The sequence below is a fragment of the Salmo trutta genome, chromosome 6, assembly GCF_901001165.1.
Source record: "Salmo trutta chromosome 6, fSalTru1.1, whole genome shotgun sequence".
NCBI classification, from domain to species: Eukaryota; Metazoa; Chordata; class Actinopteri; order Salmoniformes; family Salmonidae; genus Salmo; species Salmo trutta.
The window spans coordinates 20,670,385-20,900,535 of NC_042962.1; the positions used below are offsets into that span (position 1 = coordinate 20,670,385).

Sequence of the window (230,151 nt, forward strand, 5' to 3'; positions counted from 1 at the left end):
CCTAACCCTAAACCTAACCCTAGCTCCTAACCCTAGCTCCTAACCCTAAACCTAACCCTAGCTCCTAACCCTAGTTCCTAACCCTAAACCTAACCCTAGCTCCTAACCCTAACCCTTAACGTAATTCTAACCATAACACTCATTCTAACCTTAACCTTAAACCCTTTACAAATAGCATTTGACCTCGTAGGGCCGAACAAAATGTCCCCATTTGGTCAAATTTTTGTTTGTTTATTATTCTTGTGGGGACAACTGGTCCTCACAAGAATAGTTAAACACACACACACACACACACACACGTCTTTGTTTCTCTATCTTTCTGTCTCCACATTCCAGTCCACTTGATGGACCATGACCCCCCCCCCCCCCCGTAAGTCACTCTGGATAAGAGCATCTGGTAAAATGTGCCGGTAATGTACATTAGCTGGATTGCCAACCACCACAGAACAACCAAAGAAGAATCCAGAAACAAAACTGTCCTGAATGAAGAAATCCAGAACAACAGCAACAGTTCTCCCTGGATCCCTCATTTGGTGTGGAAAAGAAACTTTCAGTACTGTTGAATAATATACGTGTTATAAATAGAAAGTCTGAAGAGGATAACAGAAGAGTGGATGGTAGGGGAAACTTTCTAAGTGCGGCTGTTGACTTCACTCTTCATTCTAAGTGAAGTAAATATATCTGGTCAAAGGCTATAAAATAGGAGACAAAATGGCTTCTAGATCTTCTCTCCCAGAGGAGGATCTCTCCTGTCCTGTGTGCCGTGACATCTTCACTGTAGTAGTGGAAAAGCATAGTTAGAGCTGATATCACCTCTGTCTGTAACAGTGGAACAGTAAACTGATACTGCAGTACAGTTGGAGCTAATATCACACCTATAATTTGTAGGATTATGATCATAAATTTGACCTATTGTAAATATATCAATTTCTCATCATAACAAGATCACATAGGTTACAATACAAAAGCACTAATTTTATACCATTTGCTGTTTTTCCCATCTTACTGAAGCTCAATAAACATTGATTTTGAAGAAGAAAAACATAATTGTACCTCCTCTGTCATTCCAGAGGTTTGTACCTACCTGAGAGAAGTAAAAAGTACTTTACAAATAAAGTGTATTATGGTCATAATCATTACTACCTTGGCAGGACTGCCCCTCTCTACAGTCTCGGCGTAGTCAGTGAAGTGGCTCTGGACCAGGGCGAAGGCCAGACGGTACTTGGAAAGGTAGCCCCACATCCTCTCACTGCCCTGGGTCACCACGCCAGACACCCAGGTGGGCTCTAGGAGGTCCACCTGGAGGTAGGGCTGAAGGTCGCCTGGCAGGGGGCTCCATCCAGGCTCCATGATCAGACTATGAGATGATGAGACCAACATAAGACGTGATAATGAGAATATTTGTCGATAACAAAATATTTGAAGAACAAGAAAGTATGTCATTATTGATACATTGTCGGTTTTGAGAGCTCACACGTTAGGCACAATGTTGAGGCGCCCGGCATCCGCGGGGTTGTTCTCGCGGTGGGTGGACGAAGTCAGCTGACCATAGCGAATCTTCCCGTCCTCCAATCCCAGTGCAGAGGAACAGATGCCTGCATACATTCCAATTCACATACTTCAGTACCTCAAGCCACAATCTATCATTTTCATTTCTACTCAAAAATGGATTCCTTTAAATAACAATGTAGCATAAGCTAAATTCAACAATAGCACTATTCTGAACAACTTCATGCATCCATGTCCAACTGACCTCTATACCCAGGGCCACCTGCCTGTGGGGTTTAGAAAAAACAAAAGGTTATTGTAACATGAAAAACAGAAGACACACAACCTCAGAAAACATGAATACACAGGAGTTATCAGGAGTGCCTTGACCTACTGTTGGTGTAGGGGTAGTCTTATGCAGAGTGACAGCGGCCATGCTAGGGGTCCTTAGAGGAGCTGGTGTGGGACTGTTAGGCCTCTCTGCCTGGGTGGTTTTATCGTGAGGGTAGCATCCTATCTCGTCCTCTCCATTGGGACAGTGTGGGATTCCGTCACAGCGCAGGGCTGCATCAATACAGCCCCCAGGTGGCGGACAGGAGTACTGACCTCTGGGACAGCCCCGTGGGCTTGTAGGTGTAGGAGAGGGCTGAGTACCTGGAAAAAAGTTAAATGCATGAAACCAGTGGATTTGGTTATGCTTCTCAGCATACTGTGCCTTTCTTCATGTACAATTTCTGTCTAACTATCTGATAACTATGATTAATGCATGTCACTACTATCACCATTTCACTACTATCCCATATCACTACTATCACCATATCACTACTATCACCATATCACTACTATCACCATGTCACTACTATCACCATATCACTACTATCACCATATCACTACTATCACCATTTCACTACTATCCCCATATCACTACTATCACCCTTTCACTACTATCACCCTTTCACTACTATCCCAATATCACTACTATCACCATATCACTACTATCACCATGTCACCACTATCACCATATCACTACTATCACCATTTCACTACTATCCCCATATCACTACTATCACCATATCACTACTATCACCATATCACTACTATCACTATGTCACTACTATCACCATATCACTATGTCACTACTATCACCATATCACTACTATCACCATATCACTACTATCACTATGTCACTACTATCACCATGTCACTACTATCACTATGTCACTACTATCACCATATCACTACTATCACCATATCACTACTATCACTATGTCACTACTATCACCATATCACTACTATCACCATGTCACTACTATCACTATGCCACTACTATCACCATATCACTACTATCACTATGTCACTACTATCACCATATCACTACTATCACCATATCACTACTATCACTATGTCACTACTATCACCATATCACTACTATCACTATGTCACTACTATCACCATATCACTACTATCACCATATCACTACTATCACTATGTCACTACTATCACCATATCACTACTATCACTATGTCACTACTATCACTATATCACTACTATCCCCATATCACTACATCACTACTATCACCATATCACTACTATCACCATATCACTACTATCACTATGTCACTACTATCACTATGTCACTACTATCACTATGTCACTACTATCACCATATCACTACTATCACTATGTCACTACTATCCCCATATCACTACTATCACCATATCACTACTATCACTATGTCACTACTATCACCATATCACTACTATCACCATATCACTATTATCACCATATCACTACTATCACTATGTCACTACTATCACCATATCACTACTATCACCATATCACTACTATCACCATATCACTACTATCACCATATCACTACTATCACCATATCACTACTATCGCCATATCACTACTATGAATCAATGAAAGAGATCATCTAGCCAAGTCATGCTGGGTAAATATGGGAACTGACCACAGCGCAGCTCGTCAGATCCGTCCCCACAGTCATTGACCCCATCACATACAACCCCCTTGGGCCCCGTGGGGACACAGCGCCCGTTACCACACTGGAACTCTCTATCTCTGCAGGGCCGGGCCGAGGTGACCGGGGAGAGAGGAGAGAGAGGAGAGGGGGTGGATAGCCTGCGGGAACCTAGGGAGAGGAGGAGGAGTGTAAAGGGGGACTGTTATTGTTTTTAAACCATTTGTACTTACATTGACTCTAAAGCATTTATTCTTATTGATTTTAATTTGTTTATCAAATATAGAAAATGTAGCAACTTTTCAAACCAATGCATACACACAACTGTAAATACTTTGTCCAACACACACCATTTTCACAGCCCATGAGTTCCAAGCGGAGGTAGATGCCGTTCTGGAAGTCGTGAGGCAACACACGCACAAACTGAGCCGACACCATCCTGTCCAGCCTGGTGTAGGACACACTCCGGTCGTCACGGTTACCCAAGAACACCTGGGGCATCAACATTGAAGTTGATTGGATTTTTTGTGTGCCTTTATTTAACCAGGAAAGTAATTGAAAAAACATTCTCTTTTACAATAACGACCTAAATTGGATGATGGGAAAGAAAATGGATTGCAGTGAAATTCAACAGCAAATTAGAGTTTTGCTCTGTTCCAATACGTACACTAGCATACTTCCAAAAATGAAGTGGGCATGCTAGAATAGATTTTGGAAAGTAGTTGGTGCTAGGGTTGATGGGTAGTGGGCACCTTGGCTCTGGGGTGGGCATCAGCAATCAGCTGCTGGTAGGTGTACCACTGTCTGCCATCGTTACTGAACTGCAGGTAGAAACTGGACACGTAGGTGTCAAACACACCTCCCCCTTGAGTCAGCACACCTGGTGGACACAGGGAGGGAGAGATAGAGAGGGAGAGATAGAGAGGGAGAGATAGAGAGGGAGAGATAGAGAGGGAGAGATAGATAGGGGGAGATAGATAGGGAGAGATATAGATAGAGAGATAGAGAGATAGAGAGGGAGAGATAGAGAGGGAGAGATAGAGAGGGAGAGATATAGAGGGAGAGATAGAGAGGGAGAGATAGAGAGGGGGAGATAGAGAGGGAGAGATAGAGAGGGAGAGATAGAGAAGGAGAGATAGAGAGGGAGAGACAGAGAAGGAGAGATATAGAGGGAGAGATAGAGAGGGAGAGATAGAGAGGGAGATAGAGAGGGAGAGATAGAGAGGGAGAGATAGAGAGGGGGAGATAGAGAGGGAGAGATAGAGAGGGAGAGATAGAGAGGGAGAGATAGAGAGGGAGAGATAGAGAGGGAGAGATAGAGAGGGAGAGATGGAGAGATAGAGAGGAAGTGATAGAGAGAAATAGTGAGGATGTAGAGAAAGAGAAAATAAGCAAAAAGAGTGAGATGTTAGAAGAGAAAACATTGATAGCGTTTTTATGTCATGAATTAACTAGCACCCATATAATATTAACTTGTGCATGTACACAGCCACGCATACTATCCCCCATATACTTTGGCTGCAAGCAATATGACCCCCTGATTTGATTTGTTTTGGTTTGATTTGGTTTAAGTGGTTCATTACCAGTGATGTTGTGGGGTCTTAGCAGGTCCAGCTGGAGATATGGGGCCTGCACAGCTCCACTGTGGCCCTCGGGGGCCCCTGTAGGAAGGTTCCTGTACTGCTCTGTGTCAGGGCTCCAGCCCTGCAGATCCTTATGGGGGTCCCGTGCGTACAGACGCCCTGCCCGTGGAGGGTGACCCCACTGGTGTGAGGAGGCACTGAAGCTGGAGTCAGGGAGAGATTGGACCCCCAGGGGTGACCAGCACTCCTCTATACAAGCACAAACACAGCATACTTACAAATATATTTGATCAAATACAAATACCACCGATCAACAGATTAAATATTGCGTTACATTTTGGTAGATCTCCAACAATATTCATCAGTGGTCTTTACATCAGATTATTCATAAATTATTCATAAAGCAGAAGCAATGACAAAAAGCGCAAGGTAAAATGTGGGACAATGCATCTGGTTATTGTTAAATCAATGAGTGTTTTCATTGTATCAGTCCCTATTCAAATAAATGGTTAAATAGATCAACGATACTGACCTCCAGGTGGAAGGGGGTACGTGGGGACCAGGGGTATACTGCCATCTGTTGGGGTGGAGGGTTGGACACTCACTGACACAGTAGCAGGTGTCGTTGCCACTGAAATGGTGCCATTGTCACCTGACAATAGGGAGAAATTCAGCACTGAAAAATCCCATTCCCACTGACATTCTGTCAACTGTGTTTGGTTAGCCAGATATAACCCCTACCTCAGGTTTCCATTTCAAATACAGATTTCAACAGCTATCATAACAGCTAACATTTTAGTCAAATATAGATTTTTTTTCCAGCTTGATATCGAGCGTTGGAATCATTGACAAAAGGGGAACATAGGTTTAGTAATGTACTAGATACTAGTTACCTTCACAATAACAACACTTGTCACCTTCCCCTGGAACCAGAGTCTGACCCTGCAAGACAAAAGACATTATTCGATTGTTGCTACGACACAGGGCCATGGACGGAAACTAGTGAGTCGTGTGTCAACAGAACTAGAGACTTTTTGTTGAGGCGGTTGAGGGAACACACATGCTAGAACATTTATTTTAGATAAGAGCCCTCTAGTCACACAGTGGTAGAAAAATACATTTTTAACATGATGTATTCTGGCACGGACGCACGCAAACACACACGCACACACACACACACACACACACACACACACACACACACACACACACACACACACACACACACACACACACACACACACACACACAGAGTAAGTGTAAACCTCAGTGTTTCTGACCTGGGGGCAGCCAGTGGCAGCATGTTGGCAGTAGGGGGCACACTGCACTGTGAGGTTGGGCAGACAGTGGCACAGCTGGCACTGGCCCGCCTTCCATCGGTCCCCAACTGCATGGGACTGGCCATGGAACTCACACTCCTCACAAGGCTCTGTCTGACAGCTGGGGACAGACACACACACGCACACACGCAAGCACACACATACACAAACACATACACAAGGCCATTTTACCATCCCTCTGCCAGACTCCAGAGTACAGGATGTTCCATACATTTATGGGTGTAAAGGAATTCCACTCTTTAACCATTTCTAAGTATCACTTTTACTTGCGGTGTTATTGAAGTGGCTGTAAGTTGACAGGAAAGGCAATGTGTTAAACAAACATTCATACGTAATGTAGTGTATTTAGATGTATTTATCATCATGTAAAAACATGATGAATGTGATTGAATGTGCACTGTGTCTTTTACCGGCGAGCTTTCCTGTAGATTCCTCTGCACTTTCTCCCATTGCCATGGTTACTGGGGTTGTTGGGACTGCGGAAGGACCACTGGACACTCTGGACCCCACACGGTCCCAAACACTCCCCCCAAGCTGACCACGTCGACCAACCACAGTGGACTGACACACAAACACACACACACACACACACACACACACACACACACACACACACACACACACACACACACACACACACACACACACACACAACGTTACATTGTAGTAATTTAGCAGACTCTCTTATCCAGAGCAATGAGGGTTTCGGCCCAACACAACCGCTAGGCTATCTGCCGCCCACACAGGCAGTCAGCGATGTAGCAGTGTAGTACAAACAACACATCTTGTCCAAGTACACTCTGTATTGCTCTCATAAGCCTTTACAGAATATTGAATGGACAGTAAAAAATGTTAACTTGAACTTGAACAGAGGTGAAGCCTGGGTCTTGTTTAAGAGACAAGAAATGAGAAAAGATGTAGGGACTAAAAGTGCTTTTAAAATAGGAAGTAGTACCATCTCTCCATGTAAGTACATTACTTTCCATAATAAAAAATGTGTATTCTCCCATTTCTTCCAACTGAACACAACCTAACAGGAGGGTGTACTGTGTAGTGTAGACTAACCTGTACATTCTGGGTTCGGCTGGCAGTGTTGAGGTCTGCCTCTCTCACACGTACAGATCTCACAGTCCTTCTTGACATGCTGTCCAGGCCAGTACCGCACCCCGGCCACCTCACACACACACTCCTCCGGCAACACACACTGCTGGGCATGGTTCATCACCCAACCCTCTGGACACCAGCAACCTGCAGGAGAGAGGGAGGGAGAGAGGCAGGAGGAGCAGAGAGAGGGGGAGAGGAGGAGGAGGGAGAGGGGGAGAGAGTAAAGTGAAGAATGGTGAAAGCTAGTGTGTGGCTAAACTCAGTGCTTTATACACACTGTAGGTCAGCAAACTATTCTCCATGCTGGTACGTGTTCTGTTCTCTTGGGATCTGCAGCCATTAAATGTGATATTTGATCAAGAAAATATGACTACAGAGCACATCCTCCTCTCCTGTACTCTGACCTGAGAAACATGGTGCAGTCGGGTCGCAGACAGAGCCACTGCTGATGTGGGCACAGGACACTGGGCAGGGGGCACAGCTGAGTCTCACCAGGCCACTAGGACATGTGACGTTGGCACAGCCATCTTGAGGGCAAGGCTCTGGAGGAAGGGGGGGGCAGAGAGAGAGTGAGAGAGAGAATGTAAGAGCGGATGAAAGCTTGACTTTGCAGCTCATTTCAGTTCATGGCACTTCATCAATTATTTGCCCTTCCATATCTTGTCTAATATATTTCAGTCTTAGTGGACTTACTGATTTCTGTGGCCAGGTTTGACTCTCCAGGGAGCTGGGTGCAATCTCTGCCCCCATTCTGGGGTGGGATGCACCCCCTCTGCCTTACCTCCACACCCCCACAATCCTTAGAGCAGTTAGACCACGTCACCCACGGCAACCAGTGCCCATCCACTATTGACAAGAGGCAAGTATGTCATGCAAAGAGGGTTCACATTGTAATAAATAACAAGTGATGATGATTATGATGTCGACAAAGATAAAAAATCTAATGATGAAGATTCAAATGACAATGATGATGATGAAGATGATGAAGATGTTACTCACTACTGTAAGTCGCTCTGGATAAGAGCGTCTGCAAAAAATGACTAAAATGTCAATGTAAAATGTAATGATGATTGCGATGATGATGATGTTGATGCTGATTGTGAAGACAAAAGTGATGATGATGAAGATACTACTGCCGCTGATTAATATCATGACGATAACAACAACCACCATATGGCTCATCTCTCCCATCTCTCACCAGGACATGACGTGCTGAAACACTGCTGTCTCTGGGTGTCGTCCCCTCTGCACTGACCCAGGGCATCCCCCAGGGGGCAGAGTCTCTGCCTGCTCATGGAGCCTGTCCCACAGGAGAGGCTACAGGGACTCCAGGGGCCCCAAGGGGCCCAGCTTCTACAGCCCTGCTCATCAGAGGGCCCCCCTAAGGGCCCTAGCAGGGAGTCAGCACAGTCTGCCATGCCATTACACACCTAGAACACACACAAAGAACCAAAACTAGAACAACACCTAGATCACTCCACTTAAAGGCCCAGTACAGTCAAAATGCTGTTTTTTCCTGTGTTTTATATCATATATCACATTTTATATCACAGAGCTGATGGTGACATCACCATGCGGTAAATTGGTTAATAAACCAATAAACAAAGAGAGTTCCAAACCACTCTGCCAATCACAGCTAGTTTTCAGTTTTCCCCTCCCCACTCAGACAGCCTCCAGACAGTTTTCGAAAATTTGTGTTTGAGAAATATTTTTTTGATAAAAGATTTCTAATAGATTTCTCATTTTAATGGAAATCTTTTAGAGTAAGGTGCTTAGCTGTTACCCAGAAATGATTTGATGTAAAAATGACTGAATTGGGCCTTTAACATTCAGGGCAGCACTTTATTTATAAAAAAATACAAGGGTTATATTCATCAGGCACCAAACAGAAGAAAAAGGACTGAAACTGAAATGTTTTCTGTTGTAAAATGTTTTTACTGTTGAATGTCTTAATGAACACGACCCAGGTATATACAAATGAATGACATGGTAAGATATTATACTGTGCTGCGTATTTTTGGCCTGAAGCATTTGTTTTGTTCAGAAAGCACTGAAGTGAAATGTTTGGTTAGGGGAATCTTACTGCTTTGAAGGAGACACACGATCCGTCCAGGCAGGTGAACTCAGGACAGATGTGACTGTTGTTCTTATCGCCAGGGAGAGCAGGGGATGGGCTGGTCTTATCTAGTTACAGGACAATACAACCACAGACTATGGACTCAATTCAATCAAAACGACATTGAAAAGTCATTGAAATTGACCATCTGAAACGAGGTTTGCAGAGCTCCATGTCTCTAAGTGATGGTTTGTGCATCGCGTTAGATTCTCTTCTCCTCTCACAACTCACCACACACCAGCTCATCCTCTCCGTGTGGACAGTCGGCCGCACCGTTGCACACTTGAGTCGTGTTCACACACGTGCGGTTGTCACATGGAAAGCTCCCAGGGCAAGGTGGGATCCTTGTAGAGCCTAAAAAAAAACAGATGGTGGTCTTTTTATAAACATCTGTTAAAATTCATTTATGGGATGCATGTACTCGTGTTGGTGTGTATATATTTGCTGTACATATATGTTGCATATATTAGTGTTAATATGCATGTATTATACAGTATGGTTCCTATCCAGTAGGTGTCAGCACAATATACAGTACCTTTCAAAAGTTTGGACACACCTACTCATTCATTTATGCTAAGAGTGTGCAAAGCTGTCATCAAGGCAAAGGGTGGCTACTTTGAAGAATCTCAAATTTAAAATATATTTTGATTTGTTTAACACTTTTTTGGTTACTACATGGCTCCATATGTGTTATTTCATAGTTTTGATGTCTTCACTATTATTCTACAATGTAGAAAATAGTAAAAAAATTAAGAAAAACCCTTGACTGGTTCTGTATGTTTCATGTATTTTCCATCAGGTGCATTACTAACCGCAGTTGTCCACGCTCTCGTCGGAGGTGTCCCTACAGTGAGGTATCCCATCACATAGCTGCTGGTAGTCCACACACTGGTCACCACTGCGACATGGCACCTGGCCGGGGCCACACGCCCGGGGACAGCCCTGCTCGTCACTCCCGTCCAAACAGTCCGTCTCCCCGTCACAGTGCCACGCCCGGGGCACACACTGCCCATTGGTACAGGCAAACTCATAAGGCTGGCAGGCTGGGGTAAGAGAGATGGGGGGGGGGTCAGTTTGGCCATTACCCACAAGGCACCTAGCTAGGGAGGTCTTATAGATCTGAGAGGTTAAGATGGTTGTATGAAGTATATTTGTATGAAGCAATATGGTTGTGTGAATCAATATGAAGTATATTTCACCCAGCAATCCAGATGAGAAATAAGTCCATACTGCAAAGACCTATCCAATACTTTCAGCAGTGCCTTGTGGTAGGAGTTATGGTGTTGGTTGGAGTTGGAGTTGTGTGGCAAACACTGTTGAGTAACTCTTGGGCAGAGTGCCAGCCTTCCCTCTTGACATTCTCAACAGTATTGTTTCTCTTACCAGAAGTGGGTGAAGTCGGGTTGATGAGTGTTGCTATGGTAACTGGGGCCATGGTGACTGGTTGACAGTTGTTCTGGTCCTCGTCCTCTCCGCCCTGGCAGTCTATCACCCCATCACATAGCTTGGTGGGTGTCACACAGGTGCCATCAGCACACAGGAACTGACCAGGGGCACAGGTCACTGTCACAGAAACAAAGGTTTAGCCACCACGCAGGGGCAGTTTGGACATGCAAAAAACACATGAAATAGGAAAAATATAAGCACCCACCAGTTATTGTGATTTTATTGCATACACACAGGTACATGCATGCACTCACACAGACCCGCACACCTGTCGATTGTGTTTCCAGAGGCCTCAGAGCTCTCAATGTTGTTTGAAAATGTGTAATATCTAGGAATGTGTCATTCGTAATGTATCAGTCAATATCAACCTGTTTTTAATCAATTACACATTGCAGTCAAATGCATCATGTCAATATGTCTATTGTTTTCAAGTGATAGTGAGGACTGATTGTAAAGATTCATGTACCTTCGGTTGAACAGACGGCTTCATCGGTGCCAGAGGGACAGTCTTTGTGGCCGTCACACACCCTGTCTGCGGGGACACACTGGTCCCCAGGGCACTGGAACTCTCCCGGGGCGCACACGCACCCCCTCTCATCACTCAGATCCCCACAGTCATCATGGCCATCGCAGCGGTGGAGGTAGAGCACACAGAGGCCCCCTGAACACAGGAACTCCCCCTGGCCGCACACCACCCCGCACTCTGACCACACACAAAAACACTTGAACTTGAACTTGAACTTGAGGGGGAAAGACAATAATAGACTCATGCATGTAAAGTACAAAATCAAAGGAACGTATACATCAACAGAAATGGTTATAGACACGAACATACAGTGCATTCGGAAAGTATTCAGACCCATTCCCTTTTTCCACATTTTGTTACGTTACAGCCCTATTCTAAAATCGCCCCAAAAATAATAACTCTTCTGCCTCCCGAGTGCGCAGGTCTACGCTACTGCATCGCAATGCTTGAGGCACCACTACAGACCCAGGTTTGATCCTAGGCTGTGTCACAGCCGGCCGCAACCGGGAGACCCATTAGACAGCGCACAATTGGCCCAGCATAGTCCGGATTAGGGGAGGGTTTGGCCGGCCGGGATGTCCTTGTCCCATCACGTTCTAGCGACTCCTTGTGGCGCATACACACAAACTTCGGTCGCCAGCTGTACGGTTTCCTCCGACACATTGGTGCGGCTGGCATCCGGGTTAAGTGAGCAGTATGCAAGAAGCAGCATGGCTTGGCAGGGTCGTGTTTCGGAGGACGCATGGCTCTCGACCTTCGCCTCTTTCAAGTCCGTACGGGAGTTGCAGCGATGAGACAAGACTGTAACCACCAATTGGATATCACGAAGTTGGGGAGAAAAAGGGGTAAAAAGCACAAAAAATACAATTACAATAATAATGTAATCTATCTACACACAATACCCCATAATACGGGATCTTGAGTGGCGCAGCGGTCTAAGACACTGCATCGCAGTGCTGGAGGCATCACTACAGACCAGAGTTCGATCCTGGGCTGTATCACAACCGGCCGTGATCGGGAGTCCCATAGGGTGGCGCACAATTGGCCCAGCATTGTCTGGGTTAGGGGAGGGTTTTGCCGGGGTAGGCCGTCAATGTAAATAAGAATTTGTTCTTAATTGACTTGCCTAGTTAAATAAAGGTTATATGAAAAAAATATATATATCATAATAACGACAAAGCGAAAACATTTTTCTTTAACCTGTCTGGGCTAGGGGGTAGTATTTTCACGTCCGGATAAAAAACGTACCTGATTTAAACTGGTTACTACTCTTGCCCAGAAATGAGAATATGCATATCATTTGTAGATTTGGATAGAAAACACTCTAAAGTTTCTAAAACTGTTTGAATGGTGTCTGTGAGTATAACAGAACTCATATGGCAGGCAAAAACCTGAGAAGATTCCATGCAGGAAGTGGCCTGTCTGACAATTTGTAGTCCTTCTGTTGCATCTCTATCAAAATTACAGCATCTGAGCTGTTACGTGGCACTTTCTAAGGCTTCCATTGGCTCTCTAAAGCCTTCAGAAAGCGGATTGACGCGTCTCCTGTCTCTGGGCAGATAACAGGAGCAGAGTTTGTCAGTGGTCTGCCTGGGGACAGAGAGACTGGAGATGCGCGGTCACGAGACCTCGCCATTTTTTTCTTTCCCTCTTTGAATGAATACAACGTTGTCCAGTTGGAATATTATCGCTATTTTACGCGAAAAATAGCATAAAAATTGATTTTAAACAGCGTTTGACATGCTTCTAAGTATGGTAAAGGAATATTTTGAATTGTTTTGTGACGAAATGCGCTCGCGCGTTACCCTTTGGATAGTGACCCGAACGCACAAACAAAACGGAGGTATTTGGATATAACTATGGATTATTTGGAACCAAAACAACATTTGTTCTTGAAGTAGAATTCCTGGGAGTGCATTCTGACAAAGAACAGCAAAGGTAATCCAATTTTTCTAATAGTAATTCTGAGTTTAGGTTGCCCCGACGTTGGCGGGTGTCTGAATAGCTAGCCTGTGATGGCTGAGCTATGTACTCAGAATATTGCAAAATGTGCTTTCGCCGAAAAGCTATTTTAAAATCTTACATAGCGGTTGCATAAAGGAGTTCTGTATCTATAATTCTTTAAATAATTGTTATGTATTTTGTCAACGTTTATGATGAGTAATTTAGTAAATTCACCGGATGTTTTCGGTGGGTATGCTAGTTCTGAACATCACATGCTAATGTAAAAGCTGTTTTTGATATAAATATGAACTTGATTGAACAAAACATGCATGTATTGTATAACATAATGTCCTAGGAGTGCCATCTGATGAAGATCATCAAAGGTTAGTGCTGCATTTTGCTGTGGTTTGGGTTTTTGTGACATATATGCTTGCTTTGAAAATGGCTGTGTGATTATTTTTGGCAGGGTACTCTCCTGACCTAATCTAATGTTTTGCTTTCGATGTAAAGCCTTTTTGAAATCGGAGAATGTGGTTAGATTAACGAGAGTCTCATCTTTCAAATGGTGGAAAATAGTCATATGTTTGAGAAATTGAAGTTATAGCATTTTTTAGGTATTTGTATTTCGCGCCACGCGATTCCACTGGCTGTTGAATAGAGTGGGACGCTAACTGTCACGTCCTGGCCAGTAGAAGGGTTAATTGTTATTGTAGTTTGGTCAGGACGTGGCAGAGGGTATTCGTTTTATGGTATTCGGGGTGGTGTGTTTGTTGTAGGGGATTTGATTTGTGTATTCCGGGGTTTTTGGGCACTGTTCCTTGTTATGTATTTCTATGATTGATCTAGCTGTTGTATGTCTATGTGTGGTCAATTGGGGTTGGGACTCTCAATTGAAGGCAGGTGTTGTCCATTTGCCTTTGATTGAGAGTCCCATATATTAAGGTGTGTTTGTATGTGTCTTTTGTGGGGAATTGTTTGTGTGCACTGCGTTTGTTTGAGCCTGCCACACTGTTGCCGTTGTGAGTATTGCTTATTGTATTTTTTTTCTTCAAGTGGATACCTTACATGTTTTTATCAGTAATAAACATGAGTGTCCACAATCCCGCTGCGCCTTGGTCCTTCTCTCCCATACGACATATTCGCCGAAGAGTATGACATTTTCTGTGACACTAACGTCCCACCTAGCCCATAGAAGTTAAATGTTTAGAATTTAGAAAAATAAAAAAAACTGAAATACCTCATTTACATAACTATTCAGACCCTTTGCCATGAGACTTAAAATGTAGGTCAGGTGCATCCTGTTTCCATTGATCATCTTTGAGATGTTTTTACAACTTAATTGGAGTCCACCTGTAGTACATTCAGTTGATTGGACATGATTTGTTAAGGCACACACATTTGAGGTTCACAGTTGACAGTGCATGTCAGAGCAAAAACCAAGCCATGGGGTCAAAGGAATTGTTCGTAGAGCTCCAAGACAGGATTGTGTTGAGGCACAGACCTGGGGAAGGGTGCCAAAACAATTCTGCAGCATTGAAGGTCCCCAAGAACACAGTGGCCTTCATCATTTTTAAATGGAAGAATTTTGTAACCACCAAGACTCTTCCTAGAGAAGGCCACTCGGCCAAAATGAGCAATTGGGGGAAAAGGGCCTTGGTCAGGGAGATGACCAATAACCCAATGGTCACTCTGACAGTGCTAAAGAGTTTGTATGTGGAGATGGGAGAACCTTCCAGAAGGACAAACATCTCTGTAGCACTACTCCAATCAGGCCTTTATTGGTAGAGTGGCCAGATGCAAGCCACTCCTTAGTAAAAGGCACATGACAGCCCGCTTGGAGTTTTTCAAAAAGCACCGAAAGAACTCTCAGACGATGAGAAACAAGGTTTCTCATCAATGAAACCTAGGTTGAACTCTTCAGCCTGAATGCCAAGCATTATATCTAAAGGAAACCTGGCACCATCCCTATGGTGAAGCATGGGGGTGGCAGCATCATGCTGTGGGAATGTTTTTCAGCGGCAGGAACTGGGAGACTAGTCAAGATCGAGGGAAAGATGAACGGAGCAAAGTGAAAACTTGCTCCAGAGCACTCAAGACCTCAGACTGGGGTGAAAGTTCACCTTCCAACGACCCTAAGCACACAGCCAAGATGCAGGAGTGTCTGAATGTCCTTGAGTGGCCTGAATATAGCTGTGCAGCGACGCTCCCCATCCAACCTGACAGGACATGAGGATCTGCAGAGAAGAATGGGAGAAACTCCCCCAAATACAAGTGTGCCAAGCTTGTAGCATCATACCTAAGAAGACTCGAGGCTGTGATCGCTACCGAAGGAGCTTCAACAAAATACTGAGTAAAGGGTCTGAATACTTATTTCCCCATAAAAAAATAAAGAAATGAAAACAGTTTTTTCTTTGTCATTATGATGTATTGTGTGAAGATTGATGACGAAAAAAAACAATTTTAATCCATTTTAGAATAAGGCTGTAACGTAACAAAATGCAGAAAAAGTCAAGGGGTCTCAATACTTTCTGAATGCACTGTACACACCTAGGCTTCTTAATACTAATATGAAATTAGACAATAATAGACACCTACACACATCGAGTACAAAAACACACTTATGGACACTAGACAGACATACACTTCCAATCCCTCCCACCTTGCTCATCAGACCCGTCAGCGAACCCACAGTCCAGGCGTCCGTCACACACTCGGCTGGCGGGCAGGCAGCGCCCGCTGGCACACTGGAACTCCCCCGGCGGGCACAGGGGCACAGGGGTGGCAGGCCCACAGAACTCCTCGTCTGATTGGTCGGCACAGTCCGGGTGCCCGTCACAGCGCAGCGCCAGGTCCACACAGGGCCCGCTGGCACAGCGGTACTGCCCCGGGGCACAGGTGGACGGGCACAGCTCGTCAGAGCCGTCACCGCAGTCGTCCTCGTTGTCACACACCCATAGGGAGGGGACGCAGCGCCCCCCTGTGCACAGGAACTCTGACTCCTGACAGGGGGAGGGAGGTGGGCACGGGGAGCCCTCACATTGCCATAAGCCCTCAGTGCATGAGCTGGAAGATATACAGAATACATCAAACCAATAAAAACACCTTCCATGTACACATAAACACACAGGGCAAATCCTAACAGGACTTACTATCGAAGTTAGTATCCTTTCTATTCATTCACCCAGCCACAGTTCCTACCACAAAACCTATTCACACAACTAATAGAATGTTCCTCTCAGGTGTGTAAAATGACAAAATCAGTCTCGCTGAACTGAGAGCCATGTGTTAGTAAGTATCAGTCTCAACACGCCAAATGAAAAGCCCACATGTCAAATTGGCCTCACACGACACGGGTGATGGTTTATGAGTTGAGCCGATAGGCGAGAGGACAGACTGACCAGTTCTGGCAGTGCTGGGTGATGCTGGCCCCGGGTGGGAAAACAGAGGCTGCCCACTCACACGGACAGAGCGAGGGCGCCACGCAGCCTTCACCTGTAGGGGGAGACAGAGTCAGGGCAAGGATATGATAAAACAGGGAGAGTTTCTGGGGCGTGCCGGGTTTTGTTCCAGCCCAGCACTAACACATCGCATCTAATCAACACCCCGAATGGAAGTCCATGATAAGTTGAACCAGGTGTCTTAATGTTGGGGTAGAATAAAAGCCTGCACATCCCCAGGCGCTCTCCAGGACCGGTGTGAATGATGACAGACGGGAAGAAACTCTAAACTGGATTGAGATGTAGCCCTTGTTGTCTTACTGTGGCGGAGAGTGCCCGCGGGGCAGAAGCAGCCTTCAACACAGGAGAAGGCTCCACACTGGGAGTCAGGGCTCTGGGCTTCACTGGGACAGGTGGGAGAACAAGCCGGCCCACAGGCCTCATAAACCAGACCATTCTCACACTGCAGGGCTACACAGAGGAGGAGGAGGGTGGAGAAAGGGCAGGAGAAATGGAAAGAGTTCATCTGCATTTTGTCATGCAGGGTGTAAACATGTGTAAAAAGGTCTATCCAAGGTCTATCCAATTCAAATGAATGTTGCTCAATCAGTGTCAATGTCCAATCCATGTGTGTGTGTGTGTGTGTGTGTGTGTGTGTGTGTGTGTGTGTGTGTGTGTGTATGTGTGTGTGTGTGTGTGTGTGTGCATGTGTGTGTGCATGTGTATGTGTATGTGTATGTGTATGTGTATGTATATGTGTGTGTGTGTGTGTGTGTGTGTGTGTGTGTGTGTGTGTGTGTGTGTGTGTGTGTGTGTGTGTGTGTGTGTGTGTGTGTGTGTGTGTGTGTGTCAAGAAGAGAAGCTGTACACACGGCAGAGTTCCTGGGACCGCCAGGGGATGTAGACACCACGCCGGTTACACTCCTCAGCGTAGGCAGCGATGGCTGTACACAGACACTCACAGTCCCCCCCAGAGTCACATCTAACACACACAGAGAACAGGGATTAACACATTGTGCTTCATAAAGAGTCATTAGTAGATTAAACACCTGTATTGGAATAGGATACTGGTGTTATAAACTTGACCAAAATATGTAATAACCTCTCTTACCTCTATTTAACCTGTTCTGCTATCAATTTTGTTTTAGGACTTCTGACCCATTTGGACTGATGCATTGTTAGATTTGTGGAAGCTATGCAATCCTTAATAGCACCTCCCCAGTCTGTGATTTAAAGGTTAGCCACTCACCCACAAGCATCAAAGACACACCAGTCATAGTACTGCTGGTAGGGCACCTCAGGGTGGCACAGAGAAAACAGGTCCTGGGTGATGACAGCACACCTCTTCCTCCCCCACGTCACCCTGTGAGGGTTGATCTAGAACAGGGGACAAAGGTTAAGGTGTGTGTGTGTGTGTGTGTGTGTGTGTGTGTGTGTGTGTGTGTGTGTGTGTGTGTGTGTGTGTGTGTGTGTGTGTGTGCGTGCGTGCGTGCGTGTGTGCCACTCACAGTGCATGGGTCTCGAAGGTCCTGGTCTTGAACATCCGGGCAGGAGGGGCTGACCTTCCAGGAGTTGCCAAACAGCTCGGCTGTAGACTCCACGCTACCCTGACGCGTGGTGAAATCATTCTCTGTGTCCCCGTCAAAGTTCCCACACAGACCCCCCACTCGCCCTCTCAGGTGAGCCGCGAGACGCACGTATACACGCATGCCTAGAAGAGTGGAGAAGAATGGTCAGGACTTCAGACTATGTTTACTTTGTCAATAATCACCGTCAATGGTCACAGTCAATGGTCAGAGTCAATGGTCACCATCAATGGTCACCATCAATGGTCACAGTCAATGGTCACAGTCAATGGTCACAGTCAATGGTCACCATCAATGGTCAGAGTCAATGGTCACAGTCAATGGTCACCATCAATGGTCACAGTCAATGGTCACCATCAATGGTCACAGTCAATGGTCACAGTCTATGGTCACCATCAATGGTCACAGTCAATGATCACCATCAATGGTCACCATCAATGGTCACAGTCTATGGTCACCATCAATGGTCACAGTCAATGGTCACAGTCAATGGTCACAGTCAATGGTCACCATCAATGGTCAGAGTCAATGGTCACAGTCAATGGTCACAGTCAATGGTCACAGTCAATGGTCACAGTCAATGGTCACCATCAATGGTCACAGTCAATGGTCACAGTCTATGGTCACCATCAATGGTCACAGTCAATGGTCACCATCAATGGTCACAGTCAATGGTCACCATCAATGGTCACCGTCAATGGTCACAGTCTATGGTCACAGTCAATGGTCACCATCAATGGTCACAGTCAATGGTCACAGTCAATGGTCACAGTTAATGGTCACAGTTAATGGTCACAGTTAATGGTCACAGTCAATGGTCACAGTCAATGGTCACAGTCAATGGTCACCGTCAATGGTCACCATCAATGGTCACAGTCAATGGTCACAGTCAATGGTCACAGTCAATGGTCACCATCAATGGTCACAGTTAATGGTCTCAGTCTATGGTCACCATCAATAGTCACAGTCAATGGTCACAGTCAATGGTCACAGTCAATGGTCAACCTCAATGGTCACCGTCAATGGTCACAGTCAATGGTCACAGTCAATCAAATCAAATGTTATTTGTCACATGAGCCGAATACAACAGGTGTAGACCTTACAGTGAAATGCTTACTTACAAGACCTAAACCAACAACGCAGTTTTAAGAAACATAAGATAAGATAGATAAGCAGACAAGTATATATGAGTAGATAAGTAAATAGATAAGTAAAATAACTGTAGCGAGGCTATACAGGGTCAATGTGCGGGGGCACTGGTTAGTCGAGGTAATTGAGATAATATGTACATATAGGTGGAGTTAAAATCACTATGCATAGATAATAAACAGAGAGTAGCGGGGGGGGGGGGGGGCAATGCAAATAGTCTGGGTAGCCATTTGATTAGCTCTTCAGGAGTCTTATGGCTTGGGGGTAGAAGCTGTTTAGAAACCTCTTGGACCTAGACTTGGCACTCCGGTACCGCTTGCCATGCGGTAGCAGAGAGAACAGTCTATGACTAGGGTGGCTGGAGTCTTTGACAATTTTTAGGGCCTTCCTCTGACACCGCCTGGTATAGAGGTCCTGGATGGCAGGAAGCTTGGCCCCAGCGATGTACTGGGCCATACGCACTACCCTCTGTTGTGCCTTGCGGTCGGATGCTGAGCAGTTGCCATACCAGGCAGTGATGCAACCAGTCAGGATGCTCTCAATGATGCAGCTGAATAACTTTTTGAGGATCCGAGGACCCATGACAAATCTTTTCAGTCTCCTGAGGGGGAATAGCCTTTATCATGCCCTCTTTCTTTTCACCTTTATTTAACCAGGTAGGCTAGTTGAGAACAAGTTCTCATTTACAACTGCAACCTGGCCAAGATAAAGATAAGCAGTGCGACAGAAACAGCAACACAGAGTTACACATGGAATAAACAAGCGTACAGTCAATAACACAATAGAAAAAAAAGAAAGCCTATATACAGTGTGCGCAAATGGCACGAGGAGGTAAGGCAATAAATAGGCCATAGTAGCAAAGTAATTACAATTTAGCAGATTAACACTGGAGTGATAGATGAGCAGATGATGATGAGCAGATGATGGTGTGTAAGTAGTGATACTGGTGTGCAAAAGAGCAGTAAAGTAAATAAAAACAATATGGGGATGAGGTAGGTAGACTGGGTGGGCTATTTACAGATGGACTATGTACAGCTGCAGCGATCGGTTAGCTGCTCAGATAGCCGATGTTTAAAGTTAGTGAGGGAAATGCAAGTCTCCAGCTTCAGATTTTTGCAATTTGTTCCAGTCACTGGCAGCAGAGAACTGGAAGGAAAGGCAGCCGAAGGAAAGGCGGCCAAAGGAGGTGTTGGCTTTAGGGATGACCAGTGAGATATACCTGCTGGAGCGCGTGCTACGGGTGGGTGTTGTTATCGTGACCAGTGAGCTGAGATAAGGCGGACCTTTACCTAGCATAGACTTATAGATGACCTGGAGCCAGTGGGTCTGGCGGCGAATATGTAGCGAGGGCCAGCCGACTAGAGCATACAGGTCACAGTGGTGGGTGGTATAAGGCGCTTTGGTAACAAAACGAATGGCACTGTGATAGACTACATCCAATTTGCTGAGTAGAGTATTGGAAGCTATTTTGTAGATGACATCGCCGAAGTCAAGGATCGGTAGGATAGTCAGTTTTACTAGGGTAAGTTTGGCGGCATGAGTGAAGGAGGCTTTGTTGCGAAAGCCGATTCTAGATTTGATTTTGGATTGAAGATGTTTGATATGAGTCTGGAAGGAGAGTTTCCAGTCTAGCCAGACACCTATGTATTTGTAGTTGTCCATGTATTCTAGGTCAGAACAGTCCAGAGTAGTGATGCTGGACAGGCGGGCAGGTGCAGGCAGCGATCGGTTGAAGAGCATGCATTTAGTTTTACTTGTATTTAGGAGCAGTTGGAGGCCACGGAAGGAGAGTTGTATGACATTGAAGCTCGTCTGGAGGGTTGTTAACACAGTGTCCAAAGAAGGGCCAGAAGTATACAGAATGGTGTCGTCTGCGTAGAGGTGGATCAGAGACTCACCAGCAGCAAGAGCGACATCATTGATATATACAGTGTCGTGTCTTTGGGGTACCATTAAACTGAAGACATGTTTATCAATTAACTCCCTGTAATTATTATCACGCGATTAAACTGATTAATCGTTTAATTGTAATTAACTAGGAGATCGGGGCACCAAGGAGAATATTCAGATTACAAAGTTATAATTTTCCTAATATAACTTTCCTATATTATAATATAGGCCGATTATCTTCTGGTTTAAATGGTGTATTTTACCTCGCGTTCAGTCTCATTCCAAACGTCGTAAATTGTTGTATCTGCACGAACCCAGTCTTTACTAAAATCATCCATACATCAATTGTCTTAAAATCATTTATTTACTACACTAAGTAATTAACAGAAAACATACAAACAGTAATATCGTCACAAAGGATTGGTATGGTGTAATGTGCCCTAATGGCTAACAGGCATGGCTGGTCTGTTAGACAATGGGTCATAAACGGTCAGCTGAGAAGGTACACAGAGTTCATCAATATTAACAATTGACAATTGAAGGCTCACTCATTCGGAACAATTGCAATCAATATATCTTTACGCTGTGTCGTCGGGATCCTTGTTCGAGCGTCGTTCTGATGGAGAGTTCTCTCTCTCTCTCTCTCGGTTAGAATGGATCTTTCAAAGCGACATTCATTAATGTCGTTATAGAATGGATGTTTCGTTGGTCTTCGCGTTCGATGATATAATTTACTTAGCTGCAGACTAATAATTAATATCAAAGACTTGTTCTTATTCTGTCGGTCTCGGTAGTCTAAAAGTTAACCACGTGGTGTAGTTCACTTTCAGTAGAGGAATTGTATGGTAAAACCCTAGAACAGGCTTGTCAAATGACGCCTGGTCCTGTCTGTGTCCCTGGGGGGGCGTGCCGATGGCTGAGTGAAGCTTGGTACAGAAATCCAATTCTATCACATTAACATCAGTACATAGCATCTCAATGTATTACAAATAGCTTTATCCTTATTAATACATTTTATACAACCATTATGATGCAAGTCTCATCGCTGAGGCTATTATATAAACAGTTTTATGGTAATATGGCTATATTGTCTCTTCTGAGTATCACAAAATTCTCCCACAAAAAAAATCATCTAATTGGACTGTATTCTATATACGTCCAATGTTCTGGCAAAATGATTATCATGGCATTGTCTCTAATGCCATATCTAGGGTTTTTCTTACTTGGTGTGTTGCTAGTCGGGCGGGCGGGTGCGGGCAGCGAACGGTTGAAAAGCATGCATTTGGTTTTACTAGCGTTTAAGAGCAGTAGGAGGCCACGGAAGGAGTGTTTTATGGCGTTGAAGCTCGTTTGGAGGTTAGTTAATAACCTGTTGGGGCTAGGGGGCAGTATTTGCACGGCCGGATAAAAAACATACCCGATTTAAGCTGGTTACTACTCTTGCCCAGAAACGAGAATATGCATATAATTAGTAGATTTGGATAGAAAACACTCTAAAGTTTCTAAAACCGTTTGAATGGTGTCTGTGAGTATAACAGAACTCATATGGCAGGCCAAAACCTGATAAGATTCCATTCAGGAAGTGCCCTGTCTGACAATTTGTTGTCCTTCTGTTGCATCTCTATCAAAAATACAGCATCTGTGCTGTGACGTGACACTTTCTAAGGCTCCCATTGGCTCTCTAAAGCCGCCAGAAAGTGGAATGGGGTGTCTGCTGTCTCTGGGCAAAGAACAGCAGCAGAGTTTGTGAGTGGTCAGCCTGGGGACAGTGAGACTGAGATGCGCGTTCATGAGAATTCAAAAAAAAAATATTTCAGCCTTTGAATGAATACAACGTTGCCCGGTTGGAATATTATCGCTATTTTACGAGAAAAATAGCATAAAAATTGATTTTAAACAACGTTTGACATGCTTCTAAGTACGGTAATGGAATATTTAGACATTTTTTGTCATGAAATGCGCTTGCGCGTCACCCTTCGGATAGTGACCTGAACGCACGAACAAAACGGAGCTATTTGAATATAACTATGGATTATTTGGAACCAAAACAACATTTGTTGTTGAAGTAGAAGTCCTGGGAGTGCATTCTGACGAAGAACAGTAAAGGTAATCCAATTTTTCTAATAGTAATTCTGAGTTTAGTGAGTCCCAAACTTGGTGGGTGTCAAAATAGCTAGCCGTGATGGCCGAGCTATGTGCTCAGAATATTGCAAAATGTGCTTTTGCCGAAAAGCTATTTTAAAATCTGACACCGCGATTGCATAAAGGAGTTCTGTATCTATAATTCTTAAATTAATTGTTATGTATTTTGTGAACGTTTATCATGAGTAATTTAGTAAATTCACCGGAGGTTTTCGGTGGGTATGCTAGTTCTGAACATCACATGCTAATGTAAAAAGCTGGTTTTTGATATAAATATGAACTTGATTGAACAAAACATGCATGTATTGTATAACATAATGTCCTAGGAGTGTCATCTGATGAAGATCATCAAAGGTTAGTGCTGCATTTAGTTGTGGTTTTGGTTTTTGTGACATATATGCTCGCTTTGAAAATGGCTGTGTGATTATTTTTGGCAGGGTACTCTCCTGACATAATCTAATATTTTGCTTTCGCTGTAAAGCCTTTTTGAAATCGGACAATGTGGTTAGATTAACGAGAGTCTTGTCTTTAAAATGGTGTAAAATAGTCATATGTTTGAGAAATTGAAGTCATAGCATTTTTGAGGTATTTGTATTTCGCGCCACGCGATTCCACTGGCTGTTGACTACGGTGGGACGCAAGCATCCCACCTCACCCAGGGAGGTTAACACCGTGTCCAAAGAAGGGCCAGATGTATACAGAATGGTGTCATCTGCGTAGAGGTGGATCAGGGAATCATCCGCAGCAAGTGCGACATCATTGATATATACAGAGAAAAGAGTCGGCCCGAGAATTTAACCCTGTGGCACCCCCATAGAGACTGCCAGAGGTCCGGACAACAGGCCCTCCGATTTGACACACTGAACTCTGTCTGCAAAGTAGTTGGTGAACCCGGCGAGGCAGTCATTTGAGAAACTATTGAGTCTGCCGATAAGAATACGGTGATTGACAGAGTCGAAAGCCTTGGCCAGGTCGATGAAGACGGCTGCACAGTACTGTCTTTTATCGATGGCGGTTATGGTATCATTTAGGACCTTGAGCGTGGCTGAGGTGCATCCATGACCAGCTCGGAAACCAGATTGCACAACGGAGAAGGTATGGTGGGATTCGAAATGGTCAGTGATCTGTTTATTAACTTGGCTTTCAAAGACTTTAGAAAGGCAGGGCAGGATGGATATAGGTCTATAACAGTTTGGGTCTAGAGTGTCAACCCCTTTGAAGAGGTGGATGACCGCGGCAGCATTCCAATCTTTAGGGATCTCGGACGATACAAAAGAGAGGTTGAACAGACTGGTAATAGGGGTTGCAACAAAAATCTGCTATCTGGATTTGGGTGAAGGAGAAGCTGGGGAGGCTCGGGCAAGTAGCTGCGGGGTGTGCGGAGCTGTTGGCCGGGGTTGGGGTAGCCAGGAGGAAAGCATGTCCAGCCGTAGAGAAATGCTTATTGAAATGTTCGATTATCATGGATTTATCGGTGGTGACCGTGTTACCTAGCCTCAGTGCAGTGGGCAGCTGGGAAGAGGTGCTCTTGTTCTCCATGGACTTTACAGCGTCCCAAAACTTTTTGTAGTTAGAGCTACAGGATGCAAATTTCTGTTTGACAAAGCTAGCCTTTGCTTTCCTGACTGACTGTGTGTATTGGTTCCTGACTTCCCTGAACAGTTGCATATCTTCACAACTGACTTGGTATGTTTGGACCATGATAGTTTGTTGGTGATGTGGACACCAAGGAACTTGAAGCTCTCAACCTGCTCCACTAATGATCACCGGTGTGTGTGTGTGTTTGTATGTGTCTGTGTGTGTGTGGTTGTGTGTGTCTTGTTATTCCCTACCTCCGTCCCAGAGCAGAGTGACCCCCAGGCGGGAGGAGAGGGACACAAACAGACCCACTCTCTCCAGAGTCAGACCGCTGCCAGAGTACGACTTGGGTAGAGTCACAGGCATGCTATTCACTGTCACGGCTTTACCTGTCACACACAGGGACATGATGGTTAACTTATTTAGTCTGTATTGTTTTCATCCTGATATGTTTATAGCTAACATCACGATGAGTGACTTTATAACATGCAACATTGTATTTATATCTCTCAAAGTTTCTTCTCTCACGTACCATCCATCCACCCTCCAACCTCTACCCCCTCCCTCTCGTCATAACTCCCTCCCTCTACCCTCCCCCTCTATCCCTCATCTCTCCCTCCCTCCCTCTCATCCCAACACCCTCCGTCTACCCCTCCCCCTTCCTTCCATCCTCCCTCCCTCCCTACCTCTACCCCACCTATCGTCCCTGCTCCCTCCCTCTACCCCTACCCCCTTCCATCCCCCTCCCTCCCTCTCTTCTCCCACTCCCATTCTGTCCTTCTCCCTCCCTCCCCCTCTCCCCCTCCCTCCCTCCCTCCCTTCCTCTCTTCCCATACCCCCCCTCCCTCCCTTACCTCTTAGCAGGTGGATGGCGGTGTTGCCCACACTGAGGCTGACTGACTTGGTGCAGGTGACCCCCGTGCTGCCACAGGGCACGTTCTCCGCCGTCACACTGAACAGACCGCCCACTTCCTGCGCCAGCACATACTCACAGTCGCCCAGAAAGGAGAAGCAGCGTCCGTCGAACGTCACATAGTGAGGGTCACCCGTTGCCACGCAGGTCCCCGCACATAGGGACTGGCCGCAGTGCCAGCGGCGCTCCTTGCATATGCTGTAGGGAAAGCCCAAATCCCAGGCAATGAGGAGTTAAAGACACTGATTTGCATTTTGTTTTAAAGCGTTTGAAATATTGGTATCTAATTCCATAGTGCCAACGTATTCTAATCATTTTGGATCGAGGCCTGCAGATTTCTCTTAGTGCATAAAGTTTAAGAGCTTCATCAGAACAGACATCATGGAAATGGACTTCAAACCACTTTTGCACAGTATATAGCTCACTGAAAAATGTAGAATTTGCGTTGAACTATCCCTTTAAGATCCACTGTATTGCCATTCAGAGTTCTAGTGTTCTTTATGGTCATAAAGTGAACCGTTTATTGCTTCCATGTGATAAAAACGTGTTAACCTAGATGCTTACCACGTGTTGCAGTCTTTGGTGATTGTGTCATTGTTGTAGTACAGTCGACCATTATGGTGACACGGACACTGCTCTGGGAGGACACAGTGACTGCCCTGGGGTGGCAGGAAAATATATAAGGGAACGGAAATAATGCAGACAATTACATTGATAGAAGCCACAATCTATCTGCAATATTAAAGCTGATTGTCTATGGCTGAGGGGTGACAAGTTTTAATGCTTAGTTTGTGTCTGGAGTTATTCAATGTAATCTTTAATTGCTGAGACATTTCTACTTCATTCTCTATGTGCTGAGATGGGAGGAACGAACATCCAGGTAGGAGGAGGGAGGGACCCACCAGCAGGACGGTCCCCTGGGGGCAAACACAGCCTGCCCGGGGCTCTTGGCAGGGGGAGGTTGGGGGTCCAGGAGATGACTGTCCCGGTACATCCAGACTGGAGCAGGTGAGTAGACAGGAGCGTGGAGAGTAGACCAAAGAGCCTGGACACTGGGCTACCTCTGGACACACCTCCTTTGTGCAGTTCCACACCCCACGCTCACACACACTACAGAGAGGGGAGGAAAGTAAATGGGACAGCGATAAAGACAGAGAAATAAGTGTGTGTGTGTGTGTGTGTGTGTGTGTGTGTGTGTGTGTGTGTGTGTGTGTGTGTGTGTGTGTGTGTGTGTGTGTGTGGTACTAGCTTGTGCAACACCATACTCAAGGTACATGTGCACAGGTCAATATTTTAATTATCTAAGCCAATCCTAAAGCTGAATACGAACTCCACATTACCACACTAAATTCAAACGGGTAATTAAAATGTCAGCTAGGGTGGCAAGTAAATGACTGCTGTTCAGGGCTATATAACCAGCATGCACCAGCCTGTTGACTCTTGCTGTTATGTGGCAAAGAAATGCAATGAAATCAACCTATCCTGACGCAGCAGAGAGCAGACCATAGGGTGATTTCATCAGAGCTCTTACACCACTGAGATTGGATGAGGAACGAACAAACAGATAACACATTGGAAGTATACCCAGTTACATATCACAGTACCATATCATGCCACTGCTTGGAAAAAACCTTAACATATATGGAGACATATATCTAGGTGTATAAAAGATTTATTCACTATTTAGTAATGAACGCAAGTTTATAAATGGACCCCTATGGTAAAGTGTCACCAGGAAGTGAATAGTTTGCACAATGAACGCACTACTGCGTTAAACAATGGCCCTTCACCGCCATAACTAATTTGAGCTTGAACGACCACACAGTTGACACAATGTTTGTTTTCATCCGATTTTTAGCGACAAACCTATTCTACAATGTCTACGGCGTCTACAAATTCCAATGGTTCCATTGGTAGACAAAGTATTTCTGTATCTGCCTTAGGCCTATCTGCCCTGAGGTCAAAGATAACTTCTGCTGACTCATGCCTACCTTCCATTTATGAGAGTTGTTCACCAGCTTCAGACGATAAAGACCTTCACACGCTGTGCCGCCTTCACATGCCGTGTCGGTCACAAAGAGACACAGCATTTATGGCAGAGATTGTAAAAATCGACCGGGTAACTAAGTTAATTATTATGCCATTCTGTATCTAGTTTTCCTTCTTTCTTTCTCTCTCTTTTTCTTTCTTTCTCTCTCTTTCCATCTGTAAGGTTAGAACTATAGGGATATTGCTTGGGTCTGTATCTGGTGTGTGAAGAATGATCGGGTAGACACCAGGACAGCCAAGTCACCCAGTGTCTCAAAAGAAAGTGTTGCAATGCAACATCTTCAGTAGAGAGAAAAAGTAGACAATGAAACATACTAAAAAGCCCATTGTTGGGTTGAGTGGGGAAATGATAAACCAGGGCATTCAACAAGTCATTTGACTCTTGACCCCTAGGCACGAACCAGGTGTTGCAGTTGTTATGGACGGTACTACCAGGCTGGTACAGCTTGTTTCCCCGCATGCATGGGCACATAGAGACGGGCACACACTGGCCCTTGTCATCCTGTGCCAGACCTGGAGGGCACTGGCAGCCTGGCACGCAGCTCCGGTTGCTCTGCTCACAGCTCCAGCCCTGCCGGAGGTCAGTACAGGAACCACCGCATGGCCGACCACACTCCTGGTACACCTGTCCCCCTGAACACTGCACCGCTGGAGGGGAGTGGAAGAGTATTGGAAAACGTACATTTATGTTTTCATATTTGATCCGAGTGTTTAACTGATCATTTTCAGAACCTTTGACATTACACAGATTGTGCCCCCAAAATTCCTGACGATAGTCAAACCTCCCACTGACATTGGAACATTGTGTAGCGTATTAGGTATATAAACATTGGCTGTTACGGCAGAAGGTGTGGTTGCGCCAGCTGACAGGCACGCCCTCCTGGGCACAGTGGCGGGCGTAGGCGGTGAGTACGGTACACTGGCAGGGCCTCTGGGGGCCACAGCCACACACCTCAGTCAGACACAGACGCAGGTAGGGCTCCCTCTCCACCACGTCATGACAGGCCTCCAGAGACCAGAGAGAGAGAGATGGAGAAATACACTCATTGTTGGAACGATCTCTACATTGTCAAAATGGACAATTTTACTTGGGAGACAAGACAGTGCTTTTGTACTGAGCAGCACACGCACGCACGCACGCACGCACGCACGCACGCACGCACACACACACACACACACACACACACACACACACACACACACACACACACACACACACACACACACACACACACACACACACACACACACACCTGGAACACAGGGCTGTGTATGACAGAGCAGACAATCTCTGCGTACTGTCTCCTCTGGCTGTAGGAGCCACAGGGGTCCGGCGGGGCCGCCTGGGGGGGAAGACAGTCCCCTGTGGTGAACTTAGCAGCGAAGGAGGAGACAGTGTTCTCTACGTCCCCCTCGGGAGTGGTGAAGTCATCATGCTGATTCCAGGTCAATGTACCACACAACCCTCGGATCTGGAGGAAAACACACATCAAATTCAATACCACCACAGAGGATGCACTTACACAGGCAGCCCAATTCTGAACTTTTGACAATAATTGGTCTTTTGACCAATCAGATCTTTTGACAATAATTGAGCAACAGATCAGAACTGGGCTGCCTGTGTAAACACAACCAGAGAGTCAGGACCTTGGTTTGGTAAAGAATTAAGTTAGAGTGGGAGCGAGGTAGAGTTTTACCTTGTGAGCAAAGCCAGGCTGCAAGGTGATGAGGGCCAGGGGCCCGTCCAGATGCCACAGGAGTTGTGCCCCGAACGTCTGGACCACCAGGAAGGAGGATGAGGACCTCCGCACCACCAAGTCCCCCGTCACCACTGGCAGCGCCTCCCTTTGGCCATTCAGCGTCACTGCACCTGGAACAGGACAACAATGCACCACATATTTATTTTCCTGCACAGAGGGCTCTGCCCCAGCCAGTTCAAACTGATTGGTTGATTGAGTGATTGACTGATTAAAAACACATTACAGACAACACCAATGCAATGGCGATAAACAGAAGTTGTCAGCCCACCTGTGTCGGTGATGGTCACTGTGGTACGTAGAGCGGTGACAGACATCTCTCTCAGACAGCCCTGTCCGCCACCCACCACACACTCTCCACCTCGAATGCTCACTACCAGCTTCCTGTCCACAAAGTCCTGCATATACACAACACATGTTTTCCCTCTAATAAACCGACTTAGACACACTAACAAAGACACATAGATGTGACTTAGTGATGTACAAATTGCAGGAAGAAAACTTAAGATGTCTCCAATTAACAGCTAATCAAAAGCCTGACTTTTCACGAGAGCCATCGGGGTTTGATACTGACAGATTCTAAAGGAGCAATATGTAATAAGACAAAGGAAAAATGTCAGATGATGTCTTGAGTGACACTTTCTACGGGAAATGTGCCTTTAACTCCTTAAAAAAAATCCCTAAGGTCGATGCCCATGCCTCCACTGAAAACAAATTAGCATAATACACAAATCCCCATAGAAATCTGTCAGTTTAAGCTAGAGATACTTGTTTTTGCATTGGTTGTGCCTCAATCCATCGCATCCGCCTACGTAACACTTCCGCATCTGCGGTGAAAAGTGACAGAGCTAGAGCGATGTTTGTCAGACCCTGAGACATCCCGAAAATCGGCCTTCTTACAAAATTGTCTGTAGAGTCCGATGGTTTCATCTCTATGGAAAGATGAGACTGTCACGAACATGACGGTGTTCTCCGTTTTGCTCTACGACCCTCACAAGCGTCTTGGGTACAGCCGATCTTCCAACTTCTGTCTGTAGCTTCCGAACCGTTTGGGCTACATACCAATATGACTCCTCTGTGTAAAGGTTTCACTGTCACGAAAATGTACATGTCGGTTGTTTCTTTAAACAATTCCATATAGCTTACTAGCACCCCCTCCCCCACCCCTCCCCCGGCTTAGACTCCTATGGGTTAGCTTTCAGTTATATCCAGTTACAATGGAAACGGTTCCTGATGGCATCTTACCTCTATGGCAGTGAAGCCACAGTCCCCTCCCTGCAGAGAGTACCTCTTGTTGTCAAAGGTAGACACCTGCAGACCACCCATCAGGCTGCACTGGGCAGCACACCTCTCCCCTGAACACTGCCACGCACCTGCTCGACACACACTGAGACGGGGGACAGAGAGAGAGAGAATGAGTTTTAGAGGGAGCAAGTAAGAGTGGGGGGGTTGTCAGAGAGTGGTGAGAGAGAGACAATGAGAGAGAGAGAAGAAAGGTATGAAGGGGGGTGATAGGGAGGGATGGGTCGGATGAGAGGACATAAAAAAAAAAACATATTAACGAGGACCCCTTTAAGCTTTTAAGAATAACATTGGCTGCCCACATTTTCAGGACACCTCCAGTAATGGACATGTAATTCCAGCCACTCACCAGGTGTTACACCTCTGCTGGATGGTGTTTCCTGACTGGTAGGTGTGTCTGCGGTGGAAACAGGGGCAGTCGTCCCTCCTCAGGCAGAGCCCCTGGTGCAGGTAGAGCCCAAAGGGGCACTCACACCCCCCTACACACTCCTCCCTGCACTGGCCCGAGGTAGGGGGCTGAGGGGAAGAGCAGCTAGGGGGGCAGGAGGACACGCAGTCGGAAAACACCTGCCCCCGCGGACACACGCGCCCTGAGAGAGAGAGAGAGAGAGAGAGAGAGCGAGAGAGAGAGAGAGAGAGAGAAAGACAGTTAATCCCTAACAGAGAATGGGTACTTCCTGGTACTTTCCAATACTGGAGGTCTGGAGGGGGCTGTGGGGCCTTACCACACAGTCCTGAGCTCCTCCAGCTAATGATGATGTGTTGTTGGGCACACTCGCGGGCGTAGCTGGCCAGAGTATCACACGTGGCGTCCTCTCTTTCTCTGGTCCCCAGGCTGCAGTGCAGGTACAGACATGTGTCAATGTAGGCCGCTGGGTCCACCTGACCAGAAAGGCAAAGTCATGGGTTTCACAGCAGGATTACTGGTTACCATTGTTATGCCATTGCTGAAATATTATATTATATTGTTGGAAATCTGTTTGTGTAATATGGAAAGTGAGTTGTATGTGTTTGCGTGTGCGTGTGCATGTGTGTGTGTGCATGTTAACACAAAGCATGAGTTATGTTGGACTTCCTCACCCTGTGGTGACACTGTGTAAAGGGGCTCTCCAGTAACCGGTGACACACTGACTCTGCCTCCCTGCGCAGAGCAGAGTCCCCTGTGACATCACAGCTGTGGCCTAGCTCTGCTGCGTCGTTGCAACCCTGAGAAACATGGAGGGTGGGAGAACTAAATTACCCAGAATGCCTAAAACAGTCAAAGCTCAAGTCTTTCTGAAGGCTCTATTGAGCCTCTACTGTATATATTTAGCCTAGTTTTCAGATAATACTATGCCTCAGTCTGATGGTCAGGCACTCGCCACGAATTCCCAAAACTGGCAGCGTACTCCGATACACTCCCAGTCATTGTGGTGAAGTCATCTATGAGGACACAGGAAAGATAGTTGAAGGACCACAGAGAAAAAGTTTTCCAACATTGTCATAGCCTTACAATCAGTAAGGTGCAATCAGTACTCATGAAGGGAAGGAGATAAGGAAAGGAAAGGAAGCTAGGAAGCCCCTGTCTGGTCCCCTCACCGTCTGCATTGTTGTTATAGACTCCACACAACCCTCTGGTGGTGGCAAGGTGTTCTGTGGTGACCGTCAGGTAGACGGTGTAGCCCATGTCGAACTTCACCCGCACCCCCAGACCGCTCTCCACAAACACAAAGTCCCCCAGCCAATGCACACTCACTCCTGTACACAGACACAATGAGAGGAGGGAAGGAAGGCATGGTAAAAAAAAATATTGTCATGGTACAGGCTAGCTAACGAAACAGGGGGTATTGTGTGAAGGTGAATGTGAGCTTGCTTGGCAACAATTTCAGAACTGACAGACAGAAGGAAAGGAATGGAGTAGTGAAGCGTTTCAACTGTTCTGACTACAGGCTGTTGGAATTACCATTTTGAAAGAGCGGTTCTCCTTGAGGAACTAGCAATCCATTTAATGTTAGGTTCCTGAGGTGAACAGAGACCAGGTCTAATCCCAGCATCATCCTCAGCGCCTGGGAGAATGACAAATCAGAAATGATGCCTTTTTATTCAACACAAAGCACTCCACATTCTATAGCATCCACCAAGCTACTTTGTGGGAGATCACTCCACACATAGGCTAACACAGCGGAGAGACAAGGAGTGATAGTTCAGCTTATCGGAAGCTACTGTACCTTGCTGCAGTCTCCCCGACCGTTGCACACAGTGCTGATGTACACAGCCCATGTCCCATCTGTAGACGATGCTAGGACGTACGTACAGTCGCCCTGGAAATGGTAGTGCTTTCTGTCAAAGGTACGATAGTGAGCCCCTCCCCAGCTCAGACAGGTGGCCGAGCCCTGGGGGTTCCGGGCGCTCCCCAAATGACCCCCCCGCACGAGGGGAGACGACTGGGAGTCTAAGAGGAGAGAAATGGATAGAGTCGGGGAGAGAAAAGGAGAGAAATTAAGAGAAATGGAGAGAGGAAAAGTCAACGGAGAGTGTTGAATAGATTCATTACTCTTCATCTGCACATGTGAATCATTATGTTGACTCAAAGCAGCTCCACGTCAAGGCCACACAGGAATAACTGCCTGTCTTTAACTGGCAGACATATTTATAACCAATCTCCTCTGAAAAAAGTTCCCATGAACCTCAGCCTTTAACCCCACGAGACAAACATCTGACAGTCTAGACCTCCTTGTGATCTTTATCAAGTACATTAGACATTCAAAGCCATTAGAGGATATAGAGCAGTGTTTGGTTCTCAATTAGACAATTTCCTCTGTCAAATTCGACCACTAACAAATGTTGTCCTCAATCAGTGTAATACTGTGATTGGCAGAGAAGGTGGCGCTGTGGAGAGCGGTACAGCCTACAGCACTGACCAGCCAGCAGGGTGTAGGTACAGGACAGGCAGGTCTGGTCAGACGCGTTCCTCCAGCTCAGGCCCCACAGGCTGCCACAGCACTGCTCCATGGGCATCAGAGAGGAGTTGTGCACCCCTGGGAAGTCCTCGCAGCTCCATGTGGAGTAGCAGTGGCCCCGCACACCCACGCCTGGACCAGAAACGGGGGACAGTGTGAAAGAGAGAAACGGAGCAAGTCAGACAGAATGATGAGGAAATATGTTCAATTTTTCTCAATATGCAGTCCATTTTTTTGTCCCTCCTGCTGTCAGAAGTCTACTAATAGCCAATGTAATCAATAAGATGGACACACATAGCGTCAATTGAAAGTGAATAGTACTACTGTATACTAAGTTGTTATTACCCTGTGAACAGCGCGGTCCTCCCCAGCCTTCACAGCACCCCCTCACAGTCTTATTCACCCTCTGGGTCTCCATCTCAGTGGGTCTGCTCAAAACACATACAGACATGTATTACACACACTGCACAAGGCAACACACAATACACTCAATAACTGGCATATTCATTTGGTTCTTATACATTCAAGTCATTGCAGCTTTCATATCATTATTGAACATTTTGGTGTTAAAGTACATTTTTGGAGTCATAGTAATCATCTCCTCACTTGTATAAGAAGCAGACTGCCTTGTGACCCAGTTGTTTGTAGTACAGAGCAATGCCGTCATCCCCCCCGTGCTTGTGGCGCATCCTATCCACATCCAGCCTCCAGTCCTGCGTGTTGTATTGGTACACCTTGGAACAGTCCACCTCACGCTGAAGACGGGGGGAAATGATCCGGTCCACTCTTTCCTCCACTGTGTGTTCACACCAGTGCCTGGGGTGGTGATAAACAACATGAAATGAAGTGTATAATATAATATAATAATAGATGCCATTTAGCAGACACTTTTATCCAAAGTGACATAGAGTCATGCATGCATACATTTTTTTTTACATATGGGTGGTCCAAGGAATCTGACCCACTTTCCTGGCATTGCAAGCGCCATGCTTGTGTTTAGCTGGGCGGTGTGCTTAACTGGAAGGTCCAAGTAGGGAGTGTCTGCACCAGAGTCCAACAACGCCTCTATTTCCTACCTAGAAAATAACGCTCCCTTTCTAAAATGCGTTCAAAGAGATTATCCTGAGCTATGGCATCACAGTCTGGCTCGGGCAATTTATCAGTCCAACTAAAATCTCAAATTTCCTCCTGACACAAACTGCCATGAAGGCCGATGTGTGTGAGGCGGCGTCCCTCCCTGCAGACTATTTCTGAACAGACCGTTATCAGACACACGCAGAAACTTATTCCAGACCCCATCCCCTGTGCTTCACTCCGAGGAGGCTATCAGCTCCTCCCCTCAGGCAGACGCTACAGGGTCCCTACATGCTGAACAGGTATAAGCAGTCCTTCATTCCCTTGTCCATCAAATACCTGAACAGCAATAAGTAATGCTGGGCTGTGTTAGTAGGTCACTGACTAAATGTGCAATATGTTTTATGTATATGGCTATATGAGAAGTGGAGAATGTGTATATTGGGAAACAGGCAATGTATGTATTATGTTGAGTGTGTAATGTAGTGTTTGTATACAGCAGTACTGGGTGTCTAAGACAATTTTCTCCCTTGGGGACATTAAAGTTCATCCAATCTTATGCTCTATAATCTGAACTGCTCGTAGTCTATACTGTATATCCTATCGTTTACATATCAGTTTATTACTTTGGATACTGCCTTCTTCTATTTTTTATTTATTATTATTATTGATTATTGTACTGCAATGTTGAGGGAGCTATCGCACAAGCGTTTCACTGCACCTTTTGTACATGCTGTAAACTGTGTAGCCCTACGTGACAAATAACATTTGATTTTATTCAATTTTTTTTTTTACCAACTGAGCTACAGAGGAGTGAAAAATAATTTAAGTGAAAAAAAGGGAAACATGGAATCATGATGTAAAAACAAAGGGAAAAACGACTTGTAAATATGATTAACTTGTCGGGAAGAAGCACCCCTTCCAATAGATATAAAGGTTAGTAAATGTAGTGTAAAGCAATATAAATTGTGTTTCCTTTCTCTTAGACTCTACGGTGGTCAGTTCTTACCCCGTCACCATTACCACACGCAGCCCAAGCAGAGACATCAGTAGAGTCCACATACTGCTCACTCTCTCTGCTCTGTGATGCCTTGGAATAGACCTCTGAGGAAAAAAATAATCTCTCAATATTTATACACATACAGGAGTAAAATGTTAAACTGTGGCAGTGCAATCCTTTATTATATTGAGTGACTAAGGAAACAAATACATATTTACATAGGAAGAGATGACACAGGTTACTCAAGAACAATAAGATAAACTGGGGATAAAATACAGCCAACTGAAGGTAAGGAATAGAATAATAGAATTCTCACCTGGATATAACTGGTTTCAGATAGAGCCTGGATATAACTGGTTTCAGATAGAGCCTGGATATAACTGCCTGGATATAACTGGTTTCAGATAGAGCTTGGCACTTCAATAACCTGGGGGTATTCCTTTGACTGTTGATCCTAATACGGTATACCACTGATTTACTTCCCTTTCCTAGATCAAGGTATCTTCGTTTTCTTTCTCTCTGTCAGGTCCTGAAAGTATATTCTCAGTAAGGGGATCTGTTGCTTTATAAGGGGCGGGGGCCCCTTTCATGGGGTTTTAAACGGTGTCCGATTCCCGGAGGAGCACAGTGCCATCTGAGGAGCATGCCATTGGCTGAGAAGCCTGAGGGCCACAGCTGGGAGGGCTGCCATTGGCCACCAGACGGAAGGATGGTGACACTCGGACCTCCTGCCTGTCCAACGGTACAGGACCAAGCAGGATTGGGGCTGAGGGAGGAAGGAGGAGGAAGGAGGGGGTGACACTGGGTGACACAGAGGGGGTACAGGCAAAGAGAGAGAGACATCATCCATGATGGAGGGATATGTTTGTGCTGGTACTAATCCTATAAAGAGAGGCGTTTCGGGAAGGATGGCAGTGGCGTTTATTTAATAAAACATGTCAATGGACAGGAGCCGGGGGGCTTTCAACCCAGCCAATATCCCTGGCCTGACCCTTTGACCCCCAGAGAAAGGAGACACAAACACAGCTGCCACCAAAGCCCTGCCTGTCTGTAGCTCTCATCTGGAGCATGGCAGCCATTTGGGATCCATTCGCGGCCACAGCCCTTCAACACACTTCACTAGTTACCAGAGAGAGAAAGAAGTGAGTTAACTCTCAGACCGGGTTTCCATCGACTGTGATTAAATGCTTGATTCAGCTAGTTCCGGTACCAACTACTTTGTTTCCACAGAACAGAAGTAGATAAGACGTCAATCTCCTAGTGTTATGTCCCACTGGGCACACATTGGTTGAATCAAAATTGTTTCCACATCATTTCATTATTTCCACATCATCATGAAACATTTCAGCGAGCAAGCCTTTCTAATCGACCTGGCCCTGGTATCCTGGAAGGATATTGACCTCATCCCGTCAGTAGAGGATGCCTGGTTATTTTTTTTAAATGCCTTCCTCACCATCTTAAATAAGCATGCCCCATTCAAGAAATGTAGAAACAGGAACCGATATAGCCCTTGGTTCTCCCCAGACCTGACTGCCCTTAACCAACACAAAACCATCCTGTGGCGTTCTGCATTAGCATCGAACAGCCCCCGTGATATGCAACTTTTCAGGGAAGTTAGAAACCAATACACACAGGCAGTTAGAAAAGCCAAGGCTAGCTTTTTCAAGCAGAAATTTGCTTCCTGCAACACAAACTCAAAAAAGTTCTGGGACATTGTAAAGTCCATGGAGAATAAGAACACCTCCTCCCAACTGCCCACTGCACTGAGGATAGGAAACTCTGTCACCACCGATAAACCCACTATAATTGAAAATTTCAATAAGCATTTTTCTACGGCTGGCCATGCTTTCCACCTGGCTACCCCTACTGCAGTCAACAGCAATGCACCCCCCACAGCTACTCGCCCAAGCCTTCCCCATCTTTCCTTCACCCAAATCCATTCAGCTGATGTTCTGAAAGAGCTGCAAAATCTGGACCCCTACAAATCAGCCGGGCTAGACAATCTGGACCCTTTCTTTCTAAAATGATCTGCCGAAATTTTTGCAACCCCTATTACTAGCCTGTTCAACCTCTCTTTCGTGTCGTCTGAGATTCCCATAGATTGGAAAGCAGCTGCTGTCATCCCCCTCTTCAAAGGAGGGGACACTCTTGACCCAAATTGCTACAGACCTATATCTATCCTACCCTGCCTTTCTAAGGTCTTCGAAAGCCAAGTCAACAAACAGATTACCAACCATTTCGAATCCCACCGCACCTTCTCCGCTATGCAATCTGGTTTCAGAGCTGGTCATGGGTTCACCTCAGCCACGCTCAAGGTCTTAAACGATATCGTAACCGCCATCGATAAGAAACAATACTGTGCTGCCGTATTTATTGACCTGGACAAAGCATTCGACTCTGTCAATCACCACATCCTCATCGGCAGACTTAATAGCCTTGGTTTCTCAAATGATTGCATTGCCTGGTTCACCAACCACTTCTCTGATAGAGTTCAGTGTGTCAAATCGGAGGGCCTGTTGACCTCTGGCAGTCTCTATGGGGGTGCCACAGGGTTCAATTCTTGGGCCAACTCTTTTCTCTGTATATATCAATGATGTCGCTCTTGCTGCTGGTGAGTCTCTGATCCACCTCTACGCAGACGACACCATTCTGTATACTTCTGGCCCTTCTTTGGACACTGTGTTAACAACCCTCCAGACGAGCTTCAATGTCATACAACTCTCCTTCCGTGGCCTCCAACTGCTCCTAAATACAAGTAAAACTAAATGCATGCTCTTCAACCGATCGCTGCCTGCACCTGCCCGCCTGTCCAGCATCAATACTCTGGATGGTTCTGACTTAGAATATGTGGACAACTACAAATACATAGGTGTCTGGCTAGACTGTAAACTCTCCTTCCAGACTCACATCAAACATCTCCAATCCAAAGTTAAATCTAGAATTGGCTTCCTATTTCGCAACAAAGCATCCTTCACTCATGCTGCCAAACATACCCTCGTAAAACTGACCATCCTACCGATCCTCGACTTCGGCGATGTCATTTACAAAATAGCCTCCAATACCCTACTCAACAAACTGGATGCAGCCTATCACAGTGCCATCCGTTTTGTCACCAAAGCCCCATATACTACCCACCACTGCGACCTGTACGCTCTCGTTGGCTGGCCTTCGCTTCATAATCGTCGCCAAACCCACTGGCTCTAGGTCATCTACAAGACCCTGCTAGGTAAAGTCCCCCCTTACCTCCGCTCACTGGTCACCATAGCAGCACCCACCTGTAGCACGCACTCCAGCAGGTATATCTCTCTGGTCACCCCCAAAGCCAATTCCTCCTTTGGCCGTCTCTCCTTCCAGTTCTCTGCTGCCAATGACTGGAACGAACTCCAAAAATCTCTGAAACTAGAAACACTTATCTCCCTCACTAGCTTTAAGCACCAGCTGTCAGAGCAGCTCACAGATCACTGCAGCTGTACATAGCCCATCTATAATTTAGCCCAAACAACTACCTCTTCCCCTACTATATTTATTTATTTTATTTATTTTGCTCCTTTACACCCCATTATTTCTACTTTGCACTTTCTTCTACTACAAATCTACCATTCCAGTGTTTTTACTTGCTATATTGTATTTACTTTGCCACCATGGCCTTTTTTGCCTTTACCTCCCTTATCTCACCTCATTTGCTCACATTGTATATAGACTTATTTTTCTACTGTATTATTGACTGTATGTTTGTTTTATTCCATGTGTAACTCTGTGTTGTTGTATGTTGTCGAACTGCTTTGCTTTATCTTGGCCAGGTCGCAATTGTAAATCAGAACTTGTTCTCAACTTGCCTACCTGGTTAAATAAAGGTGAAATAAAATAAATAAAATAAAATAAATTAATTAATAAATATCATGGGATATGTTCTGGGTAGCCTCTGAGAATAACATTGACGTATATACGGACATGATGACTGAGTTCATCAGGAAGTGTATAGGGGATGTTGTCACCACAGTGACTATTAAAACCTACCTAGCAGCATTCGCACAAAACTGAAAGTGTGAACCACCGCGTTTAACCATGGCAAGGTGACTTGGCAAGGTGACACTAATCAAATCGTTTCAAAATCACTTGTTGCTCAATTTCTCTGCGTGCCCCCCTGTGGAATTAATCATCTATACAGTAGACCTGAGATTTCAACACTTTTACAACCTCTTGGTGACCAATCCTGTTCCGCCGCTGCAAAGTTGAAGGCAAAATAAAAGCAGCTGCTCATTGAGCCCTGTTTTCATATTACATCTCTTCCATCTGAACTGCAAAGGGAAGGATACAACTGCTTGGGCTGTTCTGGTTCTGGACAAAGCAACATTGTTTCACTCAGGGCTGGAAACAGGAGTACCCTTCAACGTTTGAAGTGCCTACTGTAGGTAGGTCAGTTTCTTTGTTACAAAGTCGTGCACTGCCTACAGTGCTCTGATTTGCATGCTTTTCGTGTTCTGCCTCATTGCAGCATATCACAATATTACATAAATAGGTTACATAAGCATGTTATAAAATCAAACTGATGGAAAGAAGCAATCTGTAACACATAAGTCCCAGATTCAAGTGAGGACCCATTGGTGTGCTGCTGAGAACAGAACAGACTTGACAGGGGTCGATACACATGCAACATTAACAGAGACAGGGCAGAGAGGGGAGGAAAGGAAACATTGTACGAAGATCCCCACTGCATGGAAGCTGATCCATACTGTTAGAAGACCAGAGGGAGAGGAAAAAAAGAGTGGTAAAGAAAGGGGGAGGAGGGGAAGGATGAGAAGGAGGAGGTTTGCTTTTCCAGCTGTGGAGAGAACGGGGGGTGGGGGGGAGAGAACGGGGGGTGGGGGGGAGAGAACGGGTGGGTGGGGGGAATGTGTCCCAGTCTGGATGCTAAATATGCTACAGTATGTATGTTTCTCTTTTCAGCACTGGAGGAAACGGAGGAAGCACGCTATAAGATCAGTGTAGGGTTTACTCAAGTGCTTTTATTAGATAAGCATTATACATAGCTCAATAACTCAAGTGCAAGGGTCATTTCAATAGGAAGGACAGGGTTGTCGGTGACTATAAGAGCACGTTCTCGAATAATTCCTGGCCGTCTTCTCTACTTGTTGTGTCTCCATAGACATGGCCAGGTGCTGCTGTCTGCTGGTGCTGCTGGTTGCTCTGGGCGTGTGTGAAGCCTCTCGTGGCCGGGAGTGGGCTCACCATGGAGCCTCCATGTTCGCCGACCTGACACCCCGTGAGATGCGTGACGTCCGGGATTACCTGCAAGGCAAGCCAGAGCTGGGTCTGACAGCGACCCGGGGCAAGGACCTGAAGAAGAACAGCATCCTGTTGATGGAGCTCCACCTGCCTCGGAAGCACGAGGCCCTGAGGACCCTGGACCGGGGCCAGGCCAAGCCCACACGCCAGGCCAGGGTGGTGGTGCAGTTCGGGAACCAGGCCCAGCCCAACATCACTGAGTTCATCGTGAGTCCGCTGCCCTTCCCTACTTCGTACACGGGGAAGACTTTCAAGGGAGACCGGCCCATTCGGTTTGAGTCGCGACCCATCACGGCGGCGGAGTACTCGCACATCATTGACATCTTGCAGAAGATTACTGCCAAGGTCCACAAGGTCCTGTTTGAGACCACGGGCGGATTTTCCTTCCACAACTGCACCAACCGCTGCCTGACTTTTTCGGACATCGCGCCCCGTGGTTTGGAGTCGGGTGAGAGGAGGACCTGGATCATGCTGCAGAAGTTCGTAGAGGGCTACTTCATCCACCCTGTGGGCTTTGAGGTCCTGGTGAACCATAAAGATCTGGACCCTGAGCGCTGGACGGTGGAGAAGGTCTGGTACAACGACCAGTACTTTGACAACGTGGAAGAACTGGCAGACCGATATGAGAAGGGAACGCTGGCGAAGGTCCAGCTTCCTGACCATGACGATGAAGACTTGTACTCCACTTACATTCCCCGTGGGCACAGCAACACGCGCACCGACATTCATGGGCCCAAGCTGGTAGAGCCCCAAGGCCCTCGCTACCACGTGGATGGGAACTTTGTGGAATACGCCGGCTGGTCCTTTGCCTTCCGAGTCCGCTCTTCCGCCGGCCTCCAAATCTTTGACCTGCGCTTCAATGGAGAGCGCATCGCCTACGAGGTCAGTCTCCAGGAGGCCATCGCCTTCTATTCAGGCGACACCCCCGCCGCCATGCAGACCAAATACATAGACGCTGGCTGGGCCATGGGAACTGTGGACTACGAGCTGGCGCCTGGCATTGACTGCCCCGAAATCGCAACCTTTTTAGACCTGCACCATTACTACGACACGGATAAGCCCATGCGCTACAAGAATGCCTTGTGTGTGTTTGAAATGACCACAGGGATGCCTCTGAGGAGGCACTACAACAGTAACTTCCAGGGGAGCTACAACTTCTTCGGGGGTCTGGAGAACCACGTGCTGGTGCTTCGTACCACCTCCACCGTCTATAACTACGACTACATCTGGGACTTTCTCTTCTACCAGAACGGAGTGATGGAGTCCAGGGTCAGTGCCACCGGCTACATCCACGCCACCTTCTTTACGCCTAATGGACTGCACTACGGCTCTAAGGTGTATAACTTCGTACTTGGTAACCTGCACACTCATCTCATCCACTACAAGGTTGACCTTGATATTGCCGGTGAGTTCTGTTTTAATAATCTGGTCGCGTGGCCACACTTCTAGGGAAGTAGATTCTAAAAGGTATTTTACAACTTTGGTCAAACATTGCATTATGAGTGACTCTCCTAGATAGTTTATGAGTGTTGCTCCCAGCCAAAAACAATAACATGAGATTGTCAACCATTTTGGTGTGTCATTGACAAGAAACACAAAATAAGCTCTCATTTCTGCACCATGGGCAATACAATTGATAAATCACACGTGAAATGGTATGCCTAGTCTGTGCAATATCTGCTTCAGAACATGACATTAGTGCTTAGGTCAACTGCATTTCAAATCAACAAATGGCAATAAAGGGAGGTTTTAATGAGTGAGGGCATAGGCCCGGCCACTTGGGAGTCAGGCCCACCCACTGGGGAGCCAGGCCCAGCTAATCAGAAGTTGTTTTACCCCACAAAAGGGCTTTAATATAGACAGAAAGAAATACTCCTCAGCACCACCCCTTTTCTTGACATGCCACACATGTCAAGTGGATGGATTATCTTGGCAAAGGAGAAATGCTCACTAACAGGGATGTAAACAAATTAGTGCACAACATTTTTGATAAATAAGCTCTTTGTGCATATGGACATTTTTAGGAATCTTTTATTTCAGTTCAATAAACATGGGATCAACACTTTACATGTTGTGTTTATATTTTTGTTCAGTATATGACTGCTTTTGTCAAACGGTCCAGGTCGGGAGAACAGCTTTGAGTCGATGGACCTCAAGTACGTGAACTTCACCAACCCGTGGAGCCATAAACATTCTGTCGTCCAATCCAAGCTCGTCAAGACGCAACACCAAACGGAACGCAGCGCAGCCTTCCGATTTGGCAAAAAGTTCCCCCGTTACGTGCACTTCTACAACCCCAATGAGAAGAACAAGTGGGGCCACCAGAAAGGGTACCGCATCCAGTACAACTCCCACGCCAACAGTGTGCTTCCCCGTGGCTGGAGAGAGGAGAACGGCATCAGCTGGTCCAGGTAACAGAAACACACAGCTAGTTTAAGGGATAGTTAACCCTAAAAGCTAATTTAATCAAATCTTACTTTTGATACATCAGAAGAGGTCTAAAGTCAACCTCAGTTCATTCCACTCCATCTGTTCAGTAGTTCCCTCCCGTAGACTACTACTGGTGGGGTAGTAGCATCCCTTTATACCCTAGCATAAAATAATGAATAAAACGTACAGGTACCATGAACTACAGACAGCAATTCCATGATAATTCAGAGAATATGGGAAATGGATACTGTGGTGTATGAGGGGTGCACAGATCATTATTATAAGAGATATATCAATGATCTATCATCTATCTATCTATCTATCTATCTATCTATCTATCTATCTATCTATCTATCTATCTATCTATCTATCTATCTATCTATCTATCTATCTATCTATCTATCTGGTTCTCTCTCTCTCTCTCTCTCTCTCTCGCTCTCTCTCTCTCTCTCTCTCTATCTCTCTCTAATCATCTACTGTCAGAAAGTTCTGATTCAGTTTATCTAAAGCTCAGTACATATGATCTGTATTAGTGAGAGTGACAATGGATTACTTTTCCTCTGTAGATACCCATTGGCTGTGACCAGGCACAAGGACAGTGAGCCCACCAGCAGTAGTATCTACACTCAGAACGACCCCTGGGAGCCTGTGGTCTCCTTTGAGGACTACATCCGCAACAATGAAAACATCACCAACCAGGTTAGACCTGCTGCTATCAATAACGCAACTCATTCTCAGATTTATACTGGCAGCTTCTCAACCCTGGATGACATTACTGTGTATAATTCCTTACTTACACAGGTTACGGAATTATAATTGTATAACTCAATAATCAATCCAATTAATTAATTCATCAATCAACTTGACAATATCTTTTGTGTAGGACCTGGTTGCCTGGGTGACAGTGGGCTTCCTGCACGTGCCCCACTCGGAGGACATCCCCAATACGGCAACGCCCGGCAACGCTGTGGGATTCTTCCTGCGTCCCTTCAACTTCTTTGATGAGGACCCCTCTCTCTCATCCCGCAGTACCGTCATTGTCCGGCCAGACAAAGAGGGGAAGCCGAAGGTCCAGAGATGGACCCCAGAGGTCGTAGGTCATTGTGTGACTGACAAGCCTTTCTTCTACAACGGCACTTACGCAGGAGTCTGAGGGACTGGTGTGAGTGACAGGAAAGACACAAAATGGTGGTTCCATCCTCGCGTCTGAGTGGTGCCAAATTAATGTGAGCTGACATTTAAATCTTGACTCCGACATTTAACTTAAAAATCATTTAAATGCAAAAGAATGCATTATGACACAGGCATTAACAAAATTTATATTATGTTGATATCTTACCTGAACTTGTTGAAATGTGAAAGAATAAGAATATTTGGTATTTTTTGTGGTATTCCATTTTTTTTTATGAGTACGCAAATTGATTGAAGCAATTTACCATTCTTATCCATAGGCACATTTCAATAGAAATCCTCTATAATCATAACTCCCAGACAAGTGTTGCCATGTATATACTTATGTATCCATCCCAGATCTAGCAGAATGATTGTTTTCCTTTTTACTGTGGTTGTCATGCTAACCTTATTGTGTGTGAGGCCTGGGGGTCAAAGCACTCAAAACCCTGTTGGGTGAGGGTCTCCATGGACGGGGTTTAGTTGCTCTGAGCATCCAGGATGCAGGATGCCGGGATCAGCCACCGTCCGCCAGGCTTCTGGATCCCAGCAGGCCTGCATGGCGAGAATGTTTTCACTGGGAAAAAGTTAGCTGAGCAAACAGGCCGATCCGGAACTGCCCCACAAACAGTCCAGGATTCACCTGCACCATTGTCCGGGGCAACCGGCTGCCCCCACGCAACATGCAGGGAGCGAACCGATAGAACATTCTACAATGTTTTAGAACTCAGCTTTCCCTCCATTTGTTTTATCTTTGGGACAGTTTTCCTTTAGGTACTCCTGGCTACTTTTAATTACATACAATAAAGAACTAACTGCATCAAATTAAATAGTATAACATTTGGGTTGTATCGCTTCTTTTCAATTGGGTGTTTTTGATCAGATTGATTGACTTGACCATGTATTCTCAAACTGTACTGGAATTTGGAAATGACATTAAAAGTTGGGAAAGGTTTAGTCTTCAAGCATTGACGACAGCAGTGACTTTTGTAGCTGTACAATCAGACAAAAGGCAACTATTCAACATCAGCAATGTGAAAAGCAGGCCTAGGGAATATAAGCCAACAATTGTTGTCTATGGCATTTTACAATCAGAACCTTATAAACGTGTGCGCCGACATTTTACGGTGTATGGTAAAAATGGGTACCATTAGAGTCATGCAAGCAGGAGGAAGAGACGACAGGAGAGGAGAGAAAAAAGCAGGGGAGGACAGATTATTTTAGATGATGGGTGAAAAAGGGAGGGGCTTTACGGTAAATGGCATTCCTATGGTTTGCCATGGTAATGATGGCTTCTGTGTCATAATGAACAAACCGTAGGGAAGAAAACAGTGTCAAGTCTCACAGTGGGAAACGGTCAATACTGGCCTGTGACTAATACAGGAAATCCCACAGTGGTTAGCTATAGGGGTTATTTCACCTGTTCTTCCCGGTTAGGCTTGGTCTGGAAGAGTCAACAAACGTCTCCTACTCTTGATTGTTTCCTTTCTCATAGGCTCTGCAAGAGAATACAAAAACAGATTGATGAAGGTTGTAAAAGGTACAAAAAAAACACTTGGTGAGTAAGAGGGCCAGTGCAAGCAAGGACAGTGCCGAGTGGTAAATTATGTTTGAGTATCACTGTGTCAAGTGCTTAGCCTAGTTAAAACCCCATCTCTGAAGCACAAAAAGTAACAACACCAAATGCCATCCAGCATAGATAAGCATAATCAACCTTAGGAGTGAGGTTCCCTGATGAAGGTTTCTCCTTTATTCCACAAACTACGCGCCTGAACTGGTAAATACTAAGGCAAATATAGATTGTGACATAGTTTTGACCAGTTTTATAGCCATAAGTCTAAGCCGTAAGGGATGAACGCAAACATGAGGTTTGTAAAGGACTGAAAACTCTTCCCTCAGATCAATGCCACAGTATTCTAAGTGACATAAACATGACCATTTGTTCAGCAATAGAGTAAAAACCAGGGGGAGGCTGCTGAGGGGAGGATGGCTCATAATAATGGCTGGAACAGAGCGAATGGCATCAAACACATGATTTCCATGTATTTAACACCATTCCAACTATTCCACTCCAGCCATTACCATGAGCCCTTTCTCCCCAATTAAGGTGCCAACAACCTCCTGTGGTAAAAAAACATAGTGTTTATCATCTGCTTATATGTTTGGAGGGCAAAACAATACTAAAGCACTCTGTTGATAAAAACAAATCTAAATATCAGTTTCACTGACTCGCAAAGTAGTCGGGAATGTGTATGTGTAGCTGTAGCCTCTGCTGAGTCCCCAACAACCAGATCGGTGTTCAGGGGAAATAGAAAAATACCCTGTGACGCGACTTCAGCTTTTGGATGTTAAAAGGCGACACTCCGTCCTAACTCCATCTCAAAATGTGCTGGATTGGTTGAACAGTGCAGAAGAGAACCTCCCCCGACAGTTTTTTTCCCTTCTCATCAAGATCAGTATGTAGGGATTCAGGCACTTATTTTACGCATACTACGCAATGTTAGTGGAGCTGTGAAAGGAAGATGTGAGTAGCTACTGCCATCTAGTGGTTAGATGACAAACTACTCTGATTTCTGCCTTAGGAAATACTGTATATGACAGCTAGAAGAGGTAAATGTAGGCCTGTATGGTCCTTACAACACTTAAAGCAAATACATCTCCCATATTACACTGTCATGGATACAGCATATTGAACACCTCACTGCAGCAACCAGAAATACAGAGCCCACCACATACACCAACTCAGCATATTTTCATACTTAGCCTATGCCTAACCAAGGTTGTTGCGGTCACATGATCAAAGCTCTTCCTGTACAACCTGCTAGATTTATGATATTTCAGTGTGGCTCGACTGTAGCTCTGTTGCTGACTCAGCTTGAGACTGAACAAAGCAAATTTCCTCCCACCTTATAATTCCTCCAGGTCAGAAATACAGTTGAAGTCGGAAGTTTACATACACCTTAGCCAAATACATTTAAACTCAGTTTTTCACAATTCCTGACATTTAATCGTAGTAAGAATTCCCTGTCTTAGGTCAGTTAGGATCACCACTTTATTTTAATAATGTGAAATGTCAGAATAATAGTAGAGATAATTATTTATTTAATCTTCTATTTCTTTCATCACATTCCCAGTGGGTCAGAAGTTTACATACACTCAATTAGTATTTGGTAGCATTGCCTTTAAATTGTTTAACTTGGGTCAAACGTTTCGGGTAGCCTTCCACAAGCTTCCCACAATAAGTTGGGTGAATTTTGGCCCATTCCTCCTGACAGAGCTGGTGTAACTTGAGTCAGGTTTGTAGGCCTCCTTGCTCACACACACTTTTTCAGTTCTGCCCACATTTTTTCTATGGGATTGAGGTCAGGGCTTTGTGATGGCCACTCCAATACCTTGACTTTGTTGTCCTTAAGCAATTTTTCCACAAATGTGGAGGTATGCTTGGGGTCATTGTCCATTTGGAACCAAGCTTTAACTTCCTGACTGATGTCTTGAAATGTTGCTTCAATACATCCACATAATTGTCCTACCTCATAATGCCATCTATTTTGTGAAGTGCACCAGTCCCTCCTGCAGCAAAGCACCCCCAAAACATGATGCTGCCACCCCCATGCTTCACGGTTGGGATGGTGTTCTTTGGCTTGCAAGCCTCCCCCTTTTTCCTCCAAACATAATGATGGTCATTATGGCCAAACAGTTCTATTTTTGTTTCATCAGACCAGGGGACATTTCTCCAAAAAGTACGGTCTTTGTCCCCATGTGCAGTTGCAAACCTTAGTCTGGCTTTTTTATGGCGGTTTTGGAGCAGTGGCTTCTTCCTTGCTAAGCGGCCTTTCAGGTTAAGTCGATATAGGACTCGTTTTACTGTGGATATCGATACTTTTGTACCTGTTTCCTCCTGCATCTTCACAAGGTCCTTTTCGGTTGTTCTGGGATTGATTTGCACTTTTCGCACCAAAGTACGTTCATCTCTAGGAGACCGAACGTGTCTCCTTCCTGAGCGGTATGACTGCTGCGTGGTCCCATGGTGTTTATACTTGCGTACTATTGTTTGTACAGATGAACGTGGTACCTTCAGGCGTTTGGAAATTGCTCCCAAGGACGAATCAGACTTGTGGAGGTCTATCATTTTTTTCTGAGGTCTTGGCTGATATCTTATGATTTTCCCATGATGTCAAGCAAAGAGGCACTGAGTTTGAAGGTAGGCCTTGAAATACATCCACAGGTACACCTCCAATTGACTCAAATGATGTCAATTAGCCTACCAGAAGCTTCTAAAGCCATGACATCATTTTCTGGAATTTTCCAAGCAGTTTAAAGGCACAGTCAACTTAGTGTATGTAAACTTCTGACCCACTGGAATTGTGATACAGTGAATTATAAGTGAAATAATCTGTCTGTAAACAATTGTTGGAAATATTACTTGTGCCATGCACAAAGTAGATGACCTAACCGACTTGCCAAAACTATAGTTTGTTAACAAGAAATGTGTGGAGTGGTTGAAAAACGAGTTTTAATGACTCCAACCTAAGTGTATGTAATCTTCCGACTTCAACTGTAGATGTACTTCCCTTCCCTGTCTCACACAGGAAGCCAGTCTGAGAAAATCCTGGTCCTAACTGTTTCAACCTTGCTCTCATAGAGTGTGAGTACACTCATTCTTTGAGAAAGTGGAATAACAATACAATCTATTCCAAAATACAATCTATTCCAATCCAATCCAAAATTAAATCTAGAATTGGCTTTCTATTCCTAAACAAAGCCTCCTTCACTCACGCCGCCAAACATACCCTAGTAAAACTGACTATCCTACCGATCCTCGACTTCGGCAATGTCATTTACAAAATAGCCTCCAACACTCTACTCAGCAAACTGGATGCAGTCTATCACAGTGCCATCCGTTTTGTCACCAAAGCCCCATATACTTCCCACCACTGCCACCTGTATGCTCTAATCGGCTGGCCCTCGCTTCATATACGTCGCCAGACCCACTGCCTCCAGGTCATCTATAAGTCTATGCTAGGTAAAGCTCCGCCTTATCTCAGCTCACTGGTCACGATAACAACACCCACCCGTAGCACGCGCTCCAGCAGGTATATCTCACTGGTCATCCCCAAAGCCAACACATACTTTGGCCGCCTTCCCTTCCAGTTCTCTGCTGCCAATGACTGGAACGAATTGCAAAAAAATCTGAAGCTGGAGACTTATATTTCACTCACTAACTTTAAACATCAGCTATCTGAGCAGCTAACCGATCGCTGCAGCTGTACATAGCCCATCTGTAAATTGCCCATCCAATCTACCTACCTCATCCCCATATTGTTTTTATTTACTTTTCTGCTCTTTTGCACACCAGTATTTTTTCTTGCACATCATCATCTGCACATCTATCAATCCAGTGTTAATCTGCTAAATTGTAATTACTTGCTACTATGGCCTATTTATTGCCTTACCTCCTCATGCCATTTGCACACACTGCATATAGACATTCTTTTTTTCTATTGTGTTATTGACTGTATGCTTGTTTATTCCATGTGTAACTCTGTGTTGTTGTTTGTGTCGCACTGCTTTGCTTTATCTTGGCCAGGTCACAGTTGTAAATGTTCTCAACTAGTCTACCTGGTTAAATAAAGGTGAAGTAAAAAAATATATATATATATTATAAATGAATAGATTTTAGACAGTGCTCCTCATGGTGCTTACAGGCAGCATGCACCTGCTTGATTTAAAGATACTGTAACGGCTGTCGTCGCAAGAAAACCAAGATGCAGCGGAGGTTGTGGATTCATTATGAATATTTAATAAAATGAACCACTATAAACAAAACATAAAACAGCAACAATAGCAAACAGTCCTGTCTGGTCAAAAACGAACGATACAGAAAACAATCACCCACAAAACCCAAAGGAAAAATAGGCTACTTATGTGTGACTTCCAATCAGCAACAACAAACTTCAGCTGTGCCTGATTGGGAGCCACACACACACACACACACACACACACACACACACGGCCCAAAACAAAGAAATACAAAAACATAGAAAAATGAACATAGAACGCCCACCCAATGTAACACCTTGGCCTAACCAAAATAAAGAACAAAAACCCCTCTCTATGGCCAGGGCGTTACAGATACATATCAAAGAAGAGAAATATGATAGGCCAATGAGTACTTCGAATAAAATGATTGACAATCATTACCCAACAATATTACTTCTTAAACTGCACTTTGTGTACTTTTAGAGCCAGTGATGTAGTGGTAAGAAAATGCATGGGTGAAATCTGATCTCCAGGCGGGGTGAAAAAAAGAAACGCTCCTTACACTTTCAATGCCTATTTTAGCAATAGGTTGGTGAACTGTTGGGCAAAAAAAAAGTGGGTACACTGCGTTTACTTGCGTTTAACCTCCACTGTGTTTAACCTCACACACACACACCACGGTTTAGCGCCACTGGGCCAAGTGGAAAACAGTCTCAGACAGCTTGTGTGAAGCATTCTCTTCACACACAAGAGTTGAGTCAAAGTCTAGAATTAGGTTCCTGTTTATTAGAGCAACACTTTATTTGTCACTATGACTCACGCATGGAAGTCCCACATATGTCTGAATGGTGAGTAACAGTAAAGTAATATATCCTCATGGAAATAATTCGACAACAATCAACACCACCGTAGGACATTAACCAGTGACACACGTTTTCCACAAGTGTAGGGTTATTATCAGAATTTAGACATTGGAGATTCCTTTGACTGTAGGTATGGGGGTGTTCACTTTGCTGTAAGTGAGAGAATGGGTTCTTTTCTTATGGACGTGAGATAATACCCTTTGAGACTATCAAATGACACCTTTTTGTGAACCACACAGGAAGGTAAACCTTGGGCCTGGCAAAATATTAAAACTGCACAGTCATTGAGGAACAAAGGTTTCATATTTAACATTGATTTGCAGAATCAAAAACGATTCACTTATACGTTTTGTCTAAACAGAAGAAGAAAAAAACTTGAAATAAAGTCTTCATCTTCAGCTTTATCTCACTGTGACAGCAAGTTGAGATATAGAATCAGCTAGAGGCACTTAGCAGAGTAATCGGCACAAGACTGGCTGGCAAGTGGCCAACAGTTCTTTATTTTCATCCCTACACTAATCTGAAGTAAGCTTGTCCTTCTTTAACAGTCACACTTATTTTGATAGCAGTGTCACACTTTGACAATCTATACTGAACAAAAATAGAAATACAACATATAAAGTGTTGGTCCCATGTTTCATGAGCTGAAATAAAAGATCCCTGAAATTTTCCATACGCAAAAAAATAGTATTTCTCTCAAATTTGGTGCACGAATTTGCTTACATTCCTGTTAGTGTGCATTTCTCCTTTGCCAGTATGATCCATCCACCTGACAGGTGTGGCATATCAAGAAGCTATTAAACAGCATGATCATTACACAGGTGCACCTTGTGCTGGGGATAATAAAAGGCCACTCTAAAATGTGCAGTTTTGTCACACAACACAATGCCACAGATGTCTCAAGTTTTTGAGGGAGCATGCAATTGGCATGCTGACTGCAGGAATGTCCACCAGAGCTGTTGCCAGAGAATTTTATGTTCTTTTTTTCTGCCATAGGCTGCCTCCCAACGTCATTTTAGAGAATTTGGCAGTATATCCAACCGGCCTCACCTGCAGGATCGTCTGAGACCAGCCACCCTGACAGCTGACGAACCTGAGGAGTATTTCTGTAATAAAGCCCTTTTGTCAGGAAAAACTCATTCTGATTGGCTGGGCCTGGTTCCCCCAGTGGGTGGGCCTGGATCCCAAGTGGTTGGTCCTATGCCCTCCCAGGCCCACCCATGGCTGTGCCCCTGCCCAGTCATGTGAAATCCATAGATTAGGGCCTAATGAATTTATTTCATTTGACTGATTTCCTTAGAAGAACTGTAACAATCTCTGAAATTGTTGCATGTTGCGTTTATATTTTAAAAGGCCTACTATATGGGACAATCAGGTCCCTATGTGCAAATATATTGTAAGTAGCTTCTATGTACAGTGTTTAAGCACGATTAACATATAAACGTGTGAGGGGAGAGAAAAGGTTGTGTGGGAACATGCTGTGCCCCAGCAGCCTATCGTTCCCTCCATGCAGTGGGGTTAGGTGGCCAGTCTGTCTCCTATGGTATGTCAACCATTCCATTCCTCTTTGTCCACTTCTCAAAATAACCCAGAGCAGCTTAGACAAAGCCTGAGATACAGAAAGCCAGCCAGGCAGATAGAATCCGGTCCAATCCACTCCGTGGGGCGGAAAACGGATTCAAAGACCACTAGGGTCTTTTAGCCAGTAAACAACTGTGATGTTAGTCAAATGGTTTTCATTGAAATGGGGATTCACAAGTGTCATGGCTGTGAATGGCCTAGTGAGTCAGGAATCATGCCACACACTGTAACAGAACATAACCAGTGCCTGTCATTCATTACCCCAGGGGAGATGACAGTGTGGGGGCATGCATGGCAGTCAATTTGGAAACACAGAGAAGGGTTGAGCCCGATTGCATAATTTCCATCACCCCCAACGGTTGTTTTTATCCATCTTCCAGGCCTCTCTTTTCATTGTGACCGGGGCCATCACCACCGTCACACAGCCCCCAGAGATGCATGGGGGCTGGGGGACAAAAGCCCACACTGACCCCACTGCTGCTGCTACTACTGCTGGTAACTCGGCTCCATCAGAGAGGAAACAATTGGAGGACCCTGATCAACCACGATTCATAACCTGATAATGGAGGTTCTGAGATGCCTGCTCATGTATTTACTGTACACAGCCAGGCAATACAGCCATTGGAGCCTACAAGCATACTCTCACACACACACACACACACACACACACACACACACACACACACACACACACACACACACACACACACACACACACACACACACACACACACACACACAAGTCCCCTCTGAATAGACAACACTCAAGGGATCCAGTTACAGACAGGATCCCATCTACAAGACTGCAAACCCTGGTCTAATATAGAACCAAATGGCACCGCCATACACCTCAACCTCCTTATTCTGCCCAGTACCCTCCCTTACCAAGCCTAAAACATTGCTGTTGGTGATCCTCGATGTGTCTGTGATCCCCAATCGGTTGTTATGACAGAAAAAGCACAATTGCAGAGCGGTGGGGAACCAGTGCTGAATAAAAGGTGCCATTCATGGTATATTGCTGACTCTGATTCACGCCTCACATTCTTGACTCACATTATACTTAAATGAAAGGGCAAACTTAAAGGTTAGAGGCCCTTTCTATACAGTACATGACATATATGATTGCGTCACAGTAGGTAAGTCCGATAGGATGTGGATCTTAGCAGACTCATATATAATCTATATAGGAGCACCCCCCATCCACATCGAAGGGACAGCAGTGGAGAAGGTGAAAAGTTTTACGTTCCTCGGCGTACACATCACAGTCAAACTGAAATGGTCCACCCACACACTCAGGAGGCTGAAGAAATTTTACTTGTCACCCAAAACCCTGACAAACTTTTACAGATTCACAATCGAGAGCATCCTGTCGGGCTGTATCACAGCCTGGTACGGCAACTGCACTGCCCTCAACCACAGGACTCTCCAGAGGGTGGTGGTTGAGGGCGCATCACCAGGGGCAAACTACATGCCCTACATGACACCTACAGCACCCGATGTCACAGGAAGGCCAAAAAGATCATCAAGGACAACAACCACCCAAGCCACTGCCTGTTCACATTACTATCGCCACTACGGCCTATTTATTGCCTTACCTCCCTAATCTTACCTCATTTGCACACACTGTATCTAGATTTTTTCTATTATATTATTGACTTTACGTTTGTTTATTCCATGTGTAACTCTGTTTTGTTGTTTGTGTTTGCTTTATCTTGGCCAGGTCGCAGTTGTAAATGAGAACTTGTTCTCAACTGGCCTACCTGGTCAAATAAAGGTGAAACAATTTTTTCTAATAAAAAATCACCCAGAAGGCGAGGTCAGTACAGGTGCATCAAAGCTGGGACAGAGAGACTGAAAAACAGTTTCTATCTCAAGGCCATCAAAGCAGATTTCTGCTAAACAGCAATCATTAACTCAGAGAGGCTGCTGCCTATATTGAGACCCAATCACTGGCCACTTTAATAAATGGATCACTAGTCACTTTAAACAATGCCACTTTAATTAATGCCACTTTAATCATGTTTACTTATCTTACATTACTCATATCATATGTATAATATACTGTATTTTATACCATCTATTACACCTTGCCTATGCCACTCGGCCATCGCTCATCCATATGTTTGTACGTACATATTCTCATTCACCTCTTTAGATTTGTGTGTATTAGGTAGTTGTTGGGGAATTGTTAGATTACTTGTTAGATATTACTGCACTGTCGGAACTAGAAGCACAAGAATTTCGCTACACTCGCATTAACATCTGCTAACTATGTGTATGTGACCAATAAAATGTGATTTGATTTGATTTGATATAGCAGATACTCTACTGTTTTAGAGAATAAGGATATAGTATTCGTGCTATGATTGGACTCCTCCTAAAACTAATGGAGATAAGTGTGATGCTTTAAGGGAGTGAAAGTTGTATAAAGACAAGCCTAAACTTTTGGTCATAACAACAGTGATATTGTATTTACGGTAAGGCGTAAATCTCCAACTGTCACGACTTCCACCGAAGTCGGCTCCTCTCCTTGTCGGTGTTCGGCGATCGACGTCACCGGCTTTCTAGCCATCGCCGCTCCATTTCTCATATGTCCATTTGTTTTGTCTTGTTCCATACACACCTGGTTTTCATTCCATAATCACAATGCATGTATTTAGTCCTCTGTTCTCCTCCATGTCTTTGTGTGTAATTGTTTCTTGTTATGTGGGTATAGTCAGGCGCTATACTTTTGTTAAGTTCTGTGTTTTTGGCACGCTTATGCTGTTATGTGGTGTCATTTTTTGACCGGAATTAAAGTGCGCCTATTTACTACATTCGGATCTCCTGCACCTGACTTCGCCTCCATACACACCCTTGACACCAACAATTGTAATAACCACTCACTGCTCTCACAGTGTAGCAAAACTAAAGTGCTGGGTTACGTCAGACAAATGTATCCTGCAACCACCTAACAATCCCCTATTAAGTTACAGGCAGGAGGGCCAATTTGTTTTATTTTCTTCTCTGACGAGAAGAGTCACTATGACAACAGCCATGGGAGAGCACTAGAGCGTCAAGAGAAAATTAGGAGGGCGCAAGCAGACAAAAGAGCCAGCCAGCAGCAACCATGCTAGTAGGACTCCTCACTGAGCAGTGCATGGTCAGTGTTATGAACAGTGACAGTGAAATATACACTCTTAGAAAAAGGGTTCCAAAATGGTTATTCTGCTGTCCCCATAGGATAAACCTGGTTCCATGTAGAGCCCTCTGTGGAAAGAGTTTTTATATGGAACCCAAAAGGGTTTTACGCGGAACCAAAAGGGCTTTACCTGCAACCAATAATGGTTCTTCAAAGGGTTCTCCTATGGTGAAAGCCAAGGAACCCTTTTAGGTTCTAGATAGCATCTTTTTTTCTGAGTGTATAGAAGACAGTATAATGTCTTAGGGTAGATTTTCTTACCAATACCTTTTCCATTCTTGTAATCCTAGATAGCTTCTGATCTCGCAGCTTCCATTTGGCCCTATAGCCTACTGACTCATCCTGAAGAAAAAAAGGCTTGAATGGCTGTTAATAACTGTATAATTTACCTAAATAATTGCGTGTTGAGCTGATGTAATTTGACCTTTAGAGATGCATTTCACACTTTGATTTGAGACATTTAGATCAGGGTGTGGCTGGCTGCAACCACTGGCACGTCTGTTCGTTGCCTGTTTACTCATCTCTATCACATAAAATATGGAACACTCTACAGCCTACAGTAATTGATAACAGCTACCACTTTAAGTCTAATTGAGTAAACTTAATCATAGGAGTGGTGGACGAAAAGCTACCAAAATGCCTTTATTGAGACTGAGGTCCACCCAGTACTACAGCAAATCTCTGAGGAAGTAACTCACAGAATAAACCCCGTCAAAATAAACTGTCTGGGTTGTGGTGGATTGACTCCCTCTGAATAGATCTAATAAGATCTATTTCAGACAATTAAGTTACAAGCCCAAGCAGTCTACTTCCAAGTGGTCCACTGGAAACCATCCAAAATAATATTTCAAAAGTATAGGCCTAGTCTTGAAAACGGTCTACAATAGCCATGTTGGCCTAAATGTATTTGACTCAAACGCCAAACCTCACTTCTCACCACACACCTATTGAGGGGATTCAATTAATGCCCCGGGCCTGTCCCGTGTGAATCGGTGTGGTGATACTGATGATTTATCGCCACAGATGGTTTGTTTAAATAGCAGCTTAGGATAACTAACGTAGCAGCTTAGGATAGCACAGGAAAAAAAATGTATGAAATTGTATGAAATGTATGCATTCACTACTGTAAGTCGCTCTGGATAAGAGCGTCTGCTAAATGACTAAAATGTACATCAGTTCACATAAGTTACTGGGTAAACAATATGCCAAGCAATATGCCAAGCTGTCAAATGCACTTGGTATTGACCCCACAACTGGTGTCTGGGGTTCTTGCTCATTAAAGGCGGGTTGACCAGACACAGATTAAGCCTCTAAAATTGACAGTGTAGAAATCCCCTACAATAACCCGTGTGTAGCCTGTACTTAATTTTATTCACACTTAATAGACGATCGACAAATATATGAATTTGTCTGGTGACAATATATATTACAGATAAGACAAATTGTAGGCTATAACATGGGACACAACATTATAGTAACATCTAGATACATACATTAGCTATATTGTCGCAAGTAGGATATTTCATTTATATATGTTAGAAATTTGGATCACATGTTGGCCTAGGTAATTTGTTTGTTGGGATGTAAGTATGTACATATAGTCTAATCCTTTTACTATTGTTTACCCAGTAACTTACAGTGCCTTCAGAAAGTATTCATACCCTTTGACTCATTCGACATTTTGTTGTGTTACAGCCTGAATTCAAAATTGATTAAATATATTTTTTCTCTCTCCCATCTACACACACTACCCCATAATCAAAGTGAAAACATGTTTATTTTATATTTTTATATTTTTAGCAAATGTATTGAAAATGAAATACAGAAATATCAGCTTTACATAATTATTCACACCCACGAGTCAATACATGTTAGTCATAGACTGTTCTCTCTGCTACCGCACGGCAAGCGGTACCGGACCACCAAGTCAAGGTCCAAGAGGCTTCTAAACAGCTTCTAACCCCAAGCCATAAGACTCCTGAACATATAGTCAAACGGCTACCCAGACTATTTGCCTTGCCCCCCCACCCCCTCTTTACACCACCGCTACACTCTGTTGTCATCTATGCATAGTCACTTTAATAACTTTACCTACATGTACATACTACCTCAAATAACCGGTGCCCCCGCACATTGACTCTGCATTGGCATTTCACTGTTGCTCTTTAATTACTTGTTACTTTTATCTCTTATTCTTATCTGTATTTTTTGAAAATGCATTGTTGGTTAGGGGCTCGTAAGTAAGCATTTCACTGTAAGGCCTACAGCTGTTGTATTCGGCGCATGTGACTAATAAAATGTGCTTCTCTCACTGAAACATGTACAGTACACAAACACCTATTGTGTAGTTGTTTCAGTGAGAGAAGCACATTTACAATCATTTGTCATCGCAGCTCAGACTCTCCAGTTCCCTGGGATTTTGGAATCTGTTTCCTCTATCTCCTTACTTCCACAAAACTGATCCATCCTCAGTTTTCTCCTATCACAGCCACTAAACTTGGTAACTGTTTTAAAGTCACCATTGGCCGCATGGTGAAATCCCTGAGTGGTTTCCTTCCTCTCCGGCAACTGAGTTAGGAAGGATGCCTGTATCTTTGTGGTGACTGGGTATTAGTGCACCATGCTCAAAGGGATATTCAATGTTTGTTATTTTCTCTCGTTTTTAACCATCTACCAATAGGTGGTATTTGTTTGCGATGCATTGAAAAACCTCCCTGGTCTTTGTGGTTGAACCTGTCTTAGAAATGCAATCCTCGACTGAGGGACCTGTCAGGAACCATTCTAAATAGCAGGAGGGGTGAAGTCAGGCGCAGGAGACCGAGGTACGTGAAACACACGTTTAATGAATAAGTCCACAATAGCCAAATCAAGGCAGGGTAACAAAACTCCAAACAACAGGAAAAATGTATCCTAGCAAGAGTCGGGACGCAGCCCAGCAACCCTAATGCCCAAAATGACAGCGGCAGGGAAAAACAAATCCCCAACCTACTAAAAGGACGACACTAAAATAATCCCGCACAAACCAAAACTAAAACAGACAGATTAAATACCCCACTTATGCCCTAACACAAAACAGGTGCTAACCTAAACAGACATCACCAAATGACACAGAAACAGAGATCGGTGGCAGCTAGTAGGCCGGCGACAATGACCGCCGAGGGCTGCCCGACCGGGGAGAGGCGCCACCTTCTGTGGACGTTGTGACAGGACCTGACAGATAATTGTATGTGTGGTGTACAGAGATGAGGTAGTCATACAAATATAATGTTAAACACTATTATAGCACACAGAATGAATCCATGCAACTTATTATGTAACTTATTAAGCACATTTTTTCTCCTGAACTTATTTACACTTGCATTAACAAAGGAGCGGAGTACTTATTGACTCAAGACATTTCAGCATTTTATTTTTAATTGATATGTCAAAATTTCTAAAAACATCATCCACTTTGACATTATGGAGTATTCTTAATAGGCGAGTGACACCAAGTCTCAATTTAATTCATTTTAAATTCAGGCTATAACACAACAAAATGTGGAAAGAGTAAATTATTTTTATTTATTGATTTATTTAACTAGGCAAGTCAGTTAAGAACAAATTCTTATTAACAATGACGACCTACCCCGGCCAAACCCGGACAACGCTGGGCCAATTCTGCACCGCCCTATGGGACTCCCAATCACGGCCGGATGTGATACAGCCTGGACGCAAACCAGGGACTGTAGTGACGCTCTTGCACTGAAATGCAGTGCCTTAGACCGCTGCGTCACCCGGTAGCCAACTTTATGTTGTCAAGGGGTATGAATGCTTTCTGAAGGCGCTGTATGTGAACTGATGAATAATAGTCTAATCATTTTCTGTACAGTGAGTGTTTTGTCATTCATGTGATTGAATTGGCCCAGCGTCGTCCGGGTTTGGCCAGGGTAGGCCGCCACTGTAAATAAGAATTTGTTCTTAACTGACTTGCCTAGTTAAATTACTTGCCTAGACAGCTGATGTTCTGAAAGAGCTGCAAAATCTGGATCCCTACAAATCAGCTGGGCTAGACAATCTGGGCCCTCTCTTCCTAAAATGATCCACCGCCATTGTTGCAACCCCTATTACTAGTCTGTTCAACTTCTCTTTCATATTGTCTGAGATTCCTAAAGATTGGAAAGCGGCCGCGGTCATCCTCCTCTTCAAAGGGGGAGACACTCTAGACCCAAACTGTTACAGACCTATATCCATCCTGCCCTGCCTTTCTAAAGTCTTCGAAATCCAAGTGAACAAACAGATCACCGACCATTTCGAATCCCACCGTACCTTCTCTGATATGCAATCTGGTTTCAGAGCTGGTCAAGGGTGCACCTCAGCCACGCTCAAGGTCCTAAACGATATCATAACCGCCATCGATAAAATACAGTACTGTGCAGCCGTCTTCATCGACCTGGCCAAGGCTTTCGACTCTGTCAATCACTGTATTCTTATCGGCAGACTCAACAGCCTTGGTTTCTCTAATGAATGCCTCGCCTGGTTCACTAACTACTTCTCAGATAGAGTTCAGTGTGTCAAATCGGAGGGCCTGTTGTCTGGACCTCTGACAGTCTCTTCTCTTCCATTTGCGATTATTCGCAAATGGAAGAACGACAAAAGAACTGTCAATATCCCTCGGCCTGGGGCTCCATGCAAGATCTCACCTCGTGGAGTTGCAATGGTCATGAGAACGGTGAGGAATCAGCCCAGAACTACACGGGAGGATCTTGTCAATGATCTCAAGGCAGCTGGGACCATAGTCACCAAGAAAACAATTGGTAACAGACTACGCCGTGAAGGACTGAAATCCTGCCGCGTCCGCAAGGTCCCCCTGCTCAAGAAAGCACATATACATGCCCGTCTGAAGTTTGCCAATGAACATCTGAATGATTCAGAGGACAACTGGGTGAAAGTGTTGTGGTCTGATGAGACCAAAATGGAGCTCTTTGGCATCAACTCAAATCGCCGTGTTTGGAGGAGGAGGAATGCTGCCTATGACCCCAAGAACACCATCCCCACCGTCAAACATGGAGGTGGAAACATTGTGCCTTGGGGGTGTTTTTCTGCTAAGGGGACAGCACAACTTCACCGCATCAAAGGGACGATGGACGGGGCCATGTACCGTCAAATCTTGGGTGAGAGCCTCCTTCCCTCAGCCAGGGCATTGAAAATGGGTCGTGGATGGGTATTCCAGCATGACAATGACCCAAAAACACACGGCCAAGGCAACAAGGGAGTGGCTCAAGAAGAAGCACATGAAGGTCCTGGAGTGACCTAGCCAGTCTCTAGACCTTAATCCCATAGAAAATCTGTGGAGGGAGCTGAAGGTTCGAGTTGCCAAACGTCAGCCTCGAAACCTTAACGACTTGGAGAAGATCTGCAAAGAGGAGTGGGACAAAATCCCTCCTGAGATGTGTGCAAACCTGGTGGCCAACTACAGGAAACGTCTGACCTCTGTGATTGCCAACAAGGGTTTTGCCACCAAGTACTAAGTCATGTCTTGTAGAGGGGTCAAATACTTATTTCCCTCATTAAAATGCAAATCATTTTATAACATTTTTGACATGCGTTTTTCTGGATTTTGTTGTTGTTATTCTGTCTCTCACTGTTCAAATAAACCTACCATTAAAATTATAGACTGATCATTTCTTTGTCAGTGGGCAAACGCACAAAATCAGCAGGGGATCAAATACATTTTTCCTTCACTGTAGGTGTCTGGCTAGACTGTAAACTCTCCTTCCAGACTCACATTAAGCATCTCCAATCCAAAATTAAATCTAGAATCGGCTTCCTATTCCACAACAAAGCATCCTTCACTCATGCTGCCAAACATACCCTCGTTAAATTGACCATCCTACCGATCCTAGTCTTCGGCGATGTCCTCTACAAAATAGCATCCAACACTCTACTCAGCAAATTGGATGTAGTCTATCACAGTGAGATCCGTTTTGTCATCAAAGCCCCACATACCACCCACCCCTGCGACCTGTATGCTCTCGTTGGCTGGCCCTCGCTACATATTCGTCGCCAAACCCACTGGCTCCAGGTCATCTATAAGTCTAGGTAAAGATCCTTCTTATCTCAGCTCACTGGTCACCATAGCAACACCCACCCGTAGCACGTGCTCCAGCAGGTATATTTCACTGGTCATCGCCAAAGCCAACACCTCCTTTGGCCGCCTTTCCTTCCATTTCTCTGTTGCCAATGACTGGAACGAATTGCAAAAATCACTGAAGTTGAAGACTAATATCTCCCTCACTAACTTTAAGCGTCAGCTGTCAGAACAGCTAACCGATCACTGCAGCTGTACACAGCCCATCTGTAAATAGCCCATCCAACCAACTACCTACCTCATCCTCATATTATTTGTTTTCGTGCTCTTTTGCACACCAGTATTTCTACTTGCACATCCTCATCTGCACATAGATCACTCCAGTGTAAATTGCTAAAGTGACATTACTTCGCCACTTTTGGCCTATTTATTGCCTTACCTCCTTACTTCATTTGCACACACCGTGTACAGATTTTCATTTGCACACACTGTACGTTTGTTTATCTCATGTGTAACTCTGTGTGGTTGTGTTTGTTGCACGTCTTTGCTTTATCTTGGCCAGGTGGCAGTTGTAAATGAGAACTTGTTCTCAACTGGCCTACCTGGTTAAATAAAGGTGAAATAAAAAAAATAAAAAAATAAAGGTTACATTTAAAAAACATTTTTTTTAAATCAAACTATGTTCTTTACATGCTTACTGACAAAAGCAACATAAAGGGTGAGAATGAAAGACTGCAGACTGTAGTGATGTTGACATGCAATCAATTACCACACAGTAAGAATCTTTGTGGACTCCATTTAATCACATATGTTATGATTATACGTTGCACAATCACACATAATGATGAGGAAGGTACAAAGGCATGACATTGTGGCGAACAACAGAGCATATCCCACGTGCTGCAAACACACCTGTGTTCTTATTCTAGTAGCCTGTGCACGCACTACCAGGTCATATTTTGAGAAAACCATCACAAAAATACAAAAAAAGTCCGTGAGTGTTAGAAAGAGATTGTGCTGGTATCATTATGATATTCAGGACACTTATTTCATAAATAACCCTGTTCTGAAATATAATTTGGGCGGATTGACACCGGTACGCGAGGCCCCCAGCCAATGAAAGGACACTATGCGATGGACACGCCTTGAGTGTTTTAAACAGTGGGTCAACGCTCGTGTCCCATACATACTGTCATGTGTACCTGCTAGCCCGTTGCAGATTAGACTGCTGAGTTTGAATCACAGCACAAGTCGCTTCGAGCCCAGAGGTTTTTCCTCCATCGTAAGAAGTGTGATAAGGGAGGACGCAGGAGGGGATGAGCGACAGGTTTGTGGTTGTCCCTGTCGGTCAGGGCAACGAGCAGTGCTCTGAAAGCAAAGGCGCAGAAGGCTACTCCATAGAACCGCAAGACGCTGTTCCTGTCCTCGAGTACAGTAGGGAGCCCAACAGATACGGTAAAATGTTACCCGTCTCCTACTCAAGCCGTTATTATCCACTCGGGATTAGCTATGTATTTCACTACGGGTTGTTTATGCTTATCTAACCCTGTGGTTTGTATAGAACTTTATGTATGTTACTTCCCATTCATTAGGAACGAGCTGAAATGAGCGACAGCTGTATTATGTGCACGTACATGGGGCCTACATTTTAAACACATATTCATGTTTGCGATCTTTTGTGAGTGATCGTAATTAAATAATTCCCTAGCTAACGTTAATTAACCTACTTCTCCATGACATTCACAGCTGTTTTTCCTACATTCGTTATTCTGTTCTGCTGCTATTTTGCACAACTGTAATAATTGATGATGATAGTCATGTTTAATAATTTTGCAATTATGTATAAGCTTGTCTTTTTAAAGCTGTTTGTGTCCCTCCTACCACCAGTCGGGTGTTGCATGGCAACAGGTTGCAGTGAAAGTGCACTCCTCTAAAATTAGACTGAATTGTCAAGCAAGCATCACCAGGGATAACCAATTAAAGAATAGATCATTTACAACTTTACCCCATTTCAACCAATAGTTGTCCACCTGAATATAGAAAGGTGCGCTATCAGTGAGATTATGAATGACATACTTCATGAGGATGTTCTCGCAAATAAACAACATTGCTAGTTTAATTTTGGGAAGATATGCAAGGCCTTCCATGTTCATGAGTAGACTCTCCCCTATTTCTGAATATAGAATCGAAAGCAGTCGGCTCTGTATTTTAATTGGCTTTTCTTAGTGTGGTTGTGATCGCACAAGCCTGTATAGATTTATTGCATCATGAAAAACATTCTTATTGAGCTGTTATTATTAAAAGGGCAAATGCAAATTGTGATATGCAATGTCAAGAGAGAGTTAGCTCCAAAACAAGTACATATGAGAGGGAGAGAGAGAGCGAGAGAACGAGCGAGCATGTGCACGCAGTGCATTATTGTGTTTGTGTATGTGTTTCAGTGAGAGAAGCACATTTACTATTTACAATAGTTATCTCAGCTCAGATTCTCCAATTCTCCTGGGTTTGGAATCTGTTTCCTCTATCTCCTTACTTCCACAAACCTCATATTTTAATAAATTCTATACGTTGTCTAGTGTATGTATGTGTATATATAAATCATTGGTAATTTCCATGTAAAAAGAGCCATTAGCTCCAACGTAAAGTTTAGAGGAGCATATCACATTTGGTGTCAAATGAAAGCTAAGAATCTATATTTTTCGCAAATGAACGCATAGATATGTTTTTCAACTATTTTCCATCCTAAAATTAGGAATAAGCCAAAGCTTTGATTTCTTGTCACAAAGGTGGAAAAAGGGATCTTAAAAAACATCTACTAGAAAAGGTCTTAAGGTATTAGAAATCCAAAACATTATGTTGAGCTTAAGGCCCCTGCCAATATCAACATTTATATTTAGTTTTGCAGAAATTGTTTGCCTTCTGTAAGACACATTGCCTAGTGTCTTGTCATTCTGTTACCAAAACCCCACATATCTTTAAGATATTTTCTAATTTCTCTCCCTCATGAGGAGGGAGGATTGTGAAAGTTCACAGAAGTAACAAGTAAAGGTAGACCTACCAATTGGTTAGTGTTTTTACTCATAATAATTGTGTTTATGGGTATCTACTAGCATGCTAGTTAGCATTGGCATACAAAACGACCTCTAACTTCCTTCATCCTGGATGCAGAGACATACAAATTATATCCTAAATTTCATCTGACTCTGGTGAAGTACTTAAAGGGCATAATTGCCAAAATCCTGAAGTATCCCTTTAAGTGATTAAAACGCATCACTCTGTTACCAAATCGGCAGACGCGATCATAGTAGTTACAAACCACAGTTGCAGTAGAGTACAGTAGAGCTCAGAGTATAGTAAAGAGTCAAGTTGAGTTCATACAGTAAAGTAGAGCACACTTGAGTAGAATACAGTATTATGAAATGTACTGTACTGAACTATACTCTACTGTGCTGTACTGTACTCTACTCTACTGTAATGTCCAAACTTGTGAAACATGGATGTCTATGATTGGTACAGATTTGGTCCGGTCTTGACCAACCAAATTTGATCTTGTTTGTTTTAATTTATTTAACCAGGGAAGTCAATTAAGAACAAATTATTATTTACAATGACGGCTTAGCAAAAAGGCCTTCTGTGGGGACGGGGGCTGGCATTAAAAATATATTTTGTAGGACAAAACATCACGACAAGAGACACCACAACACTACATAGAGACCTAAAACAACAAATGGCAACATCTCAACAGAACTCAACCTGACAACACAACATGGCAGCAACTCAGCTTGACAACACAACATGGTATCAACACATGACAACTCAACATGGCAGCAACTCAAACATTGTTAGGCACAGACAACAAGAAGGACAAAATGGTAGAGACAAAAACGCATCACGCGAAACATTTGGATCACTACTGGCTGTAAGCGAACGAGTGATGCGCGTTTGTGGCTACACAGGCTTTTTTCCAAGGCTCAGCCTATCATTCGAATTACAACAGAATGCAGCACGTGGCTGAAGAGAGAAGAGACAACCAATTTGCTAGTTACAGAATCAGTGCGCGCTATGGAAAGACAGCAGTAGGGTGCAAAGGCAGTTTGCCAGTTACAGCAGCACGTCCCTGAATGATAACAAAGAGATGGGTGAGAAGCCTGACCACGGAGACGGGGTGAGAAGGTGATGAAGCGTACTTCATGAGCTGTAACTGAAAAACAACTGGCATTTGGAAAGTTTGAGTTGAGGGAGAAATTGTGATGGAACAAGTATTGTTAGCATTGTTAAAACCTGTTGAGGACAGACGTTCCGCTGTTGAGGACAGTACATAGACAAACAATAACCACACAGCCATTTTCCAAGCAAGGAGATGTCACCGAAACCCAAAATACAGCTAAAATGAAGCACTAACCTTTGACGATCTTCATCAGATGACACTCCTAGGACATCATGTTGCACAATACATGTATGTTTTGTTCGATCAAGTTCATATTTATATCCAAAAACAGCATTTTACATTGGCGCGTGATGTTCAGAAAATGTATTCCCACCAAAACGTCCGGTGAATGAGCACATCAATTTACAAAAATACTCATCATAAACGCTGACAAAATATATAACAATTATTTAAAGAATTATAGATACACTACTCCTTGGTGCAACCGCTGTGTCAGATTTCAAAATAACTTTACGGAGAAAGCACATTGTTCAATATTCTGAGTACATAGCTCAACCATCAATGCAAGCTATACAGCTACCCACCAAGTTCTGGCATCAACAAAACTCTGAATTAGTGTTATAAATCATTCCTTACCTTTGCTGATCTTCGGCGGAATGCACTCCAAGGACTCCTACTTTCACAAGAAATGTTGTTTTTGTTCGAAATACTCCATATTTATGTCCAAATACCTCCGTTTTGTTCGTGCGTTCAGATCACTATCCAAAGGCAAAATGCGCGAGCGTAATTCGAGACACGAAAAGTCAAAATGTTCCATTACCGTTCGTAGAAACATGTCAAACGTTGTTTACAATCAATCTTTAGGGTATTTTTAACATACAAATGCGATAATATTCCAACCGGACAATAGCGTGTTCATTCCAGGAGAAAAAGAAGGAACGGCGCGCTCGCAGGCTCGCGCATAACCAAGCCCTTTGTCCATAGGCAGTCCACTCATTGACTGAGCTACTATTCTCTGCCCAATAACAGGAGAAGGATGAAAAAACTTTAAAGGCTGTTGACAGCCAATGGAAGCCTTAGGAAGTGCAACGTGACCCCACAGACACTGTAGTTTTGATAGGGATTCAAAAGAACTACAATTCTCAGATTTCCCACTTCCTGGTTGGATTTTTCTCAGGTTTCTGCCTGCCATATGAGTTCTGTTATACTCACAGACATCATTCAAACAGTTTTAGAAACTTCAGTGTTTTCTATCCAAATCTACCAATAATATGCATATTCTAGTTTCTGGGCCCGAGTAGTAGGCAGTTTAATTTAGGTACGTTTTTCATCCGGCTGTGAAAATACTGCCCCCTATACCTTAACAGGATTTATTAAACAAATGGATTCAGGGATCAAGTGTAGCTGGAGCTGGGCCTGGCTTAAACTGGATGCCACAATAGAGTTGAAAGAAACGCCACACAATTTCTCGCTTTCAATACAGTGGGTAAAAAGGGGTATGCCAGGTGTACTCTGCCTGAAAGAGATCAATTATGCCAACAAAGGGTATCATGCTCTGCTGGCACAATGTAGAACAGATGTCCACAGGCAGAAAGTGTACAATGTAATAACGTGCAGTGTAGCCCAAAGATATTGCTTTTGTTGTGTTGAACTTGACAGTTAATCCCCCTCACTGACACAAAGTTTATTACATTTTTTTACTCAGTGAACATTATTTTTGCACAAATGGAGCCTTGATTGATGTCTACTATAATGGCCACTATATTAGAACACAAATAGAATACCTGTTTGTTTCATTCTATTTCTACATTAAGATATTTTTTCCCCCAAGTGCAGTATGAAGATGTGTTTGTGTGGTCACAAGCGTTCTATTATAAAGGCTGTCATGGCTAACTGCAATATTAGTGTATTGTTTTTTTCTCAAGACTTGACTGTCATTTGCAGTAAAGTCTAGGCAACAAATAACATTGGATTGCTTTCTTTACATTTTTTAGCTGTGAGTTCGGTTCACATGAACCACTTTTTATTTTACACACAGAGACTGATCATGTAGATCATATTCTTTGTTGTTTAATTAGTTAAAACATGCATTTCCCCCTAGCAGGGATTTTTTTGCATGTCTCAGTGCAACAACAGAAAAAAGTAGCACCTTTTTGGGCCCTCGCCAGTTTGCATCCCTGGTCAGTAAGAGTGTCCATGATTAAGTATTTTAATGTATAGATTGAGATAAAACTGTCCAGTTTGTTTTTTGCAGCTCGTTCCAGTCGCTAGCTGCAGCGAACTGAAAAGAGGAGCGACCCAGGGATGTGTGTGCTTTGGGGACATAACATAATGTGACTGGCAGAACGGGTGTTGTATGTGGAGGATGAGGGCTGCAGTAGGTATCTCAGATAGGGGGGCGTGAGGCCTGAGAGGGTTTTATAAATAAGCATCAACCAGTGGGTCTTGCACCGGGTATACAGAGATGACCAGTTTACAGAGGAGAATAGAGTGCAGTGATGTGTCCTATAAGGAGCATTGGTGGCAAATCTGATGGCCGAATGGTAAAGAACATCAAGCCGCTAGAGAGCACCCTGACCTGCCGATCTATAAATTACGTCGCTGTAATCTAGCATGGGTAGAATGGTCATCTGAATCAGGGTTAGTTTGGCAGCTGGGTCGAAAGAGGAAACCAAGTCTAGATTTAACTCTTGCCTAAAGCTTTGATTTGTGCTTAGAGAAGGACAGTGTGTGTACCATCTAGCCATACTCCCAAGTACTTGTATGAGTTGACTACCCCAAGCTCTAAACCCTCCGAGGTAGTTTGGGAGACGAGCTCATTAGAATAATAGCCAGTGTGTAGAATAATAGGAGAATATTACATTTTTCTACCTTTTGTGTATCTATTCAGGATATATCACCACGAAGATATACAGTATGTTCATAATTATGCATTAATGTTTAGTACAGATCAATGACTCATGTCATTCTGTTACTGTCATTCCATAGTTCAATAACTGAAATAGATTTTTTCAAACTCAAGGTGTCACATAAAAGACTGAGGGAGATTTTACTGTCATTCTGGTACCAAATGTTGTATCTGCACTGTTCCTGAAGTAAATGTGTTTCAGTAACATTTTCAGTGGCAATTGTTAAAAGTAGACTTCTGCATATAGCTGTATGGTTTGTTCAACTTTGCAATCAATGTTTTTTTCCTGGCATGCATTTTAAAGTGAAAAGGTCTCAGTGTTACTGTGCAATTGCCCAGTACTTTTTCAGCTTTTTTTCCTGAGCACTCAAGAAACCCTGCCACCATACTTAAAAAAAACTTTCCAGGGCTGTTTCTTAGTCCTTAGACATTGGAGTTTGGAAATAGAGAAAATAGGTGACTACAAAATGTCAAAGATAATGTCTTAACATCTCTCTTGAGCCCTATCTAATGTGGTGTTAAATGTGCTTTGACCAGCAGTTATGGCAGATTTCTAGCAGTTATCCATAGACTTCATTCATAGAGCTTCTTTAATAAGGATTTCAATTAATATCTGGAATAGATGGATTTTAAATGGAATTAACCATTAATCTCAACCATGCTGCTCTCCCATTGAACACTGCACATTTGGGATTGAGAGAGACTATAAATAGGGTACATCCTCCAGATGTCAGGGACACCAGAGATTACAAAGGGATTGATGAGGACTCAGTCGTCTGGATGGAGTGCTCAGCTCTTACTGATGGCTCAACACAGTCACTGTCATTAGACACATACTGTGTTGAGTCACTTGTTTCACAGAGCCTCCTGTAATTTAGCCTATACATACAGTTGGCCCTGCCCATGGAGAGAGAGACCGGTCTTGAGTGTTTTGAAATGGAATAAACCTGTTTTTCCACAGCCTGCGATCTGTAATCTTCGCAAGGGGAAATCAATGTGAGGCCACACATCTGTCAGCTGATTGTTTGGTTATTGCTATTTGGAATCCTTGGGACGACTCTTCCCTAAACCTTAACCCCTAACCAAAACTCTTACCTAAGTCTAACGGTTTTTAATGTCAACTTCAATGGGGCGACGTCAGATTTGGGACATTTCTAGGTGACCCAGACCTTCCAGTAATCTGTAGACTGTAATAGAGGAAGCCTAACTAACATTTACTGGGTTGATTGGTCTGGTGTCTTATTTCGTGTCAATTTAATTGTCTGGACTTGAGCCCTTTTCAGCTTTGGGCTGATTTTATGAGTCTTGTTCTCAACATGTAAAAATGTCATGCAAATGTTGCCAACAAACAGAACCAAAGAGCTTTTTTATTTATCCATTAAACCTGTGGAAAATTTGACTTGGGATAAAACTCATATGCCAGCATAGATTTGTTTTTCAAATGAAATATGAATGCTTCTGAATTATGGCTGGTCCGCCTGGCAGTTATGCCTACTGCCGTTTTTCTTCTGTCATTTTTTCCGGGGAATTGTATTGAGTTTTATAGCTGCGTAATATACACCATAGCAAATGTTTGTTTCCATTGAATTATTGCAGGGTTCCATTTCATTTATTAGCTTTCCTCATTTTCCACCACGATGTGAATAGAGCGGATATACATATGAAAGCATTCCTATTGGCTAGCTTGTGAAGGAAGGTACAGTACCTTGGCCTCCAGTGCCATACACTGGTGGTGGGATTCTTCTCGTGGCCAGAGAGGGGCAGCAGTGTGCCACCATTCATCTCAAATCCTGCTCTGGTCCTGTTTACTCTTGAGGAAAGGGGGTGGCTAAAACCTCCAGCACAACGTTACATGGAAGATTTGTTTTGAAATGGAGAACCACCTCTGTCTGTACAATATGAGTCAGCTTTGTTATGTTATGTTCTTATGGAGCTGCTGTCAGACACACTGTAGCAGATTACAGCCGAGGGCTTATTTGCTGTCACAACAACTCCCTTGTACTGTCTGTTTGGGTTTCAGATCTCAGCGCAGGGACCTCTTCCCCAATATCAAAAGGGTAACTGACTTGGCCTGTAATCGTCTCAATGGGCAGGAAGGAAGTGTAAATAAACATTGAGAAAACGGAGTCTGTAGACATGGCCCATTGTCCTTGGGCTGTACTTTGACGTGGAACCATTAGAAACCATTAGAAACCCTATCTCTCTGTATTTCTGATGTTTCCCCATCGCTCTATATTCCATATTCCGGCCAGGGCAAGCAATATGATACAATCTGCTCTGCTAGGAATGGGCGATAGTATTTTTAGATCTTACTCTGAAAGGTAGTAACCTTCTCTTGAAGTCCCATCCACTACATCCTTCCCCTCCATTCAATGCATTGCCTTCCAGCTTCAATTTATATTTGGTATGCTGTTTATATAGCCTATATACCACCTACTTAATCATCACTTTGACCACAGGAGGTTGGTGACACCTTAATTGGGGAGAGCGGGCTCATGGTAATGGCTGGAGCGGAATTGGTGGAATGGTGTTAAATATATGAAACACATGGTTTCCAGGTGTTTGGTGACATTCCATTCGCTCCCTTCCAGCCATTCTCCCCTCAGCAGCCTCCTGGGAATTTGACATCAATAGAATCTATGGAAATGTTACCAGAGCGCAGGAGTTCAACTCAAATGCATGTCAGAGTAATGCAAAATAAGATGGCTGATAGCTTCTCATGCTGCCCTGCCTATTTTAAGGAGACACAGGTGCTGTATAGGTTATTGGTAATACACAAGGAATAATAATACCTTAAGGAACAGACCTTGGAGTTACTTGTTGACCTACATTGGACGGTATGCTGTGACCTCAACGCATTGATCTGTGACACTGTTTAACCCTTTGGTGACCTTTGACCCCGTTGGCCACATAGCCCTGTTCGGTTGTTTCCAACAATGTCGTAGATTGTTTGTTTAGAACGAGAAGGCCCGCACACTGTTAAAGCTCCCAATTCACCGCTTTATTTACAACGTTTCGATTCGAAACGGATCTTCGTCAGGTCAAAGACACTGAGTGTTCACGTCCCAAAATATATGCATTTCACCTCACATGACCATTGTGGACATGATGCATGGTGGGTGCAAAAAAACATTTGTATACCTCTAATAATGAAATAACTGTCACGCCCTGATCTGTTTCACCTGTCCTTGTGATTGTCTCCACCCCCTCCAGGTGTTGCTTATTTTCCCCAGTGTATTTATCCCTGTGTTTCCTGTCTCTCTGGGCCAGTTTGTCTTGAATGTTTCTAAGTCAACCAGCGATTTTCCCGTTCTCCTGCTTTTTGCAGTCTCCTTTTTCAAGTCCTCCTGGTTTTGACCCTTGCCTGTTTCTGGACTTTGTACCCGCCTGCCTGACCATTCTGCCTGCCTTGACCACGAGCCTGTCTGCCACTCTGTACCTCCTGGACTCTGACCTGGTTTTGACCTTTTTGCCTGTCCACAACCATTCTCTTGCCTACCCCTTTGGATTAATAAACATTGTAAGACTCCAACCATCTGCTTCATGTGTCTGCATTTGGGTCTCCCCTTGATATAACAATGAGATGGGTGGATGTAATGGTTCCAGAAAATAATATATATTTACAAAATGACCAAGTGGGTAACATGGAAGTCAAGACAAATCAAAGTAAATTAACATTCAGGTTAGAAATGGTCTGATATCAAACTCTTGGTTCAGACCTCTAGGATACATGGTACACAAACAGTGAATCCAATACAAATTCTCTTCTCAATAATAGATTATCAATATCTCCACCTCTCCTAGGAGTCTTAACATGTTCCATGCCAATGTATCTCATGCCAATGTATCTCAAAGAGCTAATGTTGTGACGAGCCTCCATGAAATGCGCAGCCACAGGGTTTCTCTGGTCAAGGGTCCTGATATTACTCCTGTGTTCTGCTATCCTTGTTTTCAGAGCAATTTTAGTTTTTCCTACATAGCATAGACCACAAATACACTTGATCAGGTATATCACATTTTGTGGTTCACGTAATGATGCCCTTAATCTTCATGGCCTTGCCCGTAATAGAGTGATTGAACATTGCATTCGTTCGTGAAGTTACTCTGGGTACATCCGCCACATCTATAGTTACCGTAGATTTGTTTGTTTCCCAGGTATTTTCCAATATCCCCCCTGATATCCTTACCCTCCAACCACACTGGAATGACTTCAGAATGCGAAGAGGGATTCTCTCCGTACACAAGTCAAATCCTTCATGATTAGACATTCCTCTAGTCTCTCTCTAAGATGGATCATCTATGATCTCCCTCTCTGCCCCTCAGGCTGTGGCACACTGGCAGAGTGTGGAACTCTGGATCTCTGGAGAGTTTTACATTAAGGCAGCATTCGGTAGTCTGCATGCTACAGTCAATTCTCGAGTCCTCAATAGCACGGGATTCCTTGAAAAATAGGATTTGCTTTCTCAGCATTATCAGACCAACTGATATGGATGAACATGTCTATGCATGTGACCTATCTGTACTGGTGTAAAACACTTGTGAGATGTGGACAAAAGAAACCGAGCAAAGCGTTGGTTAGCTTCTGTACGTCTCCATCCTCTAGGCGATCTAAAGCACTGCTGAGGCCTATTCTCTTTTACTGCGTGAGTGACTGAAGAATCTTCCCGGAAGAGGAGGAATATTATCCTGTCCTGGCCACCCCTGTCGGCGCCTGCCTCACTGCCTGCTTAATGCAATTTGCAGTCACTGATTCCCAGAACATGTATCGGAAAGGACAGACAAGTGCAACTGTTTGTGCACGTCAACTCACAAGTGTGAAGAGTACATAAGCTGAACAGATCAATGTTCAGTCGACAGGACATTTTCAGGCTATTCTACATGCTGGGACTAAAGACAGAAAAACGGCATTACCTGCACATACTCAGTTTTATAACAAGCAGTTGGAAGTAGCACCATGGACAGATTCACTTTCATGCCACTGTTGGCTAGTCAAATGCAACAGAGCACCATTTGAACTGAAGAAACACACTGACCCTGAGCAGTCAATGTGTACGTGACTACAGTAGCCTTTGTTTTCTGAAACGGACATGGGCTGCTGCTTCATATGCAAGTGAGAGTGCTGCTCTCGTAACATCTATTCTCTGGACTTCCAGAGGAGGCACCCCTCCTCTCTGACTTCCAGGATTCAGAGCCAGTTTGATCCTCCTGAACATTGGTGATATTCTGAGGAAGGATTCCAGTTGTGTTTGACTCGGCTGTGAGAGAACAGACCAGATGTGTCCATGTTGCCAGAACTCTCTATCAGCCTCCTTTGGGACTGAAATTGGCCTAGGGCTGTTATTTTACCTGCCGAGGGAAGGGCTGTTAAAATACTAGAATGATTTAACAGTAACACAATACTTTTCTGTGGTAATTTATGTGAAGTGAGAGTTCCCATGGCTTTACACACAGGAATGCTGTAGACAGTGGAGTCACATGGTCACACTATCTAAACCTCTCCAAGCCAGGCGCCATGGGGGAAGAGTGTGTCCCTCCATCGCTGCCTGAAGGGGCTGTCTGGGAGGCATTGCTAACCCTTCCGAATCACACTGGAGAGATAAGCAGGACGATCACAGTTTCACCAGCGGCTACCCCTCTCACTGGGGCTGATAACCCCACATGGGCTCTTATTCCAAACCCCCCTCCTCCTTTGTGTGTCCGTGACACAGCCCAGCTCTCTCTGTGAGGGTGTGTGGTTTAGATGACCAAGGAGAGGAAGTAATGTCACCCCACCCCCGTCAGTGTAACTCCATTATCAATGCTGTCTGCTTCCCTTTTCTGTGCTCTCACACAGACAGTACTGTGTTGTGGAGTGAGTGAAATACAGCTGACCCCAGGGAGATTGAGACGTTACGCTGTTTGTCGAGCCGAGCCTTCCTCTACAGGCGTTTCCGTATTTGGAGAGGGAGGGCTGGTCACATTGGGCACCCGGTATCGAAGCGATAGGGGCAAAAAACGGAGAACTTCGAACCAACGGCAGAGCACGAGCCCAGAGGGACAGAGAGGGAGGGAGATACCTAGAATAAAAACAAAGCAAACAACTGAACAGAAGGCGAGAAGCAGAACCAACAAGGAGAGAGAGATAAGAGAAGGACAGGCAAAACGCTGAGAGGCACATGGTGTGAAAATGCCTACAAACTTCACAGTGGTTCCTGTGAAGGATGGCAGGAAGTCCCGTGAGGACGATGATGAGGACGACAACAATGTTTTCAGAGAGGAAGACGAGGATGCCCCCTTCCCAGGTGAGAGAAGGATTTTGGGGGCTTTTGCTCTCCACACAACTCACCCCCTCCACCCTGCAAGGGAGATGAGCACATTTACTTCAATGGGCTAGAGTATCTGTTGCTAAGTTGCGGCTGAGCATGACTCTGTAGTTGTGTTTTGTCGTATCAGGTGTATACAGTATATTGGATGAACATGGTTGTGTTATCGGATCACGTATATTGGAAAGTGATGGTTGATAAGGGAAAGGTTGAAGCGCGTCCCTTTCTTGACCCTAATAAAGAAGTGGCCAGGTCATTTTAGGGATAGAATGGCTATACATTTGGGCTGAGCTGGGTTTTTGTTAGGTGTCACGACTCCCACTTATCCTCTTTCTCTCTCGTTCTCGTTGTCTTTCTCTCTCGCTCTGATCCACTTTTACAGTGCTACGCTACCACACTTCTTCGTCTCGTTGTTCCCTTCCCTCAGTCTCTCCACAGTCACGTTTGGCAGAAATAATTAGCCGTAGCATCCAGAGGCATAATAAGACGCAAGTGTCTTTTTGTTCTATTAGCATACTGCTAGGAACTACAATGTGTTGCTACTCTACAGCTTACCACAGGGATGTCACTTGGTCTTCTGTAGCTCAGTTGGTAGAGCATGTAAAATGTATGCATGCATGACTAAGTCGCTTTGGATAAAAGCATCTGCTAAATGACTTTATTATTATTATTATTATGCTGTTCCACTGCATCATCTTTCCCGTGTTCAACACCAGAACCAACTCTTAATTACAAGCCTTAACGAGGGAAGGTCATTAAGTTTAACTTCCCACAAGTCTGTGCTAACGAACTGCACAGAGCCCCCATTGTTGTGCCAAACAGTTGTTACTGTTTTACTTTTCCTACTGTTTCACAAGGCGAAGGCCAATCAGGGCCCTCCTCCTAATTTCCATCGCGACGCACAATTACGGCCGCCCACTGTGTGAGATTCTACAGACTGGGAAGAAGTGGTGTCCGTTATGGTGGGTTATATAAGCCGTCTGACTGTTGGGAAGGGGTTTGGGAACGGGTTTGAAACCCGTGCATTGATGTTGACTCTCAGACTGCGAGAAAGCGAGAGTCAGATAGCAGCCAGTGTTATTGATTGGTCTAGTTGTTGGCTAATGGGTCTGGTTTCTGCTTTGTAGTGCATATAACAGTCACTCCCCTTAATAACAATACTAAACGTTGGTTAGATCAAGATGAAAAACATTCTCTCAAATTTCCCCATAATAACCTCTTCTTCGGGTGTTTTGTGAGTCTATTGTCTTTCCCCAATATTTTGTGCTCACATCCCCAGCAGATATTTCGGGAAGGCAAGCAACACCTCTGTCTGCCTGTCTGTCTCTTTCCGCCTCTCCCTCATTCTTTAGGAGTATTTAAACTGGAACTGAACACAAAGCTGACATCTGTGTCAAATTATTCCTGAGCTCAACAAAAAAAGGAGAAAAAAAACATTGAATAACAGGGTACAAGTAAACCATTTCAGATGTAGCATGCACTTATGCATTGCATTCAAAGGTTTACGAAGCTAAAGCCATCGTGCTTTTAGCATATTGCACTAGCCAGCCAAACTAAACAGCTGGGCTAGTTCCATTGGCCTTGGCTTGGAAAAGACAGCCCTTTCTATAAACGGGCATCTTTTGTGGTTTGGTTAAAACAGAATTTTGAGCTGAGCTAAATTGAGTTCTCCCCAAATGAGAAGCAGTGCCTTTTCATGTTTGTCCAATTTAGAATTGACATTGACCAAAATAATCCGTGCTGGCATGTTTGCTCAGTGGACGTGAAAAACAATGCAGTTGGATGATTGTAACGTTAAGTTGCAGCTAGCTGATTTACCATGCTTGTGTATGGCCTTCCTTGACATGGATTGGCTATAACCTACCAGTATGGACACAGTCACTGTACAGAGCAGGTGAAACATTCTGTAATGCAAAAACAGTTGGCACAGTGTTCAATCTGCTGTGTATCTCTGCAGGCATGTGCTTCCTGTTTTTTTCACAGGTCTGGTATAGTTTAAATCCAGGCTACCTCGCCAGACTGTCTGTTGCAGAGGTGGTGTTGTTAACTCTAGCAGTACTCATGCTGTGTAGTTGTGCAGTAACCGTTACCGATTGATAAGCATGCAGCCAGAGTCACACTGTCTGTCTAAAGTCCTGTGTAGTACAGTATCCCCGATGTGTATTTTCACCCTGAAAATCTTACAGTAGTTATCTTATGTACAGGTAACTGCCAAAATATAGGAAACACCAACATACAGTGTCTTAATAGGGAGTTGGGCCACCACGAGCCAGAACAGCTTCATTGCACCTTGACATAGATTGTACAAGTGTCTGGAACTCTATTCTTCCACGAGAAATTCTACTATTTGGTGTTTTGTTGATGGTGGAAAACGCTGTTTCAGGCGCTGCTCCAGAATCTCCAATAAGTGTTCAACTGGGTTGAGATCTGGTGACTGAGACGGCCATGGTATATGGTTTACATCGTTTTCATGCTCATCAAACCATTCGGTGACCACTCGTGCCCTTTGAAATAGGGGCATTGTCATCCTATGGGGGCACAGCCATGGTAGCCAAAATAATGGCCTGCCCGGCATTTTATACATGACCCTAAGCATAATGGGTTGTTAATTGATTAATTAACTCAGGAACCACACCTCTGTGTCAAAGCACCTGCCTTCAATATAGTTTGTATCCTATAATGGCCGTTGCTATATCAACGGTGTGATGACCTAATGCGTTGAAATTTGGATGATCATTACAGCCCAAATGACGTTCTTTTCATCCCAGCTATGTTAAACAAATCTGATTTCTGCGATAATTTTGCTGTTTAGGTAATATGATAACATTACTTCAAACAACTTTTGGTGCCTTGTTGACCTTTCAACAACATGAAATCAATGTCTTATACATTGGAGGGAGAGGGGAGAGAGAGTTAAAGAATGAGGAGAGAGAAGAGGCAGAATCAAGAGACGGGTGCGGCAGCTAGTTCTTCCTGTCACATGTCCTTGACAGGCAGCCAGTCTCAGTCAGGGGTGGTGGGATGGAAAAGCAAACAAAAAGGATACTTAATGTTCAATAGCATGGGCCTGGTTTAGTTGGAAGCCTTCTCACCAAGTCAAGGTACAGAATTTTTTTTTTAAATGTATTTTTTACCCAGTCCTTTAACCCCCTAATTATGGCCTTTAATCTTTAGTGTTTGACCTGATGGGGCATGGATAGGTGTAGCAATATGGTGGTGACTCAACCCTGCAGTGTAATGTGCTCTGGGCCGTATTACATACACAAATCTAGAACCTCCAGATATGCAAACACTAACTAGAAACCAATGTCCAATTCCATACCAACCCTGGCCTAAAGTTTGATTTGGAATTGGGCACAAAAGATGAATGGCTAGGGAGAAGGGGTTAAGGACCAGTAAGGAACTGGGCAGCTGAACAGTCAATTGAAAATATTTAGTATGCAAATGTATACATTTACAGCCAATTCGAGCAAGTTTCAAAATTTTACCAGCAAACTAATGGAAAAATATACAAATATTTACATGCTTGTAAACATTACTTGCAATACAAGACAGATACATGTGTTATATACAGTTGAAATTGGAAGTTTACATACACTTAGGTTGGTGTCATTAAAACAACTTGTTTTTCAACCACTCCACAAATTTCTTGTTAACAAACTATAGTTTTGGCAAGTCAGTTAAGACATATACTTTGCATGACACAAGTCATTTTTCCAACAATTGTTTACAGACAGATTATTTCACTTAATTCACTAAATTGACTGTCTTTAAACAGCTTGGAAAATTCCAGAAAATTATGTCATGGCTTTAGAAGCTTCTGATAGGCTAATTGACATAATTTGAGTCAATTGGAGGTGTACCTGTGGATGTATTTCAAGTCCTACCTTCAAACCCAGTGCCTCTTTGCTTGACATCATGGGAAAATCAAAAGAAATCAGACAATACCTTAGAAAAAAATGATAGACCTCCACAAGTCTGGTTCATCGTTGGAAGCAATTTCCAAATGCCTGAAGGTACCACGTTCATCTGTACAAACAATAGTACGCAAGTATTAACACCATGGGACCATGCAGCCGTCATACCGCTCAGGAAGGAGACGTGTTCTGTCTCCTAGAGATGAACCAACTTTGGTGCGAAAAGTGCAAATCGATCCCAGAACAACAGCAAAGGACCTTGTGAAGATGCTTGAGGAAACAGGTACAAAGTATCTATATCCATAGTTAAACGAGTCCTATTTCGACATAACCTGAAAGGCCACTCAGCAAGGAAGAAGCGACTGCTCCAAAACTGCCATAAAGCCAGACTACGGTTTGCAACTGCAAATGGGGACAAAGATCATACTATTTGGCGAAATGTCCTCTGGTCTGATGAAACAAAAATAGAACTGTTTGGCCATAATGACCATTGTAATGTTAGGAGGAAAAAGGGGGAGGCTTGGAAGCCAAAGAACACCATCCCAACCGTGACGCACTTGGGTGGCAGCATCATGTTTTGGGGGTGCTTTGCTGCAGGAGGGACTGGACTGGTGCACTTCACAATATAGATGGCATCATGAGGGGGGAAAATTGTGTGGATATATTGAAGCAACATCTCAAGACATCAGTCAAGAAGTTAAAGCTTGGTCGCAAATGGGCCTTCCAAATGGACAATGACACCAAGCATACTTCCAAACTTCTGGCAAAATGGCTTAAGGACAACAAAGTCAAGGTATTGGAGTGGCCATCACAAAGCCCTGACCTCAATCCCATAGAGAATTTGTGGGCAGAACGAGCAAGGAGGCCTACAAAGCTGACTCAGTTACACTAGCTCTGTCAGGAGGAATGGACCAAAAGCGAATGTGGAAAACTTGTGGAAGGCTGCCCGAGTTTGACCCAAGTTGCGCAATTTAAAGTCAGTGCTACCAAATACTAATTGAGTGTATGTAAACTTCTGACCCACTGGGAATGTGATTTAAAAAAAGAAAAGCTGAAATAAATCCTCTCAACTATTATTCTGACATTTCACATTCTTAAAAAAAGTGGTGATCCTAACTGACCCAAGACCGGGAATGTTTACTAGGGTTAAATGTCAGGAATTGTGAAAAACTGAGTTTAAATGTATTTGGCTAAGGTGTATGTAAACTTCCGACTTCAACTGTACTTACCAACCAACTTACCAACTTCACAGCCAATGTCTGCACGAAAACACATCTTTATACAAATTAAAAACAATATTACAACATGATTAAGGTTATTTACAATAACATACAATGTAATGTAGTAAAATACCTACCGTCTTGAGGTGGGGAGCCGAACAAGCAGTGGGGAAAACATCAGACAAAACAGATGACGGACGATGGACAGACATTCACGCACGTTGACGACATGAGACAAACAAGACAGATGAAAATGGCATCTCCTGCACCGGGTCTCTTCCTTAACTTCTCTCACCTATGGACCCCATCTCACTTCCAGTCCCCATCCTGGACCCAGGATGGGGACTGGAATTGGGACTGGGAAATGGTGCCAGGCGCCCAGCCTGAAAACAGAAAGTATATTTCCTCATGGATTTCTGATGGTATCGTGCCATGGAGGGTTCCTGCAATAGCAAACAGCCCACAATATGTGTCCCCTTTCTGCTGCTGGACAGCCAGCCACTCCAGTCACAGAGGTCCCTGGAAAAGATAAGAGAGAGGTGAGTTGTGAGAGAAAGTCTGGGGTGGTGTCATGACCACTAGAGTCATACACCTTAACAGTACCTACCTGGCAGCAGAGGTTACTTACCGTGACCCAGTGGTTAGCCTTGAGATTGACTATCTGGGCAAACCCATGGGCCAGTGTTGGTACTGCCGACAGCATGGCGATGCCTCCCACCGGGAGGAAGCCTACTTCTGGATGCTGCTCCTGCAAAAGAGCTTGAGCATGATCAATTGTAAAATTGTCTAACCAGGAGTGTGATGGAAGAACAACCTCCCGAAGGTCCTCCATCCGACCACAGAGAGCAGCTGGCCTTACCTGCCGCTGTTGGATACTAGTGATGAGAACCTCACTAGTGTCTCCTAGTCCAGGGCCTGGACTTACCTGCCCCTGTTCCTCCAGTCCAACACAAGCCACATGTGAGGACATTTGATGGATTAGTGAAGTGTTATGAAGGGGAGATATGTACTTTTCAACTGTTTTTGAAAGTATAGCCTACCTTAAGCTCGTCCCCTTCTGACACAGAGAATCAGAATGATCCGAACTCACTGGATCTGGTGGATGGGATACCTCCTGGGTGGCTCGAACAGTCGATGGTAGAGTTGTTGAAATACTTAACTTTAAGTAAATTTGCGCTGCTGACTTTCATGTCTCTCTCTCTAAATCTTGCTGTCTTTCACTCTCTTCCCACCTCTCTCTCTCCCTGTTACTTTCTTTCTCACTTTCCTCTCTCTCTCTGTATGGGTCTCTCTCTGTCTAGCGAAGACACCTAGTTAAGGGCAGTTTGAGTTACCATAATTGCTTACACCTATCCATTTGATTGATCAGGGTTAACTTATAGCTAGATACCTCAATATGACAGACATATAACTGAATGTATAGCTAACATGTAGATGACCAACTAGCTAGATGAAAAATGGTTGTTAAATGGTTGTACTTAACTCCTTCCAGATATCTAATAGAAATGAACTGCTTAACGTTACCCTGGATTGTGATTTATTTTTTTTCCCTGCCCCCCTACGAATGTTGTGCCTCTTGTCGAGATCAGTGATGCCTTCATAGTAATTTGCCTGGTTGGAAAGATCAAATAAAATCACCTCGAGGGATGCCATTAAAGTGCAAGCTACATACAAACAGAAAGCTACAATAACAGTTAGCTAGCTATATAACGTTAGCTAAATCAAACTGTCTGGCCAGACAATCTAGCTGACTAGGCAGGCTGAGGTAAGTAGCTAGCAATGTCAATATAAAATCTATCTAAAAACAGCTTAAATAATTTCTTCCTATTTAACTATGTTTCTGAAGCAGCAGGTAGTCAGCAGGTTCTCATCGTCAAAAACACCATCCTTAGAAAGCAATTCTGAGGTAATAATTTTGTGCTGACTGAGCGAGCGTTTGTGGTGAACTAGAACTGCCTGGGTCCTCCTTCCTTCATGACCTCTACGAGGTCATATAGAGCCAAGCAACCAGCATAGCAACGAACGCTGTGGTTCATTACGCAATCCGGTCAAGAAATTTCTAGTTTCATCAACAGCTCTTGCAGCAGAAGCTAGAACACATCGAATCTCGTTGTGACGCAGGTGGGGGGGGGCACTTTTTGTCAGGGGGACTTTATTTGGCATGACAGACCCAGTGGTGTTAGAACAAGTGATTGGTGTGTTTTCTATGAACAAACACACCGATACGAGGTGTTCCTGTGAGTGCCTTCCCTCGCCTGAGGATTGCGTAATCTAATGTGTTCATTGGGATTGTTTGCAGTTGGAGGGAGGGAGGAGAAAGGGAGGGAGTCACATGTCACAAAAAGAGCATGGCCTCTTACACTTGTTTGCTGTAGGGGAAGCGTGTGTACTGCACAGGAAGCTGGTTGTCTATGCGGTTATGAATGAAGAGTCTCTCTTTGGCATCTCTGTTCTCTGAATAATGGGCGCCCACCCTCAAGCCTTTCCCCCTCTCTCCCCCATCACCCAGGCCTTGATGCGTAGCCCCCACCACATCCCTTCATGTCATCAGCACTGTGGGTTTTTCCAGACACACACATAAGCACACCCGCATGCCCACACACAAACACACAGCGACAGCTTACACAACCCCATCCATATTCACAGAGTAACATTGGTACAACGTGGCTGCCCATGCTTTCACACTCATTTGATTGACAGGCTCTGTATCACTGGTTTGTTGGTAAAAAAATGGATTTGTTGAGAGTCTGGGACGAGAGAGCTACGGTGGCCTCCTCCAATCACACGTTCTGTTTTTTTAAGCCCTATGAACCCGCCCCACAAAGCCCCTCTTCTGGGTGCTTGACCCTCAATGTGGCACCACTGATAAGCCTCCTGTATGTTTCTCCCCCTCACATTGGCAGACTATTACTTAACAAAAGTTGGTTTCAATGCTATATCCTCAGGAAATGGCTCAACACCAACCTGCCCTGAGTAGAAAATATTCAACAATAGCCTACATTTGATTGAATGAGCATATCTCTACATGCTTGAACCCTTTGTCATAAGGGCTTCATAGGCTAGCAGATGTTATAAACAGCTAATGACGGCAAACGTCAGCTAATGACGGCAAACCGTTTTGTAATGTCATTATTATGATGACAGAATTATAGGCCTTTATAAAAGAGGGTTAAATTACAAAACGGCCATGTAACCTACTTCAAAAACAATCAAATGCACTTCATCCTCCACTGGTGAAAGTGAAAATCACTCCGTTTTTGGACTCAATCTCTCTCACTCCACTAGTTTCAGACTGGCCTGAGGGTTAGGAGAGAAATTAGATGTGTGTTCTGTACTGTACTAGGCCAGTCTGAAACTGAAAACACTGGACTGTGTTTTTAGAGTCTTATCTGGGGTTGAAGGTGGGAGAGAGTGAGAGCCATGTCTGCCTGTTGGTGCATGGCTTTTCGTCATCTCATTATCTCTCTCTGGCTTTGTCTGTCTTTCACTTTTTCTTTCTCTCCCCTCTTTCTCCCTCTATTTGTCTTTCTCCCTCCCCTATTTCTCTTTCGCTCTCTCCCCTCTCCCCCTCTCACTCAGTCTCCCTCCTCTCTCTCTCTCCCTCCTCTCTGGAGGCCAGCCCAGCAGCAGAGCGCACGTGAGTTCCACATGCTTCTTCATCAGATTCCTGACTTGACACACACACCACCACTCTTCTGCTTTCTCTGTCCTCCCTCTGTGCTCTTCTGTTTAGGTCCCTAGGTGTGGCTATAGTCACTACTGGTGCTGGTTTATTTCTCCTCTGACATTGACTGCACTCAGCGCGTGTGGATGGCTTTAACTGCATTTTAATGTGGCCAGTACAGACCCCACACACTGCCATTCTTACCCTCCCACCCCTAAGTGGTCTTCGATCGACACTGTTGACATTCATCTGTTGTTCATTCTCACTAGATAGTTGGGAAGACAAGAGAACCGGAAGTGTTATGGGGCATTAGGTAGTAGGTTTTACATCCATTACGCCCACTAATGAGATCCACTGACTGTGGATAATGCAACCAAATGAAGTGGAAACTGTATTTCTCTTGTTTGTTGCCTTTCGTTTAACAAGTTCAAATCTATTAGAGAGGAACATCCACTAGTTCTCCTGAGTCCTGGTAAATTTGCTGATTCACTCCGTCCATTGCGTCAGTTATTAAAGTGGTCAGCCCGCAGCTTGTTTTCCTACGTTTATGGTTTGGCTGCTGTGACAACCATGGGTTCTGGAATTTAGAAGGGGAAACTGGAAAACACCTGGTTCCTACTTGAGCTGATCAAATCCCTGTTCATTGCTTTGCCAAATACCGTTAGGAAGTGTACATTGCATTGGTGCTTATTGAGAGGGCAATCTTGGCCAAAAAGTAGCCTATTGTTTTGGTGCAATCGTGCTTTTCATCACGATCACACAAAAGACGATATCTTGATAAGAAGTGTGTGTGTGTGTGTGTGTGTGTGTGTGTGTGCGCACCAGGGCCACGTTCAGTTGCAAAACCATTCTCGAACGTTGCAGATAGAAATGTCATGAACAGAGCCAACCTTATTCAACAGTCCATTTCTATCTGAATGTTCCAGAACGTTGCGTCCCGCTGAACGCGCCCCCCAGTACCTGAAGCATCTCTGACCTACCTAACAGTGACACCCTCTGGAGAAGCCTGGACTTTTCTCCATTAACCCTTGTGTTTTACAATCTATTGAGAATGAGTGGCATACTGTGACTTTTGTGTAAACTTCTTCCTTACCACTCTCAGGAGTTAATGACAAGATGTTCTGATAAGCTTTAAATAAAGTATTGAAAAAATATGATTTTTTTTTTTATCATGTGTTGAGTGTGACTTCACCAGTTTTAAGGAAGTAAACTTTTTCCCACAAACGCAATGGCAAATTTCACAACCATTTTATTTCAGCATCTCAATCATCAGTTGAGGTTACAGACATTCATTGCTGGCTTATTTTTCCAAACACAGCCGTGACTTTATTTAGGCCTGTTGTTTGTTGAAGAATTTATCGTTTAACAGTTTTTATTGATGCAATATTTTATTCCTGTGAATGTGTGTGAATGAAAGAACGTCTCTTGTGGTATGAATAAAACAATGACTTTTTCACTGAACAAATTAATATAAAATGTATCCAATTTCATGCAATTTATATTAGTAAATTAGATCACAGCTATTGTGGTAGAATTGTATTTCATAAGAGGCCACAAAGTTAATCAATGCCAAGCCAGTATGTGAACACTTCTCTTAGAGGAAACCATAGAAACATTGTGTTCCATCCGTGAGTTGAACAAAAGCATCACAGACGTTTTAATTTAGCCTGAACACTTTCAACAGACCCTACATCCTCTTCGGATCAACCCTCACTTTGGCAAAGGGGAGAGTGGTTATTGGTTTGTTTGGCCTTAGTAATGGTCCGTTCGTCTCTGCTCACATAACGCTGGCCTGACACATCTCTCTCTCTGACAGGGAGGAAAGAACACGGACTAACTAAACGGCCCTGAGACAACCTACTGCCCTGAAATACTTGTAGCAATTGCCTAGGATCCATTCAGTTGCATCTCTATGTAACATTACAAAGAGGAGCACTATGTAACATCACAAACAAGAGTTTGGGGATGATATACGCTCGTAGATATATTAGGCTATGTACCTGCTTGCGTTATGATGTATGTGTGAGTAATTGATGTCAGTTGGCTAAAGCGTCATTAAGCCTCCAGCTCATCGCCCTCAGCTGACCCACCCTCTCTCTGTCCTTCCGTCCTCTCTCACTCACTCAGTCACTCACTCACTGTTACGTAATGGACAACAGTGATTTACCTGATAGTCTTAAAAGCTTACAGCTTCACAGAGTACAACAGACCTGACAGAGCCTCAGTAAGCCAAGCTCCCTCCCTCTACTCACCAAAGCATCCCTATTTTTATTTTATTTTTCACTTTTGGTGACCGCACTGTATCTCTCTTTCACCTCATTATATATGCAGACTATGCAGCACAGCCTATACTTTAGGTTCACAATCAAACTCTCCTCAGTTTTGCTTCAATGACAAAGTGTAGGTAGTTCATCCAAGGCCATTTCAGAGGGGACATCAAGATGCAGTCAATCCAGTCCCAGTGACTGGATGGCAAAGCCAGGTTGTTCTAGTACTACTGTTTAGCCTCTGACCAGTGACCACCATAGGCCATTGCCTGTCCCTACCAGAGCAGAGTTCAGTGGTGTGTTTTATTAAAAGGACAGGATTTGGCTAATCTGGTTAAGTGATTTACTGTCTAGTTCACATGGTTTTAGAGAGGTGATTAATGGGCAGTGGACTTGGGCATTACAGTTCTCTCTCTCTCTCTCGTTCGTTCGTTCGTTCGTTGCAGGTACAACGCTTGGAAAACCAGTCCACCATGTCGGCATCCGTTTGAATTCTAAATCTCAATCCAGATTGGTTAAACTCTTCCTACGACTACTTAGGCTATGGGCTGTTCCGTCACTCTCATTGACAGCCATTTTTTTGCTTGAAAAGTCAGGTAATAAATGTCCTTAGAATATGCAACTGTTTCTCATGGAAAATTTGTAGGAAAACCCATTTACCAGACCATGTCCTCTTGCCTCAGGTAATACTATTGGGTTCTATTGTTTCGTAAAGACGTCTGTTGCGATATAGCGACTGATTTCGAGAGGGTGTCAAACGGTAAAGTAATGATTTATCGTATGGTTGTTTTGACCACAGTGATCTAAGGTTGGGATTAGGCTCACCTCACTAAGTCCCAGTAGTGAGGTTACAGCTCAACTGTCCACCTCCGACACCTACCGCACCATGTGACTAACGTACAGTCCAGGAGCAAAGTTGTCATATGTCAAACCCTAGTAGAACATGCATTGATCGGCTTTAGCAGGCACCATACACTAGGCGTCATCCTCTGCTATACTCTAAACATCCAACTTTACATCCAACTGTAAAGTAAACTGAAAGTCTGACAACAGTTAGACTCATAATGTTCTCAAACCCAATTTCTCCAGTCTGTTAACTCGCATTATTCTTGCGATAAGTGCCCTTGTTTTATCAACCTTGCTTGATGCAAAATATTCAGTCTTTGATTGCACTCTAGCTTTTGTTGTTTTGTAATGAATCTGACCTGTCATGGACCAGAGGCACTTGCTTCGCCATGCACGGGGCTTTCCTACGAAGGTCTCCGTTTTTGTTTCAAGGCAGGCAGATCATGGATAATGTCCCTTGTGGGCATTTAGGACAGAATGTGTGTTACCATTTAGACAATTGTGTTTGTGTTCTGAGGGTGCGAGTGTCTGTACTGTCTGCCTGCAGGATGTGTGTGGTAATGTAAACCCTTGTTTCTGCTCTGAAGTAGAGCCACAGTCACTCTGTTCAGAGGCTTGGAATATAATGGAGCGCTAGCTGTTCATGGGTAGAGGAGCAGCTGCACATCTCGCCCTCCTTCCCTCCTCCTACTTGTCTCGCTCTCACTCATCCTACTCTCACTTTCTCCCGCTTCCTGCCTTCCTCTGGCCCTCTTTTGCTGCTCCTCCCCTCTGAGTGTGTCTGTGTGAGAGAGAGAGAGAGAGAGAGAGAGAGAACGAGAGAGTGAGTGAGGCGGTGATGATCAGGAGCGGGGTGGGGGCTGGGGGCTGGGATGCGTGGCTGCTGCCATCTCCGTTGGCCAGTGTCTCTCTCACACACACACATACACATACACACACACACACACACACACACATTGAGCTGGTCCTCACTCACAGAGCGCTCAGCAGCGTAGCGTCTCTACCATAGCCACACAGCTCCCGTCCTCTCCTCCATCACCTGGGACCCCCGTAACAGCAGCAGCACTACAGGGACGTCTCCCCCCTTCAGCCCCTCTGCACTCCAGCATGGAGCAAGGGGAAGGCTCGCAGTCGCGACGGAGGGGTAAGTGCCTCGGCGACTCTCACCTGGAGGATTTTTTTTAACTACCTAGAGTCAGACTTCTATCTCGCTACGCTGTAACTTTCTTACCCCCCTAGATGCAGACTGCTACCTAGTTATCATGGGCTGCAAAGGCTGCTGTGCCAACCTACTGATTGGCTATTGACAGAGCGTTCGATGGTGTTTTATAGGTTTTCTGTAGTTGTCGGCTTTATGTTTTGTTTTGTGTGCATTTCTCTCTTGTAGAAGGATTTACATTTTAGTCATTTAGCAGACACTCTTATCCAGAGTGACTTACAGTAGTGAGTGCATGCATTTTCCCAAACTTGGTATTTTAAGTGGATTTATTTACCTGGGATGACATTTGGTGTCTGTACTGGGCTTGAGTTGGAGTAAGGCGAGGTAAAGGGATTGAAGGGAATACTTTCTGACTCCCGCTCTCTCTCTCTCTCTCTCTCTCTCTCTCTCTCGTACCGTGAACCATAGGCAAACTAACATTGGGAGTGCTAGGAAGCTTACTGTACAGCGCTTCCACTGAGGGGAGCTTAGCGGTTATAAATAGTGTGTGTGTGGCCATTTATTACCATAGAGACTGAGACGCTTGGCCTCCCTATTAGTTCACTGCTACCTGAAGCTCAGTCACACAGCACAGGTGCACGGTTTCCCTCCTTTCTTGTCTTCCTACCCTCTTTGTTTGAAGGAAGCAGAAATATCAACTCGTTTTGCAGAGGGATGTTCACCAATATTCCTGGTTTCTGACTTGGAAGTTTTCTTTTGCTGTGGGTCGGTTGCTGTTCCAATTTTGATACTAGCTAAACATAGGACTTAGAATGAGGTAATGCACAGTGTTGGGCATGTATTGCATTCTAAGTGGCATGCAATTGTGGATATTGGAACGTAGACTTTATACCATGGGTATTCAAATCTTGCCTTACGAGGTCCGGAGTAATGCTGTTTTTTTGTGCACCCACCTGGTGTCTCAGGTCTAAATCGTTCCCTGATTAGAGCAGGGATTCTCAAACTTTTTCACTCGTGCCGCCCTTCCAGCACTCGTGCCGCCCTTCCAGCACTCGTGCCGCCCTTCGGGTGTCTATTTCTATGGGAACAAGTACTGTTCATGATGCACTGTTCACACTCCTCATGTAGGCGGAGAGAAAATGTAACAGGTTTTAAGCTTTTTTTCCTGCAATTCTACACATTTTGTAGAATATTTTGCAGTTTTAAAAGTAAAGTAAATTTTCTTGCAATTCTATACATTTTGCCATGCCTAATGTGTATTCATGTGATATTTGACTGACTCAAACATGACAACAAAATCTAGGGTCTAAAAAAGCCTAGCTAAAAAACGTTAGCTGACGTGGGCTAGTTGATCTGGACATTTCTGACAAATTATAAATAGCTCTCTAAGGTCTGCAATGACTGACATGACAAGAGGAACTGATGATGTAATACCCAATTTCCAAATTTCACCTTGTGCATTCTACTATTACAACTGTCAAGAGTAAGTTGAAAGCCGGACTGAGTAAGACTGTCTGCAACCATTTACCTTGGCAATGAACGATGAAATATTAAACATTTTAGGCCAAGATGGTGCTTTAGAAGAGTTTCTATGGAGTCTCACTTCCTTGTTGGCAACTCATTGGCTACTCACAACCTTTTTCAACTCAACCAAATTTTTGTGGGACATTGCTTTGTAAAATGCAAATTTTCCTTGACATAAGTTGACTAAATTAGTCTTGATTCTGGTCTCTTTCTCAGTTCATTAGTGCTGTTTACAGTAGACTTTGTTGCCATTGTATGCTTCTTTGAAGCACATTGGTTAGGTTTTACACAACTTTCACCAATGGCACAACAGCAAGACTAGTGAGCAACATGTAAGAATGAGTCAACCCAAGAAATATCGACGATTATTTGCAGAACCTGCCCCTTCGTTGTCTGACCCTCAGGTCATTGTTTTGAAAAAGATGAATGTGTCCTGAATAACAAACCTGGTTAAATAAAGGCAATAATATTGTTAACCTCGTATCAGAAATCTGTTGTGCAGCCTTTCGCTCTGATCAAAACTTTTGGGAATAGGAAAGTTGTCAGAACTGGAGTGAAAGGGAATGTCGGCTACTGCTGTATTCCTGGATAACAATAATTGAGGCTAAATTCATGCAGTGCAAGTTATGCAACTTCTCTGATTGGATGGACTGGGATTGCATGGGTAGTTCTGGCATGTCTGCCTGTGTTGATATCTTGTAAATAGAATTTGGACAGCTAATCCTGTCTCACGATTGCAATTGAACTGTATAAATTCACCTTTGACTTCATTATTCCCGTACCATTATTACAGAGAATCAGACAAATGATGCTACCCTCTGCCTATTGGCTATTTAGCTTATTCAAGTCTGTCTCAAAATACAAAAAAAAGCTGTTCACCTGACTCGCTTTTCAAAGGTGTCTAGAAATACACGTTTTGTCCTCTCGTAGGAAGCAATCACTCCCCTATTGCTGACCACAAATGATCTATAACTGGGCTAATAACTCACTAACTAGCAAAGGATAAGAACAAAATGTGCAAATGTGGTCGCTAGTTCTCGCTTTGATCTCAAAACAAGCGCATCTACTCACGACCGCTGATGCTGTAAACACAGTCCGGTTCAAAATGAATGGCAGATCCATACAATGGTCTATTTCCATAGAAACCTACCACAGCTCTGAGTCGTGCCTGTCAATGCAATAGAATCCTACTCTGATGCGCTCTGCCTGCAACAAAATCTCTTGTATAGTTAATTTTGTATACTAAGTTTTGCATAGTTCATTTTGTTTTGGTATGTTGCAATGAAAGTGGATAATATTGCATTGATTCGATCACAATTCCCACAGTAAAGGGAAACGTTGATAGTGTTAACTAACGGGGAAAACTCTGAACGTCACTCAACTTTCTAATCTTGTGCTTCTCTGCGCGGGCTGATATTTCTTCTTGGCGACAGTTCCAGGGGAGCTTCGATGGAACATTTTGTTGTAGGCCTTCATCCACAGCCTCAGTAAGATGTCTGCTGCAATAACAAGAGTTTTTACTGGGATAGGCCTAACTGTTGGGTCTTTCTCAGTCCCTATATACACACAGTGCCGCAAAGGGTAGGCCCAATGTAAGACTCTTACATTACGATGCAGAAGAGACTCAACCACTTAACTGACCACTGCTTGGTTAGCTTGTTTAATGCATGGCCAGGCAAAGCTCTGTGGTAGTTTGACCTTTTATACTATGACGTAGATGCATCAATCCATACTATGCCGTCTTCCGACCAAGAGAACACAGTGAAAATGGCACCGCATGGGTCCCATATCTTCTATGTGAGCTGAACTGGGTCTGGACGTGGCGTGCGAGCATTTGTTGTGCACAGATTTAGAGAAGAATGACGAGAATTCAGGTATTCTTCTAGAGCAGCCACCCGAAGTTGCGCAACATGGGGAGACACGCAACATCGCTGCGGAGAAAAACAACCGCCAGCCCCATCAATGGACATGGTATACTCTTTCCCCAACCGCACCCTTTCAGACCTCTGTGTGTGTGTGTCTCTCTCGCTCTCTATATCTCCCTCTTGTGTTCTCCGTGGCCTTCTCACCCACTCTGCTGTTCTTTCTCTCTCCTTCTCTCTATTGCTCTCTCCAGCTAGTTCTCTGATTTGAAGAGGTAGACCAGTCCATTGTCTGGGCCGGAGTAGCTGCCTATCTTGAGAAGGGATGAATTGGCATGTTGGACGCCAGCGATGATGTGCCCACATGTCCGTAAACTAGGTCACCAGCTTGGCCTTAGTAGGCTAGCCTATATGAAACTGGACCGTGTCTCCTGGGACTTTTCCAACTGCTCCCTCGACGTCCCTCCCCACTCCCTCCAACACTCACCCACCTACACACTCACGCATGCTGCACACTCAGACTCATTCACTCCCCCCCTCCTCCTCACACACACTTTTAGATTCCTACATATTGGTCTTGACGGGAAGAAGAAAAAAAAAGTGTTGGGAGGTTGTCTTCTGCTGTCCTACCAGTCCAGTCTATTTAAAGGAGGAGTTAGAACGGAGTGTCACCTTGTTACTGTCCGAAAGCGGAAGTTTCATCACAGGCTCTCTTTCCATTTCCCATGAAAACTGGAACAGCCGGTTGTTAGGGACTGGGCACAGGCTAGTTGGCACATAGACCTATCCTGTGAGTGTCAGAGATCAGTGTCAATTCCTTTGGCATGGTGAGGATGTTTTGATGCTCACTGTGGGACTTTGTATCTCATCACCTGCTGGGATGTCTGCTGGGATGTCTCATGATTTGAACATGATACAGGTTTTCTGCAGTGTCTTTGGAATTGATCGCTTAAGCAATAAAGCTTGAGGGGATGTGGTATATGGCCAATATACCACGGCTAAGGACTGTTCTTGCGCACAATGCAACCTGTAGTGTCTGGATACAGCCATTAGCCGGGGAATATTGGCCATATACCACAAACCCCAGAGGTGCCTTATTGCTATTATAAACTGGTTATCAACGTAATTAGAGCAGTAAAAATAAATGTTTTGTCATACACGTGGCGTACGGTCTGCTATACCACGGCTGTCAGCCAATCAGCATTCAGGGCTCGAACAAGCCAGTTTAAAATCTACATTTATAGCTCTGGGAAACTGAGGATTGGTACAATGCATTAGGTGTTTTAAGTTGATTAGATTTATGAACTTCACCTGAACCTTTTGAAGTTGTTCTTTTAATATGGATTGGCTTATGACATCAGAACATGAATAACAAATGTTGAATTGTCTCTAAGCAAATGATCCTGTGTCGCTCAGTTGGTAAAGATTGGCGCTTGTAACACCAGGGTTGAGGGTTGAATTCCCACTGGGGAACAAGTATGAACTAGTTCGAAATGCACTCACTACTGTAAATCAAACTGGATAAGATCGGCTGCTAAATTACTAAAATGTTAATTTACGCTATTTTTACTTTCACTTTCCATAGGTCATAGGACCACCTGCTATTGGAGCCATAAATATTTGCTATAATCTCCCATTGAAAAGCAATCCTGACTTCCAGGATTCTTGCTGGATCACTCCTCCATTGACATCCTTACACTGTGGTTCTCTTACACACGTGGCATGCTGCAAGTAGAAAAGTACCACACTAATATTAGACACAGCACACAGGAATTAACCCTCGGTTCAAAGGGGATTTGATGACATTGGGATTTAGCGTCATTAAAGTCTGTAGAGTGTACCGTCTGTCAGTGCAAGAGTGTGACATGGAATCGCTTCCTCTTGCCTCGGACGCCGCCACACATTTACTCACATTCCCTATATTTATGTTATCCTTCCCCACACACGATCAATTTATTTGCCGTAATATCTCCGCCCTCTACTCCGCTTTAAAGGCCCCTATCACACAATGACATTCTGACTTTCTTTACAATTACCACAGGGCTTCGGCTGCAAGCTTCTTATTCCCAGCAGCTGGATCAAGCAGCAAAAGTTACACAGATGAAAGCACACAGCAGTCACAGGTCACACTTCACCAGGTCTGAATGAATGAATTTGGTTGACTCACATACTCACTTAAATGGGTGTGGAAAGGAGACACTGGCTATTGGGTGTGTTGAAACGTGAGACGCTTGCAAATGGTGTCTTAGTAGCGCTGTACGTAGCCCTACGGTATCTTAACCCCCATTTAGAGGCGGTCTGCTACTCCGCTTACTCTAAACATTTGCTTAGCGCGATGCTCTGCAGAATGCTGGGTAAAGGGCCGGCTCGGCTCACAGTTTGGTGCCAGAATGTTCTCCCCACACGCTGTTAGGCCTCAGGTGGGCGGAATGGCAGCGTAAGCTGTGGCCAGACACATGAAAGCAGCCAACTCTGACATTCCAGTCTGCTGTGTGTTGATATACAATTCCTCACAAGAGGAAATGTCATACTATTAGCCTCTGAAAACTAACATTAGCTAAAGTAGCATTAGATAAAATATATGGGATGAATTATGCCTGCATATTTAAGATGACTATTTTATTGTTGCAAGGTGAACAATGTAGAGCCTTATATTGCCAAATAAATTGTGTAGTGATTGCTTAATGCGATTTAGTAGGCCCTAAAACATCTTATCAACCCTTTTTGAGGGAACTTTATTTAGCAAAACAGAATCATAAGATTGTGTAATTTGCTACAATTATCTCTCATTTTCTTTTGATTGTTGTATCAAGTCGGCTGTTACCCCTGCTTTTGTAACACTGACCAAAATAACTCATTCCCATTGTTTGTTTAGTCTTCACGCTCTGTCTGGGTCTGTAGTTTTTCCTCTGTTGATGGTATCGGCTAGCCAGACTGACGCTAATGCTAAAACAGAACCCATTGGAAATGAGTGGCTAAATAAGAATAATCTCCACTTGTCACTGCCCTCTGTAGCAGTCATCATTTTAGAATTTTATTGACGTTCTCTGTTCTTCTGGTTTTCAAGCATTAGCCAAACTCTATTTTTAGAGTTCGACCCAATGTAATCAATGAATATTTGTTGCTTCTAGCGAACTATAATGACATACTCGTACTACGTTTTTGAACCATCTCAACCATGAGGAGGATATATGTGTGTGTGATTGTGGTTCATCCAGAACTCCCATTACAAGCTGTAATAGCTGGATCAATGAACCATTACCACCAGACATCGATCACCATCATGGCCCCCAGTGTCCCAGCAAAGAAAATCTATGGGGCTGAGCTGAAACTCAGTGAAGTGAAAGTTGGAGTTGTCATGATGTTGCCCTCTGAGTACAGCGAGCACAGTTGACCCCCTCCCCCTCTACCATCCCCCTACCTACCTCCCCCTACCCAGGCTGCTGTGGTCAGAAGGCGGTTGTAAATTCCAAAGGGAATGTCCTGCCTCATGGCCCCAGTTTTGAGACAGAATGGTTTCATAGAGAGACAAAGGAATTCTTCCACCTCACAGGACGGGGGAACCGACCGACATTTATGTTCTGGAGAAGGTATAAAAGATCGGTGAAGAATCCTGCTACGAACTGGTCCGTTTGGTACAATGTTGTGAAATTCATAAGACAATACAGCCATATTACCATAATAATGTTTATATGATAGCCTCAGCTATGAGACTTACATCTAAATGGTTGTATACAATTAATGAATAAGGATAAACCTATTTGGAATATGTTGGGATGCTTGTAAGATGTTAATGTGAGAGAATTGTATTTTCAACTTAAAGTTTTACCAAGTCACCGGCACACCCCCAGGGACACAGACAGGCGTCATGTGACAGCCTTTTCTACGTTCAGTATATGAACCCCCACCCAGGGTTTCTTTCTTTAGACCAGCTTACCTCGAGAAGAGAGGGCCAAGGTTTGATCATGCATTCCTCTACTGAACTTTAATCATACCACGTGGTTAAACTATCGATACAGAATAATAACAAGTCTTTGATATTAATGACTAGTCTGCAGCTAGGAATTCGGTATCATTGAACGCGACAACCGACGAAACATCCATTCTATAACGACATTAATGAATGTCGCTTTGAAAGATCATTCTAACCAAGAGAGAGAGGACGAAACTCTCCAACAGAACCAAACTCTCCAACAAGGATCCCGATGATACACTGAGCGTAAATATATATTGATTGCAATTGTTCCCGAATGAGTGAGCGTTCATGTGCAAAGGATTAGCATATCAATTGTTAATATTTATCAACTCTGTAGTGTCTTCTCAGCTGACCCCCACTATCAGCTTTTGTTTAACAAGCCGCCATGCCGGTTTAGCCCACTAGGGACCATTCCTCTACCATTTCTTTGTAACAATACCTACTGTTTTGTATGCTTTCTGTGAATTACTTAGTTTAGTAAATAAATGATTTGAAGACAATTGATGTATGGATGACTTAGTGAAGACTGGGTTCGTGCAGATAACAACAATTTATGACGTTTGGAATGAGACATTAAATCAGAAGATAATCGATCAGATATTATATCCGACAGTTATATTAGGAAAATTATAACTGTGTAATCTGAATATTTTCCTTGGTGCCCCGACCTCCTAGTTAATTACAGTTACACGATTAATCAGTTTATCGCGTAATAATAATCACAGAGTTATTTGATAAAAATAAGTCTTCGGTTTTAATGATGCCCAAAGACACGAGAGAGTCATTTTCTTGTCTTCCGAACAAACTCGGTCCGTTTCCCGATAACGATGGAACTTAGGCGTACGAGTGTTTTTAACAATGCGCTCTATCCTACAGCGGCCAAAGATTTAACATACGTTTCCCAAAACACCACGCAGAGAGAACATTCGCTAAGTGCGTCGTTTGAACATGTCGATACAGATAGGATCAAAAGAAAGAACGCTGCTTTCGAATCAGCATTCTCTATTCAAGTCTATCTTAACATTTAGATTTATTTCACAGTACTGATGACGGATCAGCTCCTAGAGCGAAGGTATCACCTGTGGCTGAAAATAGAACTCAACTGATTAAACATGAAATGTATTTCAATATTATTCAAATAGGCCTATAGCCTACTGTTTATATTTTAATGCAGTCTTCTCGGTTTTCATTTGTAGAATTTTTGAACTGTACGTCGCTTGTTTGTATCAATTGAAAACATATTGGCAACATATTGGCAACTGTATTTCTAAGTCAACTTTCTTCTGAAGTTATCTGTGATCACAGAGAAACGGATAAACCATATGATTCTATGTTTAGTGGAGATCTGTGTATAAAGTGACACGGGAGGGTAAAAAATGATCTAACGGCACACTTAGCTGTTCTACGAGTGGTTTGAGGCAGGGGTAGATTACGAGTGGTTTGAGGCAGGGGTAGATTACGAGTCGTTTGGGGCAGGGGTAGATTACGAGTGGTTTGGGGCAGGGGTAGATTACGAGTGGTCTGGGGCAGGGGTAGATTACGAGTGGTCTGGGGCAGGGGTAGATTACGAGTGGTCTGGGGCAGGGGTAGATTACGAGTCGTTTTCAAGTGCAACGTTAATAATGATGGTTTTGGGAAACAGCTTTGAGATTTACAAATGCTCCTATAAAGATTCTAGCGATTTAACCTTTGGGAAACCACGCCCTGATTGGTTTGAGCTTTTACCAAGTCTTCTGGTTGATCTCTGGTTAACAGCCAGTTAACCTACTTTGTCATCCATTTACACACCTCAGCCGAACAGTCATTTTAATGTTATCTTTTCCACTTCAATTACTTTAATGGAGGTTTGTTTTCTCAAAAACGGTCTCTTCTGCTTCCACAGGTGATGGCATGCCAAAGGAAAGCAGTCCGTTCATAAACAACACAGACAATGACAAAGGGAATCTATACGATGGGAAGAACATGGCCCTCTTTGAGGTAACTGTCAACATCCAACAGCCTTGATTTATATATAAAGTTATCTGTAGTATTTCATTTGACCTTTGACCTAAGCTTTGACTTAGGTCTGTTGGTCAGGGATTCAATGCTAAATGGAGTGGGACAAAAACTGTGCGGAAGGGGCTTTCTCTGTTATTTCTATCCACTGTCTAATGCCATTTGGCTGCTCTAACCTCTCTATGGTAGTGAGACATTATATTGAATCCTAAAAATAACATGAATTATGGACTGTGAAATATACTTCTCTACTATAATTCGATCCAGCAAAGCTTTTCTAATCTCCTTTGATTTCTCTACAGTTTCTAAATTCCTCTTGACCGTTTCTCCCATCATTGCAGTTCTCAAGTTATTTCCTTGACCCTTATGCAGAGAGCTTGAATGCCAAGAGGTGTTATGACACTTTTTGTGGTATTTTTTTGCTCACAGGAAGAGATGGACAGCAACCCCATGGTGTCCTCTCTGCTCAACAAGCTGGCTAACTACACCAACCTTACCCAGGGGGTCAAAGAGCACGAGGAAGCAGACGACGACGAGGGGCCAGCCAAGACTAAGAAACCAGTCAAGGTAAGCCTGTCGTCTCCACATTGTGTGGACAGTAACGTTTAAAAATTCAATTTCTAAATTGTAAGATCCACTTAGTGACACAAGCCACTTCCGTGCACATCCGACTCCTACCGCCTGATATTGGTGATAATGACAAAGCAAATGTAATCCTCTCAACGTGGGGACTTCGGGTGTTCTAAAGTGTGGAGAAAATAGCTTTGTTTGGACTATTGGTACTGTAGATGGAACAGGCTATGGTTTCAAGTCTATAAAATGTCTTCAATTGGTTATTGTATCCCATCATGTGTTTTCTGCTGATTTATTGTACCCTTTTAAAAACTGCTGAATTAATGATTACAAAACAGGGTCTTTGACCAGAGCAAACATTCATTGTGCAGCACGTGTGCAGCACGAAGGACATGCAAACATTCCCACTTTATTTGTCTACACTGTGATTGATCAGTGTTGCCTTTATACTTACAAACCCAACTTATTCTATCTATCCTAGACTATGGTGACATCATGTATCAAAACACAAATAAGACCTTACTTTTTGAATCAGATGTCATTTATAACAATCTTTGCAGATTAATTCTTGGATACCATTATAAGACATCATTGCACAAAATATGAATCACTGAATTGTCTGTCACTCCCAAGCAGAAGACAACTGCATTGGTACCAATTTATTTTTGAATGTATCAACTTAAATGTCCCTGTATATATTAACGAACACCTAACTTTACAAGAGTCACACTACTCCTTTCGACAACAGCAGCAATTACAAACTCCAAGGGTACATCCTGTTGTTAGAGTAACTGTCAATGTTATGTCATAATTATGTAAAATAATTATCTTTGTTAGGAAGAAATAGTCTTCACACAGTTCGCAACAATCCAGGCGACCCAAACTGGTACATATACCCTGACTCTGCTTACACTGAACGCAAGAGATGTGACACAGTTTCAGGCACCGAATTGATTAGATGCAACGCAGGACAAGCTAGTTAAACTAGTAATAACTACACATGGTTCATGATAACTAGTGATTATGTTAAGATTGATAGTTTTTTATTTTTACAAGATAAGTTTAATGCTAGCTAGCAACTTACCATGGCTCCTTGCTGCCTGCACTCGCGTAACTGGTGGTCAGCCTGCCACGCAGTCTCCTCGTGGATTGCAATATAATTGGCCATAATCGGCGTCCAAAAATGCCGATTACCGATTTGTTACGGAAACTTAAAATCGGCCCTAATTAATCGGCCATTCCGATTAATCGGTCGGCCTCTAGTATCTTTGTAGTGACTGAGTGTATTGATACACCATCCAAAGCCTAATAAATAATTTCACCATGCTCAAAGGTATATTGTACAACGCGTTGGTCTAAGCCTTACTAAAAAAACTGTTTACCCCGGGTGCAAAAATGGGAATGTTGTTTTCTGTTCCATCTGAGAAATCCCTGCTCATCCACTTTCCCCATCAGCCCAGCCAGCCAATTAATTAACTTGATCTCCACTGTAAAAAGCATCTAGACATTATTTCCCCTTGCTTCTAGCCTAACATTTGGTTTTCAAGAACGGGGGTTTGTACAAACGTTGCTGTCTGTCTCTCGACATTTGAAACTTTGTTTCAATATTGAAATTCTATCACCACTGTCCTATTAAGAAATAACGTGTCAGAACGAGACTGACATCTTTTCTCAGCCATTCGAAATCATGAATCAGCATAATTCTTTGGGATATATACAAAGAAATGTCAATAGAAAAACGGGTCAAACGAAATGCAGGTACTTTGCTGTTATCTAGCTGCACGGTTTGACGTGACTGTGTTGGCCATAATTGGATAGCTAGCAAGCAAGCAAGGGATAAGAGGCTGGCAATGGAACATTTAGAACGAATGACTGGGTTGCGTCAATAGATATAGAATACAAATAATTAATGACTGGGTTGCCTCTGGCAACCTAACTGCTAGAATGAACGGCCTGCCGGCTTGGCTCGCAACCATAGATGTGTGGAGGCAAGACCTATATTTTTGTTGAGGGATGAAATAGTAACCTATGAATACAATCATTAAAATTCAAGTTTTTTTATTTAATTGGTAACCCATTGTAGAAAACCAATTGTGCACTCGAGGTTCAGCAACGGCTGTGCTGATCTATGGTAGCATAGCAGTGCTAAAAAAGTTGTTTAACACACTCTCGTGTACAAGTGCTTTATTCAGAATCTGTTTTTTTTATTTATTATTTTTTTCGCCTATCACAGCCATTTAACTCTGTTTTAATGTCACCATTGGCCTACTGTTGAAATCCCTGAGCGGTTTCCTTCCTCTCCGGCAACCGAATTAGGAAGGACGCCTGCATCTTTGAAGTAACTGGGTGTATTGATACACCATCCAAAGTGTAATTAATAACTACACCATGCTCAAAGAGATATTCAATGTCTGTTTTTTTATTTTTACCCATTTTCCAATAAGTGCCCTTCTTTGCAAGTCATTGGAAAATCTCCATGGTCTTGGTGGTTGAATCTGTTACATGATTCCATATGTGTAATAGTTTTGATGTCTTCACTATTATTCTACAATGTAGAAAATAGTACAAATAAAGAAAAACCCTTGAATGAGTAGGTGTCCAAACCTTTGACTGGTACTGTACGTTTTATTATTTAATTGTTATTATTATTGGATAGTAGTTGACATTTTTATTGTTAGTGTGAGTGTGTGTGTGCACAGTTAAAGTCATAAGTTTACATACACCTTAGCCAAATACATTTAAACTCAGTTTTTAACAATTCCTGACATTTAATCCAAGTAAAAGTTCCCTGTTTTAGGTCAGTTAGGATCACCACTTTATTTTAAGAATGTGACATTTCAGAATAATAGTTGAGAGAATTATTTATTTCAGCTTTTATTTCTTTCATCACATTCCCAGTGGGTCAGAAGTTCACATACACTCAATTAGTATTTGGTAGCATTGCCTTTAAATTGTTTAACTTGGGTCAAACATTTCAGGATGCCTTCCACATGCTTCCCACAATAAGTTGGGTGAATTTTGACCCATTCCTCCTGACAGAGCTGGTGTAACTGAGCCAGGTTTGTAGGCCTCCTTGCTCGCACACGCTTTTTCAGTTCTGCCCACAAATTTTCTATGGGATTGAGGTCAGGGCTTTGTGATGGCCACTTCAATACCTTGACTTTGGAAGTATGCTTGGGATCATTGTCCATTTGGAAGACCCATTTGCGACCAAGCTTTAACTTCCTGACTGATGTCTTGAGATGTTGCTTCAATGTGTCCACATAATTTTCCTGCCTCATGAAGCCATCTATTTTGTGAAGTGCACCAGTCCCTCCTGCAGCAAAGCACCCCCACAACATGATGCTGCCACCCCCGTGCTTCACGGTTGGGATGGTGTTCTTTGACTTGCAAGCCTCCCCCTTTTTCCTCCAAACATAACGATGGTCATTATGGCCAAACAGTTCTATTTTTGTTTCATCAGACCAGAGGACGTTTCTCCAAAAAGTACGATCTTTGTCCCCATGTGCAGTTGCAAACCGTAGTCTGGCTTTTTTATGACGGTTTTGGAGCAGTGGCTTCTTCCTTGCCGAGTGGCCTATCAGGTTATGTCGATATAGGACTCGTTTTACTGTGGATATAGATACTTTTGTACCTGTTTCCTCCAGCATCTTCATAAGGTACTTTGCTGTTGTTCTGGGATTGATTTGCACTTTTTGCACCAAAGTACGTTCATCTCTAGGAGACAGAACGTGTCTCCTTCCTGAGCGGTATGACGGCTGCGTGGTCCCATGGTGTTTATACTTGCGTACTATTGTTTGTACAGATGAATGTGGTACCTTCAGGCGTTTGGAAATTGCTCCCAAGGATGAACCAGACTGTTGGATGTCTACAATTTATTTCTGAGGTCTTGGCTGATTTCTTTTGATTTTCCCATGATGTCAAGCAAAGAGGCACTGAGTTTGAAGGTAGGCCTTGAAATACATCCACAGGTACACCTCCAATTGACTCAAATGATGTCAATTAGCCAATCAGAAGCTTCTAAAGCCATGACATCATTTTCTGGAATTTTCCAAGCTGTTTAAAGGCAGTCAACTCAGTGTATGTAAACTTCTGACCCACTGGAATTGTGATTTAAGTGAAATTATCTGTCTGTAAACAATTGTTGGAAAAATTGCTTGTGTCATGCACAAAGTAGATGTCCTAACCGACTTGCCAAAACTATAGTTTGTTAACAAGAAATTTGTGGAGTGGTTGAAAAACGAGTTTTAATGACTCCAACCTAAGTGTATGTAAACTTCCGTGTGTGTGTGTGTGTGTGTGTGTGTGTGTGTGTGTATATATATATATATATATATATATATATATATATATATATATATATATATATATATATATATATATATATATATATATATATATATATATATATATATATATAAAACATTTTGACACTGTTGAAAATGCATCTCGTGAGATGTCATCCTGCAAAATGTTAAATAAATAAATACTTGTTATGCTCCAAGAAAGCCACCACCACACCCTCCCCATAAAGAAATCAAATGACTCTGGCCACCACAACGACATGAAAAACACATTCTTGTCATATTTCTCACAGAGTTGTTTTCTTCAGGAAATGTGGTCAAAACAGCAAGATTTGAATGCAGGTCAGAATCCGAAGTGGAGCCCTAGTTCTTTATATAGTGCACTAATTTTAACCAGAGCTCTGGTCACAAATAGTGCGCTATATAAGATAAGCTTTCATTTCGGACGCATCCTAGGTCTAGGCTTTGTTTTTGCTCTGACATGCACTGTCAACTGGGGGACCTTATATAGACAGGTGTGTGCTTTTCCAAATCATGTCCAATCAATTGAATTTACCACAGGTGGACTCCAGTTAAATTGTAGAAACATCTCAAGGATGATCAATGGAAACAGGATGCACCTGAGCGCAATTTTGACTCTCATAGCAAAGTGTCTGAATACTTATGTAAATACGTTTTTTTTTTTTATACATTTGCAAACATATCTAAAACCTGTTCACTCCGTCATTATGGGTATTGTTTGTAGATTGATGAGGACAACATTTATTTAATAAGTTTTAGAATAAGGCTAATGTAACAAAATATGGAAAAAGTCAAGGGGTCTGAATACTTTCCGAATGCACTGTATCATAAATTTACAAGTAAAAAAGATGTTTATGAACAAACCTCATTCTCTTCCACGGGTCTGACACAACCCAGCCCTTTATACTTCTTCTCTCACGGTTTCAGCCTGGAGGAACCTTTTTATTAAGTTGATCTTCCAAGCCAGTTTGTTTCTAAAGAGAATACCCACACTGTTTTCCAAGTGGTGCTGCAATTCCACAATAACCACAGCCTCTGTCCCATGCCAATTGCCCCATCACATTTTCTGCATAGAGACCAGATGCGTATAGGCATTTCTGATTGGTGCTAGAGTGCCAAGGATGGAGTGAGAATAACACCCCTGGCCTGTCCAGTCCTCCACTCTCAGAACAGGATAGTGGGACTTTCCTTTAGTTATAGATTGAGAGATGGTCGAAAAGGTAGCTACAACTTTGAAGAAATAGGGGACGGTTCTCTACATTCAGGTCCGTTTCCGTTTCTTTTAACAATCGCGGTACACACTCCTTTTTTGAGCTGATGCGAAACTTCTCTTTTTCTGGAATGGATCTGTGAAGGCGATACCTGTGATGAAAGTTCTGGAAAGTTTAATCACGGTGCAGGGTAGAACTGTTTGCTTCGCTGTACATTTTCCAGGAGGTGATAAGATCAAGCTATTGATTATACTCTGAGAATGCGACATTTTCCTCCAGCAACAATGCTTGTACTGTATCTCCATGACTCCTTGGTATATTTTTGACCTTGAATGCATGAATTTATAAAAAAAAACAATAATTGGTGGGGTGTTTGATTTCAATTGCGGGAAACAAGGATTTAATTCAATGTATCTTTCAAACGTGTTATTAAGCTCCAGGCCAAGGCAATGCATCATATAAGGGACCAGACCAGACAATAATATTGAATGGTTAAAGAAAAATGCATTTTCCGATGCTTTTCACTTGGGCATTTTGTCCTATTAGTGGGTCTGAATAATATTATAGTTGCGTGGTACACTATGATGGAGGATGGGATTACCCCCATATCAAATTGTCATGACAGATAATAAAAAGCAATATCTTAAATGTAATCCATTCTAAATACTACAGTAGTTGAATATGATTGATATAGCAAAACTGATCTCCTTTACCTATCGTCACCCTGCCCCCTCCCTTCTCAGAGTCCTGCGTTGGGCACATTAATCGGGGTGTACCTGCCCTGTCTGCAGAACATCCTGGGGGTCATCCTGTTCCTGCGCCTCACCTGGATCGTGGGCACCGCTGGCATCATGGAGTCCCTGGCCATTGTGGTTATGACCTGTTCCTGTGTAAGTAATATATTATTATTTATCCAAAGCGACCTAGTCATGCGTGCATACATTTTATGTATGGGGGGGAGGCACCAGGAATCGAACCCACTATCCTGGCATTGCAAGCTCCATTCTCTACCAACTGAGACACAGAGGACCGTTACCTAACCAGAGACTGAAGACTGTTAGGTTGAACGAAGACCCACACACTGCACAACACAGTCCTGCATGACCGGAGACTCTCATCCCTTTTTAACATTATAGACCAAATATTTTGACTGTGATACCAGAGAGGAACAGGTGAAGTGAGAGGGTTTACTCCACCCAAATTTACTCCACCCACTAAGATAAGACCATGAAGGTAGGAATTTTTGCATGGAGGTAAATGAGAGCGTGTCGAATTTGGTCAACAAAAAATGTCGTTTGTAGTTTGCTACGTGAGGTTTATTTGATCGAATTGAAGTTCCATAATGTTTAGGTTGTTGCGAATGCACAGATATAAGTGGACGCACGTGGCCTTTTCGTCAACTTTTATATCGGAATGCTCCCACCTGATCGTGCCTCCTCTCGCCTGCCTTCCATCTTTGAGGACATGTATTTCCGTTGTTCAAGTGGTAACTCAACTAGCTTGTCAATATAATAGATCATTTTTGGTGATACTAATAAAGGCATTTATTTATTTCAAAACCTCCCTTTGTACAACATCTTTGAAGGCTGCGATCATTGATGTGAATACTAACAGTATGTATATTATAAACTGTGCAGACAATGGCCATCAGAATCTGCAAAATGACCAACCCATTTTGAATTAGTGCGGTGGTGTTAGTGTGAGAATATGATTGAAAGGGAGGCAGTGTGAGAAGGAGAGCGGGAGAAAGATTTGAGAGGGAGGGAGTGAGTCATTTAGTCGGTCCTGGTCACTGATCCCCCTATATTTAGCCGTGAAGCTCGACTTAGCGGGACGTAGCGCTCCCGCTACTGATGACACCTGGCAGCTTGATATCTAATCCTCTCTGTCTTGTCTCGCCACAAGCCTCTCTGACACACAGGGGCCTGGCTATATTTATTAACCCAGCCCCCTCAGACAATGGTTTCTCAACGCTTTGGTGCGGCGGGAGAGAGAAAGGCTTAAGGCTAGGCTCAAGATTGAGCCCTTCCTGTCTTTGCGCTATCGGACGGAAGTACTCTCCTCCTCACCCATCGGCTTAAGAGCTATGAACAATAGAAGCCACGCGACTCCCAGTGTGTTACCTAATGACTGTAATGGATTGAGCAGCTTTGTGTGTGTGTGTGTGTGTGTGTGTGTGTCACACGAGTCTGTTGCTGTCACTATGTCATCCAAGAGCCACTGCTCGTCAAAATGTGTCGACATGATCACTAAAGTAATAGTAGGCTTTAATTGTGATTGGCATACAGTTTAGCAGTGGTGTGAACCAATATTGTCTTGGACACACAACTACGAATAAATGCATTCTGTCCTCTAGTAGTGATAATGAAGAAATGGTTTCTAACTTTCTACATAGCTAAATGCAAGGTATGCCAGTAAAGAATTGAAAAAATGGCCTACTTGTGCAGGAGAGGTGAGCCAGTGTACAAAGCTCACCTATTTGATGCAATCAGAAATGCATAAAGAACCTTAATTTACTGAGTGTAAGGTTGTTGTGGAAAGGGTTCTACCTGAAACCGAAAGGGTTCTACCTGGATCCAAAAAGGGTTCTTCAAAGGGTTCTCCTATGGGGACAGCCGAAGGCCCCTTTTTAGGTTCTAGGTGGCACCTTTTTTTCTGAGTGTCATTTGTGTCTTCATAGATACACACATTCATCCTGTTCACTTCCACCTAGCTAGACATACACTGGACAGCACTTTCCATTTCACTCATTCCACACAACAGACACCAATGTAGCCTTCTGTTGAATGCTGCTTCCATTCAAATGGATAAGCTGTCTTTAGGGGGTAAATTGCCAGCTAATTGGCTTTTCTCCAGTTCAGCACATGGCCTGAAAAAAAATCAGGAAGCAGGGGACAGGGATTTATTTTGGTCAATCATTGCCACCAGTGTCAGCTCAAGGGCAGGAGGAGTGTTATGTAACCACCAACCAGTCAGATACAAATATCCTTGAAACCCGTTAAACACTCCCGAAACAGACCAATTTCACGAAAACGGGGTTCATATCAATTACCCAGCCGCCCACGATTGTGTTCCCAAAGATTTATAAGCCATAGCTGAGTCGTTTAGCCACTAAATATAGGATAAGCTCCTCTTTTGATTCTTTTTCTGTAGATTCCACGAGGTTTACATTCAAAAATACTGCTCCTGCTGAACCTAATCTAATATTTTGAGACCTTTTCCCCTCTTTGCAGACAATGCTGACCGCCATATCAATGAGTGCCATTGCTACGAATGGTGTGGTTCCAGGTAGGTTTCCAACATGGATAATGGTACATTTCTACTTTTTCAAAATACTATTGAGCTGCCCTATAATTCCCTTCACCTCAAGACATTACGTTGAATTTCAACTTCAAATGAAGATGAAATCGATTAGCGAGTTGGGTTCCAGCACCAGAGGGAACAATGTATACCACTACACTACAACCTAAAGTGAGTTCCCCAAAGGCTGTGGTTGTGACCGACTCTGTCCCCCGTTGTTGGTCTGTAGCTGGAGGCTCCTACTACATGATCTCCAGGTCCTTGGGGCCAGAGTTTGGCGGGGCCGTGGGGCTCTGCTTCTACCTGGGGACCACTTTCGCTGGCTCCATGTACATCCTCGGTACTATAGAGATTCTACTGGTGAGTATCCTTTGCAAAGATATCATCATTTTTGTGACCACCTGCTCTGAACCGATAACAACACTGCCAGATAAGGCTGGTTTTTGCAGAAACGCTGTACCTTTACTGAACCGAACTTCTCTGATGACACCCCGTCTCCCTTCTCTTCCCAGACCTACATTGTGCCTAGCGCGGCCATCTTCAAGGCAGAGAAGAAGGAGGATGAGGCGGAGGCACTGCTCAACAACATGCGGGTGTACGGCACCTGCTGCCTCACCCTCATGTCCCTGGTGGTGTTCGTGGGTGTCAAGTACGTCAACAAGCTGGCCTTGGTCTTCCTGGCCTGTGTCATTCTCTCCATTCTGGCCATCTACGCCGGAGTCATCAAGACCGCCTTCGAACCGCCAGACTTCCCGTGAGTCTAAACTCACAGCCTTGTATAAAAATACAACCAGAAACGTCTAGAAGAGATCCCACACATTACTCCTTACCTCGGATCATAAGTCTCCTCAGAACGTCAAAGGTCTCTGTTTGTCAAATGTGATATTTCAATGTTTCGTTCTATATCCTCCTCCCAGCATTTGCCTGTTGGGGAACCGCACACTGCAGAACCACAACTTCGACCAGTGCTTGAAGACGATGGAGGTGGACAACGTGACGGTCACCACCAAGCTGTGGTCCCTGTTCTGTGACTCTCCAGACCTCAACGCCACCTGCAACGAGTACTTCACATTAAACAACGTCACTGTGATCCAGGGCATCCCTGGCCTGACCAGTGGTGTCATCAGAGGTGAGAACCCCCCCCCCCCCCCAGGCTACCTTTACAAAGATTGCTTTAGATGGTGGCTATCTTTTCTATTCATGAATTGGTATTTTGTAACGGCAGATTTCTCCTAATGCATATAATGACATCTACAAAACTGATTTGGAATGATATTATCCAACAAACTTTGATTGTGCGGTAAACTATACCTTAAGGTAAAGCCTGTGCTTCCTCTGTCTCATGACCCCTATCCTAATGGAAACCCGGATTACGATCATTAGTTTATTTGTGTTCCTCTGACTACTTACTATATTGCCTTTGAAGCGCTTGTGAAAATTAGATTAGGAAGATGTACAGGAAACGTGATCCATTCCTGAGATCCAACAGAGTGGAAAAGAAAGACTTGTCGAAGTCTTCCCTGGCTTATTTACTGACAGGATCTTTTTTTATATGATAGATGGGACTGTCTTCAATTCAGTCAGCCCAGTATCATCTAGATCCATCATAGGTTTATGCTGAGCTGCAGGGCGACCACAGCTGCCAGAAGACTTTACACGGTCATAGTTTTGGGTTACCACAACGTCCAAGATGTTCACGACATTCCAAAACTCTGACATTGATGTCCACTCCCCCATCATCACTTCCAAAGTCCTCAAATTCCCGAAGTTATGGAATTGGGCGTGTGCTGGCAGGTGATTGATGAGTTCCATATGAACTCTGTGTTCTTCCTTCAGAGGATAGTGACTAGTGATCTTTCTCTTTTTCCTCTCTCTCTTTTTCCTCTCTCTCTTTTTCCTCTCCCTCTCCCTCTGCTCCATCCCACTCCCCATCTCCCTCATATAGATAACATCTGGGGGGACTACGGTCCTAACGGCATGCTGGTAGAGAATAAGCACCAGGTATCGGAGCCGGCTGCAGACACATCCCAGGACATCTACATGCCGTACGTGGCCAACGACATCACCACCTTCTTCACCCTGCTGGTGGGGATCTACTTCCCCTCCGTCACTGGTACGTTCACATGGACATCCACTTGTCAGGGAAGCGTTGCTAGGGTACACAATAGGGGATCTTAGTAGATAGGAGGTGCTCTTTGGGAAAGGGAGTAAGACCAAGGCACATTCACTTGTTTCAATTGGTTATTCGGTTAACACTTTAGAAGAACTTTCATTTAATAAGTAGTAAGTAAGCTATTTATAACTTTTCTAACTTTTCTTTTTACATGAACTGTTGTTGCTGTGTTGATTGGTTGACAGAAACCCGACCTAGACCCACCAAAGTACAAGCAGCAGCACAGCTCTTACTTGATGATGTTATACTACTTGCTTTCCCCTCTTCACAGGAATCATGGCTGGATCCAACAGGTCTGGTGATCTGAGGGACGCCCAGAAGTCCATCCCCATAGGAACCATCATGGCCATCGCCACCACCACCTTCATCTGTATCTTTAATGACAGCAACAACAGCCCGACCATACAAGTGTCTAATAGGACACATTTAAGCACCTACCAAATTATTATAAAACATGACAAGTCAATGTGTGTTTTATGTGTAAACTGTAAAGCTAGGTTGTATTCATTTGGGCACTCCATAGCAAAACGTAGCAAAACATTTTGCAATGGTAATCACAATTGAGAATTCCTTATTGGACAAGTCCAGGAAGTCTCTCCCTGCTATAGTCTAATCCATTTGGTGCTCAAATGAATGTGACTCTTGTTTATTTTTCACCTCTTGTCCTCTGGAGGCCAATTTCCTTAATTGCGTCACCCAGACATTTCCTCTGTCATACTGTTTGGCGCCTGCATCGAGGGAGTGGTGCTCAGAGACAAGTAAGTGCTGTTTCGCTTTTCACACTTGGTATGAAAGCAGCACAAATGTCTTGTTTATTTCTTGAAGCGTCATCTGGACATTCCATCTTTGATTTATCTTAAAAACTCCTGTTTTCTTATGTAGGAACAGACCATGGGTTAAGGTGTCTCCTCGTTAAGAAATAAGAAGAAATAAAACGTTTTTTGGACATTGAAAAATTGGTTTGAAAACGTCAGTTTCCCCTTAAAAAAGCTATTTGTCTGTGACACATAGTAGACCCTTGTTGCACATAGCACTGTCAGGTTAGAGAGTTCAAGGAAATTACACTGGGCACACAATGGTCAAAGGGTTTGTGTCTAGCTGGCAATTTTTCTACTTTCAGCAGCGTAGGTATGCATGTCTCCCTGTGTATGTGCATGCGTATTATCTGAGTACTTTTCTAATGAATACATCTGTCTCTGTGTGTGTGTGTGTGTGTCTGTCTGTCTGTCCTAGGTTTGGGGACTCGGTCAAAGGGAACCTGGTGATTGGCATCCTTGCTTGGCCTTCCCCCTGGGTGATTGTGATTGGCTCGTTCTTCTCCTGCTGTGGAGCGGGTCTGCAGAGTCTCACTGGAGCCCCCCGGCTGCTGCAGGCCATCGCACGAGACGGCATCGTGCCATTCCTACAGGTCAGAACAGACACACACACACTGTAGACACACACAGCAACACACACACTAACTCTCTGGCATTTCCCTGTGTCCCAGGTGTTTGGTCATGGCAAAGCTAATGGAGAGCCCACCTGGGCCCTGCTGTTGACTGGTGGGATCTGTGAGATCGGCATCCTCATTGCCTCTCTGGACGCTGTCGCCCCCATCCTCTCCATGTGAGTACCCCCATTTACTATCATCTCCATCTCCTCCCTCTTCTCTCCTGGTCTCACACCCCTCTCCACCTGTCTGTCTGACTTTCTCCGCCCCTTCCTCACAACCTTTTGTTCCCATCTACCTCTCTCCTTCTCTACCTTTCTCTCCTTCTTTCCCTTCTTCCTTCCATCCCTCCCTCTCACACTTGCTTTCCCATCTACTGTAACCTAAATGTAGTGTTGCAGAACTGGTCTCTGAGGTTTACTGACAAATGGTAGTCGTGTGTAATCTCACCACTCCCTCATTGTGTATCCCTCTCTCCCTCTCAGGTTCTTTTTGATGTGCTACTTATTTGTCAACCTGGCCTGTGCCCTCCAAACTCTGCTGCGCACCCCTAACTGGAGACCCCGCTTCAAGTTCTACCACTGGTAAAAGGGAGCCCCTCTCTCTCCCTCTATATGGTGTTGCTGGCTGTTCGAATGCCCTCTCAAATTAGCTTCACTGTTTTCTCCTGCTTTCACAAGTACTATAGCAGTCTCTGTTAGCCTAGCAACAAACCTCCTTACTCTACCTGAGAATGTTGTAATTGAGCTGAGTGGCAGATTCCCCCCCCCCCCCGAGAACACATTCTCTCTCTCTCTCTCTCTTGTTCACTCTCACTCACTCTCTCGCTATCTCTCTGAGATGCTGAAACATTGGACCCACACTTTATGTTGCATTTTATAATTTTGTTAACTTCTTTGCCATTCGCCTCATTTACGGGGCACCCACGTAAGCGGCAGCCGTGCTCCTGCCATACTGGTGGCCGCTCACGTGCCGTTTTCCTGTCTCCTGACCGGCGACACTAGCTGCCAGTCGGAAGCGAGCTGCTTTTTCGTAGCTATTAAGAAGTAGAATGCCTAATAAAAACATGTCCCAAAAACTCTGCTCATCACAACTCAAATTACAAAATCATCAGTACTGACTTACCACTCGTGTATGTAGTAAATAAGTAGTGAAACAGAATATTATTGAGTAGAACTTGTAAGAACTTGGCCAGGTCGCAGTTGTAAATGAGAACTTGTTCTCAACTAGCTTACCTGGTTAAATAAAGGTGGGAAAAAATAATATATATATATATATAAGTTGTGATATACTGGCACCTGGTGGCGACTAGAAGCAATTGCATAATATGAACAATTAAGAATTGATGATCCTTGAAAATCATTATTATTGCTTGTAAAAGTACTTGAAAGTCCTTGAATTTGACTTGCCACTTGCCACTGCCTCCATCCCTACTCGGCAGCATAAATCTCATTACCCTTAACTGGCCAAGTATTTATGGTCCACCCTACAGCTCGTGTAAGCTTGTATAGTGAATGCAGACACACACACCTGTATGGCGTGTCCAGCGATAAATGGATCTGTACTAAAACAGAGAGGGTATTTGCTGTCTGGGATTAAGGTTTCACAGTAACAGTGAATATATATATATATACCACAGTAAAGCCCAATTGTGAGCTGCTGAGCTATTCCATGGAACTAGCTCAGTTGTTTGCAGTGCTATGGTGCATTCTGATTTCTATTGGCAAATTAACCAATTAATCAATTTTACAATTAATAAAAATTAATTTTACAATTAACCAATTAATCAAAATTAACCAATTAATCAATTTTACATCAGCTGATGCCACAAAGTGCTGTACAGAAACCCAGCCTAAAATCCCAAACAGCAAGCAATGCAGATTTAGAAGCACGGTGGCTAGGAAAAACTCCATAGAAAGGGAAAGGCAGGAACCTAGGGGTGGCTCTGAGGGGTGGCCAGTCCTCTTCTGGCTGTGCCGGGTGGAGATTATAACTGAACATCTTGGCCATGTACTAACGTTCATAGATGACCAGCACGGTCAAATAATAATAATCACAGTGGTTGTAGAGGGTGCAACAGTTCAGCACCTCAGGAGTAAATGTCAGTTGGCTTTTCATAGCCGATCATTCAGAGTTTGAGACAGCAGGTGCGCTAGAGAGAGAGTGAGTCAAAAACAGCAGGTTCAGGACAAGGTAGCACATCCAGTGAACAGGTCAGGGTTCCATAGCCGCAGGCAGAACAGTTGAAACTGAAGCAGCAGCACGACCAGGTGGACTGGGGACAGCAAGGAGTCATCAGGCCAGGTAGTCCTGAGGCATGGTCCTAGGGCTCAGGTCCTCCGGGAGGGGAGGGAGAGGGAGAGGGAGAGAGAAGGAATTAGACGGAGCATACTTAAATTCACAAAGGACACCGGATAAGACCAGATAACTACACCAGATATAACAGACCCTAGCCCCCGACACAAACTATTGTAGCATAGATAATGGAGGCTGAGACAGGACGGGTTGGGAGACACTATGGCCCCGTCCAACGATACCCCCGGACAGGGCCAACCAGGCAGGATATAACCCCACCCACTTTACCAAAGCACAGCCCCCACACCACTAGAGGGATATCCGCAAACCACCAACTTACTACCCTGAGACAAGGCTGACTAAAGCCCACGAAAATCTCCCCCATGGCACGAACCCGAGGGGGCGCCAACCTGGACAGGAAGATCACGTTAGTGATTCAACCCACTCAAATGACTCACCCCGACTAGGGACGGCATGGATTGACATGTGCTATCTTGTTTTGAACCGAGTACCCTGCAGAGTATCTGAATTAATACGATAGGTTTGATTACTTAAGGTACTCCTATATGACTGACTGTGACCTCCGTGTTCTCGTCCGTCTCTCGTCCCCCACAGGGCTCTGTCTTTCCTGGGCGCCAGTCTGTGTCTCTCCCTGATGTTCATCTCCTCCTGGTACTATGCCCTGGTGGCCATGCTGATCGCTGGCTGCATCTACAAGTACATTGAATACAGAGGGTAAGAGTTACCGTATTCCACAGTAGCATGGTACATTGGTTCCCTTATCACAAACAGGACGCATGTTAGATTGTGTTTCTGAGTCCTCCTTTATCTTCTTCTCTCAATCTCCAGGGCGGAGAAGGAGTGGGGTGACGGTATAAATGGTCTGTCGCTTAACGCCGCCCGCTACGCCCTCATTCGCCTGGAGGAGGCGCCGCCCCACACCAAGAACTGGAGGTGTGTGTGTGTGCGCGCACGCATGGGATTAGGTTTATGTGCATATACGTTTGTTTGTGCCATCATTGACGCCGCATTTCTGAACAACCAGCAATAACCAACTTTGGGGCTTTCTCAACAGTATAATTTTATGCCAGAGAACGTAGTGAATTGGTACCATTTGTCATCTGAGTAATCCAGAGAAAGAGAGTTACTATTTGATGAATCGCTGAGCCTTCTATGTAATCTCACGGTTAAAAAAAGATACCGGTAAGCCTAAGCATAGCAGCCCCAGGACTGTGCCTGTCCAAAAAGTGGATAATTTACATCAGGAAAGAATGAGGTCAGTCTTTGGTCCTCTCCCTCCTGCACCTGGCATCGCCCACAGTCCCATTGCCAGGGAAAGCCCTAATCTACAGCGTCAAAATCAATATTTCTCCCTGTGCCATCTGGCCTGAAGAGAATGGCAGGCTACCAAGTACTTATGCCCATATATCGCCCACGCTCGCCTCGCGATGCGCCCCTAAGCCTCTTTACACAGTAACTGGCACTGTGCCATCAGCCTTCGACAGCAGGACCCATACTGGAGCCGTTAGGAATCCTCCATGTCTGACAAGTAGTATGGAGCTGCGGCTCAGAGGATTGTTTCTTCATTCTATGTAATGTATTATCAGGGAATTTGGTAATGTTTCTTTTCCCCTGTTCAGAGAAATGAGTAATTGAAGTTGTTAGGCGTATGTCCCATTCTGCATCCTGATATTACCAGGTTCTGACCACTAGATGATGCTGTTTCTGCTGATTTTATTCTGCTGGGTTGCTGGGTTGCTGTCCATAAACTTCTTACAGGGTAAGAAAACCAAGAGTTGGAACCGGTTCAGGGAACAACTTGAAAATAACTAAATTATTCGAGGAACAGAACCCGAACTAAAATCGAAATTGATCTATACTGTTCTGGAACAGAACCGTTATTTTAAAAGCATGGGCACCGGTTAATAACATTCTTTGATGTGGAGCATTTTTTTCCAGTCCCTCACCCTGTCACTCAGAAACATATTCCAGCGGGAAATCTTTGCCAGTGTGTGTGCGTATGTGTAGGCTACCTGCCCCTCCTCTCTGAAGCATAGGTTACCATAGCCTACTGATGACGTTACAAGTGTAATTCAGAAATTAGGCAGAGATGTTTAATAAGAGAAGAATGGATTTACTTTTTCAATGTTAGTTAAGGATACTATAGTTATCACGTTTTCACATTGGATGTTTTAACTACAAAAAGGTAAGACGTGTTTTTAATTCCAGTGCTGCTCTGCACACACAAGCTCGTTAGCTAGCTAACTAGCTAATGTTTTCTCTGGTCCAACATTAAACCAACTCGGAAGTTCAACGACATTCAAAGTTACTCCACAGAAGCCGCTCCTCCGTAGGTATAATTCCATGGGCCTAATTCAGATAATGCATGTCATAACAAGGTACCCAGCTCTTCAAGGCAATCTTCCTCCATCCTCTCTCGCTCTCTCCTCACCCTCAAATTTTCAGTTGCATCTTGCACCCTAAACTGTGATTGGCAGCACTGTGTGTGTGTGTTTGTCTTTCATTATGACTAAACCATGCTGTTACGGCAAAATACAATTTGCTCTTAATTACTTTCCTATACAGATGAAATTGCTTGCCCACTCCACAGCACTGATTGAAGGAATTTAATGTTGAGAATCACCTAACAGCACCATCTAGTGGTCAGAACCTGGTAATACCAGGATGTCGGATGGGACATAAACCTAACAACTTCGATGACTAATTACTCTGAACAGGGGAAAATAAAAATCATCCAATAACACTGAGAGAACATTACACAAGATGAAGAAACAATCCTCTGAGCCGCAGCTCCATTCTACTTGTCAGACATAGAAACATGATACTGTATACTCGTTGTCTGGGTGGGATTGGTGTGGGGGGGTCCGTGGGTGGCGTTTGACCATTTTGTTAGATTCCTCATATCTTACTCATCGTTAGAAAAAAGTTTGGTCCAAATCGGATGTTAGGTACTATATTTATTTACTATTATATGAATCCTAGAAATTAAAATGGCCAATTTGGGTGCATTCAATTAGGTCAAATTATATTTCGACAAAATAATGTTGCAGGAATGATAATCTTATCGGTTTCTAACTACAGAAATGATTTCAGAAAAATCTGAGATGCTGGGTGTCATGGCTTGCTGAGATGACATGGAACGACCCATTACTTAATCCAATCAGCTGCAGCCATCAGGAATCCCATCAATAGATGTGTTTAAAAGTTCACCTTTAGCCGTGCAGGCTTATGGCAATCTCATTTTGAACTCAGATGTCTGTACAAATGTCACTGCAATGTTCCCAGGTGTTAATACAGATAGCTAGACAGTAATCAGAAATTCAATGACTATGCCCTTTATCATCTCATCATCAAAGCAATGTGTTGGACCAGTATGTGTCTTGGTCAGCCTTGTATAATATAACACATTATGACTTGTCTGACGTCTTCCCGGGTCGTAGGCCCCAGATACTGCTGCTATTGAACCTGGATTCTGACCACACCGTGAAACACCCACGCCTGCTCTCCTTCTGCACCCAGCTCAAAGCAGGCAAAGGCCTGACTATCGTGGGCTCCGTGCTGGAGGGCACTTACATGACCAAGGAGGCCGAGGTCAAGAAGGCCGAACAGGTACTGTAGTCACAGGCTCAGATTATACACTGTGGACGCGTCTCAATAGTCGTAAGTGGCTTCCAATCCTTGGTCAGGTGAGAGAAATATGATGGGAAAGTCTTGAACGTACCAGTGATTATGGAGGAACGGGGGTCTGGAGAGAGACACCTTAGATTACTTGATGTGTCCTATGTGTCTGTGAGAGACCTGTTAAGTGAACCAATCACAGAGGCTTAGTGGCTGCTGACATTTCCAGTCTTATTCCACTGGCTGCCTTCTACTGGTAGACCAACATAGACATTCATTACCAGGTTGAGTCCATTCCGATTGTGTCAAGTCAGTCTGGCTGTGGTAACTAGTGGAAACCTTTTCTCACTCTTCGTGACTTTCTCCATCAGAACATCAAGTCGTCGATGACGACGGAGCGCACCAAGGGCTTCTGCCACGTGGTGGCGTCGTCCAACCTGCGCGATGGTTTCTCCCACCTCATCCAGACAGCAGGCCTTGGTGGCATGAAACACAACACGGTCCTCATGGCCTGGCCCGGCACCTGGAAACAGTCCAACGACCCCGTCTCCTGGAAGAACTTCATCGGTGAGTCAGTGAGACCCACTTGGATTTGAGACCACACCAAAACTGTCTTAACATTAGCTCAGGACGTTTACTCGTCATGTGAGCGTAACCCCTATCACATGGTACTAAACCCCATGCAATACCATTACTGAGATGGCGTGCGTGCATGCGCTAATTTAACAGCGTTTCTCCCTGTCCCCTCCACAGAGACTGTGCGTGAGACCACAGCGGCCCATCAAGCCTTGCTCGTGGCCAAGAATGTGGACAGCTTCCCCACCAACGCGGACCGTCTGGGCCAGGGCACCATAGACGTGTGGTGGGTTGTCCATGACGGAGGACTGCTCATGCTGCTGCCCTTCCTCCTTCGGCAGCACAAGGTATCTATAGTGGCGCCATTCACAGTCTGTTGGGGTGGAATATTAAAAACACGCATGCACCGCCAAACGCGCCAACATATGCACACACTTAGTTATTAACACACACAAATAGGCGCACATGTCATTATACACCCATACCCTAGGCTAGCGATGACTTGTGTTCACACTCCCCTCCTCTCTCTCTTTTTCTCTCTCTCTTTTTCTCTCTCTTTTTCTCTCTCTTTTTCTCTCTCTCTTTTTCTCTCTCTTTTTCTCTCTCTTTTTCTCTCTGTCTCTGTCTCTGTCTCTGTCACTCCACGCATCTCAGGTGTGGAGGAAGTGTAAGATGCGTATCTTCACGGTGGCTAATATGGATGACAACAGTATTCAGATGAAGAAGGACCTGCAGATGTTCCTCTACCACCTCCGTCTGGACGCAGAGGTAGAGGTGGTAGAGATGGTGAGCTTACCTGTAGACCTCTGGGGCACTGACAGCTCCCTATTGACCGATGGCTTGAGATGACGAAACCTGAGGTGTAGCTCCATCAAGTCAAGCACTCTTAAATGTCTCTCATATTTGTCAGTTTCTTTTGATATCCTTAGATATTAAAAGGAAGAAACTCTAGTGAAACAATGTTTCATTCAATAGAGCTTCATCAAGGGTCTCCCGAGGGGCGCAGCGGTCTAATGCACTGCATCGCAGTGCTTGAGGTGTCACTACAGACCCGGGTTAGATCCCAGGCTGTGTCACATGCGGCTGTTACTGGGAGACTCATGATGCGGCGCACAATTGGCCCAGCGTCGTCCGGGGTTAGGGGAGGGTTTGGCCGGCCAGGATTCCCTTGTCCCAATGCGCTCTAGCTGACTTCGGTCGCCAGCTGGATGTTGTTTCCTCCGACACGTTGGTGCGGCTGGCTTCCGGGTTAAGCGAGCTGTGTGTCAAAAAGCAGTGTCGGCTTGGCAGGCGTGTTTCAGAGGATGCATGGCTCTCGACCTTGGCCTCTCCCGAGTCCGTAGGGGAGTTGCAGTGATGGGGCAAGACTGTAACTACCAATTGGGGAGAAAAAGGGTTAAAAATAAAATAGAGCTTCATCAGGGTTTCGTTAAATATAAAAAATGTAAGATGTTTAGTTTACCCTTTGGATAATGTATGTGTGTGTGTGTGTGTGTGTGTGTGTGTGTGTGTGTGTGTGTGCGTGTGTGTGAGAACAGCACGACAGCGACATCTCAGCCTTCACCTATGAGAAGACCCTGGTGATGGAGCAGCGCTCTCAGATGCTGAAACAGATGCAGCTGTCGCGGACGGAGAGGGAGAGAGAGGTAACACCACCCCTGTCTGCAGGGCACACTCATTACAACAGTGCAACAATCGCCCTTCAACGTTGTGCCCCAAATGGCACCCTGTTTCCTTCATAGTGCACTACATTTGAACAGGGCCTATAGGCTCTGGCCAAAAGTTGTGCGCTAAATGCGGAATGGGGTGCCATTTGGGATGCACCCCAAGTCAATATGGGAATTAAGCGAGTATTGATATAATCTGTTATTGTTTTGCAACACCTTTATCAGAAAATGAATGGTATTTTCCTTTAGGACTTTATCTTGAAGGGTTTTAAATGCAATGCGGTTGATTCAGGTATCTTTCTTGAGTGCACTTATTTTAAGTTGGTCTGTAAAGAGAAAAGTGTCATGGGAATGTGATTTAGTTTGTCAGTGCTTTGGGTCACATTGAACAGCCATGGATGTACCCTGTCCTCACTTGGTTGCAAAGCTCTGATATTACCTGATATTACATTAGGGAAGCATACAGTAAATAGATAGGACATACAGTAAATAGTTAGGACATACAGTAAATAGTTAGGACATACAGTAAATAGATAGGACATACAGTAAATAGATTGGACATGCAGTAAATAGATTGGATTGGACATGCAGTAAATAGATTGGATTGGACATGCAGTAAATAGATTGGATTGGACATGCAGTAAATAGATTGGATTGGACATGCAGTAAATAGATTGGATTGGACATGCAGTAAATAGATTGGATTGGACATGCAGTAAATAGATTGGACATGCAGTAAATAGATTGGACATGCAGTAAATAGATTGGACATGCAGTAAATAGATAGGACATGCAGTAAATAGATTGGACATGCAGTAAATAGATAGGACATACAGTGCCTTCAGAACGTATTCACAACCTTTGACTTTTTCCACATTTTGTTACAGCCTGAATTTAATAAAAAAAAAATTTTTTTTTTTTTTTTTTTATTATCACTGGCCTGCACAAAATACCCCATAATGTCAAAGTGGAATTATGTTTTTTGAAATTATTTCAAATGAATTAAAATGAAAAGCTGCAATGTCTTAAGTAAATAAGTATTCAACCCCTTTGTTATGGCAAGCCAGAATAAGTTCAGGAGTAAAAATGTACATAACAAACCACATAATAAGTTGCATGGAATGTGTGCAATAATAGTGTTTAACATAATATTTAAAAGACTACCTCATCTCTGTACCCCACACATACAATTATCTGTAAGGTCCCTCAGTCGAGCAGTGATTTTCAAGCACAGATTCAACCAAAAAGAACAAGTAGGTTTTCCAATGCTTTGCGAAGAAGAGCACATATTGGTAGATGGGTAAAAAAAATGCAGACATTGAATATCCCTTTGCAAGGTGAAGTTATTGATTACACTTTGGATGGTGTATCAATACACCCAGTCACTACAAAGATACAGGCATCCTTCCTAACTCAGTTGCCGGAGAGGAAGGAAACCGCTCAGGGATTTCTACATGAGGCCAATGATGATTTAAAATAATTAGAGTTTAATGGCTGTGATAGGAGAAAACTGAGGATGGATCAACATTGTAGTTAGTCCACAATACTAATCTAAATGACAGAGTGAAAAGAAGGAAGCCTGTACATAATAAAAATATTCCAAAACGTGCATCCTGTTTTGCAACAAGGCACTAAAGTACAACTGCAAAAAATATGGCAAAGCAAGTCACGTTTTTTGCCTTACAAAGTGTTATGTTTGGGGCAAATCCAATACAACACATGACTGAGTACCACTATCCATATTTTCACGCATAGTGGTGGCTGCATAGGTATGCTTGTAATCGTTAAGGACCGGGGAGTTTTTCATTAAAAAAAAAGAACGGAATGGCGCTAAGCACAGGCAAAATCCTAGAGGAAAACCTGGTCTGCTTTCCACCAGACACTGGGAGATTAATTCACCTTTCACCAGAACAATAAACACAAGGCCACATCTACACTGGAGTTGCTTACCAAAAAGACTGTGTATGTTCCTGAGTGGCCAGGTTAGTTTGTAAATCTATTTGAAAATATATGGCAAGACCTGAAAATGGTTATCTAGCAATGATCAACAACCAATTTGACAGAGCTTGAAGAATTTTGAAAATAATAATGGGCAAATGTTGCACAATCCAGGTGTGGAAAGCTCTTAAAGACTTACCCAGAAAGACTCACAGCTGTAATCGCTGCCAAAGGTGCTTCTACAATGTATTGAATCAGGGGTATGAATACTTATTATGTAAATTAGATATTTCTGTATTTCATTTTCCAAAAAATTGCTACAAATTATAAAAACATGTTTTCACTATCATTATGGGGTATTGTATGTAGATGGATGAGAAAGCAAATCAATTTAATCCATTTTGAATTCAGGCTGTAACACAACAAACTGTGGAATAAGTCAAGGGGTATGAATACTTGCTGAAGGCACTGTATTGTTTTAAACATTTTAGTCATTTAGCAGTCACTCTTATCCAGAGCGACTTACATGAGCAATCAGGGTTAAATACCTTGCTCAAGGGCACATTTTTCAACTAGTCGGCTCAGGGATTTCGAACCAGCAACCTTTTGGATACTAGCCCAACGCTCTACCTGCCACCCCTGTATGTTATTGGTTGGTGTGTATCAGGGCTATCCTAGCCCACCTTGGCCTAGTATTCGCTGTATGACCTTTGGCCCCCTCTCCTGTCTGGCTGCGTATGCGGTACCAGATTCAGAGTATCACAGACTCGTCACGTAGCTCCATCAGGAGGAATAACCAAACCGGAGCCACGGGCTCAGGATCTGGCCCCAGTCGAGAGCTGGAGGACACACAGGAGGACGAGGTAGCCAACACCCACCATCTGTACCCCCAATGCCCCTGTGACTGCAGCCCCTCACCCCCACTGAGACCAACCCCCAGAGGCCACACTTACACAGCCACATCCACAGCTGCTAACAGTCAGGGACCTAAAGTAAGTTAAAGCCCAGTCAAAATGTCCAGTTAAAGTCCTCCCCGGATAGACCCTGTATGGTAGATGGTGGCTGTGTAACTGCAGGTTACTCACCGTAGTGGCATAATGGACGTCATGGACTCACCTCATTCCGCATGCGCCATTCGTCACGTGCACTGTGGTGTAATCCTCCTTTTTGTTCATCCCTCCTTCCTCCACTCATCCCTCTCCACCTGGTTCATTCTCGGTGGGCATCACCATTACTCCACCTCACTGTGTTGTAGCTCCAGACAGTACTTTGTGCCTCACACCTTATTACAGAGATATTGGCCTGTTTAGAGAACACTGGTGTTGTTTTGCACGTCATGGATTTTGATTTGATTAATCAGTCATAAATGTTTTTACTATGTGTGTTGATTGTCTTAGTGGTGTTGTTCTTGCTACCAGGCAAGGTTATTCTAGTAAACTAAAACTAATTAGGAAAAAACGATTTAGTAAACTGAAATACAATCATGAACAAACCTGTTTGAAAAAACTACAACTATACTGAAACTATTATCTTTGACTCCAAAACTAACTAAATAAAATTTAAAAAACATCATGAATTATGAATTATTTATTTTTCAACTTTAGGCAAACATCTAATGTAGTGTTCAATAGGGTTTTCATGCTTTTTGAGGGTTTTCAAGCTACTGAATCTGGATGGTAAATGTGGCCAGGAGGTGGCGATGTTTCTAATAGGCCTAGCTTGTGCCTCACTATCACTAGCTATCACCAGATATAACTTGATTATGTTTACATGTCCTACTAAAAAGCATTGGATTGGTGTAAACATGGGCGAGAGAGAGTTTTCTTCCACCAGTCTGTGCTATTATTTTAAAATCCAAGTCACATTGAGATTTACTTCATAATTTAAACCTAATGACCTGACCCATCACCTTAAGTATTACTGCCCCTCATTCGCAAGAAGTGACATCCTAAAAAACACACAAGTAACTATACAACACCAATGGCCCCTAGCGTCCCATGCATGCTTTCTATCTCTAAAACTAAATCATATAAAAAATAAATATCAATATTTTTACTTAAACTAAGTAAAAATGAGTAAATCTAAACAGAATTTTCCCAAAAATGTAAAAAAGAATAGAAATAAAAACAAATACAAAAACACAACTATAATAACCTACCTGGCAACTCTATGGTTTGTAGCCTGTAGTCTCTCTCTCTCTTTTGTTCTCTCTTGCTCTCTCCATCGCTCTCTCATCATCTCCCTCTCCTTCAGGCCCAGCTGATCCATGACAGAAACACGGCGTCTCACGCCGCGCTTAACGACAAGGCCGACGCTGGCCCTGACCGGGTCCACATGACCTGGACCAAGGACAAGTTCCTCACCGAGCGCAACCGCAACCGCGCCGAGGCCAACATGGGCGTGCGCGACATCTTCAACATGAAACCGTAAGTCAGGTGCTCCGTGTGATCCCTCTTATCCTTAAACCTTCCAGAGCCAAAATGGAGGAGCCAAGTGGACAGTTGCTCACACTGCAGCTGCCCCGGAGCCTGCCGGTTTGAAATGGTTACATGGCCTGCATGGTGTGTGTTCAGGCTGCGTTGGCATGTTCAATGTTGACCTGTGTGACTGTGTGTGTGGACACATCCAGTGCATGGCCCCACCACCCACCCACCACGCAGACCACATGCATTGTCTGAACTAATGATCATCATAGGGGCGGCAGGGTAACCTAGTGGTTAGAGCGTTGGACTAGTAACCGAAAGGTTGCAAGATCGAATCCCCGAGCTGACAAGGTACAAATCTGTCGTTCTGCCCCTATTCCTAGGCCGTCATTTGAAAATAAGAATTTGTTCTTAACTAACTTGCCTAGTTAAATAAAGGTAAAATAAAAAATGCCTTTGTGTCTCAGAACCCACCATCTCAAAAAGTCAGATATAACCACTAGTACATTACATAGCCCAAAATTGTAACAAGCCCAAATATATGATTTGGATACTATAAAGACTGTTTTTAAAGGGATAATTCACTTCCAAATCAAAGTTTGTCTGATGTTTTCGCACTTCTTGACTACTTTTGAGTAATGAAAACATCTGACTTTGACCATCCCTTTAAACTGAGGGAAGTGTTTAACTGTGGGGTGGTTGGCATGTGCAACAGTGGTTTCTATAAAACATCTAAGTCGGTTTCTGTTGTTTTGTCTCGTTTTCCTCCTTCTAGAGAGTGGGAGAGTCTGTAAGTCACATTTCTCTTTGCCATAGTGCCGTAGGCTGTGTGTGTGAATGTCTGTGTACAGTAGTCCTTTTCTGTCTCCTCCATATTGTTGACCTCCCAGCCACTGGGACTATGTGTGTGTGTGTGTTTTGTGTGTGTGTGTGTTTTGTGTGTGTGTGTGTTTTGTTTGTGTGTGCGTACCTGTGTGATGGGAGGGTACACGTCATGTTATGTAGCATGTGCAATCAAAATTGCGCTTTCCATACAGACCTTAGCCGTGTAAACAATATTGCTTTATTGCCCATGCATCTGTTCTGTATAGGAATAGAACCTAAGAATGTCAGTGGTCCAAAATCCATTTCAATTGGTCATTGCAATCAACATGATATTGTCCTTAAATCTCAACTGGGTGGAAAGCGTATGTTTTTTTTGGAAGTGCCTCATTGTATTTGTGATGTGGCGATTTCTGCTTCAGACCATTTGCATATCATGCTCTGCATTTTTGGTGTTGCTGTGCACTCTAACACAAGAAGGGCTTTCAATATTACACCCAATATCACATTGAACTGGTCAATTGAATATTGGAATACTGTGTATACAACGCAGTGCTAGGAAGCAGGTAGTTTGACCCGTGGATGCTAATTGGCTGAAAGCCGTGGTATATCAGACAATATACCACAGGTATGATGCAAAACTACTTGTTTACTGTTCTTTGTATGTTGGTAACTGGTTTATAATAGCAATAAGGCACCTCAGGGGTTTGTGGTACATGGCCAATATATCACTGCTAAAGGCTGTATCCAGGCACACCTCCTCAGGCCTTATTGCTTAGTTATACAATGGAATATTTCATACCCACAGGCTTGCCCATTGTATTTGTCAGTATACCAGGTCTACAATAGTTTATCCTCTCTACCACCCTACTGCCACTGCTGCTGTTTGAAGTGTGACGCTGCTTTGACTGCCCATCCTGAGCCTTAATTCAGAGTGACATAATAACTCCCAAGGCTTCACTATCATAACCACCAGCTGACCTGCTTCATGTTCTCGTCTGCGTGCTAAATGCTGCCAATCTGACAATAGCACTGTAATTGTTGATTTAAAAAAACATGATCAGGAAGTGTTTTGTCAATCATTAATGAATGTTTAGACTATTGAGTGTTACGCGAGAAGAGTGACAGATTAGTTAGATTTACTTCCCATGTCTCTAGTTAGGATTCAATGTAAAGCGCTTTGAGATTCTGAAAAAGGGTTATGTAAATCCAGTCCATGAATATTCTTGGAGAAGTCAGGGACAGAGGTTAGAGGTCAGGGTTGTGTTGGGTTCAGCCTGCTCTTCTTCACCGTCACCCTTGTGTGGTATAGGAACCAGTCCAACGTGCGCCGGATGCACACTGCGGTCAAGCTGAACGAGGTGGTGGTCAACAAGTCACAGGGAGCCCACCTGGTCCTGCTCAACATGCCGGGACCGCCCAAAAACAGAGGGGGCGACGAGAACTGTATCCTTTACAGCCAAATGTCTGTTTATTCAAATTTTACTATGCATGTCTTATGAATAGTGCATTGCTTAGTTGAATATGTTTACCCCAAGTTAACTTGAAAGGTATCGTCATCAGCGATCTGACAAGGTCGAGGATGATCTCTTTACAAAGGTTGTTTAGATAATAGTTGTTGATTGTACACTATATACTTTATATTTATATATATATATATGTGGACACCCCTTCAAATTTGTGGATTTGGCTATTTCAGCCACACCCGTTGCTGACAGCAGTGTTCTCTCAAACATTTTTCCTCACTGAGCAAATTTCAGGTCTGCTGAGTGCAAACTTGAATGTGTGAAAATTCTGTGCATCTACAAATGATTTATAACTGGGCTAATAACTTAGTAACTACTGCACCAAAGGATAAGAACAAAATGTGCACGTGGCTACATGCAGCTCTCACTTTGATCTCAAAACAACTGCATCTACTCACGATCTCTCATGCTGTAAACACAGTCCAGTTCAAAGTGAATGGCACAGATCCATTTTTGGCAATGGTCTATTTGCATATAGGCCTACAGCAGCTCTGATTGTTTATGCCACACAGGTCTGTGTAGAGTACGGGTTGAGTAGTGCCTGTCAATGCAATAGAATCCTACTTCGATGCGTTCTGCCTACAACAAAATCTCTTGCATAGTTCATTTTGTTTCGGTATGTTGCATTGAAAGTAGCTGATATTGCGTTGATTCGATCACAATTGCCACAGTAAAGGGAAACGTTAATAGTGTTAACAGGGAAATCTCTAGAACAGTGGTCACCAACCTTTTCTGAGTGAAGAAGATCAGTTGGAGTCAAAATGCAAGCTGAGATCTGTTCAGATTTATTTTTTAACATGACTTAAAAAACATAAGCCTATGCAACATTAACCAATTAAAAACAGTACTGTAGCAATGAGGTTTGTGCAGTAAGCTATAGGCCCAATACATTATCACCGCATACTGGCTTTGCTTGAATTGCCCTGCCAGTGCATTGTTGTTCAGGACATTTTTTTAAATTATATTTCAACATTTGAGGTAGGCTATATGACACCATATAAAAAAAATAGGAACACAAAGCTTTATTGTTGGTTTTTTTGCAGAAATGTTTGGCAATTGACTAGGAATGCCTTGGAGATCGAGTGGTTGGTGACCACTGCTCTCGAAAGTTGAGTGAAATTCAATCTTGTGCTTCTCTCTTCGAGGGAACATTGGCCGACAGACATTCAACGTGGCACCGTCTGCGGATGCCACCTTTCCAACAAGTCAGTTTCTGGCCTGCTAGAGCTGCCCCGGTCAACTGTAAGTACTGTTATGGTAGGCCACACAAGCTCACAGGACTGCCGGGTGCGCGTAGCACGTAAAAATCATCTGTCCTCGGTTGCAACACTCACTACCGAAGAAAGTCCCCGCAGCAATGTTCCAACATCTATTGGAAAGCCTTCCCAGAAGAGTGCAGGCTGTTATTGCAGCAAAGGGGGGACCAACTCCATATTAATGCCCATTATTTTGTAATGAGATGTTCAACGAGCAGGAGTCCACATACTTTTAGTCATGTAGTGTATCTTTAAAACGTACTATAACTAATAGCTTTAGAGGTAATGTACTCCCATTGTCACATGACCTGCATAAACCCCTGTCATGTGATGTGACTTGTTTCCTCTTTGACCCTTGGCGTCTCAGACATGGAGTTCCTGGAGGTTCTGCTGGAGGGTCTCAACCGGGTCCTCCTGGTCCGTGGGGGCGGACGCGAGGTCATCACTATCTACTCTTAAACGCTTGCGGCCACAAAACCTTGGGGTTACTGGGGGATTGTCAGAGGGGGGCCATGTTACTGGACAGCGGGCTTTTTAGCCTCGGAAGGGATGACCAATCAGGGCAGTGTGATGTCATAGCATCAGCCTGATTAGTGGAAAGAGCACATGTGTCCTGGGGCCTGTCAATCACGTCGACCGACTGGAGGACAGAGCATTCTGACACTAACATTTAATCTGACACGTGTTCATGTTTATTGTATGGATGTTCTTCTTTTTCCCCCCCCCTTCACTCCCTCTGTATGTTCAGTTTTCATGTCTGTTCATGGTAATTGTGTATCATAATCAGCAGAGGACCACAGGGTTAATATGGACATAGGCTGTGTCTGAAATGGCATCCTATTCCCTATATAGTGGGCTACTTTTGACCCTTTGGCCCTATATCATTTCGGACACAGCCATAGTCTCTCATTTTGGTTTTGGCTTTGTCCTCATCTTTCAAGTAAGATTCAGATTGAGGATGCACAACGTTAATGTGCTGCCTTTTAAGATCTCCCTTTGCTCAGAACCAAATCTACTTTGAATCCTGAAAGAGAGATACGGTTCCTGCTCTCACCTATTATCTAAAAACTCAAAAGGAACGTTGTTATCTAGAATAATATGCTTCTGTGACTCTTTCCAGTATCCGAGCCCACAGCGGAGCTCTGTTAGAACGGAAGGAGGCAGCAAGTCCAAAAAAAGCATACTTTTATTTGAAGTCTGTTCCACAGATCAGGATGTTGCTATGGCTTTCCTAAGCTCCATTGTCCCTTGGTTTTTAAAGGTGGGGTCATATTTGGAGGTGTTCTGTCCTACTGGTATCCTCAAATACCCCTGAGTTCTGTCAACCTCAATTCTAATTGAGGAAGTTAGGGGGTCTAACTCAGAAGTGAATCCACCTTGTTAATCCATACTAGGACTAGGGGGAACTAGGTTTATTCATGTAGTTAATTTGTGAAAGGGATTTAATGTTTATGTTGCTTGTTGCTAATTGTCGTCTTGTTGTTGAGTACAGCGCGACATCTGAAAGAGGTCTGTGTATGGGGTGGGGGGCTTTGGCAAGGATAGGCCAAGGATTTTAATGTGCAATAGATGCTGTTGATATGGTGAATTGCAGACAGGCCTGAGACACAGAAGGTGGTCCAACTTGCCTGGGGGGGGTCACCTTAATTGACCCTGTTTTATTGGCTCTGTAACATTGGTCCCCGACTTCAGCCATTGTTTTAAGAAATAGCCGTAGTATATATCCTAGTATTTAGCCCATGTTAACTGTGTTACACCCAATATACACAGCATAAAGCCTATTTATTTATGTTGTGATTATTGGAAATTGTATGCAAGGGTGCAGGGAATGAAAGTAGTTTTTTTGTAAAGAGCCTATTTTCAGGTACAGGAGTGCTGCTTTAAATTCACGTACTGTTCCACAGCTTCACAAATCTAGGACACCTGGGGTCAAGGTATTTCACCTACCAGAGCCCATTCGATATATACATCAACATATAGGAAAATCAGGAGGTAGTTAGACACTAACACTGAATCTGAAATAACGTGTCAACTTCTCTGTGACCCTCAAATCAGTGGTTGTGTTGCTTGACAGTTAAAACAGAAGGAAATGTGCTGGTTGGAGTCGTCCTCTGACGGCCTAGCCACTGTTAACTGTTCAGGTACTGTAGGCTCATTTTCAGCACTCAGCGTTTTGCACAGTCTCCGATGTACTGCACTGATACGGTAGATTGCATTGTTTGGCTCTGATTATAGAAGTATCTAGGCTGGGGATGTTGTGACACAGTGATGCCGCCACATTCAAATGGTTGTGATTTGTGAGTATCACGTCTCTCACAGGACACCAAACCAAGATTCTGTACTGGAATGGAATAGTCTCATTATGAAATAGCTATGTCCCATGTTGTCCTCCGAACCATCAATGTTTAATCTCTCTCTGATGAGCACCATGCAGAGTTGGTAGGTGAGTAGAGTTTCTGAAAACATGCTGTCTCATAGGTCAATCATACAGTTGTGGTCCGTAGGTATCAGTTGATCATACTGTTCAATGTCAGGATTTGTTCTTATGTTATTTGTGTTTTAATTGTACGTGCATATTCTCTAGGTTTCATGTTTTCAACTGACCATGATGAATCATTTTGACGTTGTATAGGAAGAAACGTGCCAAAAAGACTAAGACTGAAAGTATACGCTTGTCAATGTCAGCCACAGTACACGCGCCAACTGTCGACCGTGCTTGTAGGGCAGGGGAAAAAGCAAGATCACCTTCAAATTGTAAATACAATATACGCTATTATAACCAGTTAATGCTTTTGATTTGGAGACGCACAGAGGTCAACACATTTGAACTCAAATTCTTACCTAACAGACCATTTTGATGAGCAACACTGAGTTTGTGGTTACAAAATGAGTTCCTTTTAGGCTACATATCAACAGTGGCAGGAATGGCATCTGTGATTTCTAGGGCATGTGAAGCCCAGTTTTATAGGCAACTGGAAGTCGCCAGATTTAAGAAACTATTGGGGGAAAAGGAAGGAAGGAATCACTCATCAAACTCTTCTGTATTTACATCCACAGTTTACTTTGAAACCTTTTCGTAGCTGTGCAGTATTTTATAACCAGAACATTGTATTTTTCTACAGTATGTCATGAAAACAAGCCGTCTTTTGTTGTAGCGTCGACCATCAGACAATGTTTCCGGTGTGTTTTTGTTTAATTTTCCGACATACACCTGTGTAACTTGTAGTCTTGTTTGCACTTAACAGTTATGTTACACTTGATTTTCTGATACTTTTCAGGAGTGGAGTATTTCGATTTTATGGAGGTGTGGGATGGATGGGTGGGTGGGGGTGGTTGGAGAATGGGTTATGTTACTGATTTTAAGTTAATTGAAAATGTCTTTTTATTTTAGGTTTTTAGCCACCAAAGATACAATCTTTGAGTCTGTGATATGAAACGTCACATTGTTAATAGTGTAAGAAATAAAGATAAAGTTGAACTAAAAACAGCACAGCTTGCTTACTTGAGCTGAATAGCAGCAAAAGAGATGACTTCAAACCTTTTTAGAGGACACAAAACTAAGACTTCTGGGTGACGGTATGCAAGTAGTATATGTTCCATTTACCTGGTTAAAGTGACGAGAGAATGTAATCTACCTCAAGGTGGCCATGGAGGCTTCATCGAAGGAGAAGCAACCTGTCGAATCGCTTTCTCTTTTCTCTGTACATAGTTACAATCTTTTTATATGAAGCGATTATTAGCGACTGGGGAGTGAGCCTCCATTCTGAGGGAGAACCAGCGTGTGTGTGTGTGTGTGCGTGCGTGTGTGTGTGCACACCTCACATATTGTACTCTAGTAGGAGTTACTTTTGGGCGCATGCGTAGCGAAGGTAAATTATATCTGTGCCTCTGAGTAATGAATAAATAAAAGTGCTGAAATATGTCTGAACTGTACAAACTCCTGTCATTTGTTATGTTTTTCACTGTATTAAAGTATTTATTTTAACATTGTAATATCTCCTAATCCAAGTAGTGTGGTGAGATAAATATATTGTGTAGAATGGACATAGTGCATTCGGGAAGTATTCAGACCGCTTGACTTTTTCCACATTTTGTTAAGTTACAGCCTTATTCTACAATTGATTAAATATAGTTTTTTTTCTCAGCAATCTACACACAATACCTCATAATGACAAAGTGAAAAGTTTTTTTTTTAAATGTATACATTTACAAATGCAAAATAACTTATGTACATAAGTATTCAGACCCTTTGTTATGAGACTCGAAATTGAGCTCAGGTGCATCCTGTTTCCATTGATCATCCTTGATGTTTCTACAACTTGGATTGGGGTCCACCTGTGGTGAATTCAATTGATTGGACATGATTTGGAAAGGCACATACCTGTCTATATAAAGTCTCATATCTGACATGTCAGAGGAAAAACCAAGCCATGAGGTTGAAGGAATTGTCCGTAGAACTCCGAGACAGGATTGTGTCGAGGCACAGATCTGGGGAAGGGTACCAAAAAATGTCTACAGCATTGAAGGTCCCCAAGAACACAGTCGCCTCCATCATTCTTAAATGGAAGAAGTTTGAAACCACCAAGACTCTTCCTAGAGCTGGCCGCCCGGCCAAACGGAGCAATCAGGGGAGAAGGGCCTTGGTCACTCTGACAGAGCTCTAGAGTTCCTCTGTAGAGATGGGAGAACCTTCCAGAAGCCATCTCTCCAGAAGCGTACTCCACCAATCAGGCCTTTATGGTAGAGCGGCCAGACGGAAGCCACTCCTCAGTAAAAGGTACATGACAGCCTGCTTGGAGTTTGCCAAAAGGCACCTAAATCTCAGACCATGAGAAACAAGATTCTCTGGTCTGATGAAAATGGCCTGAATGCCAAGCGTCACTTCTGGAGGAAACCTGGCACCATCCCTACAGTGAAGCATGGTGGTGGTAGCATCATGCTGTGGGGATGTTTTTCAGGGACTGGGAGACTAGTCAGGATCAAGGCAAAAATGAACTGAGCAAAGTACAGAGAGATCCTTGATTAATACCTGCTCCAGAGCGCAGACTGGGGTGAAGGTTCACCTTCCAACAGGACAACAACCTTAAGCACAGAGCCAAGACAACGCAGGAGTGGCAAGGGGTCTGAATACTTTCCGAATGCACTGTATGCTACTCCGACATGTAGAGTAAGGAATCATGTCGGCTCTGTTGATGGCATTTCTAACCGTTGGACAACTTTCAGTACATTGCACCATCCTGTCCTGAACGCGACCCAGGATATTGCATCTGTCACATGGAGACAGAACACTGTAGAATCTCTCCACCAGGGGGCAGCCAACCCTTTATACATCTATGTGGTCTGAAAATCCACATCGATAAGCCACTTATTTTGCGAGAGAGCAAAAATGTGTCCCACTGCATGAATAAGAACAGAGTGAATGCTGTAGTCTAGTCGATCACATGACGTAACTTAACCTATGGAGATACTACATGTCTCAAATTATATAGGATTCTCAGGGAGTTTACACAAGTAACCTCATTTGTTATAGTTTAATAATGTACATGTAACATGCAAGTAGGTGTGGTGGGTCACAGAAGCTAGTTGCCACAGAGATTTTTAGCAGGGTCATCTGGAGTGACAGAGTTGATCAGATGTCTGAGTTTTGACAGAGTTTGGGTGTGTGTTGTTAGATCAAACCTTTTTCTGTATCCAAAAGGGGTCCTCAAGACTTCTATAGCCTCCAGAAATCACTTTTATCTGGTTTAAGATGTAGGGGTTAAGTAGTGCCGTCTGTGTAACCTTTTACGACCTTAGTCTCCTCTGATAGATACTGCTGAATTGCAGTTTCATTAGTCTTTCCATTAAATGCCCCTGTGACGAACCCCAAGTAGCTTAACAGAAGGGCAAAAAGGGAAGAGAATGGTTTGGATAGTTTCAGTGGACATGTCGTTTTTTTCCCTGTCATGATGCTGCTCCTATCACTTTTGCTCTCACTAACAGGTAAACACTTATCTTGCAATTTGCATTTGTGTATTTACAGTGTACTATGTGAATTCTAGATTAATATATTGTGGGTTAGTACATTGTCTGTAAAACATGTGATTGTATAGTCAGAGGAATTGTTCGTTATAGTCCAATCATGACAAGCCATTGGTGCTGACAAACTGCCTGCCATGTCCTGAATGAGACCGAGGTTACTGGATACCCGGGCGACACAGTAACCATCTCCTGTCATTTTGAAAAATTCTATCAGCATCGTATTACGGAATGGTACAGGGGAAAGAAAATCGTCATGTGTGAGCGGCTGGCTGACACCCAAGGTTTCAAGCGGAGATTCTCCGCGTCACTATGAGTAACCTCACGGCAGAGGACGAGGACTGGTATTGGTGTGTTGTATCCTGGTCCGTCTACAAGGACATTTACTATCCAGTTCATCTCTATCTCAAACCAGGTGAAGGATTTTTTTGGGCGCGCTGACACTCCTATATTCTCATGCTGATGGACAGAGAAAATGTTTTGAGTACATTCAGGCCTCCATACTCGTGCTCCTAACTCTGGACTTCTATAACCACAGGTCCTAACCAGAGCCAAGGTACATGGTACTGGTCACTCCTAGCCAGCCAGACCGACCAGACACCCCAGTCAAATGGCCCACAGCAGGATGTGACCGCCGTCTGTCTGCAGCAAATCAACGGCATGAGCATCTCATACAATTAGAGAGAGAGAGAGAGAGAGACACACACAAAGACAAAGTGTGTTGCAATGTTATTCAGTCTGTTTGTGATACTGTGTCATACCACACACACAGATGACTCACCATGACATGACCCTGCGGGGCTGGCCCTCTTGCTCAGACATCGAGAACGGCTAGTCATGATGAGTGTGAAGATGCACGTAGCCTACGTGGACTGCTTTGGTCTCTGTTACCGTAAGTGGGTTAAAACAAGCATGTGGTTGTAACTTGTAAATTATGCCCTTTACTAGTCTGTCTTCCTATACCTACCGGTTTCTATGGACGGTCACCAGATGGATTCTCTTTGCCATCCTGCCAGCCTGCACTGTGACTGCTTCAAGCCCTGCACCCCTCACTCCCCAGTTGAGTTGCCCTTACCGCTTGGCTAATGTCAGGTATTCTCCTGTCCCAATAAGATTAAGGTTTGGATTGGGGTTAGGGTAATCTGATCCTAGATCTGTGGCTAGAGGCAACTTTTCAAATTCTCACTACACTGGACCAGGATAGAATCAGAACCTTGAACTTTGGCCGTGATTGACCTTTGACCTCCTCTCTTACAGTATATGAATCATCAGCACAAGCTGGGCAAAGTACTGCCACTGTTTTCCACCTCAGTTTGCTCTGTTGTTTACAGAATCAACGGCACACTCTGCTAAAGACAAACTGATATAGACACTGGATTATGTCAGCAAGTCCACAGTGGTTACAAAATAAATGGAAGATGTGGTGCTGAACTAATCTGTATATAGACTTATTAGGCTTATGTGACATTCAGCTTTGTCCATTCAGACAGATCATTTATTTGATGTTGTTGACTTATGTCAATTCCACAGCTTGTCAGTTCAACATAGAGATAGTGATCACACTATGCAACATATGCCAAAGCAGACAGCTCTGTGCGCTCGCTCGGTAGGCCTAAGAAATACACCATATATACAAAAGTATGTGGACAGCACTTCAAATTAGTGGTCAGCACAAGAACTGTCCGTCTGGAGCTTCATGAAATGGGTTTCCATGGCCGAGGAGCCGCACACAAGCTCACCGCCATTGGACTCTGGAGCAGTGGAAAGGCATTCTCTGGAGTGATGAATCACGCTTCACCATCTGGCAGTCTGATGGACAAATCTGGGTTTGGCAGATGCCAGGAGAACGTCACCTGCCCAAATGCATAGTCCCAACTGTAAAGTTTGGTGGAGGAGGAAGAATGGTCTGGGGCTGTTTTTCATGGTTCAGGCTAGGCCCCTTAGTTCCAGTGAAGGGAAATCTTAATGCTACAGCATACAATGACTTTCTAGACAAATCTGTGCTTCCAACTTTCTGGCAACAGTTTGGGGAAGGCCCTTTCCTGTTTCAGCATGACAATGCCCCTGTGCACAAAGAAAGGTCCATACAGAAATAGTTTGAGATCGGTGTGGAAGAACTTGACTGGCCCGCACAGAGCCCTGACCTCAACCCATTTAACACCTTTGGGATGAATTGGAAGGCCGACTGCGAGCCAAGCTTAATCGCCCAACATCAGTACCCGACCTTACTAATGCTCTTGTGGCTGAATGGAAACAAGTCCCGGCAGCAATGTTCCAGCATCTAGTGGAAAGCCTTCCCAGAAGAGTGGAGGCTGTTTTAGCAGCAAAGGGGGGACCAACTCCATATTAATGCCCAATATTTTGGAATGAGATGTTCAACGAGCAGGTGTCCACATACTTTTGGTCATGTATATCTACCATTCCAGAGTTTTACTTGCTATATTGTATGTACTTCGCCACCATGGCCTTTTTTGCCTTTACCTCCCTTATCTCACCTCATTTGCTCACATTGTATATAGACTTATTTTTCTACTGTATTATTGACTATGTTTGTTTTACTCCATGTGTAACTCTGTGTTGTTGTATGTGTCATACTGCTTTGCTTTATCTTGGCCAGGTCGCAATTGTAAATGAGAACTTGTTCTCAACTTGCCTACCTGGTTAAATAAAGGTGAAATAAATAAATAAAATAAATGTAGAGTACCTCCATGTTATCATTTCCGAGTGAGTAGCAGCGAAATAAAGCGAACTGAATCCGGGAGATGATGCCCGCTGTGAAGTGTCCATCCCCAGGAGCAATGCAGCGTACCAGGGAACTCAAGCCTGATGAAATTAAAATCCTCGCTGGCACCCAGGGCATTGTGCTCTGTTGCAGAATTCAAAGTATCTCAAGTCCGTCATATGATAAGATATGCCAACTGCCAATGAGGTTCTAAGATTTAGCTTCTTTTTTTTTAGCTTAAGCCTGTAGTATTATCCAGCATAGCAGCGTCACATGGTTTATCAGTCTCTCTCTGACATCCAATAACTTCACAACACAGTTGACTACAAGTGCAAAGTTTCCAATGTTTTTGTAGTTGTTACAAACAAGCAACACAAAAATATGCTTTAAATGAAAACCGAGATGACTGCGTTAAAATATAAACAGTAGGCTATAGGCATATTTCAATCATATTGAAATATATTTTATGTTCAATCAATTGAGTTACATTTTGCTACTTATAGACTGTCTGTAATTTGTCTCAATATATTTCATTATGTGTAGCCTAACATGTGCGCAATGACATGCCACATCGGTGATTTAGTGCCTTTTTATTGGGTAAGCGCCTCAATATTTACAGCTCTCTAGGAGCTGATCCACTGTCAGTATTGGGAAACAACTATAATGTTAAGGAAATATTTGAATGGAGAAAGCTGATCCGAGAGCAGCATTCCCTTTCAAACACGTATGTGTGCATTTATTTTGCAACTCTTGCGCACACAACGCGGGCAGTCTGGTCAGCATTTTAGGCTTATGTGTGTTTTAACAATGCATATTTCCTACAACAGCCAAAGATGTAACATTCATTTCACAAAACACTACACAGAGAGAACAGTTGCTACGTGCGCGGTTGGAGCATGTGTCGATACTGCTAGGATCAAAAGAAAGGCAGTGCTGCTCTCGGATCAGCTTTTATAATTCAAATCTTACCATAGCATTATCATTATTTCGCAACACTGACGACGGATCAGCTTTTCTATTTAAAATCTTACCATAGCGTTATCATTATTTCCCAACACTGACGACGGATCAGCTTCTAGAGAAATACAGTACAGTGGCTTCAGAAAGGATTCACACCCCTTGACTTTAGTGCTTTGTTGCAAACAGGATGCATATTTTGGAATATTTGTATTCTGTACTGGCTTCTTTCTTTTCACTCTGTCAGTTATGTTAGTATTGTGGAGTAACTACAGTGTTGTTGATCCATCCTCTGTTTTCTCCTATCACAGCCATTAAACTCTCTAAATGTTTTAAAGTCACCATTGGCCACATGGTGAAATCTCTGAGTGGTTTCCTTCCTCTCCGGCATCTGAGTTAGGAAGGATGTCTGTATCTTTGTAGTGACTGGGTGTATGTAATTAACTTCACCATGCTCAAAGGCTTGTTAAGCTTATTTTTACTCCTGAACTTATTTTTGCTTGCCATAACGAAAGGGTTCACTACTTATTGACTCAAGACTTTTCAGCTTTTCATTTTTATTAATTTGTACAAATTTTGAAAAACATAATTCCACTTTCACATTATGGGTTATTGTGTGTAAGCCAGTGACAAAAAGTGGGTGTGAATACTTTCTGAAGGCACTGTATTACCACCTAAGGCTGCAAATATTGATATGGCTTGTTCTAATGCTTACCCAATAACAAAATCACAGATTTGGCACATCATTGCGGCTGCGTACATGTTAGCCTGAAATGAAATAGAGGCACATTACAGACAGCCTACAAAGTAGCAAAATAAAATTGATTAAACATTAAATATATTTCATGATTGAAATAGGCCTACTGTATGTGAATGCAGTCATCTCGCTTTTCATTTGAAGCATATTTTTATACGTCTCTTGTTTGGATCAATTGCAAAGACATTGGTAACGTTGTATTTGTTGTAGGCAACTTTGTTTTGAAGTTATTGGCGGTCACAGAGAGACGGATAAACCATGTGAGTTTAGCGGAGATCTTCGGTGTACAAATTGACGCGGTAGGACAACAAAAACATCGAACGACGCATTTAGCTGTTCTACGAGTGGTCTGAGCGTTAGATTCCGAGCATTTTCAAGTGCGACGTTAATAACGATGGTTTTGGTTAACAGCTCGGAGATTTAACGATGCTCCTACTAAGGTTCTAACGATGACCTTAAGCCTTAATAAGATGCTTTTTGGAAACCAGGCCCTGGTCTTTAATAAACTATACTCCATTATTGCACCTGCTGTAACTATGATGGGCGTCAAATTCCAACCGCTTCATGCCAGGAGCGAGAGGGTTAAAACTGGGAGGGGATCACTCTCCGGAGCCTGACGTATCCAGCACAGTCATTGCAGAACTGGGTTGCAACGTTAATAAAAACTGCATAATACCGCTGGATCATCGGCGTTGCATGCATTTAAATACAGGCATCCTCCCAGGCCTATTGAAGGCAACTGGAATGCTTTTTCCACACCTCTACAATGCTAACAGGAAATTCTGACATTTTCTTGGTTTCTATATCTGTACAGAGGGCGTTGCAGGAAAGACAGAAAGTGACATGCCTTTCATTCGTAGTCGGACGCGGTTAATTCAGAATGGTGCATTTTAATTTGTGTATCTAGAATACGCGGATTTTCGTATAATTGTTGTAATAACGGCGGACACGACAATATCTATTACAAATCGATCAAAACGGATGCTAAAATGCGAGGTGCCAGGTCGATTTGAGCGGGCGGATGGCCAATCTGATGTTAACAATTGCGTTTCTCCCCGCGTCTGCCGCGTTGCTATGCTGTGAAGCTGGTCGTGAAGACCGGGCACTCGAGCCATGCTTCCCGGGGTCGGCGTGTTTGGCACCAGCTTGACCGCGCGTGTGATTATCCCTCTTCTGAAGAACGAAGGATTCGCCGTCAAGGCTCTATGGGGACGGACTCAGGAGGAAGCAGAGGAGCTGGCCAAGGAAATGAACGTACCGTTTTACACCAATAGAATCGACGACGTTTTGCTGCATCAGGATGTGGATTTGGTGTGCATTAACCTGCCTCCACCTTTGACGCGGCAGATTGCTGTCAAAACATTAGGTGAGTCGGGGATGCTGTGACATGAGCTTCCTTGGTGTGGTAGCCTATATATGGCGTTTGACTTATTCCCCATTGATTTCACAAGGACAGTTATACAGCTTATTACAACATTGCCGTGTATTATTTTCAATGGACAGACGTAGAGTAAGGTAGACTATTTGCGGAGAAGTGTATCTGATGTTGCCGACAGCTGTGGCAGTCTCTCCCAATCAGCTGCAATCCAAATGAATGAAAATGAGCAGCCTATAGAAAAGTCACTTCTGTATAATCACTTTAAAATCCCTTACTAATAGGCCAGGGTTCGGGACACAATGTCCGTGCTATCTTAATTACATCTTCTTCAACATGAACCAGTTGACATTTGGCAAAGCAGGAACTTTTGCAATTGAGTCTACAGTTGTTACATAATTATGACAGCAATGACTGGCTGACTATTTGAGAAGGGTGCAACTGCAGCTGCAATTTGGGGTGTTCCTGCATGTGGGAATTCCTGTATCTGCAGGAACCCCTCTGTGTTCAAGTCCATTTTTATTCTGCACTACATGACCAAAAGTATGCGGACACCTGCTCGTTGAGCATCTCATTCCAAAATCATGGCCATTAATATGGAGTTGGTCCCCCCTTTGCTGCTAAAACAGCATCCACTCTTCTGGGAAGGCTTTCCACTAGATGTTGGAACATTGCTGCGGGACTTGCTTCCATTTAGCGATGAGGGTTAGGCGATTCGGCCTGGCTTGCAAGTCGGCCTTCCAATTCATCCCAAAGGTGTTCGAAGGGGTTGAGATCAGGGCTCTGTGCAGGCCAGTCGAGTTCTTCCACACCGATCTCAACAAACCATTTCTGTATGAACCTCGCTTTGTGCATGGGGGCATTGTCATGCTGAAACAGGAAAGGGCCTTCCCCAAACTGTTGCCACAAAGTTGGAAGCACAGAATTGTCTAGAATGTCGTATGCTGTAGCGTTAAGATTTTCCTTCGCTGGAACTAAGGGGCCTATCCCGAATCATGAAAAACAACCCCAGACCATTATTCCTCCTCCACCAAACTTTACAGTTGGCACTATACATTGGAGCAGGTAACGTTCTCCTGGCAGCTGCCAAATTTGCCTTTCGTGCACTGTTTTCCTGCAGTTCCGTTAACGACGGGAGCGGGAGCGAAGGACACTGCTAGCTTAACCAGCTAGTCCTAAGGAGGACTCGGGGAGGCGGGGGGGGGCAGCACCATGTGCTACTATAGCTAACTAGCTAGCTAGCTACCTAGCAAGCTAGCTAGCACACAATGTCGCTAGCACACAGTGTCGCCTCCCGCCTGCTCTGTACCCGAGTAGCTAGCGGTAAGTGGGGGCGGCACTGGTATACCGTGTCCTTCGTCCCAGCCTGTCGGGCACGGTTTTCTATGGTACACAGCAGGCGGGAGGCGGGGGCGAGAGCTAGCTAGTTAGCACACGGGTTCGCTCCAGACACCTACCTGCTTTACTAGCGGGAGGCGGGGGTAACCAGTAGACCGTGTCCTTTGCCACTGCCTGTCGGGCACTGTTTTCCTGCAGTTCTGTTAAAGACGGTGAGGGCAGGCGGCGGGGGGGGGGTTCATGCAGGAACCAATGGGATACTCGAGGTGGGGGTGTTCCTGTAGATGCCCACAGGCAGGAATGCCCCGAATTGCGGGCTGCAGTTGCACACTATTGGACAATTTGCCTCTAGTCTAGAACATGTGATAATGGATAAATCAAATGGACAGACTGACACATGCAGGTATCCAGTGACCATGATGAAATAGGAAATATCCACGGGACGGGACATGGGAGACCTAAAGATAACCCCATGCTGGCCGAGCCAGCAGAGGGCAAAACACATCACTAAGGCAACATCACAGAGAATGATGCCCTTAATAAATAAAACCCTCTTAATAAGCCTACTTTCTGCGGTCCTTGGAGCTGTGGCCTTGTTACACAAGTAGAGGCTGAATATAGTTACATGATGTATAGGATCTTAATTTGATATCACTTTTGTTGGTGAGAGTTTTCTTACATAGTAGGAAATGCAATCTTGTAGTGTTTTCAAGGTTTAAAAAGGCTTCTAAAGTTTGTAATTTCCCCTTTAACATTTCTTTTCCTTCATTTTTATTATTATAACTTGTTCTCCCAATTTTGTGGTATTCAATTAGTAGTTACATTCTTGTCTTATTGCTGCATCTCCCGTACGGACTCGGGAGAGGCGAAGTTGAGAGCTGTGCGTCCTCTGAAACACAACCCAACCAAGCCGCACTGCTTCTTGACACAATTCCCACTTAACCTGGAAGCCAGCGGCACCAATGTGTCAGAGGAAACACTGTACACCTGGCGACCGTGTCAGTGTGCACTGCGCCAGGCCCGCCACAGGAGTTTCTAGTGCGCGATGGGACAAGGACATCCCTGCCGGCCAAACCCTCCCCTAACACGGACGACGCTGGGCCAATTGTGCGCCGCCCCATGGGTGTCCCGGTCGCGGCCGGCTGTGACAGAGCCTGGACTCAAACCCAGGAATCTCTAGTAGCACAGCTAGCACTGCGATGCATTGCCTTATACCGCTGCGCAACTCAGGAGGCCACCATTTTAACATTTCAGACATGATTTGCCCTGAGAACATTTATAAATCATTTTAATCCACATAATAATTCACATTTCCTGTTGCTGCAGGATTATGTCCTTGCTGTAGCAAACTGGCTCAAATTAAGATCCTACATCTGTAGCTAGCATTTGGGTCAGACTCAGCAGATAGGAAATTATGGACTTTTACAGTGTAACAGTGGCGTTTGGTGCCATTTTAAGATGAGGGAAGACAATATTTTTTTTCATGAGCATGGCCTTATTTCTATTACAGCATATTGGATGACTCTCATTCATATTCAATTCACCCAGCTCAATGTATCATCAATAGGTTTAGGCTACTATACCCATTATGAGGTTGCTACAACTTAGCCTATGAATGAAAGTATACAATGTAGGTGCACAGGTCAAGACAATTTTTTTGTAAACAAGGTAACACACAGTGACACATTCAATACCGCCTTGCACACTCTTGCCTGATTCTAGCTGATCTTGGGTATAGTCACTAGTCCAATAGTTGCAAACAAGAGTTTCTATTGGACAAATTCAGATATGTTTATCCATGTTTTATTCCGTTTTAAGAAAAACATTTCAACAGAATTGGCGGAATGAATACACCCCTGATCACACGCAAACACAGTTCACTCATAGGAGCCACATGAAAACAGCATGATCACTCATTGTAGCTAACATAGCTACAATGATCACTCTCTGTTTGAGCCGGGTGTTTGAGTAGGCTAAACTAGCTAGCTACAACAGTTTAGTAAGTGAAAGTGAAAAAAATACTTTGAAATATAGCTAGCTCTCTTTCTTGCTTCTCCTTCATTTTTGAAGAAATGTATTTGTTCAAAACTGTTTAACTATTGTTTTTCTCTCTCTTTGAATCAAATACTTACCACATGTTGTGCATTGCACTGATATCTAGCTATAGCTAATGCCTTCAGTACTAGATTCATTCTCTGGTCCTTTGATTGGGTGGACAAAATGTCAGTTCATGCTGCAAGAGCTCTGATAGGTTGTAAGATGTCCTCCGGAAGTGAATTACTGTGTAAGTTTATGGAAGGGGGTGAGAACCATGAGCCTTCTAGGATTTGTATTGAAATCAATGTACCCAGAGGAGGACGGAAACTAGCTATCCTCCGGCTACACCATGGTGCTACACCACAGAGTGCTTTTGAGGCTACTGTAGACCTTCATTGCAAAACAGTTTGTTTTAGAGGGGTTGGGTTAAATGCGTAAGACACGTTTCAATTGAATGCATTCAGTTGTACAACTGACTAGGGAAAGGGAGATACCTAGTCAGTTGTACAACTGAATGCCTTCTACTGAAATGTGTCTTACGCATTAACCCAATCCCTTCTGAATCAGAGAGGTGCGAGGGGGTTGCCTTAATCAACATCCACGGCGCCTGGGGAACAGTGAGTTAACTGCCTTGCTCAGAATGACAGATTTTTACCTTGTCAGCTCAGAGATTCATCCAGCAACCTTTCGGTTACTGGCCCAACGCTCTAACCACTAGGCTACCTGCCACTAGGTATCCCTCTTTCCCTTTCCTTAATCAATTATTTGGTGACGTGAATATTTATTTTTATTTTACTAGGCAAGTCGGTTAAGAACAAATTCTTATTTTCAATGACGGCCTAGGAACAGTGGGTTAACTGCCTTGTCCAGGGGCAGAACGACAGATTTTTACCTTGTCAGCTCATGGAGTCGATCTTGCATCCTTTCGGTTACTAGTCCAACGCTCTAACCACTAGGCTACCCTGCCGCCCCTATTTAGTATAGTTTTATCTTAAAATGATAGCTTTTTTTAATGTTTCACTATTTCTATTTTTATAAAATCCACTGAGGAGGAGGGTCCTCCCCTTCCTCCTCTGTCCTCTGAGGAGCCTCCACTGCAGTATCAGATACTACACAGGTATAAGAGCAATGTGAAATGTTGCCCAGATGAGTACTGGCCAGTGTGTGTTCAACATATGCCCATGTAGCTGATGTGATGTCAACCCTTCCTAACCTGGAAGGCTTGTGCTCACTGTCCAGACCAATGTGTTTGGTTATCGTTGATGTGTGAAGATTACATTTTACTTGTCGTTTACCTTTCTTTGAACTGTTGCCAAAGCAGCAGCTGACAGGAGCACCAGATCACAGCTTCAAGGACACAGCAGTGGTAGAACTGGATGGTGGCGTCTCTTCGGTAGAAAATGCTTGGGGTCGTTAAGGTTCATTGACCGTAGTAACAAAGATGGAACAATTTGATACAGATGTTTCACCGGATGTATAAATCTGAAGCATCCGGTTGGCATTTCCACTCACCACCAAATATGGTGATGCGAGGAGGCCCATTGGCCGGCAGCGGGAGAAGATGGAGCGAGATGGATTTTGCCCGTCATTCTGCAATTTTTCGCATTGATGAAACATTTGATCTCAATACAGTTTTCTGTTCCCAAAACTTGAACCTGTTACGAACAAAGTGGACTCCGTTTTGTAGACTTTACCCTTTGCCAAAGTTTTAAAAAACTGTGTCATTTAGGAGTTCAAAGGCTAATTGAGTTATTGCACACTTAACAGAGTAGGCGTTCCCTACCCTTTTCGTGGTACCTTAAATTGTCATGCTGGCCACGTTAGACAAGTATAACCAGAGCCTGAAGATTTCAACAGTCACTACGCAGCTGAGTAATCAATGTGTCATCATTGTAACTTTTGGAGTGAATTCATTGTACTAATTTGTTAAAGGTGTGCCGATATGCATACAATGGTCTTTGTCATCATTTGAACTTTACTCTGGCGTGTGTAAATAAAGTTGCCACCAACCGTGACCACTCACGTGTAAACATGTCCTCTAGCTTCTGTTTTGACAGTCTTTCGTAGAGCCCCTTATTACATTTCCCACCCTAGTTTTGCTGGTTTAGGTAAATGTAGTGACAGTGTTAGCAGATGATTGATGAGAGCAAGGCAAGCCTCTGTTTACTCCATGACTGGGCTAATGTGAAATATTAGAAAGTGTGACCACATACCACCTAGGATTTTGTTCCATTTATTGCTGTGGTGACTGTCTTCGTGTTCCTGAACAGGTACAGACATTTTGAGTTACTTTACATTCTCATTTCTCACTATGATGTCAACCTGGAATGCTGTAGCCATGCCCCTCCTTGACCAGTTTCCTCCATGTCTCATTGTGTCAAACATTCTTTCTGGAACTCTATCTGTCTCTGCCTCTGTCATGACTAGGAGGAGGGTCAAGATACAGGTCCTGTGACAGCGGCCCATGATGGCTCAGGAAATTGCTTTGGCTACCAACCCACGCTGGCTTGGAATAGTGGCCGTTGAATGCAAAGCTACTTCCCCTTTTCAGGGTGTGTGACAAGGCAATGCTTATCTCTCTAACACCGGCTTATTTACCTCATGCATCGTGTCGATAAGCCCTAATCAGACGGTTGCAGAACTGGAATTTGCACTTAGAAGGCATTTGCCGACTGTCTAACCAAAATCATGGATGGGGCCGGCCTGACAATGGACATTGAACCAAACTAAGGAGACCAGGGTAAAACACTGGCATGAGGCAAGTGATGTTTCCCAAGCAACTGGTATTGTTATGTGGTTTAACCCCTCAGTGTAACAATCTTGGTCACATTACAGCAAACTGGTCTAACCAACAAGGCCACATCTCTTCTTCAAAAGGAATTTCTATTTAGTTTTTTTCCCTTCCTCCTTCCTACTATAGCATTACTAAGGCATCTGATGTTGGGAGTCTGAGACATTTCTCAGGGAATTGGTGCTCTGGCGAGCAAACGCGCTGGTTAGGATTAGTAGCTCATCTTCCAGTCTTCAGTTAAAGGACTTGCGTTAGCACCTAGAATGTATTGCTCGACAGTGTAACGTGCATCAGTGTTTAGGCTGTTAAGGGTTAGAAACTCCCTTACTCACTCAAGTTTTACCCAAATTCATTAGCATTTCTTCTGCACTCGAGCCCAAAGAATTTCCATTTGCTGCTGTGCATTCTAGCAAGGAGATGGAGGATAAAATCAGATTGTGTGATGTAGGACAGATGCTAGATGCAATCAGAGACTGGAAGCAAATGTATTTTGAGGAAGAGTTGCAGGTGTACTTTCCCTCCCTTTTGCAAATTTGTTTTGTAGGCGGGAAGACATTTAAACCTGTTTTGATGCACACTCACCATCTAGCACGTTCATCTGGTGTAGAGCGCGTGTGACACAGGTAGAGCCTTGAGCCTTCCTGTGCAATTCATGAATGAACACAAAGAATACAAAGCCAAGTAGTGAAACCACAGTGTTGACTTGGTACAATAATTAGCCTACAAATGGCATCTTATCAGTACATTGACCAAAGTATCACCTGTTAATCTTTTGGCCTATCTGTCTCTTCTCTCTATGGCATGTCAATCTGTCTGTCTATTTCTAAGTGTCCCTGGTTAGTTTAGACTGCTCACTCCCACTATGAAGTAGTTTCAAAGGAACAGAAACCCTACGGAGGTGTGATGGGCGAGGTGAACTAGTTGGGCCTGGGAGGGAGGAGGTTGACAGACTTATAGTCTTCTCCACATCCCATTTTTCTTTGACCTACATGTCGTTATCAATAAAACTTCACAATACGGTGCAGAGCATTCAATTTGACTCCTGGGGGGGCAAGGAGACCCACAGCTCCTCTAAAACCATTGACAACTACGTGCTGCTTTCAAGGGATTGTTAAATAAATGTTAGCACTATTTGGTTTTAATATCACTTCTCAAAGAGCATAGTCAGAACAACACATTTCCGATTGTTCCACATTTCGCTCTATCATCAGTTACACAGCAAGCATGCTTTTCATGATCAGTAAACATCAGTCGATCATGTCATTTCAGATACGTGAGGGTAGCCTATCCATTTGGCATGTAGCTAGCTAGCTAGTAAGCTAGCTCAACAAACAACATGTAATTTAGCTTCCTTCATCAGAGATTAGGCTTTTGGAAAGAGCTTGACATCGGCAAGTCCTCGTCCTGGTAAAGTCAGACTACTGTTGTCAACACTAACATGGCAAGCAAATCTAACAATATTTGGATATAGCCATCTAGTTTATCTCCTGAAAGTTAGTTTGTTAACGAGCCATATTGAAGTGATCTGTTATTAGCTAGCTAGCCAATTTGACGTGGTCCATCAATCCATGTAGTCTATCATGTCTGTCAGCAGCAATCGTGATGAAACAATCTTAAAAACAATGTTGAAATTGGGATGTTAGCTAATTTCGCTAGGTAGACCTACATTGGTTGGAGGAAAAAGTACATTAGGTCTACTTATCACTATGTTTAGCCAATTATACAAAGTTTCTACCGGTAGCTTGCAAGGTAAACATTATCAGCTAACAGTAAATCGGCAACACAGGAGGCTGCTGAGGGGAGGAAGGCTCATAATAATGTCCGTAACAAAGCAAATGGAATAGCATCAACCACATGGAAACCATTTGTTTGTTTGTATTTGATACCCTTCCACTAATTCCGATCCAGCCATTACCACAAGCCCATCCTCCCCAATTAAGGTGCCACCAACCTCCTGTGATCGGCAAATGTGCCCTTCTGCTGCTTGGCAGGCAGAGCCAACAAAGGATGGGAAATGAATCCTAAACCACAAACCACATACTTGTCAGTTACAGTTAACTTTTTATTTTTATACCACTCAAATATCCAATTGTAATGAACAAAAATGTATACGAAACATGCAACAATTTCATTGATTTTACTGAGTTACAGTTTATATAAGGAAATCTGTCCATTTAAATACATTCAGTAGGCCCTGATCTATGGATTTCACATGACTGGGAATACAGATATGCATCTGTTAGTCACAGATACTGTACCTTAAAAAAATGGGTCACACAATTGGCCTTAGGATCTTGTCACGGTATTTTTGTTCATTCAAATTGCCATCGATAAAATGCAATTCTGTTCGTTGTCCGTAGCTTATGCCTGCCCATACCATAACCCAAACGCCATAATGTTCACAACGTTGAAATCAGCAAACCGCTCACCCACACGACACCGTGCACTTGGTCTGTGGTTGTGAGGCCGATTGGATGTACTGCCAAATTCTCTAAAACGATGTTGGATGCTTATGGTAGAGAAATGAGCATTCAATTCTCTGGCAACAGCTCTGGTGGACATTCCTGCAGTCAGAATGACAATTGCACGGTCCCTCAACTTGAGATGTGACATTGTGTTGTGTGACAAAATTGAACATTTGTTTAGTCGCTTCTTGATATGCCACACCTGTCAGGTGGATGGATTATCTTGGTAAAGGGGAAATGCTCACTGACAGCACTGACTGAAAAAATTCAAGGATCTTTTATTTCAGCTCATAAAACATGGGACCAACACTTTACGTGTTATGTTTATATATTTGTTCAGTGTAATTGTGTCCAATATTGAGAGATATCGTGAGGCTACCCTCACGCATCTGAAATTACATGATCAATTGATGTTTACTGATCAAGAAAAGCATGCATTTACTTGCTGTGTAACTCTGATGACAGAACTAAATGTGCGCAATTGTTTTGCATGGAATAATCAGATATTTGAAGTTCTGATCTGTTGCTTCAAGGGGTCATGATATTGGAACCAAATAGTCAACATTTATTTAACAATCGCTTGACAACGGCACAAAGTTGTCAGTGGTTTTAGCGGAGCTGAGGTCTCCTTGCCCGCCAGCAGGAAAATCGAACGCTCGGCACCTTATTGTGACATTTTAATGATAACGACCTATTCAGACTTTTATCGGTGCATGCAAAGGAGAAGAGACGAGGAAAGGAGGCCAGTCTAATCTATTGAGATGCAGCCTCTGCTCTCTGGCTCAGTGTTGGGGTCTATGATGTAACTGACCTTTGCAGCACCGTGTGAGCCTGCCTGCACTCCTAAGCCTGACCCTGGCTTCAGCGGCCGGGGCTATCGGGTAACAGGTGAGCGTCCTCTGAGACGCACAGACAGACACTTCCTCATCAATAGAAGAAGCCCAAGCGGAGCTACCTGCTAGTGGTGTGCAGCTCTAGTGATTATAAACTGGGTGGTTCGAGCCCTGAATGCTGATTGATTGAAAGCTATGGTATATCAGACTGTATACCACGGGTATAACAAAAGATTTATTTTTACTGCCCTAATTACATTGGTAACCAGTTTCTAATAGCAGTAAGGCACCTCGGGGGTATGTGGTATATGGCCAACTGCGTTGCGTCGTGCCTAAAAACAGCCCTTAGCCGTGGTATATTGGCCATATACCACACCCCCTCGGGCTTTATTGCTTAATTATATCCTGTGGAAAGTAGGCCTCTTCTAGCCTAAACACTGACACTGCCCAGATACTACACTTCCCATACATCTGGTACCTACCAACTCTGCCTGGATTGGATATCATCATGTCCCCTGCAGTTACCTCACATGCGTGTAGGTTATGCTAGCTGAAACCGTCTGACCTCTGTGACACTTTCAGTACATTCACATAACCAAGCTCCCTAGAAAGACCTCCTTCAGACTTCTCCACAGCATGATAGGTGGCTGTAGTATATCCAGCAGAGTAGGATGAAGGAGTTGGAGCTTGGTTGTGAATGTACTAGAGCAGCCCTCCACATGATATCATCCTCTGAGAGAATGATGATGTCCAAAATGTAATGTGACCAGCCTTCAGGGCACCCAGAACATTGTGGTCTAAATTAACTATTGGTCTTCCACTTCCTTCCATGCCCTCTGTTCTAGGTCTCTATTGTGAAGACTCAAGAGTAGCTTTTTTGGCTCTGTGTTAGCCAGACGTATAGGAGACCGAAAGACAGTGCCATTCCCATGCTTTTCCTCAATGTCGCCACTTGTTTTTTGGGAGTTTCCCGGCCCTTCATGTTCGATCCTGTTGGACGTCCATTTACATGCTAATAGAAGCTGCAGAGAGAGAGAGTGGGAGAAAGAGAGAAAGGGCCCTGGTCTTAAGGTCCTGTGAAATTGCCTTTGTATGCTAACTGAATCGCAGAACAGGAGCTCTTTCAGGATACCTTCTCCCGGTGCTGAAAAGTGAGCGTTCCTCAATTGGGGAAGAGTTTACTCTCCAAAGCCTGTCTGTCTCTATGAAATGAGGGTCTGTTCTTTCGCTGCTTTGTGCCTCCACTTGTTGTTCATGTTTTTGAAAGTGCCTCAATGGCTACATTTGGCCATGCATCCCACAAACGCAGTGATGCCTGGATGCATAATTACTTTTTTTGCTGCTGCCATTCCTTAGTTCTATTCATGTTGTGACATGCTGCACTAATCGCCAGAAATTGTGCCCGTCATCCAAATATCCATCCAAACATGTTCTGCAGGATTGCCTTGTTGTTGCCAAATAATGTATCTGCTGACTGTTGTGGGGGCATCTTGATTGATGTTCCTTTGACCAGAAGCGATAGGCATTTGCCATAAACCAAACCTTCTAGGTGAGGTTAAACAGGGCTAATCTTGTCTACACAAAGTACAGACTTGCAGCTACTGTACCAGTCAGTAACAAATCAGGGATGATGTCATTTTTCTGCACTGCATACACTCATAGACACAGAACCTATTGTTTCAAGATTTTGAAAAGTGATTTATTGTTGATAGGATCTCTTTATTTATTTATTTTTTTATTTTTTTTATTTGCTGATATTATTATCATTACCAAGGTGGAATCCTCACGTAACGGCGATTCCATGCCAGCACACCAAAAATATTTTCGTACTATCTCCGATTTGTTCTGGCAATTCTTACATAGAAACTTCATTGGGATGTTTGACATGCTTTTTCCATTTGTATCACTAACCATTTTTGAGAGAATCATGATGAAAGTGGCCAATTTAGGCCCTTGTTGACCATATGATCTGTGAACTGTACATACAGACATCTTGGTGTCATTATACTCCTTATAGTGTGCGCTATAATATTGAGTATGTCTTGATTCTGAAATTAAAAATGTTCACATAAATGTATTCAACATAAATATTAATATCTCAAAAGTACTCTTTTAGTTTTTGTCATTTTAAGATATTGTTTGGAACAATATACTGTACAAGTACATCACATTTCCAGAATGGGCTCTCTGCTAAATCTAATACATTTTATGAGCACCACCAACACTGTGAATGGGAAAATGGATTCAAATGGAACTTGCTGAATGTGCAATCCTAAAGGGCTGTGATTTGGCTAATGACCTATAAAGTCATTTTATCTTCATAAACTGGGTAGTTCGAGCCCACAATGCTGATTGGCTGAAAGCCGTGGTATATCACACCGTATACCATGGGTATGACCCCAAAATATTTTTACTGTTCTAATTACGTTAGTAACCAGTTTATAATAGCAATAAGGCACCTCGGGGGTTTGTGGTATATGGTCACTATACCACGGCTAATGGCTGTATCCAGGCACTCCGCGTTGCGTCGTGCATAAGAACAGCCATGTACCACACCTCCCCGGGCCTTATTGCGTAAGTATGGGTCATATAATTAAAATGTACCAGAAAGCCCACTCTGGAAATCTTAACTTGTTTGAAGCATAAATTGTTACAATGTCTAAAAATAAACAACAAAAAGGGTACTTTTGAAATATTATTATATTTTGATGTTGAACAAATGTTTACAAATGTAAAAAAAGCATGTCAAACAATGAAGTTAATATGTGCGAATTGCCAGAACAATCTGAGATACCAAAAATATTTTCGGGCTACGCTGGTGTGGAATCACCCACAAATGTCTTTAAATATCCTTTATGTGCATTTGCACGGGAGCAGCCGCACTTGTGTTTGATAATTGGACAATGGGGAATAGAGACAAGTGGCAGGCCCATATGAGGCAGTCCCATGAAGGGAGAGCAGACTACTCTGGAAGGCCCCCAACATTCACCTGCGTTCCTAACCAGCCTTAACATAAGATTTGGTCTGACAATGCGGTACCCCAGTCAGATGAACAATTATAGGATGGTATCAGTAATGCGTCTACAACTGTGTTTTAATGCTTATAGATGGGGTTTGTAACACCACTGAAAGAAGAGACTTCTTTTAAGACCTACTGTAAGAACAGGAAGGCCATGTTTGTATCAGATCTAGCCGCAGTACATATCTCACTTCCTGTATGAGTGTGTTTTTGTGTGGTCATGCTCTGGTATTTGAGAGAAGTGTGAATTCAAGTGCACCTTTGCAGGGTGTCTTGGTAGCAGCAATGAACAACAGGAAAAAGGAAGTTCCCTGCTATGACAATGCTAATAATGGCCACAACCTACATACACCATGGGCGGCTGTCGATGAGAGCCTATTCAGGGTGCGACATCAGAAGAACAATGCCTCAGTGCCGTACTCAAAAACATCCCTCTTGAGTGTTTCGTATTTGCATACCCTGATCTTGCTACTTGGGCCTAGCTGTCTAATTTCTCCACCAAGACGTTTTCTTCCAATCTACCAGCAACACAATTCTTCAGAACATCTACTTATATTCCATTTCTGGTCCTTGTCACCCTCAACCCATTCATTTCCATCCTACATAGACCAGTAATTGTGGTAAGTTTCTCTCATTGAGGTCAAGCATCCTGGCAGTCCTGCATTGTAGCAGTACCGTGATTTCAGGTCTCCATTGTCTTTATGCCGCCTCAGAATGCAGATGACCAGTCTCAGGGGTCCTTCTGTCTGCTCCATCTCTACAGCACAGGCTGACCCAAGCAACCTGCAGTCATCCCCAAAGCTGAGAGTGAAGCTTCTGCGCTCACGTCACACACGTGCCCCCTTCTCCCGTGAAAGACAGACGTGTTTTCCCCCTCAAAGAGATTGTCTTCACGGGGGGGAAGAGTCCAACATTGTGTATATGCAGATTTATTTTCATTCCCTGCAAATTGTGGGATGCAAAATAATCATTTTCTATGAATGGTATTCAGTGACTATGTAGGCGCTTACTCTTGAAATTTCCCACATTCATCATTGCCATTGATGCAGAGTCACTTCACTTTTTCCTCTGTCTCGTTCATGTAGTGTTATTTTAATGTCAGGCCTTTTTTAAGGGTGCCCATCTCCAATCCTCGGTACTACCATTACATGCCAGGCACAATGGCCCTTTTCCACGAAGGGCTTAGTAATGAAGCAGTCCTAAGCTCTGTTCTCTGATACACCGACCTGCTGTGCATTGATATCAAATCAAATGTTATTTGTCACATGCGCCGAATACCGCAAAATGCTTACTTACAAGCCCTTAACCAACAATGCAGTTCAAGAAATAGAGTTAATGAAATATTTACTAAATAAACTAAAGTAATTTTTTTTAATAAAAAGTAACACAATACAAATGACATAATAATAACGAGGCTATATACAGGGGGTACTGGTACCGAGTCAATGTGGGGATACATGTTAGTCAATGTAATTTGTACATGTACGTAGGGGTAAAGTGACTATGCATAGATAATAAATAGCGAGTAGCAGCAGTGTAAAAACAAAGGGGGGGGGGGGGGTCAATGTGAATAGTCCAGGTGGCCATTTGATTTTTGTTCAACAGTCTTATAGCTTTGGGGTAGAAGCTGTTAAGGAGCCTTTTGGAGCTAGACTTGGCACTCTAGCACCGCTTGCCGTGCGTTAGCAGAAAGATGGAGTCTTTGACAATTTTTTGGGCCTTCCACTGACACCGCCTAGTATGTAGGTCCTGGAGGGCAGGAAGCTTGGCCCCAGTGATGTATTGGGCCGTACACACTACCCTCTTTAGCGCCTTACGGATGCCGAGCAGTTGCCATACCAGGCGGTGATGCAACCGGTCAGGATGCTCTCGATAGTGCAGCTGTATAACTTTTTGAGGATCTGGGGACCAATTCCAAATCTTTTCGGTCCCCTGAGGGGGAAAAGGTGTCGTGCCCTCTTCACAACTGTCTTGGTGTGTTTGGACCATGATAGTTTGTTGGTGACGTGGACACCAAGGATCTTGAAACTCTTGACCCACTCCACTACAACCTCATCGGTGTTAATGGGGGCCTGTTCGGCCCTCCTTTTCCTGTAGTCCACGATCTCCTTTGTCTTTCTCACATTGAGGGAGAGGTGGTTGTCCTGGCAACACATTGCCAGGTCTCTGACCTCCTCCCTATAGTCTGTCTCATCGTTGTCGGTGATCAGGCCTACCACTGTCGTGAGCAAAGTTAATGATGGTGTTGGAGTTGTGCTAGGCCACTCAGTCGTGGGTGAACAGGGAGTACAGGAGGGGACTAAGCATGCACCCCTGAGGGGCCCCGGTGTTGAGGATCAGCGTGGCAGATGTGTTGTTGCCTACCCTTACCACCTGGGGACAGCCCGTCAGGAAGAGCATGATCCAGTTGCAGAGCGAGGTGTTTAGTCCCAAGGTCCTTTAGCTTAGTGATGAGCTTAGTGGGCACTATGGTGTTGAGGGCAGAGCTGTAGTCAATGAACAGCATTCTCACATAGGTGTTCCTTTTGTTCAGTTGGGAAAAGGCATTGTGGATTGAGATTGCGTCATCTGTGGATCTGTTGGGGCACTATGCGAATTGGAGTGGGTCTAGGGTTTCCGGAATGGTGGTGTTGATGTGAGCCATGACCAGCCTTTCAAAGCACTTCATAGCTACCAACGTGAGTGCTATGGGGTGGTAGTCATTTAGGAAGGTTACCTTCACATTCTTGGGCACAGAGACTATGGTGGTCTGCTTGAAACGTGGGGATTACAGACTCGGTCAGGGAGAGGTTGAAAATGTCAGTGAAGACACTTTCCAGTTGGTCTGCGCATGCTCTGAGTACACACCATGGTAAGCCGTCTGGCCCCGCGGCCTTGTGAATGTTGACCTGTTTAAGGTCTTGCTCAAATCGGCTACGGAGAGCGTGATCACACAGTTGTCCAGGAACTGCTTACCTCGAAGCAAGCATAAAGGGCATTTAGCTCGTCTGGTAGGCTCGCGTCACTGGGCAGCTCGCGGCTGGGTTTCCCTTTGTAGTCCGTAATAGTTTGCAAGCCCTGCCACATACAACACCGGCTCTGACGCTCGTTAGAAGATTCAATCTTAGTCCTGAATTGACGCTTTTCCTGTTTGATGGTTCGTCTGAGGGCATAGCTGGATTTCTTATAAGCGTCCGTATTAGTGGCCTTTAGCTCAGTGCGGATGTTGCCTGTAATTCATGGCTTCTGGTTGGGATATGTATGTATGGTCACTGTGGGGACGACGTCATTGATGCACTTATTGATGAAGCCAGTGACTGAGGTGGTATACTTTTCACTGCCATTGGATGAATCACAGAACATATTCCAGTCTGTGCTCTCAAAACAGTCCTGTAGCATCCGCGTCATCAGACCACTTCCGTATTGAACGAGTCACTGATACTTCCTGCTTTAATTTTAGCTTGTAAGCAGGAATCAGGAGGATATAATTATGGTCAGATTTGCCAAATGGAGGGAGAGCTTTGTATGCCTCTCTATGTGTGGAGTAAAGGTGGTCTAGAGTTTTTTTTTTTCTCCCTCTGGTTAAACATGTGACATGCTAGTAGAAATGAGGTAAAACAGATTTAAGTTTGCCTGCATTAAAGTCCCCTGCGACTGGGAGGGCCACTTCTGGATGATCATTTTCTTGTTTGCTTATGTCCTTATACAGCTCGTTGAGTGTGGTCTTGGTGCCAACATCGGTTTGTGGTGGTAAATAGAGGGCCATGAATAATATAAACTTAGCAAAAAAAGAAACGTCCTCTCACTGTCAACTGTGTTTATTTTCAGCAAACTTAACATGTGTAAATATTTGTATGAACATAAGAAGATTCAACAACTGAGACATAAACGGAACAAGTTCCACAGACATGTGCCTAATAGAAATGGAATAATGTGTCCCTGAACAAAGGGGGGGTTAAAAGTAACAGTCAGTATCTGGTGTGGCCACCAGCTGCATTAAGTACTGCAGTGCATCTCATCCTCATGGACTGCACCAGATTTGCCAGTTCTTACTGTGAGATGTTACCCCACTCTTCCACCAAGGCACCTGCAATTTCCCGGACATTTCTGGGGGGGAATGGCCCTAGACCGCACCCTCCGATCCAACAGGTCCCAGAAGTGCTCATTGAGATCCGGGAACTTCGCTGGCCATGGCAGAACACTGACATTCCTGTCTTGCAGGATATCACAAGACAGCTCCAAATCGATCCCACTCCAGAGTACAGGCCTCGGTGTAACGCTCATACCTTCGACGATCAACGCGAATCCGAGTATCACCCCTGGTGAGACAAAACCGCGACTCGTCAGTGAAGAGCACTGTTTGACAGTCCTGTCTGGTCCAGCGACGGTGGGTTTGTGCCCATAGGCGACGTTGTTGCCGTTGATGTCTGGCGAGGATGATCAGCTGTCCATCCTGTCTCCCTGTAGCGCTGTCTTAGGCGTCTCACAGTACGGACATTGCAATTTATTGCCCTGGCCACATCTGCAGTCCTCATGCCTCCTTGCAGCATGCCTAAGGCACGTTCACGCAGATGAGCAGGGACCCTGGGCATCTTTCTTATTGGTGTTTTTCAGAGTCAGTAGAAAGGCCTCTTTAGTGTCCTAAGTGTTCATAACTGTGACCTTAATTGCCTGCCGTCTGTAAGCTGTTAGTGTCTAAACGACTGTTCCACAGGTGCATGTTCATTAATTGTTTATGGTTCATTGAACAAGCATGGGAAACAGTGTTTAAACCCTTTACATTGAAGATCTGTAAAGTTATTTGGATTTTTACGAATTATCTTTGAAAGACAGGGGTCCTAAAAAAGGGACGTTTCTTTTTTTGCTGAGTTTAGATGAGAACTCACTTGGTAGGTAGTGTGGTCTACAGCTTATCATGAGGAATTTTACCTCAGGTAAGCGACACCTCGAGACTTCGTTAATATTAGACAACGCGCACCAGCAGTTATTGACAAATAGACACACACCCCTGCCCTTCGTCTTACCAGACCTAGCTACTCTGTCCTTCTGATGAACGGAAAACCCAGACAATTCTATATTATCCGTGTCGTCGTTCAGCCACAACTCTGTGAAACACAAGATATTACAGTTTTTAATGTCCATTGGTAGGATAGTCTCTATCGTAGATCATCGAGTTTGTTTTCCAGTGATTGCACGTTGGCCAATAGAACCGACGGTAATGGCGATTTACTCACTCGCATGTGAATCCTAACAAGGCACCCCGCCCTTCTCCCTCTGTATCATCGCCTTTTCTTCACGCCAATGACTGGGATTCGGGCCTGTTCTCCAGAAAGCAGTAAATCCTTTGCGTCGGACACATTAAAAGAAAAAAATCTTTGTCCAGTTCGAGGAGAGTAATCGTTTTTCTCATGTCCAGAAGCTGTTTTTGATAATAAGAGACGGTAGCAGCAACTTTATGTACAAAATAAGTTACAAACAATGCAAAAAAAACATTTTAAAAAAATGGCACAGTTGGTTAGGAGCCCGTAAAATGGCAGCCATCCCCTCCAGTGCCATTATAGGCAGACCCTGATTAACATTCTATAGAAGTAGTGCAGGCCTCTTATATAAACAAGGCAGGTTGCAGTCCAACACAGACACCCTATAGAAATGGTAGATTCTGTTAAGAATAGACTATCCATGCTGCAAGCTTGAAACACATTTCCTGTTTGTTTTTTTTCTGTTGTACCGTCATCTGATTTACTTACCGCCCTGACATGGACTTTTTATTTTAATGTGTGGTCTGTGGAATGACTGTCCTACAGTAACAACAGTTGAGTCAGGTTGACATCCTCTTAGCAGGATCGTTTTCGTCTGCATAGCTCTGTCAGAATGAATTGTCTTCCGTATATATTTTAGACATTCAAGAAGAGTGATTGGTGCTTTAGTATAAGTACATGAGCAGTATTGTTTTTCTCACAGCCTTCTGGGTTGGTCTGCATTGGAGTTGTAAGGCAGAATGTACACAGCAGAAAATAAATCAGGGCCGTATCCTAGAGAAACTACCTGAGAGGTGGGCAAGCCTGTAATTCGAGTGTGATTTGTTTTTATTTTCACTCTGCTCTGAGCACATAAAGGCCTCTCTGCTGTCACAATGGAGCCTCGAGGCTGTAGAGTGGAGAGATGCTACTGCAGACTGGAATGACACAAGCGATAATGCATGAACAGGAGCGAGGAGGGTTTTCTCATGTTGGCTATTTATCTTGCTCACGGATTATCTTGCCATTCAAATGCATGCAGGCCCAGAACCATATCGTTCAAAAGCACAGCGTTTCTTGAAGATATTGATGTTTGATTCATATGTTGAAGACGAGGCATCTTCCAGTGTTGAGCCCTGTGAATAACTGCTGCGTAACCCTCAAATAATTATTTGGTTTGTTTACTCTTCTAAATGATCCTCTCCCTGAGGTGCAGTGCATATGTCATCGTGTTTATCCGACATCTTGAGGCAGGAACCACACAAATTATTCATTGTGGCGTTCCTGTCAGCAATGCTTTTCTTTCACACAAAAACGGAGCTGTCTGCTGAGCTCTGTATCATAATGCTCTGCCAAGGCTTTTAAGGATGGATAATCCTGATCAAACTGTTGCTGTAAGTTACCAAATGGCCAAAGCAAGAAGAGCAATTAAACCCAACCTATAATATATAAATATCTTGCAACGTGTCGAGGAGGTTATCTGGGGTCATTTACATCAAAAATCAAAGCTTATCTTGAAGGGCCGGGAATTGCCGGGGAACTCGCGATACGATATTATCATGATACTTAGGTGGAGATAGAATGTCAAGTTTTTATGTTTTAAAATTCGATACTGTGATTTTATTGCGATTTCAATTCCCAAACATATTGCTCACCATATGTCTGCTGCAGAGAGATACGAGAGAGCCATGAGAACACATTTTGATCAGTCATGGAGATCAAAGTGCTGAAAACTAATTGGCTCCCTATTTAAAAAGAAGATGGAGAACAAGCTATGAAGGACAAATAATGGAGTTTTGGTGCAGGTACAGCCAACAAGCACAACAATAATATTGTGATATTGTCAAAACTATACAATATATCGTCAAAAAGAATATCCAAATATGTAACTAGATTTTTTTTTCCACCATCACTATCTTGTGACCTTGTCTTAACTTTAGCCTCTGAGAGAATAATGTCTCTATGTTCTCTATGTGGTAGTAATCAGTCATCCTAAATGGTGGTTGTTCTCAGCACTGATTGTCCATAGAGGCTGAAAGATTGCCAACTCTCTTTCCCGTAGAGATATGATATCTGTGTATTCTCCCTCTCTTGCTCTTTAACCCCCCTCTGTTTCTCTCTCTCTCCATTTTGACCCTGAGTGGGAGGATGACAGAGGGCATCACCATGTCGACGATGATTCACCCCCCCCCCCCACCTTCTCTTTCCCAGTTACCCAGCCGAGCGTTCATTGTGTTTCTCTCCTCCCTTGAGGAAGTTCATTTCTAGCCATCTTTGCAGAAAGGACTGGCAGTGAGGCGTACGAGGCAAGCAAAGCTGTATTCACCCACAGCTTTTATACTGCCGTTTTCCCTGCAGTCACTGTGAGTCAATGGAGATGTCTGGCTCCATTACTCAGACCTGGCTGTTTCATTCAGTTACCTGTAGGCTTTTGACATGGATGGTTATTAATGAATGTCTCTATACTAACATTAGATGGATTTATTGAGCTGTGTAAATATCACTCTGAGGGTGAGAAAGGCACTGTTGTTAGTGAACCGTCACTGTGGATCTGTCTTATAGGATGATCCAATTTCCCAGCAGCCTGAATATGTTCCTCCTTCTCGCTGGACTGGACTGTCCCCCTCTCTCCTCCTTTGCCCTTTCCTGTAGTCCGACTACTTTTCCACTGCTGCTTTTACCGTATTTTTAAACGAGTTTAGGATTGACGTGAATGAGAGTCACATGTGAAGGAGCAAACAAAGTCACATGACCAACCAGCCCTTGTCTAAGGATGAAGGATGAAGGTCACTTGTTTTTCTTTTAATCTCATTACCTCCAGCCATGTTTGGAGGACAACTTTATTGTTGGTTGTATTTTATTATGTTATAGTATAGTACTAGAAGTTTTTGTTACTGGAAAAAGTCACTCACTGGCTGTGAGAGACCAAAGCTGTTCCTGTAGTCCGTTGTTCATCTTTGCCTTAGCATTCAAGTCACCACTCTTTCACCTCAGACACCTTCATTTATTTCTGGAACAGTTTTGAAAGCCGTTCCACTACAAAGGCAATGTCAAAATGAGGGTTGAGTTAACTTCATGTGACAGCACGGCTTGTCCCAAAAGATGGGCCTTAACGTGCACATTGGACTGTATCCTTAATTGACCTAACATGCTCCTTGTCTAGCCAGTTCTCTGCTGGTGAGCAAGCTGCTCACCATCATCTCCTGTGAAAGGATAGGCACCATTTCCCAGTAGACAAAGGAACTGATCAATCACCTAAATTGTTCAAGACGACCGGCAACCACTCTACCACTATTATTTTCAACATGGGGGTTATGTGCTAGGCTGCCCCCCCCCCCCCCCAAATGTTGTGGCCAATAATTACTCACTCTCCGCTGGGCCATAACAAACAATTTACCCCCTCAAAGTAGCCAATAATTGTTTTGACATTTATGCTGGCAGATTAATTAAATTGAGAGTGCTTAAGGCCAATATAGATAGCTAATTTACATAGCTAGCGCCTGCCCGACATGCGCTCATTAGCATGAAAATGGACAGAGTGACTCACTGAATAGTAGATAAATTACGGCATCATTATTTTCCTTTGTGTGGTTCCATGTTTTCAGGGACACGTGTAATGCTGTTCCACAGGAGATGGCATGAAGGTAGGTCTAATGATTAGGTAGGCAGGAGGGTTAGCGGTTAGCGCACATGGCTAATTGGTCCCTCAGGAATAAATCAAATGTTATTGGTCGCATACACATATTTAGCAGATGTTATTTTGGGTGCTTGTGTTCCTAGCTCCAGCAGTGCAGTAATATCTAACAATTCACAACAATACACACAGATGTAAAATAATGAAATTAAGAAATGTATAAATATTAGGACGAGCAATGTCAGAGTCCGGGAGTATGAATAAATATATACACTACCGTTCAAAAGTTTGGGGTCACTTAGAAATGTCCTTGTTTTTGAAAGAAAAGCAATTTTTATGTCAATTTAAAATAACATCAAATTGATCAGAAATACAGTGTAGACATTGTTAATGTTGTAAATGACTATTGTAGCTGGAAACGGCAGATTTCTTTATGGAATATCTACACGGGCGTACAGAGGCCAATTATCAGCAACCAACACTCCTGTGTTCCAATGGCACGTTGTGTTAGCTAATCCAGTTTATAATTTTAAAAGGCTAATTGATCATTAGAAAACACTTTTGCAATTATGTAAGCACAGCTGAAAACTGTTGTTCTGATTAAATAAGCAATAAAACTGGCCTACAATTTCCCGCTACAATAGTCATTTACAACATTAACAATTTGTACACTGTATTTCTGATCAATTTGATGGACAAAAAATGGACAAAAAATTTAATGGACAAAAAATGTGCTTTTCTTTCAAAAACAAGGACAATTCTAAGTGACACCAAACTTTTGAACGTGTGTGTGTGTGTGTGTGTGTGTGTGTGTTAATTGAACAAGCATGGGAAACAGTGTTTAAACCCTTTACAATGAAGATCTGTGAAGTTATTTGGATTTTTACGAATTATCTTTGAAAGACATTCATTGTAAAGGGTTTAAACACTGTTTCCCATGCTTGTTCAATTAACCATAGACAATTAATGAACATGCACCTGTGGAACGGTCATTAAGACACTAACAGCTTACAGACGGTAGGCAATTAAGGTCACAGTTATGAACACTTAGGACACTAAAGAGGCCTTTCTACTGACTCTGGAAAAACACCAAATGAAAGATGCCCAGGGTCCCTGTTCATCTGCGTGAACGTGCCTTAGGCATGCTGCAAGGAGGCATGAGGAGTGCAGATGAGGCAAAATTGCAATGTCTGTACTGTGAGACGCCTAAGACAGCGCTACAGGATGGACAGCCATTCCCCTCAGAAATGTCTGGGAACTTGCAGGTGCCTTGGTGGAAGAGTGGGGTAACATCTCACAGCAAAAACTGGCAAATCTGGTGCAGTCCATGAGGAGGAGATGCACTGCAGTACTTAATGCAGCTGGTGGCCACACCAGAGACCCCCCCCCCCCCCTTTGTTCAGGGACACATTATTCAATTTCTGTTAGTCACATGTCTGTGGAACTTGTTCAGTTTATGTCTCAGTTGTTGAATCTTGTTATATTCATACAAATATTTACACATGTTAAGTTTGCTGAAAACAAACGCAGTTGACAATTAGAGGACGTTTCTTTTTTTGCTGAGTTTAGATCTATTGGTATCAATCAAATGTATTTATAAAGCCCTTTTTACATCATCAGATGTCAGAAAGGACTTATACAGAAACAGTCTATAACCCCAAAGAGCAAGCAATGCAAATGTAGAAGCACAGTGGCTAGGAAAAACTCTCTAGAAAGGCAGGAACCGACTGTAGGAAGAAACCTAGAGACGGACAAGGCTCTGAGGGGTGGCCAGTCCTCTTCTGGTTGTCCCCGGTGGAGATTATAAGAGTACATGGACATTAAGGCCCGATCATTCTTCAAGATGTTCAAGCGTTCATAGATGACCAGCAGGGTCAAAGCCTGCACCACTGTATGCTACTACTAAATGCAAAGGCAGATGTTGTGGTAGTACTTAATCTATTATCAAATTCACTGTCCTTTTAAATGGATCAGTATGTACCATCTATGCAATGTAATGGCTGCACTCTAAGCATGTGGGAAGGCTCTGTTAATGGCTCCGGGGCATTAGTGGGAGTAAGATCTGGCTAATTGCTAATGCTTATGCCCTCGATCATCATCCAGACATAGGACTGCCCTTGACCGCTAGCTGTTGGAGCTCCTAGCATCATCCATATGTAAATAAGTGTTACTTTTCAAAGCTCCCCTGTTTGAATATTCTGTTCTAGCACAAAATGTCCTAGACCTATTGAAATTGGATGCTATTTTATTTGACCCATTTCATTTGTAATACAGCAGTAAGGTCCTGTGTGACTTAGTTGGTAAAGCATGGCGCTTGCATCGGCAGGGCTCTGGGTTCGCGTCCCACAAGGGACCAGTATGTAAAAGTATGGGGTAGGTGTCTTGTTTTGTTTATTTGGTTAGTTGTGGTGGAAAAGGTCAGTTAGTGAGTGTATCCCAGCACTAATGGGCACAGATTTAAGAGGGTCAGAGCCTGGGAGGAAGGGAAGTGGTTTGTTGGGTAATGTTTCCCACTGCCATTGGAGCTACCTTTGCTGTGTTTTTGTTTCAGGGCCAGTTAAGCGAACATTGCTCTGTCCTTGGAGATAGGCCTATCCATCACTCCTTGGATGGACCATTTGAATGCTAATGTCTGACTGGACACTGGACTGGAGGAGGCAAACCCAATGGAACAATGAGAGCAAATTAGTCAGCAGAAAGCTCTTTGTTTGAGGATATAGCGAGAAGAACTTGTTATCCTTTGCTCAGTAATACCTCCTCCCTCTTGTAATTACTTCAAGACAAATTACATTTGGGCAAACAGCAGAAACATGAGCTTGTTGCTAGGTGTCTGGTTTTCGTCTTTCTGTCGTATCCTTCCCTCCTTTGACAGCTGATGTGTTTTCTAAACGTGTCCTATTTGTAAAATCCTCAGGATGATCGTGGCATGATGCCCAGTTACCCAGCATATCTGACACTTCCAGTGAAATACAGTGACTGGCCTGTGTGTCATTCCACCTTTTATGATAAACATAGTTACTGCATAGGTTTGTAGCTCAACTTGGTTGATTTCTTTTCATTTCTGATTTCAGGTAAATCCCTTAATCAGCATGGCCTCGCAAGCCGCCTGATCTCGAATGCTTACATGGTCGTTCGCTGCGCGGTGATCGGTCTGGTAATTACAAGGGTAGTATCAAATCAAATGTTATTAGTCACATGCGCTGAATACAACAGGTGTTCAGTGTTCAGTGAAATGCTTACTTACAGGCCCCTAACCAACATTGCAGTTAAAATAGTATATATATATATATATGAATATGAATAAGAAATAAAAGTAACAAGTAATTAAAGAGCAGCAGTAAAATAACAATAGTGAGACTATATATAGGGGGGTACCGATACAGAGTCAATGCTCGGGGGCACCAGTTAGTTGAGGTAATATGTACATGTAGGTAGAGTTATTAAAGTGACTATGCATAGATTATAACAACAGAGAGTAGCAGTGGTGTAAAAGACAGGGGGGGTCTGAGGACCAATGCCAAATCTTTTCAGTCTCCTGAGGGGGAATAGGTTTTGTCGTGCCCTCTTCACGACTGTCTTGGTTGTGCTTGGACCATGTTAGTTTGTTGGTGATCTGGACACCAAGGAACTTGAAGCTCTCAACCTGCTCCACTACAGCCCCGTCGATGAGAACGGGGGCGTGCTCGGTCCTCTTTTTCCTGTAGTCCACAATCATCTCCTTTGTCTTGATCACATTGAGGGAGAGGTTTGTTGTCAGCACTTCCTCAGCTAAATAGTTTTCTGTCCTACTGACCTAGAAGGTTGCACATTCTTAGCATAAGTTTGATTCAATTCAATGTCATCTACTGTTTGGCACTCCATTAGCTAGTCTATGTCTTTGTGTCTTTGCTTTGAGTTAAAGCCACTATCTTTTGCTCATTCATGCAATCATAATGGATTTTTTTTGCCCCGCTTTTGCAACTTTTTATCGTTATCAACGATATCAGCACATTCTCTCCCATCCACCAGTGTAAGTTGATAATGTGTCTTTAAGCTTCTGAAAAAGCCTTGGTTGATTAAACACTGATTGGGCAGAACATTGTGGCTTTGTGTTCAATGCCTGGGCTAATTAAACCCCTACAACTCATCCAGAACGCCGCAGCCCGTCTGGTGTTCAACCTTCCCAAGTTCTCTCACGTCACCCCGCTCCTCCGCTCTCTCCACTGGCTTCCAGTTGAAGCTCGCATCCGCTACAAGTCCATGGTGCTTGCCTACGGAGCTGTGAGGGGAACGGCACCTCCGTACCTTCAGGCTCTGATCAGGCCCTACACCCAAACAAGGGCACTGCGTTCATCCACCTCTGGCCTGCTGGCCCCCCTACCTCTGAGGAAGCACGGTTCCCGCTCAGCCCAGTCCAAACTGTTCGCTGCTCTGGCACCCAAATGGTGGAACAAGCTCCCTCACGACGCCAGGACAGCGGAGTCAATCACCACCTTCCGGAGACACCTGAAACCCCACCTCTTTAAGGAATACCTGGGATAGGATAAAGTAATCCTTCTAACCCCCCCCCTTAAAAGATTTAGATGCACTATTGTAAAGTGGTTGTTCCACTGGATATCATAAGGTGAATGCACCAATTTGTAAGTCGCTCTGGATAAGACCGTCTGCTAAATGACTTAAATGTAATGTAATGTAAATGTAATTACTTTTCCACCGGGTTGCTAGCAGACGACACACTTTGATCTTTGGAAGCCCACTCATTCCACTTAGTCTTGTACACTGCGCCACCACACACACGGACAGACACACACACACACACACATATACACACACACACACACAGACACACACACACACAGTCATATAGCACCCAGAAGTGAAAAAGACTACAAGGTAACAGCAGGTTAGCTCCTGTACAACAGCAGCATAATTCCACTGGCGGCAGGTAGCCTAGCGGTTAAGAGTGTTGGGCCAGTAAGCGAAAGGTTTCTGGTTTGAATCACTGAGCGGGAAAGGTGGAAAAATTGGCTGTTTTGCCCTTCAGCAAGGCAGTTAACCCCCAACAACAACAACAGCTCCCCGGGTGCCGATGATTTGGACGACAGCCACCCGCACCGCTCTGATTCAGAGGGGTTGGGTTAAATGTGGAAGACTCATTTCGGGTGAATGCAACTGATCTGGTATACACTTTCCCTGTTCCCCACTATAAAAGCTGGCATTTACCTATCTGAAGATCAATCTGTCTCGCAGACAGACACATTGTCTTGACTCTTTGCCTCAGAGAAGCGTGTACACCTGACAGTGTTCATGATTGACCGGTTTACCCCGTTTTTTTCAGCCGCTTATATTTTTGGCATCTTAAAGTAGAGGGGCCTTGTGTTCAGCTGTCACACAGAAGCAACCATTTTAATATTTTAATCCACCTGGATTTTCCACATTGGATCCTCGGTCAGTGCAGTTGTTGCCCAGTTGTGTTAGCCAGGCTTATCCTCCAGCACTACCCCTAGTTTAGCCTAATTTGGAGCTCTGGTTATTAACTGTGTGGAGGTGAAAACACAACTACCAGCTAAACTCCAACCGTAATTAACATTAGCCTTACGGCTCTCTGTCTTGTGTGCCTGGATGTGGACACTCCTCTCTGGGTGTGTTTGCTGCTGCAGCTGGGTGTGGATCGATGGTGCAGGGTGGTGCAGGGTGTGATAGCCTATGTTGCCTAGGGGGACCTGTAATTCAATACCACAGACAGACTGCCTCCAGCTTCTGCTCCCTGTAGCAAGCTTCCTCCACCACCACCTAACTCCCATTTCCCCTCCTCTACAGTCACCCTCCTCTGGCTTCCTTCCTCAGCCTTATTGTTAATGTGCACGAATGCTGGATAAGTGTGTTCGTGCGTAATTGGACTGCAATGCACTTCGGTGCACATATTGGTGTTTTGTCATTGTATGCAGCTTGTGCATGACACGTGCTTTTGCCTTATTGTGCTTTTGCATCATTAATTTGCACTACATATTTTGTCAATATACGCTACATGACCTGCTCGTCAAACATCTCATTCCAAAATCATGGGCATTAATATGGAGTTGGTCCCCCCTTTGCTGCTATAACAGCCTCCACTCTTCTGGGAAGTTTTTTGGAACATTGCTGCGGGGACTTGCTTCCATTCAGCCACAAGAGCAGTAGTGAGGTCGGGCACTGATCTTGGGTGATTAGGCCTGGCTCGCAGTCAGCCTTCCAATTCATCCCAAAGGTGTTCAATGGGGTTGAGGTCAGGGCTCTGTGCAGGCCAGTCAAGTTCTTCCACACCGATCTCAACAGACCATTTCTGTATGGACCTCGCTTTGTGCATGGGGGCATTGTCATGCTGAAACAGGAAAGGGCCTTCCCCAAACTGTTGCCACAAAGTTGGAAGCACAGAATCGTCTAGAATGCCATTGAATGCTGGAGCATTAAGATTTCCCTTCACTGGAACTAAGGGGCCTAGCCCAAACTATGAAAAACAGCCCCAGACAATTATTCCTCCACCAAAATTTACATTTGGCACTATGCATTCAGACAGGTAGCGTTTTCCTGGCATCCGCCAAACCCAGATTTGTCCGTCGGACTGCCAGATGGTGAAGCTTCATCACTCCAGAGAATGCGTTTCCACTGCTCCAGAGTCCAATGGCGCCGAGCTTTACACCACTCCAGCCGATGCTTGGCATCGCGCATGGTGATTTTAGGCTTGTGTGAGGCTGCTCGGCCATTGAATTCCATTTCATGAAGCTCCCAACAAACAGTTATTTTACTGACGTTGCTTCCAGAGGCAGTTTGGAACACGGTAGTGAGTGTTGCAGCTGAGGACAGACGATTTGTACACGCTACGTGCTTCAGCACTCGGCGGTCCCGTTCTGTGAGCTTGCGTGGCCTACCACTTTGAGGCTGAGCCGTTGTTGCTCCTAGACATTTCCGCTTCACAATAACAGCACTTACAGTTGACCGGGGCAGCACTAGCAGGGCTGAAATTTAAAACAGACTTGTTGGAAAGGTTGCATGCTATGACGGTGTCACATTGAAAGTCACTGAGCTCATTAGCTAGGCCATTCTACTGCCAATGTTTGTCTATGCAGATTGCATGGCTGTGTGCTCGATTTCATGCACCCATCAGCAACGGGTGTGGCTGAAATAGCCGAATCCACATACTTTTGTTTATATAGTGTCTACGCAATGTTTGTGTTTGTGCAGTTGTGTGCGTCTGTATGTCACTTTCGTGCCATCATTAAAACCAAACATACTATTCCCAGGGCTTATCTTTCTCCTGTCACGCCTGCCTTGGCTCCTTGATGTACATCTGGTGTGGTGGGGATGGGTTGGTCATTAGATTATTGGGATTTATCTGGCACAGTGGAGCGGTAAGCAGAACAGCTAGCGCCACGGGAAGCCCGCCCGGCCTTTTGTCATAATGATGCTGCTGCTGTATTTCACCCTTCTCCGAGCCCACAATTCATTTACATCAACCTCCATATTCTCCCATAATCCCCCTCTCTTTCAATCAGAGTGCAATCTGAGCAAGCCACTGTGATAGGCTAAGAGGCATCTATTGTGCATCACACGTCTTCGTTAGCCCCATAGAAGAGACAGAACCAGTTTTACCTTCCTCTGTTCCAGGGGGAAATGGAATGATGATACGCAGGTATGTATTTTAAGCCCTGAGGTAATGTGCTCAGCAGAGGGATTTAGGAGGCCTGGGGTGTCTCACTATGGAGCGGTGTGGCGCTACTATCCTAGTCCCTGGCCACGCTTGTGACAGTGACACATCTGGGACAAGTCTAGTGATTGGGGGAGGGGAAAACCCCCATGTCTACTTTCCAGTCACTCTTCCTGGTCTGATCACAACCCCTAGTTCCTCTTCCTAACCCATCAGTTGTTGCAGATCTGAATGAACTAAACTCAGCAAAAAATAGAAACGTCCTCTTAATGTCAACTGCGTTTATTTTCAGCAAACTTAACATGTGTAAATATTTGTATGAACATAACAAGATTCAACAACTGAGACATAAACTGAACAAGTTCCACAGACATGTGACTAACAGAAATGGAATAATGTGTCCCTGAACAAAGTGGGGGGGGGGGGTCAAAATCAAAAGTAAGTCAGTATCTGGTGTGGCCACCAGCTGCATTAAGTACTGCAGTGCATCTCCTCATGGACTGCACCAGATTTGCCAGTTTTTGCTGTGAGATGTTACCCCACTCTTCCACCAAGGCAGTCCATGGTGGCATTGTCATGCTGGAGGGTCATGTCAGTCCATGGTGGCATGTCAGGATGAGCCTGCAGGAAGGGTACCACATGAGGGAGGTGATTGTCTTCCCTGTAACGCACAGCGTTGAGATTGCCTGCAATGACAACAAGCTCAGTCCGTTGATGCTGTGACACACCGCCCCAGACCATGACGGACCCTCCACCTCCAAATCGATCCCGCTCCAGAGTACAGGCCTCGGTGTAACGCTCATTCCTTCGATGATAAACGCGAATCTGACCATCACCCATGGTGAGACAAAACCGTGACTCGTCAGTGAAGAGCACTTTTTGCCAGTCCTGTCTGGTCCAGCGACGGTGGGTTTGTGCCCATAGGTGACGTTGTTGCCGGTGATGTCTGGTGAGGATCTGACTTACAACAGGCCTACAAGCCCTCAGTCCAGCCTCTCTCAGCCTATTGTGGACAGTCTGAGCACTGATGGAGGGATTGTGTGTTCCTGGTGTAACTCGGGCAGTTGTTGTTGCCATCCTGTACCTGTCCCGCAGGTGTGATATCTGGATGTACCAATCCTGTGCAGGTGTTGTTACACGTGGTCTGCCACTGCGAGGATGATGAGCTGTCCGTCCTGTCTCCCTGTAGCGCTGTCTTAGGCGTCTCACAGTACGGACATTGCAATTTATTGCCCTGGGCATGCCTAAGGCACGTGTTTTTCAGAGTCAGTAGAAAGGCCTCTCTAGTGTCCTAAGTGTTCATAACTGTGACCTTAATTGCCTACCGTCTGTAAGCTGTTAGTGTCTTAATGACCGTTCCACAGGTGCATGTTCATTAATTGTCTATGGTTAATTGAACAAGCATGGGAAACAGTGTTTAAACCCTTTACAATGAAGATCTGTGAAGTTATTTGGATTTTTACAAATTACCTTTGAAAGACAGGGTCCTGAAAAGGGGACGTTTCTTTTTTTGCTGAGTTTAGATGGGTGTAAGTTCGGTGTAGCCATCAGTTTGCATGCTCTTCTCTCTCCATCTCTCTCTCTCTCTCTCTCTCTCTCTCTCTTTCCCCATCTCTTTCTGAAAAGGCAGTTGTTTTCCTTTCCCCAGCATTGATGACTGGAGGGATGTGTAATTACCTCTGTGGCGTTAAGTGGATTCCCCCCTCTTCTCTCCTCCTTTTTCACGTTTAATTCCTCCCAGTGACAGATGATGGGTAATTGGGAATGAAGATGCCATTTTTGGAGCCTAGTGACAATTAGGCTGCTCATTCATATTAGATTTGTTTGAATGTTTTTATTTTGAAGGAAACCATGACTGATGTTGAAACTGTGTGGTGTCCACATGCCAGTGGCTTACTGCTAATCAGTGGTCTTAGTGTTCCCTGCTCATTTTCCATGCTTGAATTTGTGGTTTGTTGGCCCAGATTTTATTGAGGTTGTCTCTGCTGCCTCTCCTATTAAATAGTCCTTTATCGTGCTACTGTATGATGTAAGAAGTTGTCATTGCTTAAGTGCTGTTAATATTGAATGTGTAGAGTATGTCCCATGGGAGATGTTCCAGTAGAGCTATAGAGTGGGTATCTCTAGGGATACATGAGAATCATTGAGATGACAGGATTGTCTCATGTACAGTAGGTGATTTTTTTTTTTTTTTAATTTTTTTTTTACATTTTAATTTTACCTTTATTTAACTAGGCAAGTCAGTTAAGAACAAATTCTTATTTTCAATGACGGCCTAGGAACAGTGGGTTAACTGCCTTGTTCAGGGGCAGAACAACAGATTTGTACCTTGTCAGCTCAGGGATTCGATCTTGCAACCTTTTGGTTACTAGTCCAATGCTCTAACGCTGCCGCCCCATTCTGACAGGCCTCTTAAAATCAAAAGAACCCAAGGATGTTTATGGCTGTTCATGACACTTGATCACTAAGACAGATTTTTATCTTCCGTCTTCGAAACATCAAAAACCCAGGTTAGGTTTAAGGAGAGGGGCGGTGTCAGCTCTGCCCTCTGAAATGCCAATCTGGTGTCAACCACACGCTTAGCTTTGGGTGGAATTCCCACGACCCACTGCCAGCTTCCTCACTGGCAGGTACAGCTAGTGGGTTCTTTGAACTACTGTATGCCTGGCGCTTAACATGCATTATTGATGGTAAGGGGCTGTTCTGCGATGCCAGAGGCTTTTTCTGCTCCATTACTGGACTCCCACTGGGACGTAGACACTACCTGTGAGATGCACACTTCACCCCAGCTAGCATTGGCTAACACGGTTAGTACTGACTCCCTTTATTTCTACTAGGGACACTTCATCCGAACTAGCATTGGCTAACACGGTTAGCACTGACACTCTCTATTTCTACTAGGGACACTTCATCCAAACTAGCGTTGGCTAACACGGTTAGCACTGACACCCTCTATTTCTACTAGGGAAACTTCACTTTAGTTAGCGTTGGCTAACACCGTTAGCAATGACCTCCTCTATTTCTATGTGCCCTGGCTGTATGAAGCCTCTGTCTGCCTGTTGCAGAGCTCTAGTCATTAGCGCTAAACTGGCTTCTCTAATCCGCCAGCAGCACCCTGGGAACAACTGCAGGAAGTGTGTACCGCAGGCCACATAATGGAATAAGCTCTCCTCCACCTCTCTCTCTCTTTCCGTCTCTTGGTTGATTTCCCTTTACCACTTTAGCTCTCTGTCTCACTCACGTGCAGCTCTCTAGTTCATTCTCTCCCCCTCTCCATATCCTTTGCATACTCTCTTCCTCACGCTCAATCCCGCTCCCTCTAGCTTTGCTCTCACAAACACACTCCCCTTTCCACTCAGGTGCTGTTGAGCTCGACTGATGACCTTCAGTGTGACCTCCAGAAACTAGCTAGCAACCTTTCAGACAGGAAGTGAGGGGAAGGCCACTCATGACTTGAAGAGCTGTCTGCACAGTAAAGGCCTCAGACGTAACGCATCAACACAATGGCTGTGGGTATAGAGCGTGAGCTGGTGTGAGAATGGATTTGTAAAAGGACCGCTTTTCATAGGCGTGAGAAATTGTGACAAGAACATTATAGGCTAGGCTAAGACCGGCTCAGTTTAGCTTTTCGCCTGCAGCCTGGCTGTCTGTCACTAGCTCTCACTCACTGCAGGCCTATGTGCCAAGTTGTTTAACTGAGAGCAGGCGGTCCTTAACTTTTCACAGGGGTGCAGACCTGGGGTCAGGCCTCCTCGATAAGGGTGCACTGTAGCCAGCCTCGGTGCCTTTGTCCAGGGGGAAGGTTTTTTCCGTCGCACTGGAGAACTGGGTCAAGGGGATTAATTTCCTGGCCTGGCTGGATCTAGTCGTTCGGCGCTAATGGGAGATTAGCTGGGAAGTTTCAGTTCCAAAACGTCTCTGGGTGCCGCCTGCCTGTTCTTCACATGGGTTGGGGGGATATTTAGGAAGTGATTGGTGCCTCTAAATAGGGGTGGTTGGGATGTGGAATGGGCAAAGGAGGGGGTTTGAAGGGGGTGGATGTTTTCCCACCCCTGCTGTTCATCAATGTGACTGGATTAATTACAGGGAGCATTGTGTTCATGGGGGGCAGGCTGGCCAGGAATCAGGTGGTGTAGGGGGGTATCATTGGCCTTCTATTACCAAAACTCTTTCATTACCATTGTGTGGTGGAGGGTCTTTTTTTAAAACTTTTCTGTATATACAGTCTTTTGATTGGCCACCCACAATTCCCCATTGCTTTTATTTTATTGGCTATCTGGTGTCCATTTTGTTTCTCAAAGTCACTGCAGACTCTGAGAGTTATGAATAGGGTAATTGCTCAGCTCGGAGTAATGTGCCCTTGAGCGTAATAGTGTAATGGGCTATTAGTGGCTCTATGTTAATTGTTTTAGCCTTTCTCGTGGCACAGTCAGGGCAGTGTGTGAATAGCCTCTCTCTCCCTCAGTCTGCTCTGCTGTTACATGGTTCATAGAAGCTATGTTTTGCCCAGCTTTCTTTTTGCAGCAGCTATATTCCTCATAGATATCTGTAATGAGGTTATGTGAGCACAGCACCACTGGGGGTTTGGTAAGTAGTGGAATTAAAACAGAGGGCCTAATGAGGTTTCTCTCTCCCTCTCCTCATCCCTTTGCTCTCTTCACTAAGTCAACCCTATCTGTACAGTAGGTACACTCATGACAGACAGACTGACTCTTTCCTCTCAGAAAAACAACAGTATTGACAAAGCTTCTACAATGTTTTCTCATGTTTCATTTTCAGAATCACTTGTTGAGCCGTGGGTTTAAAATAGTTTTGGAGAGGCTATGTTGGAATATTTGTGTCAGCTAGTCGGGGGGAGGGGTACTGTTTTTTTGCACTGATTAATGTCTCTTCAAGTGATGTTTTCATGGAGAGGAGGATATTATGTCTACGTGTGAGTAACATTGGCCTCTCTCTCTCCCACTACCTAGGTATCGGTAAGAATGTGATCTGTGACCGCACCGCCACCCCACTGGATGCCTTTCGCATGATGTCAGCCGCCCAGTACTACCCCAAGCTGCTGAGCATCATGGGAAACGTACTGCGCTTCCTTCCTGCCTTCGTGCGCATGAAGGAGCTAGTGGAGGAGGGCTATGTGGGGGAGCTGCTGGTCTGCGAGGCCCAGGTCCACAGCGGCAGCCTGCTGGGTAAGAAGTACAACTGGAGCTGTGACGACCTGATGGGCGGTGGGGGGCTGCACTCGGTAGGCAGCTACATCATTGACCTGCTCACTTTTCTCACGGGCCAGCGGGCGGCCAAGGTGCACGGCTTCCTCAAGACTTTCGTCAAGCAGACGGAGCACATCTGCGGCATCCGACAGATTACCAGCGACGACTTCTGTACCTTCCAGATGGTGCTGGAGGGCGGCGCCTGCTGCACCGTCACACTCAACTTCAACGTGCCTGGTGACTTCCGCCAGGAGGTGATCGTGGTGGGCACGGTGGGCCGGCTGACGGTCAGCGGCACCGACCTGTACGGCCAGAAGAACACCATGGAGGGAGGGCCGGAGCTACTTCTGAAAGACAGCACCCCTCTGGAGAAGGCCTCCCTACCGGAGAAGGCTTTCAGTGACATCCCCTCGCCCTACCTGACAGGAACCATCCGTATGGTGCAGGCGGTGCGTCAGGCCTTTGAGGACCAGGACGACCGGCGCACGTGGGACGAAAGGCCGCTGACTATGGCGGCCACATTTGAGGACTGCCTGTACGCACTTTGCGTGGTGGACACCATCAAGAAGTCCAACCAGTGCGGCGAGTGGCAGAACATTGAGGTGATGAAAGAGGAGCCCGAGGTAAGCCCGGCGTACCTTATCAGCGAGGCCATGCGGCGCAGCAGGATGTCGCTCTACTGTTAGCACTGGCACCGAATTGGCTGCCTGGTGCTAGAAACTGGGGGTGAGAGAGCTGTCACTGTGCCCTCATTGGTTCGCTCCCCTAAAAAAGATGTGAACAGTGGTGAACTCTCTCGAATCTCATTGTCCTCTCTTCTGCATGATCTATTCTGTATTACTACGCCGCGCATCGTGACTCTGAGAAAGGGGAGGAATAAAGAGCACCTCCAAAAAGAAAAAGGCGTTGCTATGGATGCTACACTCGGGACAACAGAGTGGTTTAACTGTACCTTTAGAGAGGTGAATGTTTAACCCCCAGGGGGCTTTGGACCCTGTCTCTGTGTATGTCTGCTGTGTGTGAAACCAGAGAAGAAAAACGCAGAAAAATCAATAGTTTGTCTGGTAGGGCTTTTAGTGAGGTCCCCTCCTCCGGTTAAGTATGCAATAAATCCAATCAGAGAATTATGACATCCTAAGCAAAAAAAGTGTGATGGGTCCGCACTCATTCGCACTCAGAATTATGTCATCCTGCCTGAATCAAGGGAATGCCTTTTTTGCCTGCTTCTCGTTTTTGTAGTAACGTCCATATGCAATAGACCAACACATAATCTGTGGATGGTGGTGCAATCCCATGCTATGCTGTGAGCAAAGCCTAGGCACATGTTTTCTATCCCCATGTTTTCAATCTCAAGGTCATGCCTGTTGCTAAGCTAATAGCCTTAGCTTATCCAGCTAGGTTAGCGGTGCATGCGCTAAAGCTTCGAACACAACAGCAACACTGTAGAGTAAAACAATCAGTAATAGTGTCCCTCTGGGTTAGTGCATGGATGGGACACTTCCACGCATGAAACATTCCGATCTGCTTGTAAAGGCTAGTGTTTTGTGACTCTTTATAGTTTGTGTGAATATGTAGCTTAGTACTACTAACAGAAGGGCAAGTAGAATATGGTCTATTTAAGAGAAGACCTCTGGTTTTCACCTCATCATTTACTCATCACTATCCACATCACCATCCACACAGGTTACAAGAGATAATAGTAGTACAGTAGCATAAATTCACGAAGCCAAAACATTTTTATATTTTATTCAAGCTCGATCTTATTGTTTCCCCAATGTTGATTGTGTTCTCAAATTATGCTACTGTATATCACCATCTGCATTTGACTACTTTTCCATAGTCTTGTATAATACAACAAAAGTTAATATGGTTTAAAATGTGTCGTGATATAAATGTACTGTATGTATTTTATTTGTTTTTAAACTATCTGCGAAAGACTGGAACTGGAACATGTTTTGATACACACACTGTTCAGTATAAAAGTATTTATTTTTCATTTTGGACTGATTCGTACTGTATCGGGAGAAGATGTCTAGTTCGTGGGTGACAGTTGAGGTAAGAGAGGCCTTTTAGTATTCAGTTTCGCTGTGTGTTGGTCCGTACTGTGGAATGTCTGAAGACAATGACTACTTTGGTTGGAGTATATAGACGTTTTTTAATCATGTGGTCCTAAATTGTAATAAATGTTGATAGGTGCAGCCATTTTAAGATTTGTAGCTATTTAACCGTAATGGTCTGTCCAGTCACCCATTTTTCCCTGTGTTCATGTTTCATCGATGTGGTATATTGTGTTTGACAGTGGGTTTTGGAATATTTTATATTTTTCTGACCATGCTCCAGTTAGTTTATTTGGCATTTGTGTCGTGCAAGTTATTTTTTTCAGTAGCTTTTCAACAAACAAGACAAGCTTCTTACATGCTGCTGACCTTTCCCAAGTTCTGTAAATACTATCTCACTCTGATTGGGTGACATGATGTGTTCTGCATAGAAACATGACAAGATGTCACCTGTTATACCATTGCAGATCATAATAGCTAATCAATACTGTAGACTTTCCCCTTTGTCCAATGAGGACCTTCATACCATAAACATGCCTTGATCTTTTCAATGAAACCTGGAAAACATTATACTGGAATAAACTCTCAAGTTGCACACTATGGTATAAGAACCCCCAGTTACTTGGTGGACTTTGCCATCTAAAGGAAGGAGACATAGGGCAATGTCTAAAGATGTGCTCTTTCCAACTCTCTCTGTTAGTCCCCTATATTCCTTAGCCGGGTCTATGGCCTTGTTTCAAACGATGCTCCTCTAAAGCTGCACCCATGGAACAGGAGAGGAAGTACCCTGTTGAGGCCTTATAGGGAGGATGTAGGAACCGTGGTTTAGTCCCCAGTCTTCCAGTCTGGATAAAACTATAGCTTTACATATATGACATGAAAGAAATAAGGACTAAATTAAATCAAACACTTGAAGTAAACCCTTGAACACTTCACGTTGTAACGTATGCTGAATCAAACATATTATCATGTAATATCAATGTAGGGGAGAAAAGATCAATGCAAAGTAGAGAGGAGTCCCTTTAGCGGTTTGATCCAGCACCCATGTGTATTTAGGCTTAATCCTACATCTTGCTGAGGTGCTGTAGAGCAGTGCTTCTCAAACCTCTCCTCTGGAACCCCTAAATATTTTCCTGATTCACCTTGTCATGGGGTGCGTTTCTCTGCCCAGACATTGATGACACATGCCAGATATTACAATGCCTGGATAGGTATTTTACGTATCAGCTAACCACATATGTTAGAGCAATCTGGTGCCCGACGGCATTGTTGATGAGGTGGCACGTGACCATTGGTTGATTCATGCAACTTCTGACCAGGGGAATGCAACCAAGGGCTTGACGATTAGTTGATAAGTTGAATCAGGTGGAATAGATCAAATACGTGGAATGGCTGGTGGTCCCCGAGGAGAGGTTTGAGGATCACTGCTCTAAAGGCACCTTACCATTTTCTTCTACACTGAACAAAAATATAATCGCAACATGCAACAATTGCAAAGATTTTACCGAGTTATAATTCATAGAAGGAAATCAGTCTAAATAAATTAATCAGGCCCTAATCTATGGATTTCACATCACTGGGAATACAGATATGCATCTGTTGGTCACAGGTATCTTTCAAAAAAAGGTTGGGGCGTGGATCAGAAAACCAGTCAGTATCTGGTGTGACCTCCATCATGCAGCGCGACTCCTTCGCATAGAGTTGATCAGACTTGATTGTGGCCTGTAGAATGTTATCCCACTCCTCTTCAATGGCTGTGCGAAGTTGTTGGATATTGTCGGGAACTGGAAAATGCTGTCGTACACATCGATCCAGAGCATCCCAAACATGGGTGACATGTCTGGTGAGTATGCAGGCCATGGATGAACTGGGACATTTTCAGCTTCCAGAAATTGTATACAGGTCTTTGCGACATGGGGCCGTGCATTATCATGCTGAAACATGAGGTGATGGCGGAGGATGAATGGCACGACAATGGCCCTCAGGATCTTGTCACGGTATCTCCTGTGCATTCAAATTGCCATTGATAAAATGCAATTGTGTTCGTTGTCCGTAGCTTATGCTTGTCCATACTATAACCTCATCGCCACCATGGGTCACTCTGTTCACAACGTTGACATCAGCAAACCCCTCGCCCACACAACGCCATACACGCAGTCTGCCATTTGCCCGATACAGTTGAAACCGGGATTCATCCGTGAAGAGCACACTTCTCCAGTGTGCCAGTGGCCTTCGAAGGTGAGCATTTGCCCACTGAAGTCGGTCACGACGCCAAACTGCAGTCAGGTCAAAACCCTGATGAGGACGACGAGCATGCAGATGAGCTTCCCTGAGACGGTTTCTGACAGTTTGTGCAGAAATTCTTCGGTTGTGCAAACCCACAGTTTCATCAGCTGTCAGGGTGTCTGGTCTCTACACGTGGTCTGCGGTTGTGAGGCCGGTTGGACGTACTGCCAAATTCTCTAAAACGACGTTGGAGGCGGCTTATGGTAGAGATATTAACATGACATTCTCTGGCAATAGCTCTAGTGGACAATCCTACTGTCAGCATGCCAATTGCACGCTCCCTCAAAACTTGAGACATCTGTGACAAAACTGCACATTTTAGAGTGGCCTTTTATTGTCCCCAGCACAAGGTGCACCTGTGTGATGATCATGCTGTTTAATCAGCTTATTGATATGCCACACCTGTCAGGTGGATGGATTAGCTTGTCAGAGGAGAAATGCTCACGAACAGCGACGTGAACAAATGTGTGCACAACATTTGAGAGAAATAAGCTTTTTGTGCATATGGAACATTTCTGGGATGTTTTATTTCAGCTCATGAAACATGGAACCAACACTTTACATTTTGCATTTTATATTTCTGTTCAGTGTAAATATCCAGGCCAGTTGATGTAAAATATTTAAGTTGTTGAATATTTAATGTCTGAAATTATAAGATTTCATGCATCTGATGTCTGCTGACTGATTTATACATTTGAATTTAATCCAGGGGTGTCAAACACACCAGGGGTGTCAAACTCATTCCACGGAGGGCCTAGTGTCTGCAGGTTTTGTTTTTTCCTTTCAATTAAGCCCTAGACAACCAGGTGTGGGGAGATCCTCAGTATTTACTTAATTCATCAGTCAAGTTCAAGGGAGGAGCGAAACCCGCAGACACTCGGCCCTCCTTGGAATGAGTTTGACACCCGTGATTTAATTTCTTTATGCCAATTATTATCATTTTTTTATAAAGTGTATGTTTCAGATCACAGCTAATATTGGTTACGTTTTATGATTAAAATTGATATGGATTTGAATGGACAACTGCGGTCAATACAACTGGAAAACGTGTATCACTGTACCTGAAGGTATTACCCTTAGAGCACTGTAGGGGTGCCATTCTCTGAGACACTGTAGTCACTGTCTGTCTAGTATGAAGAAGAAAAAAAGACCAGTCACATGACTTATCGTCATTGCTCACTTCGCTTGTGGATTCTTACGATGCATCCAGCTCTTGGCTTCAAAAAATAACAAAACTTGAAACACGTGGGAGATGTTACAGTTCAAAATGTTAAGTGTGTGTGTGCTTTTTCTGCGTTGGTCGCTGAAATGTATATATTTTAGATCTCCTTGCTGTGCCAGCATTTACAAACACTTGAGGAGATTGGGGCTTCCTGCTTCGATATAGCTAGTAATCTAGCTATGTGTGATAGATTTGGGAAACAAAGACTCAAATGTGGTTTGGCCACCTGACTCTGCAATTCCCCTCCCCCTCTCCCTGCCCTCGGTGCCCTAAGGGGGTCACTCTGTTCATGAGAGAAGCAACCTCAAAGAGGTGCTTCTTGTGCACCCTCAGTTCGTCACCTAGCAACCACTGTGGCAGCCACTGTGCCAAAACTCAGCCCATCTTGGATTTTTCCCCCCACTCATTCTCTCTCCCTTTCCTGTCTGTTTCTCTGTCTGTGTTTTGTGTTTCACTGACACACTTTCTTCCTCTCTCAACATTTCTCTTCTTCACTCTCTTTTATTCTGTCTGTCTGTCTGTCTCTCTCTCGAGCCAGGTCACAGCCTGGATGACATACTCACTTGGTGCTTCTGCAGACCACTGCTACCTTAGCATTTAGTTCACCATTCTGTTTAAAGAGCCTCTTCTATTTAAGCTGTAAGAGGAAACATGAAAATGATAGATTTCCCCCACATTACACCTACCATACAAAGTGTCCTTTGTCATTCATTATGTCACAGACAAAGCAACCACTGGGCAAGGAAGCTTACATTAAGCCTGCTTATTTTGATGAAAAAAAGAATTGTTGTTGTAATTGTGTTATGACGATGATGGTCATTTGATATGTAATGTCTTATCTGAATATAGACATGATGGCAATAGTCAGTAAAGCAAATGACTACTGCTGTTAGTTGGGTGACTGTTTCCCTTCATACTAAGGAAACCCTAAACTCTACTCCTACTTGCCCTAGTGTCCATTTTCCTGACTCCAGGCTGGAGTAGCCAATCAGGCAGTAGCCAATCTGGTAGTCCCAGGCCCCTTTTGTTTACTGGGCTCATTAGGTCAGAAGTGGTGACTATGGTGACTGCTGAAAAGGGTGACACACACACACACACAGTAACCCTCCCCAACAGGTTAGTAAATGCTGGTAATCACAGTTGCTGTACCGTTCAATTGCTTAGTTTATGTTGAAGGAAATGTCCATCTTGATGATGTAATGACGCTTGTTGACTATTTATTATACTATATGTATATCGTGGACGCATTGACCTTTGTAAATATTTTGAACCAATAGGCTCATTAATCAGTCTTAAACTAGAGAATGTACTGTAGGAATAGATTTATATCTATATTTTCTATATATCAGAAAATGACAGTTGTGAGTTGGGTTGAGAAGAGGTGGTGGGTGTCACATTAATAACGGTCCTCATTTCTCTCTTTGTGGAATATGGAAAGGCATGATCATGTGCATCTGTTAATGGAGTCTTCATTTATTCCTTGGGCTGGCTCTGTGAACCCTTTGTCAGTGTTCTACTGTTTGATCTCCCCGCTCCTGTGCTCTGCATCGCTATTGTGTATGTGTGCGTGTTAATAATAAGCGAAAGTGTGTGAGTGTGTTGCTAGGGGGGGGAATGTGTCTTGTTCTGAACACATCACCCTGGTGTTCATGAAAGCCTGCAACATGGTTTACCGCTTTAAAACTTGTCCGACGCTGCAGTTTCTAGGGATAAAAAAACAAGATACCTACACCTTGTCATGGTTTCCTTTCTTCACTGCATCACAGCCTTATCACTGCACATAGTCTGGAATTACTCAGACATATCAGTAGTTACACATTTTACCACACACACATTTACACATCATGCATCGGACAACTTGACCAGGGTCAGGGAGGCAGGTAAGTGTGACTTGGTAGAACGTGTTTGCGGAATATGTGTGTGACGGTGTGTATCGTTGTGTATCGTATGTAGGCCATCTATGTGTCTTGGTAATTTGCTACGCTCTGGCCCTGTAGCGTGTGACCTGTAGTGATTTTGAAGGACTGCTCAGGCCCTTCATCACGCTCCTCTCCCTCCAGCTCTTCACACACATTAGCCTTTTCCAGAACGATAAGATTAGCTTGAATACTGACATACACATTGATGTTTTGAACCTCCTGATATCAGTAAAGACCATCTCTAAGGAGGCGCTGACAGAGGCCTTCTGCTGCCACCTAGTGACTGGAATAGAAACTCCCTGTTCTCTCCACAACCACTATCAACATAATGCAGAACTATTTAATGATGCTATTTTAGGGCTTGTGGTTTTCCTTCCTTCTAATCTGGGACTAAATCAGATGTGGGACATGTGTAAGCAATGGACTATATAAACTGAAAGATTTCTGCCTCCTTATTTGCAGCTCTTGTAAAAGTTGTCTCCCTCATGTTTCACCCCAGATAACCTCCTATTCAACTCGATAGAAAATGTGAAGGGGAAACAACCAAAAGGAATGAATTAAGACCCACAGTTCCGCCAAACAACATCAAACGGACAGTTTCCCTGCGGAATGGCGTCAAACGTGGTTTCCATATGTTGGATGTGTTTAACACCGTTCCATATATTCCATTCCAGCCATTACAATGAGGCTGTCCTCCTAAAGCTCCTCCCACCAGCCTCCTCTGGTGTGCAATGCATACGAAGCCGGTTAAAACCCGCTGTAAATTCATATCAATGAAATGTGTGGCCGTGGTACTTTACAAGGAGTTCAAGGGGTGCTAGAGCAATCTGCGGGTAATGCAAGGTACATTTAAATGCCAGTGATCTGGAGAGAGAGAGATTGTTTGATGCCCCTACAGAGAACTGTGGCAGAGTTTTATACCCCCCCAGCTTTATCAGAATGCTTTAATAGCCACATCAATTTGGGTTAATCTCATCCTGTCATAGTGTCAGAGGATTAAGACGACTTTAATATGGAGAGAATGATGCCCCGTGGGGAGAGAGATTGGGAGCAAGAGAAAGAGAAGCGAGAGAGACTGTGCTGCACATCAAATGTATAAATCAAACGCACAACAAAAAAAATCTGCTGTGACTGATTTACGTATTTGATGTGCAGTACAGTCTCTCTCGCTTCTCTTTCTATTGCTTCCAAATCTCTCTCTGTCTCTCACTCTCCATATTAAAGTCGTCTCAATCCTCTAACACTATGACAGGATGAGATTAACCCAGATTGATGCGGCTATTAAAACGTTCTGATAGAGTGGGATATAAAACCCTGCCACGGTTCTCTGTTGGAGCATCAAACCATCTCTTTCTCCTCTTTCTCTCTCTCGCTTTCTCTATTTCCACATCACTGGCATTTAAATGTACTTTGCATTACCCGTACATTCATTTTTCTACCTTTTAATTCCACTCAACCACACACACACAGTTACTACACTCCTTTGAACACCCCCTCTTTCCTGTCACTGTGAGTGACACTCAGGTAGTGAGACACTGGTTCACATTTCTCCCCCTCGGTGTGAGATTGTGTGCATGTAGCAAAGCCTGAGGGGATTATGATGTATTGTAGATGAAGACATGCCAGTGGTTCTGTGGTTATTCCCATGCTTGGGTAGATACTTTACATTTATGTTTCACTTTCATGGTCTGTAGCTAGGAGATTATAAAAAGATACCGTCCTAGAGAGCTGCTGTGTGTGCAGGGTTTTATTTCTGCCCTGCTACAACATACTGGATTCCACTTAGCTGCTCATCAGGACTTTGATTGGCTGAATGAGGTGTGATAGGGGCTGGAGCAAAAGCCTGCACCTCCAGTAGTTCTCCAGGAGAAGGGTTGGCCACCACTGCTGTAAAATGTTCTTTCATCTTCAATGTCACCTTATAATGCTGTTCACCACTGTAGAACCTCGAGCAGTGGCCATATTTGTTCATAAACATTTTCAATTCTTAGTAAGAGAGGACCTCGCACTTACATCTGATAACGATGTTGAATCTCTTTTCATAGAAAATCCCTCTTCATTTTTTGATGGTAAGAAAGTGGTACTTGGATTCTGACATTGGTAGTTTCATTGATATCCTTGCATCAACCTTGGATTTGATTAATAATGAAGATAACATTTGTTTTCTTTTGGGGGATTACAACATACATTTATTTAAAAGTGAGAACTACCCACTGACATTGACTTGTTGAATACTTTATACTCCAGATAACTATATCCCCTCATCTACAGTGGCAAGAAAAAGTATGTGAACCCTTTGGAATTATCTGGAAATTTGAGTCACAACAATAGACAGTGTGCTTAAACTAATAACACAAATTATTGTATTTGTCTTGTCTATATTGAATACATCATTTAAACATTCACAGTATAGGTTGGAAAAAGTATGAACCCCTAGGCTAATGACTTCTCTAAATACTAATTGGAGTCAGGAGTCAACTAACCTGGAGTCCAATCAGTGAGGCGAGATTGGAGATGTTGGTTAGAGCTGCCTTGCCCTATAAAAAACACTCATAAAATTTGAGTTTGCTATTCACAAGAAGCATTGCCTGATGTGAACCATGCCTCGAACTAAAGATATCTCAGAAGACCTAAGATTAAGAATTGTTGACTTGCATGAAGCTGGAAAGGGTTATAAAAGTATCTCTAAAAGCCTTGTTGTTCATCAGTCCACAGTAAGACAAATTGTCTATAAATGGAGAAAGTTCAGCACTGTTGCTACTCTCCCTAGGAGTGGACGTCCTGCAAAGATAACTGCAAGAGCACAGAGCAGAATGCTCAATGAGGTTAAGAATCCTAGAGTGTCAGCTAAAGACTTACAGAAATCTTTGGAACATGCTAACATCTCTGACGAGTCTACAATATGTAAAACACTAAACAAGAATGGTGTTCATGGGAGGACATCACGGAAGAAGCCACTGCTGCCCAAAAAAAACATTGCTGCACATCTGAAGTATGCAAAAGGCACCTGGATGTTCCACAGCGCTACTGGCAAAATATTCTGTGGACAGAAATTATAGTTGAGTTGTTTGGAAGGAACACACAACACTATGTGTGGAGAGAGGAAAAAGCACAGCACAGCACACCAACATCAAAACCTAATCCCAACTGTAAAGTATGGTGGTGGGAGCATCATGGTTTGGGGCTGGTTTGCTGCCTCAGGGCCTGAGCAGCTTGCCATCATCGACGGAAAATGAATTCCCAAATTTATCAAGACATTTTGCAGGAGAATGTTAGGCTATCTGTCCGCCAATTGAAGCTCAACATAAGTTGGGTAATGCAACAATGACCCAAAACACAAAAGTAAATCATCAACAGAATGGCTTCAACAGAAGAAAATACGCCTTCTGGACTGGCCCAGTCAGAGTCCTGACCTCAACCCGATTTGAGATGCAGTGGCATGACCTCGAGAGCAGTTCAGACCAGACATCCCAAGAATACTGCCTAACTGAAACCGTTTTGTAAAGAGGAACGGTCCAAAATTCCTCCTGACCATTGTGCAGGTCTGATCCACAAATACAGAAAAAACTTTGGTTGAGGTTATTGCTGCCAAAGGAGGGCCAACCAGTTATTAAATCCAAGGGTTCACATACTTTTCCCACCCTGCACTGTGAATGTTTACACGGTGTGTTCAATAAAGACAAACATAATTGTTTGTGTGTTAGAAAAAGAGTCTGCTTAAACTATTGTTATGACCTAGATGAAGATAGATTTTATGACCAATTTATGCAGAAATCCAGGTATTTCCAAAGGGTTCTTGCCACTGTATAAGCCCACAAGAGTGATCATGTTTCTTGAGATGTTTTTACAACTTGGAATCCACCTGTGGTCAATTCAATTGATTGGACATTATTTGGAAAGGCACACACCGGTCTATATAAGGTCCCACAGTTGACAGTGCATGTCCGAGCAAAAACCAAGCCATGAGGTTGAAGGAATTGTCTGTAAGGCTCAGAGACAGGATTGTGTCAAGGCACAGAAGGTCCCCAAGAACACAGTGGCCTCCATCATTCTTAAATGGAAGAAGTTTGGAACCACCAAGACTCTTCCTAGAGCTGGCCGCACGGCCAAACTGAGCAATCGGGGAGAAGGGCCTTGATCAGGAAGGTGACCAAGAACCTGATGGTCACTCTGAAAGAGCTCTAGAGTTCCTCTGTGGAGATGGGAGAACCTTCCAGAAGGACAACCATCTCTGCAGCACTCCACCAATCAGGCCTTTACGTTAGAGTGGCCAGACGGAAGCCACTCCTCAGTAAAAGGCACATGACTGCCTGCTTGGCGTTTGCCAAAAGTCACCTAAAGGCTCTCAGACCATGAGAAACAAGATTCTCTGGTCTGATGAAACCAAGATTGAACTCTTCGGCCTGAATGCCAAGCGTCACTTCTGGAGGAAACCTGGCACCATCCCTACGGTGAAGCATGGGGGTGGTAGCATCATGCTGTGGGGATGTTTTTCAGCAACCTGTTTTTGCTTTGTCATTATGGGGTATTGTGTGTAGATTGAGGGGAAAAAAAAGATTTAATCAATTTTAGAACAAGGCCGTAACCTAACAAAATCTGGAAAAAGTCATGGGGTCTGAAAATTTTCCGAAGGCACTGTACATGTAGAATATTTGACAAAAATAATTGTGAAAGTGTTTAGAAAATCAGGCTGATGTGGAGACTGCTTACAAGACTGTATTTCACCATTGCTTTCCCTTAGTTAAACCACGTAAGAGAGCAGCAGAAGGGTTCTGGAAACATTGGTTTACAACCGGTCTCAAAAAATCCTAAGTATAAAGTTGTATAAAAAGTTCTGCAAATTACAAAAAGTATAAGAACACATTTACTCACCTACTTCAGATATCCACAAAAATAGATTCTTATACCACCTAAAATCACATTCCTATATTAACAACAATACTTTAATCATTTTTCATGTCCAACGTTATGGATGGAGACTTGATACCTGTAGTGTAAGTAGTTTTAAAGTTACAGCATTTCCTTTAAACTTTTTGATGACATCACAAAATAAAAACCAATATGACAGTTTTCTACAGCTCATTTCTGACCATTGCCCGCGCCCTTATGTTAGAAATATTGTTCCAGTATTCGCTTTTTGAACGTGTTAGCATTTCGGCGGGAAGACTGTTAAGACATTTCTTTGGTTTGGGATTAAAGAGTTTATGTAATGTATTATTGTTGTGACTGCTTTAAATAAAAGTACCATGTATGTAAAATGTGTATGCAAAATGTACACATATACATATATATAGCAGAAAAGCTGTAAAAAATAAAAGATATTTGTCCTCCGAAGAGGGGGGGTGGTGGAAGGGTTAATAAAAAAATACATTCCTTTGGTTAATACTGGAGGATTTTGGAGAGAGAGATCTCTGGATTTCCTCTCCTTTAATTTACGACAGGGTGCAAGCTGTCAAACCGGCCCAGTTCCCTCCTCCCCTCTTCTGTGGATGAGAGGTCTGGTTACTGTCAACCATTGCCAAGCTGATCTGACCCATTGGATCCTCACATGACAGTCATGACAACTGTTTGTTTATTTTTTGGTGTTTGCTGATCGGTTCATTTGTACATTTATAATTAGTAGGTTTTGTTATGTTTTAACAAACCTTTTTATTTTTGTACTATGTATTGTATAGCGTTTTTTGTGGTGTGGTTTTTATAGAAACCCTTGGGGTTCCAACACCTGTATACCGTTTATGTATTTATTTTTATCTGTATTGTTGTTTATCACTTATTTTCGTTGGTGCAAATAAATTAAACCTTAAACCATGCCCGATGGGGCTTCACAATAGTGTAATATTCAAAAACATTAAAAACCGCATTTAGAGAGAAACTAAATGTTAAGGTGTTTTATTGACAGAACCAGCAAACATATTTCATGAAGCCTTTTCCTGAGCCCTCAACATCAGCTATCCCACCAAGAGCCCAGGCTTCTCAGTCCAAGGCCCACATTGTAGACAGGCAGTGAAGTAAAGAGACCACCAACGCATGTAGGCGGATCCCTTTTTTTAGGAGGAGGATTCCGTGGTGGGGAAGGGCAGCTTCAGGTACTGGTACCACTGTTTGAGTTGCCGCGGCAACAGCAGCAGGACTTTCTCGGTGAGGAAGAGCAGTGCTTCCTGCATGGCTGGTTGAAGCAGCTGATTGGCTGGCATGGAGAGGACCAGGAGACAGAATTTCTCCTTCAGAGGTAGATGAGAGGCCGGGTCATGTTCATTAGGCCCCAAATGGGGGGAAAAAAACAGACAAACAGGGTGCTTCTTGTCCAGTAAGAACCGCTTGTTCTGAGTTTCCGGTACAAAACATTTTACTACGGTATGCACTAATGAATACAACCCAGGTTGAGTATGTTTCTGTGTCTTCTAGGAAGGGGGAACATTTCAAAATGTTGTAGTTATAAATGCAATGCATAGATCGGACACAAGTGCCTATTCTCTATGAGAAAGACTTCCATACCTTGGAGTAGGGGACCCTTTTGTTGGAAAAGCTTTGAAACGCTGAGATCTTCTGCAGTATGCTCTTATATTTGGGGTCTCTGTCTCCGGACAGTTCTGTGGCCTCACTCTGCAGTGTTGCAAACCTGTTTATACATGATTAACATTTATTTTGTTCCATTTATAATTCTATAACATTTTCTTACAGGAAGTGAAGACGAAGAAAAGCAGTCAAGGAGTTTCAAGCAACTTGAAATGGTTGAGCTACACCACATGATGTTTGTATGAGAGAAGAGAGAAGGGGCCTACCAGAGACCAGTAGTGGATTTGGGCTCCTTCAGCTCACTCTTCAGAGAGGCAAGGAGCGAAGACAGACCAGCATCGGTCTTGGAAGCCATTAGAGCATCGAAAAGAGTTCTCATCCTCCCCTCACGGTTCCTAAGGACAGAGAATGGGACTACAATAAGTCGCTGAGTAGGGCATTTTGACGACAAAGTATCACTTTTTGGTCATCCTTTTTTGTTGTTTTCAAATTGGTTGTGTTTCTACTTCCTGTCATTGCCATAGGGGACAGAGAACTAACAGACTGTGCCTTTAATGGTTTCCTATTCATATACCCTCTATGTCAACAGGTGTGGTACTGTGTGGCTCAGTCAGTAGAGCATGGCACTTGTAACACCAAAGGTTGTGGGTATCGATTCCTTCATGACTAAGTTGCTTTGGATAAAAGCGCCCGCTGAATGGCATGTATTATATTAACAGGAACGTCATCCAGAACAAATGATCCTCTATAAAAACGACCTGACTGTGACATGTAGATACTTCAAGTTTAAACTTTATTTGTCCCAGAGGGCATATGGTTTTGGCAGCAGAGAGGTATAAAAACAACATTGAACATATAAAATCCACACGGATCACAATGTATAATTCTAATGAATACAATGAGCTAGTACATCAAGTCATAGAGCTGACAGTGTCCTCCTCACTTTTTCTTTTCAAACACTCCTGACTTGATCTGGATGTTTAAAACCTTCTTCACATTCAGGTATTGGACCTTGGCTCTCTCCAGCTTGACTGACTGGTCTACTCTAGGCCTAGGTGAGGGAATGAAAAGAGCAGCTTAATCTTTACATCTCAACTATGTGAATAAATTATCCATTTTACATACAGATATCAATACATTTTGTTGGTTTGTTTCACACTCACTTGACCGTTTTCTTCTCTAGGGATGCTGTCGGGAAAGGAAAACAACAGGTGACTATAGAAGCAAAACGTGAGAGATACTGTATTCACAACAGTGAATGGATTTATCTTTGTAGAACACATTGTAAAAATACTATGGCTAAAACGAAAGCCTTGCCATTCCCAAAACAAACATATAATTTTGCCATTTCAAGGGATTTGTACTGAAGTGATGTGTTTGGCAAAGGGTGGCACGTAGTTGGTGAGGCACACAAATGCCACAACCCATCAGGAATTCATGCTGTGGCAGAATCCAAAACCCACAAGCCACAATGTAACCAGGGTGACACTGCACATGGAGTCTAGTCTCACTATGATACTGTTGGCTGCATGTATTTCCTGTGCCTTAGGGCATAAATCACATCAATAAGTGTTACAAGGCCACAATGGCTGTGTCTGCTAAGTGGGAACATGGCACATCATTGTTGTGTTTGTGTGGTATTGTATAGACTGACTGTTCTCATCCAGCAGCAGTAGTAGCCATGGGGGTATGTCTCCATCGCCGTCTGGCTCTCTCTGGCCAACCTTACGCCTGGGCCCAGACTGCAGAGCTTTATATCTGTGATTATAGACCAGAAATGTACTACAGTATGGGAGGGATAGATCTGCAATAGCTGATGTTGTCATGTCAAGTATTATTCGTCATTCTCTTACCCTGTGGTTCGGATGGTGGTTATCTTTGAGGGCTCTGAAATTCACAAGAGTAAGTTTAATGATCGACACACACTCAAAGCTATTCGGATATCGCAATTCACGTATGAAGGTATGAAGGTGTGTAGGTGAGGTTGGAAACCAAAGGAGGGCTTGTATGAAAACACCACCACAAAACAATATACTGTATATAGAAAACAGACTGTCACCTGCGGCATCCTGGTGACCGATGAAGGTGTCCCACACGTCAGGGGTGCCACTGTGACAGTCATCGGGGGCCAGAGACACCAGACGTCCGGTGGCATTCACTGGAGGGTTGTAGTAGCTGTGTGACTGCTTCAGGATGATGTTGGTCTTCTCTGTGTCCTTCATGATGACGTTCACATAGCTGCTGTTGAGAGGAACCTGGAATACAGGCTGTCAGTATTAAATCACCAATCAATCAAATGTATTTCATAAAGCCCTTTTTACATCAACAGTTGTCACAATGTGCTTTACAGATACCCAGCCTAAAACACCAAAGTGCAAGCAATGCAGAGGCAGAAGCACAGTGGCTTGGAAAAACTCCCTATATTAACAATACAACATACAGTAATAATAGATAGGGTTGCAAAATTCCAGGAATTTTCAATAAATTCCCTGGTCTTCCAGAAATCCTGGGATTTTGTAAAAACCAGGGAACTTATTGAAAGTTACAACCCTAATAATACATCACACACACGTTGTTGTTTATTTAGTTGTTTTTGTTGTACTAGCTGAGTCTCACCAGTGTCTTCAGGTCTTTGTTTCTCATGTGAGAGATGCCGCACAGGACCATGTAGATCCACTGCAGTTTCTCTGAGAACAGCTTCTGCTTCCTGTACTGTATCCTCCTATGAAGAGAGCAGGGAAATACAACATACTGTATGTCAAGCAGGGGAAAAGGCCAACAGAAAGTCCCAGACAGAACTATGAGGAACATTTCTTATCAATAAGAAAAATCCACCATTGCATGGGAGTATGAGCGATAGAACTGCAGCAAGCTATGTGTTGTAGCAGTATTGGGTTTGATTTCAAACTTTACTCAGAAGAAATAAACCGGGACAGTGCACAACATACTGTAGGTTCTCCTCTTCCTCTGGGTCCAGTGCCTGTTGGTTCATGGTCATGGGGGTTGGTGGCACAGTCTCTTTATCAGCTGAAGAGAAAGAAGGATCAGAGTGCACGGACGGGGCGAACATAGTAGAATGTAGTAGTAGCATTGTAATTCATTCATGCATTGTGCTTTAGGTGACCAACCTGACACGGCTCGGTGACATGGTATCATTAGCGATGGCTGTTTATCCTTTACAATGAGAACATAGTAGAGACAACATGTATTCTTCCTGTTACAGCAAGTGGTCCTAACATTCTATACAGTTCAAGGAGAATGAGGTTTTCAACAGTGAATAGAACCCTCAGGCTGGAATTCATCGGCGGAAGTCTAGAACAATCACATCTCAGTGCCATAATAATGCTCCGCAACAATTCTAATAACTAAAGGGCAACTAAACAAAAGCACATTTTGAAGTTAATCAGAATATACCTTTTTTTTTTTTAAACTGGGTTTCTCCTGAGTTCTGTTTTCCCGCAGTGCATTACCTGGTCCCTGAGGTAACATATGAGGGGGCGTCCAGCGTGGAGAGCACGTCTAATGGAGGCCATCTCCCTCACGCAGTGCTTCAGCTGGAGGAAGCCATCCAGGGTCTGGCTCTCCATTGGAGGGGCTGTGACATTCTCCTAAAGAGTGTTGAAATATATACTATTCAAATATCAAATACATGAATGTGATAATGAAGAAGGATTTACTGCATGATAATGAATTATATGTTTGGTCATAATTCTATAGTTAAGTCCCTCCCCCCTTTCTCACCTTTTTAGCCTTCTCCTGAGAGAATTTGCTGGAGATCACTCCACCTTCTGACTTTTTGCCAAACTTCTTGTCCCAGTGTGTCTGCCATAGAATGACTCTAAGTGAGGACCAGTCATTTTAAACAACACAATGAGTTGATTATGTGTGTGTGTCCGTGAATATGGATGTGTGTGGGTGTGTCACCTTCAGTGACTCCTGATCCTCTGATGTTAACCAGGTTGAGAAGAGATCAACGTTGTCAGAGTAAAGCATTCCCACTGTTTTGTATGGTCTATCCAAGGGACAAGGCATTGCTTTAAGTTGAACGTTTAAACACACACACACACACACACACTCACCATCACAGTTGAAATGAATTACATTTCATTCATATTATACAGTGCCTTCAGAAAGTATTCAGACCCCTTGACTTTTTCCACATTTTGTTACGTTACAGCCTTATTCTAAAATGGATTAAATAAATAAAAATCCTCAGCAATCTACGCACAATACTCCATAATGACAAAGCAAAAACTGGTCGAAGGAATTGTCCGTAGAGCTCCGAGACAGGATTGTGTTGAGCCACAGATCTGGGGAAGGGTACCAAAACATTTCTGCAACATTGAAGGTCCCCAAGAACACAGTGGCCTCCATCATTCTTAAATGGAAGAAGTTTGGAACCACCAAGACTCTTCCTAGAGCTGGCCGCACGGCCAAACTGAGCAATCGGGGAGAAGGGCCTTGGTCAGGGAGGTGACCAAGAACCCAATGGTCACTCTGAAAGAGCTCTAGAGTTCCTCTGTGGAGATGGGAGAACCTTCCAGAAGGACAACCATCTCTGCAGCACTCTACCAATCAGGCCTTTACGGTAGAGTGGCCAGACGGAAGCCACTCCTCAGTAAAAGGCACATGACAGCCCGCTTGGCGTTTGCCAAAAGGCACCTAAAGGCTCTCAGACCATGAGAAACAAGATTCTCTGGTCTGATGAAACCAAGATTGAACTCTTCGGCCTGAATGCCAAGCGTCACTTCTGGAGGAAACCTGGCACCATCCCTACGGTGAAGCATGGAGGTGGTAGCATCATGCTGTGGGGATGTTTTTCAGGAGCAGGGACTGGGAGACTAGTCAGGAACGAGGGAAAGATGAACGGAGCAAAGTACAGAGAGATCCTTGATGAAAACCTGCTCCAGAGTGCTCAGGACCTCAGACTGGGGTGAACGTTCACGTTCCAACAGGACAACGACCCTAAGCACACAGCCAAGACAACGCAGGAGTGGCTTCGGGACAAGTCACTGAATGTCCTTGAGTGGCCCAGTCAGAACCCGGACTTGAACTCAATCTAACATTTCTGGAGAGACCTGAAAAATAGCTGTGCAGCAACGCTCTCCAGCCAACCTGACAGAGCTTGAGAGGATCTGCAGAGAAGAATGGCAGAAACTCCCCAAATACAGGTGTGCCAAGCTGCAGCGTCATAGCCAAGAAGACTCAAGGCTGTAATCGCTGCCAAAGGTGCTTCAACAAAGTACTGAGTAAAGGGTCTGAACACTTATGTAAATGTGATATTTCAGTTTTTTATATTTAATAAATTAGCAAAAATGTCAACAATAAAAAAAAGTTTTTCTTTGTCATTATGGGGTTATTGCATGTAGATTGATGAGGGGAAAAAATGATTTAATCAATTTTAGAATAAGGCCGTAACCTAACAAAATTTGGAAAAAGTCAAGAGGTCTGAATACTTTCAGAAGGCACTGAACTTGAACAAAGTGTAGGAAATGGTCAAGGATATAATATGTCTATATTTGTCTTTGTATTATGTTTCATACTTGTTAAGAGGGGAGAAAAAGCCTTTTTTGAGCATCTCCTGTCTCCTGTCATAGTTCTTCTTGGCCTGGCCATTTTGTATGAGGACATACTTTGTGTCACTGCGGGTGACAACCTTCTCAGGTAAGTAGCTGTGCTCTTGGAAAACACAAAGCAAAATGTGGTAACAGTCAGTAATTCATTGCATGAATTCAAATTTCATCCACTAACTCCAGTGGCTTTTCATGAAGTATTGTGACACATTGTACAGTAGCCTAGTAGGGCCATTCGCTCACCTTTTTTGAAGTCAATGGTAGTAAACTTGTGCTTGATGTAAGTGATGAGCTCTTGGTCTCTCTCAATAAGAGCAGCTATTCTCCTGATTTCTCCAGCCATGAGGACGGAGGGGGACAGTAGGCTGGTTGACAAATGAAGGTAGTAATGTATGTATTTATATTGCAAATCAGTGGTCATTTCTACTTGTTCCATTTCTAGTGTGTGTACATGCAAGTCTTGGAAAGAAAAACATATATATGCTGTATTACTTCAATAAACGCAATCTCAAATAGCTGCCTGTCCTTTTTAAAAGCCGGCCAACAGCACACATTTCTGCTAATAAAATCCTATTTCAAATAAAGGTTGGGCCTACATTAACTGTTTACAAGAGTACCACGAGTCATTAAATACGAGTCTTGTAACATGAATCTATATTTGTGAATTATTATTTGTGCTCAAATAATTGTGTAGGCATAAACAGTAATAAAAGGTAGCCTTATGGTCATTTTTTGCATCCTCAATCAGCATTAAATATTTTTGATGCACCTGGCCAAAAACTTTGGCCACGCTCTTCACACGTCAATTACATTACATGAGGTGGAAATTAAATAGGCCTGCAAACATAAGTTTGCGACAAAAATAAACTTTAGGAAAATCCTACCGTTTGGCAAGCGTGTTGATAGTCATCTGTTAGCTTTTTGGAAGGAACGTAAACAACGTTCTTTACATTCACCGCGTCACAAAGCGTGTTCTGTAATTTAGATTATATTTGGATTATCAAGCGGTGAACGCGCGCCACTCCTTCCCTCATTAATTTGACCTACAATGAAAGAAAAGTTTTCCAATTGCATTTTCCAGATGAATGTGTCAGTGTTACTCTTAAAAATATTAAGTGGGTGCATGGACAAATTGAAAAATAGCCCATGATATGACACTGTCCCTAAATTGGCATGGTAAAATGATGAATAGAATTTTCATTTTCAGTGGAAATGAGTAGTATTCCAACAATGTCCAGCAGGGGGAGCAAAATTAAATGCAAAGATTGTCAGTAAATTGGACTGTGAGGTTTATGTCCTGGCCGAAGTTTTACACTTGAGAGTTGCTCAAATATACATCAAATCACACACCGCAAAAAAGTGGAACACTTTATATGTTGTCACTTAGGACATTCTTTCTGTCATTTAATGAGTCTGTCAAACTAGGTCCAAGGTAGCTAACTACATACAGACCAATGTAGGTTACTGCAGCCCAAGGTAGACTAATGTAACCCAAGGTACATCACTGCATCTACTGCAGACCTTTTCAATTAGTCTGACTCTTCTTCTGGATTCTTTGAGGCTATATCTTGTATTGACACCTCTGCTGGCCTAACCAAAGAAATGACCTTTGTCGTGGAGACTGATAAACAGTAAAAGACAAGTCATTCAATCATGTCACATTATGAAGCCATGATGCTCTCTGTATACTCTTCTGTACGGTACCGAGGGGTCTTACGAGGACAGCCACACATTGAGACAGCCCGGTTCTGTTTTTTCGTTTAGGAGCTCAGGGACGGACCTCTGGGCTAGAGGCCCCGTGGAGGGAGGGGGGGTGATTGTTCTGAGGTGACCCCTCCAGGCAGGACTGATGGTTTTTCCCGCTATCTCTGGGCCTCTCCAGGTGCAGGGGGTAACATGGTAACCTTGTAATCCTACTCTACCCTGCAACAGGATGGATCCAAGCCCCCCACCACCTCCCTCTCATCCTCCTCTTCCAGCCTCTGACTCATGGTGCAATCCCAGCTGCATCTTTTTCCCTCTCACAGTGCTGGGAATAGTAAGGGAAATGTTATTGTCTTGTGTAGCGCATGGGAATGTTTGATAGTAATACAAATCATTTGGTGCTTAGCAACTGCAGTCTCATGTCCATAAGGGGAAGATGTATTTCTTCACATGTAAGCTTTGCCAAAGTTAATCTTTTTAGAGATATCGCTCTATAAAATGGAGTAATTATTTTTCCAATGGCTGCTGAAATACAGTACACTCCTAATGCAATAGCTTGGGACAGTCCGTAGCTGTTCTAAATGCACGCAGATACATTAAAAGAATGTAATCTCTGGTGTTCAGTAGTCGACTGTATACATTTACTGATGACTTCTAAAATAGTTGCAGTCTTATACCTCCTGCGCTATACAATCACACTGCTTCCCTTTGGGGTTGTTTGTTATTGTAATGTCTGCAGACAGTGAGTACTACTATACTGAACAAAAATATAAACGCAACATGCAACAATTTCAGATTTTATTGAGTTATAGTTCATATAAGGAAATCAGTCAATTGAAATGAATTCCTTAGGCCCTAATCTATAGATTTCACGTCACTGGGAATACAGATATGCATATGTTGGTCACAGATACCTTTTTAAAAAAGGTAGGGGCGTGGATCAGAAAACCAGGGAACTGGAACACGCTGTCTTACACGTCGATCGAGAGCATCCCAAACGTGCTCAATGGGTGACATGTCTGGTGAGTATGCAGGCCATGGAAGAACTGGGACATTTTCATGTACAGATCCTTGCGATATGGGGCCGTGCATTATCATGCTGAAACATGAGGTGATGGCGGCAGATGAATGGTACGACAATGGGCCTCAGGATCTCATCACGGTATCTCTGTGCATTCTACTTGCCATTGATAAAATGCAATTGTGTTCATTGTCCGTAGGTTATGCCTAACCATACCATAACCCCACTGCCACCATGGGCACTTTGTTCACAACGTTGACATCAGCAAACCACTCGCCCACACATACACCTGGTCTGCGGTTGTGAGGCCGGTTGGACGTACTGCCAAATTCTCTAAAACAACAATGCAGGCAGCTTATGGTAGAGAAATTAACGTTACATTCTCTGGCAACAGCTCTGGTGGACATTCCTGCAGTCAGCATGACAATTGCACACTCCCTCAAAACTTGAGACATCTGTGGCATTGTGTTGTGTGACAAAACGGCATATTTTAGAGTGGCCTTTTATTTTCTCCAGCACAAGGTGCATCTGTATAATGATCGTGCTGTTTAATAGCTTCTTGATATGCCACACCTGTCAGGTGAATGGATTATCTTGGCAAAAGAGAAATGCTCACTAACAGGGATGTAAAAAATGTATGCCCAAAATTTGAGAGAAATAAGCTTTTTGTGCATATGGGAAATTTCTGGGATCTTTTGTTTCAGCTCATGAAACATGGAACCAACACTTTACATGTTCAGTTTTTTTTACGGAGAATGTCAGACGTCCTCTATCAGAAGGCCTTGTCTCTTTGGCTGAGCTGCACCACTCAGTGCTGACGGCCCTTAACGTCTCACATGAGGTTTCACTAAAAAACGTACTTTCCACTGGCAAAGAGACTCTTATCATGTGGTTTGGAATTGCCCTGTCGGCCGTCGCCTCACACTTTCCACAACTATTTCAGCCAGGCAACACAAGACCGGCTAGTTGTAGCGGAATTATAGTTATCCTTTGAACTGTATGATAAAAGCTTCAAAACATGTTCTGATTTACATTGAACACACTTAGGTTTGGATCGTAAATACTTTAATAAAACCATATGGAAATATTACTCCTAATCCAACATTACCTACAACTTGGAACCTCGTCAGGGGATTGAACTTGATAAGAATTTAAGCTTTGGCATCAATTTGCCTTCATATAACTGAGGCCCCAGAGGGGAAAAGCGAGAGGGTTAGTGATAAAGTTTGATAGAGCATCTGTAATGATATAACCATGTAGTATGAATTTATTATTAATGGACCCCCATAAACTCCTGTTTATTATTAATGGACTCCCCCATAAACACCTGTTTATTATTAATGGACTCCCCCATAGACTCCTGTTTATTATTAATGGACTCCCCCATAGACTCCTGTTTATTATTAATGGACTCCCCCATAAACTCCTGTTTATTATAAATGGACTCCCCCATAGACTCCTGTTTATTATTAATGGACTCCCCCATAAACTCCTGTTTATTATTAATGGACTCCCCCATAAACTCCTGTTTATTATTAATGGACTCCCCCATAAACTCCTGTTTATTATTAATGGACTCCCCCATAAACTCCTGTTTATTATTAATGGACTCCCCCATAGACTCCTGTTTATTATTAATGGACTCCCCCATAGACTCCTGTTTATTATTAATGGACTCCCCCATAGACTCCTGTTTATTATTAATGGACTCCCCCATAAACTCCTGTTTATTATAAATGGACTCCCCCATAGACTCCTGTTTATTATTAATGGACTCCCCCATAAACTCCTGTTTATTATTAATGGACTCCCCCATAAACTCCTGTTTATTATTAATGGACTCCCCCATAAACCCGTTTATTATTAATGGACTCCCCCATAAACTCCTGTTTATTATTAATGGACTCCCCCATAAACTCCTGTTTATTATTAATGGACTCCCCCATAAACTCCTGTTTATTATTAATGGACTCCCCCATAAACTCCTGTTTATTATTAATGGACTCCCCCATAAACTCCTGTTTATTATTAATGGACTCCCCCATAAACTCCTGTTTATTATTAATGGACTCCCCCATAAACCCGTTTATTATTAATGGACTCCCCAATTAACTCCTGTTTATTATTAATGGACTCCCCAATAAACTCCTGTTTGCCAATTTGGTGTTGTTGTAGTCGTTGTTTCCATAGCAACCGAAAGGACCCCAAGGAATTTCAAGAGGAAGGCAGAGCACTGAAAATGTATGTATGGTTTGTGTACTTTGAAACTGTAAATTAAGATTTACTGTAGTTTTCTAAAATACTCAGTGCACACACTCATGCACGCACACATGCACACACACAAATTCACCCATGCACTCTCTATCTCTCTATCTCTCTTTCTCTTTGTCTCTGTCACAGAATATTATTCTATATTATTTAAATGTATTTCAAGTCGACTCAACTATAAAAGATTTTGCTTCTCCAAAAGCCCCTTTTAAGCACTGCTCCTTTATGAGTCATGACAGACACTCAAAGATATCTGTTTAAAAGGCCCAATACTCGACATGTTGTTCACGTTTGGTCAGAAGTAGAGATGTCTTATTTCCTCCGCATAAGATTGTAATCGCTGTGACCTAAATTATAACCAGAGCTAATGAAACCTAATGAAAAATACTACACATTAAAGGTGAAACTTTCCCCAGCAGTCATATTATCCCCCAGCAGTGAATATGTTTGATATTTCCCTGAAGCTTCTGGTTGTAACTCAGTGACTACTGTCTCAGGCTTGCCTTGCATTAAGGTAGGAAAGGCCTCCCGGGAGAGACAGAGTTTGTTTTCATGCAAAGTCTACTGTTGTCACAGTGTCACTGCATCCCACGCCAGGAGAACTAATCAAGACTCCCACATTGGAATGTTTGCCGCTTACGTCCACAGCTGAGCCTCGCACATCTTTCTTGGCTGCCGAGAATCACATTCTCCAAGCCCTGCTAAAGTGTAGCATAGTCATGGCTCATAGCACACATTCTGTCACAAAGGCGAACATATATAAAATGGCAGAATTCAGATATGATGTCATTGTTTTAGCACTATCCACTGAGTTTTTAAACTAAGGCGTGTACATTGTACAATAATAGTGAAGACTGCAAAACCATGAAATAACACATATGTAATCATGTAGTAACCAAAAAAGTGTTAAACAAATGAAATTATATTTTATATTTGAGATTCTTCAAAGTAACCACACTTTGCCTTGATAACAGCTTTGCACACTCTTGACATTCACTCAACCAGCTTCATAAGGTATTCACCTGGAATGCATTTCAATTAACAGGTGTGCCTTGTTAATTAGTGGAATTTCTTTCCTTCTTAATGCGTTTGAACCAATCAGTTGTGTTGTGACAAGGTAGAGTGGTATAAAGAAGATAGCCATATTTAATAAAAAACCAAGTCCATATCATGGCAAGGACAGCTCAAATAAGCAAAGAGAAACAATAGCCAATCATTACTTTAAGACATGAAGTTAAGTCAATCCGGGAAATTTCAAGAACTTTAAAAGTTTCTTCAAGTGCAGACGCAAAAACCATCAAGCGCTATGATGAAACTGGCTCTCATGAGGACGGCCACAGCAAAGGAAGACCCAGAGTTATCTCTGCTGCAGAGGATAAGTTCATTAGAGTTAACTGCACCTCAGAAACTGCAGCCCAAATAAATGCTTCACAGAGTTCAAGTAACAGACATCTCAACATCAACTGTTCAGAGGAGACTGCGTGAATCAGGCCTTTATGGTCGAATTGCTGCAAAGAAACCACTACTAAAGAACACCAATAATAAGAAGAGACTTGCTTGGGCCAAGAAACACGAGCAATGGACAATAGACCGGTGGAAATCTATCCTTTGTTCTGATGAGTCCAAATTTGAGATTTTTGGTGCCAACCGCCGTGTCTTTGTTAGACGCAGAGTAGGTGAACAGATTATCTCCGCATGTGTGGTTCCCACCGTGAAGAATGGAGGAGGAGTTGTGATGGTGTGGTGGTGCTTTGCTGGTAACACTGTCAATGATTTATTTAGAATTCAAGGCACACTTAACCAGCATGGCTACCACAGCATTGTGCAGCGATATGCCATCCCATCTGGTTTGCGCTTAGTGGGACTATCATTTGTTTTTCAACTGGACTATGACCCAACACACCTCCAGGCTGTGTAAGGGTTATTTGACCAAGACTGAAGTGATTGAGTGCTGCATCAGATAACCTGGCCTCCACAATCACCCAACCTCAACCCAATTGAGATGGTTTGTGATGAGTTGGACCGCAGAGTGAAGGAAAAGCAGCCAACAACTTCTCAGCATATGTGGGAACTCCTTCAAGACTGTTGGAAAAGCATTCCAGGTGAAGCTGGTTGAGAAAAGGCCAAGAGTGTGCAAAGCTGTCAAGGCAAAGGGTGGCTACTTTGAAGAATCTAAAATCTAAATTATATTTTCAATGGTTTAACACATTCTTTGTTACTACATGATTCCATATGTGTTATTTCATAGTTTTGATGTCTTCACTACTATTCTACAATGTAGAAAATAGTGAAAATAAAGAAAAACCCTTGAATGACTAGGTGTGTCCAAAGTTTTAACTGGTACCAATAAATCATCACAATCTACGTTTTTGTTTCTTTCAAATTGCCGGCGTCTTGAAGATACAATTTACATCATGTATACTCTGCTAATGACCATACAAAAAAAACAGTAACGGAGAGCAATGTACAATACGCCATCTTTATGGACCTCCGCTATTGGACATTTGTCAGACATAGGGCTGAGAAGTCTGCCTTTGAGCCATATGCTCGGTGCACGCTTGTCAAGAAGAGAGAGGAGGTGAGGGAGAGAGGAGGAGACCAGGAGAGGAGGATACAGGCCATTTGTTGCATTTTTATGTGTTTATACTTTGGAAGCCGCCCAACTGTCTGATATGGGAGAACTCTGTTACTGTAGGCCCATAACTCCTCACTTGAAAGGCTATGGTTGAAACTGACAGCAAGTTCAACATATATACTTCATGACAAATGAGACTAGAAGCAGGGGAATAAAGGAATGACCTCCTGTGGAAGGATGTAGTGTAGCTGTGGAGGCAGGTGACAGTCTGTCTGTGTGTGTGTGTGTGTGTGTGTGTGTGTGTGTGTGTGTGTGTGTGTGTGTGTGTGTGTGTGTGTGTGTGTGTGAGTGTGTGTGTTTATACAGATAATACGTGTGTACGTGCTCAAATGTCTGTGTTTACGTGTCACACACACGTGTGTAGTCCTATGTGTACACATCTGCTTCCACATGTGTGTGTAAGGATATTGCCATGGAGGAAAGGGGGTATCATGCTACTGCTGCAGGGCTGCTTCCCTCCCAGGCCTCTCTGCCTCCACACAGCTCTTTAAGTGGGAGGTTTGTCTTCATCAGTGACCGCCTGCAGGCTTCTGGAAAGAAAGAGCAGCCAGGCAGCCAGGGGGGACTAGCTTCTGTGGAAGTACACTTTAGGGTTGCTCAAATCCTTGAATTTCGATTCACACTCCTATCTTGATCAAGATTCCAGCCCTTTGAATGTGGTGATTTGAAGGTGATTTTTTTATTCTGCAAGAATGACAAATATCAGGAAATACAGCATTGCATCCTGTGTAAATCATGCATTGGTGTCTATTGATGGTTTGCTCAATATGTCTTAAACACTAGGCAGTACACCAACACAATAAGGTCAACATATTATAGACTATACACATTTTCTAAAGGCTTTGGCTAACAAAACCCTCATCTGTTTATTATAGTGCCTTCTTCCATTAACTAGAGTGGCTACTAGGTACGTGGCCATAACTGTGATCTAATCACGTCCGTAAGTGGAGTATTTCCTTCCACTCTGTCACGGATCCCTCCGGAACTTTCATTACTCACACCTGTCCCCTATTCACACTGATTAGTACCTGTATAAGTGTGCCCTTTGGTTTCCATTGGGCAGTCGATTATTGTTACTATGTCCGTTGGTGCGTGTGAGTTCCTGTGCTGTGTGTTTTGGCTTTCGTGCCATTGTGGATTGCGCAGATGATTACAGGTCTCGTCCCGTGTGTTAATCATTGTGCGCGTGTGTTATTTATTCGAGGTACTCCTCCCTCTTTTGTTTGAGTTTCAACCCTGTGTTTTGTATGGTGTTTGTTTGGTCTTCGTCCCCGTGCCTTTACACAGCACGCCGTAATTTGGGCTTAATAAAAAACCCTATTACACATTCCTGTGCCTGTCTCCCGAACCTTCATGCCAACGTGACAGAATAATCAACCATTAAGGGAGACAGTGGGAATGGCCCGTCCAACGACGCTGCGACAGGTCTGTCCGGCGTGTCCACAACTTCGGCTGCTGCAACTGGGCCGTCCAACGTTGCCACAACGGGTCCGTCCAACGACGCAACTTCAGCAGCTGCAACTGGCCCGTCCGACACCGCCACAACCGGTCCATCCGATGCCACTGCAACTGGTCTATCCGATGCTGCCGCAACTTCGGCAGCAGCAACTGGCCCGTCCGACGATGGCGCAACTTCGGCAGCTGCATCGGGTCCTGATCGACCCGCACTGCGTTCCTGTGATCGCCCTCAAGACCGGTGTCGTTGCGCTGCTTGTGCAGCGCATCAGGGGGGAGGTACTGTCACGGATCCCTCCGGAACTGTCATTACGCACACTTGGTCCCTATTCCCTTTGATTAGTAATTGCATAAGTGTGCCCTTGGTTTAACGTTGTCCTGTCAATTATTGTTCCAATGTCTTTTGGTGCGGGTGAGTACCTGTGCTGTGTGTTTTGGGCTTTCGTGCCACGTATATTGTGCAGATGATTACGGGTCTCGTCCCAAATCAAATCAAATCAAATTTTATTGGTCGCATACACATGGTTAGCAGATGTTAATGCGAGTGTAGCGAAATGCTTGTGCTTCTAGTTCCGACGGTGCAGTAATATCTAACAAGTAATCTAACAATTTCACAACGAATACCTTATACACACAAGTGTAAAGGAATGATTAAGAATATGTACATATAAATATATGGATGAGCGATGGCCGAACGGTATAGGCAAGATGCAGTAGATGGTATAGAGTACAGTATATACATATGAGATGAGTAATGTAGGGTATGTAAACATTATATAAAGTGCCATTGTTTAAGTGACTAGTGATACCTTTATTACATCCAATTTTTAAATATTAAAGTGGCTAGAGATTGAGTCTGTATGTTGGCAGCAGCCACTCAATTTAGTGATGGCTGTTTAACAGTCTGATGGCCTTGAGATAAAAGCTGTTTTTCAGTCTCTCGGTCCCAGTTTTGATGCACCTGTACTGACCTCGCCTTCTGGATGATAGCGGGGTGAACAGGCAGTGGCTCAGGTGGTTGTTGTCCTTGATGATCTTTTTGGCATTCCTGTGACATCGGGGATGTAGGTGACCTGGAGGGGAGGTAGTTTGCCCCCGGTGATGCGTTGTGCAGACCTCACTACCCTCTGGAGAGCCTTACGGTTGTGGGCGAGGCAGTTGCCGTACCAGGCAGTGATACTGCCCGAAGGATGCTCTCGATTGTGCATCTGTAAACATTTGTGAGTGTTTTCGGTGACAAGCCAAATTTCTTCAGCCTCCTGAGTTTGCAGAGGCGCTGTCGCGCCTTCTTCACCACGCTGTCTGTGTGGGTGGACCAATTCAGTTTGTCCGTGATGTGAACGCCGAGGAAGTTCAAACTTTCCACCTTCTCCACTACTGTCCCGTCGATGTGGATAGGGGGGTGCTCCCTCTGCTGTTTCCTGAAGTCCACGATCATCTCCTTTGTTTTGTTGACATTGAGTGTGAGGTTATTTTCCTAACACCACACTCCGAGGGCCCTCACCTCCTCCCTGTAGGCCGTCTCGTTGTTGTTGGTAATCAAGCCTACCACTGTAGTGTCGTCTGCAAACTTGATGATTGAGTTGGAGGCGTGCATGGCCACGCAGTCATGGGTGAACAGGGAGTACAGGAGAGGGCTGAGAACGCACCCTTGTGGGGCCCCAGTGTTGAGAATCAGCAGAGCGTCCCGTCAGAAAGTCCAGGACCCAGTTGCACAGGGTGGAGTCGAGACCCAGGGTCTCGAGCTTAATGACGAGTTTGGAGGGTACTATGGTGTTAAATGCTGAGCTGTAATCGATGAACAGCATTCTTACATAGGTATTCCTCTTGTCCAGATGGGTTAGGGCGGTGTGCAGTGTGGTTGCGATTGTGTCGTCTGTGGACCTATTGGGGCGGTAAGCAAATTGGAGTGGGTCTAGGGTGTCAGGTAGGGTGGAGGTGATATGATCCTTTTGAAGCATGTGGGACAGCAGACTGGGATAGGGATTGATTGAATATGTCCATAAACACACCAGCCAGCTGGTCTGCGCATGCTCTGAGGACGCGGCTAGGGATGCCGTCTGGGCTAGCAGCCTTGCGAGGGTTAACACGTTTAAATGTTTTGCTCACGTTGGCTGCTGTGAATGAGAGCCCGCAGGTTTTGGTCGCGGGCCGTGTCAGTGTCACTGTATTGTCCTCAAAGCGAGCAAAGAAGTTCTTTAGTTTGTCTGGGAGCAAGACATCGAGATCCGCGACGGGGCTGGTTTTCTTTTTGTAATCCGTGATTGACTGTAGACCCTGCCACTTACGTCTCGTTTCTGGGCTGTTGAATTGCGACTCTACTTTGTCTCTATACTGAAGCTTAGCTTGTTTGATTGCCTTGCGCAGGGAATAGCTACACTGTTTGTATTCGGTCATGTTTCCGGTCACTTTGCGCGAATGCTGCCATCAATCCACAGTTTCTGGTTGGGGAAGGATTTAATGGTAAACGTGGGTGCCACATCACCGATGCACTTGCTAATAAACTCGCTCACCGAATCAGCGTATACATCAATGTTATTGTCCGATGCTATCCGGAACATATCCCAGTCCACGTGATCGAAGCAATCTTGAAGCGTGGAATCGGATTAGTCGGACCAGCGTTGAACAGACCTGAGCACGGGCATTTCCTGTTTTAGTTTCTGTCTATAGCTGGGAGCAACAAAATGGAGTCGTGGTCAGATTTGCCGAAAGGAGGGCGATGGAGGGCTTTGTATGCATCGCAGAAATTAGAGTAACAATGATCCAGGATTTTGCCGGCCCTTGTTGCGCATTCGATATGCTGATAAATTTAGGGAGCCTTGATTTCAGATTAGCTTTGTTAAAATCCCCAGCTACAATAAATGCAGCCTCAGGATATGTGGTTTCCAGTTTACATAGAGTCCAATGAAGTTCTTTCAGGGCCGTCGAGGTGTCTGCTATGAGGGGGATATACACGGCTGTGATTATAATCAAAGAGAATTCTCTTGGTAGATAATGCGGTCGGCATTTGATCGTAAGGAATTTGTGGTCAGGTGAACAAAAGGACTTGAGTTCCTGTATGCTGTTATGATCACACCACGACTCGTTATCATAAGGCATACACCCCCACCCTTCATCTTACCAGAGAGATGTTTGTTTCTGTCAGCGCGATGCGTGAAGAAACCAGGTGGCTGTACTGACTCTGAAAACGTATCCCGAGTAAGCCATGTTTCAATGAAACAGAGAATGTTACAATCTCTGATGTCTCTCTGGTAGGCAACCCTTGCTCGAATTTTGTCTACCTTGTTGTCAAGAGACTGGACATTAGCGAGTAGTATACTCGGGCGGTGTGCCCGTCTACGGAGCCTGACCAGAAGACCGCTCCATCTGCCCCTTCTGCGGCGTCGTTGTTTTGGGTCACCTACTGGGATCCGATCCATTGTCCTGGGTGGTGGTCCAAACAGAGGATCCGCTTCGGAAAGTCGTATTCCTGGTCGTAATGTTGGTAAGTTGACGTTGCTGTTATATCCAATAGTTCCCCCCTGCTGTATGTAATAAGACTTAAGATTTCCTGGGGTAACAGTGTAAGAAATAATACATAAAAAAAACGAAATAAGCATAGTTTCCTAAGAACGCGAAGCGAGGCGTCAACCTCTGTCGGCGCCAAACACAAATGGTCTTCGTCCCGTGTGATAATCACTGTGCGATTGTGTATTTATTCGAGGTACTCCTCGCTTTTCTGTTTGGGTTTCTACCTTGTGTTTTGCATACGTGTTTGTTTGGTCTTCGTCCCCGTGCCTTTACACGGCACACTGTAATTTGGGAAATAAAAACCCGTATTATGCATTCCTGCTCCTGTCTCCCGATCCCTTATCTCAACGTGACACCCTCTCCCCAAAGCCTGTCATATAAATCTTGCTCATCAGTAGCCGTCTTGTTCGTGTATCATAAGTAAAGCAAATACTGTGGGATATCTGCTGTGTAGATCATCACGGGGGTGAGATGGACTAACCATGTCCAGTTAGACTCAGCGGACCCCCGCCTCCCTGTAACCAGAGAACTTCCGAATCGGGAGCCCCCGCACGCTACTGTACCCTGCCAGGTTGCCAAGACCCAATGCCAAGCCTGCTGCGCCAGGCCCGTTGCTCATTCTGATCATACTGTGGAGGGGTTTATGTGGATACTGTTTTGCTGTGTGTGTGTGTGTGTGTGTGTGTGTGTGTGTGTGTGTGTGTGTGTGTGTGTGTGTGTGTGTGTGTGTGTGTGTGTGTGTGTGTGTGTGTGTGTGTGTGTGTCTGCATACCATGCGTGTGCATGTATGTAGCCTTTCATCACCTGTGCTCTTCCGTCACTCAAACAAAGCCCCTTGTATCATCAGTCGTTTTCATTGAGTCCCTGGACAGTATGTATGAAAGAGAAACTCGCGGCTGCTGAAGTGGAGCCCATTGTCCTTAGGGAGCTGTAGTGGGAGTATGTGTGGAGGGCAATCTGGCTGGGTAGGGGCAGCATTCATTATGTTGAAACAATATCCCCAGGACCTCAGAATACAGGCAAACCTGCTGAGAGTCATGCATCAATTCAGGCCAACGTACTGTATGAAACCCAAGGCAGGTTTGCTGATTCACAGGTTAACATGTTGTATTGCCATAAGCTGCTGATATTAGTCCTGTTGTTTGTATTACTGCAGTCTAAATTTCCTCCATTACAGATGGTTATCCTGTTACACTTTTACAGGAGTCCCTCAGGCACAGTGTTCTTCAGCCACAGTGTCCCTCAGGCACAGTGTAGGGGAAGAGAGGTTAGTAGGACTTACTAAGCTAAATAAAAAGCAGCATTCCCCAAGAGAGGATGGCTTTCACTTCAGCAGTGATAAATTCATGAACTTCTTTGAGGAAAAGATCATGATTATTAGAAAGCAAATTACAGACTCCTCTATAAATCTGCATATTCCTCCAAAGCTCAGTTGTCCTGAGTCTGCACAACTCTGCCTGGACCTATAGTCAAGGGAGACACTCAAGTGTTTTAGTACTATATCTCTTGAGACAATGATGAAAAAAGTCATGGCCTCTAAACCTTCAAGCTGCATACTGTACCCTATTCCAACTAAACTACTGAAAGAGCTGCTTCCTGTGCTTGGCCCTCCTATGTTGAACATAATAAATGCCTCTCTATCCACCGGATGTGTACCAAACTCACTAAAAGTGGCAGTAATAAAGCCTCTCTTGAAAAAGCCGAACCTTGACCCAGAAAACATAAAAAACTATCGGCCTATATCGAATCTCCCATTCCTCTAAAAAAAATGTGAAAAGCTGCCTTCCTGTAGACAAACAATGTATACAAAACGCTTCAGTCTGGTTTTAGACCCCATCATAGCACTGAGACTGCACTTGTGAAGGTGGTAAATGACCTTTTAATGGCGTCAGACCAAGGCTCTGCATCTGTCCTCGTGCTCCTAGACCTTAGTGCTGCTTTTGATACCATCGATCACCGCATTCTTTTGGCAAGATTGGAAACCCAAATTGGTCTACACAAACAAGTTCTGGCCAAGTTTAGATCTTATCTGTCGGAAAGATATCATTTTGTCTCTGTGGATGGTTTGTCCTCTGACAAATCAACTGTACATTTCGGTATTCCTCAAGGTTCCGTTTTAGGACCACTATTGTTTTCACTATATATTTTACCTCTTGGTGATGTCATTCGAAAACATAATGTTAACTTTCACTGCTATGCAGATGACACACAGCTGTACATTTTGATGAAACATGGTGAAGCTCCAAAATTGCCCTTGCTGGAAGCCTGTGTTTCAAACATAAGGAAGTGGATGGCTGCAAACGTTCTACTTTTAAACTCAGACAAAACAGAGATGCTTGTTCTAGGTCCCAAGAAACAAAGAGATCTTCTGTTGAATCTGACAATTAATCTTGATGGTTGTACAGTCGTCTCAAATGAAACTGTGAAGGACCTCAATGTTATTCTGGACCCTGATCTCTCTTTTGACGAACATATCAAGACTGTTTCAAGGGCAGCTTTTTCCCATCTACGTAACATTGCAAAAATCAGAAACTTTCTGTCCAAAAATGAGGCAGAAAAATGAATCCATGCTTTTGGCACTTCTAGGTTAGACTACTGCAACGCTCTACTTTCCGGCTACCCGGATAAAGCACGAAAAAACTTCAGTTAGTGCTAAACACGGCTTCTAGAATCTTGACTAGAACCATTTTTTTTTATCATATTACTCCAGTGCTAGCCTCTCTACACTGGCTTCCTGTTAAGGCAAGGGCTGATTTCAAGGTTTTACTGCTAACCTACAAAGCATTACATGGGCTTGCTCCTACCCATCTTTCCAAATTGGTCCTGCCGTACATACCTACACGTACGTTACGGTCACAAGACGCAGGCCTCCTTACTGTCCCTAGAATTTCTAAGCAAACAGCTGGAGGCAGGGCTTTCTCCTATAGAGCTCTATTTTTATGGAATGGTCTGCCTACCCATGTGAGAGACGCAGACTCGGTCTCAACCTTTAAGTCTTTATTGAAGACTCATCTCTTCAGTAGGTCCTATGATTGAGTGTAGTCTGGCCCAGGAGTGTGAAGGTGAACGGAAAGGCACTGGAGCAAGGAACCGCCCTTGCTGTCTCTGCCTGGCCGGTTCCCCTCTCTCCACTGGGATTCTCTGCCTCTAACCCTATTACAGTGGCAGAGTCACTGGCTTACTGGTGCTCTTCCATGCTGTCCCTAGGATGGGTGCGTCACTTGAGTGGGTTGAGTCACTGGCGTGATCTTCCTGTCTAGGTTGACGCCACCCCTTGGGTTGTGCCGTGGCGGAGATCTTTGTGGGCTATACTCGGCCTTGTCTCAGGATGGTAAGTTGGTGGATGAAGATATCCCTCTAGTGGTGTGGGGGCTGTGCTTTGGCAAAGTGGGTGGGGTTATATGCTGCCTCTTTGGCCCTGTCCGGGGGTATCGTCGGATGGGGCCACAGTGTCTCCCGACCCCTCCTGTCTCAGCCTCCAGTATTTATGCTGCAGTAGTTCATGTGTCGGGGGGCTAGGGTCAGTCTGTTATATCTGGAGTATTTCTCCTCTCTTATCCGGTGTCCTGTGTGAATTTAAGTATGCTCTCTCTAATTCTCTCTCTTTCTTTCTTTCTTTCTTTCTTTCTTTCTTTCTTTCTTTCTTTCTTTCTTTCTTTCTTTCTTTCTTTCTTTCTTTCTTTCTTTCTTGGAGGACCTGAGCCCTAAGACCATGCCTCGGGACTGCCTGGCTTGATGACTCCTTGCTGTCCCCAGTCCACCTGGCCATGCTGCTGCTCTGGTTTCAGCTGTTCTGCCTCCGGCTGTGGAACCCTGACCTGTTCACCGGACGTGCTACCTGTCCCAGACCTGCTGTTTTCAACTCTCTAGAGACAGCAGGAACGGTAGAGATACTCTGAATGATCGGCTATGAAAAGCCAACTGACATTTACTCCTGAGGTGCTGACCTGTTGTACCCTCGACAACCACTGTGATTATTATTATTTGACCCTGCTGGTCATCTATGAACACTTGAACATCTTGGCCATGTTCTGTTATAATCTCCACCCGGCACAGCCAGAAGAGGACTGGCCACCCCTCATAGCCTGGTTCCTCTCTAGGTTTCTTCCTAGGTTCTGGCCTTTCTAGGGAGTTTTTCCTAGCCACCGTGCTTCTACACCTGCATTGCTTGCTGTTTGGGGTTTTAGGCTGGGTTTCTGTACAGCATTTTGAGATATCAGCTGATGTAAGAAGGGCTTTATAAATACATTTTATTTGATTTAGGACAAGGTTTTGTTTTATCCATTGAACAGAGATATTAGTTTGTTCACACTATTCAGATCCTGTACGGGAAATAATGTGATATTGTTTGAAACCACAACCAAATTCAATTTAATGATCATTGAAGGAAATCTCTCTCAATTTGTCAGATTGCAGTGTGTGTTCCTATCTTACATTGTTCAGTCTGACAAAATTTGACAGCAATTCAAAACATGTCTTAATGCGGGACACACTGCAAACACCCTTCCACCCCAAGACATTAGTTCAAAATACAGATCAAAGCCAATGAGCTCATTAAGTTAACTTCCCCTCTGAACAAGAACGCAATGCCCCCACTTCACCCTCCGTCAGACCTGGTTTCAAATGCTATTTCAATTCTTTCAAATACGTTTAGTTTTTGCATTAACCTGCCTCGAGTGCTAGATGGATGGAGTTTGCCGTTTGCAACTATTCTATTGGTTCCATTGCCTCAGACAAGTTCAATCAAGCCCAGCTAAAGTAGTTGAAAGGATTTCAAATAGTATTAGAAAAATCCAGACTGTGTCCAAAGCCAACATGAGGAACATGTAAGTCAACTGACTGATATGGCGCTGACAAGGCATTTATCCTCCAAGCCCTAAATGGTTTTAACAGAGTTGGGATTGGAGATGTGCTGCCTATCTGTTTTTTCTGTTGGTTCTCTCTCCTCTCCCAGTTCTGACAGGAAGAAGGCAGTTTATCTGTTATCCCAGACTCCGAGACATGTCTTAACCGTGTGTGTGTGTGTGTGTGTGTGTGTGTGTGTGTGTGTGTTACCCAGTTTTTAATTGCCTCTATCTAGGATGCTGCTAAGAGAGTAAACAGGAACAAACAACGTGCTTTACTTTGCCAGGGCTGAGTCACTACACAGTCATTAGGGAGTTTATACTACCGGTTGGGTATCATTTTTGTTCAATTACAACAGTTTGGAGAGAGTTGGTTACACTGCAGTTTTCTGGGAGAGGAAGTGCAAAGACTTTCATCTTTAACCCCAGTACACTACACACACGTGCACACACACACACACACACATACACACACACACACACACACACACACACACACACACAGTCTTGTACAGCTGACCTTGTGGGGACACATAATTCAGTCCCATTCAACATCCTATTTTCCCTAACCCCTAAGCCTAACCCATAACCCGTACTCTTATCCTAACCCTGACCTTAACTCAAAAACCTAACCTTAACCCTAACCCTAAACCTAACTCTAGCTCCTAACCCTAAAACTAACCCTAGCTCATAACCCCTACACCTTAACGTAATTCTAAAACTAATTCTAACTTTAACCTGAAACTCCCTTGAAATAGAATTTGACCTTGTGGGGACTAACTAAATGTCCCCAGTTGGTAAAACAAAATGTGTTTACCATTCTTGTGGGGATTTCTGGTCCCCACAAGAATAGTTAAACACATCCACACACACACACAAACTCCACCACCCCAGAGACTAAGGAAGTTAAATGTAGTTTAGATTCCCATCCACCTGAAGATTAGATCTACATGGACAGGATCTATGTGTTGATATTCTTCTGTAACCTGTTCAGTAATAGTTTTCCAGCATGACACACCATAATGGGCCAAATGGAAAGACCACCTGTACTGCTCTATCTTACTCTATTACAGTGAACCTACGCTAGTTTTATCAGCGGCGCCTGGCTTTCCTGCTACCCCCGACTATCAGTTTCCTCCCGAAGGTGGAATGGAAAAACACTAGCGAAAGAGACAGGCAGGCAGTCCAGCTAGCCCACATTGTTCACTTCTCAGTAGTCACTCACTGATGTGTTATTCGTACACCATTTAAGACATTTTATATAGAAACAGATCAACTGTATTGTAATAGCAAAAGCAATGGGCACATTTGTTAGGAAGAATGTTATCATTACTATAATTTAGTAGCAACTTCTCTGTCATATAGTTTCAAATATTTATTAGTAGCAGAGAAATTATTTGAGGGATAAAGGGGTGATTTGCAATTCACCATGGGCAAAAGAAGCATAAGAAGCCTTCCAGATGTCAGCTCTTTCACTTTGTCCCAAGTAACTAAAGCCAGCAGGGGCGGACTGGGACCAAAACTCGGCCCTGGGATTTACATTTTTTTACTATTTTTTTATTTATTATATTATTTTACCCCTTTTTCTCTCCAATTTTGTGATATCCAATTGGTAGTTACAGTCTTTTCCCATCACTGCAACTCCCGTATGAACTCAAGAGAGGTGAAGGTCGAGCCATGTGTCCTCAGAAACACGACCCTGCCAAGCCGCACTGCTTCTTGACACACTGCTCGCTTAACCAGGAAGCCAGCCGCACCAATGTGTCGGAGGAAACACCTTAAAACTGCCGACCGTGTCAGTGTGCATGGGCCCAGCCCGCCAAAGGAGTCACTAGAGCGCGATGAGACAAGGACATCACGGCCGGCCAAACCCTCCCCTAACCCGGACGATGCTGGGCCAATTGTGCACCACCTCATGGTTCTCCCGGTTACGATAGGCTGCGACACAGCCCGGGATCAAACCCGGGTCTGTAGTAACACCACAAGCACTGCGATGCAGTGCCTTATACCGCTGCACCACTCAGGAGGCCCACTGGCCCATTATTTTCCTCCAGGCCCCCACACTGGCTATTTATTTTCCTTCAGGCCATAATTAGCCAGATAATAATAATTTTGCTCAAAAAACCCAAGTTAGACAGGCCCACTTGTCTAAAAAAGGACCAGCCCATCTGGCATTTGCCAGATGGCCAGTCCCCCCCTGAAAGCCAGACATCATTCTCAAATGCCATACATACTTTTTTATTGATGAGTGTTGATAGATCTTCTTATGTATCCTAATAGACCTGCATGACTGTCTAGAAGCAGCTTTAATTTAACTGCTTTTCAACAGAAAGACTGAGTTTTCTCTGTTGTGTAGCTGTTATGAATTACATTCCTTATCCCTCAGTCAAACTTGGGGAAAAAGGCCCCTAAAGGCATGATAGGGTTTGCCAGGCTAATATGCACTGTTTGAATGCCTCATTACCATTGCCAGACACATCAAAGCCAATGTATATACAGTGAACACACACACAGCCTCATGCACAGACCACACACAAAATACAAACACACCGTGAACGTGTGTGTGTGTGTGTGTGTGTATGTGTGTGTGTGTGTGTGTGTGTGTGTGTGTGTGTGTGTGTGTGTGTGTGTGTGTGTGTGTGTGTGTGTGTGTGTGTGTGTCCTCCGGAAGGTGTGTCCCTCCCACTGCCCCCCTCTGCCACCCTGCCTGGGGTCTGGTTAACATCCGTATGTCCCTCCCTGCTGTGCCCTTAAACAAAGATGGGAGTAGTGTGTGATGTGAGGGGTGTGTGTGTGTGTTCAGAGTCCCTGGTGTTCACGGAGAGGGGGAGTGTGTGTGTGTTCACAGTAGCATCTGTGGACAAACACTAAACTTAATGTCTAAACACCCCCTGAAGGGAGCCCGACCAGGAAGCTTAGATCCATTGATATGGACCATGGACGGAATCCCCACCCCCTGTTCTCAAGGCATTCCCATTCGACTGGCTCAGACTGTTGCTCCACAGACAAACTGAATGTCAACACAAAGGTTGTGACTTGAGGAGAAAGTGCTGTCCACAGTCAAACTATGAATGCAGATGTTGCAGATCTGTTGCTATACAAAAAGAAAAGTTGGTCAAAGGGCTGACGGCATAAGAAGCAAACATTTTAGCTGATGGTATCAACATTGCTGCCCCAGTTTTTATCAACCAGACAAGGTCCCCACGAATCATTAGATTGTTGTGTAGATTTTGACGAATTTGAAGATGTAAAACACAGATGCTTTCACTCCTCCTCCAGTCCTCGTTTCAGAGCGAACACAAGGTGTCTCCAAATGACTGTACGGCACAGAGAGTGCCTTACATGTGACTGGGATGGGTGCAGGAATTTATGATGCGTTTTAAGCCTACATTCCTGTACAATCCATGTGGAGGGAGGATGGAAAAGCCTTTATACTCAGGGAACTCAAGGGTCCTTCCTTCACTCTTGATCCAGTCCAATTATGATTATCTATAAATTGTTTTACACATCTTTTTGATTTTGTTAATTTTAAGACATATTGTTTGGAACAATATACTCTACAAGTACATATCATTTCCAGAGTGGTATGATACATTTTATGAGCACCACCAACATAATGAATGAAAAAGGATTCAAAGGGAACTCCCTCAGCTGGTGACTTGCTAAATGTGCAATCCTAAAGGAGGGCTATTATCAAGGCTCAGGAGAAGACCCAGATGCAGACAATTTTGAAGTAACAAAAGTTTATTTCAAAAACAGGGGGGCAGGCAAACGACAGGTCAAGGGCAGGCAGGGGTCAGTAATCCAGAGCAGAGTCCGAAAGGTACAGAACGGCAGGCAGGCTCAGGGTTAGGGCATGCAGAGGTCAGTAATCCAGGGTGGAGTGACAAGGTACAGAACGGCAGGCAGGCTCAGGGCAGGCAGAATCGTCAAGACCGGGAAAGCTAGAAAACAGAACTAGAGAAAACCGCTGGTAGGCTTGACGAAACAATACGAACTGGCAACAGACAAACAGAGAACACAGGTATAAATATACTGGGGATAATGGGGAAGATGGGCGACACTTGGTGGGGGGGGTGGAAACAAGCACAAAGACAGGTGAAACAGATCAGGGTGTGACAGGCTATGATTGGTTAATCATGTCAATTTCAATGTATAAAATCGGTCATCATTAAAAGTACCAGAGAGCCCACTCTGGAAATGTGACATGTTTGAAGAGTATATTGTTACAAACAATATGTAAAAAAAAATATCAAAATCAAAAGTGCAGTTAAAAAAATGATTTTTGTGTGTTTTATAAGTGAATGCGAAAATTGAATGCGATTTCAGAATGTGGACATACTTCATATTATAGAGCACACTATAGGGAGTATAATGACACCAAGATGTCTGTATCATGTACAGTTCACAGATCATAAGATTCACAGATCATCTTACAGGAGGCATGTATAGGTCTTAAAAGGGCCTAAAATGGCCGCTTTGATCATGATTTTCCAAAACATGGTTTGTGATACAAATGTAAAAAACATGTCAATCATCCAACCTCCCAATGAAGCTACTATGTGAAATTTGACAGAACAATCTGAGATAGCAAAAATATTTTCGGACTTTTAGGCTGGTGTGGATTCGTCCATTATTAAGGGTCTCAGAGTAGGTTGGACCCCTTAACGCAGCGGATCAAACGGTGTGTAGAGCCTAGGTGGTACGTGGGAAATCCTGCCATTATGTTGACAAACCATGGTGTGGAATTAGGCAACCATCCTGGAGATATGACAGAGTGGTGGGAAGACTGCATGTGGTCCCCTTAAACCGGGCAGTAAATTGGCTAATATGCTAACAGGGGAGCATGCTAACGGGGGTCCTCCTACCATTCAACTGTAGCTTGGTAAATCGACACAAAGCTTTGTTCCATGATTTGGGGCAGGTTTCCTGGGCACAGATTAAGCCTAGTCCTGGACTAAAAACTTGAAATTATGATTTTCTATCGAGACATTTTTTTTGTCCAGCACTAGGCTTAATCTGTGTCCAGGTAACTGACCCTTTAAATCCATGGAGTACTTAGTATCTAGAAGATGAGGTCATTTGGGTGAACTATCGATTTAACTATACACTGCCAGTGTTAAGGAAGAAGACTCCTTAAATACGATCCAATGGGGTTTAAGTGGAGTTAGTGGGCTATTGTGCCACTGAGTCAAGTTGACCAGCTCAAATGAATAGATGACATCATATCAACAGGCTACTGTTTGGGTGGAAGCCATTTGTCATGCTGTGGGTATTAGTAAGTCTTTCTGTGGGATAAGGAAAAATAACATGGGGAAAAAGTCGAAATGCAATTCAGTGGGAGAGGATATGACTACTGAATGGAGGAAAGTAATCCCTGAGACAATGAACTTTCTGTTGGACTCTGTTTTTGGACACATTGTCCTGCGCTAAACTGGGATTGTGGTTTGTGGTTTTAAGCTATTGTGCTCTCTTCCCAGACCATTGAATTAATCACAATAACATGTTTTTCATTTAGTCTCATCATGCTGTACTGTATACAATAAGAGGGATTACTTGCCCCATCCACCACACATTTTTACAATAACACCCACCTGGTTGGTGCATGGTGACCATTTTACATAAGAATGCCCACCATAAGCTGTGAATGATGAGGTGATCATGAAGTATGAGTTGCCCCATTGGGAATTTAGCAAGGACACCGTGGTTAAGACGGTAAGACCCCTAGTTTTGCAGTAAATGTGGAGAGAGTCTCATACAGACTTCTCTGTCGACAGTTGTAATCAGACAAAGGATTGGTTCTCTGGGCTGTGTTCATGCTTGTCAGGTCTCACTTCACACAGGCTGCGTTGGAGTTTTATGTCATAATGGTCAAAAGCATTCCAGAATGATTCTGAAGAAATTGATATGAAACAAGTTTATTCTGGCTTGTAGTGTAAAATATTTGGTAGATAGGTTTCCCTGGGACTCTTCTGATTACTGCTACGAAGTTCAAATTTCCAATTTAGCATAATAACTTTGGTTTCCCCAGTCACTACTTATTAGATCTACAGCGTACATGGTCCCCACTGTGGTTAGAGTCCCTTGCTTTTCTGTCTCAATGGCCTTTGACTTGGTAGCACTTTTTCTAATTTTCTGAATCTTGTGGAAACACCTTTTGCAGGTGGGAATGGACTCTGGACTATTTTTTTAACAGGAGAAAAGAGTCAGTGTGGAGTAAAAGTAGCTATAGCACCAATTAACATCTGCTGTGTTTGTTCGCCAGGAAAAAAATCCATAAGCTGCTTTTTGAGGGTCTGTGTGAAGTGCGCCGACAGAGATGGTTGCCTCGCTTCGCATTCTTAGGAAACTATGCAGTATTTTATTGTTTTATGTATTATTTCTTACATTGCTACCCCAGGAAATCTTAAGTCTTATTAAAGATATCCCTCTAGTGGTGTGGGGGCTGTGCTTTGGCAAAGTGGGTGGGGTTATATCCTGCCTGTTTGGCCCTGTATCATCGGATGGGGCCACAGTGTCTCCTGTCTCAGCCTCCAGTATTTATGCTGCTGTAGTTTATGTGTCGGGGGGCTAGGGTCAGTCTGTTATATCTGGAGTATTTCTCCTGTCTTATCTGGTGTCCTGTATGAATTTAAGTATGCTCTCTCTAATTCTCTCTTTCTTTCTTTCTTTCTTTCTTTCTTTTTTTCTTTCTTTCTTTCTTTCTTTCTTTCTTTCTTTCTTTCTTTCTCTCTCTCGGAGGACCTGAGCCCTAGGACCATGCCTCAGGACTACCTGGCTTGATGACTCCTTGATGTCCCCAGTCCACCTGGCCATGCTGCTGCTCCAGTTTCAACTGTTCTGCCTGTGGCTATGGAACCCTGACCTGTTCACTGGACATGCTACCTGTCCCAGACCTGCTGTTTTCAACTCTCTAGAGACAGCAGGAGCGGTAGAGATACTCTCAATAATCGGCTATGAAAAGCTAACTGACATTTACTCCTGAAGTGCTGACCTGTTGCACCCTCGACAACTACTGTGATTATTATTTTTTGACCATGCTGGTCATTTATGAACATTTGAACATCTTGGCCATGTTCTGTTATACTCTCCACCCGGCACAGCCAGAAGAGGATTGGCCACCCCTCATAGCCTGGTTCCTCTCTAGATTTCTTCCTAGGTTCTGGCCTTTCTCTGGAGTTGGATTGATGGCAGCATTCTCGCAAAACGGAAAGCACGAACCACTGCTTTTAATCATGGCAAGGCGACCGGAAACATGACCGAATACAAACTGTGTAGCTATTTCCTTCGCAAGGCAATCTAACAAGCTAAGTGTCAGTATAGAGACAAAGTAGAGTCGCAATTCAACGTCTCAGAAACGAGACAGGGTCAGGGTGTGGCAGGGTCTACAGTCAATCACGGATTACAAAAAGAAAACCAGCCCCGTCGCGGACACCAACGTCTTGCTCCCAGACAAACTAAACAACTTCTTTGCTCGCTTTGAGGACAATACAGTGCCACTGACACGGCCTGCTACCAAAACCTGCGGGCTCTCCTTTACGGCAGCCAACGTGAGTAAAACGTTTAAACATGTTAACCCTCGCAAGGCTGCCGGCCCAGATGGCTTCCCTAGCCGTGTCCTTAGAGCTTGCGCAGACCAGCTGGCTGGTGTGTTTACAGACATATTCAATCAATCCCTATCCCAGTCTGCTGTTCCCACATGCTTAAAGAGGGCCACCATTGTTCCTGTTCCCAAGAAAGCTAAGGTAACTGAGCTAAAAGACTATCGCTCCGTAGCACTCACTTCCGTTATCATGAAGTGCTTTGAGAGACTACATACTACCTCAATCAGCTAACCGGTGCCTGTATGAAGCTTCGCTACTGTTATAGCCTCGCTACTGTTATTTTTCACTGTCTTTTTACTGTTGTTTTATTTCTTTACTTACCTATTGTTCACCTAATACCTTTTTTGCACTGTTGGTTAGATCCTGTAAGTAAGCATTTCAACGTAAGGTCTACACCTGTTGTATTCGGCGCAAGTGACAAATAAACTTTGATTTGATTTGATTAGTCTTGGATCACCTCCACCCTACTTGACACCATAGACCCACTCCAATTTGCTTACCGCCCCAATAGGTCCACAGACGACACACTCGCAATTACACTGCACACTGCCCTAACCCATCTGGACAAGAGGAATACCTACGTAAGAATGCTGTTCATCGACTACAGCTCAGCATTTAACGCCATAGTACCCTCCAAACTCGTCATTAAGCTCGAGACCCTGGGTCTCAACAACATCTCCACCCCGCTGATCCTCAACACTGGGGCCCCACAAGGGTGCGTTCTCAGCCCTCTCCTGTACTCCCTGTTCACCCATGACTGCATGGCCATGCACGCCTCCAACTCAATCATCAAGTTGCAGACGACACTACAGTGGTAGGCTTCATTAACAACAACGACCAGACGGCCTACAGGGAGGAGGTGAGGGCCCTCGGAGTGTGGTGTCAGGAAAATAACTCACATTCAATGTCAACAAAACAAAGGAGATGATCGTGGACTTCAGGAAACAGCAGAGGGAGCACCCCCCTATCCACATCAACGGGACAGTAGTGGAGAAGGTGGAAAGTTTGAACTTCCTCGGCGTTCACATCACAGACAAACTGAATTGGTCCACCCACACAGACAGCGTGGTGAAGAAGGTGCAACAGCGCCTCTTCAAACTAACGAGGCTGAAGAAATTTGGCTTATCACCGAAAACACTCACAAACTTTTACAGATGCACAATCGAGAGCATCCTGTCGGGCTGTATCACCGCCTGGTACGGCAACTGCTTCGCTCACAACTGTAAGGCTCTCCAGAGGGTAGTGAGGTCTGTGCAACGCATCACAGGAGGCAAACTACCTGCCCTCCAGGTCACCTACAGCACCCAATGTCACAGGAAGGCCAAAAAGATCACCAAGGACAACAACCGCCCGAGCCACTGCCTGTTCATCCCGCTATCATCCAGAAGGCGAGGTCAGTACAGGTGCATCAAAACTGGGACCGAGAGACTGAAAAACAGCTTCTATCTTAAGGCCATCAGACTGTTAAACAGCCATCCCTAACATTGAGTGGCTGCTGCCAACATACTGACTCAAATCTCTAGCCACTTTAATAATTAAAAATTGGATGTAATAAACGTATCACTAGTCACTTTAAACAATGCCACTTTATATAATGTTTACATACCCTACATTACTCATCTCATATGTATATACACTGTACTCTATACCATCTACTGCATCTTGCCTATGCCGCTTGGCCATCGCTCATCCATATATTTATATGTACATATTCTTAATCATTCCTTTACACTTGTGTGTGTATAAGGTATTGATTGTGAAATTGTTAGATTACTTGTTAGATATTACTGCACAGTCGGAACTAGAAGCACAAGCATTTCGCTACACTCGCATTAACATCTGCTAACCATGTGTATGCGACCAATACAATTTGATTTGATTTGATTTGTTAGTTGCTAACTGGGCCCAGATGTGTTCCATGTCAAACAACGGCAGCCACGGCCATGACGTTTGATCAGTGGAAAGAGAGTGGCAGGCCAATATTGGGCCCAGGGACGGCCACAGGGCTCTTGTGAAAACAAACTCATTGCGGGAAGACCTGGCAACCCAGTAATGGACTGAAGGACCCTTACCAATGTCTGTCTGAGTGCTATGTAAGCCTACTTATTTTACTTTGGGGAGTCAGATTCATGTACAGGAGACGTCTTATCAATCCATCCTACTCTCACTCACATATTTATGGACCCCCAAAGGTTCTGTTCTGGCTTACACTATGGCAACACTGCCATTCATCAACATATAAAACCAACTCTCCCTCCCCCCCTTGCAATGAAACCTATGAAACCTATTTGGCTGGAGTTGTGACTCCCAGTTGACGCATTGCGTAAACCATTTCCATATCCCTCTGTTTCTGAGATTCTTTTCCTACGGTGTGGATGTGTCATGGAATCAGAGATGGTGTCAAAGATGTGGTCACCGGGAAAGAGATGTGGTTACTGGGTAAAGAAGAGGCCACCTATCATCATCGCCATGACGATATCCTTGCCCCTGCCTCTTCTCCGAAGGTTCCACGTGGGTGGTGGGGCAGGGGGGGAGTTTGCAGGGAGTTGGACCATTATTATAATTTTTTTGTTTATGCTAGAACTTTTGGAAGAATGCCAAACCTCTATTGTTTCAGGTGTATGCTATATGATTTTGTTTTATTTGGTGTATGTTATGCTATATTTTCCAGGTTAGGAGAGTCAGCTTAGCATATACAGTGGGCTCTAAAAGTACTGGGACAGTACAACGTATTATCATAAAGAAAGAAAGATCACTTTGGTGATATTCTAAACTAGTCTTGATCTAGTAATGTGTTTTGTTCCTATTCTGTCATAACCTACCCTAGAGCTGAGAGTGCGGAATTCTAAAGATGTCCCTGCTGACACATTCTCCGTTCTCTTGGCTGCCATTTTGAATAACAGGGTCAAGGTCTAGTTCACAGGGCATGTGAGACGAAAGTGACAGAGTGTAGACGGCCATGCCTCTGGTCTCCCATCCTGCAGAAAGTAACATAAGCCTTTGGAGGAACCGCTTCACCCCACTCGAACTTAAACTGCCTACTGACACATGAGTCAGAACAATAACAAACCCCTACTCACTTCATTACTTCTCCCGAGATAAAGAGGAGAAGTGCTCAAAGTTGGTTAGACATAATAAAGCGCTGATGCCTGTTGAATGACTGACCTGGCAGGTGATTTAGAGGGGCTTTCAGATTACTTAGAACATGGAGTTACCTGATAGCCTTTGAATAACATACTGTATATTGAATAACACATGTATTTAGGCCTTGAAGAGAAGTGGGCATAATGGAGGATAGTATGGGGGTGACCCACTTGTTGAATGGTGGTCATGGAGGGGGAGTTAAACACAATGAAATCATCGGCTAGCATTACGTTCACGCGTGCCCATGTTTGTGCGTGCGTGTGAAGTGGGACCGATGCTTTACCTACCGAATGCTCCTCATCTGTGACCTTGACCGTCATCCTTCAACAATATCCGTCTATACTTTGATTATCTCACTTGAGAATTACAGGTGTTGTCTTAGCTGCACGCACGTTTACAGAACCTCATGCCCGTTCACACACACAGCTATGCTTTAATTTCTTTAATGCACTGAAGGTCATCATCCTCTCAGTTAATTTCAAGCCTCTTAGAGAGGCCGGTTGCTTCCTTGCCAAGCTATACACAACGTTCCGTCACAGCTTGTTAGCAGTGAAAATGCAGGGTTCCAAAAGGATTCTTCGGCTGTCCCCATAGGAGAACCCTTTTTGGTTCCAAGTAGAACCGTTTTTGGTTTCAGGTTGAACCCGTTTGGGTTCCATGTAGAACCCTCTGTGAAAGGGTTCAACATGGAACCAAAAGGGTTCTACCTGGAACCAAAAAGGGATCTTCAAAGGGTTATCCTATGGGGACAGCCAAAGAACCCTTTTAGGTTGTAGATAGCAACTTGTTTTCTAAGAGTGTGGTATAGATTTGTGAAACACCTTGAGTTATTTTTCCTGTTTGTTTCTGTTCCCCGCCTGGAAAAATGTCTCCTGATCCATTATCAAGTATGAGTCACTCACTGTAGAGAATAAGAGATCAACCATACTGCCTTTCCAGTGTCCGCTTTACAGTGATGGAGAACTCATTCACACTCATTGACTTAATGTATGATTCCAGGCATTGTTTCAGAACATCAAGCATGAGGAAAAGAGGTTTGGTTGTCCAAAAAGTGATGTCTGAAGCAGTTGTTTGGATCACACACCGTCCAAAAACGCTTCCCTGAAGATTCAATTCATCAATCTCACTAAGTTCTAATTGTTTGTTGTTGGAAGATGGATTGAAGCGATTCGGTACACAAGATATGCTGCCACGCCAAAAACTCTTGCAAAGTCTCATAGAAATTGGAACAATAATATATACAATTTGGTGTACTTTGCATTCTTTTAAAGAACTCACACCAAATGTTGTATCCAAGGATGAATTCTCTTAACGGCTGCGCATTGTTTTGTGATCTGTGAGATTGTTCACTAAGATAATTGCTTCATTATGTTGCCTGCTGTATACAGAACTATGTGTATGACAATCTTGACATTGCCGAAAAACAGCCTTGGGTTGACTGCAGAAGTCATGAAGTATAGACCCTATGGAAATGTTAGTAAGATTATACAAATTCAGCTGAAGGGTCATTCATTCAAAATGGCATTGGAGAATGTGTTACTCTCGTTTCAGAGTAATTTATATGACTTCTGTTTTGAATCATTGTCCATTTACATTATTTCTGCGTTAAATGTTATGTTTGCTTACATGTTAAAACGGTCATTCAAATAAACTTTCTGATTGCAAAGCAATCATGTTCACTTGTAAAGCTAACCAAAGTAAACGGTTGTACTATGTGTACTGTGGGTGATATAGAAATCAAAACAGCTTTATAAAAGGAAACAAAATCAGAGTTTAGGTGTGGGGGTTACAGCGTTTGGAAATCAACATTCTTTCTGACCCTGCCTGCATGTACGTTGAAGAGAGCCCCTAGGGATTGAAAAATAAATGTGTGTTTGGAACACTTTGAGAGGATTTTTTTAAATGTTCATTATGAAAATATCCCACAAATGTTTCGGTAACGACTTTAATCGTGTGGAGTAGAGGGAGGGATTTGTGAGGAAAAGCAGTGAATATATTTTCCTATTGCGCTGAGAAATATGCCCGGGCAGGGGAATCTCTCAGTCTCTCCATGTTTACCAGTTCTGTTTTCCTTAGGCTTAGTGGTGGGATGGAAGCAGGGGCAGCTAAGGTATGTGTCAGCATTTGGGCATAACTTAATGCTTGGGCCAAGGTGCACACTCCCTTGAAGAGTTCATGTCCACCCACTGACTGGAATGAATGGCAGCCAAACATCAGTTATCACAGAGTGGGACTTCAAAAAACACTGCTACCCCCAGAGCTGGCTCTTAATTTGGCTGCCCCTTCCGAGGTGTGTGTGTGTGTGTGTCTGCGTGCACATGTATGTATGTCTATGCTTGCGTGGGTGGGTGCAGTGTGTGGGCATCGGACAAGGGTTCGCTTGGTCGTGGAGGGGTGTTGAGCGTGGCCGTCCTCTCCCCTCCAGCAGGGCAGAGCCACAGACAGCTGTGGAGGCAAGGCGAGGCCAGGATGAATGAACAGTATCTGGCTGCACTCCTCACTCCTCCCCTGACTTCCATTCCATTACGTCAAGAAGCCTCTCTCCATCTCTCTACTCCTCTCTCTCCCTCCCTCCACTTCTCTCCTCTCTCTTGCTCTCTTTTTCTCTCTCTCTATATATATATCTTTATCTCACTCTCTCTCTCTATATATATATCATTATCTCACTCTCTCTCTGACAGAGTAACATAGCTTCAGTTGAATTGTATTTAAAAGTCACTCTGACAACATAGGTTCTCTAGCAGAGAAATGGGTTGAAAGATGACCTGCCTGTGCAACTATCGCATTTAAATCTTGTTTAGAAGTTTTAAAACATGCTTGGCTTGCCCAGTTCAAAGTTCCATTGAGTAGAAATACATTTCCACTGTTTGGAACATATGAGTTATCAAATACATATCAAATACTGAGATATAAAACAGCACTTCTGCAGCATATGCAAAGAAGAAAAGAGGAAATGTCATATTGTTTATCAATTTGGACTAAATTTACCTCATGCAATTATGTTTTGAGGGCACAATCTGTACACTGTTACAGTGTTGAAACCATTACCTGAAAGGCTTGCAGGTTAAATGACACTTTTTACATTACCCGAGTCATTACTATCACAAATACAGACTAACCACATAGCCAAGCAAAGGGACTTCCATGGTACTGTGTCTTATTGAGATACTTAAAAAAAATAGATATATTTAACCTTTATTTAACTAGGCAAGTCAGTTAAAAACAAATTCTTATTTACAATGACGGCCTACCCCGGCCAAACCTGGGCGACGCTGGGCCAATTGTGCGCCGCCCTATGGGACACCCAATCATGGCCGGATGTGATACAGCCTGGATTTTAACCAGGGACTGCAGTGACGGCTCTTTCACTGAGATGCAGTGCATTAGACCACTGCGCCACTCGGGAGCCTACTTGACCATGAGTAGCATCCAATGGAACAGTAGCCCTCACTAGCGCAGTCTAAAGCAGGAAACAAAGCTGGGTTATTATCATACACCTTATCGCCACTGGTTGAGGGTGGGGGTTCATCCCCATGACATGAGAAACACAACCCCTGACCCCAGAGAGAGTGCAGCTCTGTCAAATGACTTCATTATAGTGCAAAACAACTTACTCACAAAGGGGTTGGGGGGTCAAGCCAATTCATGCACGGGGTGGGGGGGTCCCTGTTATTCACAGGGAAGGGGTGAATGGTGTGGGGGGAGACAGAAAAGAGGGCCCCAGCTAAAAGTTGCCACAGTGTCCACTTCAGGACCAACTTTTCTCCCTTCCCTTATTAAGAAAGATATACAGTACATTCGGAAAGTATTCAGACCTCTTGACTTTTTCCACATTTTGTTATGTTACAGCCTTATTCTAAAATGGATTTAAAAAATCCCCCCCCCCCATCAATCTACGCACAATACCCCATAATGACAAAGCAAAAACTGTTTTTTATAAATTTGTATAAAAAAACCTCAAATATTGCATTTACATAAGTATTCAGACCCTTTACTCAGTACTTTGTTGAAGCACCTTTGGCAGCGATTACAACCTCAAGTCTTCTTGGCTATGACGCTACAAGCTTGGCACCCCCGTATTTAGGGAGTTTCTCCCATTCTTCTCTGCAGATCCTCTCAAGCTCTGTCAGGTTGGATGGGGAGCGTTGCTGCACATCTATGTTCAGGTCTCTCCAGAGATTTTCGATCGGGTTCAAGTCCGGGCTCTGGCTGGGCCACTCAAGGACATTCGTAGACTTGTCCTGAAGCCACTTCTGTGTTGTCTTGGCTGTGTGCTTAGGGTCATTGTCCTGTTGGAAGGTGAACCGTCACCCCAGTCTGAGGTCCTGAGTGCTCTGGAGCAGGTTTTCATTAAGGATCTCTCTGTACTTTTGATCTTTGCCTCGATCCTGACTAGTCTCCCAGTCTCTGCCGCTGAAAAACATCTCCACAACATGATGCTGCCACCACCATGCTTCACCGTAGAGATGGTGCTAGGTTTCCTCCAGAAGAGACACTTGGCATTCAGGCCAAAGAGTATAATCTTGGTTTCATCAGACCAGAGAATCTTGTTTCTCATGGTCAGTCTTTAGGTGCCTTTTGGCAAACTACAAGCGGGCTGTCATGTGCATTTTAGTGAGGAGTGACTTCCGTCTGGCCACTCTACCATAAAGGCCCAATTGGTGGAGTGCTGCAGAGATGGTTGTCCTTCTGGAAGTTCTCCCATCTCCACAGAGGAACTTTAGAGCTCTGTCAGAGTGACCATTGGGTTCTTGGTTACCTCTCTGACCAAGGCCCTTCTCCCCCGATTGCTCAGTTTGGCCCGGTGGCCAAATCATGTTCAATCAATTGATTTGGCCACAGGTGGACTCCAATCAAGTTGTAGAAAGATCTCAAGGATAGGGTGCACCTGAGCTCAATTTCAAGTCTCATAGCAAAGGGTCTGAATACTTAAGTAAATAAGGTATTTATCTTTTTAATTTTTTATTACATTTGCAAAAACTTCTAAAAACCTGTTTTCACTTTGTCATTATGGAGTATTGTGTGTAGATTTCTCAGGATTGTTTTTATTTAATCTATTTTAGAATAAGGCTGTAATGTAACAATGTGGAAAAAGTGAAGTGGTCTGAATACTTTCCGAAGGCAACCCGTGCAGAACAGAGTAACTATTGTCAGCATTATTTGTGACCCATGAATCACGTCCTTTCTATTTAAATCTGCTGTCTGTTGAATTCAGTGAAACCAGCCTTTGCATCAATGTAAACCATGCATTTCTCAAGCGCCACAGGATCATTAACCAAGTTTCCATCCAATCATTTTAATGTGGATTAATTACCTGACGCATGAAAAAAAGTCACAACCAGGCTGATGGAAACATGAAATGTTGGTGAAATTGTATACATTTCCACAGACAACTTGTTCGTTCAACCTGGTAAAATAAGGGTTAAAAAATGGTGGGATCTTTTTGTGTCTGTAAAATGTTAGACGTGTGAAATGGTGGGGGAAACACTTTTATGATCAAATATAATAACCATCATGTCGAAGTAAACTTGGAATTACACAATAATATGTTATGTGGTCCTCCCTCCCACTACGACTCAGGAAAGTATGGATTTTATTAGACTACAAATAAAATAAGTTTTGAGGAACTTCACAGGGTGATGAAAGTACACAGTGATGAGCTTGATGCTCCTTTCCAATAAATATCGAGAGTCTCATTCTGGTGACATGATGATTGATGCTTGACTGCCATTTTACAAATACAAATAATCTTCCTCTTATCTATAATCATCTCATCATGTAGGCCTAAAGTAGTCTATACCCGTACTGTGTATCTGTGAGCTGTTGGTTAGAGCGCACGTGCCAAGAACAGAGTGTTATTTAATGCAACAGTTTTTAGACAAAACCATCGGTAGAGTTGAAAATACGATGGAAACCAATTAAACTTCTATTTTTTATTCTGCACATGGGAATTTAACCACAAAAGTAATTTGAATGTGCACTTCATCCTCACACAGATTTTTATCTGCAACAAGTCAGTTTGCTAGAAACATACTGTATCTGTGGTGGGAAAATACGCATATTGTTTTCATGCAAATGTTTGAAAATTCACATGAAAATCTGTTGCCAATTGGATGGAAACCTAACTAATGAGAGAAACAGATTTGTCTATTGGGAAAGGCTCCTGGCATGTCCCTAATCAAATTTGGCTACCTCTTTATAGCGTATTAGTCCAGTGTCCGGTGTCTGTGTTCTTTTGCCCATCTTAATCTTTTATTTTTAATTGGCCAGTCTGAGATATGGCTTTTTCTTTGCAACTCTGCCTAGAAGGCCAGCTTCCCGGTGTCGCCTCTTCACTGTTGACGTTGAGACTGGTGTTTTGTGGGTACTATTTAATGAAGCTGCCAGTTGAGGACTGTTTATCAAATTAGACACTCTAATGTCCTCTTGCCCACTTCTGTATATCAGAACAGAAGTCATGCAGTCAGAAAAGTAGCTCTCCTCTTAGTTGGAGAGCCTGTTCATCTTCTAAATTGGTTTTGATAACAGATTTGGGCCTCCCGTCATTGAAGTGGAGGAGTTATCTTGAGGTCTACTTGCTTTACCACCTGCTGTATGGGAGACGTTTCCAAGTCCTGGCTGGGGTCTGTGTGGTGTTGTTTACTTCACCACAGAATGCTTTCAGGCAGACCCTGTTTACCACAGAATACACAATAATACACTTTTATTTACAGGTTTACATACAAATCCCAGTGTCACCGTCTCTAATACTGCGGTTAGATTTAGTTTATCTGACAACTTTTTTAGGTTAACCCATTGTATCAAACAGCTACAAATTCAAACTTCTAAGTTCCAAGCAGCCGTTTCTAACAGATAGGTTTTGTTCTCCTATGTCTCTTGATGTCAGTGAAGACTACTGAATATTGTCCAAGATTCTCACAGTGGTCCATAGAGAGATGAGGGTGTTGTGTCAGTGTGTCCTGTCTGACTCCTGTCTGACTCATATAGGCCTTGGATTTCCACGTTAATCTGCAGCAGCAGTTTTACTGCCCACAGCGCCTCTCTCTCTTTCTTTCTCACTCTCTACCTCTCTCTACCTCTCTCTCTACCTCTCTCTCTCTCTGTCTCTCTCTGTCTCTCTCTGTCTCTCTCTGTCTCTCTCTGTCTCTCTCTGTCTCTCTCTGTCTCTCTCTGTCTCTCTCTGTCTCTCTCTGTCTCTGTCTCTCTCTGTCTCTCTCTGTCTCTCACTATCAACACATTCTCGTAGACACTGTTTGTTTCCCTCCATTAACAAACAAAGGCTACCATGGCGATCCCCTAAACTTGGCTTTGCGTGAATTCCCTTTCTCCCTCTCAAAGTCTGTGTGTGTGTTCTGAGATGAACGGCAACTGTTTTCTTCTGGGTATTCCTGCTATGATATGATATTGGATGTGATTGCGGTGCTGTAATTTGTTAACTGTGACCAAACCTTTTTTTGTTGTGGGACGGATCAAGGCGTTGTTTTCCTCTGAAATCAGAGGATTGGGTGATGATGCTAATTAGCACGAGATGAAGTATTTAGTGAAACCCGAGATGTGAGGACTTTGTTTCCCATAACTTTTAATGTGACTGTTAGGCCCTTCATATGAGTTGCTTTGTGATTCACAGTTTGTCAAAAGCATATTTTCTATGATCTTTTACGGAGTGGCTGCGGATCAGACTTTTCTGGACCCCTCTTCGGGACCTTTGACTGTCAGGATGAGGTGTCCAGGAAAGTTGTATCTGCAGCCTCTGGGCTATCTTTTATTGCCCCTTTGTCCCAAAAACTGTTGTTGCTTATAACATTCATCTCCTGACCTATCACATTACTTTTGATTTTGTTCAGAGTTGGATGAATATCCAAACCAAATAATGATAATTGTCCAGCTGCAGACCTTCCTCTCTCGTTTGAGCTGTATTGAACTCTTTTGAACAGCTCAGATGAAGGCCAAGAGGCCGACATGTAAGCTTGAATGAAATTTAAAAAAAGTGATACTAGCAAGAGCGGTGTGTGACTTTCTCTTTCCTTTGAACAGTATTTCATAAAAGCAGCAACACTGGAGCAGTACTGTGGCATGGGAACCTTCCTGTGTCACTCCTTGTTTTCCAAAAACACCACTTGAAAGGGCGCACGCCGCTGTGATCCCTACCCTTCAGCAGCCTCTTCAGGTAATCCATCCACAAGCGTCCGCAACACTTCCGCAACACTTCCACAACACTACAACAGCACGTCCACAACATGTCCACAACACTTCCAAAACACTACCGCAACATGTCCACAACCCATCCACAACACGTCCATAACGCTTCTACAACACATCCACAACCCCACTTCAACACGCTGTCCCACACTGGCTTCAAAAGAGGTGCCTCGGAAGTTGCTTTTCAACTACCAGGGCCAGACAACGGTAGAGACGGTTCCCATCTCCCACTAACAACACTCAGACGCTTGTCATTGCCCCCCAGCTGTGTTGCCCCCCAGCTGTGCAGTAAGACTAGTTGTAATAGCCTCCCCTATCAGAGGTTTGGCTTCACATAGCGTCACTCATGTCTGTGACTCGTCTGTATCAGTGTGTGCCGTCAATAGGAAAGGAATTTAAGAGTAGTCTTCTAATCGACCCTCACCACCATAAAAGGCATCCCCCAGACAGACAGAAAGCTCTTGGGGGTCTGGATGCTGGATTCCATTTTTGACTATACACTCAACTATGGCTGAGGTC

The 230,151-nt window shown here is 43.8% G+C and overlaps 5 protein-coding genes across 15 annotated transcripts in view; 3 read left to right on the top strand and 2 right to left on the bottom strand.

Annotated features, from left to right (window-relative positions):
• The window catches only part of sspo (SCO-spondin), an 82,367-nt gene extending 45,546 nt beyond the window's left edge, over positions 1–36,821 (bottom strand). The window contains exons 1-49 of the mRNA XM_029755695.1: positions 36,661–36,821; positions 36,354–36,448; positions 34,877–35,086; positions 34,616–34,698; positions 34,232–34,402; positions 33,539–33,762; positions 33,274–33,376; positions 32,910–33,068; positions 32,668–32,753; positions 32,412–32,537; positions 32,057–32,213; positions 31,681–31,921; positions 31,275–31,416; positions 30,301–30,427; positions 29,970–30,142; positions 29,526–29,744; positions 29,113–29,278; positions 28,674–28,920; positions 27,126–27,333; positions 26,788–26,882; positions 26,165–26,421; positions 25,565–25,699; positions 18,474–18,676; positions 18,215–18,342; positions 17,838–17,947; positions 17,287–17,436; positions 16,927–17,020; positions 16,188–16,591; positions 11,525–11,761; positions 10,996–11,175; positions 10,425–10,655; positions 9,844–9,966; positions 9,580–9,680; positions 8,695–8,926; positions 8,190–8,342; positions 7,901–8,038; positions 7,458–7,640; positions 6,803–6,953; positions 6,333–6,492; positions 5,946–5,994; positions 5,585–5,704; positions 5,053–5,301; positions 4,222–4,349; positions 3,820–3,961; positions 3,461–3,640; positions 1,883–2,142; positions 1,754–1,775; positions 1,475–1,595; positions 1,144–1,357 (exon numbers count right to left, since the gene is read on the bottom strand). Of these exons, the coding sequence (XP_029611555.1) occupies positions 1,144–1,357; positions 1,475–1,595; positions 1,754–1,775; positions 1,883–2,142; positions 3,461–3,640; positions 3,820–3,961; positions 4,222–4,349; positions 5,053–5,301; positions 5,585–5,704; positions 5,946–5,994; positions 6,333–6,492; positions 6,803–6,953; positions 7,458–7,640; positions 7,901–8,038; positions 8,190–8,342; positions 8,695–8,926; positions 9,580–9,680; positions 9,844–9,966; positions 10,425–10,655; positions 10,996–11,175; positions 11,525–11,761; positions 16,188–16,591; positions 16,927–17,020; positions 17,287–17,436; positions 17,838–17,947; positions 18,215–18,342; positions 18,474–18,676; positions 25,565–25,699; positions 26,165–26,421; positions 26,788–26,882; positions 27,126–27,333; positions 28,674–28,920; positions 29,113–29,278; positions 29,526–29,744; positions 29,970–30,142; positions 30,301–30,427; positions 31,275–31,416; positions 31,681–31,921; positions 32,057–32,213; positions 32,412–32,537; positions 32,668–32,753; positions 32,910–33,068; positions 33,274–33,376; positions 33,539–33,762; positions 34,232–34,402; positions 34,616–34,698; positions 34,877–35,086; positions 36,354–36,406 (7,845 nt within the window). The 5' untranslated portion in view covers positions 36,407–36,448; positions 36,661–36,821. The remainder of the gene's footprint in view (positions 1–1,143; positions 1,358–1,474; positions 1,596–1,753; positions 1,776–1,882; positions 2,143–3,460; positions 3,641–3,819; positions 3,962–4,221; positions 4,350–5,052; positions 5,302–5,584; positions 5,705–5,945; positions 5,995–6,332; positions 6,493–6,802; positions 6,954–7,457; positions 7,641–7,900; positions 8,039–8,189; positions 8,343–8,694; positions 8,927–9,579; positions 9,681–9,843; positions 9,967–10,424; positions 10,656–10,995; positions 11,176–11,524; positions 11,762–16,187; positions 16,592–16,926; positions 17,021–17,286; positions 17,437–17,837; positions 17,948–18,214; positions 18,343–18,473; positions 18,677–25,564; positions 25,700–26,164; positions 26,422–26,787; positions 26,883–27,125; positions 27,334–28,673; positions 28,921–29,112; positions 29,279–29,525; positions 29,745–29,969; positions 30,143–30,300; positions 30,428–31,274; positions 31,417–31,680; positions 31,922–32,056; positions 32,214–32,411; positions 32,538–32,667; positions 32,754–32,909; positions 33,069–33,273; positions 33,377–33,538; positions 33,763–34,231; positions 34,403–34,615; positions 34,699–34,876; positions 35,087–36,353; positions 36,449–36,660) is intronic.
• A 3,794-nt stretch (positions 36,822–40,615) lies between these two features.
• Positions 40,616–46,073, top strand: aoc1 (amine oxidase copper containing 1). Of its 4 annotated transcripts, none has more exons than XM_029755698.1 (5): positions 40,616–40,760; positions 41,491–43,035; positions 43,753–44,041; positions 44,627–44,759; positions 44,944–46,073. In XM_029755698.1, the coding sequence occupies exons 2-5, from the start codon at positions 41,493–41,495 to the stop codon at positions 45,211–45,213; spliced, it is 2,235 nt and encodes a 744-aa protein (XP_029611558.1). In that variant the 5' UTR covers positions 40,616–40,760; positions 41,491–41,492; the 3' UTR covers positions 45,214–46,073. The 4 variants fall into 4 exon arrangements, with proteins under 4 accessions (XP_029611558.1, XP_029611557.1, XP_029611556.1 ...); XM_029755697.1 differs by having other exon boundaries at positions 40,616–40,752; XM_029755696.1 differs by having other exon boundaries at positions 40,617–40,756.
• Positions 46,074–63,862: 17,789 nt separating this feature from the next.
• On the top strand, positions 63,863–131,574 carry slc12a7b (solute carrier family 12 member 7b). Of its 6 annotated transcripts, none has more exons than XM_029755700.1 (26): positions 63,863–64,137; positions 98,378–98,472; positions 98,920–99,057; positions 105,343–105,489; positions 107,833–107,887; positions 108,129–108,259; positions 108,412–108,653; positions 108,817–109,028; positions 109,845–110,012; positions 110,344–110,442; positions 110,773–110,830; positions 111,306–111,480; positions 111,559–111,677; positions 111,987–112,085; positions 114,412–114,531; positions 114,646–114,750; positions 117,258–117,426; positions 117,807–118,002; positions 118,189–118,358; positions 118,666–118,797; positions 119,550–119,657; positions 122,366–122,479; positions 123,870–124,042; positions 124,815–124,829; positions 126,174–126,307; positions 128,011–131,574. In XM_029755700.1, the coding sequence occupies exons 1-26, from the start codon at positions 63,999–64,001 to the stop codon at positions 128,100–128,102; spliced, it is 3,405 nt and encodes a 1,134-aa protein (XP_029611560.1). In that variant the 5' UTR covers positions 63,863–63,998; the 3' UTR covers positions 128,103–131,574. The 6 variants fall into 6 exon arrangements, with proteins under 6 accessions (XP_029611560.1, XP_029611561.1, XP_029611564.1 ...); XM_029755702.1 differs by lacking the exon at positions 63,863–64,137 and adding an exon at positions 75,521–76,039; XM_029755703.1 differs by lacking the exon at positions 63,863–64,137 and adding an exon at positions 88,947–89,118.
• Positions 131,575–138,733: 7,159 nt separating this feature from the next.
• Positions 138,734–176,330, top strand: gfod1 (glucose-fructose oxidoreductase domain containing 1). Its single transcript, XM_029755706.1, has 2 exons — positions 138,734–139,463; positions 173,439–176,330. The coding sequence occupies exons 1-2, from the start codon at positions 139,211–139,213 to the stop codon at positions 174,359–174,361; spliced, it is 1,176 nt and encodes a 391-aa protein (XP_029611566.1). The 5' UTR covers positions 138,734–139,210; the 3' UTR covers positions 174,362–176,330.
• A 10,653-nt stretch (positions 176,331–186,983) lies between these two features.
• Positions 186,984–194,352, bottom strand: LOC115195635 (uncharacterized). Of its 3 annotated transcripts, XM_029755707.1 has the most exons (17): positions 194,133–194,352; positions 193,492–193,613; positions 193,219–193,354; positions 191,600–191,687; positions 191,417–191,497; positions 191,146–191,283; positions 190,804–190,849; positions 190,624–190,702; positions 190,292–190,397; positions 189,735–189,930; positions 189,529–189,562; positions 189,330–189,433; positions 188,839–188,863; positions 188,619–188,726; positions 187,942–188,070; positions 187,655–187,778; positions 186,984–187,380 (listed from the first exon to the last, which is right to left on the bottom strand). In XM_029755707.1, exons 1-17 carry the CDS (start codon positions 194,156–194,158, stop codon positions 187,207–187,209), a joined length of 1,716 nt encoding a protein of 571 aa, XP_029611567.1. In that variant the 5' UTR covers positions 194,159–194,352; the 3' UTR covers positions 186,984–187,206. The 3 variants fall into 3 exon arrangements, with proteins under 3 accessions (XP_029611567.1, XP_029611568.1, XP_029611569.1); XM_029755708.1 differs by lacking the exon at positions 191,600–191,687 and having other exon boundaries at positions 191,417–191,513; XM_029755709.1 differs by having other exon boundaries at positions 187,327–187,778.
• Between the last annotated feature and the right edge of the window lie 35,799 nt (positions 194,353–230,151).

Coding starts and splice junctions, on each gene's coding strand:
- aoc1 (XM_029755698.1), top strand. CDS start 41,493: ATGGCCAGGTGCTGCTGTCTGCTGGTGCTGCTGGTTGCTCTGGGCGTG. Junction 43,036..43,752: donor GGTTGACCTTGATATTGCCG/GTGAGTTCTGTT, acceptor CAAACGGTCCAG/GTCGGGAGAACAGCTTTGAG. Junction 44,760..44,943: donor ATGAAAACATCACCAACCAG/GTTAGACCTGCT, acceptor TCTTTTGTGTAG/GACCTGGTTGCCTGGGTGAC.
- slc12a7b (XM_029755700.1), top strand. CDS start 63,999: ATGAGCGACAGGTTTGTGGTTGTCCCTGTCGGTCAGGGCAACGAGCAG. Junction 112,086..114,411: donor CGCTTCAAGTTCTACCACTG/GTAAAAGGGAGC, acceptor CGTCCCCCACAG/GGCTCTGTCTTTCCTGGGCG. Junction 114,751..117,257: donor CCCCACACCAAGAACTGGAG/GTGTGTGTGTGT, acceptor CCCGGGTCGTAG/GCCCCAGATACTGCTGCTAT.
- gfod1 (XM_029755706.1), top strand. CDS start 139,211: ATGCTTCCCGGGGTCGGCGTGTTTGGCACCAGCTTGACCGCGCGTGTG. Junction 139,464..173,438: donor GATTGCTGTCAAAACATTAG/GTGAGTCGGGGA, acceptor CCCACTACCTAG/GTATCGGTAAGAATGTGATC.
- LOC115195635 (XM_029755707.1), bottom strand. CDS start 194,158: ATGACTATCAACACGCTTGCCAAACG. Junction 193,614..194,132: donor ATCAACACGCTTGCCAAACG/GTAGGATTTTCC, acceptor TTTGTCAACCAG/CCTACTGTCCCCCTCCGTCC. Junction 191,498..191,599: donor AGGATCAGGAGTCACTGAAG/GTGACACACCCA, acceptor ATTCTATGGCAG/ACACACTGGGACAAGAAGTT.